Source organism: Ictidomys tridecemlineatus, chromosome 9, assembly GCF_052094955.1.
Source record: "Ictidomys tridecemlineatus isolate mIctTri1 chromosome 9, mIctTri1.hap1, whole genome shotgun sequence".
Lineage (NCBI taxonomy): Eukaryota > Metazoa > Chordata > Mammalia > Rodentia > Sciuridae > Ictidomys > Ictidomys tridecemlineatus.
This window is the reverse complement of record NC_135485.1, coordinates 75,944,903-76,233,260: the sequence shown is the minus strand read 5'-3', so window position 1 is coordinate 76,233,260 and position 288,358 is coordinate 75,944,903. Positions and strand designations below refer to the sequence as shown.

Below are 288,358 nucleotides of genomic sequence, written 5' to 3'. Positions count from 1 at the left end.
TGACACAGCAGCCAGGGCCCTGTGTGAGCCACAAAAAGGCTGCTGCTTTGCTTCTAGCCTCCAAACCCCCTCAAAAATCTCTCTGGAGCTCACCAGAAAGAACAGCTTAGGAATTTAGTTTACCCTCAGCAAATTAACACACTGCAAAACCACCACAGTTAACATTAAATTCCACTCTGATGGAAGGAACATTCAGAACAAAGTGGGCTTGCTGATGCCTATTTCAGAGAAGACAACAACCAGTGAGCAGGGGGGTCTAATTATAAAGGGAAAGGGCAGGATAATATGGGCACCTCAGGAGGGAGAGATTACAAGGGAACAAGGAAGGAGTCCAAGGAGAGGCTTAGAGCACCACCTCAAATACTCTCTATGCCAACTACATACAATCTGAAGGGAAGAGTCAAGAACGCTCACATGTGGACTCCAAATATATTCCTTACCAGCTTGAGTTCTTTCAAACCTGGGTTCTTTCAGAAAAAAGAGCTAAATTGTATGGACCTAATAGCAAATTTACAGGGCACAAGGTGCTCTATTCTTTAACATAAAGTACCTATGTATGAATACTCCCTCAGAATTACTGTTAGCCAGAGTGTTAGCTTATTAAGCAAGGGCTTTGACAATATCCGGGCAGTCTTATGTCCATGCTAGTAATCTCACTAGGGTTAGGATTTTGCAGTAGTGAGGAAATTGAGTTGAAATACTTGGCCCATAGGGTCCTTAGCACTAAACTAAGACTGTCTTGATCTCTACAGGAATGTAAGAAAGTTGCCAGTCGGTACAGAGATGAAAGATCGTTTGTGAACATGGTGCTTTGACCCATTTCCACATCTCCTCACCAACTTGGGAGTAAGAGAGGCTATGTGATTAGCCTGGAAACTGAAGACATTAAGAAGCTATTTTTATTTATTTATTTATTTATTTATTTATTTATTTATTTATTTATTATTTACAACGTTACGGGAACAAAGTAATTTAGACATGCCACTTGGAAACTCTAAAGTCCATGGATCTATTATGCAACAGGACTCTGACTGAAAGTATACAAATATTGACATCCTAAAGGAGAAATAAAACAAATTTGACATTCTAAGGGGAGAGTAAATGAGTGAGGAAATATACAGTATGTTTTGTCATTTGATCCTTTCAATTAACCCTAGCATTTGATAACAGACATGACAATTCTCAGTCAGGTTCAGTTACACAGCACCATGCATAGATGTACAAGGAAAAATGACAACGTGGCAGGGCACTCTGGGGGCCACTTCAGAAGTGAGATATGGGTCCCTTGATAGTCTTATATTCTCAGTTTAATGTGCAGATTAAAAAAAAGTTGGGGACTACCAGACTTATAGCCAACCATTCCAACTATTTAGCTACATCTCTTTGATCAATGGCAATACTCATCAAAGTGATTTGCAAAGCAAAGATGCTGTTTTGGAGAGGGGGGTCAATATCCTTCTTTAGACTCATAAAAGTGATTTAAAAGAACATTTTAAGTCCTAGTTGTCCTTCCCTTTCATCACACTGGAGCACCTTGTGTTAAACAGTGAGTAACAGTAAAGGAGCTTTTAACAATCTGCTTCACACATAGCACTTTTCCAGCCAAATTACACCTATAAAGCTACTGCAGAACCTCTGTGGATTATCAACAAACGCCAAGTGAATATTTTATGGTTTGTGCAATAGTTACAGTGTGTTGCTGGGTTTTAATTAGCATATATATGGATGCATTTCTTTCATCTCATGTTATTATTCTTGCAGTAATTCAATAAAAGTATCCTAAACATTTACATTGTGGAGCATTTTTGTGATTTATACCAATGGAATGGCACACACAATATTGCACATCTGCTTTCAAAGTCATCACTTTATTTCATATTCTCATATCCTTTTTAAGAACAAGAAATATTGGATTTTTAGAGCATGCATGCCTTTACTTTTTTTTTTTATCATTTCTGCCTCTCTATGAATTTCAGACTCTTATATAGTCTGTTCCCCATAATGATGCTCAAATCAATTCTGCTGAATGGTGGCAATTCTTTCCTAAAATCTCTCATAACAATAATGAATTTTGCTCTTAATGCACTCCACTGAATTTTTATTCTTTAAAAAAATAAGCAATATTTCCCCTTTGGTCAGTAACTAGACTTATATTCAGCCTCTTAAAATGACTCACAACTCAAAAATAGTGAAAAGGACAAGTCTTCCATAGAAAAACTAAGTACATGTTTAAAGGAAATTCAGAATAATTTCTTTATAATGTAATGTTCTCCTAAACCATTTCTAATGTCAAGGGCGAGGGAGAAAGGGTTCAAAGGAGCAAACTCATATAAAACGTGTCCTTATGTATTGAAGTTGATTCCATTTCCATTACTATACCTGTTTGTGGCATAGTAGAGTGGCACTGGTCAGTTTAGATTTCAAACTTCCAGGCTCTGAGACTTCTTCATTTGCATAGCTCTGTTATAACTAATAATCTGTCCTTGAATTTAGCCTGCCCGCATCTCTTCTTAGAAGAAAATAGCAATATTAGAGAAATTGTAAAGAGATCTTTTGAAGCATAGTTTGTGTTTATAGCATCAAACTTATTAATTTCTAGTAAGAGATTGAAGATACTCGTGACATCTTAAGGTAGGGTTGGGTACTCAGCAAACCTATCTGAAGTAGAAGATAGTGGTTCATGTCTGCAGCACTGTGCAATTGCCAGGGGAATGAGGGCATTTGTGAGTGCAATCTTCTAAGGTTTTTCCAGATAATTCCTTAGGGTATCTTGCAAGGACATCTATAATAAAAAGGAAAATTCTAATAAATTGTTGTTCTCAGAAACTGAGAAAGTCCAGAGTCTAGTGGAGATAACATCTTTCTTTACCTCAGCTGGAAATTTCAGAGAGAAGGAATGACAAGGACCACAAAAAGGAAGAGAGAGTGACCTCAGGGTCAGGACACCAGAGAGCCAAACGTGGATGAGATCAGTGTGGCTATCAGAGTAACACAAAGAGTGCATGGAAATGCCAGGGATCATCATGGGGGTAGAGAGGTAAACTCTGAGGCCTACAAAAGAAAATAGACAAAACATCCAAGATTGCACAGGAGGAATAAACAATAACAATAATGATAATAATTATTATTGATACTTAGAGAATTCTTCAAATTTGTCAAAAAACTTCCTGATATATTTTTGCATGTATTATAAATAGAGTGGGCTTAAGCTGCTTTTCTGCAGTTACTTGGCAAAAAGAAAAGAAGAAAAGATAGAAATAAAGGAAAGAAAGAAAGAGAGAGAGAAAGAAAGAGAAAGTCTTCCGATGCTTCAATCATTACAGAATCCCAGTCAGGTTAAGAGGGAAGTTTGGTGTCTGCATCCAGGATGTCCACTATTTTTCTTATGTACATGTATCTCCTTGATCACATTTACCCAATCTGCTTTGAAAACTGAAATGCTACCAGTGGTAACAGAAAATGTAACTTCAATTATGGGTGGTCAGTAATAGCACTAGCTATTTTTCATTTTGTCATTCATTGACCCATTCATTTATTCATTGATGGAACCCACTCCTGCCTTTTACCCAATTTGTCCTGGTTGTATCCTGAGTGGCAGCTATTTAATCCACAAACACTTTCAGGCTCTGGTGCCCACCCTCGAAAGAATATCGGTTCCCCAGGAAGCCAGGTCTCATCAGCCCAGAACTTGCCTCTTAATCCCTCACTCAGTAAGAGTGGAAGAAGTCCAGAGTTTAAATTCTCAGAAACTCTAATACAGATAAATTTTCAGTAGTTCTTTGTGTTTATAGTGAAAAGATTTTGACACAAAAAGAAAAGGCACAGCTCTATGGCAACTGAGGTGTTGATAATTAATATCTGACAAAATTATTTTTTTTTGTAACATTAGCAGAGAACCAAACTGGGTCACACAAACAAATACACATACCCCAAAATGGGCTTGGGTTCTCATGTTTCCAATAAAGTCCAAGAAAATTCTTGTTACATGTAAAGAAGGAAAAGTGCAATTCTCTAAGCAAACTGACAATTCCGTGACTGTTAAATACCATGTAGACTTGCTTAATATAAAATATATGCAATACATTCATAAAGAGGTAAGGGATATTCTTCTTTTATGGTTACATATGTATTTTCACCCAGTTCTACTTCCAAAAATTTACTGATCAGTGATCGAAATGAATACAGTTAGAAGCATGCTACACTATTTTACCAGCAGGCGACTTGGTTCACCTGAAATGGAAATAAATCTGCAATCTACCTCCTCATTTTTCTTTCTACCACCTGCTTTTGGAGAAGCAGAGTAAATTAATGGTCACCCAGTGACTCATATCTAAACACTGCATGGTTAATCCTGAACATCTACTTCCTAAGAGATTCAACCAATTATGCTGCGGGCTCCACAATCGTTAAAATGTACTGGAGTCTTGAATCCATTGAAGTGTTTTAAATTCAGCTAGTATAAGCCTTCCTGCAAGGCTCTGTTGCTTTTTCCCCAACGTGCTAGCTCTCTGGGGAGCTGACACAAAGACTATTCCGCATCTCAGAAAGGGTGTACCAGTTGCCAGACTTGAAATTGCTGCTGAGATTACAAGAAATTCCCAAACCACACCACAGCAGAAACAAACAGCTAGTCTTCTATGTTAAAATAGCAAGATGAGATTGAAGAGCCTGAAACTTTTACTCCATGGAATCTTTTGGAGCAACTGTTGGACAGCATTGATAAGACTTGAAATTAAGGGGATTTAGCTACAATAGCAGCTGGGGAAAAGGTAAAGACTTGTAAGTAGGATGATAAAACTGAGATGGTTGATAATTTTAGCAACTTTTGTAAACAAATTTAATTAGCAAGTCATTATTTATCATAGCATTATTACATATTGCCTTGTGACTTAGTCATTTCAGCAATTGTTTTGTTTAAAATAGGCTGAAGCATGCATGGAGGAGGTTTCTTACAACTATGTTTTGTTCATCTTTGAATCCCTGCAGACCTCAATGGTGCTATGCTTTGGAGACATATTTAATTGAATCCTCCAAGCTGATAAAAATTTCAGTCATCTTAAACACAGCAAGGCTGGAGTTTAGGTAGTCTAGCAAATCAGACAGTGGCCAGATGGCTATTTTAAGAATTACAAACTCATATATCTCTGTCATTCTGTGGAAACTAATCAGTCACTGGATGTTATTATGGATGGGTCTTTGAAAGGAAGTTTTCCCCAATCTCTGCCATTCAAGTAAATATTCAGCTATACCATCGCAAACAAATGAGAATCTTTTTTTCTTTTCCCCTACTGAACTCCAGGGAGGTGTAAGACACGGTCCTCCTCAGTAAATCATGCCACTAATATTACCCTGTATTCAGTTTTTGTGAATGAATTTATTAACTACTAGTCAATATGTCAATGGGGAAACTTAATTGTATTCACAATGCAGCCCACTTTGAAGTGACCATCAAAAACCAGAAGTTCACTGGCTATGGTATGAATTCACTCAAAACCTTAAAAAGTAAATTGGAAAAGCCAAAGGCTCCCTCTATGAATTGTTTGAGGGTTTCTGTTATAATACTTGAGAATCAGGCAGAGTATAGAAAAATTAAAGTCCAGTTAAGGTCCATTAATTATAATGCAATGCTTCAACCAAACAACAGCTTGGCCTTAAATAAATACTCAATTAAATACTTCCTGCAGTTCTAGTCATTAATTGCTCTGCAGCTCAGAAAATAACATCCTAACTGCTTGTAGAAAGGTGATCAAAATTGGTGTGTGAAGCTTAAGCTTGGTTCTTTGGTGATTATCTTTCCTCAACAAGGAAAATTAACTTCTTCGGTGACTTATAGCCCATACCTTCCCAATCCACTCAAAACTAATTGAAAATGAAATACAGTACCAAGTAATAGATTTTTTGGCTGTATAATAATATTTAATTTGACTTAAAGGAGAAATAACACAAAAAACAGCTTTCTCAATCTTCATAAAAGTATCATTATTGAGAAGTACCATTGTTTCCATATTAGATCTTTAGTTGGAGGCACACAGAACTCTTGCTGCCCACATGATATGGAATGGAAAATGCTTAGAGAATATCTTCTAGCCACTGTTGTCAAGGGAACATTAAATGGAAAAAAAAAGAAAATGCTATCTTGCTCTGCAATGAGGAATCACTTTCAGCTCACTTCCAAGCACCAAGTGTCTCATCCTATGACCTTCCTGATCATCATCTCAAATGCTGATTGTGCAACTGGAGGTGTAGGACTAGGGGTGCTCACATTAAAAAAGAGAGCCACAGAAGCTAGAAAAGCCACATAAATCATCCCCATAGCCAAAGAAGAAGGAGGGAGAATACAATTGCAAATACAAACAGCATGCAGCCAGGAAACATCAAGTATTTGCATAAGTGGGACTAGAAATTGAGAAATTCCATTTTTTTGGAATGGAAAACATTGCTCAGTCTTACACTGCCAGGGCCACAATACAACGAGAATAAGGAGACAAACTGAAGGGCAGAGACAATGCAGATGAAAGAGTAGTGTCCTGGGAGAGGACCCCTCTACCCCCTCCCCTCCCCTCTTCCCTCCCCTTTCCTTCCCTTCCCTTCCCTTCCTTTCCATTAACTACTAGTCAATATGTCAATGGGGAAACTTAATCCCTTCCCATCTCATCCCATCCCATATTCATGATTTAGGATGGATATCTGAGACGTGTGTGTTGGATGGTGCTAGCAGTTCCTTTTTTTCAGCAGATTTGAAGTTATCCATTAAGATTTAGACATAGAGAAACATAACTTTCTGAATGCCTCCTCCATGCATTCAACTTGTTCTCTGAGACTCCTTTTGGATTTTTTGTTTGGTTTGGTTTTGGAGCTAGGGATTGAACTCCAGGCCTCCTTCACGCTAAGCACAAGCTCTATCGCTGCACGATGCCCCCAAGCCCCATCTGAGCTGCCTTTTAAAATGCAATCCAGATTTCTCCAGGTAACTCAGGTACACATGCTTGAAAACATCTTTTCGGGAATACGTATTTATCTAATAGAGATATAAAATTCAGGTAACTCTTTTTGCCAACTCTCTGACATTGAAACATATAAACTCTTTTTGTGTGCTTGCAAGTTGCCCTGCTCCTCCCTGGGAAAGCTTTGGAGAGAAAGAATTTGCTAGCAGAGCATCCCAACAGAGGTGCCAGGGTGGGGGAGTATATTTTAACTCTCCTAGGGTTCCCATGGACTCTCCCCTCTTCCATAAGGCTTTTATGGCCACCTTGGTTCCTGATACCCACCTCTGACCAAGTAGCACCACTTTGCACAGTGATCGCATTCCTGCTGATGCCAAGCCCCTAGCGTGGTCTTGATGTCTACATATTGCTCCTTGTCTCAACCCCAGGCCTCCTGTGACTGCTCCTCTTACCAACCTTCTTTACAATCCCACATTCTTTATTAGGGCATGAAGGAATTTCTTCCCCACCCCCTGTACTAGGGCTTTCAGAACTCTAGGGAATGGAAGAAAACACAATCTCAATCTCTGTTTCTGCCTGAAAACACAAACCCTTCATAGAAAGCCCCCCGGGTGTCCCAATAGGGGAGCAGGATGAAGCTCTGCCTCCTGAACAGAACAGAAAGCCGGCTTTTTTTTTTCCTGAAATTAGTAAATGTAGGTTTCTCATTGAGGTCTGCAGCCACCCCTCTCTGCTCTCTGGTGCTTTCACCTGGCTGAGGGTCTTATCAAATCCCTGTTCACCAGAAAAATGTCCCTAAGTCATTCTTTCTGCTTCATGGTTCACAAAAATAAAAACTTTATATTCAATCCTCCAAGCTTTTTTTCCCTGATGTTTAAAGGGAAGATTCTGGAAATTAGAAAACTGTTGGTCCTTTGCAATTGAAAACCTAGATTTTAATAATGCCATTTATGTAATGGGCTTCAAGAGCCTGTTTTAAAGGGCAAAGGGTTGACTGTGACATTTCCATTCTCTTTACTGTCCAACTATGACAATCCCAATGTGGCAATGTTCTGTTCAGAAGGAGTCTGATATTGTAACAAACATCTGGCTAAGTACTTGCATGCATTTTCCATTTAATACTCACAACATTTAATAAATGGAGATACTGAGGCACAGGAAGATTAAGTAGTCACCCAAGGCCACACAGTCAGTGATGAGACCAGAAACAGAAGCCAGGCAGCTGACATGGAAGCCCATACTCTGCCTGTTGAGCTACACCACCTACGGCAACCTGTGGTGACAGAACAGAAGTGGAGTCAGAAATCCCACTCCTGATAGTATGAGTACATGTACAGACATGTTTACTAGTGCCTAACTTAACACGGACTAAAAATATAGTTCTAATTTTAATGAGGGTTTCCATTTCTCAGTAAATCTTTTTGTCATCCTTGGAAAATCTTGGATTAAAAAACTTTCCAATATCATCATCTATTATTCCTGGATGTGGGGAAATTTCCTGGATATCTGAGTGCACAAGAATGCACAAAACCAGGGCGCACATTCTTGAACACAGTGTGCCTTCACCACTTGGTATATTTTTCTCTGATTGTGTCACATGATTCATTAGAGTTAATATTCACAGGAGCCAAATTCTTCTCCTATATTAAAAATTGTGTTTTCATTTTTCATATGTTTTATTTCTCTCTGTAATTAAATGAACAACTCGTAAGTATGCCTAATGGATCACATCACGAAACCTTGCAATTCAAGGGGGAAATAAGTGATCATACTTCAAATATAATCAGGAAATACAATACCTGTTAATGGATTCATTATGATTGGTCATAAAAAAATTAAATGTTTAACTTGAAATCTATTGAAGTATATTAGAACAGACTTTCTGATATAAAAGTATAATTACAACTTTTTTCTCTAGATGTACCACCCCCCAAAAAAATTAAGAGAAGGGAAGATGTATTTCTTTATCATGTGATTCCTATGTTGATTGGTCATGTTACTATTTATACTTTATGAATTAAATTTCAGGCAGAGTTGCTTTATTTTAACATATCAAACTATAAAATACAAAATCTACTATTTTCTTGATTTAGTATTCTTATTTTGCTATATCTATTATGTAATTTTTACACATTGCAGATCTGTATTAAATCAATGATAATTTATTCTATATATGTAATATTACAAACAAATAATATTCAATTCAATTAAATTTGAGTAAATGTGCAAAGAAAGATGAAGAAGAAACTAGTTTCCCCTCCAAGATGAGGTACTTCCTGTCTGTATCCCTCTTTGTCCAGTCAAAAACCAGAAATTTCAATTGGTATTTCATTTGGAGGCAATTTCATACTGGGGATACATTACACAAGGGTCAGGGGGCTGGAGTAGCCAGCAGGGACGAGGTGAAGTTTCTCCATGACTGATATCTGCAGGAAGCCACCCCTCCTGGGCCAGGAGCTGAAGAGAGCTACTGTCACCTGCAGCACATGGTCCCCGCCCAGCTGGAGCCGCTGAAACCCACTGCAGCAAGTCATACCTGGAACCACTGCCAAAGCCGCCTCCCAGAAATCCAGGGACCACTTTCCTGTTGATAGCGCAGGAGCCCTGGGCCCCGAGTTACCTGCAGATGTCAAAGACAGCTGGGACAGGGAGCATGGAGCTGTCTGCCATGGCTGCTGAAGCACCTGCCACTGTTTCTGCTTTGCCAAAACCACAAACATGTGCTGCTGCCTGAGCAGGCCCCAGGTGCTATCTCTCACCTGCTGCTGAAAACTTTGCAAGAGCACCCACTGCACACCAAGAAGGTGTGGGGTTTGGCTTTTTCCTTCCTCTCACCTGCCAGTCGCCTACCAGTGTCTCCCACGGTGAGTCCACAGAAGCCAGGGGCAAAGACGAATCTGGGCTAATTGTTTTCGGGGGTCCAGTCCTCAGTGATACAAAGCAGGGCACAGAAGCCCAGAAACGAAGCTGAGAGCAGGTGTACCAGACCCTTTCCTACTTTCTGTGTTTCCTTTCCTTGATATCAGTCTTTGGTAATCTCCAGAGATCCCTTACATCGCTTTCTGTCCCTCTCTTTTCTGCTTATTTTGAAATTAGAAAATATATTTCTCTTCTTGTCATTATCTGTGAATTTTTGTTTTCTCAGTTCTGGGGATTCAACCAAGGAGTGCTCTATCCTAAGCCACATCCCCAGCCCTTTTCATTTTTTATTATGGAACAACTTAAAACAACTACATTGTTGAGGCTGACCTTGATCTTGTCATCCTCCTGCCTTGGCCTCCCTAGTTGCTGGAATTATACACATGCTCCTCTGTGCCTAGCTTATCTGTAAAATATAATAGATATTCTTACATAATTTTTTTAAAATAATGCCAAAATTTGTTAAACATCTCTATCTTCCATGAAGGAGCATGTGTTAAACCCTGGGTTGTTGTTGTTGTTGTTGTTGTCATTGTTTTTGAGATAAAATATACAAAACTAAAATTTACTTTTTTTTTTGGTACCAGGGACTGAACTCAGGGGCACTCAACCACTCAGCCATATCCCTTTTTGTATTTTATTTAGAGACAGGATCTTATTGATTTGCTTGGCACCTCACTGTTGCTGAGGCTGGCTTTGAATTCAAGAACCTCCTGCCTCAGCCTCCTGAGCCTCTGCTTTGCCCAGCCCATTTTAATCATTTTGATGAACAATTAAGTGGCATTAATTACTTTCACAATGTTTTATAATCATCACTACCATCAGTTGCCAAAACTTTTTTATCACTTCAGGCAGAAATTTTTATGCCCACTACATAATAGCTTCCTGATCTTCTTACGAATTTTTTTCCATAAAGGGCTAAATAGTAGATTATAGGTATTGCAGGCAATTCTATCATTTCAGGAAAAAGCACCAATAGATGATGTGTAAATGAATAGACATGGCTATGTTTCATCAAAATTTAATATTTTAAAAACTGTTTTTAAACCCAGCTGAAGGCTTGATTTCACCTGTGAGCTATAGATTTCTGGCCTCTGACTTAGACAATGATGTCTTTCAATTTAACCTCAGTGATAACTGTATAGATGTGGGTGTTTTTCTCTGCTATTTGAAAAAAATAGCATTTGGTTTACTAATTCTGTGACTGTCCAGGGTCTAGAAATTTCATCAAGTACATCTTTTCAAATTTCAATAACTACTTCTTTATTTCCAGTAATTCTAACTCTTTGTGTCTTTTATCTGTTATACAATTTATATTTATTTTTTGTCTTATTGATTTCTTTGACTCCTCATGAAAATAAAACATCTTATATAAAAGTTATTTTGAGACTATTTATATTGGTTTTCAAGGACTCCTATAATAAATTACCACCAACTATATAACTTAAAACAACTGGAATTCATTTTCTTATAATTCTGGAGTTTTGGAATCCAAGACCAACGTGTTAGCAGGTTTGGTTTGTGCTGAGAACTTCTTGCCCTACAGATGTCTACTTTCTTCCTGTATCATCCCAGGAAAACTATAAATTTAGCAGGACATGAACTCTATTCAGGGTCTTTCTGGGAAGCTCTTTCAATTGTTGTTAGGACCCACCCATAAAGCTTCCTGAATTACCAGCTCTCTGTTTTTTTATAATGCCCTGGGATACCAATTGCTTAGCAGTCTGACCTGATTAAATTTGGGCTCCTTTGCAGAAATTATTTTTTGAGGCAAATCTTCGAGGACTTTCCCACCCTGGCAGAGCTCTTCTCGGGCATCTCTTTTCTGGTTCTCTGTTGAACTAGCTAGTCTATGAATTAGAGTGTTACACTTAGTTAAGAGAAGCTATTATTTTTGTTTCTCCTTTAAACTTGAACCTCCCCGCTTGGTTTAAAATAAAATTGTTCCTTTGAGGAGACCTTCAGAGTTCTTTTTCCTGCCTCTCCTCCTGGACAAACCCTCTGAGCCACTATTTAGGTTATTGCAGTAATCCCTGCCTCTCTCAGTTTGTTCTCCCAGAATTAGGGCAATCTCAGCCCAAGCATTCTCAGCTTGGGCTGCACTGGGCAGAGTCACCATCCCATGGATAGGGCCATGATTCAGGGCAGTAGCCCTGGACCCCTCAGTCATAGTCACCAGTCATCTAGTTTATGCAAATTACAGTTGGAGAAAATGAGAAATGCTGGTGGCCTCAGCCACTGTGCAGAAGATCAACTCTGACTAGAGTAGAGGGAAGGAGCAGCCACGTCTACTTGGCCATTCATGCTGCGTGAAGAGTCTATGAACCTGAGCTGCAGCGGATGAGAGAAAGGCAGAGGGTGAGGGCTCACCTGCCACTGATTCTTACCTTTCTGAATTTGAGTACATGATTAAATAAATGCTTCTTTCTTTACTAGATGCCCCTAGGTATCTTTTCAGAGACTTTAATTTGTTGGTTGTTTTGTTTTGCTTTTAAGAGTTTTTGCCAACTTTGAAGAAGCAAAGAGGTCTTCACACCATCATCTTGAAAGTAGAAATTTTCAGAGTTTCAGTTTTAAATGTAAAATAATGTAATGATGATGCAAAACTAAAGTTCTTGGATCAGTGATTTCTTTTTTGCATTCTTTTTAATTTATTGTCATATTCTTATTACTAAAGAATATTGATATTTCCCTACTACCTATTCAATCAAAAAAGAAAAGGAATTTTACAAATACTTTATATCATTGATGGAACCTTAGAGCTTTAGGCCCATTTAATCCTCTACTCTTACATTGCCAACTCAGTGCAGAATAGATGGTAGCAGGAACAAAAGAGAAACTTCAGATTACTATAAACGACCCATTAAAAGGGTCCATTTATGCTAATAAACATGCTGTATGATCTCAAGTTTATGAAGGGGATTCCATGGTTCTAAAAGCAGCAGTCCTTGGGACTAGGGTTGTGGCTTGGTAGTAGAGCACTCGCCTAGCACATGCAGGGCCCTGGGTTCCAGCCTTGGCACCACATAAAGTAAAATAAATGTATTGTGTCCAACTACAACTAAAAAATAAATATTAAAAAATAAATAAATAAAAGCATCAGTCCAGATCTATAAACCCAAGTAATGTCCATTCGTTAAAATAGTCCAGAATTTTTTACAGGTCAGAATCATATAATTCTAGAGTTAGAGGTGATCTTATTGGAAATTTGTTACAACTATTTCATGTACAGTAGCAAATACAGGGGTTACTTGTGTCAGAGAGGATACCAAATTCTATGTTCTGGTCAAAGATTACTATAATTTCCTCTGCTATGCTGCTTTCTCTAGCAGTTGTACTCAATGTAATGGCTATGCTAATGTGATGTGGCTGAAAGTTAATTTTTATCTGAGAATTCATCTGGACAGTTCCCTGCTCCTATAATTTATTTTTAATGTGTAATCTGAAAAGTCTCATTTTTATACCTGTGATTTCTAAGTTGATGTAGCTCCTATTTCTTCATTGCATTTTCCAAATCACTGTAATTTTGATATATGTTATGTGTCTTTCTCAAATAGAATTTCATTTTGTAGTTTTATCCTTCCTTTTTAGTTCATTGTGATTATTAGTTTATCATGACTGGTATTTGCAATAACAATTTATTAAACTCTTGTTGGCATGATTTCTCTTTCCTTTCCCAACTAAAGATTATTGAATAAGGCATATAATAACATTTTCTCTTATTATATTTTCCCAGTTGGTTGCATAGCCTTCTATCATTACCTTTCAATTTATTTCAATTCAGTCTCATCCAAACCAAGGGACTGCCAAGTGATATTATACAAATAAAATTTCAAATAAAAATAAACTCAGTTGCATTTTATGCACATAAATAATATGCACATATTACTGATATATTTTTTATTTTTAAAGTAATTCTACATTATATGAGATCAATCAGAAGCATCCACTAAAATGTTTTAACTCATTGCCTAATCATTTCACAATGTGTACACATATGAAACATCACTTTATACGCTGTAAGTGTGCAATTTGGAGGTTTATAAAGTATGCTTCAATAGCTCTACTCTGTAAGAAAAATGTTACAACCACATATGCCCTCCCCCCAAAAAATCTTTTGACCTGTTCTACTTAGATGATGTTTATCATCTCCTAACATAGTATTTTTTCTTATATTTTTGTGATTATGGCTAACTGTATTTCTTGCCATATTCCCACTTAAATGCCAGCTCCATGAAGGCAGGGGTTGTGTTTGCTGATAGGTACATTCTATCTGAAAGTGCTTGGCCTTGGTGAATAATCCCATGATGCATTCAAGGCATTGAGATTAGCTGGTAAAGTAAAAATACGTCTGCAGCTCCAAGATGTAGAGATTTAAAATGTATTTGCTAAGCTTAGCCTTTATAACAGCACTACAGCAAGATTTCAGTAGTAGTAGTAGTAAGACTGAAGTCCTTTATTTTCAGATTAATTAAAGATTTCTGTTATAATCTGCATCAGGAAGACAATCAGTCTCTTGATTATGAGATCAAAGCTAATAGTAGAAATAGGATCATTTCACAGAGAACACTAATATCCATAGCGTAAGACATTAGATTGTCTTAAAAATAGCCCTCTGGGGAAAAAGTAGTCTCCCCAAGTTGGATAATCTGTCTTTTTCTCCTTCAGCCTTTCTCTAAATAGGTGCAAAAATCTGTCAGAGTTAAAGGTGCTTTCAATCCAGGGCTTATTGGGAGTGTCATTTCATTCATTCATCTACTCATTTACCTGAAGAATCTTATTGTTATCTATGTTTTGAGAACTATTTCTAAGCCTTAGAGATACAGCAGTGAATAAACCATATTAAATGACTGTTCTGGAATTCAAAAGATTCAGGAGAAAACTTGGAGCTTAATGGTTTGCAAAAAATGGTGTAAATTATTTTGGAAAGGGAAGGAGATAAGACCTTAGGAGACTGAAAAGCTCTAGAAAAGAGAGAGGGGAACTGATAGAGAAAAGAGAGAGGAGATAGAAAGGGAAATTGTTCACCTAGTAAATCCCTGAAAATTTATGTGTCGTTCATTCATGTGGGACTCCCTTGAATGGTTTAGTCCAGCATTGTGAAATAAAGTAGCTATTAGCCACATGCAGCTACTGGGCACTTAAAATGTAATGAATATGGCTTAAATGTAGGAAAGAATATTAATGTATGAAGCATCAGATCAATAACTCATCCCCATTCTGCATAATTCAGATTTATCCCTGGAAGTCAAAACAACTTTCATCAATTGCAAAAGTCAAAGCAGTTAGGAAAGAATGAAATACAATAGGGTTTGGTGACTGTGTAGTAAACTCCCACTTGTCCCCCATGGATGACACCTTCAAAAGCATTAAAATTCAAAAAAGTTCAGAATTGCAGTAGCCAAATTAAAAACATGCTAGAGTCGTGCAGGTGTGGCAAATGCTTCTCAGAACCTGAGCATGCTCAGTTTTTGTATAAGTGGCAGCATACACAATGCTGAAGACAGGTAAGAACCATAGAGCTTCCTTCACCCAAGCCCAATAGATGGCATCAGACACACTTTCATCCTGGGCTAAGTAATGAGCAGCACATGGAGCTACCTTGTTATAAAAACCAAGCTGAACAGGTAATTGACAAGTCCTCATTCTATAACCACCACCATCTTGTCACTTTATTTCATAAGATACCCAGAAACACCATGCTGTGGAAATAAAAAAGAGAATCTATCACGTTGGTTTAACTTAAATCAATCAAATTGGAACAAGCTAGTCAAGCTCCTAACCAAAGCGGAAACTCTGTCATTATCCTTAATAGCTAGTTACATGACAATTCACTGCCACTCAGCACAGCTTTGGGCCTCACAAGTCAGGGAAATCTGCTTTGAACATTTTGTATTGCTCAAATCTTCCTCATAGTGAGCTCCAATTTCTTAACCTGAAGCTTCCACACATTTCCCCCAATTTTTCTCCTTAGTCCCTTTGAAACTACATGAAATAAATTTAACTTATCTCCTGTAAGAAAGTGCTTCAAATATGTCATATATTATAAATATCCTCTCTCCTTATCCTTTCCACATCTACAAGAATCATCTTCCCCAAGTTAAATATTCTTCATCCTGTCAATGCTTTCTCATCTGATGTTAACCCCTGTGTGTCTAGTCTTCAACAAACTGGTTTGAGTTTCTTAGTTCTCTTTGTCACCTAATCTGAATCCAGAATTGTAGACTTTAGTTTTAATTTTTTGAATCTAAGTGCTAGCTTTATTTACTTCTGTTGATTTTCATCACATTTAGGATAAAAGATCCTCCCAATTTTCTTTAAAGTTTCATCTTAAATATTGCTTTTATCATCCAATAGCTTAACCACAGCTACAGTTTTTACAACAACCATAGACTTAATTCATCTGTCTTCTCTATATTTTTAAGTTGTTGGTAACATGCTGAATAAGATAAGCTGGTAACTGAGAACCTAGATAAGTCAAACCACTATAAATTTTTCATTATGATTATCAAAGATACCTTATTTTTTTCCAGATAAGCTGCTAAAATTTGGGAGACAAAATTCTTGAATTTATTTATTAATTAATTCAACAAAGTTTTTTTCTGGATTTTTTATGTGCTAGGCATTCTTCTTTAACAAGTTCATTCATAGTGCCTTATGTTAAATAGAAACTTAAATAAATAACTGTGCATTCTCCAATCAGTGCCATCATCTAGAAATACATAAGACTACATTTCATTTAGAAGTCTATTAGGCTTTAGGTAATAATACCCAACTGCCATGGGTTAAAGAATTAAATGTTAGTTATTGTTTCATTTTACACATGAAGAGTATAGCAAAAGTCCGCTCCTAGATTGGTGCATCAGATTAATAATATCAGGTCCTTGTGAATCTTTTTCATTTTGATTATAGGCACAAGACTGCTAGTGAGCCCCAGCCATTATTTCTGTGTTTGATGCCAGAGAGAGAATGGTGTGGGTAAACAGAAGATTCCTGAATAAGGAAACAAACCTTTTGTCCATAACATTTAGTTCATGTCTCATTGGCAAGGACTATGTCATGAGGCTATGACTGGCTTAGGGGTATGAAAGAAAAAGGGGAGCTGGATGTGGTGACACCCAGCAGTGTCTACAGAGGCTAAGGTAGGAGGATCACAAGTTCAAAGCCAGCCTCAGCAATTTCACTAGTCTCTAAGCAACTCTGCAAGACCCTGTCTCTAAATTAAAATATATAAATATCTAAATAATATATAAATATATAGATATATAAATAAAAATAAATAAATAAGTGGAGCTGGGGATGTGGCTCAGTGGTTAAGCACCCATGGGATTCAATCCTCAGGATCAAAAAGAAAGAAGAAGGGATTTGTAATTGGAGTTGACTGAGCTTACTAACAGCATCTGCCAATTTACAGGCCATAGGATATATATGTCCCTGATCTGCCTATGTTCCAGAAAGGGGTCACAGTGAGTCATGAAAAAAATGAGTGGAAGCTTCTCAGGTGCATGGTGATCGAGGGTAAGACAAACTCCCTATTGGAAAAAAAAAAACATTTATCAATGCAGAAATCTGTAATAGACAGTGTTGTTTTGAGATGGGTGACTATGATGGCATAGCAGGATAGAAACCTGATTTCTTCCTCCTTCCTGATTTCCTTCTTATTTGTGCATGGTCTAGTCCTTTTGGATTTAATGTCAGTCACAGAAGTGTAAGTGGATTGCCTTTGATCCCCACTCCAGCACACCCATGTTATGGATAATTCCTCAGCCATTTCTAATTCCTGCTCAATTTCCACAACTTCCCGTTTCTGCTATGCTCTCTTAATTACTGGTGCAAAATCCTTCTCAATCTTAATTGTATTGTTGCCTAAAGCCCCAACTGATCTCTTGAGTTCTATGAAACCACTTTTTTTGATCTTTTGAGTTCTATGAAACCAGTTCAGTTCTATGAAACCAGTTTTTTTGTTTGTTTGATTTTGTTTCTTTTTTTTTTTTTGCTTATCTTCTTTTGATGCTTGGAATCAGTGTCCTGCCATTGTGTTCTGTTGCTCAGACAAGAGTCTTAATAAATACAAACTTAACTAATAACCCATGGAAGGAATCTCCAGTGAAATACAATAGGGAAAATATTAACTATGGAAATCAGAATTCTAAGATGACCCCTCCAGTTTCCATCCTGTTGTCTTATACTCTGCGTAATCCCTTCCCCTAATTGTGAAAGAACCCACGAAGGGTCCACATCCCCTTGAATGTGGCAAATATGTTAGGATGCTCATCCCTTATTAAGGCTTTATTAAACAGCAAACTTAACAGCATGTCACACCTACAATTACATTATGTCACGTTAGACTCTTTTTTAGAAGACTGATAAGAGACAGCCATACTGACTTATAAGAAGCAAATAGTAATAGCAACATTATGAACTATCTCTGGAGAGGACCATGTGGCAGAGAATTGCAGACAACCTCCAGATACTGACAGCAGCCTCCAGCAAAAACACAAGGGCTCCTGGGCTGCAGCTACATGGAAATAAATTCTGCCAGTAACTTGAATGAGCACACACATGGGTTCCTCCCAGTCAAACCTCTGAATAAGAATGCAGCCCAGGGACTGCTTGAGTGCAGGCTAGTGAAAGCTGTTATGAGAGCAAAGAATTCTTCACATGTATTAAAATTCAGCCACATGTTAACTTACATCTTCCTGGCAGATAATACAAAAGTGAAGAAAAATCATTTCCCTCATTTTGGTTGTATAAATACACTATTTCTTGTTCACACAAATAACAATAGTAGAATGTAAATTGAGGTTATCTCTATATTCAATGATATTCAATGCTGTTCAAATCTCTGGTGTACATAGTCTAAAAGCTCCAAGGAAAGGTACCTAATTCCATGAATCTAAAGTCTTGAGAAGAGCAGACTCCTGCTTGCTGAGAAGGGGTAAGGAGGAGAAGGACAAAGAGGGAAACAGAGTAGGAAAATTCGACCCTTCACTCAGTTGACCCACTCATCTGCATGGAACCAAGAAGTTAAGGAGGCGGACACTGCACACTGATGTGGGGAGTTTTATTGTGTGTTGATTCCACCCACAAATTCTTACAGCCTGGTTATCTGCTCTGCATGCTGACTTACTCAAACTAGTACCTCCCCCTCCAATGAAGAGGATATGACTCTCAATGCCAGAGGTGAGCCAGGCCTGAGAAGTTCCTAAATTTCCCTCTACCCTCTACCCTCTTGATTTTTATTCTGTTTTAATCTATATCTAATTACAGGTAAGTCAATGTTCAACCAGGAAAATTGTGTGTCTCTCTTAGGAGAGCTCTCTTTTCAGGCTTCTAAGGTCTAGTGAAGTGGAAAATTAAGTTTATGCCCTCTAAGTCTCTGAAATAGGTCAGAACAGACATCAAACATTAACTCTGAAGCACATTTTAAACTCTAGATTTAAATGTATAAGAACAAAGAAAACATTAGATTAAATTCACTTCTGATTCTTCTTCTAATGGCAATTTATGACCTGCTACATGGTCCAACCCAGGTCACAGTAAGGATCATACAAAGGACAGAAAGTGAACCAGAACTTTTCCCACTAGGAGCCACAGAACATCATCCCAGCTAAGTTGAAGCAAAAGGGGAGGATTTTTTGTTGAACATAATTGAACAATCCAGCTATGGTAGAGCCTCAGACATGCTGCAAAGAATGACACCACGACCTTCCTGTGCTCCGTATTGTGGTTCTGCTACTCTTGTGTTGGCTTGATTCCCAAGCAGGCTCTTTCTGTGCCATTTGAAAGAGAATCAACATCTTCTCAGTGTATCCTTTTAATTTACTAATCCCAGCACAGAGAAGACCCCCGACACAAAATCTCCGTGACTCTGATTGTCCAGGATCTGGTATCCTCCCAGCCCTGGAATTGGGAAGGAGACTCAGTCCCCCTCCTCAATTACGAGGACTGAGAATTGGAAAAGAATGACTCAATGGAGCTAAATAAGTGAGTTTTCAGTGAGTGGATACATAGCTGGCCAAAAATAACAGATGTCTCAGGCACATAATAGGCCATCGTATTCCAAATATTAGAATGGACCATTTTCCCAAATTTGAACATAATGAACAATTATTATCATTTTAGCACACAGACATTAAAATGCCAAAAAAATTCTATCTTTTTGTAAATTAAAGTAGGAAAGTATTAAATTCCAACATTCTTCTTTTTATTTTTTATAACTTTTTTTTGTTTTCCAGTTTAGTTCAGCTCCACAGATTTTATTTAGATGTCAGAGCAAACCTGAGGACTTTTTTCTGACATTACAAGGCCTGGAAAATACAAAATTCCCTGAAATAAATGTAACTCTCTAAAATACTTCCCAAGTTGAAAGAATCCAATGCAAGTCTCTTGTAGGTCAAGAGACTTCTTAGTAGAGAAAATTCTTGAATTAGTACATCCTGCCAAGCCCATTGTAAGCTGAAAATATCATAAATGCATGTAACACATACCCTGCTGAACACCAGAGCACAGCAACATGGTACTCTGTGGAGTCAGTGGTTCACCTTCACTATTGAGTAACTGACTGGGACCTGCAAAGCTCACTGCTAATGCTCAGCATCAAGGGAACATCACATGGCAGATTGCTAGCTCAGGAGAAGGTTATAAGTTCAAAATTCAAAGTATAGTTTCTAGTGAATGCATCTCGCTTTTACATCATACTGTCAAAAAATTGTAAGTCTAACCATCATAAGTTGGGAACAACTGAACTAGAAGATCTGTCATTACCTGGTTTCTATTACAAAAAAGGAGACAGGATATTTGGCAAAGTTGCAGTCTCTGCCACAGGCCATGTTATTTATTTACTTAGATGGCCAGTAGAAGAAAAGAAAAATATACTCAAAGTGTGAGGGATTTTTCTTACAAGAAAAAAAAATTACAGTTTTTGTACCAGTGAAAATCATGAGGTCATAGTCCATGAATTAATTATCATAAACTTAATGAGAAAATTAAATTACCAATAACAAACAGAGTCTATAAATCTGTGACAAATACAACTTCCTGACACATATGTTTTATAAATCTTGCAATCATAGTTTTCCATTAGTTAAAAGTCACATTTTAAGGGGGAGCAGAAGAAGCTTAGAGGCCAACCGCTGAATGTGAAAGGGGAGCTTCTGTGGTAAAGTGTAGAGTCCACAGGACTTAAAGGTGAACTGGTCCATTGGGGCACTTCTCTAGCAGATTTGTAGTCATGGGCTTTACAAAAACCCACTCTCATTTCCTTTAAAATTTTATCGTCCATGATGGCATATATTTTAATTTTAACCTGGCAGGAATAAAAGTTTCCTAAACGTCTGATTTTTGTTTCCACTAGAGATTAGTTGTGCTGCCATTTGCTCTTTCATAACCCTTGAGAAAGCCCCAGGCCATCTTTATCACTGTGCTGTCCCTTTGGTAGGTCCCCAGCCTGAACTGCCCAAGCTCCACGGCGGGCAACTGTGTTGGGAGACACTCGGCCCCATCTTGCCCTTTTCTGTCTCCTCCCCCATGGCTTGCAAAGTCCCCACTGCACCTGGTGTCAGCATGAAAGTTTTATGCCCCAATTTTTATTTTGTTGCTCGGGCAGGATCTTACTCTACCATTCCCCAAGTCAAGGCTAAAAACAGGATAAAATGGAAAAGGCTAATGAAATTGTTCTCAACAAAATAAAGATGGGTAGAATCTTTAGCTGCTAATCTGATTGCACTCACCAGGGTTTAGTGCTAATAATCTGAAACCCTAAACCTTTGCACAACAGACATTATCAATATTATTCCTGGTTTTAGTCATTCACAGTTAAGGTTGGGGAAAATCTGTTTTGTGTTGAAAGTTTCCTGGCTCTATCAAGGGCTTTTCTACGTCCCCATGGAATTCTAGGGGCTGGGCTTGCAGTCGGTCTATAATAATGATGGCTCTGACCTCCCAGGAGGGAATCTTCATCCTTGGCCCCATTCTTGTACTAAAGTTACCAAGTCGCCTCGCATCCACAGACTCCAGACCACTCTCTCCCACAATACAGCTATGCCCAGTAAAAACCACCCACATCCATCAGAGCAGCTGCAAAGATGCAGAATGCCCCTTTACAGAATATTGTCCCAAATGATAGTCTCTCTTTTTGTACCCTTACACCACCAAATGGAGGGTTAATATCTTATGGGAATTTGCATGCCTCTGTAATGCTACCTTTAACTGGAAGATCTAGCATTCATTACTTGATCACATAGAACAAAAAACATCCCTTTGACTGATTAGTGCCAATAATTAAGTATGCTTCTATAATTATGCACCTTCCTTTCAGAGTACTGCTATGGCCTGAAAGTTTGTGTTTTTCCAAAATTCACATATTGAAAGCTAATTTCTAATATAATAGTAAGAGGCGGGGCCGTTGGGAAGTGATTAGGCCATGAGAGACTTCATAAATGAGACTATCGTTCTTATAAAAGAGAGTTGTCCTTCCTTTACACATGCAAGAAATCAGCAATCTGCCACCTGGAAGAGTCCCCTCACCAGAGCCCACCATGCTGTCACCCTAAGTTTGGACTTCCAAGTCTCCAGAACAGTAAGAAATAAATAATCATTGTTTATAAGTCATCCAATTTATATTGTCATAACAGCCATAGGAGAGATGTGTGCTTGGTTATACATCATTATATTCTTATATTCCTTTGATTTCTTAGGTGACTGTAAGCCTGTCTCCCCCATTTGCTTCTCTACTCTCTCAGAGCAAGAATCATGCCTGATTTTGCTCATCATTAAATAGTCAGGACCTCGTACTTGGCCTCACACATTCTATATGTTTCATAATTATCTGCTGCATGAATAAATGAATAACAATTCTAATAACATCTGAGCCTGGATTATCCAGATTAATTGCTCACTTATAAATGGGCAAGGTGCACTGGGTCTAAAAAGTAACTTTGCACAAGAGCCCTATCTTTACAAATATTAAATGAATCTGATTCTTCACATGCATTTTCAAATAGAGAATACTAAGAATGTAAGGGCAAAAAAAGTCCCTGAAGTGATGGAGTATTTGGTCTTGTTATTAATATTTTATAACATCTCTGAATATAAACACAGGGACACAATATATAATTACTTCAAACAAATAATTCTGGTAGAAGTCAAGACACTGTGATTGATGGATCCAGATTCTTGATGATTTTATTCAATTCAAACCAAAAACAAATAGGCAAGTAAAACCTAAAACAGAAGCCATAATATCTAGAAGAGTCTAAATTATATAATTTTTTCCATATAAAGATTTGACAAGATTTAAATTTCAAGATTATCTTCTCTGGCAAGGCCCTGAATTATCTGTGGTTTAAAAAATAACAGAAGTTAACAAATAGTGCTGACATTTTGTTTGTTTTTTTTTTTAAATTCAATCCTCAGCTTAACCAAAATTTCCTCCAGAATAGATGTATGCCATAAAGCAGATCAGGGAAATTTCCTACAGTGAAAAATTGATATTTCCTAAAAATACACTTTAATCTTGTTTAATTTAAAATATGCCTATCTCATAACAGACAGTTGATTGAACAACCTTTTGACCAGCTGCCCAAAGTTCTACACCATCAACAAGAACCTCGACCAATGTCATCTGAGACATAGCCCTGCAGTGATAGTAGTTTGTACACTGTGACCAGCCCACAGTGAGACAGGTATAGAAATTGAGAATAAATAAGATTATGTAATTTATGTAACTACTTCACATTGTCATCTGATGCCAACTGATCAGTGAACCTGATCAGTGCATTCTACAAAATTGTTGGGCTGTGATTATGCAAAAATTAAACAATAAAACCATCACCAACAAAAATCAGGCCCTTTATCATATATAATTTTAGAAGCTTTGGTCTGGTTGATTCAGCTTGAAATTTTTCTAAAAAATTTGGATAGTTATTTAAATTACCATAGAAAAGTCTTATTAATGAAATTATATAAAACATTATTTTGAACAAGAAGCTTAGTAGAGTATCTGCTAGACTTAGTTTCGTGTGTCTCAAAGTAACCAAATGATTTTATCTATCCTAGAGAATGTTATCTAATACAATGATCCCAATTGATTCATCTCCTGGCAGGAGCTGGAGAACAGGAGGAATCATCCATTCAAGGCAGGTAAGACCATATATTATTACAACTATAACAAACAAAATTTACATACAGTTGGTAAAAAAGTGAAAAGTTAATTTGTCTTACTCCACAATCCTTCTCTCATACTAGCTGCCTTTTAAGAAAAGTGAGGGTCATTTTGAGAAATGGTGGAGGAAATTTAAGAAGAGATGTCTAAGCACAATTTTTTGAACATAATTTCCAACTATATGTTGTCTGCTTTTTGGTAGAGTCTGCCTTTCTCTAATGGCTTAATGAAAAGAGAAGGGATGGCTGATAGTTGGGAGAATAAAGTAACACAGAGTCTTGCTTTAAGGCTGACCACAGACAAAACCAGCCAATAACAGAAAAAAGGAAATTATGCAAACAAAGGTGGTTACACCACATTTACAGGTAGGAAAAGCAACTCAGTGATACTCTCTCTCTCTAAATAAAATATATAAAAGGGCTAAGAATGTGGCTCAGTGGGCAAGTGTCCCCTGAGTTTAATCCCCTGTACCAAAAAAAAAATGTGGCATCAAACTTTAAAAACTTTGATAGGGTTGCTGTTGGTGTCTTAGGGGATCACCAGAAAAGCATCTTCTATACAATCCCCTGCTCTAGTAAAAGAGGGTCCGGAATTTCTTAACATTAAGGTACAGAGTAATGAAGGTCAATATTCAAACAGGTTCAGTGGCCTAAAGCTAACAGGTTACATCACAGCTAGAGATACCCTAACATTTTCTTTTCAAAGAGGAAACTCATAAGGTTTACATAGGATGCTTGAAAAGTTGAGAGCTGAGATTCAGAGGTAGTCATGTGAACATGGGACAAAGTATACTCTGTCTCTAAGGAGGAAAAAAAGACCAAGGAGGGGTTTATAATGAACCGTTCTCAGAATTACATTTCTAAAAATCTTCAGTCAACAGATGACTAAAGTTCCAAGTTATCTAATTAATTATAATTTCAAGTCAGCTGTACTGTAGGAAGCAGGCAAATCATTTAAACCAAAGAAAGACTAGAAATGTACAAAATTTTGAGAATTTGGTCATTATTGAGATGAAAAATTATCAAGTTAAACTTACTTCATTGCTCATCTCAAAGGATAATCAATACTTATCACCCAAGCTTATTATGTTTCAAATATTTAAAATCAATAAGCAATATATAAAATGCTAAATAGGACAGAGCCTGAGGGGTCCCTCCTGATGGTATCCCATTGGCCACTCTGGTAAGTCTCTCTTCTTGTTTTTATTTCTTTTTTCCCATTTCTCACAGCACTGGTCAAAATCATGAGCTTTATCTTTGCAAACATAAAATAAATCAAATTCTATCAATTATCTGTTAACAAGAGAGGAAGAACCCTCACTTTCAATAGAGTCAACAGGGTTTTTGAAACATTCTAAAAATTTTTATCATAATAGGATCACCTTCCCTACTCTTTCTGGCACTTTTCAAAATGGTCGCCTCACTATTCTACCCGAGCCTATGGGAGACTCAAGAACATCTTTATTAGGTAGATTTGTGTATTTGGTCTAGATCTGGATCAAGGCAAATAATGAGCTAATGACAATATAATCAGTAATAACACCTCGGAGGTTCAACTATAAATGAATTTTTCCTGAGAATAAGTGTGTTCCTAATTTGTCTCATCCACTGCCATTTAATGATACAAATGTTTACAAAGGAATACACTGGGAAATAAGTTTTCTACTAAATGGACTCAGCTCTTTGTTAAGAAATGAACCACCTTAACATGCTTTTCCCTGGATACGTGTCCAGAAGAGGAGAGTTGGGCCATGTGTTCTATTTTTAGTTTTTTTCTATTCACTGCCCTACTGTTCTTCATAATAGCTGTGCTAATTTGCATTCTTGACAACCGTGTGAGAAAGCTCCCTCTCTCCACAGCCTTGCCAGCACATGCTGGTTTTTGCCATTTTCATAGATCAAGTCATCATTCTAACTGGGGTGAGGGGAGATCTCATCATGTCTCTGACTGACATCTCCCTGATAGCTAATGAGGTTGAGCATTTTTCATAAATATTTTGGCCATATGAATTTCTTCTCTTGAGAAGTATCTATAAATATCAACGAAACATGTTAATTGGATTGTTTGTTTTTGTTACAAAACTTTTAAAGTTGATTATAGTCTCTAGATCTTCATCCTTCACCAGACTGAAAAATTCTCCCCTTTATGTAGGTTGTCCCTTTGCTCTGTTGATTGTTTCCTTTGCTGTGCAGAGGCTCCTTAGTTTGATATGATCCCAATCCCATTTGTATGGTCTTGCTTTTGTTTCCTGTGCTTTGGGAAAAATGATTTAAAAAAAAATATTCCCTAAATCAATGTCAACATATTGAAGAGAGACCTGTACGCCTCTGTTTACTGCTGCTCTATTCAAATTAGCTTAGATAGGCATCACTCTTAATGCTCATTAGGGGTGGAACAGATGAAGTGTGGTATGTATTCAGTCATAAAAAGAATGAGGTCCTATAATTTGTGGCAAAGTGGATGAAAATGAAAGTCACTGTTTTTTGGAGTCAGACACAGAAAGACAAATATCATATATTCTCTCTCATGTGTTGATAGAAGAAGTTGATCAAAATATAGAGAGTGGGGGAGGGAGAGGGACAGAGGGAATTTGAAACCCAAACTCAGTGATATAGAGGTAATGAGTTCTAGTGTTCTAAAGCACAATGTGGGAACCATAATATTCTATAATATTCTAATATAAATACACACGTACATGCACTCATATCTATAGAAAGTTGACATTGTTGTTACTGGGGGGTTGAACCCAGGGCACTTTACTGCTGGGCTACATAGCCAGTCCTTTTTAGTTTTTACTCTGAGACAAGGTCTCACTAAGTTGCTGAGACTGGCCTTAAACTTGTGATCCACCTGGCTGAGCCTCCCAAGGCAATGGGGTTACAGGCATGCACCTTGGCACCCTGTTATATATTGTATGGAAAACGAGAAGTGAGGAGCTTGAAAGTTCTAAACACAAAGTCATGATAATGAAATGAAAATGTTAATTACCATTATCTGATTAGTACAATATGTACCCATCAATATGTCTATAAACTGTGTTATTCAAAAGAATCTTAGATGTTGAAAAAAGGGATTAACTACCTAATTTGCACACTACATGCTTGTATTGAATTATGACACTGAACCTCATATTTTGTACAATTAAAATTTTTTGAGATGTTTTCCTCAGAGCAGTTTTTGTTTGTTTGTTTCTTCCATAGGTATCTCCAAGAGTCTCCACAAATGATGATCTCTCATATATAAGGTAATAATAAATAAGTTAAATAATAATAACAATAATAATAAATAAGTTAAAAGGTCCTCACAATTTAAATATCTGGATTGACATCATCTACTTTCATGAGAGGGATAGATAAATAAAATAAACAATGTAGAAAACTAAATTAGGGGAGAAAAGCAACTGTTGGGGGACTAGGGGTCAGACAGACTAGCATTGTGTCTACTGTGTTTCTCCCTTTACCATTGAAGAAGGAGGCCTTAACCCTTGGAACTGGGGGAAAGATCTTTTGCAAACTTTCAAATTGCCTTTAGATCCTTGATATTAAATCCATTAAATAAAAACCAAGCTACACATGAATATTGTACATTAGTTTTCAGACCCAAGTCACAGTTTAGCAGACAATCTTTGAATCGGAGTGCAATCTCCATAGAATCTGCCAAACATGAAGAGAGTCATCCTTAACAAGTTTAAAGTCCAATCTGTTGGTGCCAGCTAGATGACGTCATTTACAGAAGCCAAGGACTATCAGATCTAGCCAGACTTCTAAGGAAAGGCAACTGGCTACTCTTCTGGAAAAGTCCATGTGCACAGTCCTCAGCTAGCTGGCAAAGAAGCCAAAGTGAATCTCAAAGAGTTACTGGGTAGAGTGGAACAGGATGTTGAGTAGGGACAGCTGAGGGTTTCATTCCATCCCATTTCATCTCAGTCTAATTAACTAGCATTGATCAGATTGGTTAAAAAAAAATTTAAAACTCCCAGGACAGTTTTAATTTATAGTTTTGTTCTTTGTTTATTTTTTTTTATTTTTTAGTTGTTAGACCTTTATTTTATTTATGTACATGTGATGCTGAGAATCTAACCCAGTGCTTCACACATACTAGGCAAGCACTATTCCACCGAACCACAACTCCAGGCCCAATTTATGTTTTTTTTTTTTTTTTGGTTTGTTTGTTTTCTGCTTGATTTTTATGTAATACTCTGATTAGCATGGTGCTATTTATAAAGGTCCCTGGACACACTGTGGTTACACTGAACTGTACATATGCTAATCTCAGAAAGAAAGATGAGTTTTGAAAAAAAATTAAAAACATCAATCATGTTAAAGACTATTAAATCTGTTAGATCACTTTATATAACAAGAGTTTTAAATCAAACTTCTATTTTGGGAACTTTTGTTAATGGCGTTCCCAGTACAAAGACTTTTTTCAGTTGCTATTGGAGTCCAGTCTGATTATGTAGCTTATATTGGAGCCTCGTCAAATTCTGCCACACTCTTCGTGCATTTCTTTGTATAATGACCCCCATTCCCCCAAACAATCCCTGTTGTTCATTTCCTGAGGATTGTATAGAATGCTGCTCAAATGAGAAACATCAGTACTTAGGATGTAGGCAGTGCCTTAATTTATCAGATAAACATGGTCCATTTAGTTTTGCTTTAACTCAGACTTCAAAGTACCAAGCTGTATGTTTGCTTCATTTTGGCAGAAGCAAAAAGCCTAAAACTCTTCGGGAGGTAAGAAAGCTATGGAAATTAGGCATCTGCCCAAAATCTAGGATGAAGAATGAACACTTAAAACCCATTTTAATGTCTACTTTGAACTGAAAAGAATAAGGGCTCATGAGAATGTTTGAAGATAGGCAAAGGACAATTTTCAAGACCATGAACTTGAACCCAGTTGACAGCAGAGGATGTGGTCTTGGGGCTATGGAATATTGGTCTTTCTTCATTAAAGTCTCATCAGTCCTATCAAGATGAAACTCAGGATCTGAAATTTTCTCCACTCTTCCAATGCCATATGATAGCCCTAGGTAAGGAGATGCTGGGGGAGGGTTTATACATGCCCTTTTGAACTTCTAACAGAGTCTCTCTTTTGAGTAACCATTTAAAAGAAGATTAAATTTAATTAGACTGTATCTTTTTCCTGTGACAAGCTGCCTTCAAGGTCCACTTTATTACACTTTTATACCCCAGCAGCACACTAATGCTGTTGGGCACATGATACCTTTCGAGGCAGGCAGGAAAAAAGGAGATATTTATACACTCACTAAATTCCTTGAAAGTATTTTAGGAATGACTGGCATGTGACACCCATGTCTGTTCAGCAAGGCTGCCTGCTCAGATGCTGCTCAGGGATCAACTGGGATAAGTAGCCTGAGCCCTCCATGCACCTACCTGCCCTGGCCAGGGGCTCGAGGTCGCCTTGGGCTCCACCATCCACTAAGCATCCCTTGCTTATCGTTTCTCTTGTCCTCTGAATTTATCACAAGAACTACCAACCTGCTTTTGGAGAAATATTTGTTTTGATCCTGAAATTGACTTAACTAATGATCATTTGAGTCTAACCTGCTCTTAAAACCAAATTATTCCCCACAGAAAGATTATGTATGTGAATATATATACTAGATTTACTATACATTCCATTTGTTCAAAGAAAATCAGTGTCAACAGCATCAGAAGGAAGGATCTCCATCTCTGATCAACTTTTATTATTTTTCCTTTTTTTTATTAGTTGTTCAAAACATTACAAAGCTCTTGACATATCATATTTCATACATTTGATTCAAACAGATTATGAACTCCCATTTTTACCCCATATTCTGATCAACTTTTAAACTCTGTGGGAAATCATTAGATGTGAGATCCAGTAATCCTTTTTTCCATTGGTAGACTTTTTCTGAGGAGGAAAAGAAATATGACCAAGAAAAAAGGCAGACATCAAAAACAACTACAGCAGAAAAAAAAAAAAAGGCATCTGCAGCCTGGTAGCCTCTTAGTACCCAAAATTCATTCCTCTTCAAGAGGCAAAGACATGCACCTGCTCTTCATGTGTTTGGTCCCTTCCATTCGCAGCACAGACAAATGTGGTATCTGTCTTCATAACTGTGTTGCTGCTTTGGTCAGGATACTGTGGCATTTTACCAGCCTTTCCCTACACTGTCACGTTTTCTACAAAGATAAAGAAGAAAGAAAATGAACACCGTTAAAAGCAATTCCTTCTTCATTTCGGGGTGTTTTGAGCAAGGCCAGAGTGCCTCTGTGGCCTGGCCCCAGGCTGCCTGCTCACTTCCTAGGCCTCCCAGGCTTCCCCACTGCTGCGGCGGGTGGGGGAGGAAGAAGGGCTGCTTGTGATTTTTCAGTTTTTGCTTTCTCACTGGCATGATGGTGCCCAGCACTGGAGTCGATTCTTTTCATTTTTCACCAGTGTGAAGGTGCGCATTCAATTAGCAAGAGAAACACCCGGTGGCTAAAGGGAGAAAAGAGGCAAGAAAGAAAGGAATGGCCAGCCTGGCCTTTCTCTTTGGCCAGAAACTGCCTGAAGTTAATTGCTCGCATAAGAAGAATATCTGGTGGTTCTGTAATTGAATTTTTATGGAGATAAACAGGTGGCAGATTTACTATAGCTGTGGGGATAGTAGGGGGCAAAATGCTATAGCCACATTAACCTGTTTAATTTAATAGTCTCAGTACTCAGGGAAATAAAAAATAAAAAGCAATGCTGCTCGTTGAGTCAGTTGGATGCCAAACGTAAATAACTACAATTACCCTGGCATGCCCATGTGGTTGAGCAAGAAGGGGCACTGTGCCAGCTTCAACTTCTTCATGTTTATTAATTAAGCTCTTGAAAGTTTCCAAAACTTTTAATCCATAAAGAACCTTGGAAAAAGAGGAAGAGGAAAGAACTAGACAAAGGTAAAATAGGCTGGGAGACAGACAGATAGATAGACAAAGGCTCTGCTTACATTAATGGCACAACACAATTTTTGGCCTGGAGACATTACCAAGGAGACTCTACTGGACCCAGGAAAAGAACTAAATGCTAGCTTTGCGCTCTGCTGCCCCCCAGAGGTCGTGTTTGGGAAATGCATTTTCATATTAGGGAACGAATTGGGGACAGTCCGGGAAGCTATGCAAGGGAAACAATGAGATTATTGATGGAATTGCCGTTAATTTTCAAGTCAGCTAATAAAAATAAGAATTCGTGTTTAAATTTTTGCAGATTTTCCTTAAGACAGAAACAACATGACCTCACTCCCTCTCTTTTCTTTTTGCTTTAGAGATTGAAACATATTGCAAAGAATTTTTTTAAAAAGTATATCAAAGATAGAAACACATCCTACTGGAGGGGCCACATCAGCCTTGTGAACACTGAGATGCACAGAAGGAGGGCACCCTCTGAGAAATTTCCAGACTGGAAAGGCCATCAGATTCCTAAATAAGAAATTTAGATACCAAGCAGAGCTTTCTAGGCCTACAGAGCACACAAAGAAAAATGCCAAGGAGGGCGGAGGGTCAGAAACTCGTGTGACAAATGGGAAACATTTTACATGGTATTTGAAACACCTGATCAAATACCATATACTTAGATTATGAGAACCACAGGACTCCAGCCAGACATTGTAATGGAACTGGAATGTTTGTGGGTTGTTTTTTTTTTTTTTTTTTTTTCATTTTTTTAGACTAAGTCAGTAAGAAGTGGGAAGACCTGAGTGTGCTTTTAAAATCTGTTTTGTTGTAAGTCCACAAGCCTGTGAATGCTTGCTGAGTGTGTTTGAGGGAGAACTTGGCCTTGGATTCTGGAATCCAGTGCACAGTTTCAGACTCTTCTCTTCCTATCCTGCCTTTTATTCAAACCCCCAGACTCACTTCCCATCTGTGGACCAGTGACTTTGATATTTTTTCATCACCAAATATTCTCTTTACCCTCTTGTCGAATTTCTCAACATTCTTATATAAATGTGTTGGGTCCCTCAAATACAGGTCTAAGACCATTGGCAATTTTGTTTTCATTCTATATCCATCCTTCCAAGAAAGGCAGAAATAAAATATCACTTTACATTTTCTACCACTTCACACCCACTCCTGGATCCATCACAATCCATTAGTCTCACCTCCTAGATATCTCTTCAACCTACCGGTTCCCATATCCATACAACAAAACACTCACCTGGATTGCTGCAACATTCGATATCTTGCCTGGCCACTCTGACCATATCCACACTGCAGCCCAAGAAGTCTTTAAATATCTGATCATGATATTTAAAATATTTAGGTCTATGCTTAGAACCATAGACCTGTTTTCTCAGTGTTCTTAAGATATGAGCAAATCTTCCACCCCAGCAACACTATCTTCATCTAGTTCTCAGGGTCTCTATTCTCTGTGTGGTGTGGTTGCTCACACTCCTGTTGGAGGTGTTTTGCTTTCCCTTTTCTCTCTAGTTCATGCCTGCCTCTGTCTCAAGAGTTTTGCTGAAGTGACCCTTGCTGAAGGAAAACTTTTCCCACCTTCCCTGACTCCACCTCCCAAACCTTCCGCAACAGGACAACACAGGGCTCCCGTTACACAAGCTTCCAGAATTACCTGAAGCAATGCTCGTTTTATACCATGAAAACAAAGACCATGTCAGGATTCACTTCTCATGGTCCTCCCAACACCTAGTCCAGAGCACAAATCTTGGTTGTTCCTGAATAAATATTTGTGAAATGGGTAACTGGAGTTCTAATTTATAATCATTCAATATTTCTATATCTTCTGTACCTGTATATCTTCTTTTCAATAGTATTGATACTATCTTAGTTTAGTTTTATATATATATATATATGTATTTATTTTTACAGTATAGGGGATACAACCTCAGGTCTCCTGGATGCTAGGCAGGTGCTCTACCTTCATTCCACAGCCTGCTCATCCTCTGCAGAGCTAAAATAGGACAAAGCATCCTTAATCCCACATCTTTCAGATTTTGGATAATATCCTTAATTTTCTTTGTGATTCATCTATAGATAAAATTTGCTTTTGATTTTAGCACTTCGGTAGGAAGGGATAACTCCAGAAGCTTGACATTTTCTATCATAATAGTCCTACTCCATGGTGCAGGACCCAGTTGAGGATTCTGCCAATTGTTTAAGAGACCTATTCCAGTTATGTACTTGGAAAAATAATCACAAGACTGAACTACCTAGAGGCCAACTCAGATCAAAATTCAATTTATAACCTGAAATACAATTTGTTTTTCCGATCAGTGGAGACAGAGCTATTCTTAGCCTCCAGGAATCAGGGTAGCTCAGAGTCAGTGTTTAACAATATCCCAAAGCTCTGATTATTTTCCTTTACCAGGTCATTTTTCCTATAAGGAATTTTACAGCACCTGAACATTCTGTTAACATTCTATTTACATACAGACAATATCTGGCATGAAATGTCTGTATAGCCAGATTCTAGGATGTAGTTTAGCAGCATGACCTGAAATGCAAGAAGTCTATTTTTGTCACAAAGTCAAAACAATAACATTTAGTACTTAAACATGTTTATGTGAGTGTTGACCCCTAAAAACCCATTACCCTTAGAATTTTATTGTTCATGATGCTTGCTAGATCATTGGTATGAAAGAGTAGTGGCTCTTTGGAGTCCTTTCTTCAAAAGGACAGCATGTCACAGTCATTGTGAACAAACCCAGAGCAAAGAATAGGCTAACCACATTAAGAACTATTAATCTGCAATAGTAGTAAATAGCCAAAGATGCTTTACTGAAGGCTGGTAAGATTTATGGCCCTCGTAGACGTAATTATTGCTGAGTCCATCATCAAAGAATTTTGATATGGATCTAATGTAGGCCTGAGGATACAGTGAGAGCAATCCACTCCCTGCCATGGTGACCCATGTGGGAACTATGCATCCCAGGTGCAGAGTGTCTTCCATAACACAGATCAGGGGAGACTAAGGTGACCCAGCCTCTCAGCCAAAGGGTGGCTACCAAAGAGTCCCACAATTCAGAACTCACTGCCTGCTGCCTGTTACGGTGAACACCACAGTTTTGCCTTTACCTTTAAACAGTACCCACTTGGCTGCTGCTGTCCTAGACCAATTTCCTTACTGCAATGACCAAAACCTCTCCAAAAGCATCTGACACTGATAACCTCCAGTCTAAGGAGGAAGGTAACACAAATCCTTTTCAAAACTCCTCACCTACACATTTCTCAAGACTTTGGTAAAGAAATGATCTTCTAGAACTTCTGTGGGACAAATGAAGGTGAGGGTGACTTGAATATGGAGCTTCCCTCCAGAGTACCTACTACCCTGCCCTTGATTATTCAAGGGATTTCTAGAACCTCCAGTCCATTGTCACAGTCCTCCACTGAAGGGAGATTATTGTCAAGCCATAAGCCAAGAATCAGTCCCACTCCAGCCACTCCAACACTTTCAATACAGAAGCTCACACTGATAATTCATCCCTTTTGTTGTACCTGCCCAAGGTCAATCACTCTCAGACATCGTTACCATTCTTGCACATAGTTCCAAATTTTGTTATAAAAGAAAACTCTCTCTATGTAGGTTTTACAGTGCAATTGACTCTTTGGGGACATGCTGGGATCTGACCACTAGTTAGAAGTCTGGAGATGATGGGGTTGGGGGGAGGAGGGGGTCTGGCAGTTCCAAGTGATGAACCGATTCTCCCTTGCAAAATCAGCCCCTGAGAAAAAGGAATATAGTCTCCAACCAAGAAAAGACGCCCCATCAAAGAAGAGGGAGTACTCCCACATTCCCAATAGCAGTGAAGTGCTGGCTAACGTTGAAGTACCACACTCCTGCCGGAGAACCAGGGAGCCCTGACTTTCAGCATTTCAAATACTTCTATGGTGCCTGAATCCAAGCTGTTGACGTGACCTATGAACACAGTAGGGAAGAGATAAATGCTCACAGGGCAAAGAGCAGCCCAGCACACCACACCAAGGGTGAGAAGGCTGTGTTCAGGGAACCCCAAGCCTCTGCAATCATCAACATGGTCCAGTTCTGATCCTTGGGACCCCATGTTTTTGTGATCACTGCTCTCGTTTTCTCTCCCAAAGACCAGCAAATTTTCCAATGAACTGATATGATCATTTGGCAGCCATAATATTCAATTTTGAGAATGATTTTTTAATGGAAACTAAGAGAATCAAGACTATTTTTGGCACCACTAGAGTTCTTGAAATTTGGCCTTTGCCATACTGAAGAATTTAGAAGGTAAACTTTCTACATTTATGCTAGTTCTCTAGTACCTGCACAACAGCTCCTGCATCCCTAGGATGTTCTAGTTTATCTGTTTAATGACAGTGGCAACTTGGTTTCCCCACAGCATTAACCTGCCTGGGAGTTTAAGATTCCAAGAAAGCCTTTCATTCCAGAAGCCTGAGGCCTGTTTAAGTAGCTCTCTCACTGCATGAGGTGGGCTGCCAGAGGCTGGTCCCCAAAGACTAATGGGATGCCATGTCTCACTCCAGTCTGAAAAGCAGTCCCACAATTCACTGCTCACCCCACTTTTCTAAGACTCTGTTACGTTAAGGCCATTCTGTATCCACAAGGTCTGTAGCTCAAAGGAAGATAAACCAAATATGCATCAATGAAGGGAAGGAAGTAGTTTATGACAAAGGCATTGCTTAGCTCACAGAATTACCTGGAATTTAGAAACCCTGTTTCAAAAGGTGGGTGGGGGAAAGGTAGCTGAGTCAACAGGAAACCCTTCAGAGAAAAGTCTAGTTTGTAGCACCAAAGACTCAGTGTGGCTAATACCATCTCCACTGTTCCCATCTCTGCTGCTGCTGCTGCTGCTGCTGCCACATTTCTGTGACTAATTTCTCCTCTGTCCCCAGATGGGACCATGTGACTGCCAAGCCAAGACTCTGTGCCTCTGACCTCATGTCTAAGGATAGAAAGACAGAACAACTGATCTGTTCTTTCTCCCAGGTGAAGCCCTGCCTCCTGCCAAGACTTGAGAACTCAGGGTTGAAAGAATGTTCAGATGCCAAACAGTTTAACAGGGTCCCAACCGTACCCAGTAGATAGGAGTCAGGGCTTTCACAGAGCAGTTTCAAAGAATGGGAGAGAAGAAAGCAGGATTGCAAGGAAGAGGGGGAGAAAGACAACAGGAACTGCAGAGGGAGCTTTCCAGGAGTTTTGCAGAGAGGAGAGTAACCTGAGAGGTAAGGCAGGCTGGGCTGCTGCTCTCTTCCCCTCCCCTCCCAGAGGTGAAGCAAGTCACTTAGGGGATACAGCTGGGAGAAAAGGCTGGAATATTTCAGTAATTAAGGGGGTGGTTGGAGAATGAATGAAAATGGGCAAAATTGAGAACACATGTATTTGGATGAACTTTTATAAAGTGAACTTTATGAAGTAACTTTTTCCTTAAAATAGGACTGAAGGAAAGACTTAATGAAGACAGGGATATTTTAAGCTGGAGAAAGGGCAGGGTCCCGCTGTTCATTAAAGGAGGTCAGACAGCCTTGATCTTTTTATTTTAATAGAGTCTAAGAGCAGTTGCTCCAGGTTGAAGGAATGAAACGAGGTTAAAAAATAAACCTGGGTTGGCTGGAAAACATGTGGAAAAGCGACCATAAAAATGTGATAATGAATGAGGCATGAATAAAAGATCTACTCGTGGAATTGAGGACCAGTTCCTATCTGACTGCCTAAAAAGCTATTTAATAATAGTCACTGACGTTGGGCTGATAGATTTTTTTCCATTAGGAAAAAAGTATGCGCTAAAGCCAGCTTCCACAGCCCTAGAGACAATCTTCCATGTGATCATACAAACAACAGAGGCAGGAGGAGGTTTCAGCCATCCACCCACACACAGAAGATGTTCATATTTTTACCTCCTTGTAGTTATAGCATGAAGACTAAAATAAACTGTAAGGTGATGAAGTGTTTTGGACAGATGGCAATGAGTGTCAAATACAGCTGTCTGTGGTAGCCTTCTCTGTGGCTCTGTGGAGTCTTTGATGCTTATTTAAGGAGCTAGAGTCTAACCACCCATTAAGAGTCTGGATCGGGACTCAGATTCACCTTGGCCTTCGGAGGTTTGTCCCTGCGGCACAGAATCTTCTAGATGCATTTTTTGTAATGACACTCTATCAAGCCACTGAGATCAAGTGCCGGAGCTCAATCTGCTAGAGGAATCTTCCTAGAAGAAAAGGATGTTTCATCAGGCCCAGTCATTCATCCTCAGCCGCACTCTCCCGCTTCTGATCCTCCACTGTTAAAAACATAACACGCTGGAGGAAGATTGCGCTATATTTCATGAGTGCTCGGTGCCACCACCAAGGGACAGTTCCATCTTTTATTTGCTCTCAGCTTTGCTTATTGATAAAACAGGAAGGACAGCTTGCTGATGGGCTCTTTGAAGCAAATGGCTCCCCTCTTTCCTGCAATTAATATTTATAAAATATTTCTACAGTAGGCAGCATATATGGTACCATGATTTCAAAATTAGTTTCAATAAATTAAGGGCCTGCCTTCATTACAGAGGAGCCCTCTGACAGTGAGACTTCTGGAGCCTGGGCATTGTGCTGGATGCTTCTGGAAAACGACCACACACCACCGAGAGCTCTCTCTAATTCTGTGGGGTATTATCCCCTCCTAAGAAGATCCGAAGGAAGTTTGTAAGTTCCATCTTGGAAATTTCTTCTTATGTAGTATATGGTAGAGTTTTAGTTTTTCACCAGAAGCAGTATTTAGGGCACTTGAAATGCAGAAGCTCAGTTATAGCAGCCCTTTGACTGCAGCAGAGGGAATGACTCAGACAACAAAGCACAAATGGAACTGGAGGGATTTGGGTTTTTCCCAGAATTACTCTGTTGTTCTGATTATAAATCATTCTTATAGACATAATTAGATATTTTATGACCTCGGCATTACTTTAAGAGCGATTTCCATAGACCTAGAATATGCCTATCTTTCTAAATTGGAAAGCATTCTTTTACTTCAGCTTGCCATGTTTCCTATATTAAATGACTCCAAACCTACGATTAAATAAATTTGTGTTTTCTTTGTAAACTGTTTTCCTATGACCTATCAGGGTATATTTTCTAGGGAAAAACTGACTAAGAAACTTATATTAAACCTGCCACTTTTAAGGTTTTAGATCAGGGATTTTAACTTTCCAAGTAACATCTATCAGTTCATAGTAAAAAAGGAAAGAAATGGAGTGCTGGTTTTAGAGAGTGAGGGGAGGAGAGAGGCCTTTGAGCCATGTGAGAGGCATTGGAGACTTAAAAACCCCCAGGTGGCAGCCATCCTTCCATCTGTGTGTGACACCAATACAGAAACACAATTCTTGCAAAGAGGAAGGATCAAGGGGAAGATAGGAATACCAAGATTTCTAGTTAAAAAAAAATGCAGTGCCTTCCCTGAAGAAGTATTCCTTAGTACACATTAATAATCATGAGATGTAAGAAAGAATTGCTAGAATGAAGAAGAGAAAGAAAAAATAGGTGTGAAGCTTCCCCATCCATGAACAGGAGCAGCAATTTCGCAAAAGTGCAGGCTAGTGGTATTGTGCACTCCAAGGCAATTCTATTTCATAATAACTCATAAAAGATATGACGCATGCCACGTGCCAACAGCACTGTGAGAATAACCTAGAAAGCATGGCAGGCATTTAGAGACAGAGCTAATTACACAATATATACTCTATCAATCTTTACAGGTTAACTTCAGTGGACTTTGAATTACAATTTACTTTATCAACTCTATCTTTCAATGAGCGATAAGCAAGCCCCCTTGAAGATGAGACCACACACATTAGCAAAGAGTACAAAGAAGAAAATACACTATCATTAAATGTGTCGCCTGATTTTTTTTTACCTTTCAAGTACCTAGAGTACATTGAAGTGGTATTCAAAACAGCACTAATTTAAATAGAGATGTGATTAGAAACTAACAGAACACAGTTGTAAGCAGACAAGGGAGAGTATAAGTAGGTTTTTTTTTTTTACATGCTTTCAGTGAGATTAAAAGAAGTAATTTACAACATGGTAGTGCTATTGTTTAAAAGGGCAATACCCTTACTGGCCTGTGTATAAAAAATAAGAATAATGAAATCATTCTCCTATTGAATGTGGGTATCTTTCTTTGGGGAAATTTAGATAAACCAGAAGCCATTGGAATAATTAGACATTTGGCAAAGCAGTATGGCCTGTTTATCTCTCTGAGTCATCAGGGAGATAGAAAAATTCTTGGAGGTTAGAGGAAAGAATAGATTAAGGTATAAGATACTAAAAAATGAGCCCATGCTTTGAACCTGGTGGACAGTTGACCATGCCACAGACATCCATCAGCAGCAGATGGCAGTTCTGAGCCTTCAGAATTCCTAAAACACAATTTTTCAAAAAAAAAAAAAATTGAGAGTGTAATCTCAAGAGATTAAAGTTAAATCTAGTAAAACACCTAGAACCTGAAGAACTATTCCTTCTTCCAATCTTTATTTTAAAAGAAGTACTTTCATTGAGCACAGTGGTGTGTGCCTGTAATCCCAGTTACTACAGAGGCAGAGGCAGGAGGATGGCAAGTTTGAGGCCAGTCTGGGTAAATTAGAGAGACCTTGTCGCACAGTAAATTTTTAAAAGCTGGAATTGTAACTCACTGGTAAAGAGTCCCTGGGTTCAATCCCCTATACCACAAAAATAAATAAACATAAATAAAGAAAACTCTTACGGTAGAATGAGACAGACCTTATTACCTTATATACATGTATGATTGCACTACTAGAGTGACTCTTGCACCATGTACAGCCAAGGAATGAGAAGTTGTGCTCCATTTGTGCACAATATGTCAAAATGCATTCTACTATAACATAAATTAATAAATTAAAAAAAGAAAACTCCCTACCAAATGAGTATTTTTCTTCAAAGTAACCTCCCAATGTAGTATTATTCTGATAACAATTTTGTTCTAAGAATTTTCAACTTTTGCAGTCAATTTTACATGTATTTCCAGCCATTCAGGAAATCAGTCACCTTAGTTATGCTGTCATAGCTCATCTGAAAAAACTCAAAATTCTTCTGCTTTCCCATTGTGTGAAAATTAATATTCTTTACTCAGAATAATTGTGCCTCCTCATTTTACTGACATAGCCATGTAATTAAATTGAAGAATTAAGAAAGAAAAAAGTCATGGTTAAAACCACTAACTTTAATACAGACATAGTCCTTAAAATTTTATATCATAATATGTTAAATAGACTACTGGGTTACCATGAACAAACCCACTAATCCACACCAATTTTGCTGATGATTTACATGAGGTTACATACCTACCATCACCAGAAAAATATTTAGGAAGAAAAGTCACCCACATGGTCCAGCTGAAATATTACAAGCTAGTTAGTATACTTTGGTCCTCAACTGCCATTTTAATCTATTTCAAAGTTTGCAGACAGCTTGGAGCTATTACTCTTGGCATAGTTTACAATTTAAGGAATGGTAATGATCCTCTGTTTGGGAAGGGGAGAGTTTGAGGATCAAAACTCCATCATTTGTATAATCTCTAAGCTAAAAAAATGCCTCTTACTTCTTCTTATTATCAATAAAAACTTGTGTCCTTTAAAAATGTTTAAATGCTGGGCACAATGGTATGTGCCTGTGACTCAGGAGGCTGAGGCAAGAGGATTGCAAGTTCTAGACCAGCCTGGGCAACATAGCAAGACCCTGCATCCTAACAAAAAACTAGAAAGGCTGGATTGTAGCTCAGTGAGAGAGTGCTTACCTAACATTCTGGATTCAATTCCCAGATTCTCACAAATAGAAATATGTAACTAAAATATTGACTGATGGAATGGTGTGGCAGGTTTTCTAAAGAAAAAAAAATAGCTAGGTTTATGATATATAGTGAAGAACTAAGACATAATTTCAGTCTCACAAACATTTATGAATTAAAATGGCAGAACTTAGTACAATTTGCTCCCTGGAAAGGTATCTTTGCATTACCGAAATTATTGTTTTCAATTAAGACACCTTGCCTTGGACGGGATGGTGGCAAATGTGATGAAAACATGTTTGTAGGCTGATTGCACTGAGTACATGTCCACCAGGTGCTTTACTAATAACATAGTTCCTATTTAGAGAAACTTTACCATGATCCAGGTTGGAGTTTATTGTGGTCTTCATTTCAAGTCTGTAAGGGGACTTTGCCAACCACGTTTGAAAGATAAATAGATGGAAGTTCAGAGAGGTTGTAAGTCAGTCTTAGCTTTATCTCTAAGAAGTAGTAGAACCAAAATTTAAATCCAAGTCTAACTCCAAAGCTTAGTCTTGTTGACTATTTCTGAGAGTTTAAATTTCATTTGTCCCAATTGTTGAAGTTTTAGTAAGAAAAAAAATCTTCATTTCTGGGAGTTGAAATGCATAAACTATTGTGCATAACAACACCTATGTGAGCCAGAATCATAATTTAAATATTGCTTAAATCTGAGATTAAACTCTATGCCCAATTTCTCATTTCAAAAATGACTAAATAAATTTATTTCCCTTCCAGATTATTACCAGAATGCCATATGATGTGCCTAGAATCTACTATCCAGTCCCAAATGGCTAGAGGACAAAAGCTGCTTTCATGTCATTTCTTAGCAAAAGCTGAAAGGCCAAAAATCACTGGAGAAATTTTCCCCGGGTGAGATTTTCAGTTCAATTTTATTCTCCCTCGAGGTTCAAACAAACTTCAGATAATCATCATGAACTTGGTGATGAACCAAACTCAGATTCAGACTGGCTTCTCAGAGGGTCAGCTCTTCCATTTAGAATAAGGCACAGCTTAAAGTGATGAGCCAAATAAGGTCAGATGTTCAATACTTGGCAAAAGCCTCAGCTGTCGTATTGAAACAATGTTGACAAGATGGCAGGCTTTAAAATAAATCCCCAGTGGAGGCTATTGATATCATTTTTGCTTTCCCTTCTGTCTCCTATCCAGCCTTGCTGCTTTCTAGAGGACCTGCCAATCATGCACAGCACTTGCTAGAAACAGCAAGGGCTGCACAACATGCTCATATTTATTCCAGCAACAGGAGCCATCCTGGGCATGCACGGAAGGGAACTTTCTTGATTCCCCTGCACAAGATAAAGCACACTGACACACATCTGCCCAAGCAATCAGAAGGCAGCTAAAGCCACCACAGTCCTCATTTGCGATCATTAAACCTTTTCCAGACAGTGCTATCAAATAAAGTGAGCTCCAAGCACCATGAATTTTTCTCCTGAACAATCCAATATGGCAAATGCTTTGAGGATACTGCATTTTCCTGAAAAACAAGAAACTATCTTATCAATTTTCAGTTAAAAATCCTTTAAGGGTCAGAAATATGATTAATTAATTATTAGGGTAGTACCATCTGTCTACAAGAAACCAACTTGGATTGCTATAAATACAGCCTAAAAGGTTAGCTCAAATCCTGACTCCACTGAAGCTCTGAATTTCACGACTATGATGGTTAATTTTATGTGTTACCTTGACTGGGTTGAGGCATGTCCTGGTATTTGGTTAAGCAACATTTCTAAGTCTGAGAGGGTGTTTTTCAGAAGAGATTAGCATTTGAACTGGTGAACTTAATGAAGTAGATGGACCTCTTCAAAATGGCGGGAACCATGTAATCTATCGAGGACCCCACAAAACAATAGGAAGATGGAAGAAGTTTGGATTCATCCACTGCCTGACTACCTGAGCTGAGAGACCAGTCTTCCCCTGCCCTTGGCACCTCTGCAGACTTGGGCTGGAATCTATACTATCAGCTCTCTGGCTATCATACCTTTGAAATCAACTTTCCTGGGTCTCCAAATTGCAGGTGGCAGATCTTGAGACTTCATGAGAATTTTCAGTCTCCATAATCATGCAACTTACAATTGTGTGTGTGTGTGTGTGTATGTATGTGTATATATATATATATATATATATATATATATATATATATATATATACACACACACACAAATACACACATAAGATATAGATACACATATATTTATACACATATATTTATCTGTATCCTATACATAGGTGCATAAGTGTATGTATGCAATGATCTTTCAATGTGCGTGTGACATAATCAATTATACATTGAGAAATATCCATGTTATGAGGAAAATTAACTTTTTGATACATTGCACATCTGTTTTAAAATACTTTTTCTTCACCTGCTATCTTGAAATAGCACAATGTCAATAGAGAAAACTTGATGTTAAGTTGAGGTTGTTATAAATGCCTTTGGAGACTTTGTAACACATAACTGGAAATCCATGGATGTTTTAGTTACAAGAATCTGAAGTTGATATATATGCATATTGGTAAGCTTACTGGGGGGCTTAGGCTGCCAAGATTCCCAGGTTTTATTTTGTGGACAAATATCCCCCAAAGGGACCATATGTAAAATCTTGATCCCAAAGGTGGCAATATTGGGAGGTGTTGTGAACCCTCAAGAGGTGGGCCTTGTAGGACCTCCTTTGGTGTACTCATGAAAGGGATCATAGGACCCCACTCATCCCATCCCCTCTCTCTAGAGACTCATGAGGTGAGCATGCTCCCTAGCATGCTCTCTTGCCCTGTTTGCTGCCCTTGCCATAGGCCCAAACAAATAGGACTGCAAAGTCTTAGACTAGACTGTCCAGAACTATGAGGCAAAATAAAACTCTTTACTTCATTAGTTGCTTGCAACAAGTATTTCATTATAGTGATATGAAGTTGGCTGATAAACCATGTAAGTGACTTTCTTATAAGAAAAAAAGAAAAAAGAAAAAAAAAACTACCAAAATGAGCAAAGAAAGCATTGAGAAAAGCTCTCTTAGAATCAATCATCCCATCTTTTGGTTAACCATATTTTTAGTGCCCTGAGTTTATTAAATCCATGGACAACTAAAAGACCAGAACTTGGAGGGACCCTAAGATGATCTGTTTCAGTCATTTACAGGACCATAATGTTGCCATTGGAGGCCATCTCAAGGTGACAAGAAGGGACAGCAGCTGGTGGCCCTCTCCAGCTTGGCCAGAACAGCACCTGCCACAATTCAATCTACTGGTGTTCTAGGCAAAGATTCTTATGGAAAATAAAATTGTGCTGCTAAAAGAAAAATTAGAAACCTCGGATCCTGACATTTTATAGGTAAGTATACTGAAGTGGAGAAAGGTGAACAGTGAGTTCAATGTCACCCACCAGGTTAAAGAGCAGGTCAAAGTGCAGCTGAATCTTCCCTCTCTCTGGTGATAAGATGGACCAAATCCCTTCAGAGGACAAGAAATCTGCTCATGCTGTTTGTTGTTCCTTCTATCAGCATCATTTAACGCCTCTTTGTTCCTGAATGTTCTATTTATTTTCCCAGCATAAATCCATGGAGTCCCTTAGGAATCTGGTCAATTCCATCCATTTAACCATAAAATTGATAAAAACTTGAAGAGAGAAACGAAGAGGAAGCATGAAGGAGAAACCCAGGTTAGAGTGGACCATTCACTTATTTCAGGATCTCATCATTATCGTCACTGGGATCATGTCATAATCTGTCATCACGGCCATCGTCATTCCTTGTGTTCACAACACAATCTCTGATGCCTCCCGTCAGCATGGCCTAGTGAGACCTTAATAAGCTAAGTAGTGTGAAAACCCAGGATTTGCACAGCTTGGCACTTCCATCTATGCTGCTTCGTAACCATGCTCAAGTACCTGACCGTAAGCAACTTCGCTCACAACATAGAATTTTTAATTTTTGAAAACATGTCTCTTGTCTTTTTTTTTTTAATTTCTCAGGTTTCTAACCAAGAGACATGTTTATGGCAAACAATCTGCAAATCCCTGGTCTGCAAACACCCTTATGACAGGGCCAGTGGCCAGGAGAGAACAGCAGAGCCTGGAGGTCAGAGGCAGCCTCCGTGGCTCCTGCAGCTTGGACGCTCATGATCCTGCCCTCTTCCTGAAACCCTGGATGCCTGCTGTTTCACGCTCTTCTGGTAGCTCTGTGAAGCTTCCTTCTCAGTGCCCTCTTTCAGTTTGGCTGACCCCTCATGTGTTTTCATACACCTGCATATTTGCTCATGATACTCATTTCCTTCTTCCTCTCTGAACCTCCTAATCTTCCAAGATCAGGACAAACACCATATCCTTTCTAAAGTCTCCTGATCCAGGTTGCAATTATTTGTTTCCTTCTCATTTCTTTTACCAAAATATATATTTAGTTATCCAAGTAGATGCTGCTTAAAACAGTCCAAAATCCAAAAGTACAATTAGGCAAGGGGTGAAAGTCTCTTTTGCTCTTTTTTTTTAAATGCTATCTATTTTCTCTACCCATCCATTTTTTAAATTTATTTTTATTTTTATTTTATTCTATTTTATTTTTGGTATGTGCCTGTGCTTCAAAGATACTTTAGGCATAAATAAGCAAAGACAAGATATTTTGTCTCTGGTTTTACACAAATGATAGGTATGAAGCATGTTCTGCACCTTACCAGTTTTCACTTAATGATATGTTCTGGAGGGAAGGGTTTTCATGTAAGTTCATAGAAAACAGTATCATTCTCCCATAGCTATGTAGTATTTTACTGCAGGGTTATAGTAACACTCTCCTATGAATGATACTTAAATGGTTTTCACTTTTTGCTATTACACACAATAATGGAATTAATAGTTCTGTGCATATGTCACTTTGCATATTCATGCTAGGACACCTAGAGAATAAATTGGCACTCTTCTATCAAAGATACATTTGGGATTTAAAATATTTTCAGATGTCCTTCACATTTTAACCAATTATATTTCTGCAAACAATACATGGTGGGCTCCCCCATTTTTGATAGCACAATGTTATCCAACTTAACTATATTTTTAATCTGGAGAGGTAAGAATTGTTTTTTGCTTTTGTACATTTTATTTCTGATTTTTCTCTTATGATCAATGTTGAACCCATTTTCATATTTTTAAGGTTTATGTGAGCTGGGTACAGTGGTGCACGTCTGTAATCTCACTGGCTCTGGAGGCTGAGAAAGGAGGATCTTGAGTTCAGAGCCAACCTCAGCAACTGTGAGACACAAAGCAATTCAGGGAAAACCTATCTCTAAATAAAATACAAAACAGGGCTGGGGATGTGTCTCTGGGGTCAAGTGCCCCCAACTTCAATCCCTAGGATCAAAAAAAGAAAAAGAAAAATTTTAAAGAAGATTTATGTGTATCTTCATTTTTAAAATGAATTATCTCTTTATATCATTTTCACAATTTTTCCCCCTTGGTAAAATTTATACATGCTCTTTACATATTAGAAAAATTAAAAGTTTTGGTTTTGTTGAGAACTAAGATTTACCATTGCTCTTTGATTTTTGACTTTGTTTATAATAACTGTCCCCTGAAACTTTCTGTAACAAATAGTACTTTAAAAGGAGAAAAAAAATGAAGCTTATTAACATGTGTATTTCCAGATGTACACAGGAGACATCCAGGAAATGAGTAATTCTCTCGACTAGATCTCAAAGAAAACATTTGAACTTCAGGCTTAAATACCTTTGTTCTTTGAAACAAAGGAAGAGGCTACAGGGAAAAGCCAGTTAAGATGTGATGACCAGGAAATGCGCCTTAAACGCAGGTAAGGTTTTACACAGATTTAAATCAATACCCTCTGCATTTAGTCACCCCTCTCCCAGTCCACAGAGGTTTTGGAGAGGGAGACACTTTCACAAATGGAAATTTTCTTTCCTTATGTCAGTTTCTCTTACATATGGTCAATTTTTGGTACTACTGTGTCTGTAGTCTCTCAGGAAAACCACTTCAAAATAATTAATGTACTACAGAGGCAGAGTAAGGGTGGCATGTTCTGGTATATGCAGGGTGGCCAGAACCCTGCCAAGGTAGATTTCTGCTCAGAGGGTATGAGCTGCCAGAGAAATTGAAAGTCTGAAATTATTAATGAAGAATAAGAGTCAGAGCCAGAAATTAGACCAGGGAACTGAACAACCCAAAATGACTCTGGTTCTTTATTTAAGGGGGAGTACATCAAAGGCAAGGAAAAGGCTTCAGAGGAGGAGTAGAGGTGCTTGCTTCTCCTTGTGGCAGGGGTCTTGCAGCAAAGAGGTTGATTGGCATCTCAGCAAGCCACATCCATCTCCAAAAGGCTGTATGACTGTGGTTCCAGTGGGTCACCCATCTAGGGTGCAGTGCTGAACTTACAGGGAACTGAGTAGGAAGTCACATGTATTAGGCATTCTCAAACCTGCAGGGTTGCCGCTGGGAGTTCCTGACATCAGACAGTCCTACCTAATGGCTTCCTGGATGATTTTAGTTCACACAGAGTTCATGGATGATTCTCGGCACTGTTGTGTCCTGTAGTCATGCTTTGGGGTGATATGTTGAGTCTTATCATAGCATCCAATTCTTTATTCATTACGGAACTCATTATATTAGGTCACAAATGTTTTGAATTTGCTACTAGATTTTGAGGATCTCAAGAACACATATGATGGCTTATTCAACTTTTTGTTTCTCAGGAATGTTAACCTAAGTGTTAAGATGCTAAGTATTTAAACATCAGCAACATTATCTTTCACCGCTAATGTTTGCTTATTTCATTATTTTTCTTCTGAACTTAAAGTGGTAATATACTGGAATAATGAAGCTGATGTAGGCTATAATCTAAATTTTGTTAATGGTCCTACTGCTCAGAAAACCATACTTCAAAGGCTATTGCTTTGGCATTCCAAGATCTTTGAGCTAAACCAGAACTAAGGTCTTCTTGACCGGCCCCTACCCTCAGTTCTCTCACCCCTCTTTCCCCCAAAGTACAGGGAGTTTTCTTTAAATGTTCCTCGTCTGACTAAATACCATTCATCTCTTCTCTTCACCCTCCCATAACCAGTCACCACCTGCTTCTTCCAGAAACCTCAAACCCTTATTCTTTTCTCTAGCTTATGATACTAGATGAACCTAACCATCTGGATTTTCTTTGAATCTTCTATTTTGTCAGACTCCCACATATATGCATATAATAAACTTGTATGTCTTTTCTCCAATTAATCTGTCTACTGTTTGTTCCAGAGATTAAAATGATCCAAATTTCAGAGAATAGTTTTAACTTCTCTACAGCTCCTTTTCCAATGCTGCTGATATGGAACTGAAAAATCCTATAGGAGACCAGAAAGTATATCTTCATTTTTGAAATAAATTATCTTTTGATATAATTTTCACATTTTTCCACCCCAAAATATGAGAGTAAGAGACCAGAGTAGGTCACCCCAAAATGGGCCCCTTTGGCATAAAGATTATTTTGAGAAATTGCAAATAGGGAGAAACTCTGAAAATAGAGGAGAACCTGTCATTTTGTATGGAATATTTACCTCTATAGGGGGCATCTCCAATTGTAAGAGTATTTATCTCTTTGTGCCAGGACAGAAGGAGGAGTGTGAATCATGTGAAGACACTGATTGAAGTCTGCAAAACCAACCTTACTCTTGTTTACTGTAATTTTTCTGTTCACCTCTCTATTACTGGTCCCTCAAACTCTTCTTGTTTTGTTTCAATGAGGTGGCTCAGAATGTCCCTGGGCATCTCCCATGTCTACTTGAGCAATACCTGCCAATGAACTTCTTGCTTTCCTGACTAACTTATCTTTTGTTATATCTTGACAAAGAACTCAGAAAAAATAGAGAGAAAAAAATGTATTTTCCTCCTATGTAACAAGAAGAAATTATTTAGCAGATTGGTTTTTATTTGAAATACAATTTCTTAAATGTCAACAAGAAAAAACTGTGTGTCCTCGTGTGTGTATCTTCAGAAGCGTGGAGTCCTCATAGAGGCAAGCTCACAGGACCCTTTAAGGGTCTAAGTTTCTTTTTTAATCTACAAAATAAATAAGTGCCAGAGCAAAGCCTCCTAGAACATACTGAAGATTTTGTGTCAAGATCACTAGTACGTGAAAGCTATTTAGAAATAATAACTTTGGAGTAAATCAATGGAAAATTGGAGGAAATAAGTACTCCTGCCCTTCAAAAATCCAACAACGGTCAGCATTACTTCTGTGTTTTCTTTTTAACATTTCATGCATACAAAGTTTAGGATAATGTCCAATAAGGAAAAATAAGTAAGACTTAAGTTTTCTAGAACATTGGCCACTTACTCTCTTGCTGCTGTTTCTCAAGTGTTTCTGTTTTTGAGGGAAAACACAGTCACTCCTCAGTTAGTCTTTAAAGCAAAGGCTGATCTATACCTGGCCAGCAGAGTGACTAGGAAGGGGTGGAATTCCACATTTTGTGTTCATCTGGAATTTTCTCTTTGGTTCAATCTTGACAAGAAGCCAAGATGGCTTCTGGCTTTGGTTTTGAGATCTCTGAGGGCATGCAATTGCATAGGAGCATAGGAGCAATTTGCCATGACTCACCTCCTTTTTTTGTTGTCACTGATGATTGCACAAAAAGTAAACAGTTTTCCTACAGTGCTCAATAGCCTCCAATGTGCCAGGGCAAGGACTTCTTTTCAAGAAAATGAAATAAAACATATGGAAGAAAACTAAGAACTCTTGTCAGAATTATTCCACTGTGAAATTAGTTACATTCCACAAGAAAATATAACCATGCCAGGGGTTTCTTTCTTCAGTGATTCTCACATAAACTGCAGCAGGGAAAAAAACCTGGTGTTCAGCATCATAAGCTGTCAGTGCCATTGGCTACCTAAACCCATTCACATTTGATTATTTTCAGTCCACTGCAATTTCTATACAGCCCTGGTGTATATTTCCTTGGTTCATTGAATAAAACATTCGCATCTGTCTGTGATCGTATTGCCGTTGTCCCTGTTATAATTAACACAGCAACAGATTAAAAAAATACAACTTAAAATAAGTGGTGTAAAATTCACTTCCAAACAGAATACACATAAAAAAAGATTATCCAACAGAGAGCTGTCAAATGTACTGTAAACTGGAAGAGTTTCAACATCCTTTAGACACTCAGCTAGAAGCTAACTGAACCACATCTCTGCTGTCAACAGAGCATGAAACTCCAAGACTTCTGCAGTTTCCATCTAGTCTCTGCCAGAAAAACTAAAGACTTCCATAGGGTGAATACATATTTTTAATTTTAATGGCATTGTCCATTTCTTTTTGGTAATCAGTGTCTGTCCTTCTTGAAAATGTCCACATCATTTAGGAATGTAACATTCTGAAAACTGCTATAGTCTGCCCCAACTTGCATTATCATTCTCTTCTCCACAAACCCCTTCTTGGATGCACAAAATTATGACTGTTATGCTATGAAGGACACTTAGTAGGTCTCATCATTTTTCCTAGAATGTGTGATAGAAAACACAAACACATGCATATGTGTGTGTGTGTGCACGCACACACACACAGACACACACACACACATACACACAGTAGCTAAAGAGGAAGCTGAATGTCACAGTAAATCCTGCTCAAAATTCTCCATTGAAATCTATTCCTTATCAACTCAAATTTTCAGGATCTGGTGGTAAAAGCCTGTACAGTGTAAGCCTAGATTATCTTTCCAGTCTGTTTTTACCAATCTCCTAAATGTGTCTCATATTCCTAGCAAACCAGACTACATGGTCCCTGTATCACCTGGGCTTTCCTACTGTCTGATCCTGCCCTCTGGATAGCAGAGCATCAGGGCTCTGGACACCACCAGTCTGGAGTATGGGGTGTTAGATGCCTGGCTCAGGGGGAAGGCAGGCAGGGAGTTTGAGGAGAGGTGCCCCTTGAAGTCAGTGGACAGCAGGTTGGGGCTGAGGGGGGTGGTCTGTATCAGAGCATCTTTCAGATTGCTGATGAGAAAAGTGGTGCACCCCATTGGAAGAATCTGACCATTTGAATACTGCAGAAATAAAATTTCTGTGACAAAACCAGGAAGACAGGTAGGACAGGAGACACGTTTCACAAGGTAAAGTCTGAGGTGTGGTCTGAGGTTGTGTGAATGAGATAAATGAGTTTTCCTAGAGGGACTACTTCTCTGGTGACTGAAAACAAGTTCTCAATGATGTGAAAGGAAATGAATGCCATCCAGGTGCTTATAATCATGACATTCTTCATGCATTGATTACCTTCCTCTTCCCTGTCAAATTCTTCCATGTCAAATGTCAACTCTTCCCTGAAGCCTTTTTCTATCCATTCAAAAAAGGCCATCCTAATCTTCTGCATACCATCACTGTTGGAACTTCTGGAGGGCCTTCCTTACTGTGTGTATTACAGTCTGGTTTATTTGTCTCATGATTTTGCTACATTATATGCACTGTAAATTATAGATTTGCTCTGAATCATTGTAGCAACTATGAGCCATGTCACATAACTGTTACTCAACAAATATTGTTAACATCATTTAGACTAACATCTGCAGGGAAACCAAATATTTACATGATCTATGGAACAATAAAATGGTATCAAGGTCCAAATATATCCATGGACCCTCTCACAGTTGGCCAATATTGTTGGCATTCCTTCAATATGGTTTATAGAGATAAGAAGATTTGTTCAGCTTATATTGAATATTGACTTACAATTTTCCATGGACCTAAATTTTTTCAGTTGTTTGGCATAACTAGGAGACCATCTCATTCCACCTAAAAGTCTGATACCAAAAATAATTTGGCTCATGCAATGATTAAAATGTAGTTTGTTTCCATATTTAATTTAGCTATTTTTTCATTTTGTTAAGTACATCATTTTGGAAGCATACACTGGAAATATGTATTTCTTATAAGATTACTATTGGATACACAGAAAATACTTCAGTATCAGGAATAAAATTCTTGAATGTTCTCCATGTTAGCTACTAGGAAAATTGAGGTTAAATTTTCAGCCAAGACTATTGGACATTATGAAATACATTGTATGATTAAATATTACCCCTTAATTTGTTTTTTCATTTTTTCTACTTATTTTCTCTTTCTCCAATTTCTTACTTTAAATATGTTCAACAATATCCAGTATAAGTAACACAGAAAAATTGAATTGGTCCATATTGACTTATCCTCCATTATCTTAAAGTCAAATATGTTATATGTGTGTGATATTATTAAATGACAAAGAAATGACCTTTTGTGAGAAATTTTCTTGAAAGCAAAATGATTTTGAAACTAGCCTCAGAAAAGATCTATCAACCCCGTATTTTTTCTTAGCACTCGGACAAGACATTTATTCACTTTTGGCCCTTACTTTCTCCTCTGAAAGGTAAGATAAATAAAACTCTCACCTGTCCATCTGCCTCATTTTTATAATTCCACATAAAACATAAAGATAAGAAAGCTTGGCTTTCAAAATATCTTTTATTATTTACAGAGCTGGAAGATTATTAAAAATGCAGAGTGCTCATATTCATTAAGGATGTCGCTCTCCAAGGCTGCAGAAATGCATCAAGAAAATAAACCATAAGTGGGACCCAGTGTTGACCATTTATCTCTCCAAAGAACCTCCTTGAGCACTGTACTTTAAAATATATATAGTATTTTTCACTCACATAAAATGAAAGTTTAGAATTTGAAGCTGAATAACACCAAAATCATCGTAAAGGGGATGCATATCTGTCCTCATGTTCCTTTATGTTTCCGTATCTTTCATATTCTTGGTGTGTTATGAGGTACATGCACACACCCCTGTATATATACACACAGATGTATATATTTGTTTTTTAATTTGCATATTTTTATTTCTAATGAGAACATACAAAAATTAATATTCTAATTAAATAGAAGCATTAAAAGGCTTATGTGAAATGAGAAATCTGACAAACACAAGGTCTCTCTCCTTTCTAGCATCTATAGGCCTGACCATGCGGCTTTTTAAGAGCTGGTTATTTAAGGGTGGATGTGAGCCAATGTTCTGCTGACTCAGAAGAAGGCGCTTGCTGTGTGGGCAGAGTACATGGAAGCTATTTGTGGAGGGAAGAGTATGTCACCTAAATTAATGTTGGAGGCTCGCCTCATAAGTCATCCCCACCATTCTGCTCCGCCACCCCGCTGCAAAGTGTAGGGGTCAATATTCTACTCATTTAGAACATTCAGGGCCTATTCATCTACGATGGGGTCGGTCTCCCTTCATGGGGCCAGGATACAATATGACTCAGGATAAAAACTTATTTAAGAAACCAGTATTCAAGATAGCCATTAAACTTGCACACATATTTCAAAGTCCTGTGTATCATCCTCTGCTGTTGAATGCCATGAACTGGCCTAGTACACAGACCAGGGAGTCAGCCACAAACTCGGATTTGAGCACTGTTAAATAGGCCTCTTATCCCAACACAATATATGTGCATTGAAGCTCTGATTTTTTTTCCCCAAAACTCCTTCCAAAAGATGATATATGTCTTCTCAATTAGATTTAAGTAGAAAGTGAGAGCACCGGCAGAGAATGTAAGGAAGATAAGGAGATACTGGACATGGCAAAGTGGTCAACATTTCATTTCTGATTCTCTTTAATAACATTGCATGTACCTAGAGTAAGGAGTAAAGAACTAATTCAGAATATTTTCATCGGTAACTAATTCATAGGAATTATGACTGGTCATAAAAAGAAAATGAATGAACAAATGAACTTTTCCTGTCCCTGTAGGTTAATTTCCAACTGTAAAGGTAAGCATATTCTGGATATTACTCTGTTTCTATAGTAACACAGTGTTGTACTTCAGTTTTCTTGCCCAAGAAATCAGCTCATCCAGTGGTTCCATCTGATGCTCTGGATCCCACTGAAAAGCCAGTGAGCCATGTGAGGAACAGTGGACCACTCTGATACCTTCTTTTTTTTTTTCACTCTCTGAATTTTCAATTTTCTTACTTGAGTTCATTTGGATCTTGCTAAATATTAAATTTAAATATCAACTAAATAGTTATTGCATAACAACCTTTCAGTTGAGGCTGGACTGCATACATAATAGTGGTCCCATAAGATTATAAGGGAGCTGAAAAATTCCCATTACCTGGTGACATATCCATTGTAATGTTGAAACCCATGACTCGTGTTTGTGGAGATGCCAGCATAAACAAACCCAGGATGCTACCAGTCATAAAAACAATAGCATTTACAATTACGTACAGCACATAATACTTGATACTGGTTTGCATGTTTACTATACTATTTATTGTTATTATACAGTGAACTCCTTCTACTTATTAATAAAAAAATAAGCAATTAAATGGTGACAAGTCCTTCAGGAGGGATTCCAAGAGAGGTGGCAACCTCATGCACCTACTACTCTGAAGACCTTCCAGCAGGCAAGGCATGCATGGAGGTACAAAATGGTGACACTAGTGATCCTGACCCTGTGTAGGCATGGGCTACCATGTGTTTGTGTCTTGAATTCATATAATTGTCAGTACTCATCTGGATTCATTTTCATTCTCTCTTATGTTTTATAATCACACTTATTTCATAATGTTAAACTCAAGCCAGATGAAATCCCTTGACAAAAGAATCGAACAAGCCCAAATTGATCTCTTAAGTGGATCAATAGAAACTTAACTGAAATGGATTGAGGATTTTATCAAACTTGATGTAGTAGAACACTAATAAGATCACTTTCAATTCACACATATACAACTAAATTTTCAGCACAAATTGATCTGATTACTAAGGATGAATGGTCACCTTTAATAATGGATTAAGGCAGTAAAGAATTCTTTTTCTATACATAAATTCTTTTAAAAAAACTCTTGTAGATTGCTTTCATTTTTCTTCTTAAACTAAATTTTATTTGCTTTTTATATGTTCAGGTTTGACTTTAGAATTGTTTTAATTTGTATAAGTTGACTTCACTTCTATTTTTTAAATCAGAATACCTTCTTAAGGGTTTTTCAAAAAGAAATTTTTTTGACAGTCAGGAAATCCACAATGATAAAAATGAATTGCTCCATTAAACCATATCTCTAAAAGCCATTTGTAAAATAATGCAAATCATAGTAAAGCTGTTGATATGGAAAGGATTGCTTTTGAAGTGTTCACTTTGTCCATTTTATGAATATTAATTTAATAATTCACATACATGTTTCTTACAAATTCTGTGAGATATTAGAATTTAACATTATTAATTATATTTATGGATGAAAATTTGACACTGGGTAGGGGTAAAGACTTAACACAGTGATGGCAAAAGACCAAGAATTGAATCTCTCTAAGAAGCAAAATGCCTAATCTGCCTCTAATCAATTTGAAATATTGCTCTACTCTCATTCATGCCAATGTCCATTTCTTCATTTCAACATGGCATGACTAGCCTTAGCAATTGAATCAAGTGTTGGCTACAGAGTATTCTGAACAAGTTTAACTTTTCCAATGAAGAGAAAGAGTGTTAAAATTAGATGAAAAGTTCTGGGTATATTATCTACCTTTTGCTTGTGAATACATGTAAGTACACAACTATTCAAGACCTTTCTTCTTAAGATCATGCTAGTTCATATTCTCTCTCTCTCTCTCTCTCTCTCTCTCTCTCTCTCTCTCTCTCTCTCTCTCTCTCTCTCTTCTCTCTTTCTCTCTCCCCATTCTCTCCCCCATCCCATGTCTCTGACTCTAGTGATTCTATGTCTCACCATCTAATTTTTTTTTACATAAATAGGCCACTATTGCAAGTGAGGGAAGAGATGACCATTAACTACTTTGAAAGGCATTCTGTGACCCCTGGTCAGAAAGCTCTGTGCCTCAGAGAATACTCAAAACAAACAACCAAGGCTTGGAGCAAATATGTCTGATTCCAATACTCTCTTGTGCTTATTGATGAGTGTGCTCTGAATTAGAAATCTTTAATCCTAGTTGTGTTTCAGTATGGGAATAACAAGATAGGACATACAGACACCTTTGATTCTGGTTTCTTAGATATACTTAGTCCAGAAATATGTGTTGTAAGATGTTCTTTATCCTATTAGCTCAGGTAACTCACAAGAGTTCTAAGTGGAGCATGGGTCCAAGGTTCTAGAAACTTCTGTAGTGTCTTTCCTTTGTGTTACCTTCTCTCTTCATCTTTACCCAGATTTGCAGAAAGGGTTGATTTTCCTAGGACAGATTTGGGAAATTTGTGAATCATTCGAACTAACATCAACAGAAAGTCACATTAACATCCTTCATCATGAGAGTTAGGACAAGTAGAAATGTAGACAAGTCACATATCTCAAGTGCCTTGGAATTGGACCCAAATTTCCTAAAGACAGTCTCCCCGACTCAGATTCCTTATGCTTTATGTTTTCTTATGTTGGTTTTTGAAAATAATTTTATGACTGCAGAAGTAATAACACTTTCAGTGTGAAGTGAATATTTCAGAAATATGGGAAAACATAGAAGTAAAAGAAATTGGAACTCACATATGATGCCACAGATCATATACAAACCCACACAAACTACCATTTATGATTTAGAAAGGAACTACTTATGTTTAAGGCCAGAAGTTTGGGAAGTGAAGGATTAAAAAGAAAATGTTTTTTAACTTGTAACTCAAAGACCAAATAATGGTCAAATGTTTGGCCTATTCAATTCAAGAAAAGCCATTGCAGAAAAAAAGCAGAAGGGGGAATATTTCAGAGATTTAAATTTTTATAAAGCAATTACTTGTCTTATTCTCACTTCACTTACCCATCTGACCTGGTTCTGTGGGAAAGGATCCAAAAGGGAGAGAGGATGTAAATACCTATGGCCTTGTACTTATGACAAGGAGAATGTTTCAGACCACCAAAGGTAGCAGACCACTCTAGCTCAGACACAGGAAAGCCAATTACAAGTGGAAGATAATGCACCTTTGACATTGAGCAATACTTCTCCTGGAGTCTCTCATTCAAGTAAAGTGCTTCTGACAAGAAATTTTAAAGATAGGTAGAAAGGAGACAAAGGAAGGAGAAGTAAACTACAACTTCAATTTTAAAAACGTGCACCAAAGAGTCCCACACCTCTCCTTCCCAAGCCAGTTCTCTCTCTCAGGCCTGTTAATCCCCAAATATTTTTTCTCCCAGGCCTATCACTTCCAAATTTCTGGAAAATCTGTAAATTTCAAAGTTATAATCTAGTTTATAAAGTTTATTTCCAACTTTATCTACTAATTAAATAATGGAGACCACATCAGCATAGACCACCATAAACCACCAGACTGATATCATCCCCATACATCTTCCAACACCCATCTTTTACCAAGTTTCTTTTAAAAGAAGAGCCTGATGGGAAAACTAGAAGTCCATGTGCAGCAAATTGAAATTAAACCACTATCTGTCATCTTGCACAAAACTCAACTTAAGGTGGATCAAGGACCTAGGAATTACACCAGAGACCCTGTTTCTAAAAGAAGAAAAAGTAGGCCCAAATCTTCATCATGTCAGATTAGGTCTGCACTTCCTTAACAAGATTCCTATAGTGCAAGAAATAAAAACATTCCCTTGTCCTTTCAACCGTTATAGACACTACAAAATCAACCAAATTGTTTTTTAATATAAAACTGAAATTTAAATCTTAATGATAAATATTTAAAATTTGTTGACACATCATACCTTTAAAGTATTTGTATTATTTCAAAATTTAATTTCCAAATATACCATATGAGTTTATATTATATTTAATGTCTTAATTGTAATGCTGTAATATAAACTACCAACATTAAAAAAATAGAAAAAAAAGAAATAAAATCAAGAATTAATAAATGGGATGCATTCAAACTAAAAAGTTTCTTCGCAGCAAAGAAAACAATCAACAACGTGAAGAAAGAGCCCTCAGAATGGGAGAACATATTTACTACATGCACAGATAGAGCACTAATTTCCAAGATATATAAAGAACTCAAAAAACTCACCACCAAAAGAATAAATAACCAAATCAATAAACAGGCTAAGGAAATGAAGAGACACTTCACAGAAGAAGATATACAATTGATCAACAAATATATGATAAAATGTTCAACTTCACTAGTAAATAGAGAAATGCAAATCAAAACTACTCTAAGATTCCATCTCACTCCAGTCAGGAGGGCCATTATCAGGAATACAAGCAACAATACATGATAGCATGGATGTGGGGGAAAAGGTACACTCATACATCACTGGTGGCACCGTAAATTGGTGCAACCACTTTGGAAAGCAGTATGGCGATTCCTTGGAAAACTTGGAATGGAACCACCATTTGACCCAGCTATCCCACTTCTAGGGCTATACCCAAAGGACTTAAAATCAGTATACTATAGTGACACGAACACATCAGTGTTTATATCAGCTCAATTCACAATAGCTAAACTGTGGAACCAACCTAGATGCCCTTTAATATTTGAATGCATAAAGAAACTGTGGTATATATACACAATAGAGTATTACTCATCCTTAAAAGAGAATAAAATTATGGCATTTGCAGGTAAATGAATGGAGTTTGAGAGTGTCATGCTAAGTGAAGTAAGCCAATCTCCAAAAAAACAAAGGCCAAATGTTCTCCCTGATAATTGGAAGCTGATCCATAAGGCAGGGGAGCATGGGAAGAATGGAGGAACTTTGATTGGGCAAAGAAGAGGAAGGGGAGGGCAGGAGACATGGAGGTAGTATGGATGGTGGAATGAGATGGATATCATTACCCTAGGTACATGTATGACTGCACATATGCTGCAACTCTACATTGTATACAACCAGATAAATGAATAGCTGTGCTCCATTTGTGTACAATGAACTAAAATGCATTCTGCTGTCATGTGTAATTAACTAGAAGAAATAAAAAAAAAGAGCCTGAGAAAAGAACACCTATCACTCTCAAGAGGACCTGCATTCTCTCTTGAATGTGTACTTCTTGCTTTCCTAAGTAAATCTCTATGCCTCTTACACATCCATTTCTGTGACATTTGTCAAGAACCCCACTTGTCCTGAGTTGAGGTCCCCTTCTCCAGGAGCTCCTTGGGCCTCCTCCAGTGACAATTCTATATCTTCCCAATTAAGGAGTCAAAAGGTTTTGCAGGAATGCAGAATTTTTTGTATTGGAACCTTTTTAAGAAGTTAAAATCCTAGTATAGGTTGTGTCATGGGTACAGATGGGTATGCATGGTTAAAGTGGAGCAGTTGTAGAAAATGTGAGGTGGTGGATGAATTAAGACATGATGGTGGTTTCGTGTAAAGTCAAATATTACTATTTCACTTTCTTCAGTGTCCCTCTTGAAGGATGTTTCTACATGTCCATTGGAAGCTGATGTGTGACTTGGCTTTGACCAATGAAATGTGCATGGAATAATGTGAGCTGATGAGTGGCAGAAGATTTAAGAGTCTCTGTGTGCTCTGCCATGTTTCTTTTCTCCCTGCAGTGACAAAGTTCCAAAGACAGATGGCTACATCACCCTGATCACTACAGGGAATACAACAAAGTGTAGAGTCAGAGCTAACAACTGAGGACATTAGCATGAGGAAGAGATACACATTTATCATTATAAATCAATACGATGTATGAGTCATTCATTATTGCATTGTGATATAGCCTGTTCTGACAGATACAAGCCAGGTACCAATGCTTTCATAAACTGATAGAAGGTATAGTAGATGACACCAACATGGAGCGTTAAGACATAACAGAACTGTGAGACCTTAGCTGCAAGAGATCTGTTTTTTTGCATAAGGCTGGAAAATAAATATCTGGAAGCTGCATTGCTTTGATTTTTTTCACCATGTATATGATGTTGAGTCTTACATTATTTATTTTTATTAATTGTAATTCTATGAGCATATTCATAGTTTAAATATTGTGGAAAGTATTCTAATGGCTATATTCTGTCCCACTTATATTCACTTATTTTTGCATTGATGTTGTTTATCTCCTATTAGCATTGTCAATGAAACTGTAAAGATCATTTCATCCTGATATTCAAAGTTTGAGTACATTTTACAAGCTTACTTTTTTTATGAATTCTACTTTTTACAAATATCCTTTGTATTGTCCCTGACATTGGCTTGTAGCTTCTTATATGTACATATCATGTTTATTATATTCTTGTAATAGCCTTTGATATTTATTCTAGAAAATTACACAAAGCTAGTAAATGGTGATTATAACTTGCCAAATAACCAAAGTGTGTTATGGACATACTCTGACCCTGACAGAGAGAGCTGACAGGATGGTGGAATGATTTCTGAACAGCTGTTCTATGGGTGACCTAATTGCATTAACATTTACATTGTGTTTATGGGAAGGCTAATTCTAGCACCTAAACTGAGTTCTATCCAACATTTTAAATAAATTGAATAAATTACCAGGCTTTTTTCAGAGTTCTGTAGAAGACAATTTAAGAAAAATGGCAAGAGATGATTTTAATATATCCATGTCTCTTTCCTTTTTTTATTGAAGAACTCAAAGCTATTAAACACAACAAAATTTTAGCAAGTCAAGATTATGACTGACCCAAATGTGAAATACAAAAATACTTGGAATGAAAGAAAAACTAAAGCATATATAATTAGTAATCTGTGGATAATGCACATTAACACAATATAGGTAATTTTATAAGGTGGAGGGGGAGAGATTAACTTCCCTCAAATTATCTTGTATGCTATAATTAGATTCTAAAGTCACCAAATGTAATGTTTGCATGAGGCAGGGGGGAGACTTTTAAGAACAATAGCCAAATTTCTTGCTCAAGCAAAAAGATAAATATTAATACAATTTTCTAAGATAGGGAAAACCATGCAGAGGGACTGAATGGAAGAAGGTGAATCTCTGACAGACGTAGACATGTAAAAAAAATGTCAGGCCAGAGTATTTGAGATATATATTTATATATATTTCCATTTGTTTAGTGTAATTTCCTACACCTATCAACCTGGTTGTTGCAGTATCTAATCTTATTTATTAGCTAGTTACAGCCTGTGATTTAAACCTACAAGAGAACAGGAAGGCAGTGGAGAAATGGAAAAATGTTTTACCAAGGCAATAAAGTAGTGAAAATAAATGCTTACACAATAATATGCTTTAACTCATTTAGAGTAACTGCTGGCCATTAAATAAAGTCAAAACAGATACCATGCTGTGAATTACAGGGTCTTAAACAGCACTTTAACTGATATTTGACTTGTTAGAGTGTAATGGTGGGTGGAGAGAGGAATACCACAATAAATAATAGAAGACAAATTCTAGGCCTGTCAGCAATAATTTCTTATGTGTTATTTTCACTTAAACATCAAAGGAAATGACAAAGGTATAAATAGAAGGAAAGCCAACTTAATGAAGTCTCTTTTTATACTGTTCAGCCACACAGAATCTAAACCAGTTCCTAGACGAGACAATTTGGTTCTTACTCAGACCTCAGGACTGGTTTTCTGGAATCAAAACTGAGATGTACTTCTAGAATTATCTTGGCTAGGTGAATTAAAAGGGTCAATGTCTTCATCTCATCTCTTTTTTGCATTTTTTTCAATTTAATCATATCTGAAAAATCTTTTTGAACTTTTAAGGTTTATTCTACAGTTAGAGAAGAAATGCTGTAGAATTATGCCTTCTTAGCCATTTTGGAGTTTTCGAGTATAGCAATAAATCTAAAATAAAGAAATACTATGAACTTCCAAAGATTAAAAGATATCCATACAAGCTAATGTAACTTTTAGCTCCAGAGGGTACCTCTATCTGGACTGTGATTGATCTAAATTCACACTGTCATTACAAAATCAAACTCATCAAAGATTGTGTTACATTAAACCCCTACACACAAATGATTGTTTATGAACAGAAATTGCTTCAAGAAAGTTAACTTGTATAGGATTAATTCATTCATTTGACCATTTTATTGAGGATCTATTTTATGTCAGACACTATATCATATACTAATATAATGAAAATATCTAATATATCTTCCCTTATTATTTTTCTTTTGGTGGTCAGGGATACCAGGGAAATCAGGGCCACATTGAGCCACATCTCCAGCCCTATTTTGTATTTTATTTAGAGACAGGGTCTCACTGAGTTGTTTAGAATTTTGCTTTTGCTGAGGTTGGCTTTGAACTCACAAACCTTCTTCTTCAGCCTCCCAAGCCACTGGGATTACAGGAGTGTGGCACTGAGCCCGGCTTCCTGGTCTTTCTTAAAGACCTACCTGTATGGCTTAAACCACAAATTCTAAAGTAATTAGAAAAGACAAAGCCATTTCCACAATTGCTGTGATTCCAGAACCTCACTTTGTCTTAGTGCCATCTATATACAGTTTCATACATAAAGAAAACTTACCTCCCTTAACAGTAGACACATGTAAACACAAACACACACATACACCACTTACCTGTTCACAAGCTCAGTAATGCTATTTAAAATGTTGCAGTCACAAGTATGTGATTATACTGCAGAAGGTATAGCCTTCCATTCCTCTATTTCCCTGTGTCTCTCTCCATTAAACCTTCCTTTATTTTTCCACTTTCCCTCATCTCTCAAGACCAAAACAAATTGTTTTCTACTTTCATACCTTACATCTGTGCAATATTTCATTGAAATTTTTTATCTGAAAATAAAGTCCTCTTTCTAGTTCATGGCACCCAATAATATCTTCATTCTCTAGCAAAGTGTTATGTCAGAGAACTTTCTGTAATAATGGAAAGGTTCTTATTTATCTTATCCAAAGTGTACCCACTAACCACATGTGCTTATGAAATCTCTGAAATGTGGGCCAGTGTGATTGAGGAACTGCATTTTTAACTTTAAAAAATTTAAGCAACCTTGGGCTGGGATTGTGGCTCAATGGTAGAGCACTTGCCTTGCATGCATGAGGCACTGGGTTCGACCTTTAGCACCACATAAAAATAAATGAGTAAAATAAAGATATTGTGTCCATCTACAACTAAAAAAAAAATTAAGAAAAAATTTTTAAGCAACCTAAATAGCTGCATGTGGTGACTAGTGACCCTTTTAGAACACACCACTGTCAATGAAGTAACCTAATTAGGTACCAGGTACTTGTTTAATAGTCATAGCTTATTTCAATCAAGTAACCAAGCATATCTCATAGACTTCATTTTCCTCATACTAAATATTCCAATCTCTTAATGAAAAAAAAATGAATTATCAAACCAAACTCACATGAATCAGATTTACCCCATATCAAGCTTTCCTAATAATTTTGAGTTTTAAAGTAATCCATAACACAGGCAAAGCAAGATATCCAGGACCCCTAGTGTATCTCTTTGGAGTCTTTTTGCCACATCACATAGCTCCTGGCCCAATTAACTTAAAGGATCTCTGATTACATAAGCAGCAATGCTACTTACACAGGGGGAGGATCTCTTCATCATGAAATTTCCCCCATTTATACCAAAATAGCTTTCATAAATCCATGAATTCCATTTCCAACAATCCACAGTTTGCATAAGCAATCATGGACTGGGTGTATGTGTTCCAAGTATTCCATAGATTAAAAACTCTCCCAATTCTGAATACTATTACTGTGTTTCTCAATAGGTCTGTAATTTGAATACTTATGTAAGAGGACTTGACTGGGTCACCCTTGCTGTTTTTTGGGGGAGGGCATTTTCTAGATGAAAAGAGTTAATACCTAATGTTTAACTATTTTCTCTCTCTCTCTCTCTCTCTCTCTCTCTCTCTCTCTCTCTCTTTCTCTCTCTCTCTCTGTCTCTCTCCCCCCCCCCCCGTGTGTGTGTGTGTGTGTGTGTGTGTGTGTGTGTGTGTGTGTGTTGCTGGGGAACCAAACCAGGATCTCGTGCACTCTAGGCACCAAGCTACATCCCCAGCTCATAACTAAGTTTCTCTTAGTCAAGAAGCTGCCTTTGCTGATGCAAAGTTGACATATCTAGAGGTAGCTATGGTAACAATGTGTTACTGGCCTAGTATCATTCAAGATGAAGCTTCTTATTTGATCCTAGTTAAAGAATTCCAGATAAGCAATTAAAAATGAAATCTTAAAATGGAACAAAAGTTACCTATACTATGAAAATCTAAACTTCTCATGTTGTAGGACAGGTCCCTAAATGGCTTTGGCAAACCCAATTTGTTCTCTCCCCACTTCTTGCTTGTAGTTCTCAGAAGAATGGTGGAATGTGCTGGAAATACTATATCCTAAGATAAGGAGGGACTGATTGAAACAGACCAGTTCTGTTACAACCTGCCTAGAACAGGACATCTGCAAGACTTTTGCTCACTGATTTTAGTAACCCCCAGATATAAAGCCTAAGAGTGCCTTTCAGCATCCCTCAACTGTGGTGTGACATGCGGTATACACAGATGAGATTCCCTCCACCCTGGGCACTTTCCTGAATCCTGGGAGACTGAATGATTCCTGGGCTTCTAATGTCCCTTGATGCCTATCTGTGAGTAACACATTTCCTTTGCTTAACTAGTTGTGTCAGTGTGCTGTCTCACTGGACTCCTGCAGATAGACTGATATTGGTTCATGTCTTGGCTAGGTGTAAAACAGATCAATACCAGTCCAAAGTGAACCCACTAAACAGGTGTTCAAAATGGTAGCCACTTGCAATCTGTGGCTATTAAAGCCTGTAAGGTAATTAGTCCAAATTAAGATGTGCTGCAAGTATAAAGTGCACACAGAGTCAAAGAACTTAATACCAAAAAAAAAAAGGAATGCAAAACATTTCATTAACAATTTCTGAACTGTGTACAAAAATAATAATATTTGGACATATTGTATTAAATACACAAGGTTATTAAAATAAATTTTACCATTTACTTTTACTTTTGTAATATGACTACTAAGAACATTGGAAATCACATAAGTGTTTTGTGGCTCACAGTAAATTTTTACTGGATAGCCCTGGTCTAGAATGTCCTATTTGAAATATTTTTTTTTTGTCTAGGAGAGTTGAAACCCTCTTGTGAGCTCTTCTGATTCCCAGATAATACATTTTCATGGCACTTTCTTCAAATACCTGCTCTGTACATACTGTCTCTGTTTTGTTTAGCTCAGGTGACAAATGTAGAGCCAGTCTGGTTATTACTCCGAAGGAAAGAATCTCTTAATCTATTGTGAAAAGTGCCTACTCGGTGCTTTTCCAGGGTCCTGCAAACCCTTGGATCTTTTCTTGGAGACTTGGCTATTGCCTCCTCCCTCCGCATGCCAGGTCTCCTGAAGAGGATGCTGCTGTCAACTGCAGCTTTCATGAATTCCTGCATCTCAGGCCGCAGACTCAGGCAGCCGCCTTGTAGGGTGCAGGGACAGGAAGTGGCTCCTTGCCAGCTTCCAGAACCCCAAGAACCCTGCCCAGAGAGGACTGTGATCACAGCCCCTGGAGACAGTGGCCAAGTGGTGGCTGAGCAAGCAGAGCACCCTGGAGATAGAGAACATCAGAGGGGGCACTCTCAGGTCACTGGAAGAGCATCTGCTTTTAGGCCCCTGGGGGCCCATAGCTGTGTGGCTCCCTTTGTGCCCAGGCCTGGGCCTCTGTGGAGTAACCTCTGCACCCAGAGCTCCCAAGACAGAGCTGAGAGCTCCTGGGCCATCTGCATGAGCTCCTGCCCCAAAAGAAACCCCATCAGCAGCTTCTACAGCTCCACGGGAGGTCTCCCAGCCCTGAAGAGGAGGGCTCAAGACCCATCCAAGGGGGAGCCACCCCTGGGATGTTCTTCATCCCCAGGGATTCTCCCAAAGAAGGCCCAGGGTGAGAAGGTGGCAGAAGGCAGGGCGGGACACCCATTTCCCAAGAAGAAGTTTTCACCCACGGGAGACATCAGTAGGCCACGGAAATGCAAGTTTCCTCTCCTGCAATGCTGCTGAGGGGAACCTCTGAAGCTGTCACCACCTCTGTTACTGGCCTGTGCAGTGACTGCTGAGGACCTAGACAGGGAGAAGAAGAAAGCTCTGCAGCGCATCACGGTCTTCTGATGGGTGAGACCCAGACCATTGGGAACATCTGTGCCAAGGCCCCACAAGTCCATTGGGGGGTCCCCTCTCCACTGGGAGGGGCCAGGCCTCTGGCATCAGTGGGCCTCAGCCAGACCTTTCCCCATCCCCCCAGCAGCAAAACCATGGTGGCCCACACCCCAGTGTAGGTCACCTCTGCTGTCTCTTCCCAGAGCCATCCTCCCATCACCAATCTCATAGGACTGCTCTCCCATAGCCTGCCAATTGCTGCTTTGGCCCTTCCTCCCAGGCCCTCTCTCAGCACATTGGCAGGCTTGGCTGCACAGCCAGTGGTCCCCTTTGGGGTAACACCCTTGACCACCACTATGCTTCCACAGCTCCCACATCTGGGGCCTCCCTCCACCTTGGGTAGGAGCTTCTGATGCTCTCACCAGGGCCTAAAGCCCTACTTTACTCACAGGCCCTTACCTGTAGCAAGCTCCAGCTCTCCAGCTCCAGGGGTGCGAGGACACATTCCACAGGGGAAGCAACCTCTCACCCCTGAAGCCACTGTCCCACCCAGTTCTGGGGTTCCTGGTGGGATGAAGCCTGGAGCCCCTAGCTTTGTCAGCTATCATCAACTTGAACACATAGGAAATTCAGGTCCAGGGGCAGCTCTGATGCCACCCTTGGCTGTGGGCCCAACAACCTTGGGCAGCCTAAACTACTCAACCCTTGGGTCTGACAAACATAGAAACTCCCTTGTGGGTCCTCGTGACAGCACCCAGACACATTCAGTGACCTCAAAGGCAGATGGGAGGAGAGACTTGTCCTTGGGTTGGACATCACGCAAGGAAATATCAAGGTAAGAAAGCAGAGAAACCCCCCCAAATTAGAGAGCACCGTGGAGCAAGTTTGGGAAATGACACCTCCAGTGCCCCTAGCCAGAGCATCACCATGGCATTCAGAAAACACACAAAAGAGGGTAAAAAAGGGCAAGAAAAGAGTGGAGTTCCTACCCCGAGAGTGCCATTCCTCAAAGCCTGCTCATCCAGAAACACCAAAGCTCACTTCAAAGGACAAGTACTACAAAGGGTATCTCTAGTTGCCCTTCAGTCCCTGGGACATCAAGGAGATCAGAGAGCCCAGACTTGCTTCCTGAGCTCATGTCAGCCTTTGGAGCCTGGTGTAGTTCCTCCCAAACAGGAGAAACCCCAAGCAACAGACAGCAAAAAGGGGCAATGTTGGAACAGAACACCTCCAGTGCCCCTAGCCAGAGCACCACCATGGCACCCAGTAAACACACAAAAAGGGTAAAAATAGGTCAAGGAAAGAGTGGAATTCCTACCCTGAGTGCTGTTCCTCAAAGCCTGCCCACCCAGAAACATCAAAGCTCACATCAGGGGACAAGCACTCCCACTGAAAATGGTATCTATAGTTTGCCTTCAGTCTCTGGGACATCAAGTAGATCAGAGAGCCCAGACTTGCTTCCTGAGCTCATGTCAGTCTTTGGGGCCTGGTGTAGCTCCTCTCAAGGAGGAGAAACACCAAGCACCAGGCAGCAACATGGGGCAAGTTTGGAACAGAACCTCTCCAGTGCCCCTAGCCAGAGCACCACCATGGCACCCAGAAAGCACACAAAAGAGGTTAAAAAAGAGCAAGGCAAGAGTGGAATTCCTACCCCGAGTGCCATCCCTCAAAGCCTGCTTACCCAGAAACACCAAAACTCACCTCAGGAGACAAGCACTACAAAGGGTGTCTCTAATTTCTCTTTGGTCCCAATGACATCAAGAGGATCAGGGAGCCAAGACTTGCTCCCTGAACTCATTACAGCTTTTGGGGCCTTGTGTATCTCCTCCCAAAGAGGAGGTACCCCAAGCAACAGGCAGCAACATGGGGCACGGTTGGTACAGAACACCTCCAGTGCCCCTAGCCACAGTACCACCGTGGCACTGGGGAAACACACAGAAAAGGGAACGAAGGGGCAAAGTAACACTCATGTTCCTACCCTGACTGCCATCCCTCAAAGCCTGCCCACCCAGAAACACCTAAGCTCACCTTGTGGGACAAGCAGTACAGCCAATAAGGATAACTCTAGTTACCCTTTGGTCCAAATGACATCGAGAAGATCTGGGAGCCATAACATGCTCCCTGAACTCATTATAGCTTTTGAGGCCTTGTGTATCTCCTCCAAAAGAGGAGGTACCCCCAGCAACAGGCAGCAACATGGGGCACAGTTAGAACAGAACACCTCCAGATCCCCTAGCCAGAGCACCACCATGGGGACCAAGGGACAGAAAGCAAGGCACACCCCAGGGAAAGCAACGTCTGGTGTAGCCACAGTTACTGCCATCCCCCAAAGCCTGCCCACACAGAAAGGCTTAAGCTCTCCTGGGGGAACCGGCACCACATCCTCAAAATCAACCTCTACTTTGACGTCCAGCCATAATCCATCTATGAGCCCTGGGAGCCCAGACTGGCTCCCAGATCTGATCTCTGCTTTTGGAGCCATGGTCATCAGCCCACAAAGAGAAACAAGAAGCGTGAGAAAGCGCTAAGAACACACTTGGGCTTTAACACCTTCAGCCCCCCTACCCAGATAGGATGATGCTAACTTCTTTAAGGACTGACACTGCCTAGATCCCAACAGTCCTCCACTGCCCTCAGCTGGGCCTCAGCTGGCCCTGCCTCCACTCCCTGGGGCCACTGGGCATCCTATCACCTCACAAGTATTTAAACAGCAAGAAGTGACAATACATATTTTTATTTGGCCGGGAAAATTAGCAAGAGTGACCTGTGATGCAAGGGAGGATTGTTAAAGTCCATGCCGTCGAGCTAAAGAGGGCACCACAGCAAGAGGAGGCCTAGATTTTTGTTGGTTTTTTTGTTTTGTTTTGTTTTGTTTTTATGAGTCTTATAATTTCCCTTTGTCTCTACTAATGGGCTAAGGAATAAAAATATAAACTGGGGCCAGTATAGATACTAAAATACAGTATTACAACTTGTTTGTCTTATAAGAAATCACCTTATTATTATAAATTACCTTCAGTTGTTACATTAAAATTTGTACTTGCATAAGGCTTTACGAGATAATAGTTTTAAAACTTGGAAGGATAATACAATATAAAACTAATAAGAGTAATAGATTTAATTTTATAATAGTTATAAATTAAGGAATAAAATTTTTATAATTTGAAACATTTACTTATTTATATATAGTGTTTTTGTTTACTTTAGGAATAGAGTAATCTTTATAACAAAAGCCTATCTTCTGAATTTAATTTTCAATAAACTTGAATAATTGTCTTAACTTGGAATGATATGAAAGAATTTTAACTTAGGCATGGTGGCCGCTTGTTCAATCTTAGGCAAGATGTTTTGATTTTGAAACTAATCTTATTTTTTTACTTGAATATTATTTTATAAAAAATATACATAATTTTTAAATTAATATTCATTAGTGAATGTAATTTATCATTATATATGAAACACAAAACAGACTAGGTAAGAGAGCTTTTAATTCCCTGTTAAGGGAAAGAGGCAAACATTTTTAAACTTTAAATAAGTTAGGCTCTCTTTGTAGTCTTTTAGAAATATATTTAAGTTGACTTCTCAGGAGAACATAAAATTTTATAACATTTCTTGGTAGTCATCATGAACCATAGAGTAAAGGTGCTTGAAGAGGTATCCCATCGGCTTATAGGAGGGTGCAGTTGGCTGAGCGAGGAGGCCAGTGGTGATACCCTGTCTTTCATCCATAACGAGGTGGAAAGGGTGTTTAGGGTTAGAAAGAGAGAGAGTGCAAGAATATGTAAGAGCATTCCTGAGCTTGTAAAAGGAATTGGCTACTAGCTTAGGGGAGGTGAGGGTCCAATGAGGGGTCTCCTTAGTGGCCTTGTATAAGGGGTTGGTAAGAAGTGCAAAGTGGGGAACCCAATGCCTGAAAATGTCTGCCAGACCCAGGAAGGAGAGGATGTATTCCACTGTTTTGGATGGTTGTAGGTCATGGAGAGCTTGAATTCTGTCTGATGTGAGGCTTTTAGAGGTTGAAGTGAGAAGTGTACCTAAATAGTTAACTGAAGAGGTAGTAAGCTGTGCTTTGGCTGGAGAGGCCAATAGTCCAGAGACCCCAGGAAATTGAGGAGCTGAGCAGTGTAAGTTCACAAGCCTTGAATGATGAACCGCATAGAAGGTCATTCACATATTGTAAGAGTGTGCTGCCCCCTAAGTCACAAGCAGTTAGATCCCATGCCAAGCCTTGCCCAAAGAGATAGGGACTATCCCTGAAGCCTTGGGGTAGGACTTTCCATGTCAGATGATGAAACCTAAAGGATGTAGAGTCTTCCCATGTGAAGACAAAGAGCTAATTAAAGTCAGGATGGAGGGACACTATAAAGAAGGCATCTTTAAGATCCAGGACAATAAAGTGAGTGATCAAAGGGGGGACATGAGAAAGAAGAGTGTCAGGGTTGAGAACCACCAGGTGGATGGGAATAACTGTCTCATTCATTAGGCGGAGATTCTGGACTAAGTGATAGGTTCCTGAGGGTTTGCATCCTGGCAATATGGGAGTGTTGCAGGGGGAGTCAGTAGGAAATCGGGATCCCTGGGCAAGTAAGCAGTGTATAATGGGTTTAAATTGCTCCCTATAGGTTTTGGAGATGGGAAAATGGGGACAAAAAGGAAATTTAGCTTGCAGTTTCAGTTAAATATGTACTGGCTTGTGTTGGGAGGCTATGACCGGCTTGAAGATGTCCCAGTCCTGGAGATCCACTAGATCAGGGGATGATAGCACAGTAGATACTGCTTGGTTATTAGAGAGGGTAAAGATTAGAGGCATAAGGGCATGGGTGGTAGTATTCTCTGGATGTATTTTGGACCGTGGCTCCTAGTAATTTGAGATCATCTCTGCCTAGGAGAGGAATCGGACAGGATGGGGTAACTAGAAAAGAGTCTGTGAATGGGTGTCCCTTTAGGACACAGGTCAGCTGAGCAGTTCATTTTGGGGAGGAGGTTTTGCCTTCAATCTCCATAACTGAGACCTTGGAAGAAAACAGAGGCCCAGAGTGGGCATGCAAGATCGAATAGGTAGCCTCTGTGTCCACAAGGATGGTTGTGGACTTAAGCACTACCTGAACTGTTATCCTGGGCTCCCTGAGTGTAATGGGGGTCCTCAAGTCTGGGCTTATTCAGTCTTCTGTGAAATCCAATAGTTTAAGAGAAGATACCACCTAGCTGGTTATATTCCAATGTAGAGGCACCAAGGAAGGACCAACCATGGGGCAGTCACTCTTCAAATGTTCTGTCTGCTTAAAGATAGGACATGGCTTGGAAGGAGGATGTGGCTTTGGGCATTGGTGATTTCAGTGACCTTTGCATCCACATTTGAAGCAAGTACCTGGTGTAGAGGAATGATGGAACCTCCATGGAGCTCTTGCTTGAGCTGTAGGCCTCAGGGCTCTGGTAAGACCTGGGTTTGAAGTGTTACCTTTTTCTGTAATTGAGCCTACCTAGCTAGTTCAGCTGACTCCTCCTGGACATTATAAACTTTAAAGGCCATTTTCAACAGATATTGAATAGGGTTCTGAGGGCCCTCCTCAGCTTGTTTTAGCTTTTTTCTGATATCATAGGCTGACTGAGTCTGCTAGATGTGGGCTCACTCATGGGGGTAAGGATGGAGGACAGAACGACTGAGATGTCATGCCAGATGAGATCATAAGTCTGGGAGAGGTATTGGCATTTTGAAATATAAGTAGAAATGTCAGCAGAGAAGGACCCAAGGTACTCTTCAATCTGGGAAAGATTTTGAAGTGAGAATGGGACATGTACTTGGACAATCCCTTCAGCATGAGCCACTTCCCTGAAGGGACAAAGGAACTTTGGGTTATCTGGTAAGAGGGTCTGGTGGGACTGGGTGTGGGCACTGACAGGAGAAAAGAGAGGTGAGTGGGTGGAGGTAATCATGGCTTCAGGAGTGGAGGGAGGAGGGGGGTGAGAAGGATGGAGGGGGAGGGGAAAGGTTGTGTCAGTAGAATAGGTGGGCAGAGGAGCCTTGGCTGCAGGAGAAGTGGGAGTTGTATGGAGCGAGGGAGGAGGAGCTGTGGTGGCAGGAGGAGGGGTGGAGGGGTAAGAGGGCTGGCAGGAGCAGATTGGTGTGTATTGGGAGGGGGAAGACAGGTAAGGTAGGGCTGAGAGCAGCTCGGGTGGTTCTGAGGATGTGGAAAGAGAGGTTGAAGAACAATGGGAAGGAGTTTGGGATTTTCCTAGCAAGGAAGACTGGATCAGGAGAACAGATAGAACAGAGAGGAGGACAGAGTAGAGAGTAGAGGGAAGGACAGGATCATATCTCAAAAAGCCTGAATATTTTTGCCCACTTTCCTGTCCAGCAACAAAAATTGTCCAATTCAGTGAGGGTTTCAAATCATAGTTCTTTCTGGCGGCTATTGTGACTCATTGTTTAAGTCTGGTTCCTTTTCAAACATTCTCTCTCTGGGTTCATATTCTGCCTTAAACCCCTTCAATCTTTCAGCTGAATTCTCTCAGATTCCATTGATATTTTTAAAAAATTAATGTTTTGCATAGTTTGTCTGGCAAATTCAAATATTTGGCATCAGTGCCAAGAAAATTACAGAAAGTAGGAGGTGTCATGTTTCCTTGTATTGTGAAATTTCTTGTATTTGTGCTAAATTTGCCCTGCTGATGAGATGGATGTGCCTCTGCTATTTATTTATTTATTTATTTATTTTTAATCTAGGATGGTACACAGAGGAGCTTAAGCACTGAGCCAGCCACATCTTCAGCCCTTTTTCCCATTTTCATTTTGAGAGAAGCTATCACTAATTTGAATAGGGCATCGCTATGTTACAGAGGCTGGATTTGAAATTTCAATCCTCCTACCTCAGCCTCCCATCTTCTGGGATTAAAGGCAGGCACTGCCATGCCCAGTTGTGTCTCACATTTGTTTTGAATCCATTCTTATCATCTGCCTTCTCCTGGTGCAGTCGGCTAAGGATGGTTTGGTGTGTGGTGTTGAGTTTCACTCCAGATGCACTCCATTGCCTCTATTCCTTGTTGCATTTCTAGCTGTGACTAGTGAGGACTGACCCTGGGCATTGAGTTCCACAGTGTGAAGGAGTGGAGTTCTCTGTTTGTCCAGAAAGTGGGGAGCCTCTGGTGTTCCTGTGGTGTGATGTAGACAAAAAGGTCTGTGGGTCATGCTTCTCTACGACCTCCTCTAGTTGGTAGGGAAGTGCCTACCACTAGAAGAGGTTTTCTTGAGCACTGATGGACATTGGTTTTGTCCCTTAAAAATCTCATTTTGGAACAGATATGTGTATGCAATTATCCAGACAGCTCCTCTGAGGAATTGGAATGCTTATGACAGAAAAAAGAGGTGACTCAGATGCCAATTCTGTGTCCAAAGAGACTGAAAATGAAAGAGCTACCAAAAATAGTGGGCCCAATTTGAGGGCCATATTGTTTTGAATAGTGGCAATGAACTTCACCTAAATGTCCAAGACTGGTAGACAATTGAATGGAAAGGGGCTCAGAAGTACCTTGAGGGTGACTATTGGGATACAGCTTCCCCAGGGAGAGTATAGGTGACTCGTTAAATGTAATTATGTTCTCACTTTTGTCTCCAAAGTAATTCACCAGTTGAGTAAATCTTGAGGAGTTCTTTGGAGACTGTGTGATGCCTGAAGTCTCAATCAACATGGAACACATAAAATATGACCCACAGCCTAAAATGTAGGTAGGGAAAGAGCTGGGTAGGCAGATAGGAGACTTGCACTCAAAAAGGTCAAGTTTCTCCTAACAGAAAGATGATAGTGGAACAGAATACAAAGACCACAGATGCAAGGCTGAGCTTCAAACTAAGGGTGAGACATCTGTTAAAAAGGGATAAACTTCAACACAGTGACCTTAACATGAGGGGAAGAAATGGCACATGAAGTGCACATTGTCCCTGAATGCCTTACCAAGAGTGGGCTGGAGGCTTATTTTCTTAACCCTTAGATCCTTATAAAACCTGAGACAATTGCCACTCATTGGCAACCCGCTCTTGGGACCCCACCCATGCAGGAGTTTTGCTTTCTTTATATTGATTTTGTATAATCTGACGCTTTGCCCTCACACTTTCACTATTTGTGTCTGTTAAATTCCTTCAACGGATGAACAAGGCAAAGAACGCAGTCAATTCCATGGTGTGTGTTACAAAATAACTGAAGACTAATTATGTCAGGAAACTAGATAGATAGGGGAAATGATATTACCTACTGCCCAGCTCCACATCCTGTCTGTCCCCAGAATGGGGCTGCAGTTGAACCCTTATGAGATCATTCAGACCTCACTAGGAAGAATGCATTCTCCATTTTGAAAATATGAAGACAGCACTCAATATTCTTTACAGCTGCTGAAAATAATTTTGACCTCCATTCAGGAATTTCCTTCTTCTAGACAACACCCTCTTCTCAGGACCCTTCTCATACATTCTAGGCAGGAGACTCAGTCCTACTTATGACATAGAAAAGTCAGAGATCAGAAGTGCAACTCATGGATAAGTGGACAGGCCCTCATAAATTTCTCCTAAGCATGCACTCACACATTTCTAACCCTCCTTCACCACATCTGAAGAGGAAGGACACCACCAGAAGATGATTGTCCTGCTCATCCTGGGAATCCACAGTCCCTGGTTAGCTAACAACCCCTCTACAAATCCCACATGTCTGTTCAGGAGACAAGCTCCAGATAAAACATACCAACCTTTCATGTGTTCAATTACTGTTCCTCTTGACCTTTTCTATCCCTCCCTCAATTCAGGTCAGATTCCTTTCCACCTGGTTACAGATTGGGCTCTCAGTTTCTGATCTCCATCATCAAGTAGATGGCTGGGACTTCAGAGAGCTCCCTCTGCTGGACACTGACTAACTTGGAAAATTCAGGCAGCCATTCAAAGTACCTGGCAGCAGTCTCCTAACTGGCTCAGATCAGGGGGAATGCTGCCATGCTCAAGCGAAAATGCCTCCTTCACCCTTCTAACCAGGAGAGTCCTGAGATGTTAAAAATCAAGGCTGAGAAGGAAAACATGTCTCTTCTAGAAAGAGAAGGATTTGACACCACTCCAGATAAAGGCAAAGGAGTAGGTAATGGTGCCAGGTGGCTACTGGCAGGAGAAGCTGAATGGGTGAGAGATCCACCTCATGTATTGGTGCCCTACATGACTTTTGTGGGACTCTCCACTGAGTAGATTGGGCTCCCTAAAGATGTGGAATGCAACCATCACTCCAAAGGAGACCATGTGCCTTGGCCTATAGATGCATTCTTGCAAAATAAAGCATCCCCTTTTCTGGCCTATTCAAAGTATTTCCTGAGTTGAAGGGATGCTGGCCCCAGATCTCTTGCCCCCACTGTAAGTGTAAAGGGAAGACTCACACTTGCTGTATGAGCTGCCACCTGTCACCCACTTCCTTGGTCTTGAAGGGTCTGAATCATCTGTCACATTCACTAGGGGCCCCACTGCCCACACTTTGCCCTTTCTGAGGTGGCCTCTTCTTTTTGATCCTTTGTGCAGTTTGTGATTCTTGGGCCAATCACCATCACGAACATCTTAAAAGAGAGTGCAGGCCTGGCATCAGAACACCTGGGCCAGGAAGAACAAGAAAAGAAAACTCACTTTTTTTGAACCTAGGGAAAAATTAATTAAAGAGTGTAACATATTCTTGAGGCATTGGTGTCATTCTGCTTTGACAGAGGAAGAGTGCCCCTGAGTACATCTTCCCACTTTCTGGAATTGGGATGGTAGTAGAGTGTTTTCTGTGTAAACAAAAAAACTTAATCACAGTAGAATACACTAAGATGGTTATTCTGCACCTATTTTATAAATTTCATGAGAAAAAATTAAATGGTCATAACTACTACCAAAAGTGGGGGTGGGGGAATGTAGTATCCAGGAGCAGCTCTTGGTTGGGTCATCACCTCTAGGATTCCAGCTCTCCTTTAGCTTGATTTGGATCACTTCACATTTCTACCAGGACACTTAATTTACTGAGAGCCATGTTGCCTGCCTCAGAAAGCTGACACCTGTGAAGACTTGTTTTGGAGTTTCTTTTAGGGCTTCCTCCGATGTCATCAAAAAAATATCTTGTGGCATTTTTTTCTATATTAAAGGGTAGGCTAATTGACAAGTCCCCTCTCTCCCAACCCCCCAAAACAAGCAAACAGTGGTTTTATGTGAAATGAGATACCTCTCAGTTTTTGAGAGCTGTTCCATTCCCTTAATGACTGGTAGTCTCCGTTGTTGGGGTTAGTATCAAGACTTCCTGGAAATCTTTACCATTTTCCCCATATTTTTACTGATGCAATATGGCTCAGTTCCCCTACCCCTACCGCTTGGTCCCTTTTCTCTACTCATTTTTCCCACATTTCTTTTCTTTTTTGTTCTTTATTTTTTGTATATCAGAGAAAACGTACATCCAATATTTGTGCATCTAAGTTCTTTGGGGATGTTGATGTGTAGGTTTTTTTCCTTGATGTGTCTTCATCTGGTTTGGGTATGTGTGCAATGCTGGCTTTATAAATTTGGAACATGTTCCATCCCTTTGTATTTCATGGAGTAATTTGAGAAGTTTTGGCATCACTTCTTCTTCTAATGATCCGCTGGATTTCTGTGATATCTATGGTGATTTCACCCTTTTAATCTCTAATTTTATAAACTTGGCTTTTCTCTGCTTTTTTCTTGGTTATTTTAGCATGGGGGCTTATCAATCTTGTTTACCATTTTAAAGAAACAACTGTTTCATTGGTCTTTAGTGTTGTTATGTTTGTTGTCAAATTCATTAAAGTTGGCTCTGATTTTATTTCTTTCCTTCCTTCAGTGTTTGCTCCTCCACCATAGCCTGGCTTTTACACCATTTCCCATTTACACAGTGCATGATGTCAGCTTCCTCAGTAGAGGGCGATGAAGTGACACTGCAGGAAGCAGAGGCCTCTTGTGGTTAAGCTACTGCACCATTGCTGTGTGATGCTGGTATGAGTCCATGTGAGGGCAGCGTGGATCAGGTGAGGAGATCCTCAGATCCTGAGGAAGGCTTTGGTCTCCAGGAAAATTTCCCAACACTTTTCAAGCTGATCTTAGGTGATGGTGCCCTCCTAGTGAATGGTCCAACTGTAGTGGGAGGCACCTGACTCTGAGTTCAGAACTTGGCAGTCCCTGGCTCTACCCATGCCCACCTGAGTTGTAGCACACCAAACACACTGCCCTTACCAGGCACATATTCCCAAGGGTCCCCCATCCCTTTCTGTTCAGAGGACACTGTGAGAGCCATGGCTGCTGCTCCCTCAGGTAAGGAAGGTCCAGGTGGGCTGGGGAATGGACAGCCCTGGATGCTCCTACCATGTGGTCACCCATGCCCACTGCCTTGTCCCCTAGAGATGAAGACCTAGCATAAGGCAGAAGCTGCTGTAGAGTATTGAAGCTGCTGCTGACCTTGAGGAAGAAGGTAGATGCAGGATGCACATCTGGGAAGGCACAGCCAACTTGGGTGGGGGCAATGGTTCTTGGAGGGGTGCTCCTTGGTGACAGGAGCTGCCACATTGTAGGAAGGCTCACCCAGGATGAGCATCTACCTCTGGAGGGCTGGAGGGGTGACCCATGTGTTTAGGGTTCTGGGGCTGGAGGTATGGGGTACCTGTGGTGTCTTTAAGCTGTGTGCAGAGGTGGATGCAGTGTGAAGATCCTCCAGGTTGGGGGCATACCTTGAGGTGTCTGATTGGGACCCCCTGTTGTGCAGGAACAGTTGTGTGGGTCTCAGTGAGGGGGCCTTAAAGGAGAGACAAGCTCCTGGGGACAGGTAGGCCTGTTTGGGGAGGACCATGTTGAGTGGGCCTGCCAAAGAGGGCTCAGCGTTCAGCAAAGGAGAGGTTCAGTTTGTGGACAAAAAGACTTCCTCCTGCATGCACACATTCACAGTACCCAGAGCCACCACTACCAGGAGACAGAGGCCACTTCTTGGGGGTCTCAGGTCTGTGGACTGCTCCATTGGCAGGCAGCGTCCCATCATCTTAACCACCTTACACAGGAGAATGACAAACAGACTTCTACTGCCCTGCTGCCCATTTACTATCCTTTGGGCCATTGTGGAGATTAGTCCAGCCTCTGGATTTATAGCTAGTCACCTCTGAGGTCCCTATAGATGTAGGGAACATTTATAGTGGCAGGGCTAAGGATGGCATCTGCAGGTCTGGACTGAGTGTGCATGGGTGCACACATGGCTGTGTGTGTGTGTGTATGTGTGTGTGTGGTGTGCATATGTGTGGAGTTTGGGCTTCAGTGTGTGAGTATGATAATGTATGTGCATCTGTCTGCAGATGTCCAAGTGCATTTCCAGACATTGCATGTGAATCTGTGTGAACTGTTTTTGTGAGTCTGTTTAGTGTAATGCATGAGTATATATGAATAAATAAGGCTATGATTTGTGTGTGTGTGTGTGTATGTGTGTGTGTGAGATTTGCCTTCTCTTGTCACCCCCCACCATTGCTCAGCCTGGCACCCCTTTGCAGCCATGTTTGCATCTTGTGAGCTGTCAGCTCGAGATCTTGCATGGTGTAGACATTTAGGGGCCAGCCTGATCTGTGTGTGTGTGTGTGTGTGTGTGTGTGTGTGTTTGTGTGTGTGTTAGGGGTGGCAGCATGTGGTGGACGAACTGAGCACCACTGAGGCTCCCCTCCCCATGTAGATGCAAATTGAGCACTTACTCACATGCTTTCATTGAGAGTACAATCCAGTCTGAGCACAGGTAGACAAAGAACAAGTTCCATGGCAGAAATAAAGGTCAGAAAGACAGGGAAAGGGCTCACCAGAGGTGGTGGTCATCTTGGCCTCCCTGAGGGGATAATGTTTGAGCAGAGCACTGAAGGAAGGGAGGACATACACTTGTTCAGGAAGGGTGTTCCTGGCAGAATTATCAACACCTGCAAGATCTTGAGCTGGGAAGACAGAGTAACAAGGTGGCCAATGAAACCAGAGCAGAGTGAAGGAGAGTGATGTTGTGGTCAGAGAAAAACAGGGTCCACCTTGCAGAGTCTTGAGGCTGCTGAGGTCTTTGGCCCTTACCCTGGGTAAGATGGGAGCCCTGGGGGAGTTTGGACCAGAGGAGGAACATGGAAGTATCAGGGACCAGTAGGAAGCAGCACAGTCACTAGGGTGTCAGGCCAAAGAGGAAACTTCAGCCTATTCTTTGCAGAATTTTGCCTCTGGGCTTGGAACCCCAGGCTCAGCCTCCACTTTTCAGCATTCATAGTAGGGGTGGCAGAATCCTTGTTCGTTGAATGGGCACAGAACTTCCAAGAAGGACATTTCTGGGTCCCTTGAGTCCTGTAGGATTGACTCAGTTGAGCCTGTGTGTGCTGAGGGCCATTGTCAAGTAGGAATGACACTTCAAAATTTCCTTGCCAGCATACCCCATGTTAAATGGATTTCGCTGTTGACCTTGCATGTAAGGTGACCTTGCTCAAGGACCAAGGCGGATCCAGGTTTAGAGCTGATCAGGTTTGAGGAAGTATCCTGTTCCTTAGGGTGTTCCCGGTTTAAAACAAAAGGAGTTTTAGGGAAGTGGGAGGTTGAAGATTATTGCTGCTGGGAGTAGGGCGTGCCTGCTGCCTGAGTTCCCGCTGAGTTCTCATGGAGAAAAAGTATTTAGGACGTGTATTGTGGGGGAGATTGAGAATTTTTCCCTGAGCATGTGTGGAGGCTGGTGTGAGATCAAGAATAAAGAATTGCTGTTTTAACCTACAAAGCTGTGTGGTGTCTCGTGATCTTGTGCCAAGCCAAGACATTGGCATTTGGCATGTGTGTAGGCTCATGGGGGCAGAACTTCTCATGAATAATGCAGTCCTACCCACATGATGTGTTTTGAGGCTGTTTCAAGACTCTGGCAGCACAGCTCCTGGGAGCTTTGGATAATATTGGGTGTCTGGTAGCCTTGATCTTCCTGGTTATCAATAGTGAGAGTGGCAAGAGGGGCCTGGCTTTCTTGTTTGCTTGTGTTTCCTGTGCCATGCTGTTGGGTCTCCCTGTAGAAGCCTCATGAGGTGCTGTAGTAGCTTGGGGGAGGATTTTGTTATGGGTTAACAAGTAGGAAAGGGCACTTTTGTCACCCCCATGAGCCTGCAAAATTGCTAAGGCTTCAGGCACCTGATGCAACAGGACATGGCCTGAGCCTTGTTCCCAGGCCTCTGTCCCTAACAACCATGTGATTCCTAAAAAGTCCCTGCTCACATCCTTCTGTTCCTGCTTTCTAAGCACAGGAGGTTCTAGAGCTCACCACCACCACCACTGGTGAGTCTAGGTTCTAGCCACCAGCTGGCAGTACGCTCTGTGACTGGTCCTCCCTGGAATTTGCCAAGACTGTACTTCAGATATAATAAAACAGCAGCTGATAAGGCTTGCTACCCTCCAGGAATCCCAGGATTCAGTTAAAGACATCCTGAGTAAATAAAGGCATAAAAACAAACAAACAAAACAAAAAATTACCATATGATACCTAGCTGTTCAATAGACAACATCATTTAACCACCCCCATGCTCTGTGGAGTGAACAACACACCTTCACTGGTGCATTAGAAAACTGGGACATGGACATGGCAGGTATCTTGCCTAAGGTCACAGAGATAGTGAGTGGTTCAGCCAGGGATCTGGCTGCAAACTGTGCTTTACATTGCTCTGCAGCTGCAACCAACAGCCTACAGGTGGTTGTGACCTATGCTGGGAGTGTGAGTTGGAGTTGGAAAAGGGCCAGAGTGTGGAATCAGACAACCTGGGTTCAAATTGTGGTCCTGCCCAATCTTCTAGTTTGGCATTGATAGTGAAAGTCATGGGCCAGCCTGGGTCACTGCTTCTTTCTGCCCATCATAGTGGGATGGATTGATCTCAGTGGTCAAGCCTGGAGAGGCTGAATCATTGTGTGAGAGAAAGAGTCACCAAAAATATTCAAGGGTAAATGATGAGACAGGGAGATGAAAGCCAAGCAGGCAAGCCACAGATGTCCCCACTGAAGGAGTGAGAGCAGCTGCATTTAGAACACAGCCGCTTGCACTAGAGGTGGCTGATTTTGCCCCTGTACCTGTCTTTGGTCTTAAGTACTGCCTGCAGGCTTACTATTTGCCAGGTGTCCACTGGATCATGTGAGCAGACCCTGATATTGTACAAACAGACACCAACAGGCTGCATGGAGAGAGCATCCTCAGCTTTCCTGGGTACCTCCAAGTGTCCAGAGTGCAGTGCCCAAGCCTGGCTCTGATTTCCCAGGTCTGAATCAGTGGAGGCAGTTGTAACTATGACCATCAACTGTGTGGCTTTGAAACATCAGAAACTGATTCCTCACAGATCTGAAGGCTGGCAGGCCAAGATCAGGGGGCCAGGATGGCAGGGTATGGTGAAGGCCCTCCATCAGGTGGCAGCTGACCCACTTCTCATTATATCCTCACCCTATGACTTTTCCACAGCTTCCAAGCCCTCCTTTCCTATCCTGGGGGAGCTGTGGAGACAACAGTGAGCACAAGGAAGGCCTCTACCCTCTTGATGCCCAAAGTCTAGTAGGAGAGACCGAGCAAGGACAAGTAAACTGATGAAGAAATAGGATGAATTCAGAAATGGTTGAGGAAGCAGAGGAGACAGAGGGTCAGGGTGTTCCTAGGTGGCAGTCAGAATGGGCTTCTCAGAGGAAGTGTCATGAACGCTGAGAGCTTATTGATGGACAGGAGCTGCTGGGCCAAGAAGTGGGAAGGGCAGCTCAAAGGTGCTCAGGCAGCAAGCAGCTGGCAGCCTCTGAGGGAGCAGGGGTGGAATGGAGATAAGTAGGGACAGCCCAGGGACAGAGAGGGAGAGGTGGGCCACCCTAAATCTGAGTCTCCCCTCAAGGCCTTCTGAGGAGGTGTCAGGCAGGGCTTCTGAGCTGTCACCATCTGACAGCTCCTATATAAAGACCTCAAAGCCCCTTGAAGACCATGATGTGCTGAGCTTGGAGAGAGGGAGGTTGGGAAGGAGATTCTGGGTCTGTTTGCCCCAAGCTCTGGTTGCCTGCCCTCAGCCTCTCCCAGTGCAGAGTGACAAAGCACACTTCTTCCTCCTCTTGTTTTTTACTTGATAACTTTTTAGAGCATTTTTAAGCTCAAAATTGAGGGGAAGAATAGAGATTTCCCAAAACCTCCCATCCCTGCCCAACCTCTGCCTCTGTCACCATCACTACCCACCAGAGAGGCACATTTGTTCCAGTTCAGAAACCCACATCATTGTCACCTAGTGTCTGGAACTAACCTTAATCATTCCTCTTGCTGATGCACATTCTTTGGGAATGGACAGTTGTAGAATGACATGAACCCACCTTTGGCCATGACCATGATGTTTACTGGCTGTGATCCGAGGAAGCACGTGTGTTGGCGATCAGGACAGAGCAACCTGAATCCATGTGGAGCTTCACTGATGCAAAGTGCAGTCTCCTCACAGGCCTGATGGGCCTTGCCTTCCTAAGTCAGCAGCCTCATTGGAAACTTGGGAATGGTAAAAGTGACACCTACATTGCATGGGTGCTATGAATCTTTGGGCTTACACAGGAGGCACTCACTTCCAGGAGGCACCCATAGGGGTTTGTTGAATGAGTGAATAACAGTACTCTCTTCCAGACTTGGTGTGGGACAGCCTGGATTTGAATTCCCACCCTGGCACTTGTAGCTGAGTATTCTGCGGCAAGTCATTTTATCTGACCATGACTCAGTTTCCTCATCTATACAGGGGGGATATACCCATCACATTGAGTTACCATGAAGAGTTGAAGAAACCATATCCATGAGCATGGGCCAGAAACGCAGTGGTAGGTGGTGCTACTAGAACAAATGTATGCACACTTACTATGCAGCAGCTCCTGTCTTCAATTCTTGAAAAGTACTGTATTTCTCCCCAAATTTGGACATTCCTCAGAAGGTGCTGGAACTTCTGTGTAAAAGATGTGTATTGCTTCCAAGCTCTGGCACATGGCCATCTCCTGCTTGATGCTGGAAATTCTGGGAACTCAGTCAGCTCTGGGGAAAGTAGTGTTTTCAGAGGAGCATCCTGCCTGGATGTTTAGAAAACCAAGTAGGATGAGCCCAAAGAGTGTCTGCCCCATGTCTGGTTCTGTGTAACTATAGGCAGCCTATAGCTCTGGCCTTACCCTGTGAGCATATCCCCTCCCTGTGAGAAAGTTCTCTGCCTCAGGCCTCACTACTCTGAGGCTTCAGGAAAAACAATTTCCACATTTAGGAAGGAGTCTGTGGATTGCATCTGGGAGCATTCCAACCTGCATGTAGCCAGAATAGGGACACCTGGGGAGAAATGAATAGGGTCCTGGCCCTGAAGAGCTAGGCAGTAGGTGGTTTGGCTCAGTTATCACTCAAATGTATGTGTAGCACCACCATGGGGCATCATTTGGCCTATTATTTAGGAATTAATGCAGACAAACCTTCTAGTCCTCCTGGAGTTCCAATATTGTCAGGAAGTTAGTCAAGCCCACCAGCCATCTTGGCAGATGCAGGGCACAGCATGTTAGAGGTGTCAGCATCCTCACCATCTCTAAGTATAGAAACCTGCAGCCAGATGTTTGTGACGAGTAGCTTCAAGGAAAGAAGGGAGTGTTCTTTGGGCCAGTCAGGAGGGCTCTTGCTTCATGGGGAGCTCTTATAAATGATGACTGGGTAAATCCCAATTTCCACCCTGTGTGATTTCCCACAGAGGACTCAACTCTGGGGTTTACCCTGTAGAAAGAACATATTGTTCTGCATTTGACTCTGGGCACCAAAGGAACAGAGTAGTGGTTTGGGCCTCAGAGCCAAGCCCTGTGTGGATCCCTTTCCAACACAGCCAATCCAAACCCAGGTTGCCACTACTTTTCTGTACAAAGACTAGAGAGCAAGTGTGGGGAGCCCCTTACCCACACATGTGCCTCACAGGTTGCCCTTCTGATCTGGTGCATGGACTTGCCTGGCTACTCTTTGGGAACCCATGATGCAGTGACCTTGGGAGGTTCTAGATAAAAGAGAGGCCCTTCCATCATGACTCCCTGTTTCACTCCACATTCCACAGCACCCTCTGCTCCATCATCAAAATGCAGCTATACCTCTATTCAGAATATTTTTGAGGTCCCAAGACTTGGACAACCTGAAGCTTCTCAGGACCTTTCTGTTGATCATTATGCCTGAATCAGAGGGAAACTTCCATGTCCTTCCCAAGCTGAAGAACACAGATCCTGTAAGTCTGAGCTCTCTGATGATGGGGGCTGGGGCGGATGACTGAAGGTGTGTGCAGAGGAATCTCAGCTGGTGCCTATGGGATTTGCCATATTTTCCCAAGACACACAAGGCTAACCTTCTTCAGCTGGTGCAACCTAGTCTGGGAAGATGGCCAATTGTGGAGGAGGGCCAGGACTATTCTCAGAGGCAGGATTCTAGTGTGAATTGGGAAAGGCCCAAGGAAAGTCAATCATGTTGGGTGTTTTCTCCTGCAGCCGTAGCACCATGTCAAGTGATATAATTGCCTCCAGCAACTGTGGCCCAATTTACTGGCTTACATTTGGGGGAGCATATCATCACATTTCCTGTGAAGGAGGAGAAATAGCCCTCAAAATCAGAGGTTGGTCCTACACCAGCATTGACGACACAGGAAGATATGGAGCCAGCAGTGGCCACTGAACGTTCAAGAAGAGGATGAAGCTTAGCTGCCAATAAGCAAGTAAGTGGATATTGAACATTATCTTCCACTTGGTATATATATATATATATATATATATATATATATATATATATATATATATATATATATATAGAGAGAGAGAGAGAGAGAGAGAGAGAGAGAGGGAGAGAGAGAGAGTATATATGGTGCTCCAAGCTGCCATCCCATCCTTTGAAAGAGAGCCACCTTTCCTGGCAGCAATATAAATTCAGGGTCCAAAACAATAGAGGCAGAAGGGCAAGAAACTATAAGGCCACAGTCGTCCACATCTCCTAGAATGTATCCTCACTTGTCTAGTTCTAAACTTTTCAATGGCATCTCCCACATGTGAGCTCCTGAGCATTACCCAGTGCCAGAATCCCCAGCACAGCTATCCTTCCCTCCCCTCTGAGATTATCTATTTTATTTTTTGTGATGCTAATTCTTATGGCATTGTAAGTATTTTTAGTGACATTCTTTTATGTTGTCCTAAAAGTGCTTAATCCGTTCACCTGGCTGTGCCACCACCAGTACTGTATAGCTGCTGATGGAGCCCATGTAGAACTCATAGGTGCTGTGAGAGAGGATACAAGCAGGCCATCCAAGAGGAGGTGAGATAGATGCCCCTGTAATGGAGCAGAAGGGACTGCCTAATGAGTGATGAAGATTTTAGGTCATTATAACTCATACTATGATCTATTTTAACTGTCATGTGGCACTACAAATCCTACTCACATAAGATAAAAACCTTAATATATACATTCTTATTGCTCCACAAATCATGGCTCACCATCCTCTTATTCTACAATATTGAAGTTAGAACCGTTAGTGACTCAGTAATTGTCTGTCTTGTTTAAATAAAAAGAAGAGTCTTATGTTTTGTACTTCAAATAAAAAGCTGTGCAACTTACACTACTTTGTCACACTGAGAATGCAAAGGAAATGTTCAAGAAGGAAATTAAAGTGCTGCTCCAGGGCATATGTAAATGACTAGAAAGCAAAAATAGCCTTATTGCTGATCTGGAAAAACTTTTTATATTCTGAAGAAAAGAAGAAACAACCCACTTTCTATGAAGATGAAGCCAAATCCAGACAAGACCATCACCTTAGATTGTTATGCTGACAAGAGAAGTGAGAAAGCTGCAGAAGAAGTTTGAAAGTGCCAGAGTTTGGTCCATGATGTTTTTGGAAAGAGGCCCCTCTCCATAAAATAAAAGTGTAAGGCAAATAAACAAGTGCTGATGTAGAAGCTCTTGCAAGTCATCTAGAAGGTCTTGCTAAGCTATTCGATGAAGATGTGTTGTGTTTTAGGTAGTAGGTGTCCCCAGAAGCTCATTGGTGAGCCAATACAAGGATTATCAGTGAAATGATTCAGTTCTGAGAGCTTTAACCCAATCAATGGTTTATTCCCCCGACAGATATGAACAGGAAGCAGGCATGGAAGGGCATGTGCTGGACCCTTCCCAAGCCTGGAGGTATAGGTGGCACCTGCAAAGGCAACTAGTGGCTGTGAAAGAAGTCTGGTTTCTAGGACTGAAGCATATAGAAGCCAACCTCAGCGTTCCACAGCAGGGTTTCACATTGGAGGTTCCCAGTGACCAGGAGCAGTCTCAGAATCCTGTAGCAGGGGCATCCACCTGTGGGGAGAATGTCAAACAGCGAGCCTAGGTGTCTTAAGGCAGTTTGAGGAGCCCAGATGTATCAGTGGCAGGATGGAGAATTGGCCTCAGGCTTGGAGGGCAGCCATGGGCAGGAGCCTGGGCAGTGAAGCCTTGGCGTTTGGAATCTGTGGAGGTATTGGTGTCTGAAGTTCAGTTATGGCAGTAGTGGCAAAGGCAACTGAGGAGTCTGTAGGTGGCAACGTTGAGCCAGGCATCCAGAGCATTGCATTCTCATCCTCTGGCAGTGGCAAGAGTCTAGTCCTGGTGCAGTGATGGTGGCTGCGGCATCACTGGTGGCCCTGTGGGGACTCCAGTGGCCGCAGTGTGGAGCTCTGTTAGCGGTGATGGTGACAGCTTGGGACAGCAGGCCTCAGAGTCAGAGGGTGACTGGAGGCTGTGATGGCCTCTGCAGTGGCTCCTCCAGGCAACTGGTATTGCTCCTGGTAGGGCCTGCCTGCTCACGAAGCAGGGCGCAGGAGCTGGTGGTACCCAGACACCTGCTGAGGACCTTATGCTGCCCATTCCAGCAATGCCTGGCATTGGCCTTGAGTTCACCAGGCTGCTCACCTAATCCTTGAGTTCACCCTGCCCCTCCCTGAGTTGCAGCCTCTGAGGGATGAGTAGGCCTGCTGCCAGCTGGGGCAGCCTTGAGAGAAGACATCCACCCTCCCCAGATACATCTCCCCTGGGCTGTGGTAGCAGAGTGCAGAGGTGGGAGGTGGGGGGGCCTAGAAAATCCTCACCCTCCAAGTGCATCCCTGGGGTGGGACAATGGTGGAGGGCACAGTTGTCATTGGGAGTCTAAGGGCTACGAGTTCTCTGTCTTTGTCCTCTGCCACCTCCAGCCACAGAAATGCACTTTGGCAGTGAAGATGTCCTAGGACCTCTGCTTTCTGCACCCACAGTCCATGCAGGATGTAGCTGGGGATGGTGAGGTTCTCTCCCAAGACCGCCCCAACCTAGCAGCAGACAGCCTAGTTCCTCAGTAGAGAGGCTATATCAGGTGATGGGGTTAGCAGACACGAAGTGTGCTCATGGACAGAGCGAGACAAGGCAGCTTTGGGAAGCATAAGGTCCTGGGCAGCTTCCTGGGTATCACCACCTCCCGTGTGCTTCTTCCTGAGTAGGCCAGTCGACCAGGAGCAAGACCAGGGCCTGGAGCCTCCACCACAGAGGACATCCCAGCTACTGGTTAACATATCACTCTGACTCCCACTATCCCATGCCCTTGCTGACATGCCAGCCTGGAGCTCTTCACTGCAGCCAACCAGACTCCCCACATGTCCACTGGATGCCACCTTCACTGCCCTGAAGCTGGACCCCAGTTACTTCCGTAGGATCAAGATGCTCACTGCTGGACACTGCCTGCTGTTGCTGCCCCTGCTTCTGAACTCTTATGGTGCCACCACCATTGTGCAGCACTCAAACTTTCAAACTCCAGATAGACTCCAACACTGCCCACCAAGGCCCTGATGTCATTGCACTTTACCCCACACCTGGTGCCCGACCCCTGTACTGAGGCTGGACCGCTGATGCGGCTGCATGTTGCTCCCACCCCTGCCAGACTCTGGAGCTCCACCCTGCTGCCACCAGACTTTAATATGGATACTAGACAGTGACACTCAGTACTGGGGCCAACTTCATTGCAACTGCAGCCAGACCCTTGTCACTATGGCACATTAAAATGCTCATGGCTGGATGCATCTGTTGTTACAACCACTGTTTCTGGAATCTTCCACTGTCACCGCCACCATTAGTAGGAAGCAAGGAACTCCCAAATCACAGCTGCATGCTGACACCACCACAGTCACCCCCACACCATGCCAATACTCAACTCCTGACTTTAATGCCTGATGCCCTATGCCCCAAACAGCTGGATGCTGCTCTTTTTCCTAAAGGGTTTGTTGAATCCCTACTCATGACAGGCACTGTTCTTATTGCTTGGAGGAAGCAGGCGCCAGAATGCAGCTGCAGCCTCACGTGGTAACAATTTTCCAGGATGATTAGAATACCTTGAAAATGGGCTTGCTTACTGTTACAAGGATTCATGATAGTTTTTCTCAAAAGACAAAAGAGAAAAAAACTAACAAATACACACCACAAAATTGTTTTCAGGAAATTCTATTTGTGTATTTGTATCTGCCATATATTTGTTTATTAATTATGTTGATGAAACAATGGTTTAGGTCACTGCTTTGAATCTGCACAGTGACTGAAATGCTGGCCTTCTATAACCATATTTAGGTTGGACTAGGAGCCAGGAGGGACTTGCTGTGTCTGAGTGGCAAAGCCACCTGGAGCATTGATCTAGCCAAGGCCCAAGAATGTATGCCCAGGTTGTGCAGTTCACAGCCCTGGATATAGGACACCTGCACAGCTCTGGGGGATGTCAGAAGTGCAGTCAGGATCCCTGCATCAAAGATATTAATGGTCAAGTTTTGGGAATTGAAACACAGCAACCCAAACTAAGCACAACCACCTAAGGCCTATGATGGGAAAAAACAATTATTTTTCTTACTGGTCTCTTATAAAAGGTATTTGTTCACAGTAAAAGAAAAATGTAAGTGTGATGAGAAAATATCATTAGCAAAACCCCAAAATAAATAATTTTCCCCAAATATCATGTATCATGCCAAAGACAAATATGAAGTAGCAAATTTTTCTGTGTGATAATTGTGCTTGAGAGCTCACTGTGAATGCCTATTGAGCTTCCGAAAGTTTTCACCTCACAAATTGGAAAATAAGTGGTACCCCACAAGTGTACACAATCAAATAAAATTTCAGTTTGTCTCCTGGGAATATTGAGATAAAAAATGCTAAGGAAATCAAGGATAATATTTTAGAATAGGGTAGAAAATTTGATGTTCTCCAAACTACCACAATGATCACTTGTGTCCAGACAATTCCAGAAACCCTGAAAAATTATACTTTCTGATTCTAGATGTTCACTGTCTCTTCCACCATGTAGTAAATGATAAGGAGGCAAAAAAATGAAAAAGAAAAAAAAACTCACTGTTTTCCAGGAAAGAACCAAAATTGGTGATGTATTAGATGAGCTTTACCAATATAATTGCTAAATTGAACCACACCAAATGTTGCTGGTAATTCAACCAATAACCTGCACTGCAATTAGAGAAACTAAAGCAAAAACAATGCATAGATTGTCCAAAAAGAGTATCTATCTCTTCTTTCCCTGCTTTTACAAGGCAAAAACTACATCCAAAACTACATCCGCTCATTCCAAGTTATCAGCAAGTCATTTTATGAGCTAATACCTTCATACTTGTAGAATCTTGCACTAAAAAAAGAACCAGCCTTCTCAAGGCCTCTTTCCCAAAGGATTCCTTCCTTTTCAGGTCCCCATTAAATCTTCTGGTACATATGCTACTCAAAATATTGTACATTTTTTAAATGAAAACTTCACAAAAAAACTCTAAGGTTTCTTTTGGATATAAAGATATTTTACAAGGTAGAAAGAAGAAAAAGGAGACACAACCATGCACTGCAAAAAAAAATCATCTAGTGGAGAAGAGGGATATATATTTTGCAATAGAAACCAAGTGTCTCATTCATTCAATCAGTAGACAACTCATGATAGGCACTGAAGTTTGCCACTAGGATGCTCTTCCTCTCCTGGGAAGAGCTTAATGGTTCATAAGTTTTCAGTAAATGCATCTTGGCTGAAATAGTAGCATGCATATTTTACATTCACAGGGATGCCACTGATCTTTAGTGCTTTCCTGAAACTGAGGTAAGGATTTTTCTTGCCAAATTCCCATTTCATAGGTGTCATGCTGAGAAAGTTAGGTGATTTATTTAATGGTAGCACCTTCTATTTTCAATCTAGAAATATAATGTTTAATTCCATAATTTCAGACATTAAGAAGCCCTGATCCACTATTAGGCATCACTATCTCCTCTGGTACTGGAGGGGAGGCCACACCTGAAACCTGAGCTTTCAGCACCCACACAAGCTCCAGCGATGATCAGGGAAGGAGGAACTGTGACAAGTGAGGATTCCTACTCTTGTCAAGTTTCCTGTTCTTTCTATCATACTTGACATGATGGGAGTAGCAATAGGGAGCATGCTGCCTGCCCAGCTCTGACAGAGGCACTGATAGTATGAAATACTCTGTAGAGACTTTTCATGGATCCAGAGCCTATAGAGGGGAAAAAGCTGACATGAAAGAAAATTAAGTGAAGGCTCAAAATACCAACAAAGTGATTAAGTTTATTACCTTTAATTAACATAAGATGAGAAAGTAATTTGAATGGATTAATACAGAGCTCTGGAAGTATTTTGCCATTAATTTTTTTATTTGTAAAAAGAAATGTTGAAAATTTATTCTAATATTTTCATTGATGAATATGGTGTAGTAAAAATAATAATTGAATATAAATATTGCAGCCATTAATTAAAGATATATTTTCTTTCTTTTGCCTATTGTGCTTAATATCCAGTATTGAATTTTGATCCTGAAGGTTTCAGGATCTGTTTAGCTTTCATTGATTCAGTAAAGGAGATGAAATGAATGGCCTTGGTGTGTACCACCACCTTCTGGACATTCAGGAAAACAATGCCTTGTAGCTTTGAAGAATCTTTTTTTTTTTTTTCTTTTTTTTTTTTTTTAAGGATGATCATTTTAACAGACTTCATTAAACATGAACCCAGCCTTTATTCTGGGGCAGGCGCTGGGATGTCCCACATGTCATTGAGTGACAGTTCTTCACTTGGCCATGAGTCAGCAGCACAATGAATCAGCAACACAATGAGTCTATGTAAGGGGCAGTTAAATGACCCCCAGGTTTGGGGTCAGAAGATAGAAACCAGATTTCCAACTTTGCTCCATCCTGAATATATACCACTGAGATTCATGACTGTGGATGTTGGTTATTGGCTAGCTAGTAACTAGCTAAATGGTACCATACTCAGTAATTTAACCATCATTAATTATATGGATTCAATTGTAGAGTTTTAGAACAGAAAATAACACCTACTAGTAGTATGAGAAAAATTAGCAAAATCACATTGCTACTGGGAAGTTCACCCTACATCTCTCAATCTTTGATGGAGAAATTAGAGAAAAATTACCTAGGCATAAGAGTTTGAATTGAATATGGTACTTACTATATGCACATAAAACTGCATGCATGTTGAATATTCCTAATAATAATTCTGAAATCTAAAACTGAAAATGTTTGTTTGGTCAACATGATACCACAACTGGAAAATAAAAATTTTTTTCATGCCCCCAATTTTTAAAAATATTGGGGGCATGAAAAAATTAAAATTTCATTCAGGTAATGTGTACAATGTGCAAATATCTTAGGTCCATCCCAAAGAAATTTCACCATACCCCAAATCCAAACACTCCTAGTTCCAAATATTTTGAGTAAATTGCATAAAGGATGTTCAATCTTCACTACCAAATTATTACCCACCAGAAGTATTGCCCTACATGAGTCAGAATCTAGAATCTACTGATCATAATACTGTACAATTATTCAGAGTCAAATGGGCAGGAAAATAGATTTATCAAAGTCAGCTTTGAAGAAAGATAAAAGAAAACTTTTGTTTTGAATTTACATCTTCAGAAAATTCAAGGGCCAAGAAAGCTTCCATAAGAGGAGCTGGTGTTAAAGTGAGAAAAGAGGGAGGAAATTATATATATGAAGGTTTTGCTAGTCTATGTTAGTGAACATGTCAGTGGGGCCTGGCCAGGGCAGGGGTAATTTCTGTTCTTAACATGAGGAAGTTCAGAAGGTGTGATGGTTTGGAGCTTTAATTTCTCTTAATTTTAGATGCATTCCCGTAATTTTGGAGGGAGTCAGTTTCAGATTCTTCTGTTTAGTACAGCCTTTAGTGTTGAGAGAATTGGAGCACCATCTTATCTGGCTGGCTGTCCATCATTGGATCAGTGTGCAGAACCTGAACATAAGGAGTTAGATTCTTATTCCTAAAGAAGGCAAGTTCTGAATTATTTAATAGCTCCAGCTAGGGAAAGGGCTTTACTGTTAGGTTGTGTGATTGCTCCTTCCATGCCTTCGCAGATGTTTATTTTGGTGGGGTTGGACAGGTTGCTTCACGTCTCTGTAGTAACTCAATCATATCAGTGGAGAATAAATCATGTTTATCAATGTAGGAGGCTAGGAAGATTTTTCAGGTCTATGACATAAGTATTAGATTAACTCAGGATAAACTCAAAACTCTAGTGTTTTGTGATCATTATTGTTAGGCACCCCCACACCACAACACTTCCTTTATAACCTTAATCTTCACTTAATTTTGGTGGGGCTGATATGAGTGTACCTCTTAAGTTACATTTGAAAACAACAACAACAACATTGCTTTCCTTTTAAATGTCTGTGTAAAACTGTGCTTGGACTGTACTGTCCTGCCAGGTGTTTAAAACCAAGTTGGTCCAAACTGACCTGTTCCTATCTACCATTAAGAGTTAGCTGAGATTCCACAGAGATCACTTTTGGGAATGCATGTGAAGCCTCTTGGCCCCTTTGGTTTTCCTCTAACAGTGGTGCCATCTGCCAGGATTGGTCAAAATCTTGCTGATCATACATGGCTTCTGTTGGAAGCATCAGTGACATTTTCCTCTCAAATGATCCTTTCCTTTGCAGAATGTACAATGGTTGGTTTTCTATTCTCTAGGGTCCTTTTGATCTCCTTGACCAGCAAATTGGGTGAGTCATCAGTGTTACAGAGCCCAGAGAGGGGGTCCTGTCATTATCTTATTTTTCCAGATGAATTTCATGACTGCATTTTCTATTTCTTTGAGGAATGTCATTGGAATTTTGGTCAGAATTACATTAAATCTGTATAGTGGGGCTGGGGATGTGCCTGAAGCAGTAGCGCGCTCGCCTGGCATGCATGCGGCCCGGGTTTGATCCTCAGCACCACATACCAACAAAGATGTTGTGTCCGCCGAGAACTAAAAAATAAATATTAAAAATTCTCTCTCTCTCTCTCTCCCCTCTCTCACTCTCTCTTTAAAAAAAAAATCTGTATAGTGTCAGTTGAGTCTATGTTATTGATTGTATTATTGAGTTCTATAGTTTCTTTGTTAAACTTTTGTTTGGAAGATTTACTTAGTGATGAAATAGGTGTGTTAAAGTCTCCCCAAATTATTGTATTGTGGTTTATTTGACTCTTGAACTTGAGAAGTGTTTGTTTGATGAACAGTCGCTCCATTGTTTTGGGCATATATATTTATACTTTTAAGTCTTGTTGGTGTATGGTTCCCTTGAGTAATATGTAGTGTCCTTCCTTATTCTTTTTGATTGACTTTAGCTTGATATCTACTTTATTTGATATGAGGATGGAAACCCCTGCTTGATTCCACAGTCCATGTGAGTGGTATGATTTTTCCCAACCCTTCACCTTCAGTCTGTGAATGTCTTTTTCTATGAGATGAGTATCTTGAAGGCATAATATTGTTGGGTATTTTTTCAATCCAATCTACTATTCTATGTCTTTTGAATGGTGAGTTTATGCCATTAGCATTTATGGTTATTATTGAGACATGATGCATATTCCCAGCCATTTTTGTTTATTTTTGGTATTTAATGAGACTTGGTTTCTCCTCTTATTAAATTTTCCTTTAGTATAATCACTCCCTCTGCTGATTTTTATCATTGTTTTCATTTCCTCATCTTGGAATATTTTGCTGAGGATGTTATGTAGTGCAGGCTTTCTAGTTGTAAATTTGTTTAACTTTTGTTTATCATGGAAGGTTTTTATTTCATCATCAAATCTAAAGCTTAGTTTTTCCTGGATAGAAGGTTCTTGGTTGGCTTCCATTTTCTTTCAGAGATTAGTATACGTTGTTCCATGATATCCTGGCTTTGAGGGACTGGGATGAAAAATCTGCTGAGATACAAATTGGTCTCCCCTGTTATGTGATCTGATTTCTCTCTCTTGTGACTTTTAAGATTCTATCCCTATTCTGTATGCTTGGCATTTTCATTTTAATGTGGCTTGGTGTAGATCTGTTGTAATTTTTTACATTTGGTTCCTGTAAGTCTCTTGTGTTTGGTTTTCCAATTTGTTCTTCATGCTTGGGAAATTTTCTGATATTATCATTGAAGAGATTGTGCATTTCTTTGGTTTGAAACTCTGTACCTTCTTCTATCACAATAACTCTTGTAATTGGTCTTTTGATGTTGTCTCATTATTCTTGGATGTTCTGTTCATGGTTTCTTACTATCTTCACCATGTGATAAACTTTATTTTCCAAATTGTATACTTTGTCTTCATTATCTGACATTCTTTGTTCCAAGTGATCTAGTCTGTTGATTATGCTTTCCATTGAGTTTTTTATTTGATTTTTGCATCCTTTATTCCAAGGATTTCTAACTGTTTTTTTTCAGAGTCTCTCTCTCTTAAAGTAATCTTTTGCTACTTGTATTTGCTCTCTTATCTCTTTGTTGCAGTGATTTTTTTGTCTATAATTGCTCATTTATTTCATTCTTTAATTCACAGATCATTTTAATTATGAACTTTCTGAACTCCTTCTCTGACATTTCAGCAGCTTTGCTGTCCATGGATTCTGTTATTATAGTATTCTGATTTGTTTGGGGGTACTTTCCTCGCTTGTTTTTTCATGTTGTCTATGTGTCTTCTTTATGAAAGTATGGATCTGAGATATTACAGTTTTTCCCTATATTCTTGTAGTACCCATGCAGATTGCCTGTACCTAACCTTGATTTTGGGATTCCATACCATGCTGGTGTCCCTCAGTGTATGCTACTGCATCTAAAGGTGGTGGTGGCAATAGCTGAGGTAAGTTGAGATAATAGTTAAGGTGCTCCAAGATGGAAGGAATGTCTTACACAGATGGGGCTGAAAGTGAGAACTCCACACTCCCTTTGAGATGTCTGCTCAAAGATGCAGGTGCTTTTAGGCCCTGTCCATTGACAAAAAGGTAGGGGCTACTATGTGGGGAAGGCTATTTTCAAGTTGTGGTGTCATAGTGACCAAACAAACACTCTCAAATTTTCAAGCATTTTCAGATTTCAGATTTGGGGTCTAAATATGCTCAAACTGCATAAAGTTTGATGTACATGTAGTAAGTCATGTATTCAATTAAATCCCCTTTTTTTCTACTTTCTCCATCAAAGATTGAGAGAGGTAGGTTTAACTTTCCAGTTGCAATGTGATTTTGCTAATTCTTCTCATAACTAGTAGGTATTATTTTATATGTTGGGGATCTATTATTCAATCCATGTGATTCATGGTAGACAAATTATTAAGTATGATATCATTTATCAATATCAAATAATCTTTCAACAGGCCCCAGGTTCATCTTATACTCTCATCTAGCAGATGGGTATAATATCAAATAACGACTTTTTAAAACATTTTGTCCCATCTACAACTTGCAAAGATTTATTTTAAACATTATTTTGAGCATGTTTTCAAATTTGTGCAGATTTCTTTTTCATTTTGTAGCATTAATTGGAACTTGTCATTAACAAGGGCTTAATCCTTTTACATTTCTTGCTTTTGTCAAAAGTCAACCATCTTATCTTTTCCTTTTCCAACATTGTACTATAATTTTCTTTAAAGTTCTCTTCTTAAATATCCTTTATTTGCTCTTATTCTAATGATTATAATTTATACAATAGATAGGATTCTAAATATCTTGTTTTTGTATTTAATATTTGTATGTATATCTTCTCAAGATTATTAAGACTAAAAGTACATCATTATGTTGGAATAGCTTTCAGTTTACAGCTAGCAGCTAGCAGCTATGAGAAGCTCAGAGTGCTTAAAGAATTTACACTCATTCAGGCCTGATAGGAATAACTGCAGGATAGGATGCTCTGTTCTAGTGAGACGTTAATGAAACCACATCCTTAGTACTTGTGATTAGCATTGCCAAGCTGCCAGACCAGGAAACCGATAGCTGGGAGCTTCAGGCATGAAACTCTTAACTTAGAAACCCACTCCCTTAGGGACAAAGGTCCTTCCTGATGATAGCAATATTTAGAGCATTCTCATAGTGTGGTTACATTAGGCATAAGATGATTGGCTTATGGATACTATCTTGCTTATGTATGATTGATGGGCACACCCCACTTAAACCCTATAACAATTGCATGCATTCTAAAAATAAACTGAGCTACTGGACAATGACTTGAGGTGGGTATCCAGCCAGTTCTCTCACCAGTTCCTGGAGACTGTGTGTTGATTCTGTGTCTCTACCTGCCATGACTGAGGTAGCCGAGCAACTAATTGACCACATCAGTGACAAGAACCACAGCACTATTAACTATTTGAAATTGATAAACCATGTCTTACAGGCAGATTTTGATAGTTTACATACTGTTTGTTCTAGTGTAATTCATGGAAAATTGGGAATTTATCATTAGGACATTAGGCAAACGTCAGAATGATTATGTGCTCATAGATATATACATGTTCTTGACCTAATGCATGTTAATTTTCTCTTCTTTCCAGCACTCATTTCAGGTTGTCTGTTTTATTTATTTGTTTGTTTGTTTGTTTGTTTATTTATTTATTTATTTATTTATTTATTTTTGGATAGCTGTGTCATTCACAATTCCTCTCACTTAGGGAGGGTGGGTGCCACATTCCAAGTGGGGTGCTTCTACTGAAGAGTGAAAGGAGAAGTGATGGAACCTTCACATTTTCATCACATTTTACAGTGTGCAAATGTTTTCGCATTTCTTTAGCCAGGCTTCACAAAAGTCCTAGATATTGTCAGAGGCGACCCTGAACAGGAGCTATGCACACATCTTTTGAGTCTTGAGTAAAGAAGTACTGAACTGGCATTGCATCCACTGTGATGCATGTGGAATTACCTCAGTGGGCCAGGTGAGGTGCAGTTCTGGGATTGAGTGTCACCCTATGGGGCTGAGTTACACCCACCTGTTTGTTGTAATATTACCCTTTCCTTTTTGGATGGAACATTCCATCAAATATACCTGCCCCCCATTGATAAATTTGGCTTCAAAAAGTACTCTCACACTCTCTCCCACATCTCTCCCCTGATTTTATCTTACCTGCCTTGTGGGAGCTTACATCTGAGGTGGGAAAGCCTTTTTGGACTGCCCATGAAAAAGCTACTTTTTGTGATTGTCTCCATGATTATTTCATGCTAACCCAAATTCACCCGAGTGATCCTGGTTTAGTAGCCCATGCTGGATGAGGGCTACACAGTTGGCTTCTGGACAGGGACACCTTGGCATGAATTTGGAGGGTTTGGCTTTGGTTAAGTGCACTTAAAATTTCAGAGTAGTCAATGGAGAAAAATTGAAGGCATTCCCCCTAAAATCTGGAACAAGCCAGGGATGCCCTCTATTACCACTTCTACTCAATATAGTTCTCGAAACACTGGCCAGAGCAATTAGACAGATGAAAGAAATTAAAGGCATAAAAATAGGAAAAGAAAAACTTAAATTATCACTATTTGTGGATGACATGATTCTATACCTAGAAGACCCAAAAGGGTCTACAAAAAAACTACTACAACTAATAAATGAATTCAGCAAAGTGGCAGGATATAAAATCAACACGCATAAATCAAAGGCATTTCTGTATATCAGCAACAAAACTTCTGAAACGGAAATGAGAAAAAACACTCCATTCACAATATCCTCAAAAAAAAAAAAATACTTGGGAATCAACCTAACAAAAGAGGTGAAAGATTTATACAATGAAAACTACAAAACTCTAAAAAAAGAAGTAGAAGAAGATCTTAGAAGATGGAAAAATATACCCTGTTCATGGATGGGCAGAACTAACATCATCAAAATGGCGATATTACCAAAAGTTCTCTATAGGTTTAATGCAATGCCAATCAAAATCACAATGGCATTTCTTGTAGAAATAGATAAAGCAATCATGAAATTCATATGGAAAAATAAAAGACCCAGAATAGCAAAAACAATGCTAAGCAGGAAGTGTGAATCAGGCGGTATAGCGATACCAGATTTCAAACTATATTACAGAGCAATAGTAACAAAAACAGCATGGTACTGGTACCAAAACAGGCAGGTGGACCAATGGTACAAAATAGAGGACACAGAGAATAATCTACAAAGCTCCAACTATCTTATATTTGATAAAGGAGCTAAAAGCATGCAATGGAGGAAGGACAGCATCTTCAACAAATGGTGTTGGGAAAACTGGAAATCCATATGCAACAAAATGAAACTGAATCCCCTCCTCTCGCCATGCACAAAAGTTAACTCAAAGTGGATCAAGGAGCTAGATATCAAATCAGAGACTCTGCATCTGATAGAAGAAAAAGTTGGCTCGGATCTACATATTGTGGGGTCGGGCTCCAAATTCCTTAATAGGACACCCATAGCACAAAAGTTAATAACAAGAATCAACAAATGGGACTTACTTAAACTGAAAAGTTTTTTTCTCAGCAAGAGAAACAATAAGAGAGGTAAATAGGGAGCCTACATCTTGGGAACAAATTTTTACTCCTCACACTTCAGATAGAGCCCTAATATCCAGAGTATACAAATAACTCAAAAAATTAAACAATAAGAAAACAAATAACCCAATCAACAAATGGGCCAAAGACCTGAACAGACACTTCTCAGAGAAGGACATACAATCAATCAAAAAGTACATGAAAAAATTCTCACCATCTCTAGCAGTCTGATGAATGCAAATCAAAACCACCCTAAGATACCATCTCACTCCAGTAAGATTGGCAGCCATTATGAAGTCAAACAACAACAAGCGCTGGCGAGGATGTGGGGAAAAGGGAACTCTTGTACATTGCTGGTGGGACTGCAAACTGGTGCGGCCAATTTGGAAAGCAGTATGGAGATTCCTTGGAAAGCTGGGAATGGAACCACCATTTGACCCAGCTATTGCCCTTCTCGGACTATTCCCTGAAGACCTTAAAAGAGCATACTACAGGGATACTGCTACATCGATGCTCATAGCAGCACAATTCACAATTGCTAGACTGTGGAACAAACCCAGATGCCCTTCAATAGATGAATGGATTAAAAAAAAGTGGCATTTATACACCATGGAGTATTATGCAGCACTAAAAAATGACAAAATCATGGAATTTGCAGGGAAATGGATGGCACTAGAGCAGATCATGCTTAGAGAAGCTAGCCAATCCCTAAAAAAATACCAAATGTCTTCTTTGATATAATGAGAACAACTAAGAACAGAGCAGGGAGCAAGAGCAGGAAGAAAAGATCAACATTAAACAGATACATGAGGTTGGAGCGAAAGGGAGAGAAAAGAGAAATTGCATGGTAATGGAGGGAGACCCTCATTGTTATACAAAATTACATATAAGAGGTTGTGAGGGGAATGGGAAAATAAGCAAGGAGGGAAATGAATTACAGTAGATGGGGTAGAGAGAGAAGATGGGTGGGGAGGGGAGGGGGGATAGTAGAGGATAGGAAGAGTAGAAGAATACAACAGTTACTAATAGGGCATTATGTAAAAATGTGGATGTGTAACCAATGTGATTCTGCAATTTTTATTTGGGATAAAATTGGGAGTTCATAACCAACTTGAATCTAATGTATAAAATATGATATTTCAAGAGCTTTGTAATGTTTAGAACAACCAATACAAAAATTAAAAAAAAATAAAAAAATAATAAAAAATTTCAGAGTAGTGGGTTGGTTTGTAAAAGAAAAGAGATTGACACTAGAAAGTAAGGGGACTATAATCAGTAACATGGGGAATCCTTTCTGTTTGGAAGAGGCACTGTGTTCTCTCTTTAACCATCCTATATACTGTAATGAGAGGTAGAGGGAAAGAAATTAGAAGAGCCCAGCTCACAACGTATTTGGGTTTGCATTTATGTGAAGAAAAAAAAAAGAGGCCAAGACAAGGACTTGTTCCAGGTAATTTACTCAGCAGTTGATGTTAGAAATCTGTGTTAGAAAATGAGATAGAAAAGGAGAAAAGGCCAATACCCAGGGTCTGTTGAAGTTGCCTCTGCAGGAAACCATCTAGATTCCTACTCTGACCACATGAATGAAAGAATTCTATAATTTTATGTCTGAAAAACATTGTGCTGGGACATTTCTGCTTGGCCCTATTTCTGCTGGTTACGAGTTCTCAAGGGGTGTTTCCCTTGAAATTCCTCAACACGTTTGCCAGCAAACTGGGGACCTTACCACATAGAAACAAGACTAAGAGCAGAAACATGGAGAGAGGTGTGGTGCAGGGTGGAGAAGGGATGCTGTTGGAATGAGCTCAGCTCACATGGAACTGCCAACCACAGCTTCAACCAAAAGTGGACGTGCACAGATATTTGACAGTGCAACAGCACCTACTTCAGCCCACCCCTCACACGATGAAGATCCACTTATGCTCACTTTAAGTCCACTCTGGACAGCTTGAGGGAGAGGTCACTTGTGTTTTTTAGAAAACACAACATGGAGAAGTGTAGAGATATAGTGGAAGTAGCTGTTTCCCATTGTTGATCATGATCACATTTTTCTACATGTCTTCCGCCATCCTTCTAGAACTTCCTCATCCTTGGCCATTGCTTCCGCTGTACTCTAAGCTGCTTTCTGGTATACTTATCCACACCTTTACTCTGGAGGCCTCAGAGACTTTATTGCAGAGAGACACTGAGTTACTTCTGTGAATTCTCTGCCTATTATATGGCAGTAACTCCAGTCTTCAGGATTACAGGGATGACCAATATTATAACTCCTTTCTTTGCTGCTGTGACACCACTGTGGAAATCCCAAAGTGACTAAGTGGCAGACACTGTTAGATTTCATGGAAAATTTCCTGTATGCCCCTATCTACCTACTCTTCAGGATTCAGAACCTCTAATACATCAGGTCCTAAAGGTGCAGAGACCTAAAGCATAAATTCTGCAAATGAGTTTATGGAAATGATGCTGAGAGAGCCTGGTATTGCTTGGTTCATGGACCTGAGTATTCCAACTTTGGGGAACTGTTCCTGTAGGTTTAATGGAGGTTTCTCCAAACTTATATAAAGTGTCAGTAAATACTTTGGGTTTTGTAGGTGACAATGGTCTTTGTTTCAATGACTTTGCTCTCAAAGGGCAAAAACAGTCACAGCCAATATAGAAGCATAATTCCATGAGGACCTATGTCCCAGTGCAGTGGTCTTCAAAGACATCAGGGATAATAATTCAGTTTTGGCATGTCATCATTTTACCACTAAGTTTCTAGCTGACCCAGTCTCCTGGAAGGGCATTACCATACAGAAAGCTCAACATCAGCACCTGCTGCTGCCAGCTCAAGCAACAAAAGTGGCCCTCAGTAGATCTACCTTGGAAACAATCCCAGGCATTGTATGGTCCATTGACAACCTCCAGACTCCATTCCTGTCCCCTTGACAATTCTCTTCTAAAGCCCACTGAATATACACTGGAGTCAGCAAAAGACATTTCAATAATCAGTATTATACTTTTCAAATGCAATAGATTCTAATAATTTTGAGATCTAAGGTGCATGAACATGACTTTAAAAACAGAGAAGTAGTACATGTACTTCCTCTTTAACATGTCTCCAAATTACCCACTTTGTCCCCTTTCTCCCTCCCTCCCCAACATATTGAGGAACATTCCATAGAAGCAGTCTTCTTGCAGTCTTAAATGGTATCCCAAGGGGAATAACTGGAAAATAAATATCAACTGAAACTTCATTTATTTCTGCATAATAGATTGGTTCCCTGCCATTATAGATTAGTTGTGACATTCAAGGAAATAAAAGTAAATTACATATGTATACATACGTGTTCTTAAGTAAATTTCTATAAACTAATATTTTATTTTTCAGCTTGTGAAAAATTAACTCACATTTTGTTAACGTTCCTTCAATTAAAAGGTCACAAGTTAATAATTCTACTGTATGTTTGTTGCCACAATAAAAAGTATATTAAAAGGCAATTATAGTACAAAGAATAAATAAGATATGGTCCACTTTAATGATTAATAATTTTAAAAGAAGATATTGATAATTTGGCCTGTTTTTTAAACTGGCAGATATACATTGTATATAAATATGAATATATATTCCTTTCTGTGTAATAAAATGTGTATATAGAGAACTGTATCATACAGATAGAGAAAAAATTCTACCAAAAATAGAAAAAAATAATTGATCTTGATATCTACATAATAACTTGGTAAAACAATGTTATAAGATGCATTAGTCAAATGTTATAAAAAGAAATAATATTATTTAAAGAAAAGTTAAACATCAACAGCCATGTCCCTAGATTGACATTGCAGCAGTATGGCAAGGTATTCAGTCTTGACTAAATGGTGTTCCAAAACACCACAGTAGCAGGGGTCTACATCTGGCAATTTCTTAGGTACCATCATTCCTATATTTCATTCTGAAAAGGGGAGTCAGACACATTGTGATGTCCTGAATTGGATCCCAGAACAATATAAGAATATTTGTAAAATAAATGTGGTGATATCTGAAACAATTGTGCAGTTTGATCAACAAGGATGTTTCAAGGTTTATTTCTGATCTTTGACTGGTGAAGCTTGGAATATAAAAAGTTAACATTAAAGAAATTTGAGCAAAGGTCACATGTGAAAATTTTTACAGTATTTTTGCGGCTTTTCTGTAAATATAAAATTATTTAAATATTAAAAGCTTATTTAAAATGTAAGAGAGACCTAAGAGACTTTTGTGCTTGTGCACAAAAAAAAACAGTCAAACAAACAAATAACTCACAAACCTGAGCAGCAGTGATGTTTTGATAACAAGAGTGGGGAACATACATGAATCATTTCAAAAGCCTTCCATGAAAGAAGAGGATGCAGTGACTGGGAAGGTGCATGCGGGGTCTTCTGTGCTGGTCACATTCTAATTCTTGACCTGGACTGGCGCACAGCTACACATGTGCCTTATTTTGATACTAACTCAATGAAATACACTTTTTGTTACATTTCCCTTCAATAAAAGAGAAGTTTTAAAGACATGTTCATAGTACTGGTAAATAGATCTCTACTACAAGTAAAGAATTAAGGGAGAATACAGAAATAAATTCAGTGTACAAATGTTGGGGAGATCTTGTGTTTATATCCAAGTTATTAAACCATTAGCATAAAATTTTCAGAGCTGAAAGAACATTGGAAAAGGTCACAATCAGCCCTGCAATTCTTCATGGAGTCACCTCTGCAGGTGCTCCTGTAGTGGGAAGAGCAGGACCTGACATTTGTGTCTTAGCAAAGCTCTCAGGAGATTCTGATGCAGCCAGATTATACACCACTGAGACATGCAAGGTGGTAAAGTGAATGTTCAGAGGCAGAATGTTTCAAAAATGGCACAAGAGCCTCATCCCCAGACCCTGGCCCTCAATTTCACCTGCAGCCCAAGGGTTCCAGTTAAGATCCCTAAACCTTTACAATTCCACTTTAGAATATCTGTAAATATCATCACCCTCAGTTACCTTATCCAAGACGTGATTTTTTATCATCATGGATTTTTTTTTACTCCAGAAGAAGCACTGATTTTCCAGAATAATTCAAGTTTCATACTCCTAATTCAATATTTACACATTTTATTCATTTAATGGCAGATCATATTTAATGGTAGATTTATAGACTATTAAAACTGGAGGTCTACTAACATGCCTACTCATTTTGTGCATGGAAAATCTGATGCCAGAGATAATGGAAAGTTGTTATGAGTTTCTAGAGACAAGTTCTCCTTTTTCAGGTCAATAAATTAGCCTGAATTCTTCCTAATACTTACATTCTAGTGAGATAAATTAATACAATATGAAATAGCATTAGATTTTGGTTTTTGTTCTTTGATGCATAACTCATTTTGTTGATTTTTGATTTTCTATTGAAAATAATTGTCCCTGATCAACAGTGTGATGGAACTAAACAAAAGACAAAAAATTATTAGATACTTAAAGTAAATTAGAGTGCTTTTTAAATGTGAAAATAATTTGCACTAAATAAAAGTGAAATTTAAGAATTTCTTTTAATGTATAACATTCTTAGGTAGGCAATTATGAGAAAGATAAATATCAGAATATTCAAAGCCACATGATTCCTCCATAAGCCCCAAGGTGAGAGATCCATATCCTGCATTAACAAGAATTCTTCACCAGAACATCTGAAATTAAGCAGAAAACATAACTTTATTCCTGGCATCTGTGAAATTTTGGTCAATTTATTTGCTTTTCCTTAAAGAATCCTATGGACTAACAATATTTTCAAAATTATTCCTTCACATACAATAGCTATCAGTCATTGAATGCAGACATGTTACTTGATACTATGCTAAGCAACTTACATATAATAAATTACTTAATCCATTAAATTATCCAAAAAGGTATAGATATCATATTCATTTAAGAGGAGGGGAAGTATGCTTAATTGACTCAGCCAAGTTTACAGTCATAGTCCAAGGGACTAGCTGTACCTCATTGCAGAAAAAGAAAAATCCTTATGACATTGGACACAAACTTACATTACATAACCAGGACAGTTATTGCCGTTTGTTATATTGAGTGTTGGACAGAAGTTTCTTCCCAAAAACTCATTATGCTGCAAAGCCTATATAACACAAAAAGCATGGCATGATGGTTTTAAGTTTCAAAAACTTTTTGAAGAATTGTCACAATTGAATCCTCAAGTTTAGTCTTTACAATAACTTTTGATTTGTTCTTTTTAGATATACATGAGACTAGAGTGCATTTTGGCATATTATACATGCACAGAGTACAGCTTATTCTAATTAGGAGCCTATTCTTATGGTTGTACATGTCCAGAGTTACCCTGGTCATATATTCAAATACAAAGCTAGGAAAGTTATTCCAATTAATTCTACTGTCCTTTCTATTACCATCTTCTGTCTCTTCTCTCCATTTTCATTTGTCTATTCCAGTTGACTTCTATTCTTCACCCCTGTTGTCCCTAATAGTGGCTTAGTATCTGCATATTGAACAGAACATTTGGCCTCATCTTTTCTGGGGTTAGTTTATTAAACTTACTATGATATTTAAAGACAAACCAAGTTTCATATTTGCAGTCTGTCACAACAAAGTGATTGAAGTTGTTAGTCAAGAGGTCCAGTGTTGGGATGTTGTTTCCAATTAGCCAAGAAGGAAAAACCTTTGCTAGATAACCTCATAGCCCCTCCCTCCTGCTCTCTGTGTCACCCTACAATCTTATAATTTTAATGATACATTGTTGTTCATTAAATACTGAAGACTTATTGTAATAACATTTCCTGTTCTTTTCATTAAAACCACTTATAATGATAGGTAATAGAATCTTGGTTACACTGTATTAAGGCACCATTTTTTTTAGTTGAGTAGCTTGCTAAACAGGGTTGAGTGTTACATAGCCTTTGTTTCTCTTATAATTTCCCTTTCAACATGATTTATGTTTTCCAATCCCCCATATTTTCATTTCCTTATTGAATAGAAACAATGATTTGCATCAGTTTTTCTGCTTTTCTATGAGATTTATTCTCCCCACCCTTTCTCACCCTTAAACAACAGGATGACAGAAGGAAAACCCTAGATGACTTCCTGACCTTGTGATAATGAAGGCTATTAGAGATTCTCCATCCATTTCTCCTGAAAGGAAATACTTGGGTGGAAGATGGTCCTAAGTCATACCAAGGAAAGTAAAATGTGTAGGTTTTATTTTCTCTGTTCCCATCTTGGAGATACACTCATAAGGTCTGAAAAAGACAGCTTACCATAAAGCCATAATAAGGAATGCTGAAGAAGTGAACCCATGAGAATTGAGGTGTCCTGGTTCCAACATACAATGACAGACCCAAAAGAATCTACACAGAGAAAAAGTATGAATTAGAACAGTCCAAGGATTTCAAGAAGAATTGTAAGAAGATGCTTTCCAAGGACTCTACAATCTTCTAAACATTTCTGCTAGGAACAACTCTTAAAATTTTTGCACTTATTCTACACATTAACCTTCCTTTGCATGTTCAAACCTCTGCATGGCTAAGGCTGTTTACTGTTTTAAGTTAAGGAAAATATAGTATAAACTATATTGTATATTTCATTTATTTGGAAGACCCTTAATGGTCAATTCATTGTCCTCAACTTTCTCTGCAACTGTATATAATGGAAGATTAATACGTATACTTGTCTCTTGGTTTCTAGAGAGCCCAGGTTCAGAATCCATTCATACTGATACCCAAACCTATAGATGCTCAAGTCCCTTTATTTTTAAATAGCATAATGTTTGCATGTAATCCCAAGTAAATTGTTTATACTTTAAATATATGTATCCTTTATATTTTAAATCACCTCCACATTTATTTGTAATAGCATAGAAATGCAATGTGTGTAGTTTTTACCATGTATGTATAACCATATATACTAAGTAGTTTAGGGAATAATGAATAAAAATAGAAAAAAAATGTACATATTTAGTACACATACAATTCTTGTTTTGTGAGTTTTCTGTTTGTGGTTGATTGCATCTTAGAATGCAGAATGCAAGTATTTATGCACCTTACTGTGCTAACTATTCTAATTATATCCCTACCATGTGTTTCCCCTAATAATCATGAAAATCTAGGAACATATGAAGAATATTCCTGAGCATCACATACCCCTCTCTACTTTCATACGTTAATAAGTATTGTTATTTACAGTCTTTGCATTTTATATTCATGATGTTAATATTAAATTGGGCTTCAGAACTGCACACTTCAGGTTTTTCAAAGGCTAGAATTTATAAACTAAATAATGTAGTGTAGTGCACCAGAAAATATGGTAAATCCCTCTATTTAATGCTAGAAAAAGCAGTATAACAATGCTGACTCAGGAAGGAATGTTGGAGACGAATGAGAGGAGAGGCTCTCATATCCCCACACACCTCACTCTTGTCCTAACTGGGTGAGGTGTGTGGGGGATATGCACATCAATAAGAGTGCTGGTGTGCCTGCAAACATCAGACTTAACCTAACAAGTGCCTGATGAATAATATGGTCTCTCTGAATAAAATGTGATTTTATGACTGGCTTTTAAGTTCTACTTTGAGACTTTTAAATAAAAAATCAAAGTATCAATAAATCAAACAAAACATCTTTTTTTTTAATTTAAGTACATTTCCTTAACAGTAGATAAAATATAAATAAGACATCACTTCTCAATGATATTCATTGGTAGTTGCCAAATTCAGAAACAGAGAATGAAACTTAGGCAAGAATATGTGCTAAGCCATGCTTGACTGGTTATGCCAAAATAAACCCTAATATTATGAATGATTATAACAATAATAAGCAGTTTTTAATAGAGAGAATGTGCTTTGTAAGTGTCATTGGAAGACATCTCCTCCTACTGTAATTTGAGCATGTCTCTGTAGCTGATGTTGTAGTAGATGGAATGTGGACATTTAATCTATTTATCTGTTGATTCATTTATGTTTGTGATAATTTTGAGAGTATAAATGATTAAGACTTAGTAATCTATATTTTTATTTTAAAAAGATGAAAGAAAAATATATTGATATAAGAGATTCTCAGGAACCAGAACAATGGATCCTGAGAATATCTTACATGGACTTTAGAATTTCCAATAATTTTAAAACATTTTTAACATGCAAGAGCATGGGAACTAGACCATTGTTACACTTCTCATGAAGCTTCACTTTCACCTTGGGGAGTAGTGAATCCAACCAAACCACCTTTGGTGCTTACACAGCTGGCAGTTCTCTAACACCAGCATGAAAGGCAGGCAGAGAGCTATGTGTTTGTGAGGAAATCAGCTAATATTTCTGTTTTTTGAAGTTCTAATTTATCAAGGTTTCAAAATATGTCACCAAAAAGTCGCTATGAAAAGATCATTAGTAAGAACATGGTGCCTAAGTTAAGTAAGTACATTAGAAACCAGCAAAAGAGACTAGATAAGAGTAAGGAGGAAAGTGTTTTCTTCTATAATATAAAGGATATTTCAGTCTGTGGCCTCCTGAAAGTATGAGTCCCATCCACCAAATCCTCAAATCTGGGTTTACATGACAGGAAGTGCAGAAGAAACAAGGGAAAAATACATCCCAGAGAAGCACAGTACACACTCACCATCATAAATGTAAAATAGAAGTCCATGATACGGATTACTGTACTTCCGTCAGTGTGTCCTGCTACTATGGTCAGGGTCATGGAAATGGATGAATAAGCCACCACCAACAGAGTTAAGAACATGATGAAGAAAGCCTCTACTCCTGGCTTGGATCCTTAAAAAAAGAAGGTATTAGTCCAGTGTAGCTCCCTGTGTATTAGGGAATATTTATTGTGCCAATATCAGTATAACATTGAGAAAACAGTACTAACAGGACAAAAAAGTCACCCACTATTCCAACACCATAGGTCAACAATTTCATTGCTTCCATCACATAACTGAGAGGATGTATTTTCAGATTTAAGTTCTTATACACAAATTGCTGTAGGGTTCTATGGTTCAGAATAGGGCTGTTAAGTTTCTTAAACTACTTTATAATTATCATGAGTTAATATTCTGTTTAACATGATCTGAGGATTTGAGAATGGCTACAAGAACACTGATGAGGAATCTAGGGATCTAGATCCCGTGCCTAATTCTTATGCCATACGTATTATTTGTAAAACAGAAGGTTGTAAACTCCATCATTTGTTCAAATTCTATACTTTGTTGTCAAAGAAATTTCTGGTGTGTGTGTGTGTGTGTGTGTGTGTGTGTGTGTGTGTGTGTGTGTGGAGGGGGTGGGTATTTATCTGTAAAACATATAAATGATAATTCAATAAGTCTGGAATGAAGCCAGAGAATAATGCACAAATGATATTGTCTACTTCGTCAAACAAGTAATTTCATTAAATCAATAAATCCCCAAGTTACCATCTTCCTCTCATTTGAAAAGTGAACAGGGAGAGAATATATGTGTATGAAGGCTTTTGTCCCTCTCTATGTGTATCTACACATACTATAGATGTTACTGCCTATCTATATTTCATATCTATATTGAGATACATGTAGAGAGAGAGAAATAGTAGAAAAAGACAATAAATATTCCAGCTCCTCTAGCATAGTTTCAAATAGTTTTAAAAAGTCAGTCTATGTTTTTGTAAGACACACAGCATCTGTATTATTTCAATAGTCGCAACAGGTAAATTATAGTTTTATAAGTAGTTTTTAAAGTTCATTTAGAAAAAGTCTAGAAAAGCATGTGCATATAACTAGCTGTTTTAAAGAATATACAGTAGAGATGTGCTTTCTCCCTTATAGAGTGTTTTACAGTTTTGGAAACCCAAAACATGTTTGCAAGGAAAAGTTAACTTCTCCACATATCCAAGCATAAAGACACATCCTCTTTGTCTTGTTACTTACCAACCATGAAGTATAGTGTACAAATAAATACAAAACTTGTCAAGAAAATCACGAGTAGTAATTCAGGCAAAAGACTTCCAAAGAAATAAGATGACACTCTGTAATACCCACTGGTGGACTCATGTCTATAGAATACAGATATATACCAACACGCCAGGTTAGTTTACAAAGACAGAGCCCAGAGGAGAGGCTGCTGTGCAGACTCCTGGTGCTACCAGGTCTAACACTGCAACTGCCCACAAGCCCTGGGCTTATTTCCCAGGCCCTTCCCCCATCAGGTGCAGCCCCCCTGGGGCATCAGCACCTCTCCTCCTGCTGCCCACTCTGGCCCCATATAACTCTTCCAGCAATGCAGACTCTACATCTCCTCACTCTCCTCAGAGACTCTGCTTTCCCTCTGAGGCTGGCTCTGCTGGAAGAAAGGATTAATCTCAGTGGTACAAGGGACTATCTTTTCCTCACTTCGGAATGTAAAGGTGATGTTGTTACCATCCAAGCCCCCAATGTAGCTGAAGCTCCCCCAAACTCTTTTCAATTCCATTCTTATGTTGAAACATGAAAATGATTTCCTTCTTTAGTGATCATGCTTTCCAACAATATATCCTTGTCAGATACCAAATCTTAATCTTTGCTATTCCAAACACCCCTTTTTCCGAATTCCAAACTGTTTCATCCATATCTTCATTCCTTTCCTTTCTGGTGATTCCTGTCCTGGGCATGTGGGGCATGGGCAAGTCTCTTCCATTTTGAACAATACAAGGAATAAAACTATGCTGCTCTTTCCTGTAAGGCTGCCCTCTGGCTCTCTCCACTCTGTGACCCACTCAGGGATGTGCTTGGCTACATACTTTTTCAGTCATCTCCGATTTGCTGCTTAATGAAACACTTAAATGTCTACCAAATCTCCTGAATTCTTCTTGAGAGGGTCCTTATGACATATTACTTTCTAAAAACGAAAGACATGTCTTACACTCTTTACTTCTCACTTTCTCTGCAGAATTGGGATTAGTTGACCACACCTCAACCTTGTCATTATTTTTTCCTGGGTAGCAACCCTCACATGTTCTTGATTTTCCACTCCATTTAAGACTGCTTTTCTCAGTTAATATTGGTATCCTTGTATATACTTAAAAAGCTTGTGTTGTTCACGATAAGTAAATGCAATTTAAATTTCAATTTTAATAATAAGGAATGGAATAGTAATGAAAAGGAAAGAAAATTTCCAGTAATCCCCATTTTCAAATCCCTGGCCCAGTACAGGATAGAAACAGTTTGCCCACCAGCCAGCAGTGCCCTTTCCCTGAATAGAGGCCAACTCACACAAAACGCTTCTTCTGGAGCACAACGTGCTGCACGGTCCATTTGCTGAAGCCACACTGGCAGGCTATTTGGTAGAAGAGCATCAGTGCTCTGTCAGGAGAGAATGGGAATAAAAGCAGCTCAGTCAAGTCACACACTTAGGTTTGTTTCTTCCCACTGAACTCCTTCCAGAGTAGAACTCTTCTGGCTTAAACAGACAGGCAAGCATCACCTCATCAGGCTTCTCCCTGTGTGTTCTCGGTAGGGCCCTAGTTACTCCACATTGTAGCACATATTGAAATTTCTGTGTGGATTGCTGTGCACTGACTTGTTTTCACTAATTTTTGTTTTTATTTATGTTAAAGAAATAACCTGCAGTACCATAGTACTGAGAAGTATGTCCTTATGGGAGCATAAGGTTTAGATGAGGTTATGAGACTGGAGTCCCTGTGGTGTGATTGGTGCTCTTGTAAGAGGAAGGAGCCCCAGACACTCTGTACTATGAGAGATGCGGAGGGAAGCAGCCCTCTACAGGCAGGGATGGACCCTCACAGCAGTCTGACCTGCTGGAAGGGGGCTCTGACCCCAGACTTCCAGACTGTACAATTGAAACAAAATGAAGGTTTCTCATGTAAGTCACTGAGACATCATTTTCTAGTCAAAACAATCAATCACTAATCATCTAATCATTAAAGGAGAGGTAGATGAAGCACACATAAAGGTCATTTTCACATAGTCCAAAATAAAAGAGAATAAAATCATGGCATTTGCAAGTAAAGACATGGATTTGGAGAATGTAATGCTAAGTGAAGTTACCAATTCCCCAAAACAAAATGCTGAATGTTTTTTTTTCTGATATAAGGAGGCTGATTTATAGTGGGGTAGGGAGGGAGGGAAAGGGAGAAATAGATAAAGACTAGATAGGGAAAAGGGTTGGAAGGGTAAAGGAGGGGGCATGAGGTTAGAAATGATGGTAGAATGAGATGCATATAATTATTCAAAGTACATGTATGAACACATCAATGTAGTGAGTATACTTTTTATACAAGAAGAGATATGAATAATTGTGCCATATATATGTAATATGAATTGTAATGCATTCTGCTGTCATATAACAAATTAGAATAAAAATTTTTAAAAAAATTGGCCTATATCTGGGGTTGACTTTAGGCATTCAGTAGGCAACTGGCTATTCAAAATCAGGGGGGCTTATTTAAAAATGATTTTTTTTCTTTTCTTTCTTGCCTTCCCTATCTATGTGGAATCAAGAATAACATTCTTCTTGTCTCAGGCATGGTTATCATGCTCTTCAGCTTATTAATAATAAGAAAATCTGTGTCATTAAGATGTTCAGACCTGGGAACTGGTACCAACAGTTCTGACCAAAAGCTACCTCAAACACCATGTGTACATTATGCATACTTTTTAAGGGGCACATAATGTGTCTGTCCCAGAACTTTTCTTTAAAAGCCCTTTGTTTGACCTGTACAGAAGACAATAGCTCTGGAAATATTAGTCTAGTATTTTTCTCATATGATAGCAAAACAGTAAATTGATATCTTTCTTTTTCTCAAATTCTTCTCACCAGGTGTAATGGCCCATGCCAAAATCCCAATGACTCTAAAGACTGAGGAAGGAGGATCACAAGTTTAAAACCAGACTCAGCAATTTAATGAGGCCCTAAGCAACTGAGACTCTGTTTCATAATAAAAAATAATTAAAACATGAGCAGGGGCTAGGAATGTGATTCAGGGGTTAGAAGTCCCTGGGTTATATCCCCAGTATAAAAGCAAACAAACAAACAAAAACCAACAACAAAACACCATCTCCTCATTATTTGAATTAGCTCCTCAGATAAAGAACAAGCTCACCTGTTCTCAACAGTAAAATGGAGATGAGACCATCCACTCCTCTGGCCCTTGGACCTTGGGAGGTAACATAGGCATAATAGTGAAGCAGGGAGCCCAGTATCTAGTGAGGGATGGTTCTCCATACATGAATTATGAGAATCCTGAGGTCTGGGATATTGAGAATCTATTTAGAAATTGAGGCAGCTGTTGAAAATGTCTTTATGGGATAAGTTAATGGCACATTATGACTGAAACTAGAAAGGATCATAACACTGATTAGAGTGCTTTGCATAGGAGAATCAGGAACAACTCATTACCATCCACACATCCTATACTCGCAAATCACACAAAAAAATGCCAAAATTAAGGAAACTGCCTGATTACCACCAAAGAAAACATATCAACTAGACTATTTTAAAATTAAAAACATCCTTGCACAAAGGCCTTACAATTGAGTGAAAAGAAACCCACAGTATGGTATAAAATATATCTAAACAATATATTTGAAACGAATGAATAACCCCTAAATATAAAAAAACTTCAATCATTATCAACAACAAAACACCCAAAACCAAACAAAACAATTTTAAATTTAGCAAAGGACTTAAACCAAACATTTCTCCAAAGACTCTGTGGATCTCTGTCTTTAAAAAAACAATAGTAAGGTTTTGGTGAGAATGTGAAAAAATTGGAACTCTGTGTGCTGTTGGTAAGAATGAAAAAATGCAGTAGAAAAGATATTGGCAGGTCTTCAAAAATTTTTTAAAAGTACCAAATGATCCAGCAATTCTACTGCTGGGTATCTTCCCCAAGACACAGTTGAAAGAAGGATTCACCCAGGTATGTGTATACCTATAGCAACATCATTCCAATAGCCAAAAGGTGTAAGCAAGCCAGATTTTCAGCAATGGATGAATGGATAAATAAAATGTTGTTTATACATATATACAATTTTGCCTTAAAAGGGAATGAAATTAGAACATCTGCAACAATTTAGAAGAAACTTGAGGACTTTATGCTCAGGAAAATAAGGCAGTAATGAAAAGAGAAGTATTGCATGACTTCACATTGGTGAGATTTCTAGAATGGGAACATTCAGAACAAGAAAGTTGCAGATGTAGCAATGATGGGTGTGGGTAGTTACTCTAAGGTGGGTTGAAGATTCCACTTGAGAAGATAAAGAAATGGTTGGGAGTTGGATGGTATTGACCAGTGACAACATGCATGTATTTGATGCCACTAGCTGTGCACTCTAAAGTGGTTAGAATGTGCATGTAATGTGTGTAATTTACCACCACACACATATATAAATTTTGAAACTGAAAATTAACGCTTCCATTCAGTTTCAGTCCACTAACTAATCTTACCCCATAATAAAACAGAAATGTTTACTCTGTATTGTCATAAATTTGAAATCTTAATGGATGTTCATGGGTTTAAACAAAGTGATCGCATTTTCACAAAATGAGATCCAAATTTACTTACCTATTTTGGATTTCAAAACAAGCATCCCTCAGCAAAATGAATATGAGACCTGTAACCAGTCCGTCAACAAATGAGGAAATTATCTATTCAAAAAGAAAAGTAAAAAATGAGAGGAAAGAGTTTCAATTACAAGTAAGGATTTATTACCTAATGAAATCTCTCCACTGAAATATACATGTTAAAGAGATTGACCATAGTCACTGAGGAATTATCAAACAGTGATTGTTATTAGACACTTTATAAGTTAAATTGAAAATGTAAGGATTCTGTTTTTTGAGTACTGACAGGACAAGGGAGCAGATGACCAGACAAGCTAATATTCTTCCCAGTGTCCACCAGGCACTGTCCACAAATGTCACATAGGTTTACAGCATGAGAAAGTAACTTGAGGAAGATGTTTTGGGAACAATATAAGGCTTTTGACTTGAACTGAATTCTCATGTTTCATGCCAGTGAATGTGAACAGTTTAATATTTCTAGGAGTCCAAATTAAAACTGGATGACTTCACTATAATTGTTAGAAATAAATGAAATTTTAGGGATGGGTATGTAGCTAAGCTACAGAATGCTTGCCTAGAATTTGCCAGACTCAAGATTTGATCCCAATCACTGCAAAATGAAGAGATAAGTAAAATTTTAATGCCACTCAAAAATGTTATCAATGGAATTTTGAATGATAAGTAAGTAGTGATTTGCACCTATTCAAACTGTTCTGAATTCCCACCTGAACAGGAAAAGTACATTGTCACAGTCACCAAAGCACATTGCCACCTGCGGGCATCCAAGTGCTTCAGTGATGATTTCCTCTGACATGGCTCATTTTTCAATACCAACCATTGAGACCTACAGTTAATGTGACATACCTGACCTTCCAATTCTTTGCCTTTATTTGCCATCTTCATCTATTCAGTCTGTGTGAATGTTTCCCAGAGAAAATGGACCAATATTACATTTGCTCTTAGAATAAAAATAACTTAAGAATGCTTCAGTGGGCATAAGGCCAAGGGCTATATTAGAATATATGTGAGGAATTATTCTTATAAATGGGTTAACTATAATATTACAGAAGATGGGAAAGGAAAGAAAACAAAACACCCTTCCAGTTAACTTGGAAATGTAAAAGTTTTTTTAAAAAATCTCAATATTACAACAATGTCAAGCCATGAACTAATTTGTAATGGACAGTTGGCAAAATGGCAGCCATGGTGCAAAGAAAAGAACCATGATCTGTAAAGAATAATTTGTAAGAATAAGATTCTGGAGAGAAGATCCTTGAAATGTTTCACATATGATATATCCCTAAAATTCTTTGCTAATAAGACAAATATTAGGGGTAGGTTTGGGAATCTATTCCACTGTCATATTTTCAAAACCCTCAGAATCTGCTCTTTCTTTCAACTAATCAAGATTCTAAAATTAATGCTGATGGCTCTACAAGGTTCACATGTGTTTTTTATTCTTGCATGAAGTAAAAGAAAGCCAGCCATTGAGCAAACTGAATATTTCAAAACAGAGTAAATGACACTATCTATGAGATTTGTGCATCTGTCTTCTGGTCTCTGTTGAAAACAGGTAAAAGAAAGAAATTATCCAACTGCATTATTCTGCTGTTGTTCAGATGTATTCAAATAACATTTATCATTGTGTGTTCTAAGGAATGTTTATAGCTTGTACTATAACAAATTAATAATTAAATGCATAGTCAAATGTTTAATATGCAAGTAGAAACAATGAAGCTTAGAGAGATTAGTGATAATGTTGTCCAAGTAGATATGAATGAACAAAACACCTCACTTTTCAAGTAATCCATTCATTGCTATATCTTCCAACATATCATCTGGTTAAATGTCAAGTCGAAATCATGGCAATGAATAAATAAAATGCAATAAGGTAATAAGTAAAGGATTATAAGCAGGAATTAATTAAAACTTTTAATAACTCCATTTACAAAAACTTAGAAAAATGAAAATTATACAAGATTAGAACCCTATGTCAGAGCCAGACAACAGTGGCACATGCCTGTAATCCCAGCAACTTGGAAGGCTGAGGCAGGAGGATTGCAAGTTCAAAGCCAGCCTCAGCAATTTAGCAAGGCCCTTCCAAGTTAGCAAGATCCAGGCTCAAAATAAAATGTAAAAGGTCTAGGGATGTGTCTCATTGGTAAAGCCTCCTGGGTTAAATTCACAGTACCTTAAAAAAAAAAAAAAAAAAAAAAAAAAAAAAAAAAAAAAAAAAAAAAAAAACTTACACCAAGATCAGAAAACTATGGCTCACAGACCAAAATCAGTCACTAATTTGGTTAAGCCCACAAGCTAAGAATGCTTTACCAATTTTTTAATACCTGGAGGGTAAAAGGTCAAGAATAATATTTCTTCCAATATGAAATTCAAAATTCAGTGTCTGTGAATAAAGTTTTAGTGGAACGTTGACATGTTCATTTGTTCACATATTAGCTGTGGCTGCTTTTATAATGAAGTGCAGAGTTGCCCTTGTGAGAAAAACACCATGTGTGGCTCTAAAAGCCTAAAATATTTATCTTCTGAGCCTTTACCTAAAAGGGTTTGCCTGCTCCTGAGCTGACACTTCAACATTTAAAATCCTGAACAAGAGTTGTTCCACTGAGCTCAGGGATCTACAAGGTTTTTCCCTTGCTGTAGAGACTACTGCTTCACTGAACATTGCTGGGATTGCTTTTGGAGAACCGATTTCAATGATGAGACAAGTAGGTTGAATGTGTTACCTGGAGGCTCTGGGCCTTCTGTTTGACTCTTAAGGGAGCCTAGGCTCAAAACACACATACTCTGATGTAAAAACGTCTGTGTTCTAATAACGTCTTGCCCAGAACTACTGTATGTTTCTTAGATAAGACACTTAAACATCAGTTTTAGAGACAAGAAAGAAAAGCCTAATGAACAAATCATTTTGAAGAATCAAATTATTATAGCATCTTCCTGTTGAACAATGGGCTACCAAAGTTAATGCATCTAATTGAACTAACGTTCTTTCAAATGATGTCAAATCTATTATCTAAGAATAATATATTGTCCTTGGACAACAGGACACTAAAGTGCTTTAGAGAAATGCCAAATCACATGGACTAAAGAAATCTGAAGCAATAAACATCATCACTGTAATGTGGATGCAGATTCTCATGTACACGTGGAAAGCAACTTAAATATGAAAACTGTGCCACTCATGCTGAGAATTCAGTTCATTAGAGCCTGCAATATGTCATATCTTAATACTCCACAGAAATACAATGATTGATCATAAAAATAATAAACCAAAATAACCAGCTGAATTGAATACCCTACAAATATTGGACAAATGAACTAAGAGAACCAGTATTTTGTGTGAAATAGGGGTTAACACTAACTAAAAAAATGGGCTGAAGATGTGGCCCAATGGCCTAGCGTGTGTGTGTGAAGTTCTGTGTTCAACCCCAGTATTGAAAAAAAAAAAAGCAAAATACAAAATTTGAGGATGATGACAACTACCACAGAGTTGATCAAAAGGACAATAGAACATCATTGCATCTTATTTAGGAGAGTTAAAAACCAATGTGAATATCTGTTCAAGTATGGTTACTTTCTGTGCATAAAGTGCACATTCTTGGGTTATGTGTTGCTTTGACAATATTAGAATCAGTCAATGAGGAGGGTCAATTATAAGGAAGAGAATTCTTCCTATAGTCTCTTCTCTCAGTGGACAGAACAAGCTACTTTCAGGAAGAAAAAAAAATGACACTAGGTTGCTTCAACACCTGATATCAATGGCAAATCAATTGTCTTCTCTCCACCTCTAGCCCTCTCTCTCCTTCATTCACCTTTTCACTCCTTAAGCCTTCTGCATAGTTCATTCTACCATCTCACATGCTCTGTATTTTCTTTATTCAGCTATCATTTCGCTTCCTTCATAAGGAAATAAGATGCACAGAAGCAGAATTTTTATTTTAACCCATTTATTAACTACTGTAGTAGAGTCTTCAAATGAAACACATGATATTGGAATGTATCTTTGGAATGAATCAATAAATGATAATGGACAGCTACTAGAAAATGACACAATTGTTGATATTTTTTTGTCCAAACACTTTTTAAAAATAAAATTTTGACTAACATTATCCATTAGAATTTTATATATTGCCAACATTTTTGAGTTATGCAGTGCAGGAAGCCACTTAAATTATTTATATGCATAGGAACTTCATTGTTTTCTACCACTGTGACTATATAATTAAGAGAACTAAGAAAGACAATGTTATGATTTGGATATGAAGTATCCACAAAAGCTCCTATGATAATGCAGAAATATTCAGATGTGAAATGATTAAATTGTGAGAGCTACAACCTAATTAGTCAATACCAGCTGAAATGGACTGACTGGGTTTTAGCTGTAGGCAGGTACGATGTGGCTGGAGGACATGAGTCACTGGGGGCAAAGCAGGGGTGACCTGAAAGCATTATTCTTCCTGTGGTCTCTTCTCCATCTCTTTCTGCTTCTGAACCCCACTATGAGCTGGGAAGCTTTTTGTATTGTGCCCTTCCTCCATGATGCACTGTCTCACTGTGGGCCAAGAGCAATGCAGTCACTTCTCTATGAATTGAAACTTCTGAAACCATGAGCCCCAAATAAATGTTTCTTTCTCTAAGTAGTTCTTGTCAGGTATGTGGGTCATAGCAACATGAAAACAAACTAAAACAAGAGATAATCTTTATGTTGGCTCACAGAGTCATATTTCAGTTCATAGTCTGATGGCTGAGGGTTTTTTGGGGGGGGGAATAAGATGAGGTAGAACATCATAGCATGTGGATATGGAGGAGGAAAGCTGTTCACCTCATAGCAGCCGGGAAACAGCAAAGAAGGGGTCAGGGACAAGATACATCCTTCCAAGGCATGCAACAGTGACTTACTTCCTCCCACTAGGCCCTGAGTGGTATAGTTTACATCATCTCCCAATAATGTCATCAAATTGTAAATTCATCAATAGATTAATCTTTTGATGATGTCAAATGATACAGCCACTTCTTAAAGAGCCCCACATCTCAACATTGCTCCATAGAAATCAGCCTTCAACCATGAGCCTTTGGGGGACAATTCATATCCAAGACAATACACTAAATTGATTGGCTGTTTCTAAATTCTAACTGAGTGGGAATGACAAATAAATGGAAGGTTGAGTAGAAGATAAAAGAATCCTGCATAAGTTCATATTAGAAATAAATTGCTCCCATATTGGTATTTCATAGCATAATTGGGAAAACATGTCACTTACCAAAGTTGCCCAGTACTGGGGATTACCCATAAAATTTTGGAATGAACGTCTGATGAGGCCAATGAGCTGATGGCTGAAGGATGTGACATAGGGAATCTCCTTCCTGACTAAGCATATTTTCTTCTCATCCTTTGAGCGTTCTTCCAATTCAGTTTTTGTGTCATTGTAGAAAGTGGACTTGGAAAAATGAATTGATAATTCTTTTATCTCTGAATCATCTGTCGTTGAATGCATTTCAGTCTTGTAAGCTTCAGAATAAAAGTGGATAATAGGCCACAAATTACTAACTCAGTATCAACAGATTACTACTGATTTCACAAGTTTTTCTGAGACCTCTTATTTGTGTAACAACTCCCACAAAAAGCTTTTGTACTCAAGCTTTAGAATTAAAGCTTGAGTAAAAAAAATAATTCAGGTGTTCATTCATAAATTAAATAAAAATACACACAGCACTCACTTTCAACAAAGTTTATTTGTTTATTACAATAACATGTAAATTCACAAAGCCATGTTTTAATAAGTCACCACATTGCTAAAACTCAGCCAAATTAATTGGGAAAAAATATGTTAATTTGAAAGGTTTACATACCTTCATAATTTTCTGAGTCCCTTTTTATTACACCATCGGTAATATCCAGGAACAATTCTGCAGGATTATTGTAGAATTTACAGGGAAAACCTACAAAATAAGACACCCAAAGAACTCAAGCTGGTAGTCTTGGAAAGTAAAGAAGATTCACATGCAGAGGACATTGGATATGAGGGTAGGGAAGACAGACTGAATAACTTTTTTCTCATCTTTCTGCTCTTTTCTGCCCTCACTAATTTATCTTTTCCTCTTCTTTATTCAATCACACAAAATTTAGACAACTATGTGTTTCCCAGTCAAAAAAGTAAATAGATAAATAAAACAACTTATTCCAAACCATTTTTGGACTTTTCAGAACATTTTACATTATTCTTTTTCTCTCATAAGTCTTCAAACCCCAAGCAGTTATCAGTATGCTCTGTTGCTTATCAGTACTTCTTCAAAGATCTAAAGGTAGCTTCCAAAAAAGATATTAAATTTCTGGAAGCACTGTGCTCTCTGAATTCACCTAGAGAATGCTGGAATGTCAGCAGGCAGTCAGCAGATTGCTTTGCAAACTACTAAATTCAGAGATTCAAATGGACACCTCCCAAGCTGCCATAATTGCAAATAGTCAACAAATCTCCAGAGCAGCATTATCAAGAGAATGTGACCAGCACAGCACAGGTGACATCTTACCTCAACTTCCTGTGACAGAAGCATCTTAACTTGGTCTGACCTCTGATTATTTTTATTCATTCTATTTAGTTTTACATGACAGTAGAATGCATTTTGATACATCAAATACATGGAGTATGACTTCTCATTCTTCTGGTTGTCCACGATGTAGAGTTGTACCAGGCAAGTAATCAGATATGTAAATAGGGCTAATGCCCAATTCATAATATTATCCTTCATACCCCAGTACCCCTTCCCTTTCTTCACTCCCCTCTGTCTAATCCAAAATATCTCTATTCTTCCTAAGCACCTACTCCCTTATTATGAATTAGTATCTGCATATCAGAGAAAATATCTGGTCTTTGCTTCTTTGAGTTTGAGTTATTTGGCTTAGCATTTATGCCATTTACTGGCAAATGCCATAATTTCATTCTTCTCTAAGGCTAAGTAATACCCCACTGTGTATATATACAACATTTTCTTTATCCATCAAGCTGTTGAAGGGCATCTAGGTTGGTTTAATAGTTTAGCTACTGCAAATGGAGCTGCTACAAACATTGATGTGGCTGTGTCACTGTAATAGGCTGATTTTTAAGTTCTTTGGTTATAAATCAAGAAGTAGGATAACTACATCAAATTGTGGTTTCATTCCAAGTTTTCTAAGAAATCTGCATACTGCTTTCCAGCATGATGCACCAATTTGCAGTCCCACCAGCAATATATGAGTGTACCTTTTCCCCCACATCCTCACCAACATTTATTCTTGTTGGTGTTCTTGAAAATTGCCATTTTGACTGATATGAGATAAAATCATAGGGCAACTTTGATTTTCATTTCTCCAATTGCTAGAGATGTTGAACATTTTTTTTCATATATTTGTTGACTGATTATATTTCTTCTTCTGTAAAGTGTCTGTTCAGTTCCTATGCCCATTTATTGATTAGGTTTTTTGTGTTTAAGATTTTTTAGTTCTTTATATATCCTGAAGTTTAATTGCTCTGAGTTGCATGTGGTAAAGATTTTTTCCAATTCTTTAGGCTCTCTCTTCACATTATTGATTCTTTTCTTTACTGTGAAGAAGCTTTTTAGTTAGATTTCATTCCATTTATTGGCTCTTAAATTTACTTCCTACGCTTTAGGAATCTCATAAATGATGTCATTTATTATGCTGACATGGTAGAGATTTGGGCCTGCTTTTTTCTTTTATTTGGTGCAGAGTCTTTGTTTTAGTGCCTAAGTCCTGATCCACTTTGAGTTGAATTTTGTGCTGGGTGAGAGACAGGGGGCTAATTTATTTTTGCAACATATGGATTTCCAGTTTTCACAGCACCATTTGTTGAGGAAGTTATTTTTCTTCAATGTATATTTTTGGTGCCTTTGTCTAATATGATAACTGTATTTATGTGGGTTTGTCTGTGTGTCTTCTAGGCTGCACCATTGCTCTACATGTCTGTTTGGTGCCAATATCATGACATTTTTGTTACTATGAATCTGATGTATAATGTAAGTTCTGATATTGTGATGCCTCCTCTTCACTTCTCTTACTAAAAATTGCTTTGGCTATTCTGGTTTCCTTATTTTTCCAAATGAATTTTGTGATTGCTTTTTCTACTTCTATGAAGAATGTTATTGGGATTTTAATGGAATTTGAGCTGTGGCTTTTTAGTTCACCTTCCCTGAACTCCCCAGGCTCACTTGTGTTTTATGTTTTTTTTCCCTTCTTTTTAAGTGACAGATATTCAATAATAAAAAAAAAAACATAAGAAAGAATGATTTTTGGAGGTGTACCTGAACCTGCACAGTGTTGCAGAATGCAGAGTCTTTGCTACAGTCACCAGACTGAGCTCTGGCCACAGCACAAGGTCACCCCAGCATCTCCCACCTGACCAAACACCCAATGCAGAAAACAGATGGAATCCATCTTGGAAAACCATACTCGTCATCTATTGGTGAGTGTGGCTACCAGCGCTGTTCTGTGGCTAATCAGGTACCTGGTTTCTAACTCCCCCACCTCCAGCTGTGATGACTCAAACTTTTTCTCACAATGTTTTAGGGGGTGTAGCTATCAACACGGAACTGCAACTGTATAGGCACTTGGTTTCCAACTCAGACAGACTAAGAGCAGGGAGGCTCCAGGTAGAAGCTCAAGCCCTCTCACACTGGCTACCTCCACCACCCTGAATGCAGAGACTCAGGCTTGGAAGAGATAATGCCACCAACTGGAAGAAAAGAAAATAAAATTCTGAGAGTTTTTTTTTTTCTTTCTCTCTTTTCTCATCCATTCAACTCTACCCTTCCCCTTCTGGTCCTCACAACCCCAACATATGTGAAACCAAGTACTTTGCATAAAATAGGACTTTAAGAACTGAATCACCAGAATGATATAATATAGAGGCATTGCATATGTCCCCCTCCCTCTCTTTTTTCCTTATTTACTTTCTCCCTCTCTCTTTTTCTTTTCTTTCTTTTTTTAAATTTTTTTTTCTCTTCCTCCCTCTATCCCACTTTCAACCTCCTAACTTTTACTATTTATACTTTGGGTAATTTTCTAAATATATATAGGAGTTTGAGTTTATACATTCTTCTGTAAATTACCCCCTGTCTATTCATTAGATTTCTTCTCCAAAGTTGTTAAGTTAGATTAACCCCATACCCTCACACCCTTCCCCCTTAACATAACATCCTACACCTGACCCTCTGTTCTCTATATGCTACCAGAAATGGTATGCCTTTTATGAAACTAATGACTATACTTTAAATCATAATTGAAGCTACCATCTCTAGACATAGAGACTAACTTTAAATATATTAATAATGAAAATTTGCCATAGATAATATATTGTTGATATTGGGAACTGTTAACATTGTCTTTCCCCTCAAAAGAGAGGTTTTGGAACTATACAAGAGCAATATAAATCTAGAGGGGAAAAAACCTTATCATAACAGTCTAACAGAGCTGTAAGAAACGTGAGCAACATGAAACGATAAGGAAAGAAAGGACCACAAACAATGTAAGACAATACAACATTGAAGAGGTAACATCTACAGCAGAAAAAAAATGTCATATAAAGATTTCAGGATACATACAGCAGATGTTCTGCAGTCTCAGGGAAGACATTAGACAACAAATGCAGATAATAAAAGATCACTTCAACAATGAATCACATAAACAAATCCAACAAGCAAAAGATCAACTCTACAGGGAGATAGAGGTCATAAGAAAACAAACAAATAAACAGAAATCCTAGGAATAAAAAAAATTATAAACCAAATTAAAAACTCAAATGATAATAACACTTCGTTGTCTGATAGGACATCAGACAACGAAGACAAAGTATATCATCTCGAAAAGAACATAGACAGCACAACGAGACAGATAAGAAGCCATGAGCAGAACATCTAAGAAATATGGGATAGCAAAAAGGGACCAAATTTAAGAGTTATTGGGATAGTATTGAAGTCCAAATAAAAGGAATGAGCAATCTGTTCAATGAAATAATATTAGAAAACTTTGCAGAATTGAAGAATGAAACAGAAATCCAAATCCTAGAATGCTACAGGAAGCCAAATGTGAATAATCACAAAACATCCACACAAAGACACATTATAATGAAAATGCCGAACATACAAAACAAGGAGAAAATTTTAAAAGCCACAAGAGAAAGGAAGCAGATTACATATAGGGGTAAACCAATTAGGTTAATGGCTGATCTTTCAACACAGACCCTGAAAGCTAGCGGATCATGAAACAACATATTTCAAAGGCTGAAAGATAATGGGTTCCAAATTAGAATCTTGTATCCAGCAAAATTAAGTTTCAAGTTTGAAGATGAAATAAAAACCTTCCAGGATAAACAAAAATTAAAAGAACTTGCAGCTAGAAAACCAGTGCTTCAAAACATCCTTGTCAAAACATTTTATGAAGAGGAAATAAACAATAACAATGAAAACCACCAGTGGGAGGTAGTACAGTAAAGAAAAAACTTATCATAGAGGAAAATCAAGGGGCCGGGGATGTGGCTCAAGTGGTAGTGCGCGCTTGCCTGGCATGCGTGTAGCCTGGGTTCAATCCTCAGCACCATATACAAACTAAGATGTTGTGTCTGCCAAAAAAACTAAAAAAAATAAATAAATACTAAAAAAATCTCTCTCTCTCTCTCTCTCTCTCTCTCTCTCTCTCTCTCTCCTAAGAAAAGGGGAAATTCAAGTCAAGTTAAATAACAAAAATAAACAAATATGGCTGGAAATACAAACCATATCTCAATAGTAACCCTAAATGTTAATGGCTTAAACTCACCATTCAAAAGACATAGGCTAGTAGAATGGATTTAATAAGATCCAACAACATTCTGCCTATGGGAGACTCATTTGATAGGAAAATACATATACAGACTGAAGGTGAAAGGTTGGGAGAAATCATACCACTCACATGGATCTCAGAAGCAAGCAGGGGAAACCATACTCATATCAAATAAAGTAGATTTTAAGACAAAGTTAACCAAAAGGGAAAAGAAGGACACTACATACTGCTCAAGGGAGCCATACAAGAACAAGACATAACAATTATTAATATATATGCCCCAAACAATGGTGCGGCTATGTTCATCAAACTAACTCTTCTCAAGTTCAAGAGACAAATAGAGCACAACACAATAATCATGGGTGATTTCAACAACTCTCTCTCACCACTGGACAGATATTCCAAACAAAAGTTAAATAAAGAAACTATAGAACTCAATAACACAATTAATAACTTAGACTTAATTGACATATATAGAATATATCATCCAACATCGAGTGGATACCCTTTCTTTTCAGCAACACATTGATCCTTTTCAAAAATAGACCATATATTATGCCACAGGGCAACTTTTAGCAAATACAAAGGAGAAGAGATACTACTATTCATTTTATCTGATCATAATGAAATGAAATTGGAAATCAACAATAAAATAAGGAAGAAAAATTCCTACATCACATGGAGAATGAACAATATGCTACTGAATGAACAATGTATTACAGAAGACATCAAGGAGGAAATTAAAAAATTCTTAATGGTAAATGAGAACACAGACACAATATATCAAAATCTCTGGGACACTATGAAAGCAGTACTAAGAGGAAAATTCATTGCATGGAGTTCATTCCGTATAAGAATAAAAAGCCAACAAATAAATGACCTCATACTATACCTCAAAGCCCTAGAAAAAGAAGAACAAACCAGCACCAAATGCAGTAGTAGGCAAGAAATAATTAAAATTAAAGCTTAAATCAATGAAATCAAAACAAAAGAAACAATTAAAAAAATTGACAAAACTAAAAGTTGGTTCTTTGAAAAAATAAATAAGATTGACAGACCCTTAGCCATGCTAATGAAGAGAAAAAGAGAGAGAACCCAAATTATAAGCATATGTGATGAAAAAGGCAATATCACAACAGACACTACAGAAATACAGAAGATAATAAGAAATTATTTCAAAACATTATACTCTAAAAAAATAGAAGATAGTGAAGGCATCGATAAATTCCTAAAGTCATGTGTTCTGCCCAGATTGTGTCAGAAAGATACACACAACTTAAACAGGCCAATATCAAGTGAGGAAATAGAAGAAGCCATAAAAATATTGCCAACCAAGAAAAGCTCAGGACCAGATAGATATAAAGCCAAGTTTTACAAGACCTTTAAAGAAGAACTAATACCAATACTCTTCAGTCTATTTCAGGAAATATAAAAAGAGGGAGTACTTCCAAATTTATTCTACAAGGCCAGTATCACCCTGATTCCAAAACCAGACAAAGACACCTTAAAAAAAAATCTACAGACCAATATCTCTAATGAACATAGATGCAAAAATCCTCAATAAAATTCTGGAAAATCAGATAAAAATACATATCAAAAAGATTGTGTGCACCATGATCAAGTGGAATTCATCTCAGGGGTGCAAGGATGATTCAACATACAGAAATCAATAAATGTAATTCATCACATCAATATACTTAAAGATAAGAACCATATTATCATCTTGATAGACACAGAAAAAGCATTTGACAAAATACAGCATCCCTTTATGTTCAAAACTCTAGAAAAACTAGGGATAACAGGAACTTATCTCAATGTTGTAAAGGCTATCTACACTAAGTCTCAAGCCAACATCATTCTAAATGGAGAAAAACTAAAGGTGTTCCATCTAAAATCTGGAACAAGACAGGGATTCTCTCTCTCATCACTTCTATTCAACATAGTTCTTGAAACACTGGCCAGAGCAATTCCCAGATGAAATAAATTAAAGTAATAACTATAGAAAAATAATAACTCAAAGTAGCACTAATTGTTGATGATATGATTCTATACATAGAAGACCCCCAAAAAACTCCACCAGGAAACTTCTAGAACTAGTAAATGAATTCAGTAAAGCGGCAGGATATAAAATCAAGACCCATAAATAAAAGGCATTCCTGTATATCAGTGACAAATCCTCTGAAAATGAATTGAGGAAAACTACCCCATTCACAATATCCTCAAAAAAATTATTGGGAATCAACAAAAGAGGAGAAAGATCTATACAATGAAAACTACAGAACCCTAATGAGAGAAATAGAAGAAGACCTTAGAAGATAGAAAGATCTACCTTGCTCATGGATAGGCAGAGTTAATGTTATTAAAATGATCACATGACCAAAAGCACTATACAGATTCAATGCAATTCTGATCAAAATCCCAATAATATTCCTCATAGAAATGGAAAAAGCAATCATAAAATTCATCTGGAAAAATAAGAGACCCAGAATATCTAAAGAAATTCTAAGCTGGAAGAGTGAAACAGGTGGTATTGCTATACCAGACCTTAAACTATACTACAGAACAACAGTAACAAAAACAGCATGGTACTGGCACCAAAACAGGCTCGGCTCGTAGACCAATGGTACAGAATAGAGGATACAGAGACTAACTCACAAAATTACAACTATCTTATATTAGACAAAGGTTCCAAAAGCATGCACTGGAGAAAGGATAGCATCTTCAACAAATGATGCTGGGAAAACTGGAAATCCATATGCAACACAATGAAACTGAATCTCTATCTCTCACCATGCACAAAAGTTAACTCAAAATGGATCAAGGACCTAGGAATTAGTCCAGAGACTCTGTTTCTAATAGAAGAAAAAGTAGGCCCTAATATTTGTCAAGTGGGTTTAGACCCCACCTTCATTAATAAGACTCCTATAGCAGAAGAATTAAAACCAAGAATGAACAAATAGGATGGATTCAAACTAAAAAGTTTCTTTTCAGCAAAAGAAATAAGGTGAACAGAGAGTCTATATCCTTGGAACAAATTTTTACCCCTCACACATCAGATAGAGCTTTAATCTCTAGAGTATATAAAGAGCTCAACAAAATAAGCCCCCCCCCCAAAAAAAAACAAATAATCCAATCAACAAATGGGCCCAGGACCTGAACAGACACTTCTCATAAGAGGATATACAATCAATCAACAAATATCCAAAAAAAATGCTCACCATCTCTAGCAATCAGATAAATGCAAATCAAAACTACTCTAAGATATCATCTCACCCCAGTAAGAATGGCAGCCATTATGAAAACAAACAACAAGTGTTGTTGAGGATGCAGGGAAAAATTTACGCTCATACACTGCTGGTGGGACTGCAAATTAGTGCAGCCAATATGGAAAGCAGTATGGAGATTCCTTGGAAAGCTGGGAATGGAATGACCATTTGGCCCAGCTATTCCTCTTCTCAGACTATACCCAAAGGACCTAAAAACAGCATACTACAGAGACACAGCCACATCAATGTTTATAGCAGCATGATTCACAATAGCTAAACTGAGGAGCAAACCTAGATGTCCTTCAGTGGATGAATGGATTAAAAAATGTAGCATTTATATACAATGGATTATTACTCAGCACTAAAAAAGAATAAGCTCATGGCATTTGCAGGGAAATGGATGGCATTAGAGAAGATTATGCTAAGTGAAGTTAGCCAATCCTCAAAAAACAAATGTTAAATGTTTTCTCTGATATAAGGCGGATGACTCAAAGTGGGGTAGGGAGGGAGGGCATGAGTGGAAAATTACCTCTAGATAGGGAATAGGGGTGGGAGAAAAAGGAAGGTAGAATGGGAATAGCAAGGATAGTGGAAGTGAATGGTCATCATTATACAAAATTTATGTATGAAGATGTGAATTTGGTGTCAACATACCTTATATACAAACAGATATGATAAATTGTGATATAAAGGTGTATTAAGAATTGTAATGCAAAAAATATGAATGTAATGCACTCCTCTATTGTGATGCATATAAGAAATAAAAAAAGAATGACTATTTACAACTTTATTTGGGGTCATGGGAAAGCATCTACAATCATATCCAAAAAGCTCTAAATTTGAGCAGATAGATAAGTTGTATTCAATCTGAAATAAAGAGAACAAGGCATTCCAGAAATTTTGGCCCATTAAGTCTGATTCAGGACCAGCCTTTCTATTGAGTAATGGTCACTTATACAATTCATGACATAAATCTTCAATCTAATGTTACTAGAAAATGCAGCAGTATCTCCAAGAACCCTCACAAAGGCAGAACAAGACCATGTATCAGGAAAGGTACTGGGAAACACAATCTGTTACATGATCTAAAAGACAATATTTTGGCAAATAACCCAATCAATACATGGACTAAGAAACTGAACAGACACTTTGGAGAAAAAAATAAAGTCAACAAATATATGAAAAAAAATGTTCAAGATCTCTAGCAATTAGAGAAATGCAAATCAAAGCAACTCTAAGATTTTATTTCACTCCAGCCAGAATGGCAGTTATCAAGAATACAAAGAACAATAAGAGTTGGTGAGGATGTGGGGGGAAAAGGTATACTCATATATTGCAAACTAGTGGAACATGCTGGAAATCAGTATGGAAATTCCTTAGAAAACTTGGAATGGAACCACCATTTAACCCAATTCTTGCACTCTTTGTTTTTTACCTAAAGTACTTAAGATAAGCATACTACAATGACACAGCCACCTCAATGTTTGTAGCAGCTCAATTCACAAATGCATAACTATGGAACCAATCCAGTAGCCTTTCAGCAGATTAATGAATATAGAAAATTTGGTATATATACACAATAAAGTATTACTCAGACTTAAAGAATGAAATCATTGTATTTTCCAGTAAATGGATGGAGTTGGAGAATTTCATGCTAAGCAAAATAAGTCATTCCCCCCAAAAAAAAAAAAACAAATTCCAAATGTTTTCTCTGAGATGTAGATGGTGATCCATAAAGGGGTGGGGGCTAGGGAAGAATGAAAGCACTTTGGATTGGGTAGTGGGAAATGAGAGAAGGGTGTGTGGGGGAACAGGAAGGATGATGGAATGAGTCAGATATTATTACCCTAGGTACATGTATGATTGAATGAAGACTTTGAATCTTCATCATGTCCAGCCCAAGAAATGAAAAGTTTTGCTCCATTCATGTACAATGATTTGAAATGCAATTCTGCTGTCATGTACAACTAATTAGAACAAATTGAAAAAAGGCAATGTTTTGGGATTTTTCAAAATCTTCAACTTACAGAATAAGTAGCTGTGAGTCCAACATTCTAGTTATTGACCTTTCAGGGAAAGGTCACCATAACTGGGAAGGAGAACAGATAAAGGCCCATGAGAAATTCACACACACACACACACACACACACACACACACACACACACACATACACACACACACAAATACACACAAAAGCACACACACCATGCATAGGAGAAGACAGGAGAAGAAGAGAGATGTGAACAATAAGCAAGTGATGCATAATGAAAAAAAGTTCTGGTGCTGAACTGACCAAAGATGTTTTACAGTGTAGTCACCCCAGTTAATTCTATGTAAGATCAAGGAGCATTCCTGTAGCACTCCTGTGGACTCCTCTGCTCTTCCAGAAGTCTGTGAATGAAGAATCTAGTGCATTAAAAGGTTAATCGCACCTGCTGATTGGAAGTACTCCAAAGCCTTCTGGGCAGGACCATGATACATTAGTTCCCCTGAGGCCAATATGGTAAGACTGTCAAACAGCCTAAAGATGGAATAGAGAGGCTGATGGGCGGTGAAGATAATTGTTCTCCCCTGCTGAGAAATCCTAAGTGAAAAAGGAAAATAATAAATCATTAAGCATCTGGACCTTGCACTTCTTGGTAAAATACTTACTCCTGCCAGTAGAGCTTTTTCTCTCAGTTCAACTTGATTTTCTCTTACAAACTTGTCATCTCAACTCATTACATACTTGGTAGTTGAGGAAAATAAAATTCAATGCTTTTATTAAAAGACAAAATATTCTTAAAGTTTGGTGCATCAGCAGTCTAGAATTGTCTATAGAGATTGAGAGAAAGTGCATTTTCCTAGAGTCTAACGAGACAGTGAATTCAGTGAAGTTGGTACACAATCTCTGATGGTTGGAATAGGGAATCCATGTTATTGCCAAGTATCTCACATAATCTCTTGAGTACACCCACTTTCAAGAACTAGTTAATGACCTGTGAGACTACAAATAGTAAAGTATGGAAAAGTCTACAAATAGAGAGAAAAATTGTATATTGTTATATTCCATCTTCATTATGCGTAGATTGTTCAAATTTTAATTCTTACAAGTCATTTTCCTGTCTTATGTTGGCCAATGTCTTGGTAATTTAATCCTTTTAATAAAATTTTTAGTGAATACATGAAAAAAAGAACTAGTTAATGATTAAGTATTAAAAAGATGGTCATATAACCAATTTTCATTGATCATTTAATTATGCTGAATCTTTAGTAATTGGTTTTCATCCTACCTTGGCAGTACATTAATATTATTTAGCACTTAGAATGCCATTTAGCACTTAGTTAAATGTTTTAGAGATAAATCTTTATTTTTATAGAAAGGCTGTTATAATATTAGCATTTCCTTCTTTTTACAGATAAGGTCTAAATGTAAAGTAACTGGCTAAGCCCTCACAGTGACTAAGGGGCCCTGTTGGGATCTGAGCTCTGTTCAGATTTTATAGTAGAAACAATTCTAAACTGCCCTTTATAGGAGTTATTATTTAAGGTTAGAGGAAATAAAGGCCAACATCACTTTCCCAATTTCTTTAAGTATTTTGAGATAAGAATCACTTCAATTTAATAATTTGATTAGCACCTCATAAATCTATGTATCCAAGGGGGTTCTGTCTCATGGAGAAACAGGAAGTAAGATCTATAATTTCAATCTGATGTGGATTTGAAGTAGTTAATGGCTCCTTGTTAAAAAAAAAAAAAGGAGAGTGATAACCCCATCTGAAGGTGATATATGTAGAATATCCAAATTCCCAGTGATGGTGAGCTAAGAAAAGAAATACAGTGAAAGAACAAGGTGAAAAAAATGAACAAGCCTACTCTTAAATCTGTAAGAAGCAGTTCCATGTAACATGACAGGCAGTGTTTATGTGTTTGCTTGTGTTGGTGTTGTTTTGGGTGAAGAAGATAACTAAGAGAGATGGCAAAACAGGCCTATTGTGAGCACTTCAGAAAAAGATGGGAATTCAGTCAATAGGCAATAGGAGCTGGGAAAGGACTGGAAGATGGACACATGGTTCCTGAGAGCTCTGACACTCAAAGTGTGCTCTGAGGACTACAAGCATTAGTGTCAGTAATTCTTCAAATCTCCTGTGAAGAATTTTTAACCCTTCCTGAGACCTACAGAAACAGGATCTGCATTTCAACCAGACCCCTGGTGATGAACTTGCACAGCAGTGTTTGGGAAGGACTGATCAGACCTCTCTGCATGAGGAAAGATGCCCATGTGCTAAGCAGAGCAAACCACAAAGAAAATGTTTATGAATCTAAATATCATACATGGGTTCTGTAATGGGGCCTGAACTCCAGGCCCATGACTGGGCATCATCACTTATATGTGCAAATGGCATTTTAAACTTGTGATGTCTAACTCGTAAATATCCTCCTTTCTTGCTGTTTCCTGTATCCTAGCATAGAGACTTGCTCATAGGGTTATGAGCATCAGAGGAAGCAAGGTTGTGACAGAGAGGGGAAGCCTTGAAGATAGTGTGATTGACACCTTAAAACAATGAAGCAGAGGAGTTTCTAGAGGTGGTAGATAAAGGAAGAGACTAGAACTTCTTGGAGACTGGTTCCAATAAACAAATAAATCACATCAGTAAGCAAGTAAGTAAATATTTTGAGATAATGGGAGCCCAAACTCTCCCTGTCTGAAGTCAGAAACATGAAAATAGCAAAGAATAAAAGTAAGACAGAGGTGTTAGTTTGGAGTCAGAAATATTATTATGAATTCATGGGATTTTCAATGTATATACAATAACAAAACAGCAATAGTTATAGATCTCTGTTCATGCATGTATTTTTTAGTAAATATCTATGTATACATATATGTGTACCACAATTAGATGATAAAGGCTGACATTACCTGTGCAGGTTGCATTCTCAGCTGTGTTGCACTGAGTACTCAGCATCCTTTCATTCTTGAGCATCATGCAACACTCACTGGGATGGACCCTGCAGGGGTCACACCATGAATTGCTCCAGATTGTAAGAAGACAGGAAAAGTGTATTTCTGGAGAGATACTGACAGACAGGAAACAGACACAGTAGCTCTGATTGTATCCTAGCAACTGATTTGAGTAGCCATAATTGGATTCTGGCAAAGAAAGGCTTATTGACTGGAGATTAAAGATCATGGTGCATTCTCCTGGATTGGAGTTTGTAGTAGGAAATATTTGGGGTGAAAGGGCATGATGGCAGAAGAAACTACATGGGAAGTAGCAGAGAGGAAAGGAGGGGCTACAGATACAGTGAAATGTAACAGAGGGAAATCCAGGTGAGAAAAGTAGAATTTCATTTGTATTATTCTTGGATATTTTCTTTCAGTTTGAAATATGTTACTATATTTTTAAAGATGATGTCTAAATCTCAACTATTGAAAACTTTCCTATAAACATCCATTCACATTTTTATTTATTTATAAAAAGAAATGCATTTGTCTAATTTCATTCTTCCACTTTTTGAAGCCTCAAATGTCAGCAGTCATTGTCTCAATCCTCCCATGACAGGTGGAAATCCTGAGCTGATCCTGTTGGATCCCTTGAAAACAGATCTAGAATCCACTCTCTGCTCACCAGGACCATCCTTGTCAATGCTTCATCATCCTTCATCAGCTCCTTCATGGGATCTTCCCTCATCTTTGCCTAACTGCCATCTTCCCCACAGCCATTGTTGTACTCCAAAACTCTCAAAAACCTCCCCATTTCCTCTAGTGACAGGAAAAGCCATACTTCTTACATGACCTCTGCCACCAGCCCAACTCCACTTACCATCCTAATCCACCTGTGAAGGCATAAACTGGGTCCTCCTCAAACTCAGATATCGAAGCCCTATCCCCCAGGGCCTCTGAATGTGGCCACATTGAACATAGTGCTTTCAAAGAGGTCTTTTTAAATTTAAATGAGGTCATTGAGGATTCTCATTTGACTATGTCCAGTTAGGAGTTGATTAAGACACAGACATACAAAGGGAGAAGGTGACCATCTGCAGCCAATGAGAGGGCAATGAAGAAACAACCCACAGCATACAATTTTTCAAATTTCTGCCTTCAGAGTCATGAGAAAATTAATTTTTGTGTTTAAGCCTCCAGTCTGTGGTATTGTGACAGTTCACCAAATGTCACTCCTCATAGTGTCTGGGTCTGTCTCTCTGGCCTTGCTGGTCTTCCCAACACATCAGATATGCTGTGCTTCAGAGCCACTTGGCTGCCTTTTCTAACCCGAACTCTCTTCTGATTTATAGCACATCTCAGTCATTCTCTCCCAGCATATGTGTCACATGATTGTGGCCTTTTCTGATCCTTCTAATTAAAAAGCTCCCTGCCTTCACCTTAGTCTTACTTTCCTATATTCTTGCTTCATCTTTCTTGAACCACTTTTTGTTTATTGACTGTATCCTGATAAGGAAGAAGAAACATTTTTTTAAAAAAGCTTCTAAATCTCCTGCACCAGAAATACCAGTAAAATATAAATGATCAAAGAGTAAATGAATGAAATAAAATGTTGCCATAGTTTTTACCTTTTTAGAAGTATAAAGACATCATTAGCTGTTTTCCCATCTAAGCCAGTTGTGGGTTCATCCAGGAACAAGATGAGAGGATCAAGGATCAGTTCCATTCCTATACTAGTCTTTTTTCTTTCTCCTTTAGATTCCACCTAAAACACGAATTATTATCTTGTTCAAGAATTTCCATGGTCACTGCTATTTGGGGAATTAACCAGTACCATTCCTGTTAGAGTCATTTTACTTCATTTTCCTCATTATTCTGGACAGAAAATAAATGACATCTGGGGCAAAAAAGTTTTTTTTTAACCCCATGTGTAAGCTAAGCCTCAGTGCAGAGCAGTCACCTGATTTAAATCTCATTTTTTTAATAGTCCTGAGCATGCCATGACAGTCAAATATTTTAAGAGAGTAAGTTAAAACACTAAAAAATCAAACCAAACCGAAAGGAAAACTATGATATAGGGAAATATATTTAATAAAGGAGAGCCTGGCACAGTGTAGTATGCCTGTAATCCCAGTGGCTAGGGAGGCTCAGGAATGATGTTCTCAAGGACAAAGCCAGTCTTAGCAACTTAATGAGGCCCTAAGCTACTTAATGAGAACCAATCTCTAAATAATATATAAAAAGGGGCTGAAATGTGCCTCAGTGTTTAAGCATCCTTGGTACCAAAAAAAAAAAAAAAAAAAAAAAAAAAAAAAAAACAATAAAACACCAAAAAAAAAAAAAAAGGAAAAGAAAAGGAAACTACTTACAATGATCTTTTAGTGTGTTCTGAACATCCCATACAGACACACCACATCTACAAAATATCCCAACTGGACTGAAAAGAAGATAGTCACCTTAGAGCCCAGGAGCATATAATTTCCAACATACCATATTAGCATCTTTTAAATTTCATATTTTTCCCCAAAATGATTTTTTCTATATGTAACTTACCTCAGAATTGCTCACTCATCTTTTCAGAAAAATCCAGAACAGGGGATATTTCACAAGGTGAGTGGCACAATATTTGAAGCCAGTAAATGTGTGAGGAGGGGATAAATAAGATTTAGGGGAGGTAGGAAGTAGAAAACACACAACCCTTGAATGGTTTCTATAAAGAACTGATCTTTAAAAGACATTTGGGTATCTGATCAAAGTATTATATAAATGTATAAGTATGGCACAATGAAATATATTATTTTATGTAATTATTATAAGCAGAGAAAAAGGCTTTTGGGAACAATTAGGGACATATTAATAAATATAAACATGTAACAGCTCATAATATAGATACCTTGTTCCGTTTGTTGGATAATGGTATCAGTAAGGTAAGATATGTGCTCATTTCCTTAGGTTATTGTGGGAGAAAAGGGATACAAATGACCACTGAAGGAAATAGTACTACTCTATAGAGACAGTAATTGAGTGTTAGGTTATCCACCATATCATTTAGGTAATCAGACTATTTTTCTAAATTTTTGTTATGTTAAAATATCATAAAGAGCTGAAAAAATTACTTAAATCAATGAGATTATATGATTCTAAGAAGCCAACAATTACCTTTATACATTTCCCCTGGAAATCCAAGAAAGCAACACACTAAAGTGCCTGCTTGAAACTAAGTAAGAATAAAAGAAAGTGTCTTCCTGGAAAGATAAAATCATTTTAAAAAGCAGCCCCAACCACTCAACAACAACAACAACCAAAGGGGGTAAAACGTGTCTCCTGTGCCATCGTAACTCAGGAGAGATCCACAGGAAAAAAAAATTATGTTTATCTGCTACCTGTCCAAGCCCCATTGATATCCCAACCAAAATTTAACAAGATTTTCCTTCACCTTGGCATGGTTTACTATGAATAACTCTAACATCAACTATGATCATTTACATAACTCTTTAGCATGAATGAGTGTTTTAATCCCAATAGCCAACATTGTACCTTCAATCCATTTGAATGTATTTCATCTAATGGTTTAAAGTATTATAAGAATAAATCTTCTTATCTTTGTTTTCATATCTCTAGTTTATACTTGTTCCTCTTACCCCTGATTCATTCTATTGCATTATCTGCTACTATCTCACATATCCACTATCCATCAATTTTACCTTTGTACCTTATTGCAAATTATCTTTTCTCTCTCTCTTAATTTTTCTCTTTTCCAATCCTTTGGGGCCTATATTACCCAATTCCCCACCAATCCCTCATTTATGGTTACTGTAATTGTACTAAATTTAATAACTATTACTGGAGCTATTCCAGAACACTTTTAAAGGTTTACATATGTATTTGGGAAACTGTGGAGAAAAATAGCAACAAGTTTTTCTTTCTTATAAGGTTGAATAATACAAGCCTTGGCTCTGGAGTGGTTATAGTAAATAGGGTTCAGTGGCATCCTTGAAACTGGTGCTGATATTATCATTAGCAGAGGTCACATCTCAAGCCCCTAGGAAAACAAGAACCAAAAAACCAATGCCCAAATCATTAGATGATAGGACATAAGTAAAGTGAGAGCAGAAACAAATAAAATTGCAAATTCAAAAATTTTCTATAAAATTTTAAAGATATTGACATATAGCTTTTATAATGTTGAGATAAATTTTTCTATCTGTAGTTATATGTGAGCAACATAAGGCCCACATTATATTAAATGAAGAGAATCTGAAAGCATTTCCTCTATAAACAGGAACAAAACATGCCCTCTTTTCCCACTCCTATTCAACATAGACCTTGAAATTCAAACTAGAGCAATCAGGCAAGAGAAGGAAATTGAAGACATGCAAATATGAAAGAAGAGCTCAAATTATCTCTGTTTAATGATGTCATAATCCTATATTTAGATGACCCAAATAACTCTAGCAGAAGACTTCAAGAGTTCATATGTGAATTCAGCAAAATAACAGGATAAAAATCAGCATCCATGAATTAACCATATTCCTATAATCCAATGATAAATTGGCTAAAAAAGCAATTAGGAAAACAACCCATTCACAATAGCTTCAAAAATCAATCTGAAAAAAAGAGACAAAAGAACCTGTACAATGAAAACTACAGAACACTAAAGAAAGAAATTGAAGAAGATCTCAGAAAAATGAAAAGTTATACCCCATTTGATTCAAAAGTATGATATGTCGAAAAAAGAAAATGGAAAGACCTTCCATGTTCTTGGGTAATCAAAACTAATATTGTCAAAATAGCCATTCTACCAAAAGCACTGTACAGATTCACTTCAATTCTCATCAAAATTTCACTGACACTCCTCAAAGAATTATAAAAGACAGTTATAAAATTCATTTGGAAAAATAAGAGACCCAGAATAGGCCATGAAATCCTGAGAGAGAAAAGCAAAGCAAAAGGTATCACAATATTGGACATTAAATAATTCTTCAGAGCTATAGTAACAAAGACATCATGTAACATGCACCAAAACATCTCACTCACAACCTGCATGGGGAGGGAGTGGGTAACTATGAGAAGTGTGGACCAACTGGAAATAAAAGCTAGGAAAGTAATATTAAAGAAATTAAAAAAAAAGAGGTAAGATGGGTGATGGGTGGAACACACCTGATGGGGTCTTATACTAATAAAGAGAAAAACCTGTGCTTACTTTATGTATAGCGGTAAAGACCAAAGGGCATAGTAAATAATTTCATCAGGAAAAACAAGATAAATGTGAGTGGAAAAATAGGTAGTTTAGTGCTTAGGTGGTTACGCCCACCTTCTGAGGGCTGTGTTTGATCCTATGGCTGTGAGCTAAGTTAGGGCACCAGCATAATCTGGGCTTTCTGGAACCAAGGAATTTCACCCAGGAGTTCCCAGAAAAGCAGCTTCCCTACCTTATGCTGGCTAAAACAAACACAAAGTTTATCATAATTTATACATGGCTTCCAACAAAAACAGATATGAAGACCAACAGAATAGGAGAGACACAGACAAAGCCACAGAAATAAAGTTATCCCATACTAGAAAAAGATGCCATAAACATATATTGGAAAAAATACAATCTTTTCAACAAGTGGCACCAAGAAGACTGGAAGTCCATAAGGAGTAGAATTAAATTTAGATCCTACCTCTTGCCCTGCACAGATCTCAATTCAATTCAAAGTGTATCAAAGACCTAGATGTTAGATTAGAAACCCTTCACTTGAGTCTTAAGAACAAAATGTTGGCCCAACACTCCAACATATGGCACAGAAAACCTCTTTCTTATTAAGACTCCTAGAGCACAAGAAATAAACTCAACATCAATAAGTGGGATGGCATCAGATTTAAAACTTTCTGCACAGCCAAGAACTAAGAATTTGAAGAGAGAGCCTCAGAAAGGGAGAAAACATTTCTTACCTACTTCTCAGATAGGGCATTAATTTCCAGAAAATACAAATAACCCCCCAAAAACACCAAATAAACAAATGAACCAACCATTAAATGGGCAAAGAATTAAATAGGCACTTCTCAAAAGAAATAATACATGAAAAAATGTTCAATATCTGTAGCAATTAGGGAAATGCATATTAAAAGTACATGGAGATTTCATCTCATTCTAGTCAGAAAGATGATTATTAAGAATAAACATAACAATAAATGTTGGCAATGATATGGGGAAAAAGGTGTGCTCATACATTGTTGGTGGAATTCCGAATTAGTTCAACCACTCTAGAGTATGGAGAAACACCATATACCAGATATCTCACTCTTTGTTATATATAAAAAATTAAAATCTGCATATTACTGGGATGCACAGCAATGTTTATAGCAGTATGATTCACAATAGCCAAGTTATGGAATGAAACTATAAGTCCAATTAATGGGTAAGGAAAAAATAGTATATATATATATATATCTGAGTATTTCTCAGCTATAAAGAGAACAACTTTGTGGCATTTGCCAGTAAATGGATGGAGCTGGAGAATATCGTACTAAGTGAAACAAGCCAACCCCCAAAAAGACAAGGATTGATTATTTTCTCTAATATGTGGAAGCTAATTCAGAATAAAGGGTGAGGGGATAAAAATATAGAAAAATTCAGTGGAGTCCACAAAGTGGAATGAAGTGAAGGGAGGGAAAATTAGATAAGGAAAGGCAATGGAATAAATCTGACCAAACATTTTTTATGTACATATATGAATACACACACACACACACAAGAAATAATGTTAAAAATACTGTAAGTAAATAGACAGATCAGTAGAGTAGAGGAATAGGAACAGAGGAAGGATTGAGGGGAAGAAAAGGGAAGTACCTGGGAATGAACCAGAACAAATTATATTCTCTGCTTTTCTAATTATGTCAAAATGAATCCAGTGTTACATATAACTAAAAAAAAAAACAATTAAAAAAAATACTTGGATTCTTTTCATTCATGAAATCCAGAAGTATACCTCAAAAAACATGTAACAATATTTCCTGGAGGAAGAGTTGGAGAAGAGCAGCTAAAAGAGGAAAAAGAAGAACAAGAAAAATCAGTGCAAAGACATCAAACAACCTGTGTCTTGAACAATGGGGGTGGGAGGACCATGGAAAAGGCCATGTGAGGGGCTCTCTCCACATAGACCTACTCCTTCTTCAGGACTAGATTACAGGTAAGATTGTTCCCCACATATTTTCCTCTTCATACTATGTAACTAGTTACCTTTCTCATCACTACAGAAAGCAGCCAGTTTTGACACCATACACATTAGGAAACTTCTGAGCTCCTCTTTCCTGGTTATGACTCTTTCAGATTTTACACATTACCTTGGAATCTGCCACTTCCTCCAGACCTAACTCTTTAATGATGTTGTTGATCCTCTCCTTCTTTTCCTGTTTTGTCATAGTTGTTGGAAGCCGAAGAGCTGCTGAGAACCATAAGTTTTCTCTCACCGACAGTGTGTGCATCACAACATCATCCTGAAGGCAAATGTGATTTTATTGAGAAACACTGAGGTTTTCTAAGACCATCACTTCTGTGTGTGTAACTTAAAATATGAAACTAATAAAACCAGGGCTGTGGTTGTGGCTCAGTGTAGAGTGCTCGCCTAGCATGTGTGAGACATGGGGTTCGACTCTCAGTACCACATATAAATAAATAAAATAAAGATTCATCAACAACTAAAAAAATAAATAAGTAAAATAAACCCAAAGTAAAGTTCTAGTTATTGTAAAGTTTCAACTATAAGGATTTCAGAAATTCTACACAGACAGTTATAGAGCCCGAGGGAAGCTATTCGCATACTCAGATGGAGCACACATAATTATGATAATTTCTAGACATTTACAAAATGCTTTCTATGAGGCGTTTGGAAAGTCATCCTTTAGGAGAAGAAGAGAGGTGAATAAAGAGCCAAAAAGACAACTGTAGATGGTTTTGGAAATGATATAAAAACTAGAATTGATACCACTGCCTAAAGGTCTATATTCTAGGTTCTTTCTGCCTCTCCTTTTGACTCCTACCTCAATCTTAAAGGAGATTATGTAAAGGTGGTATAAATAAAGTTGGTACTGAGCATCTTTAATTGGAAGCATGCAAAACTATAAGCCCAGTCTCTTGCACATACAGAAACAGGGGAAACTTAAAAGGCAAAATCACCAATACTTACCTGTACCACATACCCTGTAGTATGTGGTATATTGGAATCCTCAGGTACTTCATGTACCCAAACATCTCCAGATATACCACTTGGATCCTTCCTTGCAGCCAATATATCTAACAACCTATAAAAAGACACACATGTTCAGAGATTTTTCCTTCCTACAAAGGCCACATCTCACACCTACTCAGAATCCAGATTCTGTTTAAGTTAAAAATTGAATTAGTCAAAAATTCTATGGTTTAACCTATGTGTGTGTTTGTGTATGTGCATGCACACACAGAAATTCTTAGCGTTCTTCTCTTCATGTGCTACAAGACATTCCAAAATCATTAAAGCAAAATATTATTGGCTTATCCAGTATAGACTTCCAGTAACCTTCACCTTCATGGTCCCAACCAAAGCAACAGTCTCCTTTATGTCTGATGCATGATCTCCCTGAGAACTTCAGTTCCTTCTGTTCACGTTTAACATTATTCCCTTATCTTCTTTCCACATTAGTTCATAATATGAAGGACTGCTATATTGTGATCACTTCATCATGCCATGTTGTTAAAGCTGAATTTAATAAGACTTCCTGGTCCTTGGATTAAAACCATATGCTAGTCTAAATTGATTTTATCCATAGTACCTAGCATCAGACAGGAAATGCACAGCAAATTCACGTGATTTTTTTTTGTGGGGTGGGGGCCAGGTACCAGGGATTGAATTCAGTAGTACTTGACCACTGGGTCACATTTGCAGTCAGCTTTTGTATTTAATTTAGATACAGCAACTCACTGAGTTGGTTAGCACCTCACTTTTGCTGAGGATGGTTTGCACACATGATCCTCCTGCCTCATACTTCCAAGCTTCTGGGATTACAGGAGTGCATCACCATGCACAACAAATGCATGTGATTTTTTAAAAAGCATACTAAAATGCAGCCAAAAAGGCTTACTTACACCTTCTTTTGTACTCACAAAGTATTGCCTGAAACTGAGGGTCCCACGATGGCATTAAGGCCAGGGTTCATGATCCCACTGTAAACACAAAAATATACTGATTTAGTATTTTACTTTATAAAGAGTTCCATAGGTTTAGGGTCTACACTGAATGCATTTAGGAAAGGTTGATGAAATCACAGATAAATAACAAGCACCAAATATTAATGTAAAATATCATTGATTAATAGAAGTCTAGTCAGGACCTATAAAAATGTCTAAGATCCTGCAAATATCTTGAAACCCCTAATCTCTTTGGGGGAAATGACATATTTCATGTTCAGACCACAAAATAAGTAGCCATTTTTTATGAATGATCTGCATTACTCCTACTCCTTTTAAAACAGTTTCTAAATCATGTTGAATGATCAGCCTCTTCAAATCCCCTCACCTGCTTCTCAGTCAAGTTAGACACCATTAATGAACACTGATTTGGAGATTGATCGGCAGTAATGTTCTCACTTTTGAACTCTAGTTAGAACGAAAATTAATATATCTTCAGTAGAAATCAAAGAGTGGAGCAAAGTACTCCAGAGTATAAAAAAAATTGCGTGTTCTTCACATTCAAGAAAAAAATCTTACCAATTAAAAAAAAAAATCAGGGTAGATGACTCACTGCTTTGTTAAGTATCTGATTAATTGACTGAAAATGTTCTGTTTAGTATTGGGTGACATCCTGTAGTATGGACATCCTTGTGAGATGCACAGTCAGAAAATGGATATAAGTATGCTCCAATCAAATTAAGTGTATTCCTGAGGGTAGTAAACAATCAGAGTAGAAGAGGATGATTATGGCAGTGTTGACTGTACTAAGACCCAAGAAGTCAATTTTAGGCTGATTATTATCCTAAACATAAGAGGTGAATCTACTAGGAAGAATTAGGTGGAGGAAGAGAACTAAGGGTAGGGCTACTGCAGGAGCACAGGAGTGCACAAAGCAGTCTGGCTTCAGGCATTCAGAACTCTAGTGTGTATGCCAGTCTCTCTTTTGAATTGCTAGACACATCAAGATGTGTTCTACAGTGGAATCAGTATCTATTCCAAGCACAGGATCAAAGCCAACAGCTATGTGCCCTCACATACTGATACCCAGGGAGGTTGATCCTATGATTGCATAGGTGTCATGAAATATGAAGGTACCAGCGCAACTGCCCCACAGCACTCACATCTAGAATGATCTCATCTTTCTTAGCCTGTAGCATCTGATCTTTAACAAATGAAACCAGGGCTGCCAGAGGCTGAAGTGATATGTACCATTCACTTTGTTTATTAACTGTGGAAACTCTGAATCACTGGACTATTGAGATTGTGGTAAACTGGGATTCAGAAAATTCTTAATTCATTTGTTATCCTTCCTCCCCCAATGTAAACACACACAAATGACTGGGTATGTCTGGGGGTGCAGGTCAGTGCAAGTGGGGGTATCTAGCATGCATGAAGTCTTGGGTTCAATTATTAGCAATAACCCAAGTTCACAATGCTTGGGCAAACTCTCAAAGTGCATTTGTCTACAGTTCTTAATGCATCTCCCTTATTAATATCTACCTGGAAACTGCTTCAGAAATTATCAGTAAAATCCTTTTTATTTCCTAAGTTTTCATTGCCTAGAAAATTTCCCATGTTTTCAAGATATGTAGTCAAAAAAAAAAAAAAAATAGAGCAAGCCATCCTGAACGATTCAACCAGAAAAACAAATGTGAATATAGTAAGGCAAAGCATTTCAAAAGTCCCTTCATTTGGCTTTCTTTGACAGTAAATCCCAGTGTTACAGAAAATACCAGAAGCATAGAAACCCAAATACTACAGTTACTATGTAGGGCACTGACTAGTTCCACATCCATTCAGGCAACACAATTATGTCCTGTCTACTATGTATGTACAAGATACTTTTTTAGGACATGGGATAGAGGTGAGAGCAAATCTAGTAGATAAACTTGAGTTCACACTGTATTCAAGGGAATGAGCACCTACAGGTGATCAATTATTTTCTATTTCCCAAACACCATGAGTAGACAGAACCATGCTAATTTGTTTCAATAGAGTCTGGAGCTACACTCATGTCAAAAATTCAGTTAAGTCCTTCACCTTTCCTGTTCTCCCCATCTTCACCTCCACCTTTCTCTCATCCCTCACAAGCCATTTCCCTCTTATTTTCTACTTTACAACATATGCCTCCCTCTTAAAACTGTAAAACCTTGCCAAGAAGACTGTTTCTTTCTGTAACCTCGTGTCCCTCCTGCCTTTCTGCTGTACCCTGCACTACTATTAATTCAAGTTTCTATACTGGGCAGTGAGGGTATGGATAAAAGACAAACAGACACACAAATAGAGAAAAAACTGGGGCCTGGTAGATCACTGTACATTGACAGATTAATAGTGACCATGAGCAGGCTCAGCAAATTCATTATATAGGTTTAAACAGCAAAAGAAACAATTGTGAGAAAATTTCTTCAAGAAAAGCAAAACTGGGGCTAGGGTTGTGGCTCAGTGGTAGAGTGCTCACCTAGCATGCACAAGGCACTGGGTTTGAGCCTCAGCACCACATAAATGTAAAATAAGGATACTGTGTCAATCTAAAACTTAAGAATAAATATTTTTAAAAATGAAAAGCAAAACTGAAAATTTGAATATAAACAGCCCAATTAGAACTATCAGCTTACACCCCTAATTCTCTTCCCCCAGGCAGCTGGTATTTGAACCAAGGTGATGAACTGATAAATCCATGGGTAGTATGAAATTTCCCTTTTAACAGGTTATCACTAAAGAAATTCTGTGGTCTCAAATTGGCAACTTAGGCCCCTAGAGTTTCCAGGAGGGGCATCATCTCTGAATCTGCACAGTTCAAAGTCCATAATTCATTTACTGCTCTTGACACCTTCCCCCATTAGACATGGCACACTGAATCCCAAATACTGACTGTACAACATGAAAAGACCTGAAGGATTCCTGTTGGATCTACTACACATTATGAGATTATGGTACACCCTTTGGTCTTGTTTTGTTTATAGTCAAAGAAGTTAAATGCCATTCTGGGAAATGGTCAACCTCTCTGTCTCTCTCTCACTCTGTCTCTTTCTCTCTCTCTCTACATACATACATACACAGACACAGACACACACACACACACACACACACACACACACACAAAGTTTTACTTTCTGTATCTCCATATGCCCTCCAATGGAGGATGAGGAGGTTCTGTATTGTCTTTGAATACTTCAATCAATCACAGCAGAAAAATGCAGGAAAACTGCTCTAGTTTCATAATTCTTCCATCAGACTAAAAGGTTTCTATGAATAGAGGGCATTTCTGTAACTAGCATCTTCAACAACACCAGACACCTACTAGGATCCCTATTTGGTTGAATAAGAGAATATCTACCTTAGTTTATTGAGTGCATAATTAACTAGCTAGAAGAGATAAGTGAGGTAAATGAACACTCATACAGTGTGTGCTTTATAGTTGTTTAACTTGCACATACTCAAAGCATGGTACCTTCTACCTTGTTCATAAAAAAAAATTGTAGGGAAAATTATTTCATAATTACTGTGTTTCACAAAATGCTTGTCAGCTTTTCAGTAGTCAATCTATCTAATCATATAGCAAAAGATCAAAGCCTTACATCCACTATTTCTCTCCCTATTCTAGTCAGGATTAATTAAACAACACAAGAGAAAGATAAAAAGTAGGCAAGAGAGCAGGTATTCCTGCATGGACAGAGTTCCAGTCCTGCACAGCAGACCTTGCCTCAGCCCATTAAGCCCTTAATATCTTGCTATTTCTTTACCTTTGATGATTTAAAAATTTCTATGCTATTTTGTCAATTCTTTGATTTCTAAAGGGAGTTGGCTGGCATTAACTGAAAGTGTAAAATCATATAAAAATATCAAGAAAATGGAACAAACATCTACTTCCATATAGATCTGCAGCCACACTAAGTCAAAAAATATTTTATAGCCACTCTTCAGCCTTGAAAATCCAGTTGAAGGTGCTTATTTGACTAGGGATGATTATTTCCCTTCTTACAGAAACAGAATTTATAGGCAATGGTATCTGAGCAAAGCCAAATTACATCATGACTCCATAGAAGGGAAGCAGAGGCTCACAAATATCAGAAAAATGCTGACAATCCTAAGGCCAGCATCTGTGAACTCATAGAGGTACCTTATAGTAATAGGTTCTATGATAACACTCATGTCCTTTCTGCTCTAGATCTCACTTCAACATCACACTTTGAATTCTGCTTATGTTTCTGGATAAAAAGAATAAAAATAAAATTAAAATTATTAGGTACTCTATAAACTACATAACATCAGTGAGCCTAGAGATCTTATATTTGTATATGTTCCATCTGTCTTCATTATAGTAATAAGTAAACTGTTATAGAATGTGAAAAATAATAAACCATTCATTTAAAACAGGTCTATTTAAAAAGAAAAGTACTTTCACAATATGTTCTCATTTCAACCTCCTTGTTGTAGAATATAAAGGACATAAAGTGCAGAAGTACCTAAAACCAATCTGTTTCAGAAAGCTCATTTGAGTAGTGAAATAAAAATATTGGCCTATTTCAATTAAAACATGTGGTTGACATATGAAAAACTAAATGGCACATTAATTTGTCAGTTTCTCAAAGATTGATAAACATGGCACAATCACTTTTACAAATGGATTGTTAGTTCAGTTCCTTTCAAAGTTAAATATATACACTTAAGAGACCATCTCACTCCTGCTTTAGACAAAAGAAATGAAAGCATTTGTTAATATATCTAAAGATTTGAACAGAAATATTCATAGAGTTTATTGGTAATACATAAAAGCTGGAAGTTCATTTTAGGTCAATAAAGTATTCTTTAAAAGGTCATGCACAAGACAAGTGAGGCTGGAGGTATTTCTCTTCCAGACCTCAAACTACTACAGAGCAATAGAAACAAAAACAGCATGGTATTGACACCAAAATAGATCTGTAGGCCAATGTTACAGAATAGAGGACACAGAGTCTAACCCACATAACTACAGTTATCTTATATTAGACAAAGTTTCCAAAAACATACACTAGAGAAAACATCACCTCTTTAAAAAATACTGCTGGGAAAACTGGAAATCCACATGTAACAAAATGAAACTAAACTTCTATCTCTTACCATGCACAAAACTCAACTAACTCAATGTGGACCAAGGACCTAGTAATTAAACCAGAGACCCTGCACCTAATGGAAGAAAAAGTAGGCCCAAATCTCCATCATGTCAGATTAGGCCCCAACGTCCTTAGTAAGACTCATATAGTGCAAGAAACAAAATAAAAAATCAATAAATGGAATGTATTCAAACTTAAAAGGTTCTTCTCTAGAAAAGAAACAGTGAGGTGCATAGAGAGATTACATCTGGGGAGCAAATCTTTACCACAAGCACATGGGATAGAGCACTAATCTCTAGGATATATAAAGCACTCAAAATCTTAACAGCAAAAAAAACAAATAACCCAATCAATAAATGGGCCAAAGACCCTCTTCTCAGAAGTGGATATACAACCAATCAACACACATATGAAAAAATATTCAAAATCTCTAGCAATTAGAGAAATGCAAATCAAAACTAGTCTTAAGATTTTATCTCACTCTAGTCAGAATGGCATCTATCAAGAATACAAACAACAATAAGTGTTGACTAGGATGTGTTGAAAAAAAGGCACACTCATACATTGCTGGTGTGACTGCAAATTGGTGCAACCACTCTGGAAAGCAGTATGGAGATTTCTTGGAAAACTTGGAATGGAACCAATATTTGACCCAGCTATCCCACTCCTCAGTTTATACCCAAATGACTTAAAAATAGCATCTTACAGGAACACAGCCATACCAATGTTTATAGCAGCACAATTCACAATAGCTACATTGTGGAACCAACCCAAATGCCCTTCAGTAGATGAGTGTATAGGAAAACTTTGGTATATATACACAATGTAATATTACTCAGCATTAAAAGAGAATAAAATCATGGCATTTGCAGGTAAGTGGATGGAATTCGAGAATATATTGCTAAATGAGGCAAGTCAATTCCTAAAAACCAAAGGCCAAATGCTTTCTTTGATATGAGGATGCTGACTCACAATGGCAATGGCTGAGAGCATGGGAGGAATGGAGGAACTTTAAATAGGGTAAAGGGGAGGAAGGGTAAGGGAGGGGGAAAGGGGATAAGAAAGATGGTGAAATGAATTAGACATCATTACCCTAAGTACATATATGAAGACACAAATGATGTGAAAATAGTTTGTGTGCAATCAGTGACTTGAAAAATTGTGCTCTATATGTACAATGTGAAATGAATCACATTCTGCCATCATGGATAACAAATTAGAATAAATAAATAATTTAATTTTTAAAAAAGGTCATGCACATACTTGATATCTGATAGTATCCTTTTCTCAGTTATTTTCTGTTTAAACAGGAAGCCTCTCTTCTCTTTTACATGATAACAGATGTTGTAGAAACATAACACAGGCCCTTTCTGGTAACTGGAGGTGGTCCCAAGGAAACCATCAGAGTTTATTGGGAGTAAGTCTATTGAACACGAGTCTTTATTGGCAGACATCTGCAGAGTTCTGTTTTTCTGTAGAGGGAAAACCAATAGTAAGTTGATAGTTCAGGTAAATAAGATTTTAAACACCAGATAAGAACCTAAACTGTGCTGCAGTGAGTAGGTTCTTTCCCAAAGAACATCCCACATGATTGTGATAAGAACAACATTAGAACCTATAATCAGAGGCAGATACAAATTAGAATACTGGCATTGCAGTTAGATATCACATTCCCAAATTCAGGGGTCCTAAAAAGTAAAAATTATGAAAATTATGCAAAACCCAGAAAGGAAGTAAAAGGTAGATGATAGTTATATCTTGTCTGACTTGAAATTCACACTATGATACAACTTCAGTTCAGGAATAGCCTATATGATCTTCATGCAGCTCCTGTATTTTTTTAATATTGGAGTTTATAATATTTGGGCTACAAAAGGAGCTTAGTATAGCAGTCAGGAGCTGGAAAGATTTTTCTGAATTTATAGTTTCAACTTGTACATCTCTGGTTGTTGGGTACCTTCAATTACCTAAAAGGGTAAACTCCAACATTGTTTTGTACTGACATTATTATTTATTTAATGGGCAAACATATGAAAATGATTAAGTAAATCAAACCAATAGTTAAACAGCTCAAGGTCTTAAAGAAAAACTGAATATTAAGTTAATGTGAAGTATAAAACGTTTCATTAGAGAGTTACAAAAGGCTCCTTACATCAATTCAGAATAAGACTTGGTGCTGAACTGAGATTGTTAAATAGGTTTGAAATACTAACTGCAATAATTAGAGTTTTCACTTGTGAAATCCAAAATCATCCATGGAGAACTTTCTCTTGGCCTATGGAGGACAGCTACTCCATCCTCCTGAGAACAACCATCGAAGCAGACAGAACATGAGAAGGAGCATGTGAAAAGCCTCTGATGAGAGCAACAAAGCCACAAGCGTGGAGAAACCCAAATCCCAGAAAGTAGGAAGAGCACTGAGCAATCCCAGCACCTCATGCCTTTTCCTCTCCAGGTATTTGAAAATGCAAACTTTATACACAAAGGGCAACATTGAGATCAGGCAGGAAAAGGCTACTAGAGGCATCTTTCAGAAGCCCTTAATACACCTGAGAAAATATCTCAGCAGTCTTTAAGCCATGGAGACAAAAATTGGACAGCTGGGCCTGCAAAGGTGATGAGAGAACCCAACTTTAGAGATCTCAGAAGCATTATTGCCTGGGAATAAGGGAAAACCCAAAATAGACCATTCTCTGCTTAATCAGGGCTATCTGCTCAGACATTGCTAGTAGAAAATTAAATCCACTTTCAAAGAAGATATCAGCCAAGTGTGGTGGCACACACTTATAATTATGGGATTCAGGTGGCTGAGGCAGAAAATCACAAGTTTAAGACAACCTCAGCAAATTAGTGAGGCCCTAGGCAATATAGTGAGATGCTGTCTCAAAATAAATAAATAAATAGAGTGTAAATGTGGCTCAATAGGTAAGAATCCTGGATTTACTCCCTGGTAACAATCACCAAAAAGATCATTGCACAAACTTTTAATTTAAAATTCCCAGGCATGCCAGAATATAGGAGCTAAAGTTCCAAATCAGAATATAAAGGAAGACCCACAGGTGAAACACAGTGGAGTTATCAAACACTGAGATTTATTAATATGTTCAGGAAAACATAGGTTATCACCAAATAACCAGACCTTAAAAAAGTAAATTAAAAAAAAAACTCCAATTAGATGTGATGATACAAATCACTATAACCAGCTACAAAGGGGACTCACTTAGAACAAGTGTTCAGGAAAGTGCACTCCAATGAGACTGTTGAGCTGTCACTGAGGGAGGCCATCTGGAGGAGCAGTGCTGAGCTGAGCACTACTGTACAAAACCAGCAAAGAGGCCAGAGGGCCTGGTATGTGATGGAAGGCAAGAAGATAGGAGTTAAGGTCAGAAGAAGGACAAATGAAGCAGAGCTCATAAGTAATTTGACTTGTTCTAGAAATGAGAATGAGAGGTACCAGGAAGTCCTGGGTAAAGGAATGGCATGATTTTAACTATTTTTACCACTCTGACTTTTATCAGAGGTAGGGATGGAGCAAGGAAATCATATGAGAGGCTACTGTAACAATCCAAGAGCCAGGGGACACAGTTGTGAAGCCCTCCTCTGTCATAGGATCTTAGAAGACTTCTTTATCTCTGTATGTGCTGCCACAGTACAATACCACTCAAGAACTCCAAGAACAGAAAGAGCACTGGGTTTATCACACACAACATACCAAGAACACATCAACTGAAGAACTCTCTCCTGGCCCAGTAGAAAATGCAAGTGCGGATGGGAAAGCACAAAACTTCAAGAGGAGGAGAACCTCATTTACCCAGCAAGAACACAACTGAACAGAGGATTTGTAAGGGTTTCTTATGAACTTAATTTTTCCAAACCATCCCAGCCCATGATCAATTTGGGGACTTAAAAAAAGGGGTAGGAATGTGGCTCAGTGGTAGAGTTCTTGCCTCTCATGCATGAGGCCCTGGGTTCAATTCCTATCACCACCACAAAAAAAGAAATTTAAAAAAAGAATACAATACATAACAAAGATTGATGTAATGGCCCTTGGAAACTAGGGAAAATCTCATGTAAATTTAAAAAGAAACCCCTTTGAATTCAAATAAGAGGAGTAGGTAACAAGACTCAGGGGAGAAGATATCTGAGGCAGTTAGGAAGACATCACTGGCAGATGCCCTGGGAAGTCCTCACCTTTTGTCTTCTTTCTGCAACAAGCCAATCCCATCCTACTGGCACACTCTTTAGACCTTCTTTGGCTCCTCTCATTCAGTGCTTCCTCTTTCTTTGAAAAATTTCTATCCAGTGTCTTTAGTGGGAGATTACAAGACTTGTTACCTTCTAGAAACATCTATTTTACCTTCTACATGGATTGAATTGGATTACCTAATGCTAACTGAGTCTAAGAACTAAATTCCAGCCAGACCCTGCTCTAAATAGTAGCAAGGTCTTCTCCAGTCACAAATTCAAGAAATTGAGGTAGAGATCCATAAAGTATAGGAAAATTGGTTCAACAGGTTCCCTGATGAAGTAGAAATTTCATTTCCTTCTTGTTAATACAAACTTAACCATAGATGGAAGCAGAAGGTAGCATAGCGATTTTTCTCTGTATTTATCACACCCATTCCTGGCTTAAATGACTGCTACACTACTAACTTTAAATATGATTCACTGAATATTTTCTCTCTATAAATAAATTTACTGGGTAACTCAAAATCAGGGATCTACTCTTCTCAGCCTCCTAGTAAGTGGAGAGAAGGAGTACTTATCTGTATGGGTTTTGTTTTGTAGGATTATGATGCATCAGTGACTTTGAATATATATTAATATTAATATCAATATATATTAGTAACCACAGAAGTATACATTAAGTAGGAGAGATATACAGTATAATAATAAAATTGTACAAAACATTATTGAAAAAGAAAAAAAATATGAGAACAAAATCATCTAGCTATCAATTTTTGGTTCACATTCTGAAGTGAACTCAGCATTGATTATTTAAAGAACAGATGAGAATCTCGTAGGTCTAGAGAGCCTATAGACACAGGTAGGGAGACCATTTGGGCTCTTTAATTTTCATTAAAACCTTTCAATTCTAGCTTCCTACCCCAGAGTATATGGCTCATTTTTAACATAATATAAATCTTCCTCCCTCCTTGATCCTGTCATTAACTGCTACCAAACTCATATCAAAAACTGTCAGCATACTGTTTGAAGAAACAGATAAACCAATTACCCTCATCTTATAGTTGCACATTGTAGATGTGTAAGAAAATGTCACACCAAACACTTACCTATGTTAAATTAGTGTGGGTCAATTGAAAATATATACATATATTTTTTAAACTAATGACAAACCCATTTATAGACTATTTAAAGAACATGAAGCCCATCTATCCCTCTAAAAATGATGGGTTGAATTTTTTGCATCTTATTCTCAAATAAGATTTAGCCATCAACAGTAGCATGTGGGACCACAGGGTCTTATCATTCAAGTTAGTCCTATAACACTTAAGAGTAAGGACAGTTACAACTACAAAAATCTTCCTTAGGAAGTGCCCTTAGAACATACACTAGTGCATACATATGGATCGCACTGAGGGTGCTCTCCATTGCCATTCCTCTGTCTCTTCTGCATGGCTAGGTGACACACACACACACACACACACACACACACACACACAACATATTGCTCAAAAATAACTGCCATGAAAACAGACACACAGACCAATAATACAGAATAGAAGACTCATAAACAAAACCATTCAGAAATACTCAAATAATCCTTTTAGACAAAGATGCAAGAAACATGCATGGGAGCATGTTAAAAAGTGGTGCTTGGAAAGCAGGTTATCCATATATAGAAGAATGAATATACAGTAGAATGGATATAGAAGCATGAAAATGAAGTAACATCCTGTCATTAAGTACACATAAAATGCAACAAAAATGGGAAAAAAAAGTTTTAAAATAATATAAAGTAAACACAAGGAAAAGCTTCTCTCATGAACCAGCTTCAGAGGGAATGACTGATCATTCTCTCTCTCTAATGGCCTTCAGGATATACATTTTTATGTACAGAGGGCCTTTCAGTTCACCTGTATCTATTGCAATGTGCTTCCTCAGGCAATGTTCTACTCTAGGTGGTAGTTTACTTTATCTTTCACATGCTCACTTCAAATGCTTCATGGGTGCCTAATGATATTAAGTTCATAAATAGGTTTGCACACATGTGTTTGTATTTTAATACATGTTATGCAAAGTAATGTGTTCCCTAAGTGAACTCCTGAATAATTTTCAGGGCCCTGGAACAAATAACTCCAATAAACACACTTGTTGCTATGAATCTGTATATTTTTCTAAAAAAGGAATGAGTAAACAATTCATATATATATATATATATATATATATATATATATATATATATATACATGTTACTTTGTATATGCAAACATTTTAAAACTTATCTACAATTTACTTTTTTTGGCTGAATTTTTTGCATCATTTGAATGTTTTCAGTATTGTTTTTAGTAATTGTTGTAAATAGTTGTTTAATTTTTACATCATAAAAATTCTGAAAGAGACCTCAAGAATTCTATAGCAAACTACCCAAATTGATGAGAAAACTATCCTGGGAATAAGAAAAATAATTGCTTTGCCAATCCTCTTAAAGTATTATTGCTAATAAATATTTCCTCCACCAGCAGTAATTCCCATGCTCAGGAAAGTTATTCTTTTTCATTATTAACTCTCCTTATCTTCACATATTTGAGAACAGGCAAGAGTTTTATCTTAACTGACCTGTGCAGGCTGGACTCCCTACAAGACCCAGAATCAGTTGCACTGCAACATCGTCTTCTGAAAAAAATTCTGTATGGACTGTTTTTATTTCCTACTTTCAAATCAAACTGCCAAGGTACAAACTCAGTCATGTCATTTAAGCTGTGTGCTCTTTTCTAAAAAAAAAAATGTGCACTCAATACCTTCCAACCTTTCCTGGTACACAAACTTTTTCACTTGATAGTAGTTCAAATGACCAAGGGCACAAATTGCTGCACAGAGGCATAGCATAAAACTCGTGGATATAAAGCACAGATATGGAGTTCAAAGGGAGTCAGCTGGAACTTCCATACAGGCCATGAAACATCAGCTTCTAGTCCACAAGGCCACCAAGCATCTGTACTGCTGTAGAAATCCTCAAGCATTTTCCCTCACTCCCTGGCTCCTTTCCTCTGCCTTCCTTTCCCTCCCTCCCCAGTGGAGGACTGAGTGCTTCCCCTCCCTCCTGCACTCTGATGAAGCTGTCTGTGGGGTTGAGGACAGTGCCCACAGCCTCCACTGATCCCTTCCCGGATGGAGATGACCCCACCACTCCCTCTACCCAGAGGAGAAACACTCACCTAGTGGGAAGGTGCTAGTAGCCCCTCTCAGGGCTGTGGGCAGAAAACTGGACCTATAGGAGATAGCCTGGACTGGACTTTGGTACAGGAGACTCAGGCTGTTGGGCTAGCATGCCCACGGCCACCTCTCCCTGAAGTTGTGTTCCCTGGGCTAGGGCGGGGGCAGAAGGCAAAGGGTGTGGCACCAACTGATAGACTGTGGTAAGCCTCTGTTTTCAAGGCACCAAACCTCAGGGACCACTTCCCTGCTGTGGAGTCCAGTTCATGGAGAATACTGTTCCTGACCACACAGAAACAAACCAAAATCCCCACCTCTGGTGCTTTTTCAAAGGAACAGAAGCAATTCACTCTGGTGGGTACTTCCGAGGCTGATGGATACCTCATGTGACTAGATGGGTTTGGCACTGTTGCTCTCACTGTCCCTGAGCACTAGGAGTTCTGACACCTAGGCTTTTGCTCTCACACTTCACCCATCCCAAGGACATAGGTGATTTCTGGTCAATAAGTTTGGGACAAATTAGACGGTTGTGTCCCAGGGCCAAATACATCAGGAACTGAATCTAAAGGGATGGAGGGTTTAAATGAAAGTATTCCTGTGGATTGTTTCAATGTTTTCACACTGCTGAAATAACTATTTCTCTGCATTAGTTTGAGACAGGAAACCCTAGAAAGTGATAGCATGGGTTCAGGAGAAGCTTTGGTTACCAGGCTCTGTGAACAAGTACTGCCATCCCAGCATTCACCTCCTGCCTCTGGCCTCAGAAAGTAGCACCTGCATGTGGACAAAATTTTCTATTTGCAGTTTACAAAGAAAGAACATGGTGTCAGGTTGTTGACCTCAGGAGTTATTGTTAATATTGTGTCCTATTCAGGAAAATCAGGCATGAAGGGAAGGTAAGAAAATTGACAGTATATAATTTTTAGAATATCAAAGGTACTATATGGTAGACTTAAAGCACTTCAAGTATATTGATGAACACAAACATTTTCATGAATTTATTTTAGGATTCATTCTGTCAATTTAAAGACACTGGGAAGACTCATATAGAAATACATCTATTCAGGTTTCATTTTAAACCAAAATTAGGATACTTTTCATAGGTGGATCTTAATGAATATTGTGGTATCAGCATTCTCTGAAAGCAACTCAAAGAAAGTATAAAAATATGAAAAAAGAGAAAGGAAATGTGATTTTGAGACAAAACATAAATACTAGAAACAGGATATTATGTTGTATAAGGTATTTTGGAATTTATATAAATAAAAGAATTCAGAGTGCTGGGGATGAAGTTCAGTGATAGAGAGATCACAGCCTAGATTTGCTCCCTGCACACACATAAAGTAGTAAATAAATAAATTCAAAATATATACCAAAAACTGTTATGTAGAAAATATTTGAATGGAAATAATGAAATATTTCTTGTGAGTAATACCAGGAATATTAATTTTTTCCTCTTGTATTCTAGTATAATTTTTTACACTTGATTTAATGCAAACATACAAGTTTCATAAAGAAAAAATTCATTGTTTCTAAAGTTAAAATCCATTGACAAAATAAAGATATAAAGAGACACAATACTTAAAGTCATAGCCTCATCCAACAGAGCCCAAACAAGAGAATCATGTAAGTTTTTATCTTATTTTTCATCTAATTTTTAAAACAGTTTAGTGGGGTTTTGTGGTGGTGGTGGTATGGGGGTTTTTATTGTTTGTTTTTTATGTGCTAGTTACTCCTTACTAAATGGAGGGGCCTTTCTGAGAGCCAAAATCCCTGCCTTGTGTGTGGAAAAACTAAGTGGAAGGACTTCTGCTTTCAATGTTTTTTCTGGATTAATGCCCTATAATCAGCTCTGTGTTGTCCTTGTTTTAAGGTTTGCCTCTTTAGTGTCTCTGGAAAAGGTCATGTGTTAATGAAGAAATGTTCAAAGGTATAATCATTAGGTTATGAGAGCAATAACTTAGTAGACTAATTCTTTGGAAGAAATAATAATTGGAATAGATTAGTTACTAGGTGATAAGAGTAGGTTGGTGAGACATGGTTGGAAAACTTAGTTCATTGTGCATGTGTCCTTGGGGTTTGTATATTGTCCCTGGCCTCACTTCTCCTCTCTTTCCTTTCTCTCTTTCTCCCCCCTTCTCCTTTCTGGCTTCCAAGAGCTGACCAACTTCCTCCACCATGCTTTTCTATGAACTAAACATCTGAGACTTTCAACAATAACAACATGTTTTAACAATATAAACTTTTACTCCTCTAAGTGTACTTATCAGGTGTTTTGGTTATGGTTATAGAAAGCTAAGACATCTTGGTTGAAAAAAACTGTTTACCCAAGTGGACATCTCAAGTTTTGGATTCTCCAAAGGCAGCTCCATTAGGTCAAGATGGTAGAAATAAACTTGCTTAATAATCTGGATATAGTCATGAATGGGAACTTTAGCATCAGTGGGAAACACAGAGGCTGGGTTTAAGTCTATCCTGAATTCATGGTGATATTAGAATTGCTCAGTAATATAGTTTGAATGTTGCCTCGCCTCCCCAGATAAGTCAACTCCCTTCTTTTGTTCCTGCAGGTGGACTTTATATAGTGATAACCTGGCTGGAGTTTAACTTCTCTGCTTCTTGCAGCAAATCACGGTGGGTGCTACCATACTCAGGCATATGGGCATACTTAGTGATTAATCCAGCTGTTTTGAAAAATAGGCTACAATCTTCTTCTATCCTCTAAATTTCTTATTTAGAAATGACTCAGATGTTGTATCAAATTTCATCATAATAGAATTTAAGACTTTAAGCAACATGAGGAGTACATTTATAAATATTTATTCTCATTTCTGTTCACCTAGTCTATCTTTGAAAGTTAAACCTGCATTGTTGAGACATCAACGACCTGCAAATGACCCAGTTGTTAGAGAATGTCAACTAACGGGCTGCATGTGGAAATGTAACTAATATTTCCCATTGTTTTTGAATAGTGACAAAACAGGTCAAAATTATATTCTTTTATTACTTATATTGTAGTTAGAATCAGGTCTCAGGACACTTGCAATGAAGGCCGAACCAGGTATGACCAGGTTTCTACAATCTGATATGGTTCATCTCCAACCATAACCAGAACAACACAGAGAGAAACCAAAAAGAACTTCTGTAGATAGAGGATCTTTAATTCCTCTCTGGTCTGGAATCACATTACCCCCAAGGAATTTGAAACCAGAACTTCCATTCAGATGTTAAATCTTGTCTATCCAAATCCAGCTCCCTCACCAGAAAAGCCAAATGAGAGGGGAAAAGAAATAGGAATCTGATTGCTTATACCAAAGTAACTCATAGGATGTCTTCAATCCAGAGTGCAAAATTGAAACTATGCACTGAAGGTCCACAGTGCTGAGTCAGGAAAAGTCCCGGGGATGGTCCAAGGGACAAGGTGTTTAGATACTTGTTTTGACTTGTCCAAAGGTTTTTAGAGTGGCAAGGGGCTAAAAAGCCATGGCAAATGTTTTTCTGGATGTTATTTTTGGCCATCTCATCAAATTGTTTCCAAACAAGTTCCATTTTGCACACCTCACTGTATGCCAGTCATTACAATGACAAGTTTTGTATAAAAGAGTGTATTTGTAAATAGACTCAGTACAAAGAAAGAAGAGACTCTCCTGAGACTAAGGTTTATGGGGTTTCCTGGGATAAAGGTGCAGGTGATTTAAGGCATGAGAAAGGTGACTAGAGGTGAAGTAACCAGTAGTTTACACATGTTCAACTCAATGCCTTGGGTCTTCTCAGGATACTTGTTCAGAAATTATTGGTGTTGGCAGATATGATCATGGAATTTCTGGCCTGGGGATGTAAAAATGTTATCGATGCAATACTGGTGCATGTCCAAGAGAAGTCATTGGCCTCAACAAACATGGGCTTTGAATCCCTGGGAAACAACCCTGGCAAATGATTTCACCATGCCCCACATGCCCTTGATTTTAACTACAGCAAAGCTAGTAGGAGGCTAATAATACTATTGCTCAGTTCCATGACTTCCAAAATTATTGATTTTTAAGTCAATTAAATAATAAAGAAAAACAAGTGAAGCTGGAATATTTATTTAGACTTTCAACTCTGTTTCACAGGAATAGGGACTAAATGCAAAAAGTGGAGGAGAGACTATGTAACAGAATTCACTCCCTTGGTTCTGCTCACTATTACTGGGGGCCTCTGAAGAACTTGGCAAAGTCCTCTATGATGGTCAAGAAGTGATGAAGAAGTAATGGAATGGAAACAGCTGAAAAAGCTCACCCTCCTTCTTTCACTGGTAGCAGAAAGAGAGATCTCCTCTGAATTGAGCCCACTGAGATCAAAGAATGGGACAAGATTCCCACACCATGGGATAAGTATGCTTGGTAAATAATTCACAGTGTTTTCAAAGGACGTAGTTCAGAGACAGGGTTGAGATTGCATGGAGAAATCCATCCAACCCACCAAATCAAACAACTGAGAAGGCATTGAAGGAGCAATTACACAAACTAACACTGAAGCTCTTTCCCTAGGTGGAAATACTTGATAATTCAGAATTTATCCCTTTAGGAATAAGCATCTGACTCTTTATGTTCTAATTCTGCACACTGATACAATGTTGGACAGCTAGTCAGATGACATTGGAACTCTAATTTCCTCAACTCTGAAGGCTTACTAAAGAGGAGAATTTGAAAAGACTCCCTCTAAAATTAGGAAAATGCATCTGAAATTAAGAGGGATCAAAGCCGCAAATTGTTAGAACTTCTGAACTTCCTCATGTTGACAAGAGAAACTAACCCCATCTTGGCCAGGCACCACAGACATGATCTCTAACACAGATTAGCTAAACCTTCATATATATTTTCCCTACCTTTTGTCCTCTTTATCACTCCTTCTCTTATAAAAGCTTTCTTGGCCCAGGAGCTTTCCGAAGATGGAAATTCAAAATAAAAAGCATTCTTTTATCTTTCTTCAAACCTGGCTTTGAATGAAAACTATTTCCCTGCTCATTTGACTCTGAGTAATTGTGGAGCATTATGAGCAATAGAATCTAGATTCTGACTCATGTGGGGTAATACTACTGCTGGGTAAAAATTGGGTAGAGAGGGTTAAATACCCTTATGAAAAATATTAGGAACCAGGAGTGTTTGTGTTTGGGAATTTTTTCATGTGTTAAGATTATATATATAACATATAATATATATTATATCACAATATATAATATATATTATATTTATGTATAATAAATATAATATATTATATTGTAATATATTTATAATATATAACATTTTATAAATATATTATATATTATACATAATATATAATAATATCTGATATATAATATATAAAATATAATATCTCATATCTGATAACACCAATAATTTCTAAACAAGCATCCTGAGAAGAGCCATGGCATTGAATTGAACATGTGTAAACTACTTGTTACTTCTCCTCCAGTCACATTTCTCATGCCTTAAATCATCCTGCAACTATATATATACATATTATAATTATATAATATATAATTATTATAATATATAACATATAATATATAATATTATATCATATTATACATTATATAATCTCAACACCTCAAAGTATATATATACATTTCTTTGGGATGGATCCAAGATATCTGCAAATTGTACAAATCACCTGAATATAAGTTTATACAATATTTTTAGCAATTTGGAGCATGAAACAATGTTTCATGGTGTTAAATTTTGAACTTGTGGTGTCAAATTGACCTATTGCTTTCAAATTTTCAAACAATTTCAGATTTCAAATCTGGGGATAGGGATGCTCAACCTGCATGAATTTTGATGTACATATAGCAAGTTACATATTCAATTCAAACCCTTTTTTCTAGGCAAATTTTTGTCTACTTTCTCCATCAAAGATTGAGAGAGGTAGGTTTAAATTTCCAGTGCAATATGATTTTGCTAATTTTCCTCATATTACTAGTAGGCATTATTTTCTGTGTTGAAGTTCTACTATTAAATCCATATGATTCATAATACTTAAATCGTTGACAATTATACCATATATCAACATTAAATAGTGTTCATCAGGAGCCATGTTCATTTTATACTCTCATTTATCAAATGAGTATAGTATCACCTAACACATTTTAAAAATATTTTTGTTCCTTATACATCTTTGCAAAGATTTGTCTTTTTTAACATTATTTTGAGAATTTTAAAAATGTTGTACAGATGTCATTTTCATTTTCTACAATTTATTGGAATTTGTTCATCAATAAGAGTCTTTCCATTTACATATTATGCTTTTGTTAAATTTCTCTTATTTTTCCTCTCTTTTGCAAACTCTCCTGTTATTTTCAACAATTTTTCTCTTTTTAGATTAGATATTATTTTGTCTAATCTTTCTAGTGGTAAATTTATGTAATAGATATGATTCTAAATATCTTTATTTGTATTTAATATTTGTATTGTATTTTCTCAAGAATATTAAGAACAGAAGAATAACCATCAACTACTTTGAAATGATTAACCATGTTTAAAGGCAGCTTTTGGTAGTTTACCTACTATTTGGTTACTTGTGTTTTATGTTTTGCTCTGGTTTCATTTATGGAAAATTGGAAACGAAGGGTTAGGACTTTAGCCAAATAGCAGAATGACTATGCTCACATGGATATATATGTGTTTCCAGCACTCATTTCAGGTTGTCTGTTTCTTCTGAGCTGAGGCCTTCACAGTTACTTTCTTTTGAGAGTGTGGGTGCCATCCAAGTGGCATATTCCATCAAAGACCAGAGAAGTGATGGAATTATGAAGTTTCCATTGCATATTAAGAGTGTGCAAATGTCTTTGAATTTCTTTATTTCAGTTCGAAATTCCAAGTTCTAGATTTTACTGTATTCATTTTGTACAAAAAAAAGAATTTAAGCACAGGAGAGTTATTAGCTAGCCAATATATCAACATCCTCAATCATGAATCCTATAGGCAGATATTCAGGCTGGAGAAAAGTTGAAAACCTTGTTCCTATCATCTGACTTCAAATCCAAGGGTCATTTAACTGCTACCAACATAGACTCATTGTGTTGCTGATTCATGGCCAAATGTAGAACTGTCACACAAGGACATTTGGGCCTGCCCCAGGAAAAGGACCAGGTTCCTGTTTGATGAACTGTGTTAAAATAATCATTCTTCAGGGCTAGAAGACATTGTTTCCCAGTATGTCCAGCAGATGGCGTGTCATAATCAAAGCAATCCATTCCTACTCCTTTACTGAAGTAATGAAAGCTAAACAGATCCTCAGACCTTCAGGATCAAAATTCAGTACTGGATCTTAAGCACAATAGGAAAAATAAATAAAATATATATTTAATTAATGACTGTAATACTTAAATTTAATTGTCAAATTAACAATATCATATTTAGGAATTAAAATTTTAAAATAAATTATCAATACTTGGGGGTGGTGTTGTTAATCAGGGATTGATCCAAGGGATACTCAACCACTGAGCCATATCCCTAGCTCTGTTTTGTATTATATTTAGAGTTAGGGTCTCACTGAGTAGTTTCCTCCTAATTTTTGCTGAGAAGGGCTTTGTACTCATGATCCTCCTGCCTCAGCCTCCTGAGCTTCTGGGATTATAGTTGTGTGCCATGGTTCCTGGCCAATATTTCTTTCTGAGAATAACAAAGTCAATGGTAAAATACTTCCACAGTATTCTCTAGTAATCCATTCAGATTACAGTTTTATTTTATGTTAGTTGAAAGTAATCAACTTAATCACTTAGTTAGTTGGTATTTTGAGCCTTCACTTCCTTCTTATTCTTTCATGTCAGCTTTTTCCTCTCCATAGGCTCTGGATCCATGAAAAGTCTCTACAGAGTGTTTCACACTGTCAGTGCCTCTGTCAGAGCTGGGCAGGAAGCATGCTCCCTATCATGTCAAGTATGATAGAAAGAACAGGAGATTTTACAAGAATAGGAATCCTCACTTGTCACAGTTCCTCCTTCCCTGATCATCTCTGGAGCTTGTGTGGGTGCTTATGGACCACAGCACATGCAGGAGATGGAATCAGAATCATTCTGCATGGTTTGGGCTGGCGACAAAAAGACTGCAAGGACACAGAAATACTTTTTTTTTTTCACAAAGTCTGGGGTTCCCGGGGGGCTCTACTGTCCTCAAGGGTCCTGTTCCACACCCGAAGGCAAGAGAATGAGAGCACCTGGAAGCACTCTATTTATCAGGGAAAAGACCTTGGATAGAATATTCCACCCATATATGGTAGGGGATAATGTTTCAAAAGGGAGGGGGGTGCTCAATCTCATTGGGCATCACAGAGCTGAAGCATTTCCTTGCAGAGTGAAGGTAAGGCCATTTGCTTTGCACAATGCATGGCCTTGTGATGCCAGCCCAATACCCCCTTTACTCAAGGCTGGGGATGGTGGCAGCTTAGCTCCTGCATGGGATAGCCACCCACAGGTGCTACAACTTAGACTTCAGGTGTGACCTCCCCTCCAGTACTAGAGGAGATAGTGTTGCCTAAGAGCTGACCAGGGGCTTATAAATATCTGAAATTATGGAGCTAGACATTCTATTTCTAGATTGATAGGAAGATGCTACCATTAAGTAATTCACCTAACTTGACACCTATGAAATTGGAATTTGGCAAGAAAAATCCTTACCTCAGTTTCAGGAAAGCACTAAAGATTAGTGGCATCAGCATGAGTGTGAAATATACATGTTACTGTTTCAGCCAAATCACATTTACTGAGAACTTATGAACCATTAGACTCTGTGCTGGAGCACCCCAGTGGCAAACTTCTTGATCAGCAGTTGTCTACTGATTGAATGAAAGAGACACTTGGTTTATGGATATATAAATATATCCATCCCTCTTCTCCACTAGATGATGTTTATTTTCAGTGCATGGTTAGTGTCTCCTTTATCTTCTTTCTACCTCGTAAAATGTCTTTACATCCAAAAGAAACCTTAGAGTTTTTTTGTGTGAATTCTTCATTTAAGAAAATTGTACAATATTTTGGGCAGTATAAGTACCAGAAAGCTGAATGGAGGCCTGAAAAGGATGAAATCCTTTAGGAAAGAGGCCTTGAGAAGTCTGGTTTTGTGCTTAGTGCAAGATTCCAAAAGTCTGAAGGTATTGGATCTCATAAAATGACTTGCAGCTAACTTGGAATAAGCTGCAGGTGTAGATTTTTACCTTATAAAGTCAAGGAAAAAAGAGATAGAGACTCTTTCGGACATATCCATGTATTTTTGTTGTTTTAGTTCCTCCTATTGCAGTTCAGGTTATTGGTTGAATTACCAGCAACATTTTTGTGGTTCACTCTTGGCAATTATATTGGTCAAGTTCATCTGATACATCACCAATTTTGGCTCCTTCCTGAAAAATGGTGATTTTTTTTTTTTTGCCTCTTTCTCTTTTACCATAGTTGGAAGAGATATTAGCATCTACACTCCCAGAATATAACTTTTCAGGGTTTCTGAAATTGTCTGGATATGGTGATATTTGTGGTAGTTTGAAGAACACTAAATTTCCTACCCTATTCTAAAATATGTTAATTATAATGTTTTATTTCCTTAGCATTTTGTTTCCCAATATCCCCAGAAGAGAATCTGACATTTTCTTTAAATTATATTTGTGGGATACCACATATTTGCCAATTCCTGAGGTGAAACTTCTCATAATCAACAGGCATTTACAGTGATCTGTCAATTAACCTCAATCATCACAGAAAAAACTTACTGATTTATATTTGGCTTTGGCCTGCCATATAAGATATGAGAGAAATTATTTATTTGGAAATATTGCTAGTGACATTTTTTTCCACCTTCTGAAAAAAAAATGTATCTCTGCACACTTGTCAGATTTGAAAAGAAAAAAAATTCTGAAAATCTTTGGAGTGTCAGGATAAACTTCCTGCAGTTTAAAATTTCCTTCAAATTGTCCACAAAAACAAAATTTCAGATATCTCCATCAACATTCTCTGTATAAGGTACAATAAATCTAAGGCAGAGACTGCAATCAAGATCAGCCCCTCTTTCATGCTGTGCCTGCCATTCACTGCATTGTAGCTTTAAAACTTGTCCAGTTGGTTTTCTATTCCTCTGTACTACTTATTAATTATGTTCCATCTCAATTACTTCCTTCGAGAGGTCTTAGTGTAAAACTAAAATTTAGCAGAAGCTCTGGAAATAATTTCCCCAAATAATTGTAATGGCAGAGTGCAGTGCACATAGATTATCAATTATCCCAGAGCACAGTTATCTTTTGACTCTTAAAGATATATACCCTGCCTTTTGATTTATGTGGATTTAGTTTTATTTAAGTTATTGAGAATCTGATAAAAGTGTAAGTATTATATTTTCCAAGGGAATAGCATAATTATTTTCTTTTTATCAAATGATTTTAATATTGACCAAAGACTAGGCAGTAAAATTCTACATTTTAAACTTGCATGTGTATTAGTGAAAAGTTTGATTGCATATTCCAAAGTGTGTATAAATTTGCATATGTATTGGAATAGTGGGCATATCTGTAAAAACATACACATTTAGGAGAGAAGAGTATAGATAATTATAAATAGAATTCTATCACTTTCTCACCACCTCTCTACATGTTTTCATGTTCTCTTCCCTTACTCCAGTGAATTCCTTTGAACCCACTATGCACACACATGGGAAAATAGCTAATCTCACAGGAGTCATGAACAGATTCTTTAGCTTAGTAGTTACAGCAATATAAATTTTTTTTGAAAAGTTGCTGCACTTTGTTTTCTTTTTATTAACTCTTTACACTGCAAAGTTAAGAAATCAGAGTGCTTTTGTGAAGAACAGGGAAGGGTGACTGCCAATCCACTTCTCCTTTAGAAGGTTTTTAGAGCAGATAGAGTAAGACTTGTCTTTTGCTCTCCCCAATGCATCCCACACTTCATCACACCATCAAACCTATGAATATGGACAAGGCATTGAGTTTATCTGGCTCAAATATTTTAAGTTCACCTGAAGCCTAAGCAAAGAAATTACATTCTATACATTGCACCTTGACATCACTTTGAGATTCTATCCTCTAGTTTCCTGTTTTATTTCTCCAGTGTGTGCTCTGAAGTCTACAGGATTGTGTCAATCAGACATTTGTCTTAAGCAGTAGTCTTTAAAATCTAGAAGAATTTCTTGGTTTAGTAAAATTAACTAGTCATTTTAAGACTCTTTATTTATTTATATAGAAAAGAAGTAAAATATAAAACTTTTTTTCCAATTCTTAGAGAGATTTTCAAACTAGTGGGTGTCATGTGATCATTCTTCTGGGCATGGGTAATTCTATTTCTGGTGCCAGAACTCTTCTACCATCTGACAATATAGGTTTCATTTCCCACATGCAAATGAGGCCTTTTCATTATGTAGCTAGGCTGGGAAACCACACACTCTAACTCAGGGGCAGATTTGAGTATTCCATGATAGTGGGTACTCAGGGAAGAAGAGGAAGCCAGAGTCAGAGAAGTTCTTGTGCAGGTGAAGGAGAGATGCTGCACTTGGAAATGTTAGAGGATCCTCTCTTCCAGAAGGAGGCCAGAGAAAAAAATTAGTCAGAGCCTATGCTGGCACAGAAACTTTTTCTCAAGAGTTCCTCACTCACATGTTTCCCTCTGTTCCCAAGGTATACTTTGCATTTCCAGGTGGGCAATTAATGTACAGTGATCATCATTTCTGGAGATGCTGCTAATTTTAATACTTCTGAGGAAGCTCCTAATCTGTTACCAGATCAGGTTTTTATTGTGCTGTGTAGACAGTGGCCACTGGCTACAGGTGGGTATTTACATTTTATTTTCAGTGAATTAAGTTTATATGCAATTAAATATTCACTTCCTCAGTCCCATTAGGCACATTTTAAGTGCTCAATGTCTAATGTTGCTAGTGGCTACTATAATGGGAAATTGAAATATTAGAACAATTCCTTCATCACTGAAGTTTCTCTTGAACAGCTGTTCCAGAAGGTTCTTACCAAGTTCTATGTGTTTTCCTAAATTGATGTTTATACTTAGAAAGCCTGAGGTTCATCATAAGGCAAAAACCTCACCTTTTGTTTTTCATTCTGCTTACTCAGCAATATTTCTGTTCAGGAGAAACCATAACTAACATTTCAAACATTTATCATGAAATACTAAAAAATAATCAGGATATTGAATGAATAGCACCTAAGGGACATCAAGAGTAATGTTGAATTGCATCAGCATTTACATTTTTCTTTTACTGCGAAAAAAAAAAAACTTTTATAAGAGACCTTAAGAAAAATACTTGTTTTTTTTGTTGTTTGTTTGTTTTTCCATCATAGGCCTTAGGTGGTTGTGCTTAATTTGGGTTGTTGTGTTAATTCTTTCAATTCCCAAAACTTGACCCTCAAGTTCTTTGAGGCAGGGGATTCTGACTGCACTTCTGATATCCCCCAGGTGCTCTTCCATAAGGCCTCTCCCCAGAGCTGTGCAGATGTTCTGCCCCCAGGGCTGTGAACTCTACAACCTGGGCAGAGGTTCTTGAGCCTTGTCTAGAGCAGTGCTCCAGGTGGCTTTCCATAAGGCACAGCAAGTCCCTCTTGGCTCTCAGCCCAGCCTAAATCTGGGGATAGAAGGCAAGCATTTGAGTCATGGTACAGATTCAAAAAAGTGACATAACCATTGTTACATCCACATCATTGATGCAAATATGAATGACAGTTACTAATACACAAATAGCATTTCCTAAAAATTTGTTATGGTTTTTGGCATAGCTTTTTTCTCTTTTATTTTGTCTTTTGAGACTATCACTAGTGGATGTAACTAAAAGGAAGACCATTTTCATGATATTTTAATCATTTTGGAAAATTGTTGCCACTTGAGCTTACAGCTGTGTTCTGCCTCCTGCTTCCTCCCAGCAACAAGAACAGTGCCTGTCATGGGGTAGGGACTCAGAAAACCCATCAGGAAAAAGAGAATAGAAGTCCTGGGTTCAGAAAACAACAACAAAATCAGTCCTTTCTCTCCTCTCTCCTAATCTTCCTGTGGTTAACTTATAAAACACAAAATTGCCATTGTCACATTTTAATGTGTGGAGTGAAGTGGCATAAAGTATATGCACAGTGTTGGACCACCATCACCAGTGTTCACTACCAGAGCTTTGTCATCATCCTAAGGTGGAACTCTGCCCATCAGCACTGACTTCCCATCTCCCCCTCACCTCAGGCCCTGTTAACATACTTTCTGCTTTCTATTTATGAATTTTACCACTCTGAGTGCTTCATATGAGTGCAGTGGTACATTTTTGACCTTTTATGATGCACAATTTCCCATTGCCTAATTAATATTTTCAAGATCTGCATGGTACTAGGTACCCAAATCCCATTTCTTTTCGTGGCAGAATAATATTCCATTGTATTTATGCACCACATTGTGTTTATTCATTTATCTGTGGATATCTTCCCTCTTTTACAGCTCTTCAAGTTTATCAATCCTAAAAGGACCATGAGCCTACTGCCCACACTGTTTCTTGGTTTGCCAAAACCTCTTTGGCTTTGCCATTATGTTCTTTATAATTTTCTTAGCATAGGCTCAGTTGGCGTACCTCTTCTTTGGTGACCTGGTTGATGATCTCAGTACTTTCCAAGAATGTATGAAAGTACACATAAAATTAAGAATAAAATTATAAAGCAGTCATCCCAAGGACCAAGAAATCTTCACTGTTGCTCTGTGCACCATGACAGTGTTGAGAATATTCAAGATAAGAGTCACCTTTCCCCCAAAATCTACTCAATAATACAAAGTTGTTGATCCATTCTGAAATGTTGATGCCCTCAAGTAATAGGAGAACAATCACAGAAAACCAACATGATTCCAAGGCCAAGCACGAGGTAGTGCCCATTGCATAGGAAAGGCTCTAAAGAGTCATTTGTGTATATTTTTGTTCTTGTTGAATATGTTGCCTTACATTTTGAACTTCAAGATATAAATAAAGTAATAAGTATTTATAATATTCTAGAAGAAATTTAGAAATGCACAGAAATTTTCAGTCTTCTCCCCAAAATTTCCAAATATGTGACAAAACAAAACTACAAAAAGAGCCAGTATCAGATTTCTGTTCCATTTACAAAAGGCTTAGTATTGGGAATATGAGAGAAATAACATAATGATTAAGTTGATAGGACTTGGTGCACGGGGAGACCTAAATCATTGCTGTTTGGTAAAAGTCAATATAGAAATGATTATTAAAACCCAGCACTTATAACATCTAGCTACATTTCCTTCACTTTGAGTGAGTGTGAGAATATTGGACTTTTGAACAGATACAATTCTGACCATCCTTTAAAAACATTTTTCTTTTTTTTTCTTTTAAGAGATATTGTCTTCAGGCCCAGGGATCTAGACACAATGTGATACCCAAAATTTGATCCCAGAACAATAAATGAACATTAGTAAAAAAATAAAATAAAAAATAAAAGCAGGGATTAATTTGTAACAATTGTGCAATTTGAACACAAAAATGTCCCAGTGTCAATTTGTGACCTTTGACTGATGGAGCTTGAAATATGAAAAGTTAAAATTAAATGAATCTTGACCAAGAGCACATGGGAGATTTCCAAACTCTCTTTGCAGCTTTTCTGTAAATATAAACTATTTAAATATTTAAAGGCTTTTTAAAAAATGGAAGAGGGAATTAAGCATGTAGCTTTCCACAAAAAAAATGCAAACCTGAGTTGCAGTGATGTTCTGATAATAGCAACGGAAAGGAATATACTTAAATAATTTCAAAAGCAACCCATAGAGAGAGGAAGAGGAATCAGTGATTAGGAAGGTGCATGCAGGACTCTCCTGTCAGGTCACATTCTACTTCTTGGCCTAGACTGGTGGCTGCACATGTGTCATCATTTTATGGTAACTCACTGAATTGTATTTGTTGTTGTTGTTGTTGTTGTTGTTGTTGTTACATTGCCCTTCAATAAAAGAGAAGTTGTTAAACACAGTCATAGTACTGGTAAAGAGTTCAGGTAAAGAATGAAATGAGTATACAGAAATAAATTAAATCTACAAGCATTGAATGAGATCTGGTATAGGCAAAGATATCCAAGTTATTAAACCACAAGCATAACATTTTCAGAGCTGAGAGAGCATTAGAAATGGCCAAATTCAGCCCTGACAAGTTATTCATGGAGGTGGCTTTGCAGGTGCTCCTTCAGTGGGAAAGGCAGGACCTGATATCTGTGTCTTAGCAAAGCCCTCAGAGATTCTGATGTAGCCAGATTATATACCACTGAGACATGCAAGGAGGCAAAGAGAAATTTCATAGGCCGAATGTCCCAGAAAGGGCACAAGAGCCATAACCCCTGACCCTGGCCCTCAACTCCACCTGCAGCCCAAGACCCCAGCTAAGACTCCTGAACTCTTACAATTCCATTAGAGAATATCTGTAAGTTCCACCAATTTAAATTATCTTATTTAGACATGATTTTTTTTATCATCATGGATCTGTTTCACCCTAGAAATAGCATTATGTTTCCAAAGTAATTTAGTTTTATATTTCTAATACAACAGTTACACAAGTCATTTATTTAATGGGATCATATTTAATGGTAGAGTCATAGAATATCAAAACCAGATGGCTACTAGCCTGCCTACTCATTTTGTACATGAGGAACCTAATGCCAGAGATAAGAGAAACTTGTCATGAGTTTCTAGAGATAAATTCTCCTTTTTCAGGTCAATAAATTAGCCTGGATTTCTTCCCAACACTTATTGTCTGAGGGAGATAAAGTAATATGCACAAAGAAATACCATCAGATTTTGGCTTTGCTTTTTGGATATATAATTCAGTTTATTGTTGTTTTGTGATCTTTCCTATTAAAGATGATTGTTGCTGATCAGCAGTGTGATGGAACTGAATAGAAGACAATAAAAAATCATTAACTACTGACAGCCAATCCAGGTACTTTTTAAATGTGAAATTAATTCATAGTAAATGGAAGTAAAATTTAAGAATTTTTTTTAAGATATAACATTCTTAGGTAGGCAATTATGAGAAAGATAATCATCAGAATAGACAGAGCTACATGATTCATCCACAAGCCCCAAGGTGAGATATCCATGTCCTGAATTAACAAGAATTCTTCACCAGAACATCTGAAATGAAACAGAAAATATAACTTTATTCCTGGCATCTGTGAAATTTTGGTCAATTTATTTGCTTTTTCTTAAAGAAACCTATGGATTAACAATATCTTCAAAATTATCCCTTCACATAAAATAGCTATCAGTCATTATTACTTGATGCTATGCTAAGTAACTTGCATATAATTTCTTACTTATCCCTAAAATGTTCCAAAGGGGTATAGATATCATATTTATTTAAGAGGAGGGGAAGAAGGCTTAATTAACTTAGCCAAGTTTACAATTATATTATAAACCAAATTTCTAGTGTAAGTAGAAACCAGATTCATTTGTTTCCAAGTATATAATGCTACCCTCTTCAAAAACCAGAAATAGGCCAGGTGCGATGGCACAAATCTGTAATCCCAGCAGCTCTGAAGCTGAGTAAGGAGGATGGGGAGTGCAAAGTCAGCCTCAGCAACTAAGTAAGGCCCTAAGCAAATAAGTGATTCCCTGTCTCTAAATAAAGTGTAAAATGGGCTGGGCCTGTGGCTCAGTGATAAGTTGCCTCTGGGTTCAATCCATGGTGCCAAAAAATAAAGCACACATAATTATCAACTGATCATTCACTGACTGTTGATGGGGACAACGTGCTCACCCAGTAGATAGCCATCAAGAAAAAAATTGGCTAAAAATTCTAAAACCAAAAGGGAGCAAGGGATTGTGCCCAAAGAATGTTCCAACCCCCTGGTTCCGGAGAAGAAGCTGACACATCATTTTCTTACACAAACAATCATCACTAATCACCTGATCATCCAAAGCAGAGGTAGATGAGCACACACACAGAGGCTACTCTCACATAGTCCAAATATTCTAAAAAAAGTAGCTAATGATAGTCAAAAATGCAAATTAAAATAAGGTTCATGTCCAATTTCTCCAGAAAACATCTGAAGAAATGACTAGACTCATGAATTTCTCTGAAGTTTTTGACCTAAAGCTGTGATAGTCAGGTTTTCACTTCTTTCAATTGCAGTTGATGACAGATTCCTCAACACAGTCTTCTTGCTGCACAGTATACATGTTTCATGGCCTCAAAACCCTGTGATTCTGCTGAGCTTTGTTAAGAAATAGCATGTACACAGGGCACAGACACTAACAGTTGTAAAAAAAAAAAAAAAAAAAACAAGAAAACAAATCCAGAGATCTCTTCCTGACGAAGGTAAAAAAGTGACTTAACTCTGGAAAACAGCTGTAATAGTAATTTTTTTTTTGGTAAGAAAACACCATCTACTTCAACAAAAAGGAAAATTCACTTTAATAAATAAATTTAAATAAAGAATTTTTATGGTTATTTTTCATTCAAAAACAATTTGCCTGTATCCAGAGTTCACTTCAGGCTTTTGATATGCATCTTGCTGCTCAAACACAGGAGGCTTTTTAAAAAACTGACATGTCTTCCTTTTCTTTTCCTTAGTCTTTTCCTTTTCTCCTTCCCTACCTGTGGGAATCAAGATTAACACTGTTTCTCCCCCAGGATGGTTGTCATGTCCTTAAATTCTTGGCTTCAATTCTCAGTACAAAAACAAAAACAAAACAAAACAACAAACAAAACACCATCTCATTATTTGGATCAGGATCAGCATCTGCGAAAAAGACCAAACTCCACTGTTCTCAACAGTAAAATGGGGTTGAGACCACCCACTCCTCTGGCCCTTGGGAGTTACCATTAGCCATAGCTGTCAAGCATGAAGCTCAGTGCCTAGTGAGAAGTGCTTCTGTATACATGAATTGTGATGAGAACCATGAATTCTGGAATGTTGAGAATCTATGTTTAGAACATGAGCCAGCTGTTTAAAATGGCACCTAGGAATAAGAGTTTTAAGGGCACATTATGACTGAAACTAGAAAGGAGCACGACACTAATGTAAGTGCTTTCCATACAGAGTTAGGAACAACTGATTCCTATCCATACATCTTACACACTCAAGTCATACAAACACCAAAATTGAGGAAACTGTCTCACAAATCACCAAAGAAAACAAGAAAAAGTATATTTGAAAATCAAAAACATCTCAGCATATAAGGCATTATGAACTGAGTGCAAAAAAAAATCCCACAAAATGGAATAAAATATTTGTAAATCGTATATCTGAAAATGAATGAATAACCCATAAGTATAAAGAATTCCAATCATCATCAACAACAAAACATCCCAAAACCAAAGAATGCAACTTAAAAATTGGCAAAGGACTAAAAATAAACATCTCTCCAAAGATCATGTGGATCTCTGTTATTTGAAAACAAAGTAAGTTTTTGTGAGAATGAGAAGATATTGTAACTTTATGTGTTGCTGTTAAGAATGTAAAATGCAGTAGGAGAGGCTTTGACAGGTATTCAAAAAATTACCACATGACCCAGCAATTCCACTGCTGGGCATCTGACCCAAATGACTGTTGAAAGAAAGATTCAGACAAGTGTGTGCCTACCCATAGCAACATCACTACAATAGTTCAAAGGTGTAAGCAACCCTGATTTTCAGCAATGGATGAGTGGATAAATAAAATGTAGTTTCTATGCATATATTATTTGACTTTAATAAAAGAACATAACACATGCTACAACTGGAAGAAACTTAAGGACTTTATGCTGAGGAAAATAAGGCAGTCATGAAAAGACAAGTATTGTATGACTTCACATTGATAAGTTTCCTAGAATGGCCACATTCAGAGACAGAAAGTTGCATATGGTTGCAGAGGTAGCAATGATAAGTATGGGTAGTTACTCTAAGGTGGGTTGAAGATTGCACCTGAGAAGATAAAGAAATGGTCAGCAGTTGGATGGTGTTGTCAGGTGACAACATAAATGGACGTTTTGGCACTAAACTGTGTACTTCAAAATGGTTAGGATATGTCTGTGATGTGTAATTTACACACGTACATACATATGTGAAACTGTAAATTAACTCTTCCATTCACATTTCAATACACTATGTGATCCTACCCCATAATAAAACAGCAATGTTTACCATGCATTGTCATAAATTCAAATTCTGAATGGATTTTCATTAGTTTCATCAAAGTAAGAGCATTTTCACAAAACTGAGATTCAAATTTACTTGCCTATTCCGGATTTCAGTACAATCATCTCTCAGCAAAAGGATAATGGTGCCTATGACCAGTCTCAAAACCAATGTGACAATTATCTTTTCAAATATAAAAATGAAAATTAGAAAGAAAAAATTTCAATTACAGGTAAAACTTTTTATTACCTAATCAAATCTCTCTACTGAAATACACACTTTAAATTGATTGGCCAGAGTCGGGAATTATCAGACAGTGGTTATTATTAGAACATTTTCTAAATTAAATTGTGAATATCAGGATTCTGTGTTTTGGGTACTGAGAGGACAAGAGAGCAGATGACTAGATGAGATAAGAATCTTTCCAGTTTCTACCAATCTCTGTCCACAAATACCATACAGGGTAGCTGTGTGAGGAAGGCATATGAGGGAGATGTTTTGGGAACAAAATAAGAATGCTGACTTAAAGTGAATTTTCAACTTTTGTGCCTGTGAATGTGCACAGCTATAAACTTTAAGAGATTCAAATTAAAACAAGATGACTTCACTTTAATTGTGAGAAATAAAGGAAATTTCAGGGCTGTGGATGTAGCTTAGCAATAGACTGCTTGCCTACCATGTGCCAGACCTGGGGTTTGATCCCTATCACTGCAAAGTACAGAAATACATAAAATTTTAATGCCACATCCAAATTCTAAGAATGGAATTTTGAATGATAAGGAAGAAGTGGAATGCACCTAGCTAACATGTAGGGAATCCCCACCTGCACAGGAAAAGTGCATTGTCACTGGCACCAAAGTACTTGGCCAAATGGGGTTACACAAATCCTCCCATTACCATCTCCGCTCATATTTCTTGTCTTTCATTCCCAGTCAATGAGGCTTACAGATAACTTGACACACCTGAGTTGCCAATTCTTTGCCTTTCCCACCCATCTTCACCTACTCAGTCTATATACCTCCCAGAGAAAATGGAACAATATTACATTTCCTCTTAGAATAAAAACTCTCTTAAAGGTGCTTCAGTTGGCAGAAGATCAGGGTTACATTAGAACATATTTTATGTAAGGAATTCTTATAATTATGTGAGTGAAATATAATAATACAGGGAATAGGAATGTAAAGAAAACTAAATACCTACAAGTTATCTTACAATAATCAAAGTTTAAAAAAACTCAATATTACAACAGTATCAAGCCATGAACTAATTTGTAATGGATACTTGGCAAAAATGCAGGCAACATGCAAAGAAAAGAACAATGAATTGTAAAGAATAATTTGTGAAGACCAGACTCTGGAAAGAAGATTATTGAAATGTTTCACCTGTGAAATGTCCTTTGCTAATAATACAGAAATTTGGGGTGGGGGTAGGAATCCAATCCCCAGCTATATACCCCCAAGACCCTCAGAATCTGTTCTGTATTACAACTAATCAAGTTTCCATAATCTATGCTAATGGCTCTACCAACATGTAGCATGTGCATCTATGTAAGACTTTATGCTTTCCCGTTGTATAACTGTCAAGATATTCAGACTTCAAATCAGATACTCTGCATCCTTCATTTCTCTTGCCTTCACACTTCATTTCTTTCACTGACTGAATATTATCATTTGGATATTCCTTAGTGATTTTTAGCCAATTTTCAAATATATTGACAAAATGATGAATCCATGATCATTCCATGCTTTTAAGAAGTTCACATGTATTGTATCTTCTTGCATGAAGAAAAACAAAGCCATTGAGTAAACTGAACATTTCACAACAGAGTAGATGAACCTAACTATGAGCTTTTTGTATATTTACAAATGGTCTTTGTTCAAAACAGAACAAGATGAGAAATTCTTCAACTATGTCATTCTCCCTTTTTCCAGAAGTATTTAAACAACACATCTCAAGGTATGGATTGATGGATATTTGTAGCTTGCACTAAAAAATTAAAAATTGAATGCATAATATTTGGCAAGAAGAGTGAAGCTGGTGTATTATTGTTCCAGACCTTAAACTATACTACAGAACAATAGTAACAAAAACAGCATGGTATTGGCACCAAAACAGACAGGTAGACCAATGGTACAGAATAGAGGACACAGAGACAAACCCACATAATTATAGCTATCTCATATTAGACAAAGGTGCCAAAAACATATATTGGAGAAAAGATAGCCTCTTCAACAAATGGTGCTGGGAAAACTGGAACTCCACATGCAACACAATGAAATTAAACCCCCATCTCTCACCATGCACAAAACTCAACTCAAAGTGGATCAAGGACCTAGGAATTAAACCAGAGACCCTGTGTCTATTGGAAGAAAAACAAGACCACATCTTCATTATGTTGTATTAGGCCCCAACTTTCTTAATAAGACTCCTATAGCACAAGAATTAAAACCACGAATCAATAATTGGGATGGATTCAAGCTAAAAAGCTTCTTCTCAGCAAAATAAACAATCAGTGAGGTGAATTGAGAGCCTACAGCATCGGAGCAAATCTTTACCACAAGCACATCAGATACAACACTAACTCGAGGATATATAAAGTACTCAAAAACCTTAACACCAAAAAAATAAACAAATAAATAATCCAATCAATAAATGAGCCACGTACCTGAACAGACACTTCTCAAAAGAGGATATACAATTAATCAACAAATATACGAAGAAATATTCATCATCACTAGCAATTAGAAAAATGCAAATCAAAACTACTCTAAGATTTCCACTCACTCCAGTCGGAATGGTAGCTATTAAGAATACAAAAAACAGTAAGTCTTGGTGAGGATGCGGGGGAAAAAGGCACACTCATACATTGGGACCGCAAATTTATGCAGCCAATATGGAAAGCAGTATAGAGACTCCTTGGAAAACTTGGAATGGAACCACCATTTGACCCAGCTGTTCCACTCTTCCGTTTATACCCAAAGGACCTAGAAACAGCATACTACAGGGACATAGCCACATCAATATCTATAGCACCACAATTCATAATAGCTAAATTGTGGAGCCAACACAGATGCCCTTCAGTAGATGAATGGATAGGGAAACTTTGGTATATGTACACAGTGGAACATTATTCAACACTAAAAGAGAATAAAATCATGGCATTTGCAGGTAAATGGATGGATTCAGAGAATAGAATGCTAAGTGAAGTAAGGCAATCCCCAAAACCCAAAAGCTGAATGTATCCTTTGATATGAGGATGTTGTCTCATAATGGCAATGGCGCTCAGAGCATGGGAGGAATGGAGGAACTTTAGATAGGGGAAAGGGGCAGGGGAGGAAGGAAGGGGACTTAGGGATAGGGAAGATAGTGGAATGAGTTAGAAATCATTACCTTAAGTACATGTATGAAGACATGAATGGTGTGAAAATATTTGGGTACAATCAGAGACTTTAAAAATTGTGTTCTATATGTGTAATATGAAATGAATTGCATTCTGGTATCATATATAACAAATTGGAATAAATAAATAATTTAATTTAAAAATTGAATGAATAGTCAAATATTTAGTATGCAAGTATAGACAATGAATCTCTGAGAGATTAAAGAGAATGTTGTCAAAGTAGACTTAAGTGAACAATAAACCTTTTTTAAAATAATCCATTTATTCCTATACCTTCCCAACATATCTGGTTAAATGTCAAGTCTGAATCATGTCAACAAATAACTAGTTTACAACAAAATACAAAAAATCAGGCAATAAATTAAGGAACATCACCAGGAAAGCATTAGTTTTGATTTGAATTTTTCTAGTTGCTAGTGATAATGAATATTTTTTTCATATATTTGTTGATTGATTGTATATCTTCTACATTTAAATAACTCCACTTCACAAAACTTACAAAAATAAAAATCATACAAGCTTAAGGACTCAATGTCAGAGCCAGGCATGGTGGCACATGCCTGTACTCCTGGTGAATTGAGAGGCTAAGACAGGAGAATGGCAAATTTAAAGCCAGCCTCAGAAATTTACCAAGGCCCTAATACACATAGTATCACCCATTCTTTAAAAAATGTGAGAAGGTGTGGGAATATGTCTCTGTGGTATAGCCTCCCAGTGTTAAATCCTCAGTACCAAACAAAACAAAACAAAACAAAACCCCACTTATATCAAGGATCAGTAAACTATGGGCCAAAACCCAATAGTTTGGTTTTTCCATTTTTTTTTACTTTGGAGGTAAAATTTCAAGAATAATATTTCTTTCAATATGAATTTCAAAATCACTGTACTTAAATAAAGTTTATTGGAATGCTGCAATGTTCATTTGCTCATATGTTAGCTGTGGCTGCTTTAATCATGAAATGGCAGAGTAGACTTTGTGAAACAAATGATATATGTGGCAATGAGTCTAAAATGATTAACTTCTGAGGTTTTACCTAAATGGGTTTGCCTGCTCCTGAGCTAATGTTTCAACATTTAAAATCCTGAACAAGAGTTGTTCCACTGAGCTCAGGGTTCTACAAGGTTCTTCCCTTACTGTAGAGACTACTGCTTCCCTGAACTGCTTCCCTGAATAAGAATCAGCTTATTATACTGCATCTTCTTGTTGAACAATGGGCTACCAAAGTTAATGCATCTAATTGGCCTGACATTTTTCCAAATGATGTCAAATCGATGATCTAAGAATAAAATATTGTCCTTGAACAATGGGACACAAAACTGCTTGAGAAAAATGCCAAATCACATGGACTAAAGAAGTCTGAAACAATAAATATCATCACTGAAATGGGGATGCAGGCCCTCAGGTACACCTGGAGAGCAACAATACTTAAATATGAAAATGTGGTGCTTATGCTGAGAAGTCAGTTTTTTTAAGCCAACAACATGCCATATCTTAATACACGGAAATGCAATGATTAACAATGAAAATATCAATAAAATAATAACCAGCTAAATTTATTTCCCTAATTGATTTCCCTACAAATGTTGGACAATAATAACCAGCTAAATTGATTTCCCTACAAATGTTGGACAAATTAATTAAAGGAACAGTGTTTTGTGTGACATAGGGATTAAGATTAACTAATAAATAGGCCAGAGATATAGCCCAATAGCAGGGCACTGGCCTAGCATGTGTGAAGTTCTGAGTTCAATCCTCAGTATTGCAACAAACAAACAAACAAAACAAAACAAAACAAAATAAAAACCTGGAGGACTGAAAACACCTACCACAAAGTAGATCAAAAGGAGAAAAGAACACCATCATATCTTATTTAAGGCAATTAACCCCACCATGAATATTCTTGTTGTATCTGGTTACTTCCTGTGCATAAACCACACATACTTTGAGTTATCTATTGCTTTGCCAATATTAAAATCTCTCAATGACCAGCGTCAATCCTAAGGAATAGCATTCTGCCTACAGCCTCCTCCCTCAGACAGTGGACAGAACAAACTTCCTTCAGGAATATAAATGACACTGGGTTCCTTTAACACCTGATTTTATTGGCAAATCAATCCTCTTCTCCCTATTTTGAGCCTTCTCTCTTCTTCATTTCTATGATTTCTCTCTTTCCTTCTGCATAGTTCATCCTACCATCTGGCATAGTCTGTATTTTCTTTATTCATCTATCATTTCCCTTCCCTCATATGGAAAAAAAGTCTACACAAGCAGAGATTTTTATTTTTACTCATTTCATTCACTAGTATAGTAGAGTCTCCAAATGGAACACATGATGTTTCAATGTATCTTTGGAATGAGTCAATAAAAGACAATGGACAGCTCTCAGCAAATTCCATATGTGGTTGGTATTATCTGTCTGAACATTTTTAATAAATAAAAATTTGACTAACATTATCCATTATAGTGTGTGTGTGTGTGTGTGTGTGTGTGTGTGTGTGTGTGTGTGTGTGTGTGTATATATATATATATATATATATCATCAACATTTTTGAGTTGTATAGTACAGAAGCCACTTAAAGAGCTTTACATGAGTAAAAATTCAATTGCTTTTTACCTGTTGTGTTTCTCAACTTTTATCACTGTGAAAAAAATAAAAATTTAAAATACCAAGAAAGAACATGTTATGGTTGGACATTAGATGTCCCCCAAAAGCTCCTATCTTAATACAGGAAAATTCACAGGTGAATGATTGAATTGTGTAATCTAATTTGTCTGTCCTAGTTTGAATGGACTGACTGGGCAGTAACTGCAGGCAAGTGGGCTGTGGATGAAAGAGATGAGTCACTGGGAGTAAAGCAGGGGATGCCCTGAAAGCATTGTTCTTCCTGCAGCCCTGCTCCCTCTCTCTGCTTCTTGACCCCATCATGAGCTGGACAGCATTTTATGCTGAGCCCTTCCTCCATGATGTGCTGCCTCATGGTGGGCCCAGAACAATGCAGTCACTTCTCTATGAATTGAAACTTCTGAAGCCATGATCCCCAAATAAATGTTTTTTTTTTTCTCTAAGTTGTTTTAGTCAGAATACTGGTCACAGCAACATGAAAACCAAGTAAGAGAGAAATTTTATTTTGACTCACAGTTTTAAACATGTCAGTTCAGATTCTGTGGTTTAAGAGTAAGGTGGGGTAGAACTTCAAGGCATGTGGGTGTGGAGGCTGAAAGCTGCTCATCTCTTGGCAGTCTGGAAACAGAGCAAGGAAGGTGTCAGGGACAACATAACCCTTCCAAGGCAGGCAACTTGACCTACTTCCTCTCTCTAGATCCTGATTGGTACAGTTTACATCACCTCCTAATAATGTCATCAAATTATGAATCCATCAAAGGATTAGTCCGTTGATGATGTCAAATGATACAGCCACTTCCAAAGAGCCCAACCTCTGAATATTGTTCCTTTGGAGACCAGCCTTCAACCATGAGTTTTGGGGGACCATTCATATCAAAGATAATACACTAGATTGATTGGCTGTTTCTAAATTCCAAATAGAGGGGGTGTGACTAATAAATGGAAGGATGGGTAGAAGAAAAAATAATACTGCATAAGTCCATATTAGAAACAGATAGCTCTCAGATGGGTATTTCACAGCCTAACTGGAAGAATTTGTCACTTACCTCATTTATCCAGTGCTGGGGATTACCTGCAAAGCTTTGGAATGAATGCATAGTGAGACTAATAAGCTGATGACCAAAGGAGGTGACATAAGGAATCTCCTTCCTGACCCAGCACCTCTTATTCTTATCTCTTTTGAATTCATGCAGTTTAGTTTTTATGTCTTTGTAGAAAGTGTACTTGGCAAAATTATTAGCTAATTCTTTTATCTGTTAATCATCTGTCTTTGAAGGTATTTCAGTCTTGTTAGCTTTGGAATGGAAGAGGATAAGAGGTCACAGATTACTGCATAGAGTACTAACTCATTATAAACAAATTACTCCTGATTTCACAAGTTTTCTTTTGTCCTTTTATTTGTACAACTCCTATATTTTGTAGCTTGAGTACAAAAAGGAATTAGCATGTACATTCTCAAATAAAAATGCCCACAGCACTCACTGACAATGTCTGTTGTTCATCACATTAACATGTAAATTTACAAGGTCATGTTTTCATGAATCATCTCTTTGCTAAACCTCAGGCAAAAATGTGAAAATGTGAAAGGTTCACATACCTTCATGTTCTTCTGATTCTCTCTTTATTACACCATGAAAGAAGTCCAGGAATATTTCTGCGGGATTAGTGTAGACTTCACAGGGAAAACCTACAAAATAAGACACCCCAGAACTCAAGTTGATAGTCTTGGAAGGTAAAGAAGACTCACATGCAGAGGATGCTGGAGGTGAGGGGTAGGTAAGGCAGATTGAACAACTTTTTCCTCATCTTCTTGCTCTCTTCTGCCCTCTCTAATTTATCCTTTCCTCTTCTTTATTTAATCACATGATATTTCAACAACTGTCTTTCTCAGGCAAAAAAATAAATAAATAAAACAAAAAAATGTATCCCAAACTATTCTTGGACTCTTCAACATCTTACATTAGTGCTTACCTCTCATAAAAAGTCAAAATCCAAGCAGCTATCAATATGCTCTACAGTTTACTAGTACTTCTTCAAAAATCTAAATGTAGGTCCTAGAAAGGTTATTAAGTTTCTGGTGAACTGTGCACCCAGAGAATACTGAGGTCACCTTGAGAATACTGAGTTCACCTAGAGAATACTGGAATAGCAGTAGCTATGTTAGCAGATGTTGCTTTGCAACCTACTAAATTTAGAGTTCCAAATGATCATCTCTCAAGATGCCATAATTCCAAATAGACAACAAATTCCCAGAGAAGCATTATCAAGAGAACATGACCAGCACAGCACACCTGACCTCTCACCTCAACATCCAAATTTGGCCTGAGCTCTGACTCTTTAGTTCATCTTCCCTGGATTCCCAACTCTCATGTGTTTGATGTGTTTTTAAGTGACAGATATTTAATAAAAACAAATTAAGAAGAAATGATTATTTATAACTTTATTTGGGGTCATGGATAAACATCTATAATCATATCAACAAAACCCTGAAGTGAAGCAGATAGGTAAACCATTAAAAATTTAGAGTACTCAGTCTGAAATAGAAAGAACCAGACAGACCAGAAATTTTGGCCCATTATATCAGATTCAGGGCCAGACATTCAAGACTTAAATATTCAATTTAATGTTTCTAAGAAACATTTCCAGGAGCCCTGAAAAAGGCAGAGCAAGATTATGTGTCAGGGGAAACACTTTAATATCACAATCTGTTACATGTTTTAAAAGGCAATTGTTTGGAACTTTTCAAAAACTTTCAACTGACAGAATACTAAGTGTGAGTTCAACATGTTACTTACTGAAGTTTCAGGAAAAGGTCAACATAACTGAAAAGGAGAAAAAAGTCCCATGAAACAAACACACACACACACACAAACACACACACACACACACACCATGCATATTCAAATAAGACAGGAAAAGGGGAGAGACCTGAAAAACAAGAAAATGCTGCAAAATGAAAAAGAATTCTGGCATTGAACTGACAAAAGATGTTTTAGAGTGGAGGCATCCCAGTTAAGTCTATGCAAGATCAAAGAGCATTCCCATAGCACTCCTGGGGACTCCTCTGCTTTGCCAGGAGTCTATGAATGAAGGATCTAGGGCATAAAATGTTTAACCACACCTACAGATTCAAAGTACTCTAAAGTCCTTTGGGCAGGACTTGATACATTAGTTCTCCTGAGGCCAGTATGGTGAGGCTGTCAAACAGCTGGAAGATGGAATAGCGAGGCAGATGGATGGAAAAAATGATCGTGTATCCCTGCTCAGAAGTCCTAAGTGAAAAAGGAAAATAATAAATCATTAATTATCTGAACCTTGCTGGTATCGTGGTGCGCGACTATAATCCCAGTGGCTCAGGCGGCTGAGGCAGGAGGATCAAAGTTCAAAGCCAGCCAGAGAAAAAGCAGGCACTATGCACTCAGTGAGACTCTGTCTCTAAATAAAATACAAAATATGACTGGGGTAGTGGCTCAGTGGTCAAGTGTCCCTGAGTTCAATCCCCAGTATCCCCCATCCAAAATATCTGAACCTTGCAATATTTTGTAAAATACTTATTTCTGACAGTAGAGCATTTTCTCTCAGTTCAACTTGCTTTTCTCTTACAAATTTCTCATCTCAACTCATTACATACATGGTAGTTGAGACTATTTAAATTAAATGCTTTTATTAAAAGACTAAAGAATCTTAAAGTTTATTGCTTTAGCAGTCTAGAGTTAACTAGAAATTGGTAAAAATGCAGTTTTCTAGAGAGTTTTCCAAGACAGTGAATTCAGGGAAATTGGTATACAATCTCTGGTGGTAGGAATAGAGAGTCCATATTATTAGCAAGTATCTTAGATTATTTTGAGTATACTCACTTTTGAAACTAGTTATCAATGAAGTATTAGAAGGATGGTCATATACAAATTTTCATTGATCATTTAAGTATCCTGGCTCTTTAGTAATTGGTTTTCATCCTACCTTAGTAATACATTAATATTGTTAAGCACTTTGAATGTTATTTAGCACTTAGCTATATGTTTTAGTGATAAATTGAATTTCCACAATGTTTTCACAAGGATATTATAATATTAGTATTTTATTCTTTTGACATATAAAGTTTAAAGGTCAAGTAACTAACCAATGGCTCACGGTTACTAAATGACAAGGCTGGAATCTGAGTCTGGTTTTATTTTACGGTAGAAACATTTCTCACCTACCTGTTTTAGGAATTATTACTTATGGGTATAAGAAAAAAAGGCAAAAAAACTTTTCCAAACTGTTTTGTAAATATTTTATGAGAAGAATCACTTCAATTTAAGAATTTGATAAGCATCTAGTATATCTACTATATCCAAAGATGATCAAGCACCTAGTATATCTAATATATCCAAAGATGACCTTCCTCAAAGAGAAAAAAGAGATAAGGTCTATAATTTCAATATGATTGGATTTGAAGAAGTTAATGGCTCCTTATAAACAAAAAAGGGAAAGCAATAACCCATTCTGGAGGTGATAAAAGTACAATATCCAAATTCCCAACAATAGTGAGCTAAGAAAAGAGATACAAGGTACACAAAGTGTGAAGTGAACAGATCTAAAATTCAGAACTATAAGAAGCCTTTCTGTGTAACACAACAAGCAGTGTCTATGTGTGTGCTTGTGTTGCTGTTGTTTTGGGTGAAGAAGATAACTCATCGAGAGGCCTAAAGAGGACCATGTTGAACCCTTCCAAAGGAAACTGGAAATTAAGTCAACTGACAATAAGAAGCTGAGAAAGGACTGGAAGATGGACATGAGATGCCTGAGAATTCTAACACTCAAAGTGGGGTCTGAGGACTAACTGAATCAGTATCAGCAATTCTTTAAAACTACTGTAGAGAACTTTGATTCCTTCCAGAAACCTAGAGAAACAGGATCTGCATTTCAACAAGTACCCAGGTGATGAGTATGCTTAGCAGTGCTCGGGAAGGACTGACCAAAGCTCTGGGCATGAGGAAAGAGGACTGTGTACTAAGCAGAGCAACCCACAAAGAAAATGTCTGTGAATAAAAGTATCCTACATATGTTCTGTAATGGGGCCTGAACTCCAGACCCATGTCTTGGCATCTTTACTTATATGTATAAATGACATCTTAAACTTAAGAAGTTTAAACCCATACATATCTTCAGTTCTTGTTGTTTCCTCTCTTGAAGCATAGAGACTTGCTCAAAGAGTCATGGGCATCAGAGGAAGCAAGGTTGTGACAGAAGGGAGGCCTTTAAAGTAGTGTGATTGACAGCTTGAAACAATGGGCAGAGGAGTTTCTAGAGGTGCTGGACAAAGGGAGAGACCATAGCTACCAGGAGACTGGCTTCCTTAAATGAATAAATTACTGCATAAGAAAGTAAGTACATATTTTGAGATAATGGGAGTTGAATATCTCCATGTCTGAAGTCACTTACAAATGTGAAAATAGCAAAGACTAAAAGTAAGACAGAGGTGTCAGATTGGCATCAGAAATGTTGTTATGAGTTCCTGGGCTTTTCAATGTATTCAATAACAGAAATAGCAATAAATAAAGATATATCTCTGATCATGCATGTATTTTTAGGAAGCATCTATGTATACATATATGTGCACCACACTTAGATGATAAAGGCTGTGTAGGTTGCATGCCCAGGTATGTTTCACTGAGAACTCAGCATCCTTTCATGCCTGAGTCAGCTCATACAACATGCACTGGCATAAACTCTGCAGTGTGCCACACCATGAACTTTTCAAATTAAAAAATACAGGAAAAATATATTTCTGTAGAGGATCCCAAAAAGGCAGGAAACAGAGACACTAAGGAGAACTGGGAAAATCTGAGTAGCCCTGATTGGATATTGGCAAAGCAATATCTGTGGAGTGAACTGCGGAGTGCAGTTGATGGCATGTCCTCCCTGATTGGAGGTTGTAGTAGCACATGATGGCAGAAAATTCTATGTGGGAAACAGCAGAAAAGAAAGGAGGGGCTGCATATGGAATGAAATGTAACAGAGGGGAATCCAGTGAGAAGAGTAGGATTTCATCTGTATCGTTCTTAGATACTTTCTGTCAGTTTGCAATATGTTTATATTTTTAAATATGATGTATAAATCTTAACTATTGAAAATTTTCCTATAAACGACACTTCCCACCTTCCTTCCTTCCTTCTTTCCTTTCTTTCTTTCTTTTTTTTTTGGGGGGGGAGGGGGCAGGGATTGAGTATAGGGAAACTCAACCACTGAGCCACATCCCCAGCCCTATTTTGCATTTTATTTAGAGACAAGATCTCACTGAGTTCTTGGAGTCTTGCTTTTGCTGATGCTGGATTTTGATGTGTGATCCTCCTGCCTCAGCCTCCAGAGCTGCTGGGAATATAGGTGTGCGGCACCCCACCTGGCCATTTTTCTGTCTTGATAAAGAAAATCCCATTTATTTAATTTCATTATTCAAGCCCCAAACTCAGAAGTCAGTGTCTTAATCCTCCCATCCCAGGTGCAAATACTGACCTGATCCTATTGGTTCCCTTGAAAACAGAAACCACCATATGCTCACCATGACAATTCTGGTTGAAGCTCAGCAGCTCTTTCACTTGGTCTTCTCTCATTTTTGCCTAACTGCACAGTCTTCCCCACACCACATTGGACATCAAGGAGGTCTTTAAGTTTAAATGAGATCATCAGGGGGTCCTCATATGACTACCTCCAGTTAGGAGGAGATTAGGACACAGAAACACAAGTGAGAAGGTTCCATTTACAAACTAATGAAGACTAGAAGACACATTAGTTTCAACTTTTGGCCTCCAGATATATGAGGAAATTTTTTGTTGTTGAGCCCCCAATCTGTAGCATTGTTTTGACAGTTCATCAGGCAACCTTCACTCCCTTTAGTCTCTGGGTCTGTCCTTCTGGCCTTGCTGATATTCCACAAATATAAGACATGGTCCAGGGCCACTGGCTCTTCCAACCAGAACACTCTTCTGATTTATAGCACATCTTCCTCTCTCCCAACTCAGGCGTAACATGCTTGTGGTCTTCTCTGACCTTCCTGTTTGAAACAACTCCCTGCCCTCACCATGACCTTACTTCCCTATGTATTTTTTCATCATTCTTGATATACTTCTTGTTTATTGACTGTAACTTGCTATAAAGAAGAAACACTATTTGTTTTAGCTTCTGAATCTCGTGCACCAGGAGTACCGGTAACTGGAAGTGATCAGATAGTAAACAGATGAAATGTAATGTTGCCATAGCATATACCTTTTTAGGAGTCTGATGGCATTATTAGCTGTTCTCCCATCTAAGCTAGTTGTGGGCCTATCTAGGAACAAGATGAGAGGATCAAGGATCAGATCTATTCCTATACTAGTTTTTTTATCTTTCTCCTTTAGATTTTACCTAAAACACAAATTATTATCATTTTCATGAATTTTCATCATCACTATCTTTTGGTGAATTAACCACCGGCAGTCCTGCTAGAGACACTTTATACCTAATTTTCATCATTTTTCTGAACTTCAAATAAATTACACATAGGAGAAGGGGGAGGTTTCACTCTAACCACATGTGGAAGCTGAGCCCCAGTGCAAAGTTCTCAAGTGATTGCACCTGATATGAAGCTCATTTTTTAATAGTCCTGGAAATTCCTCACCAAATAGTTTTAAGAGAGTAAGTTAAACACTAAAAAAAGAAAGAAAAAAAAAACCTATAAAATGGGGAAATGACTACTAAGATAGGAGAAGAGCTGTTCTCAGTGGAGCATGCCTGCAATCACAGTACTTTGGGAGGCTGAGGCACGAATTCATGAATACAAAGCCAGCCTGAGCAACTTAGTGAGGATCTAAGCAACTTAGTGAGGCCCTAAGCAACTTAGTGAGACCTGGCCTCTAAATAGAATATTAAGAAAGGGCTGGAGATATAGCTCAATGTTTAAGTATCCTTAGGTTCAATCCCTGGTACCAAAAATAAACAAACAAACAAAAAAATAAAATAGGAGAAAATATAAAGGATACTACCTATAATGATCTTTTAGAGTGTTGTGACCACTCCCTATAGACATATCATCTCCAAAAATTATCCCAATTGGATTGAATAAGAAGAGAATCACCTTGGAGCAAGAAACATATACTACTCATCATACCATATTCACATCTTTTCAATTTTATAATTTTTTTTCACAATAATTATTTCCACAGGTTAACGTACCTCAGAATTGATCATTCATCTTTTCAGAAAATCCCAGAAGACAGGATATTTCACAGGGCAACTGGCCCAATCTTTTCACCAGTATATGTGTGGAGAAGGAATAAAGAAGCTCTGGGGGAGGTAGGAAGTATCAAACACATCTAGAATTTGGAGTCTCTAAACAGATCATTATCGAATGCTCCTTATGGCCATTGATTGGTTTCCATCAACAATTGTACTATAAAAGACATTTGGGTACCTATTTCAAAGTATTATATAAATGTCTAAATATACCACAATGAAATCTATTGTTCTTTATAATTATTATAAACCAATAAATAAGGCCTTTTATTACTAATACAGTGGCATTAATACTTTAATTATTAGGTAATTGTTCATATCATTAGAGTAATAAAACTATTTTTTAAAATTTCTGTTATGTTCAGATCATAAAGCACTAAAAAGTAAATTATGTAAATCAGTGAGACTTTATGGTTGTAAGAAGCCACCAACTTTGTATATTTCCCCTGTAAATCTAAGCAAACAACTAACGGAAATGCCGGCTTGCAGCTAAATAAGAGAGTAAAGAAAGTGCTTTCCTAGAAAGACAAAATCAGTTAAAAATAGCAGCCCCAAAGTAAACCTGAACCAATCACTCAGCAAACAAAAATAACTTGTGAAAGGTGGCTCCTACACCATTGTAATTCAGGAGAGATCCACAGCCAAGGAAGGATGTTCATCTGCTACAGATCCAAACCCCTCTGAAATCCAAACCAAGATTCAGCAACATTTTTCTTTACCTTGGCATGGTTTACTATAAATAACTCTAACATCAACTTTGATAATTTACAGAATTCGTTAACATGAATGAGAGTAGTGAATCCAGTAGCCAACACTCTACCTTCAACTCATTTGAATGTATTTTATCTAATGGTTTAAAGTATTATTTGGTGTCAATCTTCCTATCTTTGTTTTCATTTCTCTGGTTTATACTTGTTTTTCATATCCCTGATTCATTCTCTTGCATTGTCTAATACTACCTTATATACTCATCATCCATCTATTTTGCCTTTGTATCTGGGTGTGAATTATATTGTATATCTTTTTTCTCTCTCTTTCTTTTTACATTCTATCTTTTCTCAAATTCTTTTTGGCCTATCTTTCTCCCCTGCTCTTATCCCCCTTTTAAGGTTACAGTAATTGTACTAAATTTAATAACCATTAACTATTTTTGAGCTATTCTAGAACTTAATTACAGGTTTACATGTACATATGGGGAACTGTGGGAAAAAAATAGCAAAAAGTTTTTATTTCTTATAAGGTTGAATAGTATGAAACTTGGCTCTGAAAAGATTATGGTAAATAGGATTCACTGGCATTTTAAAAAGTGGTGCTGATATTAGGAGTAGCAGAAGTGACACACTGAAAAAGTAAATAAATATTTGGATATAGTTCCTCCATTAATGAAGAAGTGGAAACTATACCAATAGATGGGTAGTCATAGAAATGGTATGAAAAAGCAAGAGAACAAATCAACCCCAAACCAATAATGCTTCAACAACCGACATCATGGACACTACCATGGATGATATGTAGGAAAATAATTTAGGAATTTCATAGATAAAATGTTCTATTACCCAAAAATATGTAAAAAGCAAAATTGGAGGTAAAATACAGGAAGTGAAAGATCACTTCAGTAAAGATAAAGAAATTCTATAAAGGATATTCAATAAATCTGGGATATCATTAAAACACCAAACTTAAGATTCATTGAGATAGATAAAGGATAAAGGGATTCATAATCTTTTCAATGAATAATATCTGAAAAATTTTCAAACCTTAAGAATGAGATAGAAATTCAAATAAAAGAGACAAAAGGACTCAAATTATAAAAAAATCACAATGCATTCATACCTAGAAACATTATTAAAAAAAATACACAACCTATAGAATAAGGATACAATTGTAAAAACGTCAAGAGAAAAAGGATTGGTCACATTTAAAACTAAACCAAGGAGCAAAGATGGAGGAGTAGAGGAGATACTGCTTCTGGTGTCTCTGCACATAAATCCAATAAAACAGTCAAAAAGCTTCTCCACAAGGTCCTGCCTCAATGAAAAACTATATCTCAGAGTATTTGACAGGATACCATACAGGGAATCTTTTGCAGATTCCACTAGAGTGGCAAGCGTGACACAGAATGCAGAGGCTTTGCTTGCTGGTCAGACTCCAGACTCTGGCCACAAAGCCCACAGTCTGAACACACACATGAGCACAAGCAGCACTTCTACAGAAATGTAGATCACCAGACTATGCTCCGCTCTCATGTGGGTCACCAGACTGAGTTCTGGCCCCAGTACAAGGTCACCCCAGCACCCCCCACCTCACCAAACACCCAACACAGGAAACAGATGGAATCCATCTTGAAAAACCTTTCTCACCATCTCTTGGTGGGCACGGCTACCAGCATAGTTCTGCAGTGAGTCAGGTAAACTGGTTTTCAATTCCCCCACCCCCAAATATGATAACTCAAAACCTTTCTCAAAATATTTTGGGGGGAATGGCTATCAACATGGAACTGCAACTGTACAGGCACCCAGTTTTCCTCTCAATAGAGACTAAGAGCAGGGAGGCTCCAGGAACATGCTCAAGCCTTCTCACACTGGTTACCTGAGGGCAGAGACACAAGCTCGGAATAGACAATACCACCTATGGGAGAAAAGAGGTGTTTTATTTTTCCTTCTCATCCATTCTCCTCTATCCTTCCCCCACTGGTCCTCACAACCCCAACATATGTGAAACCAAGTAGTTTGCATGAAATAGGACTTTAAGAACTGAATCACCAGAATAATATAATATAGAGGAATTGCATAATCCCCCCCCTTTTTTTCTTATTTACTTTCTCCCTCTCTTTTTTCTTTTTCTTTCTTTCCTTTTTAATTTTCTTCCACCCTCTCTCCCACTTTGAACTTCCTAACTTTTACTATTTTTCTTCAGGTAATTTTCTAAATACATATAGTTGTTTGATTTTATGCATTCTTCCCTAAACTATTTCCTGTCTATTCACTAGAGTTTTCCTCCAAAGTTGCTAAGATAAATTAACCCCATACCCTCACACCTTTCCCCTTGAACATAACATCCTATGCCTGACCTTCAGTTCTATGTACACCACCAGAAATGGTATGGCTTTTATAAAACTAATGACTATATTTTAAATAATAATTGAATCCAACATCTCTAGATATAGAGACTACCTATAAATGTATTAATAATGAAAACTTGTTCATAGATGATGTATTGTTGATATTGGGAACGGTTAACATTGTCTTTCCCCACAAAGGAGATATTTTGGAACTATACAAGAGCAATATAAATCTATAGGGGAAAAACAATAACACAACAGTCTCACAGAGCTGGAAAGAAACATAAGCAGCATGAAAAGACAAGGAAAGAAAGGACCACAAACAATGCAAGACAATACAACATTAAAAGAGGTAGCATCTGGGCTGGGGATGTGGCTCAAGCGGTAGCGCGCTCGCCTGGCATGCATGCGGCCCGGGTTCGATCCTCAGCACCACATACCAACAAAGATGTTGTGTCCACCAAGTACTGAAAAATAAATATTAAAAATTCTCTCTCTCTCTCTCTCTCTCTCTCTCTCTCTCTCTCTCTCTCTCTCTCCTCTCTCACTCTCTCTTTAAAAAAAAAAGAGGTAGCATCTATAGCAGAAAAAAAGTCAGATAAAGATTTCAGGATATTCATGGTTCAGATGTTCTGGAGTCTCAGGAAAGACATTAGACAGCAATGCAGATAATGAAAGATCACTTCAACAATGAATTACATAAACAAATCAAGGAAGCAAAAGATCACCTCTACAGAAAGATAGAGGTTATACAAAAAAACCTCAGAAATCCTAAAAATGAAATAAATGATAAACCAAATTAAAAATTAAATACAAAAATGAGAGTATTATCAGCAGAGTAGAACACTTAGAAGAAAGAACATCAGACAATGAAGGCAATGAATATCATCTCGAAAAGAACATATACAGCACAGCGAGACTCATAAGAAGAAACAAGCAGAATATTCAAGAAATATGGGATAGAATAAAGAGACCAAATTTAAGAGTTATTAGGATAGAGGAAGGTATTGAGGTCCAAACCAAAGGAATGAACAATCTTTTCAATGAAATAATATTAGAAAACTTTCCAGAAATGAAGAATGAAACAGAAACCCAAATTCTAGAAGCCTATAGGACACTGAATATGCAAAATCATAAAAGATTCAAACCAAGACACATTATAATTAAAATGTCCAACATGCAGAACAAGGAGAAAATTTTGAAAGCCACAAGAGAAAGAAAACAGATGACATAGAGAGGAAACCAACTAGGTTAATGGATGATCTTCCCACAGAGATACTGAAAGCTAGAAGATCCTGGAACAACATATTTCAAAGGCTGAAAGATAATGGGTTTCAACCAAGAATCTTTTATCCAGCAAAATTAAGCTTTAGGTATGAAGATGAAATAAAAAACTTCCACAATAAACGAAAGTTAAAAGAATTTGCAAATAGAAAACCAGTGCTTCAAAACATCCTTGGCAAAACATTTCATGAAGAAGAAATGAAAAATAACAATAAAAACCAACAGTGGGTGGTAGAACACTAAAGGAAATAACTAATCAAAGAGGAAAATCAAGTCAAGTTAAATAACAAAAATAAACAAATATAGCTGGAAATACAAACCATATCTCATAGTAATCCTAAATGTTAATGGCTTAAACTCACCATTCAAAAGACATAGGCTACTAGACTGGGTTAAAAAAATATCCAACAATATGCTCCCTATAGGAGACTCATTTGATGGGAAAAGACATACACAGACTGAAGGTAAAAGTTTGAGAAAAATCATACCACTCACATGGACCTTGTAAGCAAGCAGGGGAATCCATACTCATATCAAATAAAGTAGACTTCAAGCCAATGTTAATCAATAGGGATAAAGAAGGACACTACATATTGCTCAAGGGAATCATACACCAACAATACATAACAATTATTAATATATATGCCTCAAACAATGGTGGAGCTATGTTCATCAAACAACACTTTCCAAGTTCAAGAGTCAGATAGACCACAACACAATAGTCATGGGTGACTTTAACACACCTCTCTCACCAGTAGATAGATCTTCCAAACATAGTTGAATAAAGAAACTATATAAGTCAATAACACAATTAATAACTTAGACTTAATGGACATATATAGAAAATATCATCCAACATCAAGCAATACACTTTTTTTCTCAACAGCGCATGAATCCTTCTCAAAAATAGAACATATATTGTGCCACAGGGCAACTCTTAGCAAATACAAAAGAGAAGAGATACTACCATGCATATTATCTGATCATAATGGAATTAAATTAGAAGTCAACAATAAAATAAGGAAGAAAAATTCTTATATCACATGGAGAATGAACAATATGCTACTCAATGAAGAATGGGTTAGTGAAGACACCAAGGAGGAAATTTTAAAAATTCTTTGAGGTAAATGAGAACACAGACACAACATATAGAAATCAATGGGGCACTATGAAAGTAATACTAAGAGAAAAATTTATTGCATTGAGTTCATTCCTTAAAAGAAGAAAAATCCAACAAATAAATGTTCTCACACTACATCTCAAAGCCTAGAAAAAGAAGAACAAACCAGCAGCAAAAGCAGTAGAAGGCAAGAAATAATTAAAAGTAGAGCTGAAATCAATGAAATCAAAACAAAAGACACAATTTAAAAAATTCACAAAACTAAAAGTTGTTTGTTTGAAAAAATAAATGATTGACACACCCTTATCCATGCTAATGAAGAGAAGAAGAGAGCGAACTCAAATTACTAGCATATGTGATAAAAAAAGGCAATATCACAACAGACACTACAGAAATACAGAAGATAATTATAAATTATTTTTAAACCTTATACTTCAATAAAATAGAAGGTAACAATAAATTCCTAAAGTCATATGACCTGCCCTGATGAGTCAGGAGGATATACACAACTTAAACAGACCAATATCAAGAGAGGAAATAGAAAAAGCCATCAAAATATTACAAAACAAGAAAAGCCCAGAACTGAACAGGTACAAAGCCGAGTTTTACAAGACCTTTAAAAAAGAACTAATACCAGTTCTCTTCTAAATAAATTCTACAAGGTCAATATCACACTGATTCCAAAACCAGACAAAGACACCTCTAAGAAAGAAAACTTCAGACCAGTATCTCTAATGAATATACATGAAAAAATCCTCAATAAAATTCTGGCAAATCAGATACAAAACATATCAAAAAGATCATGCATCATGATCAAGTGGGATTCATCCCCAGGATGCAAGGTTGTTTCAACATACAGAAATCAATAAATGTAATTCATCACATCAATAGACGTAAAGATAAGAACCGTATGATCATCTCAATACATGCAGAAAAAGCATTTGACAAAATAAAGCATCCCTTTATGTTCAAAACACTAGAAAAACTAGGGATAACAGGAACTTATCACAACATTGTAATGGATATCTATGCTAAGCCTTAGACCAACATCATTTTCAACTGAGAAAAACTGAAGTCATTCCCTCTAAAATCTGGAACAACACAGGGATGCCCTCTCTCACCACTTCTATTCAACATAGTTCTTGAAACACTGGCCTTAGCAATTAGACAGACAAAAGAAATTAAAGGAATAACTATAGGAAAGAAGAACTTAAAGTAGCACTATTTGCTGACAATATAATTCTATACCTAGAAGACCCAAAAAATTCCACCAGGAAACTTCTAGAACTAATAAATGTACTCAGCAAAGTGGCAGGATATAAAATCAACACCCATAAATCAAAGGCATTTCTGTATATCAGTGAAAAATCCTCTGAAAAGAAAATGAGGAAAATTACCCCATTCACAATATCCTGAAAAAATAAAAATAAAATACTTGGGAATCAACAAAAGAGGTGAAAGATCTATAGAATAAGAACTACAGAACCCTAAAGAGAGAAATACAAGAAGACCTTAGAAGATTGAAAGATCTACCTTGCTCATGGAGAGGCGGAATTAATATTATTAAAATGAACATACTACCAAAAGCACTATACAGGTTTAATGCAATTCTGATCAAAATCCAGATGGCATTCCTCATAGAAATAGAAAAACAATCATGAAATTCACCTCAAAAATAAGAGACCCAGAATAGAGAAAGCAATTCTAAGCAGAAAGAGAGAAATGGGTGGTATCGCTATACAAGACCTTAAGCTGTACTGCAGACAATAGTAACAAAAACAGCATGGTACTGACACCAAAACAGGCTGGTAGACCAATGGTACAGAATAGAGGACACAGAGACTAACCCACAAAATTACAACTATCTTATATTAGACAAAGGTACTAAAATCATGCACTGGAGAAAGGATAGCATCTTTAACAAATGGTGCTGGGAAACTAGAAATTCATATGCAACAAAGTGAGATTGAATCCCTATCTCTCACCATGCACAAAACTTAACTCAAAATGGATCAAGGATCTAGGAATCAAACCAGAGACTCTAAATGTAATAGAAAAAAAGTAGGCCCTAATATTCATCACATGGGGCTAGGCCCCAACTTCCTTAAGAAGATGCCTATAGCACAAGAATTAAAACCAAGAATCAACAAATGGGATGTATTCAAACTAAAAAGTTTTCTTCTCAGCAAATGAAATTATCTGTGAGGTGAACAGGGAGCCTGCATCCTGGGAACAAATTTTTACCCCTTACACATCAAATAGAGCTCTAATCTCTAGGGTATATAAAGAGTTCAAAAAGATACACACCAAAAAAAAAATAATAATAATTCAATTAATAAATGGGCCAGGTACCTGAACAGACTCTTCTCAGAAGACGATATACAATCAACAAATATATGAAAAAATGCTCAACATCTCTAGCAATCAGAGAAATGCAAATCAAAAGTTCTGTAAGATACCATCTCACTACAGTAATAATGGCAGTCATTATGAAGACAAACAACAACAAGTGATTTTGATGATGCAGTGGAAAAGATAGACTCATACATTGCTGGTGGGATTGCAAATTAGTGTAGCCAATTTGGAAAGCAGTATGTAGATTCCTTTGAAAGCTGGGAATGTAACCACCATTTGACCCAGTTATTTCTCTTTTCGGACTATATCCAAAGGACCTAAAAACAGCACACTACAGGGACATAGCTACATCAATGTTTATAGCAGTGCAATTCACAATAGCTAAACTATGGATCCAATCTAGGTGTCCTTCAGTGGATGAATGGATTTAAAAATGTGGCATTTATACACAATGAAATATTCCTCAGCACTAAAAAAAAATAAGATCATGGCATTTGCAGGGATATGAATGGCATTAGAAAAGATTATTCTGAGTGAAGTTAGCCAATCCCCCAAAAAAATATGTCAAATTTTTTTTTCTGATATACGGAAGGTGACTCAAAGTGGGGTAGGGAGGGCGAGCATGGGAGGAAGATTACTTCTATACAGGGAATAGGGGTAGGAGGGAAAGGGAGAGAGAAGGGGAATAACAAGGATGGTGAAAGGAGACAGTCATCATTATACAAAATACATATGAAGATGTGAAAAAAACTAAACCAAAACAGATTTCAATTGATTTCTCAAGCTAGACCCTAAAAGCTAGGAGAACTTGGAATAATGTATCAAATTCTGAAAGAAAATGGATTCAACCAAGAATTTCTACATCCAGCATAATTAGGCTTCAAAATTGAAAAATTAAAAAAAATTCATAAAAAATCCAAATTAATTCATAACTAATAAGCATGCACTACAAGACATACATAATGAAAGTTTTCATGAAGAAGAAATGACAAATGAAAATGAAAAGCACCATAGGAATGAATGAAGTGCTCAAGAAGAATAGTCAATTAATGAGGAATCAAGTCTTCTTTGAACATTAGAAATAATTCAAATGTTTGGAAATATAAACCACCTCTAGGGCTGGGGATGTGGCTCAAGCGGTAGCGCGTTGGCCTGGCATGCGTGCGGCCCGGGTTCGATCCTCAGCACCACATACAAACAAAGATGTTGTGTCTGCTGAGAACTAAAAAATAAATATTAATAAATAAATAAATAAATAAACCACCTCTAAATAACAATATAGAATGTAAATGGTCTAAAATCATCAATCAAAAGACATAGGATGGAAGACCAGAATAAAGAATAACATCCAACAGTATGTTGTCTGCAAAAGACTCACCTCACAGGCAAAAATATCCTTAGTCTCAAGGTGAAAGGATGGGAAAAGATATACCATTAAAGTAGGACTCATGAATAATCAAGTGTAACTATTGTCATATTAGATAAAGTACATTTCAAGCCAAAATTAATCAGAAGAGAGAAAGAAAGGCACTTCATATTGTTAAAGGAAATCATATAGCAACAAGATAATGATGGCAAAGATTAATGCCTCAACCAACAGAGCATCTATGTACATGAAACAAACACTTATCAATATTAAGAATAAAATGGACCACAATACATTGATACTGGGTGACTTTAAATTTTCTCTCTCAACACTGGATAGATCAACCAAATAAAAACTAAGTAAAGATTCTTCAGAAATATAAGTCAAATTAATTCATAGACCTAAGAGACATTTATAGAATACTTTATTAATCAATGCCTAAATTCACTTTCCTCTTAATAGCACATGGGACATTCTCTGAAACAAACCATATTTTCAGTCACAAAACAAATAACTGCAAATATAGGAAAACAGAGATAATTTCTTGAATTTTATCATAGCATACAAGAATTAAATTGGAAATCAACAATAAGATAAAAAACAAAAAAGCACTGTACAGATTTAATGCAATTCCAATTAAAATCTCAATGGCATTACTCATGTAAATATAAAAGGCAGTCATAAAATTCATCTGGAAAAATAAGAGACCCAGAATAGCTAAAACAATCCTGGCAGGAACAGTAAAGCCAGTGGCATCACTATACCAGACCTTAAACTATACTACAGAGAAATAGTAACAAAAACAGCATGGTATTTGCACCAAAACAGACCAGTAGACCAATGGTACTAAATGGAGGACACAAAGACTAACCCACAAAATTACAATTATCTTATATTAGACAAAGACACTCAAAACATGCATTGGAGAAAAAATAGCCTCTTCAACAAATGGTGCTGGGAAAACTGAAAATCCATATGCAACAAAATCAAATTAAACCCCTAACTCTCACCATGCAAAAAACTTAACTCAAAGTGGATCAAGGACCTAGGAATTAAACCAGAGACTGTGCTCCTAATAGAAGAAAAAGTAGGCCCTAATCTCCTTCATGTGGGATTAGGCCCCAACTTCCTTAATAAGATTCCTATAGTGCAAGAATTAAAACCAAGAATCAATAAATGAAATGGAATCAAACTAAAAAGTTTCTTCTCAGAAAAAGAAACAATCTGTGAGGTGAACAGAGAGTCTACATCCTGGGAACAAATATTTATCCCTCACACATCAGATATAGCACTAATCTCTAGGGTATATAAAGAACTCAAAAAACTAAGCACACATACACACACACACACACACACACACACACACATAAAAAAATAACCCCATCAACAAATGGGCCAAGGACCTGAACAGACACTACTCAGAAGAGGATATACAATCAATCCAGTCAACAAATATATGAAAAAGTGTTCAACATTGTTAGCAATTTGAAAAGTGCAAATTAAAACTACTCTAATATTTCATCTCACTCGAGTTAGAATGGCAGCTATTATGAAGACAAACAATAATAAGTGTTGGTGAGGATGTAGAGAAAAAGGTACACTCATACATTGCTGGTAGGACTGCAAATTTGTGCAGCCAATATGGAAAGCAATATGGAGATTTCTTGCATAATTGGAAATGGAACCACCATTTGACCCAGCTATCTCTATCCTCAGTCTATACCCAAAGGACTTAAAAAAAGCATACTACAGGTACACAGCCACATCAATGTTTATAGCAGCATAATTCACAATAGCTAAACTGTGGAACCAACCTAGATGCCCTTCTGTAGATGAATGGATAAAAAATGTGGCATTTATACACAATGGAATATTACTCACCAATGACAGAGAATAACATCATGGCATTTTCAGGTAAATTAATGGAGTTGGAGGAGATAATTTTGCTAAGTGAAGTTAGCCAATCCCAAAAAACTAAAAGCTGAATGTTTTTTTTTTTTTTTTGATGTAATGAGGCTTATTCACTGTGGGGTAGGGAGGAGAGCATGGGAAGAATAGATGAACTCTAGATAGGGCAGAGGGTTAGGAAACAAATGGAGGAGTGTGAGGGAAAGGGAGGGGGCTTGGGGTTAGAAATGATGGTGGAATGTGATGGACATTATTATCCAAAGTACATGTATAAAGACATGAATTCTTGTGAATATACTTTGTATACAACCAGAGATATAAAAAAAAAATTGTGCTCTATATGTATAATATGAATTGTAAGGTATTCCACTGTCATATATAAATTAAAAAAATAATAATAAAAATTAAAAAGTAAATGAAAATTTAAATTAAATATAAAAAAACAGAAATCACTTTAATACCAGCAGATTAAATAATACTCTTCCGAAGGTGAATGGATAGCAGAAGAAATAAGGGGAGAAATAAAAAAAAAATAAAAATAAATGAGAATAGTAATGGAACATATCAAAATCTCTGGGACAGTATGAAGACAGCTCTAAGAGGAAAGTTTGTAACACTGAGCCAGTGCAACAAGTAAGTAATCTAAAATTATATCTCAAGGCCCTAAGAAACAAGAACAAAACAACACCAAAATCAATGAAAGATAGGAAATAATCAACATCAGAACAGAAACCAATGAAATTGAGAATGAAAAAAAGATGCAAAGATCAATGAAAAAAAAAAGTGAGTTTTTTGAAAGGTAAACAAAATAGATAAACTTTTAGCCAAACTAACTAAAAGAAAGAGATTAAAAAAACTTAAAATTTGAGATGAAAAATGAAATATCACTACAAGAAATTAGAAAGACTATCTTACTCACAATAGCCTAAAAAAACTCTTATAATAAATCTAATAAAGGAAGTGAAGCATCACCTACAATGAAAATGATGGAACACTAAAAATAATTTGAAGGAGACTTCAGAAGACGAGAAGACATCTCTTGTTCTTGGATAGACAGAATTAATATTGTCAAAATGGCCATTCTACCTAAAGCAATGTACAGATTCACTGCTAGTGAAAAGCAGGAGGCATCACAATATTGAACCTCAAATTATACTACAGAGGTATAGAAAGAAAAACAGCATGGTACTGGCACCAATACAAATATGAATTCTAATGGAATGGAGTAGAAGACATAGAGACACAAGTCCCATAAATACAGTTATCTCATACTAGAAAAAGATGCCAAAATCTTGTTGAAAAAAAGACAGCTTCTCCAACAAATAGTGCTGGAATGACTGGAAATCCATATGGAGTAGAATGACATTTAAGTTCTATCTCTCAGACTGCACAAAGATCAACTTAAAGTGGATCAAAGACCTAGAAATTAGAAACACTGCATCTGCTAGAAGACAATAGTGGCCCAACACTCCAACATGATGGCACAGAAAACCACTTTCTTAACAAGATTCCTAAAACACAAGAAATATAATTAAAAACATCAATGAGTGGGATGGCATCAAACCCAAAAATGTTGTCACAGTAAAGAAAAGAACTAAGAGTGAAGAGAAATCTTCAGAATGGAAGAAAATATTTCCTACCTGCTCCTCACAAAGGGCACGAATTTCCAAAAATACAAGTTAACTCAAAAACTATAACACCAATTAAAAAAAAAAATGAACCAACCAGAAAATGGGCAAAAGGATTAAACAGACACTTCTCAAATGAAGAAAGACAAACAGAAAACAAGTACATGAAAAAATGTTCAATATCAGTAGCACTTAGGGAAATATATATTAAAACTACTTGGAGATTTCATCTCACTCTAGTCAGAAAGGTGACTTTCAAGAATACAAATAAAAATAATTGTTGGTGAGAATGTGGGGGGAAAGGTATGCTCATAAATTGTTGGTGGGATGAGACTGCAAATATGTGCAAACACTATGGAGTATGGAAATTCCTCAAAAGCCTAAAATGAAACTACCATATAAACCATCTATCCCACTGTTTGGTATATAACAAGGAAAATTTAAATCATCATACTACAGTGATGCACAGCAGTGTTTATAGTAGCAAAATTCATAACAGCCAAGCTAGATAAGCAAACTAAGTACCCATCAACAGAATAATGGATAAAGAAAATGTGCTGTATATACACAAAGGAGTATTGCTTAGCAATAAAGAAGAATGACATTGTGGCATTTGCCAGTAATGGAGGGAACTGCAGACTATCATACTAAGTGAAATAAGCCAATGCCAAAAAAAGGCAAAGTTTGAATGTTTTCTCTGATATATGGAAGCTAATTCAAGCTAAGGGGAGAGGGATTTTTAAAATAAAAAATTAAAAAAAAGATTTGAGTGGAGTAAACAAAGGGAAATGAAGGGAAGGTAATAGGAATGAAATAAGAAAAGATGGTGAAATAAATCTGACCAAACTTTCCTATGTATGTTTATGAATATACCAGAGTGAATCTTACCATCATATACATACACAAGGAACTAATTTTTAATAAATACTGTAAGTAAACAGAAATATCAGTGGAGGAAGAGAGGAAAAGCGGAAGTACTAGGAATGAACCAGAACAAATTATATTCCATCCTTTTATAATTACGTCAAAATGAATCCCAGTGTTATGTATAACTAAAAAGAACCAATTAAAAAAAGGAATCCTTGATTCTTTTCATTTATCAAATCCACATGTAAACCTCAAACAAAACAAAACAAAATAATGTAACAATGTTCCCTGGAGAAGGAAATGGAGAAAAGCAGATAAAAGAGGAAAAAAGAAAAACAATAATAAAACTCAATGCAAAGAATCAAATGATCTGTGTCTTGAACAATGGGGGTGGGAGGATCATGGAAAAGGCTGGGTGAGAGGCTCTCTCAACATAGACCTACTCCATCTCAAGGACTAGGCCACAGTTAAGATTGTTTCTTCATAAAATTTCCCTCTTCTTAGTATGTAAATAATCACTTTTCTCATCACCACAGGAAACCACCAATTTTGACAACACAAACTTTGGGAAACTTCTGATTAAGGTCACATTGCCCACGTGGGAGCCCCTCCTTCCTGGTTATGATTCTATCAGGTTTCTTACATTACCTTGGAATCTGCCACTTCCTCTAGATCTAATTCTTTAATGACCTTGTTGATCCTCTCATTTTTTTCCTGTTTTGACATACTTGTTGGAAGCCAAAGAGCCACTGAGAACCATATATTTTCTCTCACTGACAGGGTGTCCATCACAACATCATCCTGAAGGCAAATGCAATTTCCTTAAGAAACAGTGCATCTTTTCTAAGACTATCAATTCTGTGTATGTAATTTAATATATAAAAATAACAAACCCAAAAGAAAGTTCTAGTTACTGTGAACATTCAACTCTAAGGATTTCAGTAACTCTACACACACAACTTCAGAGCCCAAGGGAATCATTTTCACTCCCTATTTTCATACCCAGTTGGAGCACACAAAATTATGCCTTCTAGACACTTACAAATCTTTCAGTGAGGAATTGCTAAAGTCATCCTTTAGGAGGAGAAAAGAGGTGAATGAAGGGCAAAAAGGACAACAATAGATCCTTTTGGAAATGATACGAGAGCTAGAATTGATACCACTGCCTAAAAGTTAATATTCCAGGTTCTTTCTATCTCTCCTTTTGACTCCTCCCTCAATTTTTATAAATGTGGTGTAAATAAAGTTGGTTCTGAGCATGTTCAATTGGAAGCACACTAAACTATAAGCCAAGGCTCTTGCCTTACAGGAACAGGGGAAACCTAAAAGGTAAAATCACTAATACTTACCTGTACCACATAACCTGTATTATGTGGGAAATTGGAATCCTCAGGTACTCCGTGTACCCAGACATCTCCAGATAAACCACTTGGATCTTTTCTTACAGCTAAGATATCTAACAACCTATAACAGGACACATATATTGTGAGATTTTTCCTTCCTACAAAGGCTACAACTCTCACATACTCAGAATCCAAATTTTGTTCGTGTTAAAAATGAACTAATCAAAAAATTCTATGGTTTAACATATGGCCTGTACACACACATACACTCACACTCTCTCTACCTCTCTCTCTCTCTCTCTCTCTCTCTCTCACACACACACACACAGAGAGAGAGAGAGAGAGAGAGAGAGAGAGAGAGAGAGAGGGAGAAATTCTTACCTTCCTTTTCATCATGTACTATACAAAATCCCAAACACATTGAAGCAAGAGATGATTGGCTTATCCAATATAGAGTCCAAATGACCTTTACCTTGATGATCCCAACCCAGGTAGTAGGTCCTTTTATCTCAGATGCATGTACACATTGAGAACTTTAGCTCTTTCTCTCCATTTTAATAGTATTCCCTTATCTTCCTTCCTCATTTGCTGATAACATGGCCAGCTGCTATGACTTATCACCTTATCATGTTGTGTTACTCATACTGAATTTTAATAAACTTTCTGGTCCTCAGATTTAAACCACAAGCTAGTCTAAAAGCAAGTGATATACATTACTTAGGACCAGACCAGGAATGCCCATCAAATGTCTCTGATTTTTCAAAGAACATTGAAAAAGCACCAAAAGGGCTTTGAATTATACTTTCTATTGTACTCACAAAGTTTTGCCTCCACCTGAGGGTCCCATGATAGCATTAAGGCCAGGTTTCATGATCCCACTGTGAACACAAAAATATACTGATTTAGTATTTTAGTTTTTATACTGTTCTATAGTTTTAGGGGCTGCATTGAATATGTTTAGTTGACGAAATTCCAGGCAGATAATAAGCACCAAAAGTAAAAGAAAATAAGTCATTCTAAATAGAAGTCTAGCATACATAGGATATCATCTAATAGTCAGGAATTAAGAAAAATCCCTCAGATCCCCAAAATATCTTGAAACCATTAATGCTGTTTGGGAAATGACATATTTCCATTTGTGTTCACAGATCACAAAATGAATAGTAAATTCTCCTCAATTATCTGTATTACTCTTACCCCTCTTAAAACACCTTCTGAATAATGTTTGATGGTTAGCCTCTTCAAATCCCCTCACCTGCTTCTCAGTAAAGTCAGACACAATGAATTAACCACTGATTTGGAGACTTATAAGCAGCAGTGTTCTCACTTTTAGAATCTCATCAGAACAAAAATTAATGTGTCTTCAGTAGAAATTCAAGAGTGGAATAAAGCACTCCAGAATATAAGAAACCATTTTCTCTCAGAAAATGGATGCAACTATGATTCAATCAAATCAATTGTATGCCTGAGGGGAGTTAAAAATCAGATAGCGCAGAAGGGGTAATTATGGCATTATTGACTGTGCTAAGGCCCAAGAAGTCAAATAGGCTCAATGCTGTCCTAAATATAAGAGGTGAAACTACTAAGAAGAATATAATGGAGGAAGAGAACTAAGGGCAGGGCTACTGTAGGGACACAGGAGTGAACACAGCAGTCTGGCTTCATACATTCAGAACTCTGGTGTCTATACCAGTCTCTCTTTAGAATTGCTAGGCACATCAAGATGTGTTCTGCTGTGGAATCAGTATCTATTCCAAGTGTAGGATCCAAGCCAACAGCTATGGGTCCTCACATACTGATACCCTATGAGTGTACAGCTGTTATAAAATATGAAAGTCCCCACACTACTGCCCCACAGCACTTACATCCACAATGATCTCACATTTCTTGGCCTGTAGCACCTGATCTATCACAATGAAACTAGTGTTGCTAGTGGCTGAAGTGAAATGTACCTTTCTGCCAAGGTCAATGCTTGGCACCAGAATCACGAGGCACTCACAGCTTTGTAGGTTCAAACAGCAATTCTTTATTCCAGCTCTCACACCACCTCCACACAGGTCCAGGGGCAAACGCGTTCTGCTGTCTCCCGCACCAACCACCTCCTCCACGAGGCTCTCTCCAAATCCCATTTTAATCTCACGAGAACTCAACGGGAACAAGCAGCAGGAACACCCTAATCCCAGCAATAATCTTCAACTTCCAACTTCCCTAAAACCCATTATCTTAAACTGGCAACGCCTTAAACTCAAGGAGCCGGTTACTTCCTCAAACCTGATCAGCTCTAAACCCGGATCTGCCTAGGTCCTTGAGCAAGGTCACCTTATTAAAGCATGCATGCAATGTTCCATCAAATGTCCTCTAAGCAGCATGGGGTACGCTTGGCAAGGAAATTTCGATGCGTCATTCCTACTTGGTAATGGCCCTCAGCATCTCCCCCCTTCTGATTAATTAAACAACAAGCAATGCGGCTTAGGACCGTGCCTGGTAGGTTGTCCAAGTTAACATATGGTTCTTACCCGTCATCAGATGAACTGACCTCTAGGTGTCAGTCCCCTGTCTTAGGTTGAATCCACTGCAATCAGATCAACCCGTCGCTGACTACCGGTCCAGCATTCAGCCATGCTTGTGGATAGGCCTAAGCACCAGTGGGGGGGTGAGGTTCTTGCCTCACCTCTGTTGGCCCCCAAATTTAACCTTGGTGCCAGTGGGGGGGTGAGGTTCTTGCCTCACCTCTGTTGGCCCCCAAATTTTAGACCATCACTAGTAGAAGGGAGGAAGATACAGAAATGCCACGACACCAAGCCAATTGACGGCTCCTTTGGAAAAATTGCATCACTGGTGACACCATCAGCAAAGATGTCAGCATTACCACAATTAACATGGGGTGCGCTGGCAAGGAAATTGCATCACTGGTGACACCATCAGCAAAAATATGCCAGCAGTACCACAATTCGCTGCACCAGACGATAGTTCACAATGCATGCAACTGATATATAGTCCAGGCAAGTTCTGCAGGCAGTTCAAATCGGAGGAGTCTATCAATATGTCCATTTCCTCCCAAAGTAAATCAAGTCCTTGATTGAGCATTACTTGTTGAGTTATATTCATTGATGCATCAGTTTATACAGTTCACTGTGGTAGCTATCATAGAAGCTGTAGTTTGGTTTTCTTTGTCTTCACCGGCACTGGGATGGAGATGGGAATTCTGGCAATGATGTTAAAGAGACATTATCCTGAACAGAATTATTAAATATGATGAAAAGGAAAAGTGAAAGTAAACAAACAGATCTGTTAATCACCTTTAAAAACAATAGTAAGCAAACAGATCTGTTAATCACCTTTGAAAGCAATCATTAACAGCTGTTTACCTAATTTAAATTAATAAGCAAACAGATCTGTTAACCACCTTTGAAAACAATCATTAACAGCTGTTTACCTAATTTAAATTAAACCACTTAAATCACGTGAATAAAAAAAGAAAATTTGGATCCATTTTTTCATGAGCGCTCCTCATATAAAAATATGGACATACACACATACTGACATGCAACACAAAACAGTGCAGACATAACATACAACACATAAGACAATAATAACGGCCTTGTAGCTTTACCTATGTAAAATCTCCATTGCAATGTTTAAAAACTCCACAGTCAAAAAAAAAAACACACAGTCAAAAAACAAAACTGATCAGAAAAACATTAACCTAGGTTTGTATGAGCTCAAAAAATAAAATAGAACTTTATGATGTCGGAAAAATGCAATAATAAAATAGATATTGAAAAAAGCACCGTGGTAAATCACTGTCGCAGATGTAAGAATAGCCAAGCTGGAGCTCTGGATTTCAGCTGTTATGGATTTCAGTCAAATCATCTTCTTTTTCTGTAGAAATTGTTTTGGTTAACCTCTCTGGAATCCAAATCGGCTGCTGTTCTCCCTGTGGGAACACACAAACGGAACCCCGACTCCAGACAATAACTGGGTCGGGACCTTTCCATTGTCCTGTTAGAATATCTTTCCAAAGTACCTTAGGCTTATGTACATTTTTCGGATACATATGTCTTTCCGCAGCACTAAGTCCTGATGAATCCAAATTTAGAAAGTTTAGAGTAAAAAGAGTTATTTTAAGTTTATCTTTGGGGGATATATACCCCTTTCCAATTTCCTCTTTTTGCTTTAATAGGTACGTTTTAATAGTTTGATGAGCTCTTTCAACTATGCCTTGTCCCTGTGGATTGTATGGGATTCCTGTTATATGAGTAATACCAAATGATGAGCAAAATTGTTTAAAAGATTTAGACGTATAACCAGGACCGTTATCAGTTTTTAACTGTTTAGGAACACCACAGTGGCAAAATTTTGTAAGCAATGAGCTATAACATCTTTAGTTTTTTCTCCGGCATGAAGGGAGCCCATCAAAAATCCGGAAGAAGTATCAACTGTAACATGTAAATATTTTAATTTTCCAAATTCTGGCAAGTGTGTGACGTCCATCTGCCAAATATGGTTAGGTATCAGTCCTCTAGGATTGACTCCAAGATTAACTTGTGGTAAAAAGGTCACACAATTTTGACATTGTTTTATTATATGCCTGGCTTGTTCCTTAGTTATTTTAAAATGCTTTTGTAAAGTATTAGCATTAACATGAAACCTTTTATGAAAATTTGTAGCTTCTTCTACAGTAGAAAAAATATGTATATCATGTGTAGTTTTATCTGCTAAATCATTGCCCAAACTAAGGGCTCCAGGCAATCCTGTATGTGCCCTGATATGTCCTATAAAGAATGGATCTTTTCTATCCCAGATTAGACTTTGTATAGTGGAAAACAAAGAGAAAACAGTAGAGGAAGGGGAAATCCTACCAGCATCTTCAAGGGATGTTATAGCATTAACTACATATTGGCTATCAGAGAATAAATTAAATACAGAATCTTTGAACATCACAAAAGCTTGTAGAACTGCATTAAGCTCTACCTTTTGATCTTACTGTTTGGGAACTAAAAATGTAAAAGTTTGATCAGGGGTAACTACTGCAGCTGTACCATTATTAGACCCATCAGTGAATATATTTGGAGCATTCACGATAGGTGTTTTTCTTGTCATTTTAGGAAAAACTACAGGATGCTTAGACCAAAAAGACAACAAAGGATTAGATGGTAAATGATTATCAAATGAAACATTCGATTTACACATGATTATTGCCCAAGTATTTAATTCATTAGCTAACTCATCAATTTGCTCCATAGTATATGGAGTAATAATTTTATTGGGAGAAATTCCAAACACTGCCTTTGCTGCTCTTATACCTTTGAGTATTAATTGTCCTACAGCCTCAGGATACCTAGTAAGAATAGTGTTAGGAGAATAAGATAAATGTATCCACAATAATGGACCTTCCTGCCAAAATACTCCTGTAGGAATATTTCTTGTTGGTAGTACAATAAATAATAAAGGCAAACTTATATCAATTCTATCTAAATGCATATTTTCCATATATGTCTCAATAATTTTTAATGCCTTTCTAGCTTTAGGAGTTAACATTCGGGGTGAATTTGGATCTGATGGACCTTTTAGAATATCAAATAAAGGTCCCAACTCTCCTGTTGGTATGCCTAGATAAGGCCTTATCCAATTTATATCTCCCAACAACTTTTGAAAGTCATTAAGTGATTTGAGTTGATCTACTCGTATTTGAATTTTAGGTGGACGGACCATGGTTGAGGATAATAGAACTCCTAAATAATTAATTGGAAAATTTAATTGTACTTTGTCTATTCCTATCTCTAGATTATAATTTTTTAACAAGTTTGTAAGTGTGGCATAACATTCCAGCAATGTGTTTTTATCTTTATGTGCCAATAATACATCATCCATATAGTGAAATATTTTTAGTTCAGGATTTTGATTTCTAAGTGGCTGGATTGATTTATTAACATATATTTGACACATAGTTGGACTGTTAGCCATTCCTTGAGGGAGTACTTTCCATTCATATCTCTCATCAGGACCTTCATGATTTAATGCAGGGATAGTAAATGCAAAACGTGGACTATCCTCGGAATGAATTGGAATCGAAAAAAAGCAATCTTTAATGTCTATAGCTAAAACATGCCACGTTTTTGGTAAAGCAGACAATTGAGGAATCCCTGATTGAGCAGGTCCCATAATGACCATTTCATTATTAATTGCTCTTAAATCTTGTAATAATCTCCATTTACCCGATTTCTTTTTGATAACAAAAATGGGAGTATTATGGGGAGATACGGAAGGTTGTAAATGTCCTTCCGCTAATTGTTGTTTGACCAGATCATGGGCTACTTGTATCTTTTCTTTAGTCAGGGGCCACTGAGGAACCCACACTGGTCTTTCTGATTTCCAAGTAATTTTGATTGTCTCAGTGGCCCTTTCTGAAAATCCAACCCATGTCTGTCTGTTCCTTGATCTATTTGAATTGGTGCTGCTATACCTTGTTCTTGCTTTCCTAATCTTTTTTCTTTCCTGATACCTTGTCTAGCCCTAGTAGTGGGCACATTAGGATTGATGTTATTTGTTAACATCAAACCTAGTTGATCTAGGACATCTCGTCCCCATAAATTAATAGGAAGGTGATCCAAAACATATGGCTGTATAGTTCCTTCACATATTTCAGGATCCTTCCAATCTAATACCATAGCACTTCTATGGGGATTAGTCGCCACTCCTAGGCCTCGAAGCGTTTGAGTGGCTTGTTGTAATGGCCAATGTTTTGGCCATTCTTGAAGAGATATGATGCTAAGGTCAGCACCTGTGTCCAGCAGTCCATTAAAGTCACGACCCTGAATATTTAGTTTTAACATTGGGCGAGAATCTAAATTTAAAGACAACATAGCCCAATCTACACCTGTGGAGCCTAATCCCTTGGAACCTCTTTCTACATTAAGACTAGAGAACTTATTATGTAGGCTGGGTAGTATTAACAACTGTGCTATTCTATCTCCAGGTGAAATTACTGATATACCTCCTGGAGAACTAACTATAATTTTTATTTCACCTACATAATCGGGATCAATTACCCCAGGACTTATCATAAGTCCTTTTAATGTAGATGAACTACGTCCCAACAATAAGCCTACTGTTCCTTGGGGAAGAGGTCCTTTTACTCCTGTAGGAATGATTTGAACTTTCATCTCTGGAGTTAATACTGCTCTGGCAGAGGCGCAGATGTCCAACCCTGCGCTCCCTCGGGTTTGTCTGATGAGGGATTTAATGGACAATGTGTCCTGGGCACCACCCTGATGGGGTTGCTGGGTTCCTCCACTGCCCCGTATATTTGTGGTTGTGGGCCCCGGAGCATTGGGCCCCCCAGTCCGTTTTTTGGCAATGAAGCCTGGTGCCTTTCTCCACGATATCGTGGGTAAATACCTGATCCTTGTCCGTTTTTTGATAAGGGAGTACCTTCTATGGTGGTTTGAGAACGGCATTCATTAGCCCAATGTCTCCCTCTATGGCATCGTGGGCAAATACCCGGTATTCTTTTCCTTTGATTTCTAGTTTTGTTAAACCCTCCTCTTATGGGGCAACTCCTTTTAAAATGTCCTGTTTGTTCACAATTATAGCATGTTTCTAGCCTGGCATCTAAAGCCTGTTGTACTGCAGCTGCCAAGACTTGCCCTTGTTCATTAACATCTCTACATAATTTAATATATGTGTTTAAATCTTCATGTCTCCATGGTCTAATAACCTCTCTGCAGCAACGATTTGCTTGGTCATAAGCCAGTTGTTTTATTAATGGCATTGCTTGTTCTGTGTCACCAAAAATTTTGGCAGCCATTTGAATAAGCCTATCTACAAAGTCAGCGTAAGGTTCATTAGGTCTCTGTATTACCTTAGATAGCTGACCTTGTAAATCTCCATGTCCTTGTAAAGTCTTCCATGCCCTAACTGCGTCTGCAGCAATCTGTACATATACAGCAGGATCATATTCCATTTGTTGCCGCTGACCCTCATAAGGTCCCCTTCCTAATAACATTTCAAGACTTCTTTGAGGGTAACCGGCCGCTGCATTTCGCCTAGCTGTCTCCATGCAAAATTCCTCATTGGCAACCTTCCATAACAAATATTGTCCTCCATTTAGCACAGATTTACACATGCTAGCCCAATCTGCTGGCGTCATGTCCAAGTTAGTAATGGACTCCACCATGCTTACCGTGAAGGGGGCTTGAGGACCATAGGTTGTTACAGCCTCCTTTAACTGCTTCACTGTGTTAAATTCTAAAACACGGTGAATTCGCTGCCCTCCTACCTGTTCAAATACAGGGCATGCTAATCTTTGAGGCCCTGTCTCAGGATCCCATCTATCAACTACGGGGTTTGAGGGCCACTCAGCTGTCTCCATCGGCGGGGCTGTTGGTTGAATTACACCCTCTGGTAAAACGGAGTTAGTAACAGCCTCTTGTTGTGGCCTTTTTCCTAATAAACCCTTTTCCTTTAAATTTTCTCCCTTTCTCTGACTAGCTCGAGAGACCTTCTCTTTTGCTTGATCTAAAATGTCTTCCTCCATGGTCTGAATCTCTAACAATTTACTTAACACTTTTTCGGCTTCTTTTTTAATAATTTCTAATCTTCTATAAAGATAACGCAACCCAATAAGATAACACAAAACAAAACCACAACTGAATGAAACAAAAACTGAATAAAAATTCACTGTATCAATTTTCTCTTTCTCGGGGCTAACAAACTTCAAACCTTGAGCCAACCATTTTTCCCAGTTTGCCTGAGAAATTTCTAGGGATAGGCAGCTTGAAACAAAAACGAAATAAATCAAAACAAGAACACATTGTTTTTTGAAATGGTCACCCATTCTCTCGCCTTCCCTCAGGGGCGAGCGATTTTACTCACCTCCAAATTTCAGACGTTCCGCGTACGGGCCACCAAAATGCCAAGGTCAATGCTTGGCACCAGAATCACGAGCCACCACACACCTTTGTAGGTTCAAACAGCAATTCTTTATTCCCGCTCTCACACCGCCTCCACACAGGTCCAGGGGCAAATGCGTTCTGCCGTCTCCCGCACCATTCACCACTTCACGAGGCTCTCTCCAAATCCCATTTTAATCTCAACGGGAACAAGCAGCAGGAACACCCTAATCCCAGCAATAATATTCAACTTCCAACTTCCCTAAAACCCATTATCTTAAACTGGCAACGCCTTAAACTCAAGGAGCCGGTTACTTCCTCAAACCTGATCAGCTCTAAACCCGGATCTGCCTTGGTCCTTGAGCAAGGTCACCTCATTAAAGCATGCATGCAATGTCCCATCAAATGTCCTCTAAGCAGCATGTGGTACGCTAGGCAAGGAAATTTCGATGCGTCATTCTACTTGGTAATGGCCCTCAGCACCTTTCACTTTGTTCATTGACTGAAGAAACCCTAAATCACTGGACTAGTATAAAGAGAGTGTGGTAAAGCAAGAGCCAGATGTGACTCAGAAAACTTAATTCATTTGATATTTTTCCTTCCCCAGCGTAAAGACACACAAATGACTTGGTAGTTCTGGGGGTATAGGTCAGTGCTAGTATGGGTGTTTAGCATTCAGGAAGTCTTGAGTTCAATCATTAGCCATCCCCAAATGCAAAATGTCTGGGTAAATTCTAAAAGCTCATTTCTCTACAGTTCTTAATACATCTCCCTTATTAATATCGACCTAGCAAGTGCTTCTAAAATGACCAGGAAAACCTTATTCCCTAAGTCTTCATTACTTGAAAAACTTCCCAAGTTTTAACATACTTTCTCAAGGAATGATCAAGCCATTCTGAATGATTTAAACCAGGAACAAAATGTGAATGTTAAGGCAAAGAATTTCACAGATCCTGCTATTTGGCTTTCTCTGACACTAAACCCCAGTGTTACAGAAAACAGCAGTACTGTAGAATTGTAATTCCAACCATTCCTATGTGGAGCAGTGACTGTTCCACAATTCATCAGGCAATACAATTATGGCGTGTCTACTATGTGTGTACAACATACACTTCTAGGAGATGGAACATAGATGAGAACAAATCAAGTAGATAAACAAATGTAAAAACAAATTCCTAGTGCCCTGGAGTTCACATTCTAGCCCAGGGATCAGCCCCCTATAGCTGGTGACTTATTTTCTATTTTCACAAACACTGTGATTTGACAGAGTCTTGCTCATTGATTTAAGTAGAGTCTAGAGCTACTTTCATTCCACCAAGACAGTTATGTCCATCAACTATGGTCCACTATTTCCTGGTTTCCTCACCCTCCCTCCACCATTCTCTGACCCCTCACAAACCATTCCCCCTTAATTTTCCACTTTATAGCATGTGTCTGCAGAGGCCCTCTTTTTTCATACTGTAAAATCTTCATGACCAGCTTGTGTCTTACTGTAACCACTTCTCCCTCCTTCTTTTCCCTATTATCCACCACACACTGAATCTCAAGTACTGAGTACAAAAGATGAAAGTCACCTGAAGGATTTCTGTTGGTTCTATTATACTTTAGTAGATAATGGTACAACCTTTGGTCTTGTTCTCTTTATGGGCAAAGGATCTAAATATCATTCTTGGGGCATGGTCAACCGCCCCCCCAATACACACACTTATCACAAATTCAATCTCTTGCACCTGGCCCTCAATGCAGGGTGAGGAGCTTTTGTTCTGTCTTCGAATACTTCTGTCAATCACAAGAATGAGGGAAAATGCTCTAGTTTTCTGATTCATCCATCAGACTAAAAGAGAATTTATCTCTGTCACCAGCATCTTGTACAACACCAGACACCTACTAGAAACCCATATTTTTTTGAATAAGTGAATCTCCACTTTAGTGTATTGAATCCCTAGTCGATTAACTGGAAAGGATAAGTGAGGTAAATGAACCCCTATGCAATGTATGCATTATATATATATATATATATATATATATATATATATATATATATATATATATCCAACCTGCTCATATTAAAAGCATGGTACTCCTCTTTCATCACAAAATATGTAAGGACAACAATTTCTTAATTATTATGTATTTCACAAAAGACTTGTCAGCTTTTCATAAGTCAAATCTATCTAATCATATAGCAAAAAAACAAAACCTTCCATCCACCATTCCTTTCCTTATTCTCCTAGTCAGGATTTCTTAACCAATAGAAGAGAGAGAAGAAGTAGGCAAGGCAGCAGGTTTTGATGCATGGACAGAATTCCAATTCTCACAGAAGCTCTGGCCTCAGCCCAGTAGCCCTCAGTTCTTTGCTATTTCTCTTCCACCTGTGCCTCAACATTTCTATGCTATCTTCTCACTTTTTTGATTTCTAATGGGAATTGGCTAGCATTAATGGAAAAGTAGAGAGTTGCTTAAAAAGTATCAAGGAAATACAACAAACACCAAATTCTGTATAGATCTTCAGCCACATTGAGTCAAAAGATTCTTTTATAACCACTCTCCAGCCTTGGAGAACAAGGAGAAGGTGCTTGCTTTTTCTAGGAATGATTATTTCCCTTATTACACAAACAGAATTCATAAGTAATAGTATCTGAGCAAAGCCAAATTACATTGTGACAACATCAAAAGGAAAAAGAGGCTCAAAAAATATCAGAAAAACACTGACACTCCTAATGCCCACCATCTGTGAACTCGTGGAGGTACCTCTTAGTGATAGGTTCTAAAGAAACACTCATCTCCCTTCCACTCAATATCCCACTTCAACACTGCACTTTGAATTCTGATTTTCTGGCTGGATGAAAAGAATAAAAATAAAATCATAATTATTAGGTATTTTTAAAATTAGGTACCTTCAATTAAATTGTAGGGATCTTATATTTAAATATGTTCTACCTGTTTTTATTAGATTGAGTGATGAGTAAATTGTTATAAAATGTGACACTATAAATAGACCATTCATTTAAAACAGGTCTATTTGAAAAGAAAAGTACTTTCACAAGGTACTATCATTTCAACCTCTTTACTTCTAGAACATAAAAAGGACATATACTGCAAAGGTACCCAAAACTATAACTTGTCTGCTTCAGAAAACATGTTTCAGTAGTGAAATTGAAAAACATTCTGTTTTAGAGTTTGGAAAGATCAATTATATACCCACAATCTCAAAGCAATAAAGTAGCCAGTGTGGTGGCACATGCCTGTAATCCCATCAGTCCAGGAGGATGTAACAGGAGGATCATGAGTTCAAGGTTAGCCTCAGCAACTTAGTAAGGCCCTAAGCAAGACAGGGAGAACTGTCTCTAAATAAATCATAATAAAAGGCTGAGTAGGAGATGTGGCATAGTGGTTAAGTGCCATACATTCAATGCTGGTATGAAAAGAAAGAAAGAAGGAAAAAAAGAAAGAAAGAAAGAAAGAAAGAACAGAAGAAAGAAAGAAAGAAAGAAAGAAAGAAAGAAGAAGGAAATAAATAAAGAAAGAAAGACACCACCAGGCCTTTTCTGCCATGTGGCTTACATAAGGGAAACTAAATTGCACATTAATTTTTCATTTTCTCAAAGACTGATGTACATGGTACAATCACTTTAATGAATGGATTTTAGCTCAGTTACTTTCAAAGCTAAACATACACTCAACAAGTGATCCAATCATTTCAGTCCTATTTTAGCCAAAAAGAAAAAAAGCTCAATATGTCTAATTAGATATTTGAATGCAAATATTCATAGCAGTTTATTGGTAATAGCCAAAACCTGAAGTTCATTGTAGGTCAATAAAGTGATCCTTTCAAAGGTTTATGCACATACTTGATATCTGCTTTTTCTCAGTTGTTTTTCCATTAAATAGAAAGCCTCTCTTCTCTTTTACATGATAACAGATGTTGTGAAAACTTAGCACAGGCCCTTTCTGGTCCCTGGAGCTTGTCCCAGGGAGAACATCAGAGTTTCTTTGGAACATGTAGTTGAAAATCGAGTCATTGTTGGAAGACATTTGGAGAGTTCTGTTTTTCTGTAGAGGGAAAAGCAATAGTAAGTTGACAATCCAGGTAAATAAAATTTTTAAACACGAGATAACAAAACATGAACATATTTAAACCAATCTTTTTTTAATCTGTGATGCAGTGAGTAGTTTCCTTTCCAAAGAACAGCCCACATCACTGTGATAAGAACAACTTGAGAACCTATAATGAGAGGCGGATACAAATTTAAAAACCTGCACTCCAATTAGATGTCATATTTCCAAATTAAGGGGTCCTAAAAAGGGACAACCAAACAGAGGATTTCTAAATGTCCTTTATGAACTTCTTCCAAACCATCCCAGAATCCTGCCTCTCCCAACCAATGACCAATCAGGTGAATAAAAAGAGTACAATATATAATAATAGTTGACAATATAGCCCTTTGAAACTAGAGACAAACTAATGTAAATTTAAGAGATATTGTACTGAGAAACTCCTATGAATTTAAATAAGAGAAGTAGGTAACAAGTCTTGGGGGAGGGGTGTCTGTGGGAGTCAGGGGGGCAACACTGGCAGATGAGAAGTCCTTACCTTTGTCTCCTCTCTGCATCAAGCTGACCCCACCCTACCGACACCCCATTTAGACCTTCTGTGAGAGGGTAGATAAACTTGGCACCTCTCAGTGGTGCTTTGTACAACTTTATAAAACTCACCTCCAGTGGCTTCAGTCAAAGATCACAGACTTGTTACCTTCTAGAAAAGTAAATATATAATGACATAAATTGATGTGAACATACTTTATATACAGAGATACAAAAAAATTGTGTTCTATATCTGTAATAAGGATTGTATGCATTCCACTGTTGTCGTGGATTTTAAAAAAAGTATTTAAATCAATTTTAATTTTTTTTTTAAAAAGAAACTTCAGTTTCACCCTCTGAATAAATTGAAGTGGATTACCTAATGCTAAGTGGACCTAAGAACTAAATTCCAGCAAGACTGTGCTCTAAATAGCAGCAAGGCTTTTCCAGTCACAAAAGATATTAAGGTAGCGATCAATAAATATAGGAATGTTGGTTCAGCAGGGTCTCTGGCCAAGTACAGAGTTGATTTTCTTGTGAAAACAAACTTACTCATAGACACCAGGATGGGAACAGAAGGTTGGATAGCAATTTTTCTCTGTATTTATCAACCTTTCTTAAACAATTGCTACACTACTGACTTTAAATAAGATGACACTGAATATTTTCTCTATATAAATCAACTAAATGTATGACTTAAATGAGGTATTCACTCTTCTTAGCTTCCTAGTGAATAGGGAGAATGAGTACTCATCAGTATGGATTTTGTGGGATCATGATGCATGAATAGCTTTGAATATATATATATATATATATATATATATATATATATATATATATTAATGCCAATATATATTGATAACCATAGAAGTGTACTTTAAGTAGCAGAAATATGTGGTATGAGAATAAAATTATACAAGACATTATTAAAAAGAAAAAAAGTTATGAGGACCAAATCAACTAGACTATCAACTTTTGGTTCACATTCTGATGTGAACTAAGCATTGATTATTTTAAAGAACATATGAGGTTCTCATAGGTCTATAGAACCTATAGATATAGGTAAGGAGACCATTTGGGCTCTTTAATTTTTATTAAAACATTTTAATCCTAACTACCTACCCCACAGTATATGGTTCATTCTTAACACTATGTAAACCTTCCTCCCTGATAATGTCTTCAACTGCTACCAAACTCATATCAAAAAGTGTCAGCACAATGTCTGAGGTGACAGATAAACAATTACCCTCATCTGATTATTGCACATTGTAGATGTATAAGGAAATGTTGCACCAAACACTTACCTATGTTAAATTAGTGTGGGTCCATTGAAAAACATATACATATATTTTTAAAACAAAGGACAATATATTTACATATTATTTAAAGAACATGAGGGTGACCTATGCCTCTATAAAATGTAGGTTTATCCCCAATTAAGCTCCAGCCATCAACAGTAGCATATGAGACTACAGGGTCTCGGTGTCCAAGTGTGTCTTGTTACAGCTAAAACAATCTTCCTTAGGAAGTACACTTAGACCATGCACTACTGCATGCATATGGGAAGCACTGAGGGTGCTCTCCATTGCCATCCCTCAGTCTCTTCTGCATCCTCATGTGACACACACACAATACATATTCCTCAAAAATAACAGCCATGAAAAAAGACACATGGACCAATGGTACAAAATAGGAGACTCATAGACAAAATTGTTTAGGAATACTCATCTGATCATCTTTGACAAAGACACCAAAAACGCACATGGGAGAAAGGACAACCTGTTGAAAAATGGTGCTTGGCAAACAGGTTGTTCATTTGGAGAAGAATGAACATAGAATGAAAATACAGAAGAATGAACATGGAAGCATGAAAATGTATCAACAATTCCTGTTGTTATATACAACTAAAATGCACCAAAAACATAGGAAATAAAATAAAACAAAAAGTTTAAAATTAAAAAAAAAAGCCAGGTAAAGCTTCTGTGAAGAACCCGCTGGAGAGGGAATTATTGATCATTGTCTTTCTACTATGGCCTCCAGGATACAATTTTTTTTTTAAGTGCAAAGGCCTTTCAGTTCATCTGTATCCATTCCAACGTGCTCCCTCTGTCAATGTTCCACTCTAGTTGGAATTTTATTTCATTTTTCTTATGCTCAGTTCAAATGCTTCATGGATCCCTAATGATAATAAATGAGAAATGGGTTTGCAGGCTCCTGTGTGTATTTTAATACACCTTAAGAAAAATAATGTGTTCCCTAAGAGAACTCCTGAATAATGCCCAAAGCCCTGGAACAAATAAGCCCAATAAACATTTCTTATTATGAATCAGTATTATTTTCTGAAACTGGAGTGAGCATTTACAATTCATATATGTATATATATATATATATATATATATATATATATATATTTATAATTTATATTATTACATATTATATATATTTAATATATAATATTATATATTAATATATAATTAATACAATATGTTATTATATATTAACATAGTATATTAATATACATTATATATTAATATATTTATAATTAAATATATATTATATATTTATAATTCATATATAATACATGAATATATAATATGCTCTCTTCTTATACAAGCACTTTTTAAAAGCTGATTTATAATCTAGTTTTGGGTCTGAATTTTGTGGACTATTTGAATGTTTTCAATATTATTTAACTAAGTGTTGTAAATAGTTGGTTAATTTTTAAATTTAACTATCAAAACCAAAATACCCACAGAAAAACTCTAAAAAGGAGCTCCAAAACTCTAGAAAACTACCCAAACTTGTGAGCAAACAATGTCCTGGGAATAAGAAAAATAATTATTTGTCCAATCCTTTAAAAATATTAATGCAAACAAATATTTGCTCCACCAGCAGTAATTCTCATGTTCAGTAAGTTTTCATCCATCAATATTAACTTTCATTATCTTCACATATTTAGGGTCAGGCAAGAGTTTTATCTTAATTGACCTGTGCAGGACTCACACCAGACCTGGAATCAGTTGCACATCAACATAGTTTTCTGAGAAAACATTCTGAATGGACAGTTTTTATTTCCTACTCTCAAATTAAACTGCCAAGGGTACAAAGTCAGTCATCTCATTTGAGCAGTGTGTTCTTTTCCAACAAAATGTGTACCCAATACCCGCAAGTTTGTTACACAAACTTGCTCACTTAATAGTAGTTCAAGTGACCAAGGGCTCCAGTTTCAGGATGCATGTGCTCCGAGGCAGAGCATAAAATTGGGGATATAAAGCACAGATACGGAAGTTGAAAAGAGTCAGCATGAACTTCCACACAGGCTCTGTAACAACAGCTTCCAAAAGGCCACCATGCTTCTGGGATGGTGTGACAGTCCTGATACAGTTTTCCCTACCTCTTTCTTCCTGCCCCTCCCTCCTCAGTGGAGGACTGAATGCCTCCCCTTCCCTTTAGCTCTCTAGCGACAAGATCTGCAGGGAGCCAGGACACTGCCTGCAGCCTTCACAGAGCCCTTCCCAGGATGGAGACAATCCCACGGTGCTAGATGCCCTGAGGTGGAGCACTCACCACAGGTAAGTGCCTGAGAAAGTGCTAGCAACACAGCTGAGGGCTATGGGCACCAAACTGGACCACTAGGAGACAGCCTGAATGAGACTTCTCTATGTAAGTCTCAGGCTGCAGGGCCAGAATGCAAAGAGATTCCCAGACTCTGGCGTCAGGCTAGCCCAGAACAGGGTGGGGACAAGAAGGCAAAAGGTGTGGTGCAGCCTGACAGACTTTGATAACCTCCTGTCCTCAGGGCACCCAATGTCCAGGACCACCACCTTCCCATGGAGTCATGTCACAGAGAACACTCTCTCTGACCACAAACGTACAAAACAAAACCCCAGCCTCTGGTGCTTTTTCTAAATGAACAGAAGCAACTTATGTCTGGTATCAATGGGGACTTCCTGGGCTGATGGACACCTCTTGTGGCTTTGCTGCTATCCTTGGCACTGAGTGCTGGAGACTCTGACACCTAGGCTTTTCCTCTCACACTTCACCCATCCCAAGGGCAATAGGCAATTTCTGGTCAATGAGTCTGGGACAAATTAGATGGTTGCCCCAAGGCCAAATACATCAGGAAATGAATCTAAGGGGGTGGAGGGTTAGAATGAAAGTATTCCTGTAGCAGATTTCAATGTCTTCACCCTGCTGAAATAATTACTTCTCTGCAAGAGTTTGAGACTGTGGAAACCCCAGAAGACAATGTTGTTCAGGAGAAGGGCTGATGGCCAGACTCTGTGAGTGAGCACTGCCATTCCAGCATTTACCCTGGCCTCTACCCTCAGAAAGTAGTACCTGCATGGAGAAATCCTTCTATCTGAAGTTTACAAATAAAACCACACAGGTATTATGTCGTTGACTCTTAAAATTATTGTTAATATTTTGTCACATTCAGGAATATTCAGGCATGAATAGAAGAAAAGAAAATGGACAGTACATTAATTTTTAGAATATTGAAGATACTGTATGGTAAACTTAAAGAGCATCAAGTATATGTTATTATTTTAGCATTTATTCTGTCAATAATAATAAAGACACTGGGAAGGCTCATATACAAATACATTTTATGAGATGGAAGCCTCGGCCCTCGCTCTGCGCTCGTTCAGTGCAAATCGAAGATGGCGCAGAACAGAGGCTTTGCTTATGGACTAAGCTCTGGAAAAAGCACAAGGTCTCCCCAGCACCCCCCACCTCACCAAACACCCTATGTGAGTAACATATGGAATCCATCTTGAAAAACTTTACTCACCATCTGTTGGTGTGCGTGGCTACAAGCGCCTTTCTGAGGCTGATCAGGTACCCAGTTTCCAACTCCCCCACCCCCAGTTGTGATAACTCAAAATTTTTCCAATAAGCTTTTGGGGGGCATAGGTATTAATACAGAACAGCAACGGTACAGGCACCTGGTTTCCAACTCAGAGACTAAGAGTAGGGAGGCTCCAGGTAGAAACTCAAGCCCTCTGAGTTTACCTCCACCACCCTGAATGCAGAGACTCAAGCCAGGAATAGACAACTCCACCTACTGGAAGAAAAGAAAACAGAGTTCTGAGACTTTTTTTTTCTTCTTTTCTCACTCTTCTCATCCAATCTCCTCTACCCTTCCCCCTCTCGTCCTCACATATGTGAATCCAAGAACTTTGCATGAAATTGTACTTTAAGAACGGAATCACCAGAATAATATAATATAGAGGAATTGCATAGGCCCTGCCTCACCCCACCCCTTTATTATTTTTCTTTTCTTTCTCCCTCTCTTTCTTTCCTTGTTATTTTTTCTCTTTTCTCCTTTTTTTTCTTCTTTTTTCTTCCTCTCTCCATCCCACTTTCAACCTCTTAACTTTTACTATTTATACATAGGGTAATTTTCTAAATACAGATAAGGAGTTTGAATTTATACATTCTTCCATAAATTACCCCTGTCTATTCATTAGAGTTCTCCTCACCATGCACAAAAGTTAACTCAAAATGGATCAAGGTTCTAGAAATCAAACCAGAGACTCTGTGTCTAATAGCAGAAAAAGTAGGCCCTAAGTCCATCTGTGGGGTTAGGCCCCAAGTTCCTTAATAAGACACCTATAGCACAAGAATTAAAACCAAGAACCAACAAATGGGATGAATTCAAACTAAAAAGTTTTTTCTCAGCAAGAGAAATAATATGTGAAGTGAAAAGGGAGCCTACATTCTGGCAACAAATTTTTACCTCTCACACATTAGATAGAGCTCTAATCTCGAGGATACCCAAACAACAAAAAAACAAATAACCCAATCAACAAATGGGCCAAGGACCTGAACAGACACTTCTCAGAAGAGGACATAGAATCAATCAACAAATACATGAAAAAATGCTCACCATCACTAGCAATCAGAGAAATGCAAATTAAAACTACTCTAAAATACCATCTCATTCCAATTAGAATGGCAGCCATTATGAAGTCAAACAACAAGTACTGGCGAGGATGTGGGGAAAAAGTTAAACTCATACTTTGCTGGTGGGACTGCAAATTCGTGCACCCAATTTGGAAAGCAGTATGGAGATTCCTTGGAAAACTGGAAATGAAACCACCATTTGACCCAGCTATTCCTCTTCTCAGACTATACTCAAAAGACCTAAAAACAGTACACTGCTGAGGGCCATTACCAAGTAGGAATGACGCATCGAAATTTCCTTGCCAAGCGTACCCCATGCTGCTTAGAGGACATTCGATGGGACATTGCATGCATGCTTTAATAAGGTGACCTTGCTCAAGGATCAAGGCAGATCCGGGTCTAGAGCTGATCAGGTTTGAGGAAGTAACCGGCTCCTTGAGTTTAAGGCATTGCCAGTTTAAGATAATGGGTTTTAGGGAAGTTGGAAGTTGAATATTATTGCTGGGATTAGGGTGTTCCTGCTGCTTGTTCCCGTTGAGTTCTCGTGAGATTAAAATGAGATTTGGAGATAGCCTCGTGGAGTAGGTGAATTGTGCGGGCAGACAGCAGAACCTGGACCTGTGTGGAGTCGGTGTGAGAGCGGGAATAAAGAATTGCTGTTTGAACCTAAGAAGGTGTGTGGTGGCTCGTGATTCTGGTGCCAAGCCGAGACATTGGCCTTGGCAGTACACTACAGGGACACAACCACATCAATGTTTATAGCAGTACAATTCACAATGGCTAGACTGTAGAGCCAAACTAGATGTCCTTCAATGGATGAACGGATAAAAAAAAATGTGGCATTCATATACGATGCAATATTACTCAGCACTAAAAAATAATAAGATCATGGCATTTACAGGGAAATGGATGGCACTGGAGCAGATTATGCTAAGTGAAGATAGCCAATCCCTCCAAAAATAAATGCTGAATGTCTTCGCTGATATAAGCATGGTGACTCAAACTGGAGTAGGGAGGAAGAGCATGAGAAAAAAATTACCTCTAGATAGGGAAGAATGGTGGGAGGGAAAGGGAGAGAGAATGGGAATTGCATGGAAGAGGGAAGGAGCTCCCTTTGTCATACAGAATACAGGTATGACAATGTGAGGGAGGAAAAAAAAAAGAAGTGGGACACATTAGATTGGTTAGAGAGAAGTGATGGGAGGGGAGGGGAGGGGGGAATGGACAGCAGAATAAAATAGATATTACTATTGCTGAGGGTATATACGTGACTGCATAACCAATGTGATTCTGCAACCTGTACACTCAGAAAAATGAGAAATTATATCCCATATGATTCAAATGTATGATATGTCAAGATCATTGTACTGTCATGTGTAACTAATTAAAACAAATTTAAAGAAGGAAATACATTTTATCCAGATTTCATTTTAAACCAAAATTATAATACATTGTTGATGATCAGATCTTAACCAATATTGTGGTATCAACATTTTTTAAAAGTAGTTCAAAGAAAGTATCTATAAAAAAGAGAAAGAAAATTTGATATTGATATAAAGTATAAATAAAAAACAGGATGTTAGGTTTATATAGTATTTTCGGATTATATAAATAAAAGGAATTAGAATGCTGGGGATGAAGCTCAATGATAGAGGGCTTGCAAACTGAATGTATCCCCTAGACACATGTAAAGAGATAAATAAATAAATCCAAGCATATACCCAAATTCTCTGTGTAAAAAATAGTTGGTTGAAAATAAAATTCTAGTGTAATATTTTTTACAGTTGACTTAATGCAAATATACAATTTTTATAATGAAAAAATCATTGTTTTTAAAGGTGAGATCAATTGATTAAATGAACATATAAAGAGACACTATTCTTAGAATCACACCTTCACTCAAAACAGAGCCAAACAAGAGAATCAAAAAGTTTGCACTTTATTTTTCATTTAATTCATAAAATAGGTTTTTTTTAATTAAATTTTTATGGGCCAGTTATTCCACACCTCAGTGTAGTGGCCTGCTTAGAGCCACAAGCTCCTGCTTTGTGTGTTAAGGAACTAGGTGAAAGAACTTCTGCTTCCAGAAATTCTTATACCACCCTATAATCATCTCTGTGCTGTTTTTTGTGGTTTGGATCCTTTGTGTCCCAGGAAAAGCTCATGTGTTAATCCAGGAGTGTTCAGAGGTGAAGTCATTAGATCATGAGAGCTATAATATTGTTAGTAGATTAATCGTTTTGAAGGAATAATAATTTGAATAGACTGTTGGGTGACAATAGCAGGCAGGTGGGACATGGCCAGAAAAAGTAGTTCATTATGAAAGTGTCCTTGGCTGTCCTCCTCTCCTGTATCAGGAGTAATGAAGGATTGTTACAAAACTTGTCAAAATTATATTCTTTCATCTCCTTCTCTCCTCTTCCCTCCTCTCTTCCTCTCCCACTGGGCCCTTGTATTCCAAGAGCTTGCCAACTTTCCTCCACCATGTCTTTCTTTTCTACCTCACATAGAACTCTAAGAAAGAGAGTTAGCTAACTATGAACTGAATATCTGAAACTGTGAGCCCAATATAAACTTTTACTCCTCTAAGTATTCTTATCAGGTATTTTGGTCATTGTTATAGAAAGCTACCACACCTCGGTTGGAAAAACTGCACCTGTATGTGGAAATCTCAAGTTTTGGACTCCCCAAAGGCAGCTCTATTAGCTCAGGATGGCAGGAATAAACTTGTTTAATAAGTGGATATAATCATGAATGGGTTCTTTAGCAATAGTGGGAAACACGGTGGCTGGGTGTCAGTCTATCCTGAATTCAGGGTGATATTAAGATTGTTTAGTAATATAGTTTGAACGTTGTCTCCTTGGCCCAGGTAAGTCAATGCTGTCCTTTTGTTGCTGCAAAGGGAGTAGGTACAATGAAAACCTGGCTGGAGTTCAACTTCTGATTCTTGGAGCAAATCACAGTGAGTGCTACAACACTCGGACATATGGGCATCCTTAGTGATTATATACAGGTTTTTGAAAGATAGGCAACAGTCATCTTCTATCTCCTAAATTTCTTATTTAGAAATTACTCAGATAGTTTATCATATTCAGCATAAGAGAACTTTAGGACTTCAAGCTACATGAGAAATACATTTATAAACATTTATCTCATTTCTCTTTACCTAGTCTATCTTTGACAGTTATACATGCATTACTGAGACATCAGACAAGCATTTTAAGTTTTTTTTTTTTGTCAAAGAAAAACCTTATAAGTTAACTTGATGTTCTTGATACACATGATGCACAGGAGTGATAATGCAATATGAATTTACCAGTCTATTAAAGGACAGATCAATCCAAATTATATTTATGACAAAATGGAAGAAGCAAAGGTAACCTTATTTCATTCAAATAAATTTTAAGATATTCCTTTGCAGTCTTATGAAGTCTATGGACCAAATTTTTTAGGTACAGCAGATCTTATAGCAACCTGATTTTTTAAAAAGACTGTGACCTTTCTTCTTCTTCTTCTTCTTCTTCTTCTTCTTCTTCTTCTTCTTCTTCTTCTTCTTCTTCTTCTTCTTCTTCTTCCTCCTCCTCCTCCTCCTCCTCATCCTCATATTCCTCCTCCTCCTCCCCCTTTTCCTCTTGACACTTCTCTTTATTTATTTCCTCTTCCTCCATCTTCTTTTTCATTTTTCTATTTGTAAATCAATATACAAATTAACTCTTAGCTGTTTTCTTTCATGTACGACTGTGAAATAAGCCTGCAAGTGACCTTGAAGAACAGTTATCCTTAGAAAAAGAAGAAAATCAGCAGAATAAAAAATAGAAAGCTAACATGTACAAAGTGACTCTATAATTGCAGTTTAGGATTCATTTTAAACGTATTCTCAAAAATATTTTTAATTAGGCATGCTCAAATAAACAAAATATTAAATTAGGCATGTAGAACACAAAAGCAAATTCACTAGAAAAGGCCACAAGATGTTACTGTGAGTCAGTTGTGTTAAAAAGTGCAGGAGAAACCCCAGCAAAAGAGCAGAGTGACCTTAAGAATGCCTGATAAAACTATTCCTTGGAATTAAGAGGACAGTTTGCCTTCACAGGTTTAAGTTAAAATCTTCCAAATGCTGTCTCCATGGCCTATTTTGAGGCTAATACTATCTTTATTTGAAGGGTGAAGATCAGGCAGAATTAAGTATCAATTTTTTTTCCTTTTCATGGATTCATAGCTACAAGTGACCCAGTTGGAAAATGCCAACACATGGGCAACATGTGGAGATGTAATTATTATTTCCCATTGTTTCAGAATTGTATCAAAACATGTCAAAATTATATTCTTTCTTTACTTACACTGCAGTTAGAACCAGATCTAAGAACACTTGAAATGAAGGCCAAACCAGGTTATCACCAGATTTCTGCCATCAAATGTGGGCCATCTCCAACCAGAACCAGACCAAATGAGAGATAAACCAAAGGGAGCATCTGTACACAGAGAATCTTTAATTTCCTCTGATCGGGAACCACATTCCCCCAATGAAGGTCAATCCAGAGCTTCCTTTCAGGTGTCAAATCTTGTCTGCCCATATCCAACCCCCTCACAAGAAAAGCCAAATGAGAGGGAAAGAGAAATACAAATCTGATCACTTGAACCAAAGAGACTCACAGGCCAGGACATCTTCAACCCGGAGAGCAAAATGAAACTATGTATTGAAGGTCCACAGTGCTGAACCAGGGAAAGTCCCAGGGATGGTCTATAGGACAAGTGACTTGGACACTTTTTAACTTGCCCAAAGGTCTCTTTAGCAGCAAGGGGCTGATAAGCTGTAGTAAATATTCTTCTGGATGTTATTTTCAGCTGTCTCATCAAATTGCTACCAAATAAAGTCCATTTTGCACACGAAGTAGTATGCCAGTCATGGCAAGGACAAGTTTTGTAAAAGAGAAAAAGCATATTCATAAATTAACTCAGCACAAAGAGAGACCCTCCTGAGACTAAAGATTATAGGTTTTTCTAGGATAAAGGTGCAGGGTGATTGAAGGCATGAGGAAAGGTGACTGGAGGTGAAGTAAGCAGTCGTCTGCACATGTGCAATCCAATGCCATAGCTATTCTCAGGATGCTTGTTCAGAAAATATTGGTGTTAGCAGGTATAAGAATGGAATTTCTGCCCCTCTGATGTAAATATCTCAACATTCAACACCTGTGCAGGTCCAGGTGAAGTAATTGGCTTCAACAAAAATGGGCTTTGAATCCCTGGGAAACAACCTAAGCAAATGATTTCACCATGCCCCACATGTCCCTGGGTTTACCTATATCCAAGATTGTGGGAATCTAATAGTGTATTGCTCAGATCCATGATTTCTAAAATTACTGATTCTTAAATTCAGTTAATAAAGAAAAGCAAGTAAAGCTGGAATATTTATTTAGATTTATACCTCTGTTTCACAGAAATTGGGACTGAATACCAAAGTTGGAGGAGAGGCTATGTGCACAGTGTTCAATCCCTTGGTTCTTTTCACTAATACTGGGGGCCTCTAAGAACTTGGGCAAAGTCTTCTACAGTGGTTCTAGCAGTGATGAGCAAGTAAAGGAATGGAAACAGCTAAAACACTCATCCTCCTGCTTTCACTAATAGTAGAAAGAGATAAAATGTGTGTGGTGTCTGTCTTGGAGCTCAGAGAAAATATTAATTTGGTATGAATTAGCCCAGAATGTGCATGCCCAAAGGAAAAGACATAGTGAATGCTGAGGGCCATTACCAAGTAGGAATGACGCATCGAAATTTCCTTGCCAAGCGTACCCCATGCTGCTTAGAGGACATTTGATGGAACATTGCATGCATGCTTTAATAAGGTGACCTTGCTCAAGGACCTAGGCAGATCCGGGTTTAGAGCTGATCAGGTTTGAGGAAGTAACCGGCTCCTTGAGTTTAAGGCGTTGCCAGTTTAAGATAATGGGTTTTAGGGAAGTTGGAAGTTGAAGATTATTGCTGGGATTAGGGTGTTCCTGCTGCTTGTTCCCGTTGAGTTCTCGTGAGATTAAAATGGGATTTGGAGAGAGCCTCGTGGAGGAGGTGGTTGGTGCGGGAGACAGCAGAACGCGTTTGCCCCTGGACCTGTGTGGAGGTGGTGTGAGAGCTGGAATAAAGAATTGCTGTTTGAACCTACAAAGCTGTGAGTGCCTCGTGATTCTGGTGCCAAGCCGAGACATTGGCCTTGGCAAGTGAAGTCTCTAAGAAGGCAGAATCCACAGGTGAAAAGGGAAGTAGAGAAAAAAGAGGGCCAAAGAGATGGATAACAGGCAGGGAAAAGACTGAACGGGGAATGAAATTAAATTCCATGCATGTATGATTGTGACAAAATGAACCCAACTACTATGTATAACTATAACGTTCTCATACAAAAAAAGAACAAGATTAAAAAGTGATAGGACTAAAAAGATTGTGTTTGTTAATCCAGATCTGTATAACAATAATATTATTGTTGATATTTTGTATTTTTATGACCTACAATCAGATTTTTCCAAAACCCTCTGTCATTTAACATTGGATAAAATGAAGTCTTCTGACAGTGAATCAAAGTATCACTTTCCCTCTGAATTGGGACCATTGAGATAAAAGAATGGCACAAGGTTCCCATAGCATGAGACAAAACATGCTTGGCAAATAATCCTCAATGTTTTCAGAGGACATATTCTGAAAACCACTGTCTAGTTTTCAGATGCTGGTTGAAATACTACTTTCTTTTGTGCTAATTTTTTTAAAAAATAAAAGTAATGCTTTGCTGTCTTGTTTGTTGTTGTCTTAGCATGATCCTTGCCCTATGTATGCCTTGTCCAGTTACCTGCCATCTGCCACTGTGGGCCACTGGACTGCTCCAATGCTGAATGCCCTTAACTGTCCATGTCCCACCTGATAGAGAACAAAGACTTTGTGTTAATTCCACCAACTTTGCCCTCTTTCAGCCAGAAGCAGCTTGGAGATTCTGTGGCCCAGAAATGGAATGTAGAAATTGACAGTGGGAAAACGTAACAGTGGTCCACTTTATGCTTTGAATATATCCATTGTTGCTCTGCCACTGAAACTTATTTTTAAAATCAACATGTTTCTCTTCCTCTCTCCCTGTTCTTCCCTATACTCTCCCTCTCCATAATCACATGGAAAACTGGATTACTTTTCTTTCCCATCCTAGACAGAGTTATCTATCCTTGAGTACACACCCACCACAGAAACAAAATAACCCAGACACTGAGGATGGTACCAAAAGATCTCAGACATGACTATCTCCAAAATTAACAAATGAATTACAATTTCAACAGAAAACTTGTGGAATTCAGCCTTTGAATCTTCTCTTTAAAAGCTTCAGTGGATGAACGGATTAAAAAATGTGGCATTTATACATCATGAAATATTACTCAGCACTAAAAAAGAATAAGATCATGGCATTTGCAGGGAAATTGATGGCATTAGAGCAGATTATGTGAAGTGAAGTTAGCCAATCCCAATAAAACAAATGCCATATGTCTTCTCTGATATAAGGGGGTGACTCAACATGGGGTAGGGAGGGAGAGCATAGGAAGAAGATTACCTATAGATAGGGAAGAGGGGTTGGAGGGAAAGGGAGAGAAAAGGGGAATAGCATGGATGGTGAAAGGGACCCTCATCATTATACAAAATACATGTATGAAGATGTGAATTTGGTGTCAACATATCTTATATACAGAGATATAATAAATTTTGGTATAAAGGTGTATTAAGAATTGTAATGCAAAATAATAATAATAATAATAAGAGGGCTTATTTAAAAAAAACTCCACTGTTCTTGCTGTAGGGCAATACCAGAGCCTCTGGTACAGGAGTCCCCTGTGTTTCTCCTTTGCTAGCAAAGCAATAAACCTTCCTTTTTCCTTTTTTCTAAAAAAAAAAAAGAAAAAAAAAGAAAAGAAAAGAAAAAAGAAAAAGAAAAAAAGAAAGTAAAGAAAAGAAAAGATAAAACAATAAAAATCTTGGTTTAGTTTTTTCTTCATTTGTATTTGCTTTATCTCATTTATAGCATTAGAATCATAAACCCATTGCCTGGAGGAACTTGGTCACTCAAGTGCATGCTGAATGAATTAATAATGGACATATTCTTACTTTTTCATAAAACTAACAGGAGACATTAAGGTGCCCCACAATCCAAAGCACCATCAATGTGAAAGGGTGACAAAGGCTTTAGCATCTGCATATTTATCAACAATAGGAATAAGACACTTAGGAGGATTTAGTTTGAAATCAAGCCATCATGCTTGCACACAGCAAGATACCAATGAACTTGCTTGAGACTGCTGTACCTTTGGTCCTGCTCAAGAGCATCATGACTCCATCATTGAATGCCATCTTCTAACCAGGAAGACCTGGCCTGCTACCCAGGAATACCTGGGCCCACCTCCAGGACGCTACCCTTGATTACTGAAAACATCATCATTAAACCTTTTACAAATGATTTTTACAAAATTTATGGAAAATGGAAACTGTTGTGGTTTGAATGTGAAGTATCCCCCTAAAGCTCATGTGTGAAGCAATGCAAGGAGGTTTAGAGGAGAAATGATTGGGTTTTGAGAGCCTTAACCCAATCAGTGAATTAATCCCCTGATACTTAGTGGTGAAAGTGGGAAGGGTGTAGCTGGAGGAAGTGGATAAGGGAGGGGTGGGGCGGCGGCATGGCTTTGGGGTATATATTTGTTTCTGGTGAGTGCAGTTTCTTTAGTTTCTTCCTCTGCTTCCTGATAACCATGTTAGCCATCTCCCTCTGCAACATTCTTCAACATGTTCTTCTGTCTCATCTGGAGCCATGAAGAATGAAGCCAGCTGCCCATGAAACTCTGAGGCCACAAATAAACTTCCTCCTGTACAATTGTTCTGATGGGGTCTTTGTGTCACAGCAGTGAAAAATCTGACCAAAACAGAAGTAATTTATTTAATTTTTTAAGGTGACTCTTAAGAAAAACATGAAATGTTAGTGTTAGATGAAAAACACCAGGTACATAAGTTAAGCTGACATAGCTGAATAGTTTTCAGTGGGTTAAATGAATGCACAAATGTTAAGACAAAACCACTATCTTAGTAAACTTAGATTAAAGTATTAAAAGTTTCAATTTGTACCACATCAAAAGACTCAAAAAGGTTTTTTTTTAAAAAAAAAGTACTTGTTAAAAAATTACATTAATTATTGGATTGAGTTTTATAGGTAATATACAGGTTTTACAGGTAATATATGCATATTCCTTGTAGGTAGTCTCAGGTTATCAACAAAATGTGAAATATGAATGAGTTAAAAGAAAATATCTTTATCTTGGCATGCAATAATTCACTGAAAGACTTCCTGTGTCATCTTGAATGTCACAGTTTCTATTTTTTTAAAAGAAATAGTGAAATAAAAAGTCATGATACCAGTAACTATGAAGTGTTGATATTTCTGTTTAAAACCATGTTAGTTAACATGTACTACTTTTAAGATAAAGCACTGTCATAGATAACTTTATTAACAAATACTTCTAAAAATATTTTTTGCATTGAGTAGAAACATATATAGAGAGAGGTGAATGAAAGGCAATATTATAGATTATTTTGTTACAACTTAAGATTCTGAATAAATGTAAAGTAAAATAAATTTTCCAAAATCCACATTTTTTTCTACTCCTGTTCTTTATTTGAATTAATGAGGAATAAAGTATGAGGAAAAATGAAGACAATGATTTATGAAAATTAAATCTGAATCCCCTTACTATTAAAATAAGTGTACATATCAAAGAATGAATAACAAAGAACACAAAGGTTGTGAAACATGGTGGTCATGTCTTAAACCACCCTTTATCTTTATTTTGGCATTCTCCCAAATTAGGTAACTTGCAACTATGAATCCATAAGAAGGAAAAATAATTTTTTTTTTGTAATTCTGCCTAATCTTCATATTCCTTGAAATAAGGACAGTATTGCCTTCAAAATGGTCCATGGGGACAGCATTGGGAATATTTTAACTTAGAACTGTCAAGGTAAACTGTCTGCTTAATTCTGAGGAATAGCTAGCAGGGGTTCTTGGGGCCACTCTGCTCTTTTGAAGGGGTTTCTCCTGCACTTTTTTGTTTTTAGGTGTAGATGGACACAACACAATGCCTTTATTTTTATGTGGTGCTGAGGATAGAACCCAGGTCCCGCCTGTGCACTAGGTGAGCACTCTACCACTGAGCCACAATCCCAGACCCACTCCTGCACTTTTTAACACAATTGACTCATTCAAATATCTTATAACCTTTTTTGGTGAATTCACTTTAGGTTCTACATGAATTTAATATTTTATTTATTTGGGAATGCCTGATTTTAAAGCTTCTTGGAAGTACCTTTAAAATGAAACTTAAACTGCAATTATAGGGTCAGCATGTAAAAGTTTGAAGTTTTCTATATTCTCTTCTGCTAAATTTCTTCTTATATTAAGAAAAACTGTTCTTAAGGTTGCTTGCAGATTTATTCATTTCACAGTTTTATGTGGAAAGCAAATATCTAAGATTTAACTTGTAAATTCACTTGTGAATTAGAAGAAGGAAAAAGAAGAAGGAGGAATAGGAAATCAATGAAGAGAAGCATCAAGAGGAGAAAAGGGGTGAGGAGCAAAAGGAGGAAGGGGAGACATAGGAGAAGGACAAGGAGTAGGAGGAGAGAGAGCCACAGCCATTTTAAGAAATCAGGCTGGTATGAAATCTGCTTTACCTAAAAAAAAATTCTTCCACAAACTTCATAAGACTGCAAATGAATATCTTAAAATTTAGTAGTATAAAGATGTTATCTTAGCTTCTTCCATTTTGTCATAAATATAATTTGGATTGAACTGTACTTTAATAAACTGGTCAATTTATATTCCATTATCACTCCTGGGTATTATGTGTATCAAGTTAACTTTTAGGGGTCCTCTTTGACCAAGTAATAACTTGAAATGCTTGTCTGTTACCTGAGTAATGCAGGTACAACTGCCAAAGATAGACTAGGTGAATAGAAAAGATAAATGTTTACAAATATATTCCTCATGTTGCCTAAAATCTTAAATTCTGTGATATTGAATATTGATAAATCATATGAGTCATTTCTAAGTAAGAAATTTAGGGGATAGAAGGCTGTTGCCTGTTTCTGAAAAAAAAAGACAGATATTATCATAAGGGTGGTAGTACTCCCTGTGATTTGCTGCAAGAATCAGAGAAGGTAAACTTCAGCCAGGTAATCAGTGTACATACTCCCCTTACAGAAGCAAAAGGAGGTTGTTAACTCACCTAGATATACCAGGCAAGTATCAAACGGTATTACTCAGCAATATTAAAATCACCCTGAATTCAGGATAGACTTAAACCCAGCCACTGTGTTTCCATTAGTGCTCAAGTACCATTCATGATTATATCCAGATTATTAAACAAATTTATTCCTGCCATCCTGAGCTAAAAGAGTTGCCTTTGCAGAATCCAACATTTGCAATGTCCACATACAGAAGCAGTTTATAAAATCAGGGTGTGTTATCTTGCTATTACCATGACCCAAATACCAGATAAGAATACTTAGAGGAGTTAAAGTTGTGGGTTTCCAGTTTTAGATGTTCAGTTCATAGTCAGCTAATTCCCTTGCTTAGAGTTCTATATGATGCAGAACATCATAGAGGAAAGTTTGTCAGCCCTTGCAAGGCAAGAAGGGAAAGAGAGAGGAAAAAAAAGCAAATAGAAGAGAGGAGAAGAGAGAGAAAGGAGATCCAAGGACAAAATACAATCTCCAAAGATACATACTTGATGAACTACTTTTCCAGACATGTTCCACCTGCCTGCTCTTGTCAACCCAAAAATATATTCAAATTATTATTTCTTCAAGATAATTAGTCTACTAAGTTATTGCTCTCATAATCTAATGATTTCACCTTCAATATGCTTGAATTAACACACAAGCTTTTCCAGGGACACTAAATATCCAAAGCATAAAAGACAGCACAGAGATGGTCATAGGGTGGTAACTCAGAAAGAAACACTAGAAGCGGTCCTTCTTTTACCTAGTTCCTCCACAGAGAAGACAGAAGCCTGTGGTCTAGAAAGCCTTTCCATTTAGGTAAGGAATAACTAGCAAATAATTTTTAAAAAAACACCACAAAGAAAACTGTTTTACAAAGTAGATAAAAAATGAGGTGAAAACTTGGTTGATTCTCTTGTTTTGGCCCTATTTGAGTGGGGGTTTGACTCAAAGCATTGTGTCTCTTTAGATGTTCATTTTATCAATGGATTTACCTTTAAAAACAATGTTTTTTCATTGTAAATGTATATTTGCATTAAACCAAATGTAAAATAAATTGCACTAAAATAATTATTTTCATCCAACTATTTTTACATAGGGAATTTGGTTATATGTTTTATTTATTTATTTACCTCTTTTGTGTATGTACAGAGCACAAATCTAGGGTGTAATCTATCATTTTCAGTGCTCTGCTGTCTTACTCTTAAAAATATTTATTTTTTAGTTTTAGGTGGACACGATATCTTTATTTTACATTTATGTGGTGCTGAGAATGGAACCCAGGACTTTGTGCATGCTAGGTGAGCACTCTACCATTGAGCCACAATCCCCAGCCCCTGATGTCTTTTATTTATATAATTCAAAATACTATATACAACCTGTTATCCTGTTTGATATTTTTGCTTGATCTCAATGTCACATTTTCTTTATTATTTTTTATAAATAGATACTTTCTTTGAACTTCTTCAGTGCAGTTGAAATGAAACCAGAATAAACTGTATTTCTGTATGAGTCATCCCAAAATTCATTGACATTCATTCATTGACAGAGTGAATTCTAAAAGAATAACTTCATGAAAATGTTTGTGTTCATCATGGATATATATGGATATGTATGGATATATCCTTGAAGTTCTTTAAATCTACAATAGAGTATCTTCAATATTCTAAAAGTTAATGTACTGTCTATTTTCTTTTTTTTCCTTCTTTCCCAAAATTTTTCTGAATGGGACACAATATTAACAATAATTTTCAGGGTCAAAAGATGATACTGTGGATTTTCTTTGTAAACTGCACATTGAAGAGTTTCTCCATGCAGGTGCTACTTTCTGAGGATAGAGGAAAGGGAGAAAGCAGTATTCATTCACAGAGTCTGGTAACCAGCTCTTCTCCTGTTCCCATACTGTCTTTTAGGATTTCTACAGCCTAAAAATATTGCAGAGAAATAATTATTTCAGCAGTGTGTCAACACACTGAAACCATCCACAGGAATACTTTCATTCTAACCCTCCACCACCTTAGATTTATTTCCTGATGTATTTGGCCCTGGGGCACAACCATCTAATTTGTTCCAAATTCATTTACCAGAAATCTCTTATTGCCCTTAGGATGGGTTCAGAGTGAGAGGAAAAGCCTCGGTGTCAGAGTTCCCAGTGCTCAGGGGCAAGGAGAGCAGCTGTGACAAACACTTCTAGCCACAAGAGGTGTCCATCAGTCCGGGAAGTCCCCACTGATACCAGACCTAATTGTTTATGTTCATTTAGAAAAAGCACCAGAGGAAGTGCTTTTGGTTTGTCCCTGTGTGGTCAGGAAAAGTCTTGTGGATGATATGTACTTCCCAGGAAGTTGGTGGTCCCCAACCTTGGGCGCCCTGAGCACAGAGGTTCATCAAGTTCTGTGAGGCTAAATTCTGCCTTTTGCCTTCTTGTCCCCACCCTGGCCTTTGAAGCCCAACTCCAGCTGCTGGCATTCTGGCCCTGCAGCCTGAGCCCTACATAGAGAAGTAACTTCCCAGCTGTCTCCTAGTGGCCCAGCTTGCAGCCCACAGCCCTGAGCTGGGCTTCCTGTACCTTCCCAGGTGGCTGCCCACAGTGAGTGTCCTACCTAAGAGCAGATGGTACTGTAGGGTTGTCTTTATCCAGGGAAGGGCTCAGTGGAGGCTGTGGACACTGTCCTGAGTCCCAGCAGACCATCCTCCAAGTACACAGTGAGGAGGAGGAGGCACTCCATCCTCCACTGAGGAGGGAATGGTGGGTGGGAAGGAGGAGACTAGAAAAAGCCAAGAAAAGTGCTTGAGGATTTTCACAGCAGCACAGATGCTTAGTGTCCTTTTCATAGGGAACCTGCTGTTTCAGAGCATGTTTGGAAGATCAAGGTGACTTCTGTTGACCTCCATATCCCTGCTTTAAATCCAAGAGTTTTGTGCTCTGCCTCTGAGCACGTGCATCTCGAGAATAGAGCCCTGAGCCCTTGGTCCCTGAACTACTATTAAGTAGGCAAGTTTGTGTGACAGGAAAGGTGGGTGGGTATTGGATGCACATTTGGTAAGAAAAGAGCACACTGCTCAAATGAGATGACTGAGTTTGTACCCTTGGCAGTTTAATTTGAGAGTAGGAAATAAAAGCTGCCCATTCAGAAGGGTTTTTAGAAAATGATGTGTGGGTGCAACTGATTCCAGGTCTCGTGGTGAGTCCTGCACACGTCTCAGTTAAGATAAAACTCTTGACTGTGCCCCATTGTGTGAAGAAAAGGAGTTAATATTGAAGAATGAAAACATAATAAGCATGGGAGTTACTGCTGGTGGAGGAAATATTTGTTAGGATTCATATTTTAAAAGGATTGGACACACAATTTTCTTATCCCAGGCCATTAAGTTTGCTCACAAGTTTGGGTGGTTTGCTAAAGAGTCCTTGAGCTCTCTTTCAGAATTTCTCTGTGGATTTTTCAGCTTTAATAGTTACATTTAAAAATTAACCAACTATTTAAAGCACTTATTAAAAATAATAATGGAAACATTCAAATAATGTAAAAAAATTTAGACCAAAAACTAGGTTCTAAATCAGTTTTAAAAAGTGTGTATATAAGAAGGCAATATATACATATATGTATATAGTAGAATATATATTTTAAATATGTATCTATATATCTATATATCTATATTTTGTAGTATTGTAAATGCCTTCTCCATTTTCAGAAAAAAAATACAGATTCATAGTAACAAATATGTATTGGGCTTATTTGATCTCAGGCCTCAGGAGTTCCCTTAGGGAACACATTATTTTACTTAAGGTGTATTGAAATACAGGAGTCTGCGAACCCATTTCTGCATTTATTATCATTAGGGGTCCATGAAGCATTTGAAGTGAGCATGCGAAACATGAAATAAAATACCACCCAGAGTGGAACATTGCTCTGGGGCAACACATTGGAATAAACACAGAGGAACAGAAAGGGCCTCTGTACTTCAAACTTTGCATCCTAGAAGCCATAGGAGAAAGAGAATGATCAGTCATTCCCTCTGAAGCTGGTTCTTTAGAGAAGATTTACTGGCATTTATCTTTTTTTATTTTAAAATTTTTATTTGTTCTTACATTTTTGTTGTATTATAGTCATACACAATGACAGAAATTATTTTTGCATTTTCATGCCTCTATATTCATTCTTCTGCTTATTTACTCTTTTCTATGGGGACAACCTGCTTTCCAAGCACCATTTTTTTAAAGGCTGTACTTTCTTCCATGGTGTTTTTTGGCACTTTTGTCAAAAATGATCAGATGAGTATTCCTGAATGGTTTTGTCTATGAGTCTCCTATTCTGTACCATTGATCTATATGTCTGTTTTTATGGCAATTATATTTTTGTGTGTGTGTCACAGGAGGATGCAGAGGGACTGAGGAATGGCAATGAAGAGCACTCTCAGTGCTGTCCATATGTATGTTCTAAGTGTACTTGCTAAGAAGTATCATCATAGTTCTAAGAGGACACACTAATGATACCACTGATTGTTGGTGACGAGTTCTGCTTCTCACATATTTAAGTATAATATTAGAGAAGCAGGTCGAGGCAAACATATAAAGTAGGGTTTATTTAAAAGGGAGTAATACAGACTTTTTCTCCTGGGAGGAAGAAAAGGCCATAATAGTTGGTATCCTGGTATTCAAGAAGTAAGAGTGTTCTGTCTTTTTTGTCCATCCCAGATTTTCTTTGTTCTCCTGCTCTCTTCCCCCTTATCTCTCTCCTTCCTGCATGATTAGGCCCCGGAGATGGCCCAGGTGAGATGGATAAAAGGTGAGAGGCAGATGGGCTGGAGGAACCAAGGTGGAGTGATCCAATCAGGAAGGGGGCCCAAGATACATTAATTAACAAGTTTCACAACTCTCTGTGGGGAGGGACAATCTATGTGACAGGTTACCTTAGCAACAGATTGGAGCAGGGGCAGGTTATCTTGATAAGGGTGGAGTAAAGGCTATGAAGGAATTAACATTTCAGTTCCTCATGAGTGGTCTCCAACTTCCAGGACCCAAATTGGCCTTCATTCTCTATATCTGTTCTAACTGCTTGTCTTTAACCCTGGCTTCACTTGGATGCTACAACTCTGTGGTCCCTTATGCTACTGTGGATGGCTGGAGCTTATTTGAGAATAAACCTGCATTTTATAGAGGCATAAGTGGGCCTCATGTTCTTTAAGTACTCTGTAAATATGTCTATCTTAATTTCAAAAATATATGCATATTTTTCAATGGTCCCATACTAATTTAAGATAGGTAAATTTTTGGTGTGACATTTCCTTATACATCTAAAATGTGCAATGATCAGATGAGGGTAATTGGTTTATCTGCCACCTCAGACACTGTGCTGACACTTTTTGCTATCAGTTTGGTAGCAGTTAAAAATGGTATCAGGGAGGAAGTTTTACACTGTGTTAGGAATGAACCATATAGTGTAGGATAGGAAGTTAGGATTGAAATGTTTTAATAAAAATTAAAGAGTTCAAATGGCCTCCCTACCTATATCTATAGGTTCTATAGACCTACGATAACCTCATCCATTCTTTAAATAATCAATGCTGAGCTCACATCAGAATGTGAACCAAAAGTTGATAGTCTAGTTGATTTTGTTCTCATAACTATTTTCCTTTTAAATAATGTCTTTTGTAAGTTTATTCACATACCGCATCTCTCCTACTTAAAGTATACTTCTGTGATTATTAATATATATTGATATTAATATATATTAAAAGTCAGCTAATCATCAAAATCCCACAAAACCCATACTGATGAGTACTCATTTTTCCCCCTCACTATGAGACCGAGAATACTGGGTACCAACATGATTGTGAGCTACACATTCAATTTATTTACAGAAAGAAAATATTCAGTGGATAATATTTAAAGTTAGTAGCGTAGCAGTTGTTTGAGCCAGAAATCGGTGAGAAGTATGGAGAAAAATTGCTATTCTACCTTCATCTCTCATCCTGGTGTCAATGAATAAGTTTGTTTTGAAAAGAAAGAAAAGATGTCTTGGCTTGGGAGGAGACACCAATGAACAAGTGTTCCTCTACTTTATTAATCAATACCTCAATCTCTTGGGTTTGTGACTAGAAAGACCTTGCTGCTAGGTACAACAGGGTCTGGGAGGAATTTCATTTTCAGGCCCAGATAGCATTAGGTAATCTACTTCATTTTATCCAAAAGGTGAAATAGAAGTTTCTAGAATGTAACAAATCTTGTGCTCTTCCACTGAAGCCACTGGAGGTGAGTTTTACAAAGAAAGGGGAAGGACTGACTGAGTGGTGCTAAGTTTATCTACTCTCTCACAGAAGGTCTAAATAGGGGTCAGTAGGGTGGGTGAGCTTGATGCTGGGAGAAGACAAAAGATGAGGATTTCCCAGGGCATCTGCCAATTTTGTCCTCCTGACAACCACAGACACCCCTCCCCTAAGCCTTTTTACCTACTTCTCTTATTTAAATTTACTGGAATTTCTTAATAGGATCTTTTTCAAATTTACATGAGTTCTTCTCTAGTTTTCAAGGGTGATAAAGTCAACCATTTTTATGTATAGCACTCTTTTTATTCACCTGATTGTCATGGGTTGGGTGAGGCAGGGCACAGGGATGGTTTGAAACATATTCATAAAGAATCCTTAGGAATCCTGTTTGGTTGTGCCTTTGCTGTGTGTATGAGGTTGTCCTCCTGAATTTCTGTACCTTCCCCACCTGTACCCCATTTTCCACTGGAATAGGAGATGCTGCAGCAGGTGGTATGTCTGATAAACCTGGTGCTGTGCTGCATCTGTTCTTGGAGTTCCTGAGTGGTGCTGTACAGGGGCAGCACATACAAAGATAAAAAATTCTTCTAAGACCTTATGATAGAGGAGGGGTTCAGAACAGTGTTCCCATGTTGGCGCTTGGGTTGTTACAGTAGTCTTTTATATGATCTCCTTGCTCCATCTCTTTCCCTGATAAGAGTGGTTCTTATAAACATAGTTACATCATGCCATTCCTTCACCCAGGACATTCTGGCATCTCTCAGTCTCATTTCTAGTCCAAGTCAGATTACTTATGGTGGCCAATGTTGGGTTTTCCTGAGGTGACTTTTTACTGACTGTATCTTCTCTCTTCTTGGTCCCTCTCACACTTTAGGCACTCTGGCCTTTTTGCTGCTTTCTTACATTATTGCTCAAACTAGTGCTGTTCCTCCAGCTGGCCTCCCTCTGTGACTGCTCAACAGCCTCATTGGAGAGCACATTCCTGACCACCTTTCCTTCCTCAGTCTCCTGAGTTGCTGATTATAGTGATTTGCACCATCAAATCTAACTTGAGTTCTATTTGTTCTTTTTCTTTTTAAAGATCTGGTTATTGGTGATAATCTATGTTTTCTAAACATACTAATTAATGGTTTTAATGTCAGTGTTTGATAACTCCATTGTGTTTTACCTGTCAGTCTTCTTTTATGTTCTGATTTGGAACTTTAGCTCCTATATTATGGCATGCCTGGTAATTTTAGATTGAAAATTTGGATTTTTTAACCAGATATGGAATCCAGGGTCATTATCCAGTGAACCACATCAAGGCACAATTTTTTATTATTATTTTATTTCAAGACAGCATCTCCCTACGTTCCTGACTTTAAACTTGTAACACTCATGCCTCAGCCTCCTGGGTGGCTTTAATTACAAGTGTGTACTGCCAGAACACCTGGTTGATGATGTCTTTTTTGACAAATGATTTAACTTTCTTCTAGAAATTTCTGAGCAGATGACCTTGATTGAACAGAAAATGGTGTCTTTTAGATTTTCCAGTATTCCCAGGCCACAATGTTTCTGGAATCTCAAAAGATTGGGTTTCCCAACAAAAAAAACTAATAACCCAATTAACAATTGGGCCAAAGATCTAAACAGACACTTCACAGAGGAGGATATACAATCAATCAACAAGTACACAAAAAAATACTCACCATCTCTAGTAATCAGAGAAATGCAAATTAAAACCACTCTAAGATACCATCTCACTCCAATAAGAATGGCAGCCATTATGACGTCAAACAATAACAAGTGCTAGTGAGGATATGGGGGAAAAGGTACACTTGTACTTTGCTGGTGGAACTGCAAATTGGTGCCAATTTGGAGGGCAGTATGAGATTCCTTGGAAAGCTGGGAATGGAACCACCATTTGACCCAGGTATTCCCCTTTTCGGACTATACCCAAAAGACCTGAAAAGAGCATACTACAGGGACACAGCTACATCAATGTTCACAGCAGCAAAATTCACAATAGCTAGACTGTGGAACCAACCCATAAGCCCTTCAACAGGATAAATGGATATAAAAATGTCGCATTTATACACAATGGAATATTACTCAGCACTAAAAAATAACAAAATCATGACATCTGCAGGGAAATGGATGGCACTAGAGCAGATTATGCTAAGCAAAGTTAGCCAATCCCTAAAAGCAAATGCTGATATATCTTCTGTGATATAAGGGAGGTGTCTCAAAACAGAGTAGGAAGGAAGAGCATGTAGTGTTTTGAGGTGGTGATTATAGTATATTAAAAGATCAATATAGGTGGTTTCTTTTTCTTCTCTCCCCCCTCCCTTTTTTTTTTTTGGTACCAGGGATTGAACCCAAGGGTGATTAAACATTGAGCCTCATCTCTAGCCCTTTTTTTAATATTTTATTTAGAGACAGGGTCTCACTAAGTTGCTTGGGGAATCACTAAATTGTTGAGGCTGGCTTTGTAGTTGTGATCCTCCTGCCTGAATCTCCCTAGCACTAGGATTATAGGCATGCCCACTGCATCTGGTTCTTCTCCTATTTTAAGAGTTATTTCCCTGTCATAGTTTTTTTTTGTTGATGTTTTATTTTTATTGTTTTAAATTACTCTCTTAAAACTATTTGACTGGTGAGGAATGTGCAGGACTATTAAATTAATGAGATTTATATCAGGTGCAATCACTTGAGAAATTTGCACTGGGCTCAGCTGTGGTAAGAGCAAAAAGTCTCCTCCTTCTCCCAGGTTTCATTTACTTCCTGTTCAGAATAATGAAGAAAATGAGGTAAAATGTCTCTAGCAGGACTGCTACTGGTGAATTCACCAAATGACAGTGACCATGGAAATTTTTGAAGATGATAATAATTTGTGTTTTAGCTAGACTCTAAAGGAGAAAGAAAAAGGACTAGTATAGAAATGGAGGGGATCCTTGATCCTCTCATCTTGTTTCTGTGTAAGCTCACAACTGACTTAGATGGGAGAACAGCTAATGATGTCATGAGACTCCTAAAAAATAAATGCTATGACAACATTGTTTTTAATTCATTTACTGTCCAATTACTTCTTTTTACTGGTATTTCTGCTGCAGCAGCTATAAAAATGTTCCTTCTTTATTAGCAGGTTAGAATTAACAAAAAAACAAGTGGTTCAATAAAGATGAAAGAAGAACATACAGAAAGAAGGCCATGCTGTTTTCAATAGGAAGGTCAGAGAAGAACACAATCATGTGACACCTGAGCTGGGAGAGAGTGAGTGAGATGTGCTGTAAATCAGAAGAGTTTGGTTGGAAGACACAGCCATTGGCCCTAAGGCAGAGCATGTCTGATGTGTGTGGAACATCAGCAAGTCCAGAGGGACAGACCCAGAGACTAAGGTGAATGGAGGTTGCCTCGAGAACTGTCACAACCATACCACAGATTGAGGGCTCAACAACAAAATTTTTCTTATGGATCTGAAGCCAGAAAATTGAAACCAATGTGTCTTCTGGATTATTTCTTCACCAGCCTCTCATTGGCTGCAGATGGTCATCTTCTCCCTTTGTATGTCTGTGTCTTAATCACCTTCTAACTGGACATAGGCAAATGAGGACCCTCAATGACCTCATTTAACCTTAAAAACCTCTTTGAAAGTACCATGTCCATTATGGCCACATTTGGAGGCCTTGGGGGATAGGATTTTAACATCTGAGTTTGAGGAGGACGAAGTTGAATCCATCACAGGTTGACTGGGACATGAGGTGGAATTGGGTGGGTGGCAGATCACATAGACCTCATAGGTCATGTAAGAAGTATAGCTTTTCCTGTCACTAGGGGAAATGGGGAGGTTTTTGAGAGTTTTGGAGCACAGCAATGGCAGTTTGGCAAGGGTAAGGGAAGACCCAGTGAAGGAGTTGCTGAAGGATGATGGAGCTTCAACCAGCAGAGGATGGATTATGGGTCTATTTTCAAAGGAACCAACAGGATCACCTCAGAATTTCCACCTGTGATGGAAGGATTGAGACAATGACTGCTGAGATTTCGAGCTTGAAGAAATGGAAGAAGGAAATTAAAGAAATGGCATTTCCTTTATAAAAAATGTGAAGGGATAGTTGTAGGAAATTTTTCAATAGTTGAGATTTAGACATCATTTTTAAAAATAAAGGAACATATTTCAAACTGGAGAGAAAGGATCCAAGAACGATACAGATGGAATCCTATTCTTCTCACCTGGATTTCCCTCTGTGACATTTCACTCCATATGCAGCCCCTCCTTTCCTCACTGTTGGTCCTTAGTTTTTTCTGCCATCCTCCCCCTTTCACACCAAATACTTCCTGCTGTAAACTCCAATCAGGGAGGACATGCCATCATCTTCAATCCCCTATCGATAGCCATGGCTTTGCCAACATCCAATCAGAACTACTCAGATTTCCGGAGTGCTCCTTTCTGTCTCTGTTTCCTGTCTGCTTAGGATCCTCTGCAGAAACACATTTTCCCTGTCTTCTTCGAATCTGGAACAGTTAATGGGTAACCCCTTGCAAGGTCCATCCGAGTGAGTGTTGCATGAGTGACTCAGGCATGAAACAATGCTGAGTTCTCAGTGCAACACACCTGGGAATGCAACCTGCAGAGGTGGTGTCAGCCTTTATCAGCTAAATGTGGTACACATATATTATACATAGATATTTCCTATAAAAATACATGAATGAACATAGATCTATAACTATTGCTATTTCTGTTATTGTGTAAACATTGAAAAACCCATGAACTCATAATAATATTTCTGACTCCAATCTAACAGCTCTGTCTTATTTTCAGTCTTTGACATTTTCATGTTTTTAGTGACATTAGATAGGGAGAGGTTTGACTTTCATTATATCAAAGTATATATGTCACTTACTTGCTCAGTGACATAATTTAACTGCTTAATGGAACCAGTCTCTAAGTAGCTCTGGTTTCCCTTTGTCTACCACCTCTAGAAATTCCTCTGCCCCATTGTTTTAAGTGGCCGGTCATATTACCTTCATGACTTCCCCTCTCTGTCACAACCATGCTTCATCTGATGCCCATGATCTTATGAGCAGGTATCTATGCTACAAAAGAAAACAGCAAGAAGGGGATATATCCATGGTTTACCTCTTAAGTTTACAATATCACTTGTACATATAAGTGAAGTTGTCAAATTATGGGTCTGGAGTTCAGGCCCCATTACACAACATATGTAGAGTATTTTGATTCATAGACATTTTCTTTGAGGTTTCCTCTGCTTAGCACATAGGCATCCTTCCTCATGCAGAGAGCTCTCTCTACTCAGTCCTTCTCAAGCACCTCTGCGCACATTCATCACCTGGGGACTGGTTAAAATACAGATCCTGTTTCTTAGGTCTCAGGAAGGCATCAAAGTTCTCCACAGGAGATTTGAAGAATTACTGATACTAATGCTATTAGTCCTCAGAGCACACTTTGGTTGCAAAGCTCTTAGGATTCCCACATCTATCTTCCAGTTCTTTTCCAGCTCCCTATTGTCAATTGACTTAATTTCCATTTTCTTCATGAAGGATTCACCACGATCCTGTTTGGCCCTCACTTGTAGTTATCTTCTTGTCACGACCCCCTTGCCCGCAAGGAAGACGCGACTCAGGAATCTTCTTTCAGCAGTTTATTCAGGCCCCTGATATTCTTCTAATGATTCTTCTACTACCCGGAATAATAATTGGATGCCCCTCCCAGCCTTAATAAAGCACCTCGAACCCCAATGCAAAGCTGCCACGTGTACCCTTCTCACAGGGTGCTAGAAAATGACACGCCAACTTTCTTTGATAAGGAGCTGGGAACACGCCAACTCTCTTTGATATGGAGTTGTCCTTCACAGACCACAACGGAGCCAGCGCCATCATGTAATGGCGACCACAGTCCGCAGGAACGGCTCACCACAGCTCCCCCTTTTTGTTTCACTAAGACAATACAGGCGAGAGTAGAGGTCCTATCCCACTGTGCAAAAGTGGCTGCATAGTATGGGCCAGCCCCAGGGGGCGCCTTCCCCAGACCTGACACCATATCAGCCGACGCCTTTTTTCGTGGGGCGGGGCGGAGACACGTCAAACCCGCATGCAATAGGACATGCTCCCCTTGAGGTCCCTCTTCTCAATGGATCACTCAAGTGCAGTGCCTTGCCTCGCATCCTGTATCGTGACGATGGTGAGTAAGAGGGAATAGCTGAGGTTGAACTGTGGCCATGCAGAGGTACAACTACAAACAAGTTGGCAGCACCCTGAAAGAAAGGCACGGACTTTAAAGTGATAGATAAAGACCAGTGTGGAAACCCTTCTGCGTGCAATGGCAACAAGACCCGCAGAGTGCAAGGGCTTTCCAGCACTAAGAGAAAGACAAAAGAAGGACATGTCGTACCCAGTGCAATGTTATAATAACTTGGGGTGCAACGACCATGTCAAAGGCACTAGTGTAGAAACCCATCTGCGTGCAATGGTAGCAAGACCGGCAGAGTGCAAGGGCTTTCTGACACTAAGAGAATAACGAGGAAAGACATGTCAATCCCAGTGCAATGTTATAATAACTTGGGGTGCAATGACCATGTCAAAAGTTTAGTGCTTAAGATGCGCAAGCCAGACCTGTGGCGAGTTGCCAGTTTCTAAAGCAGCAAGAGCTTGTATGATCATAGCCTTATCTTGAGCACTACGAGCCTTAAGGCAACAGAGAAACCACAAACAGAGGAACATACCAAAACAACACAGTGCACCAAAAATGCCTACTCCCACCCACTCTTTAAAAAAGGAAAAAGCAGAAGATATCCAATTGGTGAATTGACCCAGAGTCACGGGATCGACATGGGTACTATTCAAGACAGCTATCTGGGTTAGTTGAGACTGGATCATGTCTTCCGCTTCCATGAACCAATTTCCGGCCAGATATCTACCAATGATGTGGGAAGCATTCCTGGAATCATTAAATCTGACAGAGGTTATACATAAATGTGCACGTTGGTCAATGCAGCCTAAAAGTACTAGGTCAGCCAATTCTTCTACCTGAGCTTGAAGAAAATCTACTCTTTGGTTGGTAGCTAAAATCCCCGACAAAATATGTTGATTAATCGCATTTTGTGATTCAAGTATAGTGGACGTTTGTTGAACAACTTGATTAATAGTGGCAGCAGTTTGTACTTGACTGGCCATGGCTACTCCGGCCGTAACTGCTGCAGCAGCAGATGCCGCCACGGCCGTCACTATAGCTGCCGTGATTCCAAAATCTCTGCGGACTCTAAGTAGTTCTACAATAGGAAATTTATCTGGATCCGTAGTGACTGGGATTGGGACAAAAGTTGGAATTTTCATAATTACTGCTACAGTCCAAGAACCATTCCAACACTCAGATAAGAAACAGGTAATAATAGAACAATCCAGCATCCCCGATGAGGTGTCATTAGCTAAAAGGAACAAGAACGGGGATTGGATACAGACCATTGCAGGAGGCAATGTGGCATAATGTAACAGAGAGTTGAACGAAACAGATGTAAGCCTATTACCTCGTTCACTCTCCTTAGTAGTGCCAGAAACATTAGCCAGCCAACTTTTGGCTCCTAGTAATTGAGCCAATGCGGAAACATCGGCTGAAGCCCCCTTCTCATTGGAAATTAGCCATTGAAACCAGGACCAACCTGTTCCTGTAGAGGAGTTGGCATTGTTGTTAAAGTTATAAACATATCTCTTCAGAGGGGGGGAAAAGGAGAAACCTTTAGCAACTTGATGTTTCTCCCAAGAATGATCCTGACAAGGCGTAAATGTCGGGGGAAAACCAAAATTAGGGGTACAGTAAGGAGAAGCCTTGAAATGAGTGGCATAGCAAGTACTATTAGAAGAAGGAGGCATTGGGATTAATACCTCGGAGATAATAGCTAAAGTAGTTATGTTTAAAACAGAGCTAGTTGCGGGGGTCCCTGAGCCTGATTGCTTCCCTGAAACTACTTGGCTCAATACAGCACTGAGAATACTCCCTGAGACTCGACTGGACCGCAATGGGTCCTCCCAGTTAGTCAAATTTTTGGTCTTAAGGCTAATACAATTAGTGTTCCCAAGGCTGAAACAAAAAACTCCTGTGAGATTAACTTGAGACTGATTAAAAATATTTTCCATGTCCCCTCTAGGAGAGGTACAAGGAGCAGACATCTCACATGAGGTAGAAAAAAGAGTGGGGAGGACACTAGAATTACTATGAACTGGCATTGGCATTGGCCATGCCCGTGCCACTGCCCACCACTGCATTGGTGCCATCTGTACCGTTGGCACCAGCATCAGAGCCAGAGCACTCATCAGAATGAAGCTTCTCATCATGGGACTGTTGTGGCACCTCCTGCTGCTGGTTAGTAGATCTCGAGACTCTTCTTGTCAGGCGTTCAGGGATCCACAGCGGCTCCGTGCGATCCGGCGCGCCTCCCTGACTGCTGAAAGTTCTGGTTCCTGGGTGTTTCTTTGTTTCTTTTCTCCCGGGTCTCGGCACCACTTGTCACGACCCCCTTGCCCGCAAGGAAGACGCGACTCAGGAATCTTCTTTCAGCAGTTTATTCAGGCCCCTGATATTCTTCTAATGATTCTTCTACTACCCGGAATAATAATTGGATGCCCCTCCCAGCCTTAATAAAGCACCTCGAACCCCAATGCAAAGCTGCCACGTGTACCCTTCTCACAGGGTGCTAGAAAATGACACGCCAACTTTCTCTGATAAGGAGCTGGGAACACGCCAACTCTCTTTGATATGGAGTTGTCCTTCACAGACCACAACGGAGCCAGCGCCATCATGTAATGGCGACCACAGTCCGCAGGAACGGCTCACCACATTCTTCATCCAAAACAATGCCAACACAGCACATTCATAAACACTGATTGTTGTGTTACACAGAACTACTTCTTATAGTTTTGAGATTTTGCCTGTTCATTTCACACTTTGCTCACCTTGTTCTTTCACTATGAGTATCTCTTTCCTTAGCTTACCGTTGTTGGTAATTTGGATTTTCTACATATATCACCTTAAGAATGGGTTATCACTCTGCTTTTTTGTTTACAAGGAGCCATCAACTACTTCTAATCCACATCATATTGAAATTATAGATCTTATCTCCTGTTTCTCTTTGAGGAAGATCATGATTGGATATACTAGATATACTAGGTGCTTATCAATTTATTAAATTGAAGTGATTCTTCTCATAAGATATTTAAAAATAGTTTGGGAAAGTGATTTTTGCTGTTGCTTCTTATATTCATAAGTAATAAATCCTATAAAACATAGGTTAGAACTGTTTCTACCATAAAATCAGACTAGAGTTCAGATTCTAGCCTTTCTCCTTAGTAACTGTGAGCCCTTGATCAGTTACTGACCTTTAAGCCTTATCTGTCAAAATAAGGAAATACTAATATCTTAATAGCCTTGTGAAAACTCTATTTATCTCTAAAACATTTAGGTAAGTGCTAAATGACATTCTAAGTGCTTAATAATATTAATGTATTACTAAGGTAAGATGAAAACCAATTACTAAAGAGTATGATTACTTAAATGATCAATGAAAATGCATTATTTGACCATTCTTTTAATACTTAGTTGATACCTAAGTCTCAAAGGGCGTGTACTAGAGATTTTATGAGATACTTATTAATAATATAGGCTCCCTATACCAACCCCCAAAGATTGTATACCAATTTTCCCTAAATTCACTGTCTGAGAAGACTCTCTAGGCATCTGCATTTTGATTCAAATTCTAGAAAATTCTAGAATGCTGATGCATCAAATTTTAAGAATCTCTAAACTTTTAATAAAATCATTGAATTTTATTTTCCTCAGCTATCAAATATGTAATGAGTTGAAATGAGAAGTTTGTAAGAGAAAATCAAGTTGAACTGAGAGAGGTCCTGGCAGGAATAAGTATTTCACCAAGAATTACAGGTTCAGATGTTTAATGATTCATTATTTTCCTTTTAAACTTAAGATTTCGGAGGAGAGACACATGATTGTCTTCTCCATCCATGTGAATTTTTTTTTTTACTCAAGCTTTAGAATATAGGAATTATACAAATAAACATATAAAAATAAGTTTTTCATAGAAAAACTTGTGAAATCAATAGTAATCTGTTAATAATGAGTTAGTAATCTGTACAGTAATCTGTGGCCTGTTAGCTTCTATCATTCCAAAGCTAACAAGACTGAAATGCCTTCAAAGACACTCAGGGTAAAGGGGTCTTGCCCCTGGAGTAGGGAGTACCCACGAAGCTGGCTGCAGTGGAGCTCCCTCTGCACCCACGTTGGAGGTGTCTCGCCCCTGGAGAAGGGAGTGTCTTTTACCCTGGCTGCAGCAGCTTGCAGAGCTCCCCCCAGCACCTAGGGTGGAGGGGTCTCACCCCTGGAGCGGGGAGTCCACCTGAGCCTGGCTTCAGGGGCTTGCAGAGCTTGCTCCTGCTCCCAGGGTGAAGGTGTCTTGCCCCTGGAGCTGGGAGTGCCCTCACCCCTGGATGGGTCAGAGTAAGGAGCTCCTCCAGACACCCAGGCTGCAGCTGTGTGCAGAGTTACCCCCGGAACCCAGGGTGGAGGGGTCTTGCACCTTGAGGGGCTTGAGTCCCCTCAAGCCTTGCTGCGGTGGTATTTGGAGCTCCCCGCAACACCTAGTTTGGATGGGTCTCGCCCATGGAGGTGGGAGTGCCCTCGATCCTGGCTGCAGTGGTGTGCAGAGCTCCTCAGTGCACCCAGGTTGGAGGGGTTTCCCCCCCACTGTAAGGGGAAGTGATCTGGATCCTGGCTAGGGCAGAGTAAGGAGCTCCTCCCAGCATCCAGGGTTGAGGGGTATAGCATCTAGAGGGGGAGTACTCTAGACCCTGGCTACTGCAGAGTGTGGAGCTCCCTCTGCCACCAAGGTTGGAGGGGTCTCCCCCCTGGAGAGGGGCGTGTCCTCCACCCTGGCTGCAACAGCATACAAAGCTCCCCCATGCACCCAGGTTGGAGGGGTCCTGCCTCTGAAAAGAGAGTTTCCTCCAGTGGCATGAGGAGCTGCACCCAGCACCCAGGATGGAGGGCTCTAACACTGGAGTGGGGAGTCCCCTCCACCCTGGCTGCAGTGGCATGCAGAGCTCCTCCTGTCACACAGGATGGAGGGGTCTCGCCCCTTTGGGGGGAGTCTACTTTACCCTGGATGCCATGGCCTGTGGAGCTCCCCCTGACACCCAGGGTGAAGGGATCTGGCCCCTGGAAGGGGGAGTCCCCTTGAACCTGAGCTTAGTGGCTTGTGGAGCTCTCTGTGATGCCCAGGTGGAGGGGTTTCCACACTGAAAGGGGAAGAACCCTTGACCCTGGCTACAGCTGCTTGCTGAGCTGCCCCAGGCACCCAGGTGGGAGGGGTCTTGCCACTGGAGAAGGAAGTGACCTCTACCCTGGCTGAGGAGGCAATGCGAAGCTCCCCTGGCACCTAGGGTGGAGGGGTCTCACCCCTGAAGGGAGTGAGTCCCCTCGACCCTTGCTGCAGCAGCTTGCAGGGCTCCCTGGAAATGAAGGGTGGAGGGGTCTTGCCCCTGTAGGGGGCCTTCGCCTGGAGGGGGGAGTCCCATCGCTCAGTCTTCAGTGGCTTGCAGAGTTACCCCTGGCAACTAGGTTCAGGGGTCTAATCCCTGGAGGGGAGAATCCCCTGGACCCTGGCTTCTGTGGCATGCAGAGATCTCCCTAGCACCCAGGGTGGAGGGGTTTCGACCCTGGAGAAGGGATTCCCCTAAACCATGACTGCAGCAGTGTGCGGGAGCTGCCCCTGGCACCCAGGGTGAAGGGGTCTCACCCCTGAAAATGGGAGTTCCCTGGAGTCTGGCTGCAGTGGCTTGTGGATGGGATCTCCCCCTGGCACCCAGGTTGGAGGCTTCTGGCCCATGGAGAAGGGTGTGCCTTTGACCCTGGCTGCAGCAGCATGAGGAGCTCCCCCTGCCCCTGGCATCCAGGGCGGAGGGGGCATCCAGGGTGGAGGGGTCTCGTCCTTGGAGGGGAAATGCCCTTGACCCTGGCTGCGAAGGCTTGGGGACAACCTCCCCCACCCCAGGTTAGGAAGTTTCCACTCTGGAGGGAGGAGTGCCCTTCACCCTGGCTACAGGTATCCTGAGCTACCCTGAAAACAAGATTGGAGGGGTCTCACACCTAGAGTGGGGAGTCCCCTCGAGTCTGGCTGCAATGGAGTGCAGAGCTCCCCCCCTCCAAACTTGGCACCCAAGTTGAAAGGTTTTCCACCCTGGAGCGGAAAAGTGACTTCCACCCTAGCTGCAGGGGTGTTGAGCTCCCCTAGGAACTCAGGTTGGAGGCAATTGGCCTGTAGTGGGGAGTCCCCTGAACCCTGGCTGCAGCAGCTTGCGGAGCTCCCCCTGGCACCCAGGGTGGAGGGGTCTTCCCCTGGTGAGGTTAGTACCCTCGACCCTGGCTGAGGCAGAAAAAGGAGGTCATCCTGGAACCCAGGGTGAAGGGGTCTCGCCCCTGAAGCGGGGAGTGCTCTGGACCCTGGCTGCGGTGTTGTGCAGAGCTCCCACCAGCACCCAGGTTGGAGGGGTCTCTCCCCTGGATGGGAGAGTGTGGTGGCCTGTGGAGCTCCCTCAGGTACCAACGTTGGAGTGGTCTCCCCCTTCGCGTGGGAATTGCCCTCCACACTGGCTGCAGTGGCGTGTGGAGTCCCCCCTGGCACCCAGGGTTGACTGGTCTCCTCTCTGGAGGAAGGAGTTTCCTAGAGCTTGAGTGCAGTGATGTGCAGAGCTCTCCCAGCACTGGAGGGGTGGTAGAGGGTCTCTGCCCTGGAGTGGGGAGTGCCCTCAACCCTGGCTGGGGAGGCATGCGGCCCACCCCCCAGGTTAAAGGGATCTGCCCCATAGAGTGGGGAGTGTCCTCCACTCTGGCTGAGGTTGCTTGCAAAGCTGCCTCAGGCACCCAGGTTGGAGGGGTCTTGACCCAGAAGAAGAGAGTGCAGATTGACCTTGGCTGAAGAGGTGTGCTGAGCTCCACCCAGGGTGGAGGCTTCTTGCCCTAGGAGGGGGGAATCCCTTGGAAAGTGTTGGAAGCGGTTTGAGGAGCACCCACTGGCACCCAAGGTGGAGGGGGCTCTGGCCTGTAGGGAGGAGTCCCCTCCATCCTTATGAGGAGGTGTGCAGAGCTCCCTCAGGCACCCAGGTTGGAGGGGTCTCTCCCCTGGAGAGGGTGTGTCCTTGACCCTTGCCTGGGGTAGTATATGGAACTTCCCCTGGCACCCAGGGTAGAAGGTTCCCGCCCTAGAGCAGGGAGTCCTCTGGAACCTGGCTGCAGCAGCATTGGCACCCAGGGTGGAGCTGGGAGACGCCTCAGGCCTGCCTGGGTGGTGTGCAGAGTTCCCCCTGGCACCCAGGGTGGAGGGGTCTCACCCCTTGGGGGAGGAGTATCTATGAGCTTGGATGCGGCTGCATGAGGAGCTCCCACAGGCACCAAGGGTGTTGGGGTCTCGCCCCTGAAGGGGAAGTCCCCTAGACCCTGGTTGCGGAAGTGTGCAGAGCTTCTCTTGGCACCCAGGGTTGAGGGATCTCATCCCTGCAAGAAGGAGTTCCCTGGAGCCTGTGTGCATAGGCTTGCAAGCTCCTCTGGTTCCCAGGGTAGCGCTCTTGGTCTCTGCCCTGGAGAGGGGAGTACCCTCAACCCTGGCTCAGGAGGCTTGTGGAGCTCTCCCCTGGCACACAGGTTGGAGGGGTCTCGCCCCTGTGGAGGGGAGTGCCCCCCCCCCGGAGAAGGGAATGCCCTCCACCTTGGCTGCTATGGCCTGTGAATATTTCCCAGGAGCCCAGGTTGGAGGGTTCTCCCCCTAGTGGGGCAGTGCACTGGACCCTGGCTGCAGCAGCTTGCTGTGCTCCCCATGGCACCCAGGTTGGAAGGGTTTCCCACCCAGGATGGTGGAGTGCCCTCCAATTAGCTGACTTGGAGTGTGGAGCTCCCCTAGTGCCCAGGTTGGAGGGGGCTTCCCCTTAGCTGCAGCGGCATGCGGAGCTCCCCCCCCCTCGCTCCCCCCTCCAGCACACCGGTTAAAGGGATCTCGCCGCTGGAGGGGGAAATGCCCTGTACCCTGCCTGGGCCTGCATAAGGAGCTCCTCCCAGCACACAGGGTGGAGGGTACTGGTCTCTGGAAGGGGGAGTGCACTCAACCCTGGCTGAAGCAGCATGTGGAGCTCCCCTGGCACCAGGTTTGGAGTGGTCTCCCTCTTGTGGAGGAGGTGTGCCCTTGACTCAGGCTGCTGTGGAATAAGGAGCAGCTCAAGGCGCCCAGGTTAAAGGGATAGTCCCTGGAGAAGGGAGTGCCCTCGACCCTGGCTGAAGCGGTGTGTGGAGCAGCCCCCTGCACCCAGAAGTCTTGACCCTGGAGAGGAGAGTCCCCTTGATCCTGGCTGCAGCAGCATTGGAGCTCTCCCAGTCACCCAGGGTTGAGAGGTTTCACCCCTGGAGGCGGGAGTCCCCTGGAGCCTGGGTGCATCTTCGCATGGAGCTCCACCTGGCACCCAGGTTGGAGGGTTCTGTATCCTGAATGGGGGAGTACCTTCCACCCTGGCTGCAGTGGCAGGTGGAGCTCCCACCCCCCTGCCCCCGGCACCCAGGTTGGAGGGGTCTCACCCCTGGAGGATGGAGTCCCCTTGACCCTGGCTGAAGCAGCATGTGGAGCTCCCCAGGCACCTCATTTGGAGTGGTTTCCTTCCTGGAGGAGGTGTGCCCTTGACCCTGGCTGCAGAGGCTTGCAGAACACCCCCCTGGCACCCAGGTTGGAGGGGTCTTGCCCCTGGAGAATGGAGTGCCAATCCACCCTGGCTGCAGTGGTGTGCTGAGCTCTTCCCCTGCACCCAGGGTGGAGGAGTTCTGCCCCTGGAGGGGGGAGTCCTCTGGACCCTGGTTGCAGCAGCATTGGAGCTCTCCCAATCACCCAAGGTGCAAGGGTTTCATCCCTGAAGGTGGGAGTCCCCTGGAGCCTAAATGCATCTTCTTCTGGAGCTCCCCCACCAGCACACAGGGTGGAGGGGCCCGCCACTGGAGAAAGGAGCCCCCTTGACCCTGGTTGCGGGAGGGGGGTGTGCAGAGCTGCCCCTGGCACCCAGGTTTTAGGGGTCTCCCTCCTGGAGAAGGGAGTGTCCTCGATGGGGCTGTGGTGGTGTGTGTAGCTCTCCCTGACACCCAGGGTGGAGGGGTCTCTCCCTTTGTGGGGGAATGTCCTCAACCCTGGCTGGGGTGGCATAAGGAGCTCCTCCTGGCACCCAAAGTCCAGGGATCTCAACCCTGGAGCGGGGAGTCTCCTCCACCCTGGCTGTGGAGGCTTATGGAGATCCCATGGGCAACCAGGTTGGGGGAGTCTTCCCCCTGCAGTGGGGAGTACCCTCGACTTTGGCTGTGGTGGTGTGCAGAGCTCCCACCTGCACCCAGGTTGCAGGGGTCACCCCTGGATGGGAGAGTGCCCTTCACCCTGGCTGTGGTGGCTTGTGGAGTTCCCCCTGGAACCCAGTGTTGATGGGTCTCCTCCCTGGAGGAAGGAGTTTCCTGGAGCCTGAGTGAAGCCATGTGTGGAGCTCCCCTGGCACCCAGATTAGAGGAGTCTCCCCATTGGAAGGGGGAGTGCCCTGGATCCTGGCTGAGGCGGCTTGCAGAGCTGCCTCAGGCACCCAGGTTAGAGGGGTATTGCCCCTGGAGAAGAGAGTTCAGATCAACCCTGGCTGAAGAGGTGTGTTGAGCTCCCCCTGGCACCCAGGTTGGAGGGGGTCTCGCCCCTGGGGGAATGCCCTGGAATGTGGTTGCAGCAGTGTTCCAGTGTGCGGAGTTCCCACTGGCACCCAAGGTGCTGGGGCGGGAGGGGGGGGGGCTCGCACCTGTAGGGAGGAGTCCCCTCCATCCTTGTGAGGAGGTGGGCAGAGCTCTCTCAGACACACAGGTTGGAGGGAATCTCTCACCTGGAGAGGGAGTATCCTTGACCCTGCTGGGGCAGCATATGGACCTCTCCCTGGCAACCAGGAGGGAGGCTTCCCGCCCTGGAGGAGGGAGTCCTCTCAACCCTGGCTGCAGCAGGGTGAGCACCCAGGGTGGAGGGGTTGCCCCTGGAGGAGGGAGTCCCCTTGACCCTGGCTGCAGTGGTGTGCGGAGCTCCCCAGGTACCCAGGGTGGAGGGGTCTGGCCCCTGGAGGGAGGAGACCCCTCAAACCTGCCTGAGGTGTGGCATGCTGAGCTCCCCAGGTACACAGGGTAAAGGAGTTCCACCCCTGTAGGGGGAGTTCACTCCACCCTGGCTGCAGCAGCAAGAGGAGCTCCCCCTGGCACCCAAGGTGGAGAGGTCTCGCCCCTGGAGGAAGGAATCACCTCGACATTGGCTGCAGTGTTTTTCGGAGCTCCCACAGGGATCCTGGGTGGAGGGGTCTCCCCCCAGAGCAGGGAGTCCCCTCGAGTCTGGGTGCGGTGGAGGTGGTGTGTAGAGCACACCCTGGCACCCAGGTTGGAGGGGTATCCATTGTGGAGGGAGTAGCACACTGAGCCTGGCTGCAGTGGCTTGGGGAGCTACCTCTGGAACCCAGGTTGAGGTGTCACTCTCCTAGAGGGTGGAGTATACTTGGCCCTGGCTTTAGCTGCATGTGGAGCACCCCTGGTCACCCAGATAGGGGGAGTCTCACCCCTGAGAAGGGGTGCCCTTGAGCCTGGCTGTGGCAGCGTGGTGTGCTACCCCTGGCACCCAGCATGAAGGGATCCTACCTCTGGAGAAGGCAGTCCCCTGGAGTCTGGCTGCAGCAACATGCTGAGCTTCCCCTGGAACCCAGGTTGGAGGGGGTCCTGCCATTGAAGGGGGAGTCCCCTAGACCTTGGCTGTGGCAGCAAGTGGAGCTCCCTCACTCCCTCACCTAGGGTAGAGGGGTCCCACCCTGGAGGGAGCTACCCCTGAAACCCAGGGTGGAAAGGCCTCCCACCTGGAGAGGGTAACCCCCTTGAAACAGGCTGCAGCAGCATGGGGACCTCGCCCTGGCAACCCCTCGCCCCTGGAGGGAAAAGGCCCCTGGAGCCTGTCTGAAGCAGCAAGCAGAGCTTGCCCTGGCACCCAGGGTTTAGGGGCCTCCCTCCTGGAGTGGGGAAGTCTCCTGGAGGCTGGGTGCAGTGGCCTGTGGAGCTCCCCCAATCACCCAGGATGGAGGTGTCTCGCCCCTGGAGAAGGGAGTTTCCTCCAGTCTGGCTACCCCAGCATGCACAGATTCTCTGGGCATGTACAGGTCACACCCATGGAGGGTGGATTGCCCTGGATCCTGGGTGCAGCAGCATGCAGACCTTACCTTGCATTCAGGGTGAAGGGGTCTCACCACTGGAGGAGGAAGTGCCATCGACCCTGATGCACCCAGAGTGGAGAGGACCCGACCCAGGAGGTAGGAGTACCCTAGACCCTGGATTCTGTGGCCTGTGGAACTCCCCCTGGGACCCAGGTTGGAGGGGTCTCACTCCTAGAGGCAGGAGTCTCCTCAACCCTGGCTGCAGTGGCATTTGGAGCTTCCCCTGACACACAGGGTGAAGGGATCTCACCCCTTGAGGGAGGAGTCTCCTCGAGCCTGTGTGCCACAGCCTGAGGAACTCCCCCTGCCACCCAGGGTGGAGGGGTCCCACCCCCGTAGAAGGGAATCTCCTAGAGTCTGGCTGCTGCAGCATGCAGAGTTCCCCAGGGCACCTAGGGTGAAGGGGTCCACCCCTGGAGGGGAAGTCCCTTCCACCCTGGCTGAGGCAGCATGCTGAGCTCCCCCTGGCACCCATGGTGGAGGGGCCTCGCCCCTGGAGGGGGGAGTGACCTGGACACTGGGTGCATCAGCCTGCAGGCCTCACCTGGCATTCAGGATGGAAGAGTCTACCCCTGAAGAGGGAAGTGCACTCCACCCTGGCTAGGGCGGCATAATAACCCCCCTCAGGCACCCAGGGTGGAGGGGTCTCACCCCTGGAAGAGGGAATCCCCTTGTGCCTGGATGCAGCAGCATGTGGAGCTCTCCTTGGCACCCAGGTTGGAGGGTTATCTCACCTGGAGGGGGGGGGTCCCCTTGACCCTGGCTACTGCATCATGTGGAGCTCCTTCCTGCACCTAGGGTGGAGGGGACCCCCCGTGGAGAGAGGAGTACCCTGGACCCTGGCTTCTGTGGCTTGTGGACCTCCTCCTGGGACCCAGGTTGAGGGGGTCTTGTCCCTGGAGAAGGGAGTGCCCTCGACCTGACCCTGGCTTCAGCAGAGTCCTGACTCTCCCTGTCACCCAGGAAGAGGAGCCCCGCCCCTGGAGAAGGAAGTCTCCTGGAATCTGGCTACTGCAGCATGCAGAGCTTCCCCCAGCACCCAAGATCAAGAGGTTTCACCCATGGAGGGGGGAGTCCAGTTGAACCTGGGTGCAGTGGCTTGTGGAGATCCCCTTGGCACCTGGGGTGAAGGGTTCTGGCTCCTAGAGTGGGAAGTGGCCTCAAGACTGGCTGCTGTGGCATGCAGGACTTCCCCACCACCTAGGGTGGAGGGGTCTCGCCCCTGGAGGGGGGAGTCCTCTGGATCCTGGCTGAGCTGAGTGCGGAGCACCCCCTACACCCAGGGTGGGGGTGTCTCCCCGTGGAGGGGAAAGTGCATTCAACCATGCCTGCAGTGGCCTGTGGAGCTCCCCCTGTCACCTAGGCTTTAGGGGTCTCCCCCCTGGATGGGGAATGCACTAGATCCTGGCTGCAGCAACCTGTTGCAGAGCTCCTACTGGCAGAGTGGCAGGGTCCTGTCCCTTGAGAAGGGAGTCCCCTGGAGTCTGGCTGCTGCAGCAGCATACAGAGCTCCTCCCTGCACCTAGGGTGGAGGGGTCCCACCCCTTGATGGAGAAGTTCCCTAGACCAGGACTGCAGCAGCAAGTAGAGGTGTGCCCCTGGAGAAAAAATTCCCTTTGAGCCTGTCTGCAGCAGCATGCGGAGCTCACCCTGGAATCCAGGGTATAGGGGCCTCGCCTATGGAGTAGGGAAGTCTCCTGGAGGCTGGGTGCAGTGTCCTACGAAGCTCCCCCACTTACCAGGGTGGAAGGGTTCTGCCCCTGGTGAAGGGAGTCTCCTCCAGTCTGGCTAGGGAAGCATGCACAGATTCCCTGGACACTTAGGTTGAAGGGGTACCACGCTTGGAGGGTGAAGTCCCCTCACCCTTGGCTGCAGCAGCATGTGGAGCTCCCCTGGCACCCAGGTTGGAGGGGTCTCGCCCCTGGAGGCAGGAGTCCACTCAACCCTGGATGCACAGGAGTTTGGAGCTTCCCCTGACACCTAGGGTGAAGGGATCTCACCCTTTGAGGGAGGTATCTCCTAGAGCCTGTGTGCCACAGCCTGAGGAGCTCCCCCTGACACCCAGGGTGGAGAAGTCCTGCCCTTGTAGAAGGGAATCTCCTGGAGTCTGGCTGCAGCAGCATGCAGAGCTCTCCCTGGCACCTAGGATGAAGGGATCCCGCCCCTTGAGGGGGAAGTTTCTTTGGCCCTGGCTGCAGCAGAGTGCTGAGCTACCCCTGGCACTCAGAGTCGAGGGGTCTCACCCCTGGAGGTGGGGAGTACCCTGGACCCTGGGTGTAGCAGCCTGCAGTCCTCACCTGGTATTCAGGGTGGAGGGGTCTTGCCCCTTGTGGGAGTAAGTGCCATGGACCCTGGTTGCAACATGCAGAGCTCCCAGGGTGAAGGGGTCTTGCCCCTGGAGCAGAGAGTGCACTCCACCCTGGTGGGGCAGTTTAGGAAGCTCCCTCAGGCACACAGGGTGAGGGGGTCTAGCCCCTGGAAGAGGGAGTCCCCTTGAGCCTGGGGGCAGTGGCATGTAGAGCTCTCCCAGACACCCAGGTTGGAGGGGTATCTCACCTGGAGGTGGGAGTCCCTTGACCCTGGATGCTGCAGCCAGTGGAGCTCCTTGATGCACCAGGCTGGAGGGGACACCCCTGGAGAGAGGATTACCCTGGAACCTGGCTTCTGTGGCTTGTGTATCTCCCCCTGGGACCCAGGTTGGAGGGGTCTCACCCCTGGAGAAGGGAGTGCCCTCGACTCTGGCTTCAGCAGCATGCTGAGCTCCCCCTGGCACCCAGGTGGAGGAGTCCCTTCCCTGAAGAAGAGTATACACTGGAGTCTGGCTGCAGCAGCATGCAGAGCTCCCCCTAGCACCCAGGATGGAGAGGTTTGGCCCATGGAGCGGGGAGTCCCCTCGAGCCTGGGTGCAACGGAGTGCAGAGTTCCCCCTGGCACCCAGGGTGAAGGGGTCTTGCCCTTGGAGAAGGAAGTCTTGTCGAGTCTGGCTAATGTAGCATATATTGCTCCCTCCTGCACCTAGGGTGGAGGGGTCCCACCCTTGGATGGAAGAGTACCCTAGACTCTGGTTGCAGCAGAGTTCAGAGCTCTGCCTGGCACTCAGGGTGAAGGGGTCTCGCCCCTGGAGTCGGGAGTGCCCTAGACACTGGGTGCGCTGTTTAGGAGCTCCCCCAGGCACCCAGATTAGAGGAGTCTCTTCCCTGGAGGGCAAAGTACGCTCAACCCTGACTGCAGCAGAGTGTGCAGCTCCTTCTGGCACCCAGGGTGGAAGGGTCCTACCCCTGAAAAAGGGAGTCTTCTGGAGACTGGCTGCAGCAGCATGCTGAGCTCCCCCCTGCCCCTAGAATGTAGGGATTCTGTCCCTGGCTGGGGATGGAGTGTCATTGACCCTGGCTGCAGCAGTGTGTTGAGCTCCCTCTGGCTCCCAGGGTAAAGGTGTTTGGCCCCTAAAGTGGGGAGTGCCCTTGACCCTGGCTGCAGCAGCATGCAGAGCTCCAGCAGGCTCCCAGGGTGAAGGGTCTTGTCCCTAGAGGGGTAGTGCCCTTGGTCTTGGCTGGGGCAGCATATGGAGCTCCCCCTGGAGGGGGGAGTCACCTCCTGCCTGGCTGCAGCAGCATGGAGATCTCCCCCCACCCCGGCTTCCAGGTTAGACAGGTCTCCCTTCTGGAAAGGGGACTGCTCTGGACCCTGGCTGCAGTGGCTTGTAGAGCTTTCCCAGCACCCATGGTGGAGGGGTCTCCAGCCTGGAGGTGAAAGTCTCCTCAACCCTGGCTGTGGCTGCTTGCTGAGTTCCCTCAGACACCAAGGGTGGAGGGGTCTTGCCCCTTGAGGGCGGAGTCCAGTATAACCTGGTTGCAGTGGCTTGTGGAGCTCCCCTGGCACCTAGGTTGGAAGGGTCTCCCGCCCGGTGGGGAAAGTGCCCTCAACCCTGGCTGCAGTGGCTTGTGGAGCTCCCATAGGAAACCAGGTTGGAGTTCTCTCTCCTCTGGAGGAGGGGAGTGCTCTCAACCCTGGCTGCAGCAGCAGGGTTGAGCTCCCCCTGTCTCCCAGGGTGGAGGGGTCTTGCCCCTGGAGGGGGGAGTGCCCTCGAACCTGGCTGGGGCGGCATATGGAGCTCCCTCTAGAACCCAGGGTTGAGGTGTCATGCTTCTAGAATGTGGAGTACCCTTGGCACTGGCTGTAATGGCGTGTGGAGCTCCCCCTGGCACCCAGGGTGGAGGGGTCCCGGCCCTGGAGAAGGGAGTTCCCTGGAGTCTGGCTGCAGCAGCCTGCAGAGCTTCCCACTGTACCTAAGGTGGAGGAGTCCTGTCATTGGAGGGTGAGTCCCCATGACCCTGGCTGCAGCAGTATGAGGAGCTCCCTCTGGCAAGAAGGGTGTAGGAGTCTTGCCCCTGGAGAGGGGAGTGCCCTCGACCCTGGCTTTGGCAGAATAAGGAGCTCCTTCTGGCACCCAGGGTGAAGAGGTATCACCCCTGGAGGCCAGAGTCCCCTTGACCCTGGCTTCAGAGTTGTGCAGAGTTACTCACAGAACCCAGGGTGGAGGGATCTTGCCCATGGAGGGGGAAGTTCCATCGACCTTGGCTGTGAACGCTTGCAGAGTTCCCCTCCCTCCAGCACCCAGGGTGAAGGGGTCCTGCCCCTGGAGATGGGAATCCCCTCAAGTCTGGCTGAGACTTCGTGAAGAGCCCCCCCATGCACCTAGGGTGGAGGGGTCTTGCACCTGGATGGGGGAGTCTCCTCGAAACTGGCTGCAGCCGGGATGCAGCTCCCCCGGACCTAGGGTGGAGGGGTCTTGTCCCTGGAGGGGGGAGTCTCTTCAAGCTTGCCTGCAGCAGCATGCGGAGCTCGCCCTTGCACTCAAGGTATTGGGGCCTCATCCTGCAGTGGGGAAGTCTCCTGGAGCATGGGTATTGCATCCTGCGGAGCTTCCCCAGTCACCCAGTGTGGAGGGGACACGTCCCTGGAGGATGGAGTCCACTTGAGCCTGGGTGCAGCATCTTGAGTAGCTCCCCCCTGCAGCCAGGGTGGAGGGGTCCCGCCCCTGGAGAAAGGATTCTCCTCCAGTCTGGCTGTAGCAGCATGTAGAGCTCCCTTGGGCACCTAGGGTGGAAGGGTCTCGCCCCTGGAGGGGGAGTACCCTCCACCCTGACTGCAACAGCATGCTGACCTCCCCCTGGCACCCAGGTTGGAGGGATCCTGCCATTGAAGGATAGAGACCCCTAGACCCTGGCTGTATCTGCGTGTAGAACTCCCGCCCCACCCTACCCCCCACACGCAGGGTGGAGAGATTTTGCACCTTGAGAGGGGAGTCTCATAGAGCCTGGGTGCTGCAGCCTGTGGAGCACCCCCCCTCACCACTCAAGGTGAAGTGGTCCCACCCCTTGAGATGGGAGTCCCCTTGAATCTGGCTTCAGCATTGTGCAGAGCTCCCCTCCACACCTAGGGTGAAGGGGTTCCGCTCTGGAGAGAGCTATCCCTAAAACACAGGGTGAAGGGGTCTCGCACCTGGAGGAGAAAGTGCCTTCCACCCTGGCTGGGGCGGCATAAGGAGCTCCCCTTGGCACTCAGGGTCCAGGGGTCTCGCCTTTGGAGGCAGGAATTTCCTAAAGCCTGGCTGCAGTGTCATGCAGAGATCACCCTGACACCCAGGATGGAGGGGACACGGCCCTTGAGTGGGGAGTCTTCTCGAGCCTAGGAGCAGCAGCCTGTGGATCTCCCCTCTGGCACCCAGGGTGGAGGGGTCCCGCACCTGTTAAGGGAGTCTGGCTGAGGCAGCATACAGAGCTCCCCAGGGTACCTAGGGTGAAGGGATCCCACCCCTGGATGAAGCAGCTGGGGAACTATCCCAGGCACTCAGGGTTGAGGGGATCCCACCCCAGGAGAAGGGAGTCCCCTGGAGTCCGGATGCAGCAGGTTGAAGGGCTTCCCCCTGCACCTAGGGTGTTGGGGTCCCGCTGCTGGGAGGAGGAGTCCCATCAACCTGGCTGTGGCAGTGTGCAGAGCTTCCCCTGGCACACAGGGTATAGGAGCCTCGCCCCTGGAATGGGGAAGTCTCTTGGAGCCTGGGTATGGTTGTCTGCAGAGCTACCCCAGTCACCCAGGATGCAGGAGTCTCGTCCTTGGAGGGGTAGTCCACTTGAGCCTGGGTGGAGAATCGAATCGTGCAGAGCTCCCCACTGGCACCCAGGGCGGAGGGGTCCCGCCCCTGAAGAAGGGAGTCTTCTACAGTATGACTGCGGCAGCATGCAGAGCTCCCTCAGGAACCTAGGTGGCATGGGTCTCGCCCCTGGATGGGTGGCAAGGAGAGATCCCCCAGACACTTAGGGTGGACGGGTCCCGCCCCTGGAGGGGGGATTCCCTGGGACTCTGGCTGCAGCTGCATGCACAGCTCCCACGGGCATGGGCATTAAGGGTGGAGCGATCAACACCCTGGAGGGTAAAGTGCCCTCAACCCTGGCTGAAGTGGCATGCAAAGCTCTCCCTGGCACGCAAGTTGGAAGCGTTTCCCCCGGAGTGCCCTAGATCCTGGCTGCAGAAGCCAGCGGAACTCCTTCTGGCACCCAGGGTGGAAGAGTCCCGCCCCTGGAGAAGGGAGTCCCTGTGAGTCTGGCTGCACCAGTGTGAAAAGCTCGCCCCTGCACCTAGGGTGGAGGGGTCCCACCCCTGGAGGGAGGAGTGCCCTGGACCCTGGCTGCATATGGAGCTACCCCAAGCAACCAGGGTGGAGGAAAATCGCATCTGAAGCAGGGAATCCGATTGACCCTGGCTGCTTTGGCGTTTGGGCTCCCCGGAACCCAGGGTGGAAGGGTCTTGCCCGGAAGGGAGGAGTCCCCTCAACTCTGGCTGCAGTTGCATGCGGAGCTCCCCCTAACACCAAGGGTTTAGGGGTCTCACCCCTTGAAGGGGGAGTCTCTTCCAGCCTGGGTGCTATGGCTTGCTGAGCTCCACCCTGGCATCCAGAGTGGAGAAGTCCTGCCCCTGTAGAAGGGAGTCCCCTCAAGTCTGACTGGGGCATAATGCAGAACTCCCTCAGGCACCCAGGGTGGATGGGTCTCACCCCTGGAGGGGGGGATTCTCCTTGAACCTCGGTGCAGTGGCATATGGAGCTCTCCACAGAACCCAGGGTGGAGGTGTATCATGTCTGAGGAGGGCTTCCCCTCTAGCCTGGGTGCAGAGGCCAGCAGAGCTGGCCCCTGGAGGAAGTAGTGCCCTGGGCCCTGGCTGCAGCAGCATGCAGAGCTCTCCCTGGCAACCACGGTGGACGGCTCTCGCCCCTGGAGGGGGGAGTGCCCTCCACCTGGTTGAAAGTGTGCTCAGCTCCCAAGGAACCCAGGTTGTAGTAGTCTCATTCCTGGAAGGGGGAATCCCCTCGAGCCTGGCTGCCTAGGTGTGCAGAGCTCCCCCAGGCACCCAAATTGTAGGGGTCGTGCCCCAGGATTTGGGAGTCCCCTAAACCCTGGCTGCAACAGTGTGTGGGGCTCCCACTGGTCCCCAGGGTGGAGGGGTCAGGCCCCTTTGGGGCGGAAGTCTCTTGGAGCCTGGGTGCAGCAGCCTGAGGAGTTCACCCAAGCACCCAGGGTGGAGGGGTCTCGCCCCTGGAGAAAGGAGTCCACTGGAGTCTAGCTGCAGTGGCATGCTGAGCTTCCCCCGCCCTGCCCAGGGTGGAGGGGTCTTGCACTTGGAAGGGGTAGTTTCCTTGAGCCTGGGTGCTGCATCCTGCGGAGCTCCCCCTGACACCCAGGGTGACGGGGTCCCCTTACTGGAGAAAGGAGTCTCCTAGAGTCAGCCTGCAGCACCATGCAGAGCTCCCCCTGGCATCAAGGGTGGAGTGGTCATGACCCTGGAGAGGGGAGTCCTCTGTAATTTGGGTGAAGCATCCTGAGGGGCTCCCTCTGGTACCCAGGATGGCAGGGTTCTTTTCTGAGACCCCTCCACCGTGGTAGCTCTCCCTAGCACACAGGGTGATGGGGTCTCGCCCATATAAGGGGGATTGCCCTGGACCCTGGCTTGGTAGGAGTAAGGAGCTCCTCCCTGCACCCAGGGTGGAGGAGTGTCACACCTGGAGGAGGGAGTCCCCTGGACCCTGGCTGCAACTGTGTGCAGGGATCCCCCCACAGAGGTCTTGCCCATGGAGGGGGGACTGCCCTCGACCCTGGCTGGGGCAGAGTAAGAAGCTCCTCTGGGCACCCAGGGTGGAGGGTTCTCTCCCCTGGAGAAGGAAGTGCCCTCCACTCTGGCTGGGGTGGAGTAAGGACCTTCTTCAGGCACCCAGGGTGTAGGGGTCCAGCTCCTGGAGATGGGAGTCCCCTGGAGTTGGGTTTCAGAGGTATGCAGAGCTCCCCCTAGCACCCAGGGAAGAGGGGTCTCACCCCTAGAGTGGGGAGTCCCCTTGAACCTGTCTGCAGCAGCTGGGAAGCTCCCCCTGACACCCAAGGTGGAGGGGTCTCGCCTCTGGAGTAGACAGTTTCCTTGATCCTGGAAGCCAAGGCCTGCAGAACTCCCCCCAGCACCCAGGGTGGGGGGGTCCCGCACCTCTAGAAGGGATTCCCCTGGAGTTTGGCTGCTGCAGGATGCACAGCTCTGCTCTCCATGGCACCTAGGGTGGAGGGGTACCCCCTCTTAGAGGGGGGAGTCCACTGGAACGTGGTTGAGCAGCTGGGAAGGAACCCCAGGCAGCCAGGCTGGGGGGGGTCTCACCCCTGGAGGGTGGAGTCCAGTCAAGCCTAGGTGCAGTGGCATGAGGCGCTCCCCCCACCCCTGCCAGGCACCGTAGATGGAGGGGTCTCAGGCCTGGAAGGGAGAATTCTTTGGAACCTGGGTGCGACAGCATGAGGAGCTCCCCTAGGTATCTAGAGTGGAGAGGTCCTGCCGCTGGAGCTGGGATTCCCCTTGACCCTGGCTGCAGTGGCATGTGGAGTGATCTCAAGCACCCAGGGTAGAGAGGTCTCACGCCTGAGGGGAGGAGTTCCCTCGAGCCTGAGTGGTACAGGGGCGTGAGGAGCTCCTCCAGGCACCTAGTGGAGGGATTTCGTCCTTGATGGGGGGATTCCCCTCAACCCTGGCTGCAGTGTCATGTGGAGTGACCCCAGGCACCCAGGATGGAGGGGTCTCGCCCCTGGAGGGGTGAGTTCCCTCAGCCCTGGCTGCAGCAGTGTGCTGAGCTCCCCCAACACCCAGGGTGGAGGGTTCTCGCCCATGGAGTGGGAAGACCACTCAACCCTTGCTGCAGTGGCTTCTGAGGCTCCTCAGGTACCCAGGTTGGAGGGTTCTGGCTCCTGGAGAAGGGAGTGCCCTAGACCCTGGCTGCAGCAGCTTGCAGAGCTCCTTCCAGCACCACTGAGGTTGGAGAGGTCTCCACCCTGGATGCAGGAGTCCTATCAGCATGGCTGCAGGCATGCTGAGCTCCCCCGCAACCCAGGATTGAGGGGTCTTGCCCCTGGAGGGGAAACTCTCTTCAATCCTGGCTGCAGCAGCGTGAGGAGCTCCCCTGGCACCCAGGGTAGAGGGTTCTAGCCCCTGGAGGAGGGAATCTCCTGGAGCCTGGGTGCAGCACCCTGTGGATCTCATCCTGGCACCCAGGTTGGAGGGGTTTCGCTTCTAGAGGGAGGAGTCCCCTCAAGCTTGGCTGGGGCAGCATGTGGATCTCCCCAGGGCACCCAAGGTGGAGGAGTGTCGCCTCTGGAGGGGGTAGTACCCTTGAACATGGTTTGGGTAGAGTAAGGGGCTCCTCCTTGGCACCCAGGGTGGAGGTATCTCCCCCCTTTAGGCGGGAGTCTCCTCGCGCCTGGGTGCCGCGGCCTGCAGAGCTCCCCCTGGCACCCAGAGTGGTGGGGTCCTGCACCTCTAGAAGGAAGTCCCCTGGAGTCTGGCTGCTGCAACATGCAGAACTTCAAAGGACACCTAGGGTGGAGGGGTACCGCCCCAAGAAGGGGGAGTCCACTGGATCCTGGTTGAGCAGCTGCAGAGCAGGCACCCAGGGTGGAGGAGTCTCGCCCCTGGAGCGGGAGTCTCCTGAAGCCTTGGTACAGCAGCCTGTGGAGCTCCACGCAGTATCCGAGGTGGAGATGTCTCCCGCCTGTAGGGGGGAGGCCCCTCCAGCCTGTATGCAGTGGTGTGGGGAGCTCCCCTAGGCACCTAGGGTGGAGGGTTTCCACCCCTGGAGGGAGGAGTCCCCTTGAACCTGGCTGCTGCTCACCTGGGCACCCAGGGTGGAAGGTCTCATCCCTAGAGGGTGGAGTGCCCTTGAAACTGGCTGAAGCAGCCTGCAGAGCTCCCCCAGCACCAAGGTTGTAGGGGTCTCTACTCTGGAGGGGGCAGTGCCCTCCACCCTGGCTGCAGGCATGCTGAGCTCCCCCCATAACCCAGGTTAGAGGCATCTCGCCCCTGGAGGGGAAATTCCCCTCAAACCTGGTGCAGCTTCTTGAGGAGCTCCACTGGCACCAGAGTGGAGGGGTCTGGCCCCTTGAGGGGGGAGTCTTCTCGGTGGAAATGGGAGTCCCCTCCACCCTGGCTGCAGTGGTGTTTGGAGCTCCCCTAGGCACCCAGAGTGGAGTGGTCCTGCACCTGGAGAAGGGGGTGCCCTCGACCCTGGCTGGGGCAGAGTAAGGAGCTCATCCAGGCACCCCTGGATTGGGGAGTCCCCTCGACCCTGGATGCAGAGGTATATGAAGCTCCCCCAGGACCCTAGGATGGAGGGGTCACCCTCCTGGAGTGGAGCAGTCCTCTCCACCATGGCTACAGTGGCTTTCGGAGCAACCCCCAGCACCCAGGGTGGAGGGATCTCCCACTTGGAGGGGTGGAGTGTCCTCAACACTGGCTTGAGCAGAGTAAGGAACTCCTGCAGGCACCCATTGTGGAGGGGTATTGCCTGTGGGGTGGGGAGCCCCTGGACCCTGGCTGCAGGGAGGGCGGAGCTCCCTCCAGAACCAAGGGTGGAGGGGTCTCAACCCTGAAGGGGGCAGTCTTCTCTACCGTGGCTGCAGCGGCTCGAAATCTCCCCGAGCTCCCAGGTCTAGGGGTCTCCCCCTTGAGGGGAAAGTACCCTCAACCCTGGCTGCTGTGACTTGCAGAGCTCCCCCAAGTTGAACGGGCCTCTCCCTTTGAGGGGAGAGAGCCCTAGACCAGGCTGCAGTAGCATGCAGAGCTCCTTGCTGCACCCAGGGTGGAAGGGTCTCCCCCCTGAAAGGGGGAGTCTCCTGGACCCTGGCTGCAGTAGCCTGTGATGCTCCCCCAGGCTTCTAGGGTGGTAGGGTCTCGCCCCTGTAGGGGGAAGTTCCCTTGACCCTGGCTTCAGTGGCATGCAGAGCGACCCCCAGCACCTATGAGGGAAATGTCTCGCCCCTGTGGGGAGGGGGGAGTCCCAAGGACCCTGGCTGAGGCTAAGTGTGGAGAACTCCCCCTGTCACCCAGGGTGGAGTGGTCTCCTCTTTGCAGGGGAGGGGAGTGCAATGGACCCTGACTATGGAGGCCTGTGGAGCTCCCCCTGGCATCAAGGGTGGAGGGGTTCGCCAATGGAGGAGGGAATGGGCTCAACCCTGGCTGAGGTGGAATAAGGTGCTCCTCCAGGCACCTAGGATGGAGGGTTCTCCGCGCTGGAGGGAAGAGTCCCCTGGATCCTGGCTGCAGCGGTGTGTGGAGCTCCCATAGGCACCTAGGGTGGAGAGGTCTCGTCCCTGTAGAGGGGTGTGCCCTCGACCCTGGCTGCAGCAGAGAGGAGTGCTCCCCCTGGCTACCAGGGTGGAAGGGTCTCTCCACTGGAGGGGGGAGTGCCCTCGACCCTTTGTTTATGGCTGCAGAGCTTTCTTGGGCACACAGGGTGGAGGGGTCTTGCCCCTAGAGGGTGGAGTGCCCTCCAACCTGGCTGCAGCAGCATGCAGAGCTCCCTAGGCTTCCAGGGTGGAGAGGTGTCACGCCTGGATGGGGGAGTTCCATGGAGCCTTGGATCAGCAGCTCATGGAGCTCCCCAGGCAGTTAGGGAGAAGGGGTCCTGCCAATGGAAGGGGGATTCCTTTTCATCCTAGCTGAAGCAGCATGCAGAGCCAACCCCAGCACCCAGTTTGGAGGAGTCTCCCCTCTGGAGGGAAAAATGCCCTCAACCCTGGCTGCAGTGGCACTCTGAGTTCCCCTTGGCACTCAAGTTGGAGGGTCTCGCCCCTGGTGGGGGTGTCTCCTTGACCCTGGCTGCCGTGGTGTGTAGAGCTCCCCCAGGCACCTAGGGTGGAGGGATCTTTTCCCTGTAGGGGGGAGTGCCCTGGACCTTGGCTGCAGCAGCGTGGGGTACTTCCCCCAGCTCCCAGGGTGGAGGGGTCCTGCTCCTGAAGGAGGGAGTTCCCTGGACCCTGGCTCCGGTGGCATATGGACCTTCCCCCCACAGCATCCAGGGTGGAGGGATATCCCTCTGGAGCGGGGAGTCCCTTAGACCCTGGGTGTGGCAGCATGCCCAGCTTTTCTGGGCACACAGGTTGGAGGGATCTCCTCCATAGAGGGGAAAGTGCCCTCAACCCTGGCTGCAGTGGCATGCTGAGCTCCCCCTGGCACCCAAGTTGGAGGGTCTCGCCCCTGGAGTGGGAAGTCTCCTGGAGCCTGGGTGCAGTGGCATTCAGAGATTTTCCCCCCTGCACCCAGCGTGGACGGGTCTTACTCCTGAAAGGGGGAGTCTTCTGGAGTCTGGGTGCAGAGGCATGCGGAGCTCCCCCAGCACCCATGGTGGAGGGGTCTTGCCCTGAAAGGGGTGTGCCCTCGACTCTGGCTGCGGCGTGTAGAGCTCCCCTGGCTCCCATGGTAGAGGGGTCTTGCCTCTGGAGGGAGGGAGTGCCCTCCACCCTGGCTGGGGAGGTGTATGGAGTTCCCTCCTGCACCCAGGGTGGAAGGGTTTCGCCCTGGAGCGGGGAGTGTCCTCCACCCAGGCTGGGGCAGCATAGGGAACTTCCCCTGGCACCCAGGTTGGAGGGATCTCACCCATGGAGGGGGGATTCCACTCAATTCTTACTGAAATGGCTGCGGAGTGACCCCAGGCACCCAGGGTGTAGGAGTCTTGCCCATGTAGGGAGGAGTGCCCTCGACTTTGGCTGTGACAGTATGTGGAGCTCTCCCCTGCACCCAGGGTGGAGGGGTTTAGTTCTTGGAGGAGAAAGTGCCCTTCATCCTGGCAGGGTGGTGTATGAAGGTCCCCCTGGCACTCAGGGTGAAGGGGCCTTGCTCAAGGAGAGGTAATACCCTCAACCCTGGCTGGGGTGCATGCAGAGGTCCCCCTGACACCCAGGGTGGAGGGATCTTACCCGTTGAGGGGGAATCTCCTGGAGCCTGGGTGCCGAGGCCTTTGGAGCTCCCACCTTGCACCCAGGGTGGAGGTGTCCCGCACTTGTAGAGGAGTCTCCTTGAATCTGGCTGTGGCAGCATGCAGAGCTCTCCATGTCACCTAGGGTGAAGGGGTTTCACCCCTAGATGGGGGAGTCCACTGGATCCTGGATGAAGTGGCTGTGGAGGGACCCCAGGCACCCAGGGTGGAGGGGTCTAGCCCTAGGAGGAGGGAGTCCCCTGAAGCCTTGGTGAAGCTGCCTGTGGAGCTCCCCCCTTCACCCAGGGTGGAGGGGTCTCAAGTCTGGAGCGGGGAGGAGTCTACTCCAGCCTGGTTGCAGCTGCATTGGGAGCTCCCAGGCAACTAGGGTGGAGAGGTCCGTTCCCGGGAGGGGGCATTCCCCTGGACTCTGGGTGCAGTGGCAGCATACTGAGCGATTCCAGGCACCCAGGGTGGAGGGGTCTACCCCCTAGAGGGAAAAGTGCCCTCTACCCTGGCTGCATTGGTGTGTGGAGCTCCCCCTTGCACCCAGGTTGGAGGGGTCTTCCCCCTGGAATGGGAGTACCCTGGATCCTTAGTGCAGCAGTGTGTGGAGCTCCTTCAGGCAGGCACCCAGGGTGTAGGGGTCCCGCCCCTGGAGGAGAAAGTGCCCTCCACCCTGGCTGGGGCAGTGAATGGATCCCCCCCACACACCCAAGTTGGAGGGGTTTTGCACCTTGAGGGGTGAGTCTCAAAGCCTGGGTACCAGATGGCATGAGGAGCTCCCTCAGCCCCCTAACCAGGGTGGATGGGTCCTGCAACTGGTGAATGGAGTCCCCTCAACCCTGGCTAAAGTGGCTGCAGAGCAATTCCTGGCACCCAGGGTGGAGGGGCTCTGCTGTGCAACCAGCACGCTAGCTTCATACTAGAGGTTCCAAATACAGAAGTTAACTAGTGAGATCAAAATAAAGACACATAAAATTCAATTTACCTTTTTCTTGCCCAGCTCAGAGATGGCTTCTCCTGGCTCATCCTAGAGCCACCTGGCAGTAGATAGGTATACACAAGAGACCAGCAGGGAGAGGAAGAAGCATACCAGAGAGTGGGCTTTTATTGGAGAACAAAAAATTCAGGGGAAATTCCATCCAATGAAGGTGGAGGGAGACAGCATTCCAAAGTCAGGGTCAGTGATTGGTTTCCAGGTCAATGGTCAGCCACACCCCCACATGGACAAGCCCTTGCACCTGGAAAGGGTGGGGAAAGCTCTGTTGCAGCTGGTCTGAGCGCCTCACACCCAATCAGGGAGGTATCTAGTCAGGTGTGAGAATGGCTTCCCACAGGGGCCTCCAGCCTGGAGGGGAGTCCCCTAGAGCCTGTTTGTGGCAGCGTGCAGAGCTTGCACTGGCACCTAGTTTGGTAGGGTCCCACCCCTTAGGGGGAGCATTCCCTCAACCCTGGCTGCAGCAAAGTGTGGGGCTCCCCCTGGCACTCAGGTTGGAGGAGTCTCCCCCCGGAGATGGGAGTCCCTTCAATCCTGGCTGCAGTGGTGTTTGGAGCTCCCCCAGGCACCCAGGGTGGAGGGGTCTCACACCTGGAGAAGAGAGTGTCCTGGACCCTGGGTGCAGCAACCTGCATACCTCACCAGGCATTCAGGGTGGAGGGGTCTCGCCCCTGGAGGGGGAAGTGCCATGGATCCTGGCTGCAGCATGAAGAGCTCCCCTGGCTCCCAGGGTGAAGAGGTCTTGCTCCTGGACTGGGCTGTAAACTCCACCAATGCTGGGATAACATAATAAGCTCCCTCAGGCAACCAAGGTGGAGGGGTCTCGCCCATGGAACAGGAAGTCCCCTCGAGCCTGGGTGCAGTGGCATGTGGAAGCTCTCCCTGGCACCCAGGTTAGAAGGGTTTCTCACCTGGAGGAGGGAGTCTCCTTGACCCTGGCTACTGCAGCATGTGGAGCTCCTTCCTGCACCCAGGGTGGAGGAGTCCTGCCCCTGGACAGGAGCGACCCCTGGAGTCTGGCTGCAGCAGCATGCAGAGCTCCTGCCCCAGCACCCAGGATATGCCGCTGTTCGGCTGCAGCAAAATAAGTATCAACATACACAAGTTGTTCGTCACCCCCCCTCCCCGGTGGTTATTTTGCTGCAGCCAGACTGCAGCAAGGGTAGAGAGGTTTTGTCTGTGGAGGTGGGAGTACCCTTGAGCCTGGGAGCAGTGGCGTGCAGAGTTCCCCCTGGCACCCAGGGGTCTCACCCATGGAGCAAGGCCTGCAGGGCTCCCCCACCACCCAGGGTGGAGGGGTCTTGCCCCTAGAGGGGGGAGTCCCCTCAACCCTGGCTGCAGTGGCTTTTGGAGAGACCCCAGGCACCCTGGCTGGAGGGAAGTCTAGCTTCTGGAATGGGGAGTCCGCCAAACATGGTTGCAGCTGGGTGCAGAGCTCCCCCCAACACCCAGGGTGGGGATGTTTCCCCCTAGAGGAAAAAGTGCCCTCAACCCTGCCTACAGTGGTGTGGGGAGCTCCCCCTGGCACCCAGGATTGAGGGGTCTCTACCCTGGAAGGGAGAATGACCTAGATCCTGGCTGCAGCAGTGTGATGTGGAGCTCCTTCTGGCACCCAGTTTGCAGCCCCCCCCGCCCGGAGAAGGAAGTCCCCTGGTGTCTGGCTGCAGCATCATAGAGTTCAGCCCTACACCTAGGGTGGAGTGGTCCCCCCTGGACAGAGGAGTCCCTTAGACCCTGGCTACAATAGCATGCAGAGCTCTGCCTGGAACCCAGGGTGAAGAGCTCTCACCCCTGGAGGGGGGAGTCTATTTGACCCTGCTGCAGCATCCTACGGAGCTCCCACCTGGCACCCAGGGTGGAGGGGTCCTACTACTGGAGAAGTGAGTCTCCTCCAGTCTGGATGTGGCCTCATGGCAGAGTGCCCCCTGCACCTAAGCTGGAGGAGTCTCACCCTTGGAAGGGGGAGTACTCTGTACCCTAGATGTAGTGGCGTGTGGAGCTCCATCTGGCAACCAGGTTGGAGGGTCTCACCCCTGAAGAAGAAAGTTCCTTCCACACTGGCTGCAGCAGCGTGCTGAACTCCCCTTGGCACCCAGGGTGAAGGGGTCCCACCCCTGGAGAAGGGAATCCCCTGGAGTCTGGCTGCAGCAGCATGCAGAGCTCCCCATTGCACCTAGGGTGGAGGGGTCCAGTGATTGGAGGAGGGAGACCCCTCTGACCCTGGATGCATCTGTGTGTGGAGCTCCCCTGGCACCCAGGGTGGAGGATTCTCACCCTTGGATGGGGGATTCCCTGGAGCCCGGGTGCAGCTGCGTGAGGAGCTTTCCCCTGCACCCAAGGTGGAGGGGTATCTCCCCTAGAGTAGGGAGGGCCCTCGGCCCTGGCTGCAGCAGCATGCAGAGCAACCCCCAGCACCCAGGGTTCAGGGGTCTCACCCCTGGAGGGGGGAAGTCCACTGATCCTGGGTGCATAATCATATGAACTCCCCTCTGGCACCCAGGGTGGAGGGGTCCTGCCCCTGGAGAAGAGAGTCTTCTCCAGTCTGGCTAGGCAGCATGCACAGATTCCCTGGGCACATAGGTTGGAGGGGTCCCTTGCCTGGAGGGGGAATCCTTTGGACCCTGGCTGCAGCAGCGTGCTGAGCTCACCCAGGCATCCAGGGTGAAGGGGTCTTGCCCCTGGAGGGGGAAGTTCCATGGACCCTGGCTGCAGCATGCAGAGCTCCCCTGGCTCCCAGTGTGAAGGGGTCTTGTCCCTGGACTCGAGTGTTCACTCCATCATGGCTTGGATGATGTAAGAAGCTTCCTCAGGCAACCAGGGTGGAGAGTTCTCACTCCTGGAACAGGGAGTCCCCTGGAGCCTGGAAGCAGGGGCATGCGGAAGCTCTTTCTGGCTTTCTCAACTGGAAGACGGAATTCCCTTGACCCTGGCTACTGCAGCATGTGGAGCCCCTTCCTGCACCGAGAATGGAGGGGACCTGCCCCTGGAGGGAGAAGTACCCTGCACCCTGGTTTCTGTGATGTGTGGACCTCCCCCTGGGACCCAGGTGAGAGGGGTCTCAAACCTAGAGAAGAGAGTGCCCTTGACCCTGGCTTCAGCAGCATGCTGAGCTTACCCTGGCACCCAGGGTGGAGGAGTCCTGCCCCTGGAGAAGGGTGCCCCCTGGAGTCTGGCTGCAGCAGCATGCAGAGCTCCCCCTAGCTCCCAGGGTGGAGAGGTTTTGCCCATGGAATGAGGAGTCCCTTGGAACCTGTTTGCAGCATGTGCGGGTCTCCCTAGGGCACTGGGTGAAGGAATCTTGCCCTTGGTGCCTGGAGTGCCCTGGACCCTGGCTGCAATGGCGTGCAGGGCTCTCCCATCACTCAGGGTTGAGGGGTCTCGCCCCTGGATGAGGGAGTCCACTGGACCCTGGCTGCAGTGACATGTGGAGCGATCCCCAGGCACCGAAGATGGAGGAGGTCTTGCCACTGGAGGGGTAGTCCCCATAACCCTGGCAGCAGCAACATGCGTAGTTCCCCTCAAACCCAGAGTGGAGGGGTCTCGCCCCTTGATAGGGGAGTCTTCTAGAGCCTGGGTGCAGTGGCCTTTGGAGCGCACTCTGCCATCCAAAATGGAGGGGTCTCTCTCCTAGAGGAGAAAGTCCCCTCAGCCTGGCTGCACTGCCTGCGGAGCTCCACCAGGCAACCAGGGTGAAGGGGTTTCGCCCCTGAAGGGGGGAGTACACTCCAATCTGGCTTGGGAAGAATAAGGATCTCCTCCAGGCACCTACAGTGGAGGTGTATCGCCCCTGGAGGGGGGAGTCCCCTCCACCCTGGCTACAGCAGTGTGCTGAGCTACCCCAAGCACTCAGGGCAGAGAGGTCAAGTCCCTGTAGAGGGGAGTGGTTAGACCCTGGCTGGGGCGGAGTAAGGAGCTCATTCCAGCACCCAGGGAGGAGGGGTCATGCCATGGAGGGGGGAGTCCCCTCAACTTTGTATGAAGCTGTGTGTGGAGCTACCCCTGGCACCCAAGTTTGAGGAGACTCACCCCTTGAGAGGAGAGTTTCCTCGAGACTGGGAGTAGCAGCCTGTGGAGCTACCCTGGGGCACCCAGGGTGAAGGGGTCTAGCTCTTGGAGGGGGCAATCCCCTGGAGCCTGGGTGAAGCATCATGTGGAGCTCCCACCAGCACCCAGGGTGGCGGGGTCCCATTTTTGGAGAAGGCAGTCCCCTCCAGCAGCAGCTGTGTGGAGATCTCCCCTGTACACAGGTTTGAGGGGTTTCACCCCTAGAGGGGGAAGTCTCCTCGACCCTGGCTGCAGCAGTGTGTGGAGCTCCACCAGGCAGTCACCCAGGGTTGAGGGCTCTCCCGTGGAGAGGGGAGAGCCCTCAACCCTGGGTGCAGCAGCATGCAAAGCTCCCCTTGGCAGCCAGGGTAAAGTGATCCCACCCCTGGAGATGGGAATCCCCTTGAGGCTGGCTGCAGAGGCCTGAGGAGCTTCCCCTGGCACACAGGTTGGAGTCTTCTGCCCCTGGAGAAGGGAGTGCCCTAGGCCCTGGCTGCATCAGCATGAGACCCCAGGGTGGAGGGGTCTCGCTCCTGGAGAAGAGAGTCTCTTCCACTCTGGCTGCAGCAGCTTGTGGAGCTTCCTACCTCAGGCACCAAGGGTGGGGGGAGGTCTTGCCACTGGAAGAGGGAGTGCTCTTGACCCTGACAGGGGAAGAGTAAGGAGCTCCTCTGGGCACACAGGCTGGATGGGTCTACCTGCTGAATGGGGGAGTCCCCTGGACCCTGGCTACAGTGGTGTGTGGAGCTACCCCAGGCACCCAGGGGGAGGGGTCTCACCCCTGGATTGGGGAGTGCCCTTGACCCTGGCTAAGGCAGAGTAAGGAGCTCCCCTCAGCATGCAGCGTGGAGGGGTCTTGAACCTAGATGAGAGAGTCCCCTCCACCCTGGCTACAGCGGTGTGCAGTGTGCAGTGTGCAGAGCTACCCCTGGCACCCAAGGTGGAGCAGTCTCAGGGCGGGGGCGGGGAGTACCCTGAAATCTGGCTTGGGCAGAGTAAGGGGCTCCTCCTGGAACCCAGCATCGTGGTGTCAGGCCCTAGATGTGAGAGTCCCTTTGAACCTGGCTGCAGCAGCCTGCGGAGCTCCCCCTGACACCCAGGTTGGAGGGGTCTTCTCCCTGAAGGGGAGAGTCCCTTGGAGCTTGGGTGCTGCTGCATGCAGAGCTCCCCCCAACACCCAGGGTGCAGGGGTCTAACCCATGAAGGGTAAAGTGCCCTCAATCCTGGCTGCAGTGGTGTGGAGCTCACCCTGGTACCCAGGTTGGAGGGTTCTCCCCCCTAGAGGGGGGAGTGCCCTCGATCTTGGCTGCAGCTGCATGTGGAGCTCCTTCAGGCACCCAGGGTGGAGGGGTTCTTCAGAGCTCCCGCCTGCACCTAGAGAGGAAGGGTCCCGCCCGTGGAGGAGAAAGTGCCCTCCACCCTGGCTGGGGTGACAAAGGAAGCTCTCCCCAGCAAGGATGGAAGGCTTTAGCCCCTTAAGGGAGGAGTCTCCTCTAGCTTGGGTGCCTTGGCCTGTGAAGCTAGGTCTGCCTAAGAGAGGTCTGCCCCTGGAGAAGGGAGTCCCCTCGACCCTGGCTGAAACAGCTGCTGAGCGACCCCAGGCACTCAGGGTGGAAGGGTCTCAAGCCTCGAGGGAGAAGTGCCCTTGCAGAGCTTTTGCTGGCACCTAGGTTGGAGGGGTCCTGCCCTGGAGGGGGAAGTCCCCTGGACCCTGGCTGAAGTGGCATGCAGAGCTGCCGCAGCCAGGCTGCAGCAAAATAACCAGGGGGAGGGGGTGACAAACATGTGTAGATTGATACAGCAGGAGCAAGAGCCCTTTATTGTAGGACCAGAGGGATATTTATACATTCCACACAGCTTATCTTAATTAGCATAAACTGGATACAGCAGTCAACCAATAAGGAATCTCTACACTTAATGGCTCGCTTTTGTTACTTCTCAAACCACTCCCTCTGGCATTTTGCCAGGCACCATCCAGACTTGTTTATGAACTCTAACATTTCTCTGGCAAAATGCCAGGCGCTATCCTGACTTGTTTACAGACTCTAACAAAGAGCGACCACCAGCACCCGGGTGGAGGGGTCTCGCCCCTGGAGTGGGGAGTTCCCTGGACCCTGGCTCCAGCGGTTTGCGGAGCTACCCCTGGCACCATGGTGGAGGGCTCTTGCTCCTGGAGGAAGGAATCCCCTCGAACCTGGCTGCAGTGGCATGCGGAACTCCCCCAGGTAACCAGGGTGGAGGGCTCTGGTCTCTGGAGTGGGGAGTCTCCTCAATCCTGACTTGAGTGGCGTGCAGAGCTCACCCTGGCACCCAGGGTAGAGGGGTCTCGCCCCTGGAGCAAGGATTCCCCTTGACCCTGGCTGCTCTGGCGTTTAGGGCTTCCCCGGACCCAGAGTGGAAGGATCTCGCCCCTGGAGGGGAGATTCCTCTAGATCCTGGTTGCAGTGGCATGCTGAGCAACCTCAAGACCCCAGGGTAGAGGGGTTCGGCCTCTGGAGGAGGGAGTCCCCTGGAGGCTGAATGTGATGGCTGCCTGCGTGCAGACCTCCCCCATCACCCAGGGTGGAGGGGTATCGCCCCTGGAGGGTGGAGTGCCCTTAACCCTGGCTGCAGCGGCTTGAGGGGATCCACCTGGAACCCAGGGTGCAGAGGTCTGGAACATGGAGCAGGGAGTACCCTGGACCCTGGCTGCATTGGCGGTGAGGTGCTCCCAACAGCATCTAGGGGGGAGGGAGTCTCTGCTCTGAATGGGGAAGTCCTCTTGACTCTGGCTGCAGTGGTGTGCAGAGCGACCCCCTGCACCCAGGGAGGAAAGGTCTCGCCCATGGAGGGGGGAGTCCCCTCGACCCTAGCTGAGGCTACTTGTGGAGCTCCCTCTGTCACCCAGGGTAAAGGGGTCTTCCCCCTGGAGAGAGGTGTGCACAGGACCCTGGCTGTGGAGGCTTGCAGAGCTCCCCCTGGCACCAAACATGGAGGGGTCTCACCAATGGAGAAGGGAGTGCCCTCGACCCTGGCTGAGGTGAAGTAAGGAGCTGCTCCAGGCACCCAGTATGGAGGAGTATAGCCCCTGGAGGGGCGAGTCCCCTCGACCCTGGCTGCAGGGGCTTGCATAGGTCCCTTTGGCAGCAAGGGTGGAGGGGTCTTGCCCCTGGAGGGGAGAATCTCCTCGACCCTGGCTGCAATGGCTTGCTTAGCTCCCTCGGCACCCAGGTCTAGAGGTCTCATTCCTGGAGGGGAAGTACCCTCAACTCTGGCTGCTGTGGCGTGCAGAGCTCCTCTTGGCACCCAGGTTTGAGAGGCCTTTCCCTTTGAGGGTGGAGTGCCCTGGACCCTGGCTGCAGCAGCATGCAGAGCTCTCCCTGGCACCCACTGTGGAGGGCTCTCGCCCCTGGAGGGGGGAGTGCCCTCCATCTGGTTGAAGGTGTGCTGAGCTCCCAAGGAACCCAGGTTGGAATAGTCTCAATCCTGGAGGGGGGAATCCCCTTGAGCCTGGCTTCCTTGGTGTGCCGAGTTCCCCCAGACACCCAAATTGTAGGGGTCATGCCCCAGGATTTGGGAGTCCAGCAGCTTTTGGCGCTCCCACTGGTCCCCAGGGTGGAGGAGTCTGGCCCCTTTGGGGCAGGAGTCTCCTGGAGCATGGGTTCAGTGGCCTGAGGAGTTCACCCCAGCACTCAGGGTGGAGGGGTCTTGCCCCTGGAGGGAGGAGTCCACTGGAGTCTAGCTGCAGCTGCATGCTGAGCTCCCCCCTCCCTGGTGCCCAAGGTGGAGGGGTCTCGCACCTGGAGGGGGGAGTTTCCTTGAGCCTGGGTGCTGCATCATGCGGATCTCTCCCTGACACCCAGGGTGACAGGGTTCCCTTACCAGAGAAAGGAGTCTCCTGGAGTCAGGCTGAAGCGCCATGCAGAGCTCCCCCTGGTATCAAGGGTGGAGGGGGGGAGTCATGACCCTGGAGAGGGGAGTCCTCTGTAATTTGGGTGAAGCATCCTGAGGGGCTCCCTCTGGTACCCAGGGTGGCAGGGTTCCTTTCTTGGAGAAAGGAGTCCCCTGGAACCTGGATATACCATCCTGAGACCCCTCCACAGTGGTAGCTCTCCCTAGTGCACAGGGTGATGGGGTCTCGCCCATATAAGGGGGATTGCCCTGGACCCTGGCTTGGTAGGAATAAGGAGCTCCTCCCTGCACCCAGGGTGGAGGAGTCTCGCACCCGGAGGAGGGAGTCCCCTGGACCCTGGCTGCGGCTTCCTACAGAGATCCCCCCACAGAGGTCTTGCCCCTGGAGGGGGGACTGCCCTGGACCCTGGCTGGGGCAGAGTAAGAAGCTCCTCTGGGCACCCATGGTGGAGGAGTTTCTCCCCTGGAGAAGGGAGTGCCCTCGACTCTGGCTGGGGTGGAGTAAGGACCTCCTTCAGGCACCCAGGGTGTAGAGGTCCGGCTCCTGGAGATGGGAGTCACCTGGAGTCGGGTTTCGGAGGTATGTAGATCTCCCACTGGCACCCAGGGAAGTGGGGGTCTCACCCCTGGAGTGGGGAGTCCCCTCAAACCTGGCTGCAGCAGCTGGGAAGCTCCCCCTGACACCCAAGGTGGAGGGGTCTCACCCCTGGAGAAGGGAGTGTCCTTGATCTTGGAAGCCAAGGCCTGCAGAGCTCCCCCCAGCATCCAGGGTGGTGGGGTCCCGCACTTCTAGAAGGGAGTCCCCTCGAGTTTGGCTGTGGCAGGATGCAGAGCTCTGCTCTCCAGGGCACCTAGGGTGGAGGGGTACCCCCCCTAGAGAGGGGAGTCCACTGGAACTTGGTTGAGCAGCTGGGAAGCAACCCCAGGCAGCCAGGGTGGAGGGGTCTCACCCCTGGAGGGTGGAGTCCAGTCAAGCCTAGGCACAGTGGCATGTGTAGCTTCCCCCACCCCCGCCAGGCACCCTAGATGGAGGGGTCTCAGGCCTGGAAGGGAGAATTCCTTGGAACCTGTATGCGACAGCATGAGGAGCTCCCCAGGTATATAGAGTGGAGAGGTCCTGCAGCTGGAGATGCGATTCCCCTTGACCCTGGCTGCAGTGGCATGTGGAGTGACCTCAGGCACCCAGGGTAGAGGGGTCTCATGCCTGAGGGGGGAGTTCCCTCCAGCCTGGGTGGTGCAGCAGAGTGGGGAGCTCCTCCAGACACCTAGTGGAGGGATTTCACCCTTGATAGGGGGGATTCCCCTCCACCCTGGCTGCAGTGGCATGTGGAGTGACCCCAGGCACCCAGGATGGAGGAATCTCGCCCCTGGAGGGGTGAGTTCCCTCTGGCCTGGCTGCAGCTGTGTGCTGAGCTCCCCCAACACCCAGGGTGGAGGGTTCTCATCCATTGAGGGGGAAGACCACTCGACCCTTGCTTCAGTGGCTTAAGAAACTTCTCAGGTACCCAGGTTGGAGGGGTCTAGCTCCTGGAGAAGAGAGTGCCCTGGACCCTGGCTGCAGCAGCTTGCAGAGCTTCTTCCAGCACCACCGAAGTTGGAGAGGTCTCCACCCTGGATGCAAGAGTCCTATCCACCATGGCTGCAGGCATGCTGAGCTCCCCCGCAACCCAGGTTAGAGGGGTCTTGCCCCTGGAGGGGAAACTCTTCTCAACCCTGGCTGCAGCAGCGTGAGGAGCTCCAGCGTGGCACCCAGGGAGGAGGGTTCTAGCCCCTTGAAGGGGGATCTCCTCCAGCCGGGGTGCAGCACCCTGTGGATCTCATCCTGGCACCCAGGTTGGAGGGGTCTCGCTTCTGGAGAGAGGAGTCCCATCAAGCTTGGCTGGGGTGGCATGTGGATCTCCCCAGGGCACCCAAGATAGAGGAGTGTCGCCTCTGGAGGGGGTAGTACCCTTGAACATGGCTTGGGCAGAATAAGGGGTTCCTCTCCTGCACCCAGGGTGGAGGTATCTCCCCCCTTTAGGCGGGAGTCTCCTCGCGCCTGGGTGCTGCGTCCTGCAGATCTCCCCCTGGCACCCAGGGTGGTGGGGGTCCCACACCTCTAGAAGGAAGGCCCCTGGAGTCTGGCTGCTGCAACATGCAGAACTTCCCAGGGCACCTAGGGTGGAGAGGTACCGCCCCAAGAAGGGGGAGTCCACTGGATCCTGGTTGAGCAGCTGCAGAGCAGGCACCCAGGGTGGAGGAGTCTCGCCCCTAGAGGGGGAGTCTACTCAAGCCTACGTGCAGCAGCGTGTGGAGCTCCACCCACTATCCTAGGTAGAGATGTCTCCCACCTATAGGGGGGAGTCCCCTCCAGCCTGCATGCAGCGGTGTGGGGAGCTCCCCCAGGCACCTAGGGTGGAAAGGTCTCCCCCCTGAAGCAGGGTGTGCCCTTGACCCTGGCTGCAGCAGTGTGCTGAGCTCCCTCTGGCTCCTAGGGTGGAGGTGTTTGGCCCCTAAAGTGGGGAGTGCCCTTGACCCTGGCTGCAGCAGCATGCAGAGCTCCAGCAGGCTCCCAGGGTGAAGGGTCTTGTCCCTAGAGGGGTAGTGCCCTCTGTCTTGGCTGGGGCGGCATATGGAGCTCCCCCTGGCATCCAGGATGGAGGGTTCTGGCTTCTGGAGGGGGATGTGCCCTCGAACCTGGCTTGGGAGCTTGTGGAGCTGCTTCTGTCACCTAGATTGGAGGGGTCTTGCCCATGGAGAAGGGAGTGCACTTGACCCTGGCTTCCTTGGTGTGCATAGCTCCCTCAGGCACAAAAAGGGAGAAGTCTTGCCTCTGGAGGGGGTAGTCACCTCCAGCCTGGCTGCAGCAGCATGGAGATCTCCCCCCACCCCGGCTTCCAGGTTAGACAGGTCTCCCTTCTGGAAAGGGGACTGCTCTGGACCCTGGCTGCAGTGGCTTGTAGAGCTTTCCCAGCTCCCATGGTGGAGGGGTCTTCAGCCTGGAGGTGAAAGTCTCCTCAACCCTGGCTGTGGCTGCTTGCAGAGCTCCCTCGGACACCAAGGGTGAAGGGGTCTTGCCCCTTGAGAGCGGAGTCCGGTATACCCTGGTTGCAGCAGCTTGTGGAGCTCCCCTGGCACCTAGGTGGAAAGGGTCTCCCGCCCGGTGGGGAAAGTGCCTTCAACCCTGGCTGCAGTGGCTTGTGGAGCTCCCACAGGAAACCAGGTTGGAGTTCTCTCTCCTCTGGAGGAGGGGAGTGCTCTCAACCCTGGCTGCAGCAGCAGGGTTGAGCTCCCCCTGTCTCCCAGGGTGGAGGGGTCTTGCCCCTGGAGGGGGGAGTGCCCTCGAACCTGATTGGGGCGGCATATAGAGCTCCCTCTGGAACCCAGGGTTGAGGTGTCATGCTTCTAGAATGTGGAGTACCCTTGGCGCTGGCTGTAATGGCGTGTGGAGATCCCCCTGGCACCCAGGGTGGAGGGGTCCCGGCCCTGGAGAAGGGAGTTCCCTGGAGTCTGGCTGCAGCAGCCTGCAGAGCTTCCCCCTGCACCTAGGGTGGAGGGGTCCTGTCATTGGAGGGAGAATCCCCATGACCCTGGCTGCAGCAGTATGAGGAGCTCCCTCTGGCAAGAAGGGAGTAGGAGTCTTGCCCCTGGAGAGGGGAGTGCCCTAGACCCTGGCTAGGGCAGAATAAGGAGCTCCTCCTGGCACTCAGGGTGGAGAGGTATCACCCCTGGAGGCTGGAGTCCCCTCGACCCTGGCTTCAGGGTTTTGCAGAGTTACTCACAGAACCCAGGGTGGAGGGATCTTGCCCATGGAGGGGGAAGTCCCACCGACCCTGGCTGTGAACGCTTGCAGAATTCCCCTCCCTCCAGCACCCAGGGTGAAGGGGTCCTGCCCCTGGAGATGGGAATCCCCTCAAGTCTGGCTGAGACTTCGTGAAGAGCCCCCCCCCCTCCTGCACCTAGGGTGGAGGGGTCTTGCACTTGGATGTGGGAGTCTCCTCGAAACTGGCTGCAGCTGGGATGTAGCTCCCCCGGACCTAGGGTGGAGGGGTCTTGTCCCTGGAGGGGGGAGTCTCTTCAAGCTTGCCTGCAGCAGCATGCGGAGCTCGCCCTAGCACCCAAGGTATAGGGGCCTCATTCTGTAGTGGGGAAGTCTCCTGGAGCATGGGTATTGCATCCTGCGGAGCTTCCCCAGTCACCCAGTGTGGAGGGGTCACGTCCCTGGAGGATGGAGTCCACTTGAGCCTGGGTGCAGCATCTTGAGTAGCTGCCCCCTGCAGCCAGAGTGGAGGGGTCCCGCCCCTGGAGAAAGGATTCTCCTCCAGTCTGGCTGTAGCAGCATGCAGAGCTCCCTTGGGCACCTAGGGTGGAAGGGTCTCGCCCCTGGAGGGGGAGTACCCTCCACCCTGACTGCAACAGCGTGCTGACCTCCCCCTGGCATCCAGGTTGGAGGGATCCTGCCATTGAAGGATAGAAACCCCGAGACCTGGCTATATCTGCGTGTAGAGCTCCCCCACCCCACCCCCACCGCCCCACCCCCCCACCCCCGCACCCAGGGTGGAGGGATTTCGCACCTTGAGAGGGGAGTCTCATAGAGCCTGGGTGCTGCAGCCTGCGGAGCACCCCCCCTCACCACTCAAGGTGAAGTGGTCCCACCCCTTGAGATGGGAGTCCCGTTGAATCTGGCTTCAGCATTGTGCAGAGCTCCCCTCCACACCTAGGGTGAAGGGGTTCCGACCTGGAGAGAGCTATCTCTAAAACACAGGGTGAAGGGGTCTCGCACCTGGAGGAGAAAGTGCCTTCCACTCTGGGTGGGGCGGCATAAGGAGCTCCCCCTGGCACTCAGGGTGGAGGGGTCTCGCCTCTGGAGGCAGGAACTTCCTAAAGCCTGGCTGCAGTGTCATGCAGAGATCACCCTGACACCCAGGATGGAGGGGACTCGGCCCTTGAGGGGGGAGTCTTCTTGAGCCTGGGAGCAGCAGCCTGTGGATCTCCACTCTGGCACCCAGGGTGGAGGGGTCCCGCACCTGTAAAAGGGAGTCTGGCTGAGGCAGCATACAGAGCTCCCCAGGGTACCTAGGGTAAAGGGATTCCACCCCTGACTGAAGCAGCTGCAGAACTACCCCAGGCACTCAGGGTTGAGGGGATCCCACTCCAGGAGAAGGGAGTCCTCTGGAGTCTGAATGCAGCAGGTTAAAGAGCTTCCCCCTGCACCTAGGGTGTTGGTGTCCCACTGCTGGGAGGAGGAGTCCCATCACCCTGGCTGTGGCAATGTGCAGAGCTTCCCCTGGCACACAGGGTATAGGAGCCTCGCCCCTGGAATGGGGAAATCTCTTGGAGCCTGGGTGTGGTTGTCTGCAGAGCTACCCCAGTCACCCTGGGTGCAGGAGTCTCGTCCTTGGAGGGATAGTCCACTTGAGCCTGGGTGCAGAATCCTGCAGAGCTCCCCACTGGCACCCAGGGCGGAGGGGTCCCGCCCCTGAAGAAGGGAGTCTTCTACAGTATGACTGCGGCAGCATGCAGAGCTCCCTCAGGAACCTAGGTGGCATGGGTCTGGCCCCTGGACGGGCTGCATGGAGAGATCCCCCAGGCACTTAGGGTGGATGGGTCCCGCCACTGGAGGGGGGATTCCCCGGGATTCTGGCTGCAGCTGCATGCACAGCTCCCCCGGGCATGGGCATTAAGTGTGGAGCGATCAACACCCTGGAGGGTAAAGTGACCTAAACCCTGGCTGAAGTGGCTTGCAGAGCTCTCCCTGGCACGCAAGTTGGAAGCGTTTCCCCCGGAGTGCCCTAGATCCTGGCTGCAGAAGCCAGCGGAACTCCTTCTGGCACCCAGGGTGGAAGAGTCCCGCCCCTGGAGAAGGGAGTCCCTGTGAGTCTGGCTGCACCAGTGTGAAAAGCTCGCCTCTGCACCTAGGGTGGAGGGGTCCCACACCTGGAGAGAGGAGTGCCCTGGACCCTGGCTGCATGTGGAGCTACCCCAAGCAACCAGGGTGGAGGAAAATCGCATCTGAAGCAGGGAATCCGATTGACCCTGGCTGCTGTGGCATTTGGGCTCCCTGGAACCCAGGGTGAAAGGGTCTTGCCCCGAAGGGAGGAGTCCCCTCAACTCTGGCTGCAGCTGCATGGGGAGCTCCCCCTAACACCAAGGGTGGAGGGGTCTCACCCCTTGAAGGGGGAGTCTCTTCCAACCTGGGTGCCATGGCGTGCTGAGCTCCACCCTGGCATCCAGAGTGGAGAAGTCCTGCCCCTGTAGAAGGGAGTCCCCTCAAGTCTGACTGGGGCATCATGCAGAACTCCCCCAGGCACCCAGGGTGGAGGGGTCTCGCCCCTGGAGGGGGGGATTCTCCTTGAACCTCGGTGCGGTGGCATATGGAGCTCTCCACAGAATCCAGGGTGGAGGCATATCAGGCCTGAGGGGGGCTTCCCCTCTAGCCTGGGTGCAGAGGCCAGCAGAGCTCCCCCTGGAGGAAGTAGTGCCCTGGGCCCTGGCTGCAGCAGCATGCAGAGCTCTCCCTGGCACCCATGGTGGAGGGCTCTCGCCCCTGGAGGGGGGAGTGCCCTCCACCTGGTTGAAAGTGTGCTCAGCTCCCAAGGAACCCAGGTTGTAGTAGTCTCATTCCTGGAAGGGGGAATCCCCTTGAGCCTGGCTGCCTTGGTGTGCAGAGCTCCCCCAGGCACCCAAATTGTAGGGGTCATGCCCCAGGATTTGGGAATCCCCTAAACCCTGGCTGCAGCAGTGTGTGGGGCTCCCACTGGTCCCCAGGGTGGAGGGGTCAGGCCCCTTTGGGGCGGAAGTCTCTTGGAGCCTGGGTGCAGCAGCCTGAGGAGTTCACCCCAGCACCCAGGGTGGAGGGGTCTTGCCCCTGGACGGAGGAGTCCACTGGAGTCTAGCTGTAGTGGCATGCTGAGCTCCCGCCCCCCGTGCCCAGGGTGGAGGGGTCTTGCACCTGGAGGGGGGAGTTTCCTTGAGCCTGGGTGCTGCATCATGCGGAGCTCCCCCTGACACCCAGGGTGACAGGGTCCCATTACCAGAGAAAGGAGTCTCCTAGAGTCAGCCTGCAGCGCCATGCATAGCTCCCCCTGGCATCAAGGGTGGAGGGGTCATGACCCTGGAGAGGGGAGTCCTCTGTAATTTGGGTGAAGCATCCTGAGGGGCTCCCTCTGGTACCCAGGATGGCAGGGTTCTTTTCTGAGACCCCTCCACCGTGGTAGCTCTCCCTAGCACACAGGGTGATGGGGTTTCGCCCATATAAGGGGGATTGCCCTGGACCCTGGCTTGGTAGGAGTAAGGAGCTCCTCCCTGCACCCAGGGTGGAGGAGTCTCGCACCTGGAGGAGGGAGTTCCCTGGACCCTGGCTGCAGCTGCGTGCAGAGATCCCCCCCACAGAGGTCTTGCCCCTGGAGGGGGGACTGCCCTGGACCCTGGCTGGGGCAGAGTAAGAAGCTCCTCTGGGCACCCAGGGTGGAGGGGTCTCTCCCCTGGAGAAGGGAGTGCCCTCGACTCTGGCTGGGGTGGAGTAAGGACCTCCTTCAGGCACCCAGGATCCAGCTCCTAGAGATAGGAGTCCCCTGGAGTCGGGTTTCAGAGGTATGCAGAGCTCCCCCTGGCACCCAGGGAAGAGGGGTCTCACCCCTAGAGTGGGGAGTCCCCTTGAACCTGGCTGCAGCAGCTGGGAAGCTCCCCCTGACACCCAAGGTGGAGGGGTCTTGCCCCTGGAGTAGGGAGTGTCCTTGATCCTGGAAGCCAAGGCCTGTAGAGCTCCCCCCAGCACCCAGGGTGGGGGGGTCCCGCACCTCTAGAAGGGAGTCCCTGGAATTTGGCTGCAGCAGGATGCAGAGCTCTGCCCTCCAGAGCACCTAGGGTGGAGGGGTACTCCCCCCTAGAGGGGGGAGTCCACTGGAACTTGGTTGAGCAGCTGGGAAGCAACCCCAGGCAGCCAGGGTGGAGGGGTCTCACCCATGGAAGGTGGAGTCCAGTCAAGCCTAGGTGCAGTGGCATGCGGAGCTCCCTCCACCCCTGCCGGGCACCGTAGATGGAGGGGTCTCAGGCCTGGAAGGGAGAATTCTTTGGAACCTTGGTGCGACAGCATGAGGAGCTTCCCCAGGTATCTAGAGTGGAGAGGTCCTGCTGCTGGAGCTGTGATTCCCCTTGACCCTGGCTGCAGTGACATGTGGAGTGACCTCAGGCACCCAGGGTAGAGGGGTCTCATGCCTGAGGGGAGGAGTTCCCTCGAGCCTGGGTGGTACAGTGGCGTGAGGAGCTCCTCCAGGCACCTAGTGGAGGGATTTCGCCCTTGGTGGGGGGATTCCCCTCAACCCTGGCTGCAGTGTCATGTGGAGTGACACCAGGCACCCAGGATGGAGGGGTCTCGCCCCTGGAGGGGTGAGTTCCCTCAGCCCTGGCTGCAGCAGTGTGCTGAGCTCCCCCAACACCCAGGGTGGAGGGTTCTCGCCCATGGAGGGGGAAGACCACTTGACCCTTGCTGCAGTGGCTTCTTAGGCTCCTCAGGTACCCAGGTTGGAGGGTTCTGGCTCCTGGAGAAGCCCTGGACCCTGGCTGCAGCAGCTTGCAGAGCTCCTTCCAGCACCACTGAGGTTGAAGAGGTCTCCACCCTGGATGCAGGAGTCCTATCAGCAGGGCTGCAGGCATGCTGAGCTCCCCCGCAACCCAGGATAGAGGGGTCTTGCCCCTGGAGGGGAAACTCTCTTCAATCCTGGCTGCAGCAGCGTGAGGAGCTCCCCTGGCACCCAGGGTAGAGGGTTCTAGCCCCTGGAGGGGGGAATCTCCTGGTGCCAGGGTGCAGCACCCTGTGGATCTCATCCT

The 288,358-nt window shown here is 41.1% G+C and overlaps 1 protein-coding gene across 1 annotated transcript; it reads right to left on the bottom strand.

Moving 5' to 3' along the window:
* Positions 1-86,194: 86,194 nt before the first annotated feature.
* LOC144366463 (broad substrate specificity ATP-binding cassette transporter ABCG2-like) lies at positions 86,195-216,041 on the bottom strand. The gene is made up of 10 exons (XM_078020740.1): positions 215,854-216,041; positions 212,877-212,879; positions 203,931-203,990; positions 203,119-203,233; positions 140,434-140,586; positions 134,733-134,869; positions 130,613-130,764; positions 119,957-120,046; positions 119,368-119,615; positions 86,195-86,254 (listed from the first exon to the last, which is right to left on the bottom strand). Exons 1-10 carry the CDS (start codon positions 216,039-216,041, stop codon positions 86,195-86,197), a joined length of 1,206 nt encoding a protein of 401 aa, XP_077876866.1.
* Between the last annotated feature and the right edge of the window lie 72,317 nt (positions 216,042-288,358).

Coding starts and splice junctions, on each gene's coding strand:
- LOC144366463 (XM_078020740.1), bottom strand. CDS start 216,041: ATGTCTTCCAACAATGACTCGATTTTCAACTACATGTTCCAAAGAAAC. Junction 203,234..203,930: donor TCAGGTGGAGGCAAAACTTT/GTGAGTACAATA, acceptor GTCCTGTTATAG/GTTGTTAGATATCTTAGCTG. Junction 119,616..119,956: donor GGACTCAGAAAATTATGAAG/GTATGTAAACCT, acceptor TTTATTCTGAAG/CTTACAAGACTGAAATGCAT.